This window comes from Mauremys reevesii, linkage group 1 (genome assembly GCF_016161935.1).
Source record: "Mauremys reevesii isolate NIE-2019 linkage group 1, ASM1616193v1, whole genome shotgun sequence".
NCBI lineage: Eukaryota > Metazoa > Chordata > Testudines > Geoemydidae > Mauremys > Mauremys reevesii.
This window is the reverse complement of record NC_052623.1, coordinates 238,306,657-238,509,918: the sequence shown is the minus strand read 5'-3', so window position 1 is coordinate 238,509,918 and position 203,262 is coordinate 238,306,657. Positions and strand designations below refer to the sequence as shown.

The following is a 203,262-nucleotide window of genomic DNA, read 5'->3' as shown; positions in this document are numbered from 1 at the left end:
CAAGCAGGGGAGACTCCGAGGTGAAGAGGCTGCTGGCCCTGGCGCGACCCAAGCACTGGAGACTGACAGGTACCTGCCCCTGCCCCATCCCGACACTGCCTGCCCCCCCGCCCAGTGAGTGTTACTTGCCCCACCAGCCTCTGTGCCCTGCCCCCTACCGTCAGCTACCTCAGGCTCACTGTGACACCAGCACCCCTTGGTAAAGGGCCCCCTTATCTTCACAAACAGCTGTTACCGCAGGCCTGACAAACTCACTGCACTCCACACATGTTTTACAGGGCACTTACCCACAAAGAGGAACATGGAAGGAATCTACACGAGGTTGGTAACTTGTCAAGAGTGAGACTCTTTGTAAGATGTGTGCATGTGTAATATTGAAGGAATAATGTATTTACCTTAAAAGTCTGCTTTATAGACTTGGAGTAGAAATTAGTCACCAGGGATAATGGCCCTTTGGGGCAAGGGGGATTTGTCACCCTGCCTAACCTGGCTGGTGATGCAATGCAAGGCTCAGTTGTTTAGCTTTGCACAATAGTAAGACTTTGAATGGGACCCCATCAGAGGCAATGGCAAACAATTGAAATGCCTTAAAGGTAAAAAAGAAACATTACAACAGCCGTTACCTGTTCTGACAGGCTGTTTATAATGCTAAGTTTACTAGTTTTTGGAGGTTGGCCGGAGGGGGCGGAGGGGAGTTTCACCTATTTTTCCTGGGCCTAGTGCCAAACTTATTTGTGGGCCCCCCTGAGGAATGATTGTAAAAGAGTCCGGGGGCAAAAGCACAGTGGGGCAGGAGCTAAGGTTGGTTCCTGGAGCAAGGGAAGGGCCAGGCATAAACTGCAAGCACAGCAGGGCTGGGGAGGGGGTAAACAGGATCTCCCCCCACCCCTGCCCACATAGAGCAGGTACATACCTGGTTCTAGCTCAAGGGTGGGCAAACTTTTTGGCCTGAGGGCTGCATCTGGGTATGGAAAGTGTATGGGCAGGGGTGAAAGTAACTTACAGGACTTACCAGTACTGCCGGAGTGCTGAGGGGGGCGTGGCCTCAAGCAGAAGAGGCGTGGCCTCTCAAGATTTAAAGACCCTGGGGCACCGGCTGTGGCTGGTAGTGCCAGGGCCTTCAGATCAACCAGGGGCTCCCAGCTGCAGAGGTGGCTGGGAGCCCCCCCCGAGGCTCAGGGGCAAATTAAAGGGCCTGGGGCTCTGGCTGCCACAGGGAACTCCAAGCTTTGCCAGGCTGGGGCCGGGATTTAAAGGCTCTGGGCTGTCTGCTGCGTCGGGGAGCTCTGAGCCCTTTAAATCCTGGCCCCAGCCCAGCCGCTGGAGCCACAGGCAGGATTTAAAGGGCTCTGGGCACCCCGCAGCCACGGGGAGCTCTGAGACCTTTAAATCCCAGCCCCAGCCTGGCTGCCTGAGCCACGGGCGGGATTTAAAGGGCTCTGGGCTGCCCACAGCAGCGGGGAGCTCTGAGCCCTTTAAATCCTGGCCCCAGCCTGGCCACCAGAGCTGCGGGCTGGATTTAAAGGGCTCTGGGTACCTTGATTGTTCTTGAGTCTAACTTATTTTTTCACAGACCACTTGAAAATTGCGGAGGGTCTCAACGGACCACTTAATGATCTTTTCAAATATTGTTTGTACCGTTAGCTAACTATTGTAAAGCACTTTATAAAAAAAAAGGTAAAAAAACATTGGGGTGTGGGGTCTGGCCAGGAGCTAGGGTGAGGGAGGGGGCTCAGGGTTGGGGCAGGAGGTTGGGGTGTGGAGCGCTTACCTGGGTCAGCTCCTGTTTGGTGCAAGAGGTGCAGGTGGGAATGAGGTGGGGTGCAAGAGCTCCTGTCTGGTGCTCAGGGTGGGGTGGGATGTGGGGAGGGGGTGCAGGAGTCAGGGCAAGGGGCTCGGGAGGTGTGAGGGGGTGCAAGAGTCAAGGCAGGGGGCTGGAGGTGTGTGAGGGGGGTGCAGGGATCAGGGCTGGGTGTGTGTGAGGAGGGTTCCGGAGTCAGGGTCCTCCTTGTTACAAAACAACAGTATTTGGTGCAATCTCATCCATTCCAATGGTGCCTTCCCTCTCCTCCCCCTGCCTCCTGCAGGTGGCAATCAGCTGGCTTGCAGCATTCAGGAGGGAAGGGGGGAGGAGCGAGAACTCTGTGTGCAGCCTCCCCGTCCCTCCCCTACCTCCTGAATGCTGCAAACCAGCTGATTGCCACCTGCAGGAGGCAGCGGAGGGAGGGGGGAGCCTGCACGCCCAGACCTCGCTCATCCCCCCTCCCTCCTGAATGCTGCAAGCCAGCTGATTGCTGCGGGCAGGAGGATGGGGAGGAGAGTGGAGGAGTGAGGACGCTGAGTGCGGAGTAAAGGGGGAGGAGGTGGGGGGAAGCAAAGGCAGGTTAAGGGTGGGAGTCTGAGGGAAGGGGTGGCATGGGCAGGCTGAGGGCTGAGCCCCCACCCCTGCTGCTTGCAGAGTAGGGGAAGCTGCCGCTGCGCAACGTGCTTCTCCTAGCCTACAGCACCTTCAGCCTCCGTGCCTGCGGGCTGTGCCTGTGTGGGGTTAAGGTGGGGGGCACCTCCCAACTATGGTACTGTATGGCAAAAAAAAATTCCCTGGAACCTAACTCCCCCATTTACCCCATTTCTTATGGGGAAATTGGATTCACTTAACATCATTTCACTTAAAGTCGCATTTTTCAGGAACATAACTATGTTAAGTGAGGAGTTACTGTACAGGGAAGATCTGATGGTGGGAGGAAACCCTTATGGGTTGCAACGTGGCCACTTTTAGGGCATTGGACCCCAACCTCTTCCAGATCAAGGATCTGTGACCCTTGACCAACATGGAACCTCTGCTGCATACCAAGAGCGAAAACCCCTTGGTGATGGAGAGTAATGCTTCTGATCTCAGGTCTGAGGCACATATGACCTAATCTCTGATTCCAAAGATGAGTCCAAGTCACTAACCAGGGGGGCATGGTACCCCTCAGTGCCAAGGAACGCTACCAAGACTCTGAAGATGATGGCAGCAAGGGAAGCATACTGGGCTTGCCTCTGAATTGCACCAGACAAGGAGATGCAGGAGGGTCTGAAACTGCCCACAGTACTAGAAACTGATTTCTACCTGCAAGCAGGTCTAATGCAGACTGAGGGTTTGCAGTACCAGGTGAGATGTCCCATGTAGTGCTGGAGAGGCCAGAACTAAGAGGCATAGGAGGTCTTGCATTGCAGCGTATGCCTCAGACATCACTGGTACCAAGAGTTCCCTTGATGTTGCTGTTGTTGCATCAAAGCGGTCAGTAGGGCAGAATGCATCGGTACAACTGCAGTGGTCAGTCTCAATGGCCCAGGCACCAGTGCCAGAGTCGACAACCCTGCATGAGATGCCATTGGCACTGAACTGCCTCTTTTCTAAGCATATGCTATGCTGCTTCCCAGTCTGTTTACTGGTTGATGGTATTGGGTCCTTGATCTCTTGGAAGATGAGTCCTTTGAAGCACCCTGCCAACGTTGTTTCCTCAGTACTGGAGAAGTAGAGCAGCACCAAGAGGGGCACTTCTGACTAAAATAGAAGTGCTCAGGGCCTGCCCCGAACAGGGAGGCTTTGGAGGTGGACACAGGACTGCTTCCATCAGAAGGTGATGGAGCTTCATCTCCCTATCTTTTAGTTTGGGGATTAAAGTCCCTACAGATCTGACACCTCTCCCAGAAATGACCCTCACCGAGGCACTTTTGACACAGAGAATGAGTGTCACTCACCAGCATGAATTTTCTGCATCCTATGCAAAACTGAAAGCTCAAAGACAGAAGCATTCCCAAGTATCAGGTATTGGCGCCTAGAACAAGCGGGAACCAATACTCCACTAACTGCTGAAAACTAAGAAATTAAACTTACACTAAGCTAACTCTGAACAAATACAAAACATGGGCAGTAAGAAGAAAGTGATTGGGATCAGGGGAGACTCCTCCCTTTATACCATTGTGTAGCAGCACGGAGCAGCAGAAGGTACATGCACAGCCCCAATGGATACTGCTAAGGGAAAAATCTCCAACTCTGGTGCACTGGGTGCACATGCACCTGAGGTTGAACAGACATGTGCAATGACTGGAAGAAGAATCAACATTTGCCATTAGGAAAACCAAAGTATTTAGTTTTGGTTTAGTTCCATCGTAATCTATATGTTTTGGGTTTTTTATACTGACCCACAATGTTTGGTTTCAAGTCAGTTCAACATTAAACTGTACAATGGGGATAACTATACTGACTGCCTTTTAAAGCATTTTGAGATCTATGGATGAAAAGTGCTATTGAAGAGCTAGGTGTTGTTTTCCTAGGGTGTTGTATTGCCTCAGGGGAGTTGTTGTTTGGTAGCTCATGCCCCCACTCCTTCCTATGAGCTAGGCTTCCTGGCCAGACTACGTTTTCCATGATGAAATGTGGTCTCCTTCTGACCAACTTAGATGCTGCATTATGGGAGATGTAGCCCAGTCAGGGAGCCTGGTCCATAGAAGAGAGTGGGGGCATCAAGTACCCAAACTACAACTCCCATCAGCCAATGCAGCACCATAAGGAGATGTAGTTTAATGTTGAACTGATCAGTTTTGGGTCAATTCAACACACTGAAGTATGTTAAAATATCAAAATGTTTCATTTCAGTAGAAAATGCCAAAATGAGACAGTTCATTTCTGAATCAAATTTTTTTTTAGAACTTTTCATTCCCTGAAAAATTTTGATATTTCTACTTTTTGTCCCAGTTTAGGTCAGAAACAAATGTCAAAATATCAGAATTTCCCATCTAACAGAAATTCTGATCTTTGTTCAGATGTATGTAGGATAAACTCTGTGTACTGGCAGCATTTGTGCTCAGAGAGAGGAGGCAGCTGTGGAGTATCCTCCTTGTTACAAAAGTATTTGGTGTGATCTCATCCATTCCAATGGCAAAATTTGCTCTTTAGAAGCAATTTTATGAGCCTCAGGGATAACTCATCTATCTTAGGTATTTCTGTAGCCCCAATCACCATAGTATCTGAGCTCCTCACAATCTTTAATGCATTTATTAATTTATTTATACTCAACATCCCTGTGAGGTAAGGCAGTTCTATTATCTCCATTTCACAGATAAGGAACTGAAGTACTGAGGGCCAAATACAAATCTAATGAGTAGTCTTTCCATATTTTTCATTAAAACTCCCATGCAATGGGATTTAGATCAGGCCCAGAGAGACTAAGGATGCCTCAAAATATGGCCCTACATGACTTCCCCAAGGTCATACATGAAGTCTGTGGCAGAACAGTTAATTGTACCTGGGTCTCCAGAGTCTGAGGCTAGGGCCCTAACTGCTGGACCATCCTTCCTCATCTCTAGCAGGAGTGAGATATTGATTCTGAGCCCGGAGATTATTTTTGAGAAGTTGATATAAAAGGTCATCTTAGCCATAGATCATCTACAGGGCCAGCTCTAACTTTTTTGCCTCCCCAACCAAAAAAAAAAAAAAAAAAGCGCCACCCCACTGTAACACCCCCCCTGCGAGCACCGTGCTGCCCAAGCCCCCCCGAGCGCCGCACCGCCCAAGCTCCCGCCCCCCTCCCGAGCGCCGTGCCACCCAAGCCCCCGCCCCCCTGGTGAAACAAACAAAAAAAACCCTCCAGCACTGCCCGGCCGAACCAAAAAAACCAAACAAAAAAAAAACCCTGAGCCCCGCCCCACCCCCAGGTGCCGCCCCAAGCACGTGCTTGGTCGGCTGGTGCCTGGAGCTGGCCCTGATCACCTACCCAGGCACGTTTTTAAGTTTCAGCTACTTTTTATATTTGGATAAATCAGCTTTTTTAAAATTACATTTCATAGTTGACATTGACAGTTGTTACTGAAGATGCCTAAGATTTGTTTGATTAAATTTAGTATACAGGTAATGTAGTTACATTCATAAACATAACACATGCAGAGTGACATTCTTTTCTAACTATAATGTGCAATACTTCTAGGGTGACCAGACAGCAAGTGTGAAAAATTGGGATTGGGGAGGGGAGGTAATAGGTGCCTATATAAGACAAAGCCCCAAATATCAGGACTGTCCCTATAAAATCAGGACATCTGATTACCCAAAATACTTCCGATTAACACATGCACACGTCTTGATATGTTATAACAAGTGTTGCCCTTTTGGAGGTATGTCAGTTAGAGAGATCTAGCTTAGTGTGCACTGTTGGCCCTAAATAGGCAAGTGCGAAGGAGACCATTTTAGTTGGAGCAGAGAAGGGCAGGTGGGTCCACCTTGATGAGGATACACTTACCCAAAACTGCTTGCATTGGGGAAATGAAGGGCACAAAGGCCACTGTTCAATCTTGTAAACCCCCCTGCAGCTGTTATTCCAGCTAACTACAGCATGCTAGTGGGTTAGGAGGTGCCTGCCACCACTCCCAACCCAAAGTCCAATTATTTGGGCATTGTGCAGGGAATGAGAGAATTTAATCATTAATATGATAATTTATAACATATAACTGCAAAATGTGCATTATTCAAATGACTTGGTTACCAGTGTAGTAAAGCTATGAATACACATTATGTATATGCCTTAGTAGCCATGGGCAAAGAGCAGCCTTATGTTTAGTATCATATAAGATTGAATAAAATAATCCATTTAGCCAGGCATCAATATCTTTCTTGCAGCCTTCATAGCAATAGTTACTGACCCAGCCAGCTGTCGTTGGAGTCTGCTTTTGAAGTTCTTTTGTTGAAGAATTGCCACTTTTAAGTCTGTTACTGAGTGTCCAGAGAGATTGAAATGTTCTCCGACTGGTTTTTGAATGTTACAATTCTTGATGTCTGATTTGTGTCCATTTATTCTTTTGCATAGAGGCAGTCCGGTTTGGCCAATGTACATGGCAGAGGGGAATTGCTGGCACATGATGGCATATATCACATTGGTAGATGTGCAGGTGAACAAGCCCCTGATGGTGTACCTGATGTTGTTAGGTCCTATGATGGTGTCCCAGAAACTGCAGAACTGGAATTAATTTGCACACTGGATGCCATCAAATTAGGCCTGAATAAAGACTGGGAGTGGATGGGTCACTACAAAAAGTAATTTTCCCTCGGCCGATACTCACAACTTCTTGTCAACTTTTGGAAATAGGCGACATCCACCTTGATTGCATTGGCCTCATTATCACTACAAAAAGTAAGATGTGACTTGGACTCATCTTTGGAATCAGTGGAAGATTCACGGATTATCTACCAAACCCTTGACGTAGAAAATACACACTTTCCCCATGATGGGATTTCTCTATAACTGTTCCACTTTTGCTCTCTTTGCTGAGCTGCCCACAAGATTGCCAATCAATACCTATTGCAGTGGGGACATCTGTTCTCTAGGAGCAGATGGGAGGACACCGGATTAAATTCAAACAGGGCAAAAATACAATATTATGTGACAGCATCCAGCCTGTCCAGTATGGGAAGCTATAAATCCACCTGGCACTTTATGTGAAAGCTCAGAGAAAGCAGTATTTGCCACCACCACCTTTGTATTAAATACCCAGAAGGCTTCACTTGCTACAGTGCCACTGTTGCCTCTAACTCAGTGGTTCTCAAACTGTGGGTTGGGACTGAAAAGGGGGTCACGACCACATTTTAATGCGGTCGCCAAGACCAGCGTTAGACATGCGGGGTCCCAAGGCCAAAGACAAAGCTGAGCCCCACTGCCCGGGGCTGCCCTCCTCCCACCTGCCCCCAGTTCATACAGTAATTTTTGTTGTCAGAAGGGGGTCACGGTGCAATGAAATTTGAGAACCGCTGCTCTAACTCATGGTAGGTAGTGGGCTTGACTTTCTGCTGCCAATTAATGCTTGTTGCGAGGCAACTCAGCACTAAATTTGTCCATTCATCTTTGAGAAAACAGTAAGCAGACAAAAGCAACAGCAAAAACAGATCAAACACGAATGCCAGAATAACTAACAACTCACGGCCCCACCAAGGGGAAGACAACAAGCCTGTTTCCTCAGTAGACTTGATTGTTTGAGCCCTATGGATCTTTGGATCTCTCCAACGACAAATCAAGCCCAAAGGAGCCTTGACTCCTAGCAAGAAGCATACACAACACTAGCAGGTGAACTGACAGAAGTCAGCACATTAAGGACCTGTTCCACTATAGCAACTGAGTCATAGAAGCTTACTTAGGTTCCAGAACCAGAGGAGGGGCTACTCCCGAGTCCAAAGAGGAGATAAGTTTAAAAGAGAAAGTACCATTTCTAACAACTCTTGAATAATGCATTAGCCATTTCATTGCCATCCCTGAGCTCAGAGGCAGAATCTGTGACTCTTAATCATATCTAGTGATCAATCTATTTTAGACATGTTCAGCAAGTCCCCTGATGTTTTGACACAAACATACATTGACTGCTGTTAGGTCTGCCAAAGAAGAAAAGTTTGAAAGAGAAGGCGCCCCTGGCCAAGAGCTGTATTTCAGAAGTGAGTCAGGAAGATTAAAGAAAAGGATTGTATGGCCTGAAAACTAACTTCACCACCTAATAAATAAACAAATAAATAAATAAAGGAGGCAGCAGCAGCCAGCAGAGAAGAGGGAACCCGACTACCAGGAGTCCAACTTGCAGCAGGTTCAGAGCTGTTGATAGTAGAAGGTTTTTTCCTCCTCTCAGCCCCTCTTCCCTCTCCTTCCCTTTGTCCATAATATTTTATTGTATTATGTAGCTAATACAAATGCTGATTTTTGAAGAAACCTAAAATTCATGTAATAAGAGTTTCAGTGTAAAAACAGATACACTGATGACTCAGGGAGATTTCCCATTAGTGTTAGAGAAGACCTAATAACTGTAGTCGTAAAACTAGTTTTACTTTGCTTTGCCAATGTCATGAAAAAAAAGAACTTAGGATGAAAAGATATCAATATGGTACTAGTCCAGCTTCTGGCTTTAGCAACAAAAGTAGTTTTACTATGTTAACCCTACTAATATTGCACAAGCACCTTAGCTAAGAGAGCATATCAGTGTAAATGTTTACTAAAGGTACATCTACACTTCACATTTCTTTCGGTAGCATTTAGAACACATACATGCATAGCCCCCCACCCCCAACATAGGTATCAATAGAAGTGTAGACCGTGAGGCATGGCATAGGCAAGTAAAGACATGTCTGAAAGGTGTGAGTATGTACCCAAGTACATATCCTATATGACTCTAGTTACCAAAGCTGTGCCTCCCCATCTACACTGCTGCAAAGAGTGTGATGAACTTGAAACCATGGGGAAACCTTTGAATGGGGTTTTGAGGGACTGCTTCTGCCAGAGCCCATGTTAAATGATCATTGTAAATACCTGTTAAAATTTATAACTAATCTCCTAATGCACATCAAGTCTCATCTAGTTTTAAAATTTTAAATGTGGTTTTAAAAGTTAAACATAGTAACAACCAAACATTTTTCTAGTGTTCAGATTACCCATAGTTGCAATATATAAATTTAAAAACACTGAAGATAGAGCACAGAGTCTCAGGACAAAATAGTTTCCTGACATAGTTCAGGATTTTGAAAGGAGCAGGTGTTGAGGTTTTTTTTTTTTTTTTAAATCTACAAAAGAACTGGGAGTTCTACCTTCATCTCCGTTTTAGGGATTGTTAATTTAACGCTGTAGAAGTAAACCATACTGCATACACCTCATGAGAAGTGGTCAGATCAAACTTCTCAATATTGGTCTATCAATACATCTCAGTCTTCACTCTCAATATGTTGCTATACTCTTAAACAGAGATGCACAGTTGACGGTTTTTTGTACCAGGTTGACAAAGGTCTACTAAAAAACAAAAATGAGACCAAATTCATTGCCATTTGAGTTAATGTGGGATTGAATTTCCCACTCAGCAGCACCGCATGGCTGGAGTGTAACAAAGGAGTCCAAAGTATTTGAAAATAGGACTTGCTTGCTAAATCTCTATTGCCAATACCAACATAATTTTCTGACAAGCAATTATCACCCTGGAAAGTTTTTATAGAAAGGGAATTTGTCATTTTTCTTCAAGCAATTCATTTTTCTGACATCTTTAAGCAGATACCATGAAAGCTCTTTAGTGAAAGGCAGAAAGATCTTGTGTAATGTATTGTCTGAATCTTGAGGAGTTCAACTAACTTTATTACACACACACACACACCCACCCACCCACCCTGACGGAAAACAGCATTAGACATCACCTGTGCTGTAGACAGATGTGACATTATGCTCCATATTCTTTATGGAAATATGCTTATGATATGGATGACATAACTGAGGTGTACTTTATGCAAGATGACTCATGTACAGTATCATTGGAAAGGTTATGATTTACTGAATGTGTTTATCCAGTTTGTATGCATGTATCATTTTTGTATCTGAAGCTGATAATATTGACCATGTTTCTGTATTTCAAATGTGCTACGCTGGATGAGGCCAAACAATGGTAGTGGCGTATTGAAGAAACACACACAAGGATTACCCCAGGAACTGTGTGCTACAGAAACCTCTCTGAGATAGCTCTACACAATGGGAGCGGTTTGACACAGGTCAGATAGCTCTATACAATGGGAGCTGTTTGACCCAGGTCACAGCAAAAAAGCTTTCCAGCAAGTTAAGATATAAGGGGAAGATATAAAAGAAGGACAATGACAACACCACACCTGAGGAACAAAGACAACTGTGAGAAGTGATGGTCCCAAGCTAAAAACTTTAGTCTGTGTATGAAAACCTGGGAAAGCCAAGACAATGTATGCCTTAAAATCTGCCAGCCTGTTTATCACACAGGGTGAGAATTTGCTAATTTGTATCTTACCTATCTAGTGTGTCAAGCTTAGTTTGCATGTTTTGTTTATATACTAAGGTAATCTGCTTTGTTCGTTTGCTATCCCTTTAGCCACTTGAAATCTACCTTTCGTAGTTAAACTTTTATTATTAAACTCAGTTAATGTAATATCTAATGGGAGGGAGAAGTCGTGCACACCTCTCTTAACATTGAGGAAGAAGGCAGATTTTTATGAGCTTGCGCTGTGCAGATTTTTCTGTACAGTGCAAGTACAGTTTTGGGTTTTTTTGTTTTGGGTTTCTCTCCCAAAAGGGGTGTGCATGTGAGTGCTGGGGCTGTAGACAGTTGTAGATAGACTGAAGCAATAATTCACCCTCCCCCCTTCTTCTACAAATATGTTTCATTACAAGCTTTTGCCAATACAGTCTAAATTTGGTGCCATGCTTCCTTCTTTACCAAGGAGACAGGTGTCTGTTCACATCATACACTAGTTTATGGATTTCATAGACTCAATGCAATTTTGGTTATTCATCTCAAGTTGCAGTGAAATACATAGAATATTTGCTTCACAGCTAAATTTTCATTTTCCACTAGGAAGTAAGAGGTTCATTGTGTATATTTAAGAGATTAACAGATTTTATTAATTTTCTAAAATATTTTAGAATACAGAGACCAAGAACCCAAATTCTTGACAGTTTTTGTTAAGTCTTTATATTGTGAATGAGCAAATATGCTGGTACATTTTTATGACAGACACATACATACATCCACTTCCTAAGCCTGTACACATTTCAACTCATTAGAAATGTTGACTAAATATATCTCTGTGATCTCAAAAAGCAAATAGCATAGCTAAAGAACACCTACATTGTTTTAATTACATGAAAATAGATTTCTTAATTTGATTACAGTGTAGCTTCCTAACGTTGCATTTTGACTCACCTGATAAGATTTAGATTATTTTTAAAGACAAAAACCTGCTAGAACATGTATAACCCAGCTGTTAAATGTCACAAATGTATACTGTTTGACACTGTTACATATGACTGAGTTGTAGCTGCAAACAAGATGTAGGAGACTTTACAGTGTTCTGCTACAATAATCCACAAAGGGACTACTAAAGCTAGTTTATATTTAGATCCACAATTTACCAACCAATACAGATTTAGAGTATACTGTTGTATTTACTATATTTCTGAGAATCTGAATCACAGAATACTTGCTCTATGATACAGCACAACTAATAACAATGCAGATTTAAATAGGCCTATAATTTAAGTTTTCAAGCAGAGTCTAAATCTAATCAACAGTCAGAAGGCTCGCAAAGTTAACAGTAGACATGCTCTTTAAATTTTTTTGAATATCAAATTATATATACATATACACAACATAAAGAGCCTCTTAATAAAAAGCAATTTAGTCTATTTTACAGTCTCCTTTGCTTGAAAATTAGTCTTCATACATGTTTAACCTTCCAAATCACTGATAAAATCATTAATAATTTACAGAGGGTAAATTGCTCAGCAAGAGTATGATTGAAATAGTTTTAAATATTCTATGTTATTTTTGCTTTTAGAATGCGATTTACGATCTATTTGGGAAACTCGCATTTAAACGTCAAAATGCATAAATAGCATTCACAATAGAAACCCAACCATAATATATGCAGCTATATCTGCTACAAAATAATCTTCTGTAACAGACATTTATTAAATACAATACTTGTTTTACAACTTTAATCCATGATGACAGCATGGAAAGATTAACATTACAACATGGAAAGTTCTCATTCACTTGACTGGTGAATCAATCTGTCATAATTTAAGTATTAATTGAAAAATCCAAGCATAAAAAAAAAGGTGCTTGCCTACACAGGATTTAAATAAAAAAATACTGCATCTTTCAGACATTGCTAAGAACAAACAGAAAATCAATGACAATAGTCTTAAAAATTCAAGTTGAAAATTACTGAAGGCCACTTAAAATAATTGATTAATTGAAAAGCAGGATAAACCAAACACCCAGTGTGGATTAGGGTACCAGAATAGAAAATGCAAAAAACATGGCAATACAGAACAGACTGGAAAGAAGCTAAAGAGGAATTTCCTTGTTGTACTATATTTTTCAACCTGACCCTTTTGTCTTCCATTGTGTACAAATTACAATTTTGTTTTCAAATTGCCAAATCTAGCTTTTGTCTCTAAATCACCACAAAGTCAATATCAATCCATCATTCCTTTGCGTTAAAAGAACTATATACATTCTATACATCATTCAGTTCCCCTCATTGTGAGCAACATGTTCGGTACTGGCTTTCAAAGTTATTATAGTACTTCAAGAATCACTTAATCCTTTGTCACTGGATTGCTTCTACATAGTTTGCTGGGTATAAGCCAACTTGTCCATTATCCAGACGTCCTTTGCACCAACCTTGCTCATCTTCATCCTCCGTTTTAGTTAGCTCATCCCCTGCAAAATAAATGTCATATCTGACAAACACCACCACTTTGGTAATAAGAGAAAATAACGTAGCATCAACTATTCTAGATACCTACCCTTCTTCCTTACCCACCCCTATCATAAGTGCTTCCCAACTCTGCTCTTTACCATCACTTTGATTTTAGCAAAAAATATCCCATTTTATAAACATTCACATATGATATGAAGAGATCCAGTAAGCACTTTAAGATACTTGGATGATAGGAGTTTTATAGAAGTGAAGTATTATAATGCCGACATTTCAAAAAGTTAACACTTTGCTTTACCAAAAATGAAAATACGATTTTAAGAATTACATAAATTAGTATTAACTCCTTACCTTTCTGGAGAGTATGGATGGAAAAAGCTAATTTTGGGAAGCATAACTACCTCTACCAAGTCAAAAAAATGACACTATTTTTTACACTAATGAGATTTACAGTCATTTAATGTACACAATTTTCCCCTATACATAAAAAATTGCTACAAAGGCATGTAGCAAAAAGCTACAAGATTTAGCAGAGATTTAGCAAAATGTGCCAAGACATGTTCTTTCTTTAAAATATACTGGTAGATTACTGGTATACCTACTAGATATATTGTGAAGAAAACAAATATCTTCCACCCTACATTATTTTTTGTTACCTTCCCCTTTAAACAAATATAATGGACGTTGGGGTTTAATTTTTGATGTTGTGGTCCCATCTTTACAGTTGGAAGTTGATACATGGCTGTGACATCGCCTCAAGAAACTTCTATTTCAAATGCTCAGTATAACATAAGTCTCACTCATTCTAATACTGTTGCACAAAACCTGTAATTCCTTATGGTAGCCATTCTATACCCCACCCCTCAGCTCCATCGGACTGAGCCAGCAGTGCAGCCAGGGCCGGTCCCAGGGTGGTGATCTCTCCCGCTCCTCGGGAGTGGTGCGATCTGCCAGGATGGAGGGGAAGTGGGTCCTGCCTGGGACAGGCTCCTTCAGGACCCACTTGCCTGGAAGGGCCCAGCCAAGCCCCCTGCTCTGCACCCCCACTGGCCAAGACTGGCTCAGCCTCTGCACCAGTCCCATGCGGCTTGGCCCTGAAGAGGCAGGTGGGGCCCCGCAGGTGACTGACAGCAGAGACCACTCACAGCTGGAGCCACACTGGGAAACATGGCAGACCCCTGGGACATGTCTCCCAAGAGCCTGTCTGTGCCCACCAGCCCTGCAGCCAGCAGCACTGCCCAGACCACATGGCAGAGCCTGGCTGCTGGGCAGTGAGCCCTCTACAGGCAAGCGGGACCTGCTGCCTGGGAGCCTCTCATACAGCAAGGCCTGGGCACTTGACTGCCCTGGGAGAGGGGCCAGACCTGGATGGATTAGATGGGTCCGTAATGGGCCCCTTCCGAATGTAAACCCAGGACTGATGTAAATGATATACTAAACTATAACATGGATTGTGTATAATATGGACTTAAACATCTTTCCTATATGGATATTTAAAATGTCTACAAACAGGTTGTCTAGGTCTCTTTTAATGTAGGTAAGTACTAGCCACATTTTAAGTATTATTTTCTACTGAGAACAGCAGGGCTAAATAGTTTAACCAAAGTCACACAGCTAGGAATAGAACCCAGAATGCCTGACTCCAAGGTAACCACTACATCCCAGTACATAAACATTGCTTCATTTTGCTGTAGACAGGCTCTACTGTGCTAATCCCTTGGAATATAGCACCTATCACTTGTCTGACATATTACTTGCTGTATTCCAAACAGATTAGAACATCTCCATGTTGGCTGGGTAAGCAGGAGGGGAGCAGAAGTTGCCACAATCCACTGTGGATGAATAGCAATTTTTGGCTCCCATTGATTCCAGGGAGGAATAAATAAGAGCTTGGTGTGTCTTGCTACTGCTGTTCCTCTATCAGGACAGGGTTTAAAGCAAACCAGAACACTACTCACCTTTTTGGTAGCCCCAATTTGTTTAAAAATATTGAGATACGATTATTGTGATCAGAGAGAGCATTTTTCTACAGATAAATGGAAAAATGGGACAAAATGAAACATTGGTTTACCAAAGGTAAATTGTGCCAGACTAACCTGATATCTACCTTTGAAAATATATCTAGCTTTTTAGACAAGGGAAATGCAGTAGATGTAATCTGGACGTCAGTAAAACTTTTGATATGGAACGGGACGGACAGCTCAGTGGTTTGAGCATTGACCTGCTAAACCAAAGGTTGTGAGTTCAATCCTTAAGGGGGCCACTTAGGCATCTGGGGCAAAAATCAGTACTTGGTCCTGCTAGTGAAGGCAGGGGGCTGGACTCAATGACCTTCCAGTTCTAGAAGATAGGATATCTCCATTAATTTAACATGGTAAATTATTAATTAAACTGGAGAAGAATGGGATTAATACAAGCACTGTAAAGTGGATAAAACAATGGTTAAAGAGGACATGACAATAAGTTGCGCGGAAAGCAGAACTGTTGGGCTGGCGGGAAGTTACTAGTGGAGTGCCTCCAGGAGTGACCTTGGGACTGATGTCATTTAGTATTTTCATTAAGGACTTTGGCACAAAAAGTAGGTGTGCTTAAGAAATCTGCTGATGACACAAACGTTGGATGCACTGTCTATATAGATGTGCAAGGTCATGCACTTAGGATTAATAACAAAAATTCTTGCTGTAAGCTGGGGTCTCATTTGGAAATGCCAGAAGAGAAGACCTAGTTGAATTAGCTGATCATAGGATGACTATGAGCCACCAATGTCATGTGGCTGTGAAAAAGACAACTGCGATCTTAAGAGTGTCTCAGGTGAGATTGCCAGTAGAGAATGGAGAAGTATTAATGCCATTGTACAAGACACCAGTACAACCTCATCTGGTTACCCATGTTCAGGAAAGATGAATTCAAATTGGAACAGGTGCAGAGAAGACCTACAAGGATGGATCAGGGGAATGGAGAACCTATGCTGTGAGATGAGACTAAAAGAGATTGTTTTATTTAGCCTAGCAAAAAAAAGATTAAAAAGGAATACAACTGCTCTCTATAAATAAATCAGGGAGCTAAATGCCAGAAAGGGAGATGGAGTATTTCAGGTAAAGGGTAATGTCAGTGCAAGAACAAAGAACTCTATAACCCAGGTGGTCTTTTCCAGTCCAACGTTTCTATTTTGAATATATGTCTTAACACAGCCTTAATTGAAACTGGGGACAAACAGTTTGAAACAGCAGCTCTGACAACTTCCTGACTCCCTGAGGGGAGGGGGTTAACTAATGGCCGCTGGTTAGCGTCAATATTAACTATTTTATGGCTGCACATTTTAGCAGGAACAACCCAGCTATGTACTCATTGTTTTCACTGTAGTTGAACATAATAAGATTTGCTTAACTTGAAATTAGAAAAAACAGAAGCTTCCCAAATTTTTAACTTCATCTTATTCCTCCCGTTTGTAACCTAATGCACTAAGTGAGCCATCAAAGAATGAATAAAGGGCCACACGCAGGCACTGAGGGAAGAAGCAGACACTGAGGGAATGGGAACAAAGATGGCCAAATCTCATTTTTGCAAGCTGTGATTCTGCATCTTTTTCAGAAGCTGCACACAAGTCAACAGCTATCATCTCAGGAATTCTGACTGAGCTGATTGTAAAAACACAGGCCTGGATGCAGCACCAGCTGTTAGTTTTTACAGCCTGAACTAGCAGCTCTGACACAGTTTCAACTTGCCACCACGGAAGGCTACTGCTTTTAGGTTCTTCCTGCAGTGTTTCAAGCTCTCCACTCCTGTGCTGAACAAACAAGAAATCACCTTGCCAGGCTAGCACAGCTGCAGGAAATACCAGAAAAGAACTCCAGCCAGAGTCAGCAGCACCTCCAGCTTGCACCCATCTGCTTAAAGTGCTGCACTGTTAACCAAAGCCAGTGAGCAATTTGTATGTGTGTTTGTTGAAGTGAAAGTGGACTAGAGCATGTCTCCCACACTGCAGTTCCCTGCAAGTTCAGCTACATTCTCCAACCTTCCTTTTGTTGCTGGGATGGGCTCATGGCTCAGGAGAGGACAGCAGTACCCCAGCAAGCAGGGGAGATATCTGGAGAGAGTACACCCAAGGGATGACCTCAGAGGATAGAGCAGTGGTTCTCAAACTTCATTGCACTGTGACCCCCTTCCGACAACAAAAATTACTACACGACCCGATGGAGGGCTGAAGCCGAAGCCTGAGGGCTTCAGCCTTGGGAGGCTGAACCCGAAGTCCAAGCCCCACTGCCCAGGGCAGAAGCCACTGGGCTTTGGCTTCAGCCCTGCACAGTGGGCCTTGGGCTTCAGCAAGTCTAGCACTGGCCCTGGCAACCCCATTAAAAGGGGGTTGGATAGAGGGTGACAGAGGAGGAGGATGGGGGGAAATTGTCTTTCCCAGCTAGGGGGAAGAGGAAAAAAAAAAAACTTTCCTAGCCTGTGTGCATATTTAATGTTAAATTTTTAACCTAAAAATGTGCACAGTGGGGAAGCAGGAAGGAAAAAGGGTACTTCCGGTTAAAGCTGTTAAAAAAGAAAGAGCAAACTCTCCCCCTCCCCCCTCAAAATGTCATGATTCACACTCATCTTGTGATTTTATTATTTTTTTTTTTGGCAAAGTCTTGTGATTTTTGATTTTCCAGGGTTGGCGATACTAGGGAGACGACAAAGTAGTAGCAGCAGCAGCTACCACCCCAATGAAGAAGAGATAATTAGTTTCACAATATCCCCCTTCACTTCAAGAAAGCTTCCTTCCTGGCAGCTAGTGCTCCCTGCACCTGCAAGGTCTGAGAGGCACTGCTAACACTTCTAGGATGAAGAGATGTTTGTAGACAGGAGGATGGATCATTTGTAGATAAACCCTCTACTGTAATGTGAGACTTGGTTTAGAGTTGAAATGTTGGTTGGTAAAAATCCCAGTTCTCACGGTACCCAGAAGAGGTGAGAAAGCCATATTCTTCTGGTATTTCCTCATGTTTCCCCTTCTGACAAACATTTAAAGTGAATAAAGTAAACTTACCAGCCTTAAAGCTGAGTTCATCATGCTCTTGGCCCTCATAGTCATACAGTGCTCGTACTCTCACCTCCACGGCAGGGGAGGCATCTTCATCAAATGGGTTTGTATCTCCATTTGCATCAGTGGACGAAAACGGATTGCTAGACTCTTCATCAGACCATTCTGTAGGGTAGCTTTGGTTTTTCTCAGAGCTGCTAACACTAAAAGCAATTTAAAATTGTAGTTTATTTTAAAACATTGAGATTACATACACCAACACCATAATACTAGTCTTATCTAGTTAAGTATAAACTTAATGGTTTATACATCAGAGCTAATGTTTCAAAACTTTATATTTCTAGGGTAGTGTTTCTTAACATGTTTAGGTTGGTGACACTTTAAATAAAGTCAATTTTTTTTGTGCAACTCCTTATATTTTCTATAAAAAGTAAAAAAGTGATAAGTCTATATTATTTGTTTGTTGAGAAAGACAGAGAACACTTGATTTTGAAAGATGAGGGAGTGCGGAGGTAGTGGGGAGGCAAGATTTTCTTTGCTTCAGATTTAAAATTTTCAGTGCCTCTCAAGCACCTAATTGCTTTTTGTGACCTTCCATGGGTCACAATGCACCAGTTGAGAAACACTGTTCTAGAACAATACTTTTAGAACAAGTAGTTTTTTATAGTTAAAAAAAGGCAACTGTTGAGTGTGCACATGACATTCAGATAATATGACACACCAGGACTGCTACAATGAAACAGATAATTGAGAAAGTATTAAGTGGAGAGAAAGTCTTAAAAGTGGACTTGTCCAGTGAGTGTACACACAGCAGAAAAGCTCCAGCAGTAGTTTCACAGCAGATTGTCAGAGTTCACATATTTTAAGACAGTTAAATGAGAACAAAAAGCAACTGGTAAGTTGTGTTACCAATTGCCAATAACCTCAGTATAGTTTCAAACCAGAGGAGATTAAGGCAACATATACAATCTCTGTTAGAAAAAGAAAAGTTAGGTTTACAAAGTTGCTTATATGACTTCTCGTAAGAACTGCCATGCATTCTACAATATGGTGCCTTTGTAGAAACCCAAAATTGGAAACCTTGGATAGAGAAAGAGCAAGTGTGAAAACAATTTAAAAAACGTTCTTTCACCAACTTTTTGATTTTATTGTCCTCCTTTTCACTGACAGTACTCCCCGTATCATCTTCGTCTTCAAAGGGATTGTAACTTGATTGTAATGACTGCACTGTATTACTCGGGACACTAAGATGGCTATTTGGGAGAGAAAAAGCATTAAGGTGACCCTATCTGCTCATGGATTCACATGTATATTTAATTAGTGTCACACTAAAAAATGAGCTACCTAGCAGTTACCCTGCTCCAGTCAAGCACATTGCTTGGGTCCCTTAGAACAGTACAGGGGCCCTCAAAAGCACTACACATAAATATTATACCCTTAAGTATAATACTTTTTTCTCTCTAAGCTGTGAAGGATTTGCAAAAGGACTTAAAAGTCTCCAGACGTATCAGAAAATTCAGTAGATCCCTCAGTGTAATTTGACTATTATAGTAATGAGCTGTCAAAGCGGACAATATATCTATTTAATATAGTCATTTGGAACTGACAGAACACATTTTTTTACTTAAATTCACAAAAAGCCACCTAAGAGAAAATTCAATTTCAGTTGAAGTTTGGTTTCTTCCAATTCCGGGCTGAAGGACAGATAAAAATATGCTGAACACCACAAAAATAAGATAAAACCGAAGTATTCAATGAGCTTGCAGGCACACAACCCTTTCAAAAAGCTGAAATTTAAGGACTTTTCTGTTTGTTCCCTATCCACGGAAATATTGCAAACCACTAAGTCTTGTTCTGAGACAAGAGAACCATATTCCCTTTACCTAGGTGAGTAGTGAAATTTCTGACCTGTATCCACCTAATGTACTTCAAGATACCATTCTTTCATATTATTCTTTCAGCCTTTGTCTCTCACGGACATAAAAAAAGTTCTACCTGCTATGCTTGGTATGCTGCGAAGCCTGATCTCCTGTCTGGTTGACACCAGTTAGAGTCACTCCATCTGAAGCCTTCTTCTTCTCTCTTCTACTGAGAGTACGATTGAAATCTGCAGACCACTCCTGCAAAATGAATGCAAAAGAAGCTAGTGACAGTTTAAGCTAATTAGCAGCATAATATCTAATGTTGAAATTCAGTTATACTAAGGCAGTTAATCAGTTGTGTATGCAATGAGAACAAAAAAGACTTTAAATGTTTCAACTTTATTTTTAGATTTGTTCTCTTCTTCCTCTTGCCATCCACTCAGAGGGATCTATGCATCCCTGCTGGAGTCCTGAGGACACCCATACTTCTCCCAGCCTCTTAAACCATGCCCAGCACTATGAAAGCCACTCAGTATTTAACAGCTTTAACCTGAGGTTGTCACTTGAACTAAGACCAGGTGAGAGGCAGTTGGTGCAACTGATAATCATAGTTATAGTTTCTGTTCACTTAGTTGTTTTTGGCATATTTTGTTCAGCATACAAATATTGATCCTATATAAAACTGTTAGTATTGGGGGCTCTCCAACCACTTAGCAGAAATCTCAGATTGTGAATAGGAAGTCACTGGAAAAAAAGGATTTAAAATATTTTTAGCTGTCTTAATGTGATGTGATATTACAGCTGGAAACAGGGAGGAGCCAGCAAACTCTTTCCAAAGCACTAGTGGTTCACAGTAGAAAACTGCTAACATAAGAACACCCATACTGGGTCAGACCAAAAGGTCCATCTAGCTCAGTATCTTGTCTTCTGACAGTGGCCAATGCCAGGTGTCCCAGAGGGAGTAAACAGAGCAGTATCAGAGGGGTAGCCGTGTTAGTCTGGTAAGCATTAAGTGATCTATCCTGTGACCCATTCCCAGCTTCTAGTGAACAGAAGCTAGGGACAGCATCCCTGCCCATCCTGGCTAATAGCCATTGATGGACCTATCCTCCACAAACTTATCTAGTTCATTTTTTAACCTTGTTATATACTCCTGAGGGAATTCTGTGCCAAAAAATTAAATATTCTGCAACAAAAAAAATATTCTGCCTACAATATTTTAAAATTCTGCATATTTTATTTGTCAAAACAACACAATATAATCACACCATTTTCAATTATTTGCTGACAGGTATTTTGAAATAAATTACCAAAATAATTGAAAATGGTGTGATTATATTGTGTTATTTTAACAATTAAAATATGCAGAACTTTAAATTTTTTGGTGCAGAATTCCCTCAAGAGTACCAGGTGCAATCTGGGTGCAAGCAGCTCAATGGGGATATGGATGCAGTGGGGAACCTGGATGCACAGGGGCTTAGTGCAGGGTTTTGGGTGCAGGAGGAATGGGACTCTGCAGGGAAGTCCAGATGAAGGTGGTTAGGATTCAGGGGAGGGTGCAGCTGGTTGGGGCTCAGTGTGGTAGGTGTCTGGGGGGTGGCTCCTGATGCCGGGGGTGAAGCTTGGCACGGTGGGGTTTGGGGGGGGCTTGTGATATGGAGGGGGGCATGTCCAGGTGCGTGAGTGTGGGGAGGGGTCACTGTACAATGAGCTGCTTCCCTGTCCGCCCAACCGCCGTGCATCCAGACCATCCCGCACACAACCCCCCCGCTGAGCCTCCCCTCCCCCAAGCCCCGTGGTGCAGAGCTTCTTGCAACCAGGGGAAGTTTCTGGGGCTTGATCTGACCCAGCCCCGCCTGCTCAGTGCAAGCAAGGGGGAATGGGACTCATCTCCGTCCTCCCCCTAACCCCACCCCGCAGCTGGGACTAACGTCCCTGGGTGGCCAGGGCATCCCCAGACCTCCTCCCCTCAGTGATTTACCTTTACCCCCAGCTACCTAAAGAGACGGGTCTGCACTGGTGCAGCTACTCTTTGCTTCCCCACAGAAACCATTTTCTGCAAGGAAGCAAATGAAATCTGCTGGGAGGGGGCATTTTTCTGCTGCGCCACAGTTGTGCAGAATTTCCCAGGAGGATGTTATAGTCTGGTGTACATATTTTTCTTTTCCAATACCCTATATTTTTGACATATGTTTAGCCTACAGTTTTATAGTAGACCTAATCCTTGTTTAATTTTTTCCCCTCACCTTGTCTGTTTCTAGTTCTAAAAAACAGTTATAAAGCCCAGAGGTGGCAGGAGGGAAGGGAGTAGTCCCCCACTGGGGAAATACTGTGGAGGTTTCTGCCTCTGCATAAACTCACCTGGAAGGGTTGATGCGAGCAGGACACAAGGGGTGGAGCAACAGCTATGGGGCCCAAGATCAGGACCTAGAGAGGCCCAAACAGCTGTGGTAGGGACTTGGATCGAGCCAGGGAGCAGGAAGCAGGATCCAGAAGGTTGAACAGCAGCCTGGAGGCCCAGAATTGGGCTGGAGAGCAGAGAATGAAACCCAGAGGGGCTGGAATGGGCCAGGAAGCAGGTAGGAACCCGCACAGGATCCTCCTTCCCTGCATGGAGCTGCCTCCACAATCTTCAGTACCTCCCCTTCCTCTCTCCCCATTCACAGGGAGCTTCTACTCCCAACCCCCACAATGAAGAAGGGAGGGAAATTCACTGTGCCTTATCAAAACATGGTAGTGCATCAACTGAGAGGCATAAAGAAAAACCTTTAACTTTGATACATAAACAAAATAAGGCTTAGGAAGGTGGTAGCAGAATACCTTTTTAAATTCTCTCTTAAAAGTGAGAGCATCAAAATTCTCTTATGGTCAAGCTTATGGGTCTGCAAGGAAACAGACATTGAAGGACCCACTGCTTATGTGAATAAATACAGCTGTTCTGCACAAATAGCATAAAGATTAAAGCTTTGCGCCCTGGATATCAGCAAGGAAATTAAGAGTAAAGTGAACCACTGGCAATATCAGAAGAAATATGCTGATTTAATTTTTGTGCCAACTGAAGCCTTGCATTCAATCTCCCTGCCTCTAAAAATGCCAAACTTTCCCATAATGACTGTATCCATCTGCCACTAGTCTAAAATTAAGGACGAAACCACAGAAACAGACTCTACAGGTAGTACACTGAGTGCTCTTTCACTGCTACAGAACAGCCAGGCACTGGTAGTATACATAGCTTTCAAGGTTTCAGTTTAAAAGATAAGCAGCATGTCAAGAATGATCTGTGGAAAAGTCAACTTGTTAAACAAGTAAACTATTTTAAAAGTGATCTATTGCATGAAAAGTGGTGATTTTGCATTTCAGTGTAAGTCCTTAAGGTACAACTCCCTAATTTAATATATTTGAGCTACTGCTGCTAAAACCCATTATTTTATATCTAGAAAAAAATCAATAAGACTAAAGTTTGATCATGGAACTCCATGATTTTTGTGTGTTTAAGTATTTATGTCTCGATATTTTGGAGCATTTAAAGGCATATGAGTAGGTAGACAGACAGGCACGAGTCAAGAGTTGAATACAATAGACAGCTGCAAAGTCAATCCTGAATTGCATGTTAATTCAAAGCAGGAACTGAGTGACAACACTGCAGCAATCCAAAGGACAAAATGGACAGACTAGGAAAAATCTTGAATTCGCAAGGCATTCTATGGTTTCTTCTACATCCCCCACACCTTAGGGTAAAATAACACCGTTACCCACCTTTTCGTAACTGTTGTTCTTCAAGATACGTTGCTCATGTCCATTCCATTATAGGTGTGTGCACACCCATGTGCTCGGTCAGAGATTTTTACCTTAGCGGTATCCGTAAGGCCAACTGTGGCACCCTCTGGAGGGCTGCGCTATATTAGGCACCGCTGGCCTTACGCCCTCTCAGTTCCTTCTTGCCGACAACTCCGGCAGAGGGGCAGGAGGACGGGTAATGGAATGGACATAAGTAACACATCTCGAAGAACAACAGTTACAAAAAGGTGAGTAGCCATTGTTTCTTCTTCGAGTGCTTGCTCATGTCCATTCCATTGTAGGTGACTCACAAGCAGAATCCTCTGAGGTGGGCTCGAAGTTCACAGTCTTGCAGATTGGAGCACTGCTCTGCCAAAGCCAACATCATCTGGAGCTTGCTGGGTCAGCGCATAATTCGATGAGAACGTGTGGACGGATGACCAGGTTGCGGCCTGACAAATTTCTTGGATCGGCTCCTGATCGAGGAAGGCTGCTGATGATACCTGCACCCTAGTCAAGTGAGCCATCACGATTGCCAGCGGGGGCACCTTTGCCAGCTCATAACAGTAGTGGATGCAGGCCATGATCCAAGACAAGATTCTCTGGACAGACACTGGGCGACCCTTCATCCTGTCTGCAACAGAAACAAACAACTGTGTGGCCCTATGGAACGGCTTGGTTCTATCTATGTAGAAGGCCAGCACCCATCTGACGCCCAGGGTATGGAGCCTGTATTCCTCATCCGTCACATGATGCTTTGGACAAAGGACTGGTAAGTATAGGTCTTGACCAATATGGGCAGAAAAGCTGAGTGCGGATGCAACCGGACCTTGTCCTTACAGAAGGCCATATAAAGCAGCTCTGACATGAGCACCCTGATCTCGGACACTCTATAGGTCGAAGTTATAGCGACCAAGGTGACAACCTTCCAGGAGAGAAGCAGGAGGGAGCAGGAAGCCAAAGGTTCAAAGAGGGGGACCCATGAGCCTTGACGGCACAAGATTCAGGTCCCAAGGGGGAACCGGGTCCAGGCACTCCAGAATTTTCAGCAACCATGCCGTCATGGGATGGGCAAAGACTGACCTGCCTTGAAATGGAGGGTGGAACGCCAAAATGGCCGCCAGGTGTACCCTGACCAAAGATAGTGACAGGCCCTGCATCTTAAGGTGCAGCACATAGACCAGGATCTCCTGCAGCAGGGCCTCTTCAGTGTCAATCAGATCCCCAACACGTGAACCTCTTCCACTTCACCATGTAGGTAGCCATGGTGGAGGGTTTCCTGCTGCCCAGCAGGCCCTGTTGGACACCAGTGGAGCACTCCCGTTTGGCTACTGCGTGGCTAAGTATGGATGATCTGTCAAGTGCAGCATTGCCAGGTTCGGATGCAGCAGATTGTCATGGTTCTGGAATAGCAGATCCGGCTGAAGAGGCAGCTGCAGCTGGGTGGCTGCCAGAAGACTCAGCAGCATGCCAAACCAATGTTGACAAGGCCACACTGGGGCTATGAGGGTACCAATTGCTTTGTCTTAATTCACCTTTAGCAGGGCTTAAAACCCGGAGATGGAGCACGCCCTGCCTGGGGCACAGTCCCTGTCGTCCCATCCCCCGGGACACTATCTAACTAAATCCTTAAGAGCTACTTAACAACTAACTAACAAATGATTGAACTATTTACAGCTATCTACACAAGGCTGAGATATGAGGAAAAAGACTCTGACATCTTGCGAAGCAAGGGACAGAGGCGCTCCAACTGACTGCCACGGGCAGTAAGAAGGAACTGAAGGGCATAGGGCGGGAGGAGCCTGATATACCACAGCATGAGTGCAATACTCCAGAAGGCACCACAGCTAGCCCTACAAATACCGCTAAGGCAAAAGTCTCCGATGACCGTGCACCTGGGCCCACGCACACCTACAATGGAATCAACATGAGCAAGAATTCAAAGAAGCAGCTAGAGTTGGGTTTGTTGTACAAAAAGGAAAAGAACAGAACTCAAATAGGCATTCAAATGAAGTGAAGTTTTAAAAATGAATCTGAAAGCTCTACATGCTGGTATTACCATTGGATTACACCAAAGGTAGTCAATAGGTGGACCCAAGGACAAATCCAGACCACCCAGATGCTTTTCAATGGAGACTGCAGCTGAGCCGGGGCTGGAGTATGGTTGCCAGGTGTCCAGTTTTCGACCAAAGAGTCTGGTCGAAAAGGGGACCTGGCCGTGTCTGGTCAGTACTCCTGACTGGACACAAACTCTGGTTACTGGAGTAATAGCAATCAGCCTCCTCACCAAGAGGGCAGGAAGAGCAGCAGCTGCTGCTTGGAGGAGCTGCTCAGCTGCTGATAGACATAACTGGCTCCTGCACCTGTAGCTCCAGCCTCCAGTGGACTGAGGTAGATTAGGTGCCAGCACCACCACCACCCATGGGGATCTTGTTCACCACCTCCTCCGCTATCCCTCTCAGTCTGTGCCCAGATTGCACGCCCCCCCAGACTCCTTGCTCCAGGAACCGGCCCCCCACCCTGATTGACCGACCCCACCCCACCCTGCCTCCAGCCCCTCACTCTAGGGACCAATACCCCCACCCCTGCCCGATCGCAGCCAGCCCCTCATTCTGGGGACTGACTCCCTCCCCCCATGCCTCCTGCTCCCAAGTGGTCTCCAGAGTCTTCCACCCTCGTGTCCCCCCCCCACCCACCATCCTTCAAGGCCAGTCCCCAGAGCCCTCTCCAACCCCAACTGGCCTCTTTCCTTCCCCAGTCTGCCTCCAGTCATCCACTTCTGCCACATCCGAGCCTCCCATCATCTCTCTAGGGCTGGTATCTGGAGTCTCCTTGGTCCTTCCCACTACCCAATGCCTCCTTCCTGCCCCTCTGCTAACCCAGCCCACAAAGGGGCATTGCGTCACTAGCTGGATCATACTCCAATAGCTTCAGCTCTTGGCTCTGAGCTCAAAAGTACTCCCACACCCTCACACCCTGCTTTGTTGCCCAGATCCTAGCCCATACCCATTCCTCTTCCCCCCTGCCCTCATCTCTTCTACTTGGCTCAATTGGGGGCACAGAGGGACGTTGGGGAGGGGGGGAAGAACAGCAACACCAGGCAGTGCAGGCCAGCCCCATGCGTCCCATTTTCAGTTTAGAGAAATATGGTCTTTGAGTGGGGTGGGGAGCCAACGAGTGATCGGGGAGTGGGGGGGGGCAATTGGGGGGGGTATAGGGAGGGGAGCTGGCTGGGGGTCTGAACCTTGACCAAAAAATTTGAACCTTGACAAATATAAATTGACTACCCCTGGCTTACACAATTAGTAAGTTCTATCAGTCTTAACAAGCAGACATCAATTTGTTTTCAATAGAGGACAAGTTCTTTGAACAACTTTGTATAAATATAAATTAGAAGTTTAAAGTACCATAACTTAACAAAGACCATTGCTTTAATCATATTTACTGTGTAAGACATTTCTAAATATGACCATAAAATTTTTTTTTTTTTTACTTACTTCATCCTTGTTGCATGTAAAGAAAAAATTATATTATTTTATTAGAAAAATAATAACTTACGTTATATTTGTATCTGCATCTTATATATCAAAAGCCCTGGCACAGCCCATGCATAAAAAGCAACTGTAGTCATGTCATTCAAAACCTCACACCAAGAAACCCAACAGCATAATATTTTTATCTTAAATTTGATCTTTCCCACCCTCACTCCATTAGTATCCTGATATCAGCATTTCAACCATGTGGTGGTGGTGGTGGTAGGGAAACAACACCCAAAGATATTTAAAAAAAACAAAAACATCACAACACATTAATACTGCTAAAATGCATTTGCCCAGGCAGTGATCTCAAGCATGGTGTCTCCAATGTTCCCTTACTGAGGAAAGTGATGTTTTAATGCCATCAACTTGGTGCCTCAAAATTAGCTGAAACTTTTTAATAGCTCCTTTGCATTAAGTATACTTTTAGCACCAATTTTATTGGGCGGGGGGGGGGGGCGGTAAGAAATGTTAACAGCCACTACAAAAAAAGTTTATATGGCCAACATCCAGTCCAGATTCCTGCCTTGTGATACGGTACTTGAACTAGTTGCCAGTATATAAAACAGATAACTAGAAAGATGGAGGAGCAGCAAAGAGTCCTGTGGCACCTTATAGACTAACAGACGTTTTGGAGCATGAGCTTTCGTGGGTGAATACCCACTTCGTCGGATGCATGTATTCACCTACGAAAGCTCATGCTCCAAAACATCTGTTAGTCTATAAGGTGCCACAGGACTCTGCTGCTTTTACAGATCCAGACTAACAAGGCTGGATGGAGTAAATTACATAGAATGTCTTCAGGATGCTATTAATGGCATCTAGTATCAATTACAGTTTATAGTGAAACTTACTACTGCTTTCTGTGAAGGTGTTGGAAACAAGTTAAGTAAAAATAAATCTTTACTTTTACATGGATTTTTAAACACTAAAGTATGTAAAAGTCTTCAATAGGATGGATAGAGAAGTGGGTTAGTTACTAATAACTTAGTTTTCTTACAGCAAAGCCCTTGCTTTCTGTACTTCATTTAGCTGCTTGTTGATACTGACAGGATCTGAGTTAAAGTCCAAGCCATAGCACAGAGTATGCAGGATGTTTTTATCTGGAAGCAAGCGACAGTTCTGCCAGCTAAAGCATGGTTCACAACATAAACTCACCCACAAACGTGACATATGAATGACTAACTATCAGAGCTTTTTATAAGTGTGAGATTCAGTGACCAAAAACTATTAAAAAAATTAAGACAAAAATAGGAAGGCAAGGAATATTCAGCTTTTTAAAACCTGGCAAAAATTACTGTTCCATTAAGGAAAAGAAGGAAAGAAAGTCAAATATAAAAAAAAACACAACAGGTTTTTAAAGGGGTAAATTCTTACCTCAAATTGAGGCCAATTCATTGACATCCCTGGACCATGATTAGCTCTAAACCACCGCAGATCTTCAATAGCATCTGCTGTTTTGATATTCTGCTCCAATTCACGATAGATATTTTTGTAACTACAAGACAAATTTGTTTTCTCATTTAATCTATATGATTACTATGGTAAATCCACTAATTAGAATAGAAAAATGTATATTTTTACCATGAGCCAACGCACCATATTGCACATTCTGTGGTGTAGGACAAACATCTGTATGAAATTCTTGTGCAAAACTTAGCAATAATGGCAAAATAAAAAGAAAAGCTATACAGCACAGCTATTGAGTTTTTGATAACTCTAAAGGTTGTGTTTGTTTTATTTAAATCATTTTATGTACCACCCTCTGTGTTACCATTAATCAGTGCTAGCAACTGTAAGTGATAAATGCTTAACAGTTTTTGTATGAACTCATTTATAATATTGTCTAAAAATCCACTTATGCAAATTTTCAGCAAGCCTGCCTAGACTAGACTGGAGATGGTTTTTATTATAGTTTTAGTGCAGAACTAATGAATTCTAATGTAAATTATATTCATAAACATATTTACTAGAAAAAGCTAAACTAGAAAAGCCTGAAATGCCAGAAATCTTAAAGTATAGTCAATAGGAGTATGAATTTTTAATACAAAGAATTAACCCACTAATTTGCCATTATGTTTCCTTACACCAGGGGTCGGCAACCTTTCAGAAGTGGTGTGCCGAGTCTTCATTTATTCACTCTAATTTAAGGTTTCACATGCCAGTAATGCATTTTAACCTTTTTTAGAAGGTCTCTTTCTATAAGTCTATAATATATAATTAAACTATTGTTGTACGTAAAGTAAACAAGGTTTTAAAAATGTTTAAGAAGCTTAATCTAAAATTAAATTAAAATGCAGAGCCCCCCAGACCGGTGGCCAGGACCCGGGTAGTGAGCGTGCCACTGAAAATCAGCTCACGTGCCGCCTTCAGCACACGTGCCATAGGTTGCCTACCCCTGCCTTACTCTATATATTTCCTGGCAATTTTGTCAGCAATTACATAATAATTTGCACAAGAAAAGATAAAAAGTATAAAAATAGCCTTCAGAATAAAGATATGGACAAGATCCCAAGTGATGGTGGACTCTCTTTAAAACAGTTACCTCACATTTTAATCCATTTCAAATGGAAAATTGTTTCAATATCTCCAGTACTACTTCAGTCTTGTTCTTTTGACAATTAGTGTCAGACATGTTTATGCGGTCATATCTGTGTAGTCTGAGATTAATGAATTCTAGTTTAGCCTGTCAAGAACCAAGTGTTATTTCAAGCCACTAAAAGCATATTTACCGTATACATTCGTTCATAAGCCGAATTTTTTTTTAGTAAAAAAGGGAAGCATCAGAGAAGGGGGTCAGCTTATGAACAGGTATAGAGAGGGAGAGGTGGGACACAGCCTCTCCCCCCCACCCCCCAACAGAGGGGGCAAGGAGGCACAGCACAGCCAGCAGAGCCAGAAGAGAAGAGGCGGGGCCAGAGTCTCCCCGCTTCTGGCCACGCTGCTCTCCCCCAAGCCTCTGAAGCGGCTGCAGCTCCAGGGCTGGCAAGCTGTGGCCATGCCGTCCGCCCCGCCGGCCAGAGCAGGCTGTGGCCATGCCATCCATCCCGCCTGCTGGAGCAGGCTGGAGCCGCACTGCCCAGCCTGCCAGAGCAGCTCCGGCCAGACCAGAGACATCCTTACCTGGTCCACCCGAGCTAAGGTGGGAAAGGATATCAAGGGGAGAGTGTGGGGGTCCCAGGCTAGGGGTGGAGTCATGTGGGGGGTGGTCACAGGGGTTACTCCCCTGACCCCCAGCTTCTCTCCCTCCAAAAAAATTTCCCCACCAGTTGCTGTCCCGGCCCCTCAGAGTAAGCCGTTGGCAGGTTGGGAGACTTTGTTTACTTAGGTTTACCTCCGTGCCTGCGGATGCTTGAGGTAAACAAACTGTCTTGGCCCGCCAGCGGCTTATCCTGATGGCCTGGGAGCCAAAGTTTGCCAGCCCCTGAATTATAGGGTTGATTTATGAACAGGTCATAAAAATTTTCCATTTTTACTTATCCATCTTAGGGGAGTCGTCTTATAAACGAATCAGCTTATGATTAAGTATATACAATAACTTTCTATTCTGCCATTTTTATATTCTAGACTAAAATTAAATTCTAAATTAAATTCTGAAGAGGATTTCTTTCTAATAATTGGCAAGTGTTCACTTCTGAAAACCTTAATTAAGAGTGGAACAAAAAAATCTCAGTCACTAAATTTTAAAGAAGTCTACTGGATTAGCATCTTCTTCCCAACATCTGATCCTGAACAAAACTAATTAAATAATGGAAATGGCTTAACATTTAATTATTAGAATCTTAAGATTTAATGCCATATAAAAGAGACATACTTTAGAAAGAATCTATTGTAAACTCTAGTTTACTGGATGCACAATATTTAATGGCCACATTAAAGCAATTTTAGCAAGAAATGTTTTCAGTCTTAAATTTACCTCACATCATTAGATAAGTCAAGGTGTTTTTGAACTTCCAGTAACACTTCTCGGAAGAAACGCAGACGTTTTTCCTCAAACTGCTGACATTGTTCAAATACCTGTTCCATATTTTCCATATACTGAGGTGTAACATAATCCAGGTCTTTCAGTGATTTTTCATACTTTTCTTTTGTCTGAAAAAGATGCAGTGCAAGTTGTTCTTGCTGTTACTAATGGCCTATTACAAGAGGTTCACAGAATGGTGAACTGGTCAATACTGTAACAGACGATATTGAGACTATAATAGGAACATCTGCTTTATTTATCTTAGTAAAGTTAATTTGTTCTAGGTTATATGTTATGCAACAGCTCAGTCTGCCATAAGAGGGGGCTATTTTCATTTGCAAGGTAATGAAATCTTGTAAAAGTGTTGAAAGCAATGAGCTAATGAGAATATGAATAACCTAGGCTATCTAGAGTCCATTTTCTTTAAGCATTTTAAGTGCATATGTAGAAGTTCCAGCATCCAGAGACATTTGTAAAGCTGTCACATTCAGATGACTTGGGGATGAGATCAGGAAAGCCAAGAAAGAGCAGTTACCTTACAGTAACTATGATACAAAATGTGCTGTCCATGTGGATTCCACTTCTGCTACACACATGCCCCATGCACACAAAATCAGATTATTTTGGCTAGCAGCGTCTGTTGGGGCTGTGGCTGTACTCTGGATGCTCTTGCACACCACCACCCAAGGGCAAAGGGCAGGCCCAACCATCTCTCAATTCGTTCACTAATTCAGAATCCAGATGGTATAGGACTCCATAGCAGGAACGGAGGGTGAGTCATGGAATCCATGCAAGGATGGATCTAATTTAGTTATATCATAATATGATTTAATACAGACATCCATTTAGGCAATCTTTGGGTGGATGTTTCCTGACCTTTAACCCTATCTACTAATGGTATAAAACAGCCCAGGGAAGCTCCTGAAGTTCTGTCCAGGTAATATAAAAGAGCCCATGCCACATCAAGGTCGTGCAGCTCAGCTTTCCCTTAGTTTGTGGGGCTTGGGGAAGAAAACTGGCAGAATCTATTTAAGTAAATATAAAGAAAATTCTGGTTAAAAATCCTTAGTTTAAGGTCTAAATTACTTTGTCTTTGTGAAATATCGCGTGAGGTCGACCAGCCATATGGAATTTCTCCTATCCTCCAAGCTAATGTTACAGCAACTAAAAAGACACTCTATGAATAGATGGTATAAAGAGCAGGTTGCTAGGGCTCAAAGACGGTCCCATTAAACCACCTAATACCATGTTGAGGTCCCAGGAAGGAGGGGATTCCTCAACTGAGAAATACATGAATGAGGCTCTTGAGGAATTAACTATATGGTGAGAAAATAGCATGCAACCCCTGAAACAGGAAGTGATGTGCTGCTATTGCTACCAAATGTACCCTTACAGACCCAATGGATAGTCCTGAATGCTTTACGGGTAGAAGATAGTCCTGAATAGCAGAAATTAGAGCTTCCAAAGGAGATTTTTCCATTTAGCTTAATCTAGTAGAGTGGGTTTTTGCTATGCACCGAGGTGTTCTGGATTTCAGCTGAACAACTTCTTTTAATGGTAGTTAACAGCCAGCATCTACACTATCAGAGGTAAAGATACTTTGTCTGGGTTACAACACCTGACCTTTGTTTTGAGAGATCATGTCAGGCAGAACAGGTACTGTGATCAGGGACTGTGCTAACAAGTCCATTAGGTCTAAAGAACATTGTTTGGCAGCCACCTGTTTTGTCCACTGCTTGCAGGAAGAGCAGCCCGTTGCAGCTAGCTGGTGGGTGGGTGGAACCAGGGTGGACCAGCCGCTCCCCCCCCCCCCATCAGCTCCCCACTCCCCTAAGTTCCCTGTGCAGCAGCTGTCCCTCCCTCCACTGCCATGTGCTGCTCTTGCCCTCTGCTTTGGAGCTGCTCAGAGACTCCTGCTTGCTGTATGGGGGGGAGGGAGGGAAGAGGGGGCTAATGTCAGGGTGTCTCCCCCTCCTCCCGCACCCCGCTTACCCAACTTCCATAGAGCAGGGGGGACACACACGACAGACGGAGGGAGTTTCTAGGCAGTAGCTGTGGTCTCAGGTCTCAGCAAGCTGATTTAATTCACATAGCAGTGTACTTAAGCCTGGGGTCAGCTACTTAAAGGGGAAATGTGCATTTTTTCCCCCCTCACACAAAGGGTGTGTGTCCCTGCTGCCCTCCCTCCTTTCCTGCTGCCTTGTAGAGTGTTGTAAGAGTTAACCCTTGAGGGCTCAGTCAATTGCTAGTTCATCTAGCAGTAAGGCATTCCTTGGGAAATATCCCACTCTCTGACTCCTCCACCAAGCTTCACAATCAGCATCACTGTGTACCAGTATTAAAGTGTGTGTGTGGGGGGGGGGGGGTCTTTTGTCTGGTGAAAAAAATTTCCCTGGAATCTAACCCCCTCATTTACATTAATTCTTATGGGGAAATTGGATTAGCTTAACATCGTTTCGCTTAAAGTTGCTGTCATAAACAGTTAGTTAAGGGTTAAGGTCTCTTTTACCTGTAAAGGGTTAACAAGCAGTACCTGATGACCACCTGACCAGAGGACCAATCAGGGACAAGATATTTTCAAATCTCTGTGGAGGGAAGTTTTTTTTTCTGTTCTTTTGTTTTAGAGAGCCTCTCTTGGGAGTTAAGGGAGTCCAGACATCTTAATCAAGTCCTCCCAGGTTTCTGCAGTATTGTTCTTCTATTCAGTCTAGTGAGTATTAGAAAGGCGAACTAGTATTTTTTTTACTTTTATTTCTGCATTGGCAATTGTGTGTTTTGCTGAAGTAATCTCTATTTCTATTGCTGTACTTTGCTTTTACTGAGAAAGAAAGGGGGAGGGGGAGTTCTCTCCAGGTTTATAATTTAGACTCTGTGTATTGTTCCATCCTGGTATGACAGAGATAGTGTACTTTCTTTTTGTTCTTTTAATAAATTCTTTTCTTTTCTTTGGACTTGGTTAATTCCTTCTCCTGTGGAGATTCAAGGGAAGGGGAGGGGGGGAAGAGTGAGTTCCTCCTGAGGTTGATTCACGGAGTTGAATCGGTGTATATCTCTCCAGAGTGGCTAGGAGAGGGGGGGGGGGGGAAGTGGGCTGCTTCCCTGTGTGTAGAGATTCAGGGAGATTGAATCTGTGTTCCCCAGGGAAAGTTTGGGGAAACAGGCAGTGTGTCAGACACTTAGAAAACTGACTGGTGGCAGCGTATCAGATCTAAACTAGGATTTTAGTTTAGGGGAGTCCATGCAGGTCCCCATCTTGTGAACCCAAAAGCTCCAAGTGGGGGAGAAACCTATGACAGTTGCATTTTTCAGGAACATAACTACAACGTTAAGTGAGGGGTTCCTGTATGTTGAACAGCACTGGTTCAAGTACAGATTTCTGCAGGACAACTATTTACCTCTCTCTACTCTGAAAACTAACCACTTATTCCTATCCTTTGTTTCTTGTCTTTTAACCAATTACTGATCCATGAGAGGACCTTCCCTCTTATCCTATAACTGCTTACTTTGCTTAATAGCCTGTGGTTTTTTGAAAGTTCAGGTATACTATATCCACTGGATCACCTTTGTACAAATATTTGTTGACCCCCTCAAAGAATTCTAATAGATTAGTGAGGCATGATTTCCCTTTACAAAAAGCATGTTCACTCTTTCCCAACAAATTGTGTTCATCTATGTATCTGATAATTCTATTCTTTAGTATAGTTTCAACCAATTTAGTTGGTACTGAAGTTAGGCTTACTGGCCTGTAATTGCCAGGGTTGCCTCTGGAGCCCTTTTAAAAAAATTGGTGTCATATTAACTATCCTCCAATCAGAAGCTGATTTAAATGATAGGTTACATGTCATAGTAGTTGTGCAATTTCATATTTGAGTTCCTTCAAAACTCCTGGGTGAATACCATCTGGACCTGGAGACTTACTATTGTTTAACTGATCATTTTATTCCAAAACCTCCTCTACTGACACCTCAATCTGGGACAGTTCTCCTGATGTCTTATCTAAAAAGACTGACTCAGGTGTGGAAATTTCCCTCACATCCTCAGCAATAAAGACCAATGCAAAGAATTCATGCAGCTTCTCCGCAATGGCTTCATCTTTCTTGAATGCTCCTTTAGCATCCTGATTATCCAGTGGCCCCACTGATTGTTTAACAGGCCTCCTGCTTCTGATGTATTTCATTTTTTTGCTGCCAGTTTTTGAGTCTTTTGCTAGTTGCTCTTCAAATTTGGCCAGCCCAAAACTTTTACACTCCATTTGTCAGAATTTATGCTCTTTTCTATTTTCCTCAGTAGGATCTAACTTCCAGTTTTTAAAGGATGCCTTTTTGCCTCTTACCACTGCTTTTACTTTGTTGTTTAGCTATGGTAGCACTTTTTTGATCGTCCTATTTTTTTAATTTGGGGTATACATTTAATTTGAGCCTCTATTGTAGTGTTTTTTAAAAGTTTTCATGCCGCTTGCAGGCATTTCATTCTTATGATTGTTTCTTTTAATTTGCATTTAACTAGCTTCCTCATTTTTGCATAGTTCCCCTTTCTGAAGTTAAATATCACTGTGGTTGGCTTCTTTGGTATCCCTCTCTGCCCCCAGGGATGTTTAAATTCAATTCTATTATGGTCGCTATTACACAGTGGTTCAGCTATATGCATCTCTTGGCCAAGATCCTGTGCTCCGCTTAGGACTAAAAACTGCCTCTCCCCTTGTGGGTTCCAGGACTACCTGCTCCAAGAAGCAATCATTTATGGTGTCTACACATTTTATCTCTGACTGGTACATGCCTCCTCAGGAGGGGATGCAATGTGGAGATAGCTGAAATCCCTCAATATTATTGAGGTTTTTTTTTTTATTATTATAGCCCCGCTAATCTCCCTGACCATTTCACAGTCACCATCACCATCTTGGTCAGGTGGTTAGTAGTATATTCCTGCTGCCATATTCTTCTTATTCAAGCATGGAATTTCTATCTACAAAGATTCTATGGTACAGTTTGATTAATTTACGATTTTTACTATATTTGATTCTATGCTTTCTTTCACATATAGTGCCACACCCCCCTCCAGCATGATCTACTTTGTCATTCTTATATATTTTGTGCCCTGGTATTACCATGTCCCATTGATTATCATTCCATCAAGCTTCTGTGATACCTATTATCTCAATATACTCATTTAATACCAGGTACTCGAGTTCACCCTTACTAGTATTTAGACATCTAGCATTTGTATAAAAGCACTTATACCATTTTTCACTGTTTAGCTGTCTGCCATTATGCAATATAATTGAATGTGACTCTTTTGCATTTGACTGTTTCTCTTCAGTTCCTGTACTTTATCAACTTCCAGTCTCTCCTCTTTACTAGGATTATAGAGAATCCCCATTAATAGATCCTCCCTTAAGGGATGTCTGTCCAAACCATGTGCTCCTCCACACCCATCACCTTTCCCCAAGCCCCTAGCTGAAAACCTCATCTACAACATTTTTAATTTTACATGTCACCAATCTGGTTCTCTTTTGGTTTAGGTGGAGCCCATTGTTCCTGTAGAGGCTCCTCCTTTCCCAAAAGGTTCCCCAGTTCCTAATATACCTAAACCCATCCTCAATACACCATCATCTCATCCATGCATTAAGACCCTCCAATTTTGCCTGTCTGTCTGACCCAGTGCATAGAACTGGAAGAATGTCAGAGAATGCTACCATGGAGGTCCTGGACTTTAGTCTCTGACCTCAGCCTAAATTTAGCCTCCAGAACCACTCTGCTACCTTTCCCTATGTCACTGGTGCCTATATGGATGATAACCACTGGCTCCTCCCCAGGACTCCTCATAAGCCTGTCTAGATATCTCAAGAGATCCACAATCTTTGCATCCAGCTGGCAATTCACTATGTTGTTCTCCTGGTCATCACAAACCCAGCTATCTATATTTCTAATGATCGAATCCCATTACTATTATCTGTCTCTTCTTAACTGGTGATACTTCCCTACTGTGCTCAAAAAGGAAGACTCAACCAAATACTCTTACCTTAAAAGGTGAGCTAACCTGTCTAGTGTCATATGGTGATTTCAAATCTGCCCACAATCTGAACAAGAGAGCTCATTGGTACAGAGGCAAAAAAGGTAGACAATGAAAGCAAGGTTAATTCTGGCTGTGCAGTCAGCACACAATCACTTGGTACAGACAGCACAGGAAGTCTGTGCTAGAAGCATCTGCACTGCAGCTGGCAGTCCTGGGCACTGACTGAATCAAAATCAATATATAGAGGTTGGTACCAGGTCAACTGTGGATTGCTCTTTCAAGAGGTACTGTGGGTACTCTGACTGGTTCAGTGCTGAATATCAGAGGGACCTGATTTGAGCCAGAACTGCCTTTTGGCTGCAAGACTTGGAGATTTTTGCCTCATTTTACTAGGCCCCTGGGTGGGTGACCTAGGCCTGTGTTTGTTAAGAAGACACTGCTCCCACATCCCCTTATGATGATTGAGTAGAGGAGGTCTTAGCTGCTCTATCAGGCTTAGTAGTTGAAGTGTTCGATGTTTTAAATAGAGAGAGCCTGGGAGCTCCAAGTAGAGCCCCAGCTCACAGGAGCACTAGATGATGAAGCCTGATCAGGCTTTGTGGGTCCTTCTCTCTCAGATTCAGGAGAAGCTCTCAGAATGCTCCATGAGAAAAAGTCTGAGGTGGGCCTCTCTTGCTTTGTGTCCTTTTAGTAAATAAGCAACAGACTGAGCATGCATCAGGGATGTCTCTTACACAAAGTCACTCTAATCACAAAAAATTGTGATTACCAAAAACTATATTTAAAAGTTATGTGAGAAACTGACAAGAGCCAGCTAAATCAAATCAAGTTAGATCTATCCTTTAAATGTATGGTTCTTTGATCTATCTTTGACTAGGTCTTTGCATCGTACAACTTACAGACATAAAGGAGGAATTCACGTAGCTTTGTGAACATTATTGGTCCTGTCAATTCAATGGGAACATATAGGACACTTAAAAGGTGAGGCTCTGAATACGTACAGAAGCATTATAGATAGATGTAGTAAGTGTTCTAATAAATCGCTACAAGAATGTAATGCTGAGCCCTGGGGGGGGTCAAGGAAAGGAAGAGCTGCTTTTTTCCCTTCTTACACCCCAGAGAATGGCACCCCATATGGGGAATCACTCAAAAGAGGCAGAGAAGAAAGATCAGAGAGGATCTGAGTGGGTAGAGGATGTTCAAATGGGGCAACTGGTAGGGGAAATTTCACAGATACATTTACTCTTTAACATAGCATCAATTTGACTCAACTGCCTTTAATGCACTATTTAACTGTGCTAAAGAGGTACATTCTGCAGTCAAATAAGACCATTTGCATGTTGCAGTTAAGCTTTTTTTACCCCCAGCTCATGGCCCCCTAAACTGAAAGGATAATTCAGTCCTCACCCCACTCCTAGAACTCCCATTCTCCCCCCGCACTCTGCGATACTGAAAGCAACACTACTGTGTAAGGCTCATTTATTACCATTGTTATTGTTACAAACCTGCCATTGCCACGTGCTGTGGAGAGAGGGTTCCTAACACTGTGGCTCTGGCACAAGGACCATCATTTAAAATGCTCCCTGCTCCATATAATGAGTTTGTCACTCCAGTATTGCACTTGCTTGTACTGCAGCTTGCCGTACATATATTCCATACACAGAGATTTGCAAAGTAACATGCACAGAATGTTAAATGTGAACAGTACACTAGTATGCAGAGTTTACCTTTAGCACATCTTGTTTGCTTTTTTCCACTTTGTCTTGTAATTTCTTAAGTTGTTCCGGATTCAGTGCTGGATCTGCTTTGCTGTTCATTTCTCGAGATATAGCCAGTTTCTCTTCTTTGCATGCTGCATGGTATGCTTTCTTAGCAGCTTCCACCTACAAATGAAGTTTTGAATCTTTCTGTCTAGTACAATTTACAAATAATCAGCAGCAGCTATGTATGAATGAGTAACTTCACCGTAATGAAAAAAAAAATAGAATTTTGTTTGGAAGAACCTTACATTCAGACCCATTGCTTTGCTCAAGCAATTTTAGCTACAATATAATGTAGGAGAACGAGAGGGAGGAAACTAAATATTAAAAGATCTGACATTCTCCTTCCATACAAAATAAGTTACTGTCACTCAGTTTAGCTTAATAAACTTATTGAGGAAAGAAACATTCAGTGATGCCTCAAATAAAGCTCTGAACAAAATGTTTGTTTGTGTGTGTCTCTCTCTCTCCTGAGTCCCCTCCCATACATTCGTTTAAATAACAGACACAATGTTAAATCAACCAACCAATCTCTCCATTTCTCTCAGGATGTTTTTCCTTGAGCTCATTTTTCCTGTAGCATGTGCCTCAGCTAAGTCCTAAATCCTATATCTGTACAAACAGATGCTGTAAAAAGGGCAGAAAAGTAGGTTAACTCCACCTTCTCCAGAACTATGCTCAGGCTACTGAGGTTGGAGAGAGGGCAGTGGTTACTGAGAAAATATCAAGAGAAGGTTTGTCTTCAGAAGAGGCTCTAAAGCAGACACCTAGTTGAGAAAGGATCCAGTACACTGTGGTTTTTCATACTTTAGTGATTTCTATGAGGCATCAAAATATTGATGCGCAACATGCAACCTACTGCTGTACCTCTTTTAGCTTTTTCGCCCAGGGTTTCTGTGCCTTTCTGTATCCATCTTCTGCTTCTTTCGTTTCCTTAAATCCTCCTATCATTTGCTTATGAAAGGCCTCCTTCTGCCAGTTCTTGATCTTTTCAAAGTCCTCGTTCATCAGTGCACTTTTTATGTCTAGATGTAATTCACTCACTTTTTCAGCTTCTGACATAACTGCATGCCAAGCCTTTTCTACTGTTCCATACTGTGGACCTAAACACAACAGGACAAGTCATTTCCAATAAATCACAACACACAGGACTTTCATCCCTAAAAAGCCATCTGAAGCTATTTGTTGATATTGAGTTCTTATATTGTATTTAGTTGTATGTGATCCATAATCCTATCTTTGTATCTTACATCTTAAATCAGAGATTAGTGTATTTTCATGCTTATTAAAAATTATGTAATTACAGATTAATAGATTAAATCCAGAAAGAACCATTTTGATCATTTAGTCTGACCTTCTGCATAACACATGCCTTAAAATTTAAACCAATAATTCTGACATGAAACTCAATGTGAGGTTGAATTATAGCATATCTTTTAGAAAGACATCTAAGTTTGATTTAAAAATTTGTAGTGACTACAATCCACCACATCCCTTGGTGAATTATTCCAGTAGTTAATTACCTTCTCTAACAAGTATCAGAGGGGTAGCCGTGTTTGCTGCTTTTATAGATCCAGACTAAGAGTCCTGTGGCACCTTATAGACTAACAGACGTATTGGAGCATGCATCCAACGAAGTGGGTATTCACCCACAAAAGCTCATGCTCCAATACGTCTGTTAGCCTATAAGGTGCCACAGGACTCTTTCTAACAAATTACAACTTGTTTTCAGTTTCAAGATTCAACTTCTAACCACTGGATCTTGTTATGCCTTTGACGGTTAGAAAGACATCTATTATCAGATATTCTCTTCTCAGGTAGGTTCTTTTAGACCACCATCAATTCCCCTCTTAACCATCTCTTCAATAAGCTAAATAGATTGAGTTCCTTAAGTCTCACCATACAGTATGTTTTTCAGTGCTTCCATCATTCACTGAACCCTCACTAATTTTTCAAAAGTTTTGTGGATCTATAAACACCAGGAAAGAACACAGTATTCACTTGTTTTGACATGAAACAAGTTAGTCACAGGTGCAGGAGTGGATGCCTTAATTTAGTTTTGATAACTGTGCTCATCTTTTACAGCATTTGGTGTTTTTGTAAAGACCCCATTAAGAGGTTAAGAAATTCTGTGCACCCTTTCACCTTGTAATCACTAACGTTGAAATGTTCCTTTTGAAACTATTTTCTTCATCTCATGACATTTTGGTTACCTTTTTCCACAAGTTGTTTCCATCTTTTTGCCCATTCTGTAAGCTGCTGAGCATAGGTCTTCTCTATTCTTGCACGTTCATGAATACAGTTCATGAGATCGCTGCAAAGTCTGTGACCATCATCAATTCGCTTTACTGTACGTTTATAATTTCCAACCTAGGAATACAAAAAATATTGAGGAATTGCTACCTGAAAGCTGTGGGCCACAAGAGAGGCAAATCTCCAGTCTATCAGCAAATAATAGGAGAACAGTATGAAAATGGGAATCAAACAGATTATAAAAAAACAGTAAGAATCCATTGTTTTTAGCATAATTTTCAACAGAAAGGGCTAAGTTAACTTAAAAAGAAAGTATGAGAAAGTGTATATTTTGTTTAAATAGGAGAGCTAATATGCGATTTTAATTTCAAGTACCATGTTTTGTGTAGAAGACTACAGCAAGCCAATAACAGCTCAAGGGTCACACTGCAGGCTTTCCTGCTAAAAATAGCGTGGTCCACTTTGAAAGTTACACTAAGCTAAGATAAAAACAGAGCCATTAATATACATTAAGGTCAGCACTTCTGCACTAATAGCATCTAGGACTGTAATAAAATTATAGCCCTTTCGTAATGTAATTATGGCTGCAGTTTAAGCAAGTCACCAGGAGAAATTTTTCTTAAGAACAATTGCTTTACAGTATTTGATGTTTGCATAATAAAATATTCTAGTTTTTGCCTCCTGATTTTCTATTTTAACCTCAACACAGAAACACAAGATTTTACTTTAACACCTGTCACTAAGGGGTTCAATAGCCACGTCCTAATTTGCTGTTCAATGTGTTAAAACAAACTGCACCTTTCTGTATTATGGAAACTACAGCTAACAATGAATGAATACAGGAGCACTGTGAAATTTACATTTAGTATGACATTTAAAGGAACTCTCCAGGGTAAAGGAGTACAAAATGCAACATGGAAGAGCTCAACCACTTCATGTCTGGCAGAGACTCAGAGGACAGGCAGCAGATTTTCAACAGTGAAACACAGATTAAAATATGGAATAAGTAAGTAGCTAGCCATTTGGGAAGAAACTGAGAGCCAACACCAGGCAACTCTCAATTTAGTCCTGAGTGGAGCACAGGAGCTGGTCCAAGAGGTAACTATAACAGGACCGCTTGGAAATAGTGACCATAATATAACAACATTTAATATCCCTGTGATGGGGAGAACATCTCAATAGCCCAACACTGTGGCATTTAATGTCAAAAAGGGGAACTATGAAAAATGAGGGGGTTAAACAAACAGAAATTAAAAGGTACAGTGACTAAAGTGAAATCCCTGCAAGCTGCATGGATGCTTATTAAAGACACCATAATAGAGGCCAAACTTCAATGTATACCCCAAATTAAGAAACACAGTAAAAGAACTAAAAAAGAGCCACAGTGGCTTAACAACCATGTAAAAGAAGCAGTGAGAGATAAAAAGACTTCCTTTAAAAAGTGGAAGTCAAATCCTAGTGAGGTAAATAGAAAGGAGCATAAACACTGCCAAATTAAGTGTAAAAATGTAATAAGAAAAGCCAAAGAGGACTCTGAAGGACAGCTAGCCAAAAACTCAAAAGGTAATAAAATGTTTAAGTACATCAGAAGTAGGAAGCCTGCTAAACAACCAGTGGGGCCCCTGGACGATCAAGATACACAAGGAGCACTTAAAGATGATAAAGTCATTGCAGAGAAACTAAATGGAGTCTTTGCTTCAGTCTTCACGGCTGAAGATGTTAGGGAGAGTCCCAAACATGAGCCGGCATTTGTAGGTGACAAATTGAGGAATTGTCACAGATTGAGGTGTCACTAGAGGAGGTTTTGGAATTAATTGATAAACTTAACATTAACAAGTCACCGGGACCAGATGGCATTCACCCAAGAGTTGTGAAAGAACTCAAATGTGAAGTTGCGGAACTATTAACTATGGTTTCTAACCTGTCCTTTAAATCGGCTTCTGTACCCAATGACTGGAAGATAGCCAATATAGCTAATGTAACGCCAATATTTTAAAAGGGCTCTAGAGGTGATCCCGGCAATTACAGACTGATAAGTCTAACGTCAGTACTGGGCAAATTAGTTGAAACAATAGTAACAAATAAAATTGTCAGACACACAGAAGAACATAAATTGTTGGGCAAAAGTCAACATGGTTTCTGTAAAGGGAAATCGTGTCTTACTAATCTAGTAGAGTTCTTTGAAGGAGTCAACAAACATGTGGACAAGGGGGATCCAGTGGACATAGTATACTTAGATTTCCAGAAAGCCTTTGACAAGGTCCCTCACCAAAGGCTCTTACGTAAATTAAGTTGTCATGGGATAAGAGAGAAAGTCCTTTCATGGATTGAGAACTGGTTAAAAGACAGGGAACAAAGGGTAGGAATAAATGGCAAATTCTCAGAATGAAGAGGGGTAACTAGTGGTGTTCCCCAAGGGTCAGTCCTAGGACCAATCCTATTCAACTTATTCATAAATGATCTGGAGAAAAGGGTAATCAGTGAGGTGGCAAAGTTTGCAGAGGATACTAAACTGCTCAAGATAGTTAAGACCAAAGCAGACTGTGAAGAACTTCAAAAAGATCTCACAAAACTAAGTGATTGGGCAACAAAATGGCAAATGAAATGTAATGTGGATAAATGTAAAGTAATGCACATTGGAAAAAATAACCCCAACTATACATACAATATGATGGGGGCTAATTTAGCTACAACAAATCAGGAAAAAGATCTTGGAGTTATCGTTGATAGTTCTCTGAAGACATCCACGCAATGTGCAGAGGCAGTAAAAAAGCAAACAGGATGTTAGGAATCATTAAAAAGGGGATAGAGAATAAGACGGAGAATATATTATTGCCCTTATATAAATCAATGGTATGCCCACATCTTGAATACTGCATACAGATGTGGTCTCCTCATCTCAAAAAAGATACTGGCATTAGAAAAGGTTCAGAGAAGGGCAACTAAAATGATTAGGGGTTTGGAACGGGTCCCATATGAAGAGAGATTAAAGAGGCTAGGACTTTTCAGCTTGGAAAAGAGAAGGCTAAGGGGGGATATGATAGAGGTATATAAAATCATAAGTGATGTGGAGAAAGTAGACAAGGAAAAATTATTTACTTATTCCCATAATACAAGAACTAGGGGCCACCAAATGAAATTAATGGGCATCAGGTTTAAAACAAATAAAAGGAAGTTCTTCTTCACACAGTGCACAGTCAACTTGTGGAAATCCTTGCCTGAGGAGGTTGTGAAGGTTAGGACTATAACAGCATTTAAAAGAAAACTAGATAAATTAATGGAGGTTAAGTCCATTAAGGGCTATTAGCCAGGATGGGTAAGGAATGGTGTCCCTAGCCTCTGTTTGTAAGAGGGTAGAGATGGCTGGCAGGAGAGAGATCACTTGATCATTACCTGTTAGATTCAGTCTCTCTGGGGCACCTGGCATTGGCCACTGTCAGTAGACAGGATACTGGGCTAGATGGACCTTTGGTCTGACCCAGTACGGCCGTTCTTATGCAATGTGCAGCCAGTAGAGAAAAAAATATCCATAGGCACTGTGAAGGTGAAGAGGAGGTTACTCACCTTGTGCAGTAACTGACGTTCTTCAAGATGAGTGTCCCTGTGGGTGCTCCACTTTAGGTGTCCGTGCGTCCCTGCGCCTTTGATCGGAGATTTCTGCAGCAGCACTCGTACCGGCCACGCATGCTCAGAGCCTGCCCCCCCACCCTGCTCTGAGTATACCTCTAGTGAGCATGCGCGACCGGTTCCCTCAGTTCCTTCTCTACAATGGAGGCTACCCCAACTCCGAAGTAGAGGGGAGGAGAGTGAGTAGTGGAGCACCCACAGGGACACTCATCTCGAAGAACATCAGTTACTGCACAAGATGAGTAACCGCCTCTTCTTCTTTGAGAGATGTCCCTGTGGGTGCTCCACTTTAGATGACTTCGAAGCAGTGTATCTCAAGGAGGTAGGGACTTCGGATCTGGCAGGAATGCTGTAGTTAATACGGCCCTGCCTAATCGAGTGTCAGAGAGAGGGCCCTGAGTAAAGGCATAGTGTTTGACAAATGTGTGCTCGGAGGACCAAGTGGCTGCTTTACAGATGTCAGTCAATGGCACTTTACGTAAGAAGGCTACAGAGGTAGATACATATCTAGTGGACTGTGTTCTGATCAATGCTGGCGGTGTAACATTTTTTATCGGATAGCAGAGTCGTATGCAATCGGAGATCCAGTTTGACAGTCTCTGGGGAGAGATAGGCATGCCTTTGGAGCGCTCCGCGAAGGAGACAAAGAGCCTAGGAGAGTTTCTGAAGGGTTTGGTTCTATCCAAATAGAAGGATAAGGCCCCACGCACATCAAGTGTGTGCATTGTGGCTTCGAAGGAGTTTGCATGTGGTTTCAGAAAGAAAGCTGGTAGATGTATTGGTTCATTGATGTGAAATGAAGTGTGAACTTTTGGAAGGAATTGCGGGTGTAGGCGTAGAGTAACTTTGTCCTTGAAGAAGAGCGTATATGGTGGATCTGCCATAAGGGCTGCTATCTCTCCTGCCCGTCTGGCAGAGGTAATCGCCACCAAAAAGGTCGTTTTCATCGAGAGGTGCAAGAGGGAGCAGGTGGCTAAGGGCTCAAAAGGATTGATGAGTTAAAACAGGACAATACTAGGTGAAAAGATCCCATGGAGGGGTAGGTGGCTTAATGTCTGGATATAAGGTTTGGAGTCCCTTCAGGAAACGCTTGGTGATGGGATGAGCAAAGACCGAAGTATTGTCAACTGTACCATGAAAGGTTGTGATGGCAGCTAAATGGACTCTGATGGAGCTGAAAGAAAGGTCGGATTGCTTAATGCTCAATAGGTAGTCGAGTATGCAGGGAAGAGGTGCCGAGGTAGGAGACAGTTGTTTAGTTGAACACCATTCTGTGAATCTTTTCCACTTCCAGAGATAGGTGGTACGGGTGGATTGTGTTCTGCTGTGTAGAAGCACCCTCTGAACTTGGTCGGAACAGTCTAGTTCTCGTTGGGAGAACCATGCAGGTACCAGGCTTTGAGATGAAGCATGGATAGATTCGGGTGAAGAAGCCGGCCGTGTTGCTGTGATAAAAGGTTTGGGATGAGAGGCAGTGAGATCGGTGGTCGAATTGACATTCTGGTGAGGAAAGGGAACCATGGTTGTCTCGGCCACGAAGGTGCGATCAAGATCACCCTGGCAAGGTCCGTTCGTATCTTTAGGAGGACCCTGTTGAGCAATGGTATTGGGGGAAATGCATAAAGCAAGTCCCGGTGCCACGGGATCATGAATGCGTCTCCGAGGGAGTGTTTGCCAAGTCCCGCCCTGGAGCAAAAATTGAGGCATTTCGTGTTTTTCGCGGTTGCAAAGAGATCTATGGTTGGGTGACCCCAAGTGCGAAATATGTTGTAAATGATTCCCTCGTCTATCTCCCATTTGTGGTCCGAAGGGAAACATCTGCTTAACTCGTCGGCAGTGGTGTTCATCACCCCGGGAGATAAGCAGCTGATATGCGGGTGTGGTTTGCAAGGCACCAATTCCAGAGTTTTATGGCCTCTGAGCAAAGAGAGTGGGAGCGAGCCCCTCCTTGTCTGTTTATGTAGAACATGCAGGCAATGTTGTCTGTCGTTATGCGTACATGCTGATTCTTGATCAGTGGTAGGAAGTGACGGCAGGCATTCCGTATAGCTCGAAGTTCTAGAACATTTATGTGCAGGGAGGTCTCAGAAGGAGACCATAGCCCGTGGACTGTTTGGTGAGAGATGTGGGCCCCCCAGCCAGTGAGAGATGCATCGGTCGCCATTATCAGAGTTGGGGAAGTCTGGAGGAAGGGGACTCCAGAACAGAGGTTGTAGGGGACTGTCCACCATAGGAGAGAGTCTTTGACTCGGTAGGGTATGGCCAGGTGTTTGCTTAGTGAGTGCACGTTTGGTTTGTAAACCGTGGCCAGCCAAGCTTGGAAGCACCTCATGTAGAGATGTGCATTCTGGACCACGAAGGTGCACGAGGCCATGTGCCCTAGTAGTTGGAGGCAGTCTTGGGTGTTGACCCAGGGGCTGTTGCGAAGTCTCGTAGCCAGTAGTTTTATGGTATTGAATCGGTCGGGTGGGAGAGATGCCAGCCCGGTTGTGGAGTCGAGGCTCGCTCCTATAAACTCCAGGTGCTGGGTAGGACTTAATGTGGATTTGCTTATGTTTATTTGCAGGCCCAGGGATTGGAAGCAATCGATGGTGAGTTGTGTGAAGCGTCGAACGTGGAGGCCTTCAGGAGGCAATCGTCAAGGTAAGGGAATATTATGACCCCTTTTTTCCTGAGGTAGGCAGTGACTACCGCTAGGAGCTTGGAGAAAACTCGGGGGGGCAGTGGAAGGGCCGAAGGGTAGAACTCTGTATTGGAAATGCGTTGAGCCGAGCATAAAACGAAGGAAACGTCTGTGGGCCGGGTGGATAGTGACGTGAAAATAGGCATCTTGTAGGTCGAGGGCTGAAAACCAATCACCCTGCTCCAGGGCTGGAATTATGGTGGTGAGAGTAACCATCTTGAACTTTTGCTTTTTGATAAATTTGTTGAGGCCCCTGAGGTTGAGGATTGGTCGCCATCCTCCAGTTTTCTTTTCTGTTAAGAAATAATGGGAGTAGAACCCTTTTCCCTTATGGCATTCTGGCACGAGTTCGATAGCCCCCAGGTGAAGGAGATTTACTTCTTGCTGGAGGTGTAGCTCGTGAGAAGGGTCCCTAAAGAGGGACGGGGAGGGTGGGTGGGTGGGAGGGAAGGAGAGGAAGGGGATAGAATACCCAGTTGTGATGACCTCTAGAACCCACTTGTCGGTGGTAATATTCTGCCATTGGTGCAAATATGGCTGTAGGCGGTGCCCAAAGATAGTTGTAAGCGGTGCATAAGCTGAAGTTGGGACAATGTTTACGAGACCCTCGACCAAAGGTTCAAATCTGTTTATTAGTTGGAGGAAGCTGGGGCATCCTGGAAGAATTGGGGCGACGCCTCTGGTATCTGGATCTCTGGCGTTGCTGTTGCTGATCCTGAGATCTTGGGAACTGCTGAGTATATGGGGGGGTAGCGTGGACGGTGGTAAGGTTGATATCTGTACTGTTGCCTTCTGGTTGTAGGGGTTTGGATGCCTAAGGATCGAAGAGTTGCCCTTGAGTCCTTCATTGAGTGAAGCACCTCATTCGTGGTGGAAGCAAAGAGTTTATCAACCTCAAAAGAGAGATCCTCTATGTTGCTCTGAACCTCGCGGGGAAAGAGGGAAAAGGAGAGCCATGAATCTCGCCGCATGACCACCGCCACAGCGGTGGACCTTGCTGCAGTATTGGCTGCATCCAGAGCTGCTTGAAGAGCCGTGCGTGATATGATTTGGCCCTCGGAAACTAAAGCTGTAAACTGTTGTTTCTTCTGGTCTGGAATGTGTTCAATAAAGTCCATGAACTTGTTATAGTTTCTATGGTCGAAAAATCGTCTGAGGAAGTTAGGGGGGGGAAGTAAAGCTTCTTCAGGCATTACTTCAGTTGGTATTTCAGTTGGTACTGGGTCAGGAGCAGGAGTTAATTGATCCTGAGAATGGGAGGCTGCCGCCAAGTGAGTCATATCATCTGGACGTTCGCGTCTCATCGAATTGGAATAGCGGGTGTGCTGCCGAAGGAAAGATGCCCATGGGGCCCAATACTGCCATGGTGGTGGGAAAGGCATAGGTGGAGCCATCCAGGGGTTAACGCATCAGGAGGCAGGGTCACGAGGATAGTCTGAGACAATTTTCCTGTGCCCGTGGTTGACAGGAATCCGAGGATGGAATTCTGATTGCATTGAAACATCACCCTGTAGTTCAGACTCCTCTTCACTGGAGGAAGGCTGTTTGGATCCTGAATCATTGGTAAGGGAGAAGCAATCTTTAAGGAAGGGTGATTGCATCGTAGGTGACACTAAGAGGTCACTTGGCTGGGTAAACGGCAGCACTGAGGCAGCTGAAGGTGAAGGCTGATAGAATTGCTGTGAGGGAACTCAGGCTTGCACCTGAGTTCCCTAAGTCTTGGCTCCGTGCCAAGTAGCGCTGTTAATGCCGGTGCTGGAGCCGATGCTGCGCTATTAATAGCAGGCTGCGGTGCCTCAGGGGGGTCCTGGAATGTCAGCACTGCGTTCGCTGCGGTGCCGATAGGTGCCATAATCGAGGCAGGCAACTGAAAGCCTGTCGCCTCGGCACCGGAGCTTCGCGCTGCCGCCGAAAGCACAGGCAGGTTTAACGCAATGCCTGAGGAGCCCGGCTCATTGAAAGTGCTCAGGCGCGGGAGCACCAGTAAGGAGACTGTGGATCTGACCGGAGAAGGTTTGTGTCTAAGGGCTTCTTTTGTACTTGACAGAAGGTGCCCTCGTTTTGCTACTTTCTTCTGCTTTTTAGCAGTGGGAGAGCTGTGTCAGTGAGCGGAGGCAGAGTCCGCGCCAGGGTCTGAGGCGGACCCTAAGGATTTTTGAAGCAAAATAAGTTTAAGTTTTAGCTCCCTGTCCTTTCTCGCTCTGGAGCTTAGTTTAGTGCAGTGAGCACATTTTTGGGGAATATGGGTGTCCCCCAAGCATTTTATGCACTGTGAATGTCCATCGGAGAGAGGGATAGCGTCCTTACAGGAGGAGCAGCGCTTAAAGCCTGTGGAGCCAGGCATGTCTGAAGCGGTTGAGAGAATTTTTTTTTTTTAAACAGTAGAAAAAAGGGTAAGTAATACTAACTAACAACTAACAAGAAACTGTCTAACTATAAGTTATTTTAGGATGAGGAAAGAAATTCTTTAAGGAGTCTGCCTAGCTCCATCTCAAGCCGGGGACGGTAGAGAAGGAACTGAGGGAACCGGCCACGCATGCTCACTAGAGGTATATTCATAGCGGGGGGGCAGGCTCTGAGCATGTGTGGCCGGTACGAGTACTGCTGCAGAAATCTCTGATCAAAGGTGCAGGGACGCACCGACACCTAAAGTGGAGCACCCACAGGGACATCTCTTGAAGAACTACTAAAGCTTTTGTAAACATTAAAAACAATTGAGAGAATTTGTCCAGTCTATAAATATGAGAATTAGTTACTCAATTTGTTTGTCAAAGCCACTCGAATGCAAAGGAACACAAAATTCAGTTGTCAGGTGGAGGATGAACTTATATTCAAATATTTCATATTAAAATGTATTTGACATCTTCACATCTGGACACAGTCTGATAGTGATCTGAAGTCCTAAATACATGAAGCTGTTCGCTAAATCTTTTAGATTTACTTTTTACAAAATTTTAGAACATAATTTTGTAAATGACTGAAAATTGAACAAGACAGCAAAGTAACCTATCTGTAAATCCAGTCGATTCAGAATAGTTCTACAATCAAGTACACAGGTACTCCTGGTAGAATTTTGCGCCACTGCACGTGCGCAGAATTCACGTCCCCCACATACGTCTTTGCTTTACCGCAGAAAAATGACTCTGACAGAAAGCAAAAGGAATCTGCAAGAGCAGTCACTCACCACTCCCTAGCTACGCAAGATTATTCTTTCACGCACCAGAAGCGGCCAGCGGAGAGGTTAATCACCGCAGGGCTAGAGACACCCCAGCCAGTGGATCCTACTCTGAGCCGGGATCAGTTGATATTCTTGGCTAGAGGCAGAAGAGGATGGGACTTCCTCTTCCCCTGCAAGGAGTGGCTGGGGCTGTGTCAGATCCACCCCCAGAAACCTCCCCCAGTTGCAGGAAGCTACCCTGCTTCCTGCCCCCATCAATCCTCAGCTGTGGGGGGAGGAGCTGCTCCCCCATCTGCTCAACCCCCATACATCTGGATCTCCCATACCTAGACACCCCCACCAAACCTCACCCCAAAAACCCAGAACCCTCCTAGCCCTCCATACCCAAACCCCACCCCACTGAACCTCAACCCCTGCATCTGGACACTGCTGCACCCAGACCCCCTGCCTCCGGACCTCCACCCCTGTACCCAGACCACCCCCCTACTGAGCTCCCTGCACTCAAATCCCCACCCTGATGAACCCCATCCCCTGGAACCACCCTGAGCCCCCACATCCAGACCCCCATGCCACTGACCCCCAATTAGCTGCACCCAGACCCCCACCCCACCAAGCCCCACTCTCCCAGCACCTCCCACTGAGAACCCCACACCCAGACCCCTCCACTGAGCCCCAACCACTTTCCACCTGGAAGCCCCTGCAGAGTCCCATTGACCCTGCACCTGGAAACTTCCCCAATTGCCCCCACACCTGGAACCCCCTCTGTGCATCCAGATCTGCCCCCCCCACAATTAGAGCCCCCACTGAGCTGCCTGCCCCACACACAATCCTCTCACCCCCCACCTGAATCCCCCACACTGAGCCCTTCCACACTTGGATCCCTGCCTGCTCCACCTGGCACAGGGAGGCAGGACCCCAGGGTGTTTGTGGGGCAGACTCAGGCCTTGTGCTGCATCAGGGTCGGATGTAGCCTCGGCACTGAGTCAGTGTCCTCGGGGTGGGAGGTGAGGAGGCTGCAAGGTGATCTCCCACCTTCGTGCAGCCAATGCTATGCTGGAGCCTCTGCATTTAATGTATTGACCAATAAAACTGGCAGAATTTTAAAATATTGTTTACAGAATTTAATTTTTTGGCGCAGAATACCCTCAGGAATAATGGGTGCACATTTTTAGAATACTCCTCCCACTTTTAGAAGAGGGGATTAAACAAAAGCAATTGTTTTCTACATTAAGATAAAATGCCACTTTTCATTTTCAGCTCATCAATGCTATGCTGATATTTGATATAGAAATATGCTATGCCAAAAGTCCAGCTCTGAAGGCAGCACAGAAGTTAGGGTGGCAATCCCATGCCCCCCAACAACAAGTTTGCAAACCTCCCCCCCCATGCCCTTTTGAGTCAGGACCCCCCCAGTCACAACACCATGAAATTTCAGATTTAAACATCTGAAAATGTGAAATTTGTCAATTTTCAAATCCTATGGCTGTGAAATGGATCATAATGGACTGTGAATTTGGTAGGCCCTAACTATACTATATGCTGTAACTTTTACTCTAACACTAGCTATTAACTATGTACAATAAAACTAGGCTGTGACACAGGGCCAGAAAGGGTTAAGCAATTTACAGGTTAATTGACCCAGATTCAACCTTTAGAGACATATTAGCAGATAATGTTTGGGTTTTGGGGTTTTTACATACATATTGTTAGAATGTAATCAAACAGTTCCTATCTCTCACTGTATTTTGTTAATTCAGAGATCAAAAGGAGATATTAACATTTAAATCAACTGTGAATGTAGTGATATCACTGTCTCGATTTCTTTTTGAAGTATATAGCCAATTCCCTGCAAATAGTGGAAGATAGGCAATTGCCTTATGTTAATCCATACAGCTAATTACCGGTGATGTTTAGGAAACAGGTTACTTCAAAGACACTATTGTTCACCTGAAGACTGCATGCTATCAAGAGGATGCCAAGAAACTGCATAAAGGGCTCTTGGGACCTGATCCTTTTGATCTCAGATTTGCTTATGTTTCATTAGGGCAAGTCTGAGCCATAAGATTGAGGTCTTCAATTTCATTTTGGATCATCCTGTTATGGAAAATTGGACAACCTATGGACTAATTCTGGAAGAACTCTTTGTAACTCTAGAGCTCACCATCTCTACTATGAAACTGACCTAAGAACTACATTCATGTCTGTATGTATAATCTTTTAACCAATACTCCCTCTCCTTTTTAAAATAAATTTTAGTTTAGTTAATAAGAATTGGCTGTAAGCGTGTATTTGGGTAAGATCTGGAATATTCACTAACTTGGTGGGTAACGTATCCAATCCTTTGGGATTGGTAGAACTTTTTATATGATTTACAAGATTTTCAATAATCCTCATCATATTTGACATGGCTGTCTGGGAGGATGCCTCAGGCTGGGTTGCTTTAAGGGAACTGTGTTATTGGCTTCTTGGTAACCAAGAAGACATTGTAGAAGCTGTTTTGTTGCTGGCTTGGTAAATCTAAGTATCAGAATAGCCACCAGTTTTGGGGATTGTCTGCCCCATTCTTTGCAGTTTGCCCTAACTGAGCATGGCACCCCTGGGACCCTGGTAACATAGGCTAAGAAGATAAATTCTGAGGTTATGAAACAACAACCAACCAGAGTTCCAACTCCAGCCATTGGGCGATGAGAAGGAACTGAGAGGAGTGGGGTGGCGCCATCTCATGCAGCCAGGGGAAGTGCTACAGGCTCAAGCACTGTCCTTCTGAGTACCACTAGGCAGAAGTCTCCATTTCCAGTGCATGGGGTGCACACACCCCTACACCTACTTGGAATACATGTCTGTATCTACTTGAAGAAATCTGGAGGTAATAAGCTTTTTAGATAGGGGACACTATTACTGCTATGACTCTTGATGGAAGGAGTACATTGCATAACTGTGAAAATAAGTGTCTTATTCTCCAGTCAACAGTCACAAGAGGGACAAGGTGACACAGACTGACTTGGGATACAGAATCTCACACTTCTGAGTCACTGACCATTCATGTAAGTTAAATGAGTTTCACAGGGCTTGTCTATATGAACATTTAGTTTGTGGCAAAGCCAACATGTGAAACTACCTGGCACTAGCCTGCCGTGAACCAACTGTCATGTGGACCCTGCTAACACACACTAACAGTTTCTTAACGCGCTTTGACCTACTCTAGTTTCAAAGAGGACTAGATCAAAGCACATTAACAAATTGTTACTTCACATCAGCAGGGTCCACAAGATGGTTGGTCTGTGGCATGCTAGCATGGGGTAAATTCATATCTTGCTTGCTGTGAACTACATGTTCATGCAGACAGGACCCAATTCTAGTTCTTAAAAGACATCCCACTACCAAAAAGAGTCATCTTAATATATGGAAGCCTTGCTAGCAGTCTCAGAAAGGCAGAGGCTTGAAATTGCTCACTAATGCTTACAGGGACTCTTCAGTCTCCATACAGCTTTATAAAACAACTACATAGGTAAGACAACAACATGTCTGCAAAGCACAAGGTATTTATAGATTTCCCAAGATTGAAAACTCTCAATTTTAATGGGTAGGTCAGATCAGTGCACCTGGTAATAGAAATAAGTTTTTTTCGATTGAGGCAAAAACACATTTGTCTGTTCCCCTGCATAGTCAGGGTCACAGATTTTCATAGTAGTGTTGCCCTTTTGCCAGGCAATAGCAGAAATTTGGGGCCCTGTGTGTCAGCTTCCCATTTGGAGCAAAATCTGTGATAAACTAAAGTCAGGAATTATCTTAGTGTCATTTATTTCCAAAATATACATCAATGCAATTTCCCTAAACAGCAGTAGGAACAAACTACACATAGGAATCTGGGATTCCTGCAAAGGAGGCTAAGAAAACACTGCTTTCTCTCAAGCAGCAACTATTTCGAACCTCTGCCTCTCTCCAGGAACCTAGCAGTCAGATACAGACTACTTCCTTCCAGGAGCCAAAGATGCTCACATGTTCTGACTACTTAACACACAACTTTGTTCCAGCCCTCACACCAGAAACTAGGGTGACCAGATGAGAGGAAGAAAATATCGGGACACATGGGGGTGGGGATGAGGTCACCGGCGGAGTAAAAAAAAGCCAAGTGTTGTGAAATATCGGGACAAATTGCATCCCAACCAAAGACTGGGACGTGGGACAAACACCTAAATATTGGGACATCTGGTCACCCTACCAGAAACCCAGGTAATCCCATTAGCACTACACTCGCCCTCTGGACCACATGATCTCTCCAGATGCCTCCTGGAATCAGCACTCACCCTTTTAGGGCAAAATAGCTGCAAAATAAAGGAGTCAGCTACTCCTACTATTAGACACAAAGGACACTGCTTTACCTTAATTTTGCCAGTGATCACCTTTGCATCCATGACCTCCAATAGCAACATAACAGTAGTAAAAAATGACAAAAATTTTGGAGCCAGAAAACAATTTGAAAGATATAAAAGAAAGTGTTCAAGTTTACAAAGGCAATATCACATGCACCAACTTCCTGCCAAAGGAGGCATCATAAGAGTCTAAGATTATTTATTAAGCCTACCAGAACATTAGTCCTAGGTTATGGGCACCCTTTAACCATCAGTTAAAGACTAAATATAAAAATTACAAAATGCAAAACAAGTAGTATATCCCCACACACACACACACAAAAACAGTGAGCCTAAGTATATTTATTAAAAAAACCAAGTTCCCAAGAGGTCTCCACACACAACTCCCTCAGTCTTTCCTAAATGCCTGCTCAAGGAAAAAATGTGCTTCGTAGCATGCTCTGAAAGTAAATACATTCAGGCTATTTTGGACCACAAGGGAATAATTTCAAGAGTAATGTCCTACCAGACGATGCCTCTCTGCTATGCCAAGGGAGTTCCGGCTCAAGAGCCTACACTTATCTCAATTATGGTAGGAGGGAATAAGAATAGGTAGCTACTCAACTTCCCAGACCTCCTGACCAAACTACATCTAGAAGCTAATAAGGAGCCAGTGTAGATCACAGACCACATAATCCCCTTAAATAGGTGCCATATTCCATGCTAGCCTCAGCCTCCAAATGGATGTAAAATCTAGCCCATGCAGAACACAATGCACTGTAGTGATGACAAAGGCATGAACCACCGCAGGAAGACCTGCATCCCAAAGAGGTTGCAACCTCCTGACCAAATGCAGATAAAAAGAGCAGTATTGGTCACTGCAACTATTTGCTCATTTAATGCAGCCACAAACATAACTAGACCACGAGGCTACCAAGATCAGTTACAATAGCTAGTTCAGAAAATATTAAATTAGGAGCAGCCTTTAGTTTTACAATTCAACTACACAGAAACCGTTTTGGTCCAGAAATATTAATCTACTCCAGGAGAAGTAAGTATCCAAATGGCTGAAATTAAGTTTTACTTAATCTCTAATAGTTTCTGTATATCATTTCAACAGTGAATAGGGAAAGGTATCAGAAGGGTCCTGAAGGCCAAATTTAGGCTGTTAGGTATGTAATTAAAGCCCAGGACCTCCAAGGTAGCATTTTTTGAAATGCTTCCAGTTTCTCACACAAGGCTAGTGAGACAGGCAGAACTGCACGGTCTCAATGAGTGGATGAGATGATGGTGAAAGGAAGAAGGGGTTTGGTTCATTAGGAACTGGGGAACCTTTTGGGAAAGGAGGAGCCTATACAGGAAGGATGGGCTTCACCTAAAGCAAAATGGAACCACACTGCCGGCATGTAAAATGAAAAAATTTGTAGAGGATTTTTAAACGAAGGGATGGAGGAAAGCTGACAGGTGCAGAGGAGCACAGGGTTTGAACAGAGACACCCCTTAAGGGAGGATCTATTAACAGGGATTTTCTCTGTCAGGGATAGGCAATCTATGGCAAGCTGATTTTCAGTAGCACTCACACTGCCTGGGTCCTGGCCACCTGTCTGGGGGGCTCTGCATTTTAATTTAATTTTAAATGGAGCTTCTTAAAACATTTAAAAAACCTTAGTTACTTTACATACAACAATAGTTTAGTTCTATATTATAGACTTATAGAAAAAGACCTTCTAAAAATGTTAAAATGTATTACTGGCATGGGAAACCTTAAATTAGAGTGAATAAATGAAGACTCAGCACACCACTTCTGAAAGGCTGCCGACCCCTGCTCTATATCCTAGTAAAGAGGAGAGGATAGAAGTTGATAAAGTAAAGGTAGGAACTGAAGAGAAATAGTCAAATGAAAAAGAGCCCCATTTAAATATAACACATGCAAGGCAAGCAACTGATTATTGACAAAATGTACACGTCCTTATACACAAATGCTATAAGTCTAAATACTAAGATGGGTGAACTAGAGAGCGTCTGGCATTAAATGAGGATATTGATATAACAGGCAACAAGGAAACTGGATGGAATAAGGAAAAAAAAAATCAATGGGACCCAGTAATACCACGGTAGAAAATATACAGTAGAATCTCAGAGTTACAAAGCCTAACCACACCCCTCATTTGGAATCAGAAGTATGCTATCAGGCAGCAGCAGAAACAAACAAAACAAATACAGTACATTACTGTGTTAAACAAACGACTAAAAAAATAAAGGGAAAGCAGCATTTTTCTTCTATATAGTAAAGTTTCAAAGCTGTAGAAAGTCAATGTACAGTTGTAAACTTTTGAAAAAACTATAACATTTTGTTCAGAGTAATGAACATCCCCGAGGTGTTTGTAACTCTGAGGTTGTACTATATAGGAACGAAAGTAGACTGCACTAGTAGGGGAGTGGCACTGTATGTGAAAAAGCATAGAGTCAAAAAGTAAAAGTCTTAAATGAATCAACCTGTACCATAGAATCTCTACAGACAGAAATTCTATGCTTGAACAATAAGAATATAGCAGTAAGGACTATACTACCGACCACTTGACCAGGATGGTGACAGTGATTGTACAATGCTCAGGGTGATTAGAGCGGCTACAAAGGCAGAAAACACAATAATAATGGGTCATTTCAACTATCCTCATACTGATGGGTAATAGGTCACCTCGGAGAGTATACAGAGATAAAATTTCTAGACATCGTCAATGGAGCAGCTTGTCCTGGAACCCACAAGCGGAGACCCAGGTTTTGATTTAGTCTTAAGTGGGGCACAGGATCTGGTGCAAGAGGTAACTATAGCTGAATCACTCAGTAATAGTGACCATAACGCAATTAAATTAAACATCTTTGTAGGGAAAAATGCCAAAGAAACCCACCACAATAGCATTTAACTTCAAAAAGGGGAACTATACAAAAATGAGGAAGTCAATTAAATGGAAATTAAAAGGAACAGTCACAAGGGTGAAATGCCTGCAAACTGCATAGAGATTACACCTTTACCTCGATATAACGCTGTCCTTGGGAGCCAAAAAAATCTTACTGTGTTATAGGTGAAACCGCGTTATATCAAACTTACTTTGATCCACCAGAGTGCGCAGCCCCGCCCATCTCAGAGCACTGCTTTACCGTGTTATATCCGAATTTGTGTTATATCGATGTAGAGGTGTATTTAAAAACACCATAATAGAGGCTCAAACTACACAGATACCCCAAATTAAAAAACAGTAGGAAAACCAAAAAATGCCATCATGGCTAAACAGCAGAATAAAAAGCTGTTTGATGCGAGAAGGCATCCTTTAAAAATTGGAAGTCAAATCCTATTAAGAAAAACTGAAAGGATCATAAACTCTGGCAAGTCAAGGGTAAAAGTATAATTAGGCAGGCCAAGAAAGAATTTGAAGAGCAACTAGCTACAAAAAACTAACAGTAAATTAATCAGGAACCCAGACTAGTAAGAAATTTGTCAAAAAACTTGCCAGTCAGTGGGACCACTGGCACTGCTAAAGGATTATTCAAGGGAGACAAGGCCTTTTTGGAGACACTAAATGAATCCTTTGCATCAGTCTTCACTGCAGAGGATATGGGGGAGATCCCTACACCTAAACCATTCTTTTCAGGTGACAAATCCCAGGAACTTTTCCAAACTGAGGTGCCAATAGAGAAGGTTTTGGAACAAACTGGTAAATTAAACAGTAGCAAGTCACCAGGACCAGATGGAGAGTTTGCAAATAACTCAAATATGATATTGCAGAACTATTAAGAGTGATATGTAACCTATCACTTAAATAGACTCTGTTCCAGATGAGTGATGGATCACTACTGTAACAATGATTTTTTTAAAAGGATCCAGAGACAATTCTGGCAATTAGAGGCTGGTAAGCCTAACTTCAGTACCAGGCAAACTGGTTGAAAGTATAGTAAAAACCAAAATTATCAGACACAGATGAACACGATTTATTGGGGAAAAGTCAATCTGGCTTTTGCAAAGGAAAACTCTGCCTCACCAATCAATTAAAATTTTTTGATGGTGTCAAACATGTAGACAAGGGTGATCCAGTAGATATAGCATACTTGGACTTTCTGAAAACCTTTGCTAATGTCCATCACCAAAGGCTCCTAAGCAAAGTAAGCAGACGTGGGATAGGAGGGAAGCTCTTCTCATGGGTCAGTACCTGATTAAAAAACCGGAAACAAAAAGGTAGGAATAAGTGGTCAGTTTTCAGAATGGAGAGAGGTAAATCATGGGGGTCCTCTGTACTGGGACCTGTGCTGTTCAAAATATTCACAAATGATCTGGAAAAGGGGGTAAACAGTGAGGTGGCAACATTTACAGACAATACAAAATTACTCAAGATAGGCAAGTCTAAAGCAGACTATAAATATCTCACAAAACTGGGTGACTGGGCAACAAAATGGTAGATGAAATTTCATGTTGATAAATGCAAAGTAATGAACATTGGAAAACATAATCCAAACTATACATACAAAATGATGGGATCTAAATTAGCTGGTATCACTCATGAAAAATCTTGGAGTCATTCCAGATAATTCTCTGAAAACATCCGCTCAATGTGCAATAGCATTCAAAAAAAGCCAACATTGGGAATCCTTGGGAAAGGATGGATAGTAAGACAGTAAATATCATAATGCCGCTATATAAATCCATGGTACACCCACACCTTGAATACTGTGTGCAGTTCTGGTCGCCCCATCTCAAAAAAAGATATATTAGAATTATAAAAGCTACAGAGAAAGGCAACAAAAATGATTATGGGTATGGAACAGCTTCCATATGAGGAGAGATTAAAATTACTGGGACTTTACATCTTAAAAAAGAGACAACTAAAGGGGATAGGATAGAGGTCTATAAAATCATGAATGGTAGGAAGAAAGTAAACAGGGAAGTGTTAAAAAGCCTCTCTACAGAAACTAGGGGTCAACCAATGAAATTAATAGGTAGCAGGCACACAGTCAACCAGTGGAATTCATTGACATGTGAAGTTGTGGAGCCCGAAAGTATAACGGAGTTCAAAAAAAGTATTAGGTAAGTTCAGAGAGGATAGGTCTATCAATGGCTGTTAGACAAGTTGGTCAGGTATGCAATCCCAAGCTTCAGGTATCCCTAAACCTCCAACTGCCAGAATCTGGAATTGGACAACAGGGGATGGATCACTCAAAATTGCTCTGTTAATTCCCTCTGAAACATCTAGCCCTGGCCACTGTCACAAGACAGTCTACTGGGTTACACGGACCATTGGTCTTACCCATATGACTGTTCCTATGTTATTTTCAGTTCCTCTAGAGGAAAAACATCTAAGAGGACTTGCACAATTCAATACATCAGATAGAATATGAATCAAAACTATTCACAGCAGACACCTTGCTAAATACTCATTCGCTCCTGAAATCTCAGTGAAGAATTCTTGTGTTACTATTTTATAAAGCTTTTCCACAGAAACATATTTCCTCCAAATGCTGAAAAGCAAAAGCTTTGAATCCAGATGGCACATAGTGCCACCATTTTGGTATTAATTGCTGTATGGCTTAATTTTTCAGTGACAAATTCTAGCGAGACTATAGCTAATCACTAAAACATAGTTTAAAATAAAAAGCAGGTGCTTCAAATAGCAAGTAGATTGTGCATAAATGAATATTCATAAAATAGATTAGGTTCTCTTAAAACTATAGCAAGATGCAAGGCAAGGAGGTATTGGGGAAGAATCTAGGCAGAAGATCTACAGAGCAATAGAGAGCATAGCTTTAGGGATATTGATTTCCTTATTCTAACAAAATTCCTCTCTCAGTGTTAAGAGAAAGTGACTGATTCTTTACCATTGTTATGTGACACTATGCACTTTTTTCAAATATTACTCCTGGGGGAATTCTGCGCCAAAAAAATAAAAATTCTGCATATATTTGTCAAAACAACACAATATAATCACACCAGCTTCATTTATTTTGGTAATTTATTTCAAAATACCTGTAAGCAAATATGCCTGTAATAATACATACCAAAAAAATATTCTGGTATTTTTTTTTGACAAATAGATTCCTTACTAAACATATTAATACAGAACGTTGAGGGATTAATTTAAACTACAATACAGAAACGTTCTTCCCGCACCTGTCAGAAGCAGTGCAAAAGGCTTGGGGAAGTCAGGGGCAATGGAGAAGCTGAGGAAGAGGGAAGGAGCCTGGAGTGAACCTGGAGGATTGTTGGATGTGGGTGGGAGAAGTATGGAACAGGGTTTGTTTTTTTTTTTGGGAGGGCGGGGGGGAGGGATTGTTAGGGAATTGGGGATCTTCCCCAAGCCTCTCCTATTCAGTCAGGCACATCTGCCCCTGTCCCTACACCACCCATGTCTCTCTGCTGCCTCCTCCCCTCCCATCCCCCCCCGTGCCCTGCAGCCCCCACTCCCATTCAGCCCCTGGTTCAATGATGTTACCCCACTAGCTTCTGAGCCCACGCCCTAGTCTGTCCCCCCTACTAGCCATTCTGAACTCCAGACTTTGATACCTGTCCCCCCACAGCAGCCCCGTGTGCCCCACTCTCTGTCCTAACCTGGCTCTGCAGGCAGGGTGCTGTGATGAACTTCAAATTACTCCTCGGGGAATTCTACAGCACTGCAAACACACAGAATTCTTCCCCCACCCCTGCAGAAAATACACTGCACCCAAGTACTGCAGTTCTGCCTTTTGCCCACCGGAGGCCGCTGTGGCACCAGAATAGCCAGCAGCAGGCTGCATTCATGCAGGTGACTGTTCTGGCGTCATCTACATTATGTAGGATGGTTGTATCCAAGTAAAGGAACACTTTCTTTCTGGTCTGTGGATGACTCTACTGGACAAGGCCTAACAGAACTGTTTATGAAAGTTCTGAATGAGTCTAAAATAAAGCTTTAGGACTGCCACAGGCAAGCTATGAAAATGGCATGAACATAATGGGAAGAATCAGTGGTGTCCAGGCAAGGACCCTTGCACTGAACCCGAGAGCTTTCTTCATGCCTTGGGGCCACCATTCCCTCAACATGGTTGTGTCAGATGCAGCAGCATCTTTTTTAAATTCAGTTTCTCTCTTCAGAGTACTTCAAAAGGATATACACCCTGTTTTGAGCACCAACTATCAGGTAGAAGATCCTTACCAGCAATGTTATAAATCTGACTCTAAAAGCTGCTAAATGACACTTGCTGGAGAGCCGTATTGACAGCATAAGGCCAGTGAGGTACCAAGTGACTAAGGTTTATGATGCCCTGATGGAACTGGTGCAATCAAATAAAGTTGAGGCAGGAATCTGACACCAGGCTCAATGCCTGACAAACCAGATCCCCGACTTCAAATTTCTAGTCTCAGTTGTGGTTTGGCATGATATCCTGTTCTAAGTAAACATGGTAAGCAAGGAAATACAAACTCATGTGATGGACATTATGGCCTCTACTACTTTGATGAGAAGCTGCCTTGATTTCATAACATAAGAATGGCCATACTGGCTCAGACCAAAGGTCCATCAACCCTAGAACCCTGTCCTCTGACAGTGGCCAATGGCAGGTGCCCCAAAGGAAATGAACAGACAGGCTATCATCAAATGATCCATGCCCTGTCACCCAATCCCAGCTTCTGGCAAACAGAGGCTAGGGCCACCATTCCTGCCCATCCTGGTTAATAGCCATTGATGGACTTATCTTCCATGAATCTATCTAGCTCTCTTTTGAACCCTATTATAGTATTGGCCTTCACAATACCCTCTGGCAAGGAGTTACAGAGGCTGACAGTGCGCTGCGTGAAAAAATACTTTCTTGTGTTTGTTTTAAACCTGCTGCTTATTAATTTCATTTAAGAACATAAGAACGGCCGTACCGGGTCAGACCAAAGGTCCATCTAGCCCAGTATCTGTCTACCGACAGTAGCCAATGCCAGGTGTCCCAGAGGGAGTGAACCTAACAGGCAATGATCAAGTGATCTCGCTCCTGCCATCCATCTCCATCCTCTGACGAACAGAGGCTAGGGACACCATTCTTACCCATCCTAGCTAATAGCCATTTATGGACTTAGCCACCATGAATTTATCCAGGAATTTATCCTTTTAAACATTGTTATAGTCCTAGCCTTCACAACCTCCTCAGGTAAGGAGTTCCACAAGTTGACTGTGCGCTGATGGCCCCTTGTTCTTATATTATGAGAAGGAGTAAATAACACTTCCTTATTTACTTTCTCTATACCATTCATGATTTTATAGACCTCTATCATATCCCTCAGTCGCCTCTTTTCCAAGCTGTAAAGTCCCAGTCTTATTAATCTCTCCTCATATGGAAGCCGTTCTATACCCCTAATAATTTTTGTTGCCCTTTTCTGAACCTTTTCCAAATCCAATATATCCTTTTTGAGATGGGGAAACCATCTGCACACAGTATTCAAGGTATGGGCGTACCATGGATTTATATAGAGGCAATATATTTTCTGTCTTCATTATGGTCTACAGAGACAATGGATTTGAAGATGCCATCACTGCTGCCAAAGAAATGGTTGAGCCTGTCTTCAAGGAAACTCATCCATTGGAAAAAAGACCGTTTGGTTACGAGGGCAAAGATGAGATGATGGGAAGCTCGGAAGAATAATTCAAGAGGGAGTTTTTTTGCTCACTCGTTGACTCTGCTCGAGTGTCCACTGAAGAAAGGTTTGGACAAATGAAGCACACAAAAAGATTGGGTATTTGTTTTTTTTTAAATAAGATCCTAATAAGCTGCTGGCGGACAGGAAAATACTCTTGAACAATTGTACAGACTTTCACTGGACATCGACACAGGGGAATGTTCAGACGTCACTGTTGACCTCCATGTTGAATTGGACATCCATCACAATTTGTCACACGGGAAACATCCTTCACTCTAAGCTCTCCAATTCATTAATGATGCACAGATGAAGGATACATTTCCTAATGTGCAGATAGCTTTACGGATTCTGCTGGTCACAGTTGCGAGTGGTGAGCACAGCGTTTCGAAACTCAGACTCATTAAAACGTACCTTCGATCGAGAATGGCCGGCGAAAGCCTGACATTGCTTGCTATTTTATTGCTTGAAAATGCCATTGGCCAGTCTTTGGATCTCTCTGATGCTGTGCTTCAGATCATGATGGCAAAGGCAAGAAAAGCAACCTTTTAAACTAAAGAACTGGGGTTAACATTCTAAGGCTGTCACCTACTGAACAACTGTTATATATGGCATGAATAAATACAGATTTACAAATCCTAGCGTGCAAATGTATTGCCTTATATGACAGGGATAAATCATGCATGCAAATCATGCAAAGTCATGAAATGAGATACAAATGCAATAAAAATAAAGTATTCAGAAACTTAAATGGAGGGGGGAGGAAGGGGTGCCAAAGATGTTATCTGCTTGAGATGCCATTTGGTCTAGGATGGCCCTGCATGTATATGAAGTCTTGGATGTATCTACTAGAGCATTGCAGCTATACATTCCATGTTTTCTGTGATTAGCCAACTGCCTTTGGAATTATGAAACCAACTATAAACGTTGCTATTTTTATATAAAAACCAAATGCCACCTCTAGAGTCTGATCAAGTATACAGTCTGCATGGCAGTTTTTTTGTTTTGTTTTTTTAAAGAAGCCAAGTCTAAGGGCTTGGCTACACTGGAGAATTGCAGCGCTGGTGGTGGGTTTACAGCGCTGCAACTTAGTCACCGTCCACACTTGCAAGGCACATACAGCACTGCATCTCCCTGGCTGCAGCGCTGGCTGTACTCCTGCTCTGCCTCGGGTATAAGGATTGCAGCGCTGGTGATGCAGTGCTGCTCCGCAAGTGTGGCCACCAAAAGCGCTGTAATTGGCCTCAGAGGTATTCGGAGGTATCCCAGAATGCCTGTTCAGCCACTCTGCTGTTTTGTTGTGAACTCCGGGCTCCCGGAGCTGCTTATCTAAAAAACAAACACAGCTACTGTTTGCCCCAGCAGAGGCAGGCAGGGGGATTCTTTTGGAATGTTCACAGCTAGTGTTTGCTTGAGGAGAGAAGCACCACGGCAGGGGGGAGAGAGGGGAGTCTGTTTTGGAGCAGCTGCTTATCTGGTTTGAAGGCTATTTGCATTTAGTGAATAAGAGAGGGGTGGAAGAAGGGGTCCAAACTTTTAAAATGATTGAAGGTTGGTGCTCTGTATCTTCCAGTCCTTAGAACTTGCAAGGCAGGGAGCTCACACAGTGTCAGTTCCAAAAATCCACTCTTTCTGTCTCCCCCACGCTCCCTGTCACACTCCACCCCACCCCCCTCTTTTGAAAAGCACGTTGCAGCCACTTGAACGCTGGGATAGCTGCCCATAATGCACCACTCCCAACAGTGCTGCAAATGTGGCCACACTGCAGCGCTGGTAGCTGTCAGTGTGGCTACACTCCAGCGCTTTCTCTACACAGCTGTACGAAGACAGCTGTAACTCCCAGCGCTGCACACCTGCAAGTGTAGCCAAGCCCTAAGAAATACCACTTTTACATTTCAATAAATGTAAAGCCTCTCTGAAACAATGTGAAAATCTTTAAAACAGCATTAAAAAATCCTACTCTGTTCACTCTTTAAAGATTCAGTATTTGTAACCAAAATAAACACTTTTCTGGTGAACTGTGCATTGTCTTAAATGCCCAACAATGCAAACAGAAAAACATGCAGTGCTTTCGTATGTAATATGACCATCTAAACCAGTGGTTCTCAACCCACGACCCACTTGCAGCCCAATCAGCACACAGCTGCGGCCCTTGTGACATCCTCAGGGCCAGATAGGTAGTATATATATTGTGTGGATGCAGCCAACATAATACACAGAGCTGCATATACGGACCACAATGGTAAATAGGTTGAGAACCACTGATCTAAACAGTTGTAAACTCAAAGATAAACATGGTGCAAAGATGCTCATTTATTTTTTGGGTGAGTGTTGGTCTTTCATAGCATATGTTGACAGCTATCATTTTAATATTTAATTTAAAATCAATGGAATATTAGGGACTATTTGATATATTAAGTTGTATAGAAGGTGCATTTTTGCTGCTGAACAAGAAGTTAAGGCATTAATGAGCCTCTTTCCAATTCTTCACTTAATGAAATTATAAACTTCTTAATTATTACAGTTGGGGTTCATTCTTAAGGTGAACCAAATAACCCACAACTCTGATTCATTTACTACACGGATTAGAAAACATGAAGGTGGACTACATCCTTCAGCAAATCTAAACCAGTTCTATTATGGTTCATCCTAGCTACAATTTTGGGGCTCTGTTATTGACTTCAATGGGAGAAATGATATGCTAAAGGTTAAGCATGTTTAGTGCTTCAATGGATTACAGCTAGAATGCCTAGCATCTTGCAAGACTAAATCCTTTTATTCTCTAACTCTCCCTCAGGCTCTGCATTTAAATCCAAGCACACATTACAGACAAACTGAGCAGTGTTTTGGAATGCTGATGCTAATTTTCCCATTTGGGCAAGGTTTTGGTGTGTAGCCTGATTTTGGTCCGCATTTATAGTATCCACTGTCAAGAAGATTCCCCATTCTTGGACAAGGAGCTTAATTTATTTATTGCATCAGGCTGAAAAAGAAAGTCAGAAGTAATAGTTACCTAAATATTCAATCTGCAATTTCTCCTCTTATTTTGAAAAATAAAGCCTTGCTCAAAACCATACAATGTAGGATTCTAATTCCTATGAATACCCATTAGCAATAGCTGAGGGAAGTGGAAGAAATTCATTGTACACTGCAAAAGTGTAACTTTTTCTGTGTGCAATATAATGAAAAATGTTAGTGCAATCTGTATATTTTAAATGCTGCAAGTCAATTGTACATTTTGTTTAAATTGCTGAGCTAGAATATGGTAAATATGAAAGTGCATTTTTCTAAACTATTAGCAATTCTGCTCATTACAAGTGTTAAAGTAATATTTGCGTATGTTGCTTAAAAGGGAACAATTTAAGAGTAGTTCTACCATACAAACAAGACCGGTAGATGCCTTACAGTAACTGTCCAGATTACTGCAAGCAACAAATATTTCCTGATCCTTTTCAGCACAAGAACTCTTGCTAGTTCTTGCTAAATTGTGACCTTTAGGAGAGATTTTTAGAAGGACATGATAGGTTCATTTTTTTTTTTTTAAAGATTTAAAAATTTACAATTTGATATGAGAAGCAAAAATAATCAACACACACTTAACCCAGCCTATAACATGGTCTCCAAACATGATTAAACTGTTTTCTTTGTACAAGGCCTTAGTATAAATGCCAGAGAACAGCTATAAACAATGATGTGTTTAAGACTGGAGTTTGCATTAAAAGTCTGTTTTAGTTCCAAGTATTCTTTTTAATCCATGTGTAGTAGCAGACAAGAAATGCTGGTAAAGAAGTGAACCTATACTTTTTCAAAAGAAGAAAAAAGTATAATAATTTATTTCACAGATTTTCAAAATACTGAATATAGGAAAAATTATCTTACCTTACTCAAAAGCTTCCTTTCTTCTAAACAGGAAAGTCCACAGATCCAATCCACCAAGCACAAGAATTGCAGTTCTGAGGGAGGTTTACTCTGGCGCAGTCTCCTCCAATTTACTTCTTTGCACTATACATATGTGTATGCTCTCCAATAGCTGGGGTGGAATTTGAAGTTGATCTGCAGAAGGAAGTGCGTGTATGAATTTTTTGTTCTATTTTATAACCTTTGAATTAAACTTTAAAAGACTTAGGTCTATGAAGTAACTTTGGAAGGAAGTTCTTCAAAGTTTAATTCAGCGGTTAACTAAAACAAGAATTCATGCAAACGCTTTTTACTATAGAACAACTAAAATCCATGCCAACTATCGGAGAATATACACATATATAGTGTACCCTCAAAGAAAATAGAGAGTGAGACAAATTAAATCTCCCTCAATGATAATTTGTGTTGGATGGATTGGATCTGTGGATTGGATCCTGCTAGACGAAAGGAAATTCTTAGTAAATTAAGACATTTTTCTATTCCTTACTTGGAAGGTCTGTTGTTCCATTACAATGGGGTATCTAATAGCAGTGCATCAACAGGGAAGGAAAACAAATAAGGAATGAGATAGATGTATCACACTCAGTTTTAAATATAAAATTAGGGGTGAACACAGTATGCAGATACCTGTCTTCAACGGCAGAAACTAAGGGGACCCATGCAATTAATTTGTAAAAACTTAGTGAAGCTATGAACAACATTACCAGATGGTCACCCTGTATCCTTCTGTATGCTGGATATGATCCTTCCGGATAGGAGGCTACTCTGGCTCTGAATAAATGAGCATGAATATTGGGGGGGGGGGGGGAAGACGGGGGAGAGGAGAGACTTCTACCGTTGACAGCTTCGGAAATGTCATAACATAGTCATCTAATGACTGAAGCCATACGGTATGCTTTTATTTATTTATTTATTATGATGGGGGTTACAGACCACAGCTAGAGATTTCCTGAACTGAATTGCTGCATTCAGTGTTAATTTTTAGCACTCTCCTAACACATCAGTTGTGCATGGAGTTCTTTTTAAGGTGTTCTGCACGTCGGCAGAAAAGAAAACAATTTCTTATAATCAGGTTAGTTTGGGAAATAAAGGTTTAGAACAACTTTGCCTCATGAGAAGTGCAGAAATGCAGTGTTAATTTGTAATGAAAGAGGTACCAAGGCTCAAGTAATTAGGGTGCTAGGGCTCAAGCAATTTTTTTTTTTACTTTCATAATTGACGCAGAAAGCCCAGATATCCTGGGACTATGAACTGCCAAGCCTCAGATGCCGGGGCTCAGCCCTCGCACAAATTAAGCACTGCCATAATGTCTTTCCCCAATCAGACCTTAGCTTCCAAAAATGCTCCTTGCTGAAGTGACTACACCTAGTATGTTAGCCTTTAAAGATAGAAAATCTATGACACTTCTGACAAGGAATTAAAATGCTTAGTCAGAGCATTTGATACAACATCTAGTTCCCGGAAGGAAATTCCCATTGGTGTGGATTTGAGATGTGTGGCTCTCTAAGAAATCTCTCATCTGGATGAGAGGACATTCCTGTCTTTAGTGAGGTGGAAATGGTTACAATTTGTATTTTAGAGTCCAAGGCTTTAGGACAATTTTAAGAATTGCTTTGCTCTTGCATTAACTGAATCCATCCATGCTAATCACTGAATATTGTCATTCACACAGATGTGGCCCTTGAAGATGCCCTGTTTGTAGATATTATTTCAAAGCTAAAAGTATTACACACATCTAAATACATTGCTTTAATTGATACCTCTCATCATGTAAGTCAATGTAGTTTTTTCTGGGCTTGGATGCAGAATTTTGTCCTTGGGAGCAAATACTTCTTGTAAAGGAGGCATAACCAAATGGCAGTTGTTACCTAAATTGGACACGAGAACCAGGACCTCCTGAACAACGTGAGACCACCTGACTCACTTTTGTGTGAGCGTGCATGTGCACACTTTCATACTGGAGAACAGCGTGGGCAGTAAAAGACAGAAAGACACTCATCGTTGGCCATAGGAGAATGTAGCTACAATCATGCAGTCTATTAATCTTGCATTCTAGAATAAGACTTGAGTTTCTTTCCTGGGTTCTGGATACAAATAGATCCATTGACAGGATGGCTACTGAAGGCCAGACTTTACTTGAAGATCTTTGGCTGTATACTCCACTCTCCCAGATTTATCGTTTGCTTTCTTAAGCAGTTGCTATGATGCTTATTCTCTCTTTACGTATAGTGCTTATGAAAACAGAAGATTCTTCCTCTTGGCCAGGAACAGAGAGGAGGTTGAGAATCTGGTATCTTCTCTCTCATTGATAAAAGCCAATGTTGAAGTGTTGGAAGAAGTTCCCCCTTATTTGTAGGGTACAGAGAGATAAGCAACCTGAGATAATAGTATAAAAAAAGATCTGAAGGGAGAGCCAAACTTATTGATGTGCTATAGATGATGCCTAATTGACTTCTTGAACATTATACATGCTCCCTAAGCTCCCGCTCCAGGCAGAGGCAGGGGAACCCTTTTCATGTAGCAGCCATTGTGTCTCAGAATCCTAAGCAATCAAGGCAAGGTTTCATAAGGGTGGAGTGACATCTTGTTAAAGGGGCAGGGAAAATAGAAATAAGGGACGGGCCAAGAAGACCCTTACCACCTACTTTTTCCTTTATGTCTGGACTGCTCTCCCTCTCATTTCTCCAGGGTTGGCTTTATGGAGGAGAGTTAGAAAAGGCAGGATATAGTCCACACACAGCACGAGTTGGGTTCAGTTAGCTCAGCAGGTGTGGCATGGCTGACCCAAGGCAAGCAGGATTTGGTTGGGTAGGCATTTTGTGCCCTTTTCTGCCAGCCTCCCAATTCCTCCTGTTGTGTTCTTGCCTGAGAGATCTACCCAGACATGCTACTCTGAAAGTTGTTGAAGTCAGCTACCTAAGCATCAGAAGGTTGTTTCCAGGAACCTTGCTGCAGAGCCCCCAAGGTTGAATAATAGATCAGAAATGCTTAGATCCAATAAGCTGAATTGCAAGAATAAATAAGGATTCCTTTTTGGGGTTTTTTTTCTTGTTGCTCTGAGCAGGTCTGGTAAAGCCTTCCAATTGCTGGAGGCAGTATGTGCTACCTGGTCAGGTCTTCAGGGCAGTGGCCAGTCCCAGCCTGCTTTGATTGACAAGTCTGGTTTCTGCCTCAAAGGAGCTGCATATAAGAGTAAGATCCATTGTACTCAATTGGCAAACTTTCATTGCAAAGCAGACATTCCTTGAGAAGAAAATACTAGACTAGAACTTCCTAAAATAGACAAAAAGCCCATTCAAGATTTTATGTTGTGGTATCCAGAATCTCTGCAAGAGTGAGTGGGCCATTTCAATCACAGAAGTCTTCCAAGAAACTATACAGCAGCTAGTTTGATTGTTGTCCAATAGAAACCTTAACTGGTCAAACTAAGCATTTCCTCAATATCTTATCCAAGATTAATGAGAAACTAGCATCAAAATGCAACAACTCTTGCTTGTATATATGCTTAAAAGGATTAGATTTTTTAATCAGTGTTAGTAAACATCACTCTACACACAAACTGATGAAAAAAATATATCCATCAAAAATAATAGAAATTTACAGATAGACAAAGAAAAATGTCTTTGAGAGCTCCTTAAGAGTTTGAGTTAAGGATATTTACTTTGTATATTTTTGACATGTGATGTTACTAATTTGTGTTTTAAACAGTTAAAGCTTTAAATTTTTAATCTCAATGTCTACTGTCATTAAATTATTGCCTGCCCCTCACCCATAATTTCCTGCAACTGTGAACATTTAAATAAATCAAAATGGGGAAAAATGCTTAAACTCCATAATTTCTGCCATAGTGAAAATTTAAATCAATACAAATAAGAAAAGCTTAAAAATAAACATTGATATTATCCATTAAGATTATAAAAAGACAAAAATCAAAATTTGCCAAGCCTGCTTTGTAAATCAAGCATCTAAATCACCAGCTGCCTGATGGGAGACCTGCTCCCACCAGGCCACCACAAACCAATTAATCTGATAGTGCAAGACCCCAGTTCTTATGGAAATATTTTAACATCTTCTGTCACCCATTTGTCTTTGCTTTGCCATAGATCAGACCCACAAGTTCCAGTCACGATAGTAGTACTTGCACTGTAGAACACTGAGCTTACTTCTACATTATTCCAAAAATCTCATTCCAACAGATTGTTTCTTAATCTTTAATTTTAAAATTTTATAAAACATTAAGATTTCTATTTTATGAAGATCAATATATTCAGTAAATCTTTTTAATACAAAGATTTTTTACTGGCTGAAGACCTAGTTAAGGTAGCTTTTAAGAATACTCCTTAGCTTTTGTCAATCTCTAGCTACAGAATGAAGTATTTTACACAGACTTCCTAACGGCAGAAAAAGTATAAACATTTAAACTGAATCCCATATCCTATTAAAATGGATGGCATTTGTGATCTTGTGTGTCAGCACTTTCAGTTTATAAACTTAACTTGACAGAACTGGGCCAAAAATTAAAGGTCACTGCTATCCCGAAGGCTACTTCTAAAGTTCAAAATAACCACACATTTTATTTAGACTACCATCTTTAGTTGCTTGTAACTCTGTATGTGCACAGAAATCATAGTCATCTATGGAAGAGATGAGAATCAGAAGCAAACATGGTATCTTATAATAGAGTGTTCAGGTTACCTCCCAGAAGCTATCACTAGAAACCTCTACTCCAACAGAATCATCATATGATCCAGACATTTCTATGTTTGGAGAGCTTGCAAGTGTTCAGTGTTCTATTATCAGCACCAGATCTTCAAAAAATCTGTAAGAAGGACAAAAGAAAACATTACTAAACATTAAACTTACCCATAATTTGCTATGATTTTGAGTGTCCATTTCTTTCAGAGACTTTTAGCCTAAAAGTTAAATGTTACGATAAAATTTTCAATACCCCCTCCAAATCAATATACACTCAATTACTGCTTACTTATATCCTTACTTCCAGCAACAGCAAACCGTAAGTATTACATGTTTGACACATCTACGTACATTACTAAGACCAGGTCTACACTAAAAAGTTAGGTCAACCCAGCTACGTCACTCATGGATATGAAAAATCCACACTGCTTAGTAACATAGGGCTGGTCTACACTACCGCGGTAAATCGATCTAACTTATGCAACTTCAGTTATGTAAATAACGTAACTGAAATCAACATAGTTAGATCCACTTACCGCAGTGGCTACACTGTGCCATGTTCTCCTGTTGCTCTCCTGTTGACTTCCCTTACGCTTCTCAGGGAGGTGGAGTACACAAAACTTGGCATGTCTTCACCGGACCCGCTAAATCAACACTTGCTTCACTTGACTGCAGCAGTGCTGATCTACCAGTAAGTGTAGACATGCCCTTAGTCAAGCAGACCCAAGTCTCAATGTAGACAGCCCTAGGCTGACAGAAGAATTCTTCCGTCAAGCTAGCTACTGTCTCTCAGGGAGGTAGATTAACTACAACAGAAGAACTCCTCCAGCTCCTGTAGTTAGTGTCTACACTGAACCTCTACAGTACAGCTACAGCTGTGCCACTGTAGTGGTTTAAGTGTACACAAAGTCTTCTAACTAACACTCATCATCCCTCGACATCAGCCCTAATATACATAATGTGCCATTTTAGTCTTTCCATTGCTGTATGGCGGGCGCTATAGTTGTTATAGTATATTGTTATATTGTTATAGTATATAAGAATTTCAGTGTTTAGTCCCAGAGTTTTATTTGAACATTGCTTGCCTGGATTCATAGACTCTAGGACTGGAAGGGACCTAGAGAGGTCATCAAATCCAGTCCCCTGCCCTCATGACAAGACCAATTACTGTCTAGACCACCCTGGATAGACATTTATCTAACCTACTTTTAAATATCTCCAGAGATGGAGATTCCACAACCTCCCTAGGCAATTTATTCCAGTGTTTAACCACCCTGACAGTTAGGAACTTTTTCTTAATGTCCAACCTAAATCTCCCTCGTTGCAGTTTAAGCCCATTGCTTCTTGCTCTATCCTTAGAGGCTAAGGTGAACAAGTTTTCTCCCTCCTCCTGATGTCACCCTTTTAGATACCTGAAAACTGCTATCATGTTCCCTCTCTGTCTTCTCTTTTCCAAACTAAACAAATCCAGTTCTTTCAGCCTTAATACAACATTAATCTAGCTAGCAAGGATCTCTTGACTAACCAAACCTAGGGAGGACACAGCACAGTAAACTAAGCATAATCTCAGACTCCATAATCTGTGTTGCATTAATTAACAATAGCAATAAAAATTGCACTCTAAAATCATATCTAAATTAAATTTTGTAGACAAATTACAGCTCAATAATTTCAGTTTCTGAATCTTAATGTTATGTTCTCATTTACAAAAAGGGTGGAGAGAAGGGATTGTTTTCTCATACAGCTAGATGACCCATTACAGCCTCAAGGAAGTCAAACTGGCAAGTGGGTCAAGAAATGACCCACTTGTGACCTAGTTAGCCTAGTTTCCAGACTAGGTTTCCCAAGATTAAATGTTGGCTCATTAACCCTTTCTACCCTAGCACCTAGGTGCTTCTCCAGCTAAATCCATAAACAGATACAGTATCCATAAGTAATTCCCAACTAGCACAGAACAGCAAATGGAATTTAGCCTGACAGTATTCCTGCCACTAAGCAATTAATGCTTTTTCACATTCAAGGAAATTTCAGGTTTAAATCCTGATACTAAAGGACTGAGTGGTTTTATAGGAATACTCTAGAATTTTAAAACAAATATTTCATATTTATAAAGGAAGTGATGGTTGGAGATGTGTGAGAAGGTAGCCTAGGCTCAACATGGCAAACACATTGTTAAAAGAGCAGCAGTTGTCATCAGACAGCAATGCTGTTAGCCATGTATTCCTATAGTGCTCATATCTAAGAGTGACAAATAAGAACAAGACAATGAACAATTGCATAATGACTACTGTTGAGAGACCTTTTTTCATTAAGCATAGCTGACTGAGTTCACTAGAGACCAGAAAATTGTTGAACCCCGTCAGAACATAAATGTATACAGAATATAAATTTCAATAATTTGTTAAGCATGTATCAACCAGTAATGTAATTTCTTTTTATAAGATTACAGTGCCAAACCTGTTAACGGTTAAGCAATTTTATACATGTCAAAGATCAAGCTTTTTCGGGTGGCTTGAAGTACAGATTTCTTCATTACTCTACCTGCTATCTTCTCCCTCCCCAACTTTCAAATATTTTATTAATTTCAAAAGTCAGATACCTTTAAGCTGAAAGACACAGAATATAAAAGAACAGCTTATTGCTGGGAAACTATTTATAATAAATTTCATCTGCAGTATTCAAAGCCACTAAACATGTTGGGATAGAAGAAGAGAACATGCTTGAGCCATTACTGAAATTTTCAACTAGAAGATTCTAGACCCAAGAGTAGAAGGTTAAAAAAGTATGTTACCCAAAAGACATCAAAACTGAAAAGAGCCTCCTCTCTACCCTCAAGACAAAAAAGATACACTGACATGAGAAGAAAAATGTGATCCGACAGATTTAAGTGATAAGGAAGTTTTATTTGGTTTCCTAAATAAAATAATCTGGATAGTTGAGTTAAACACACCTGCAGTAGATATAAATCCAAAGTTTCAAAGCACCAGGCACTTCAAGAAGGGCCAATATCCCACTTGTAGTTGGTTTAATAGTTTTTCAAAAATCTTTACCTTCCTGTGTGTAAAGGAGTTGCCCTTTATTAATGCACCCATAATTACTTTTTCTGGAAACCGCCACCAAACAAAAGATATAATAAAATGTATAGCATTCAGTAGCACCCATGTGTTAGGTAGTGCCTACAAGACATACATGATGACAGCCTCTGCTGCAAAGAGCTCACAATCTAAGCAGCTGCAACATAAGAGTGGGATAAAATGTACAGTCTTTAACTAACACACACATCATTTCCTAATGCCTCTAGGCCAAAATTCGTATGTACACCATGTCAAAAACCAGTCTTGAGAGAAGCAATTGTTAATTTCCCTAGCAGCTGAAAATCCTGGACACTGTTGCTTTTATCTGCCTTTGTGACACATTTTACCGTATTACAGTGTGTGCTCTTTTGCTACTTAGCACAACATAATGTTTTACAAAATACTAATCTCTAAATCTAAAAAAGGTAAGCCATATCTCTTTAGTGGTTTTGCTGATCCTTCACACTCCAGATTAAGGCTGAAGGGAGGAGAATGCATGATGCATGTTTCCTGGGCAGAAACATGTTTGTAAAGTTGTAAAGTTCTGTGCAAGGACTTTGTAGGATACCAGACAACTGACTTTAACAGCACTGTTTCTTTATAAAACATTTAGTCACTTGAATGAATACCCCAATTAAAAGTAATTGTTGTATGATCAACCACTGCCTCTGGAGCTAGAAGTGCTGCACTTTGAACTCAAGGGGTTTTTTCCATCTTAGGGTTGCCAATTTTGATTGGAGGTATTCCTGGAGGTTTCATCACATGACAATCTCGAATTAAAGATTAACCTGTAATTCCTGGAGACTCCAGGACAATCCTGGAGGGTTGGCAACCATATTCCACAGTCAGATGAATCATAGAATCTCAGGCTTGGAAGGGACCTCAGGAGGTCATCCAGTCCAACCCACTGCTCAAAGCAGGACCAAACCCAACTAAATCATCCCAGCCAGGGCTTTGTCAAGCCTGACCTTAAAAACCTCTAAGGAAGGAGATTCCACTACCTCCCTAGGTAACCCATTCCAGTTCTTCACCACCCTACTAGTGAAAAAGTTTTTCCTCATGTCCAACCTAAACCTCCCCCTCTACAACTTGAGACCATTACTCCTTGTTCTGTCATCTTCTACCACTGAGAACAGTCTAGATCCATCCTCTTTGGAACCCCCTTTCAGGTAGTTGAAAGCAGTTATCAAATCCCCCCTCATTCTTCTCTTCTGCAGGCTAAACAATCTCAAGTTCCCTCAGCCTCTCCTCATAAGTCATGTGCTCCAGCCCCCTAATCATTTTTGTTGCCCTCCGCTGGACTCTCTCCAATTTATCCACATCCTTCTTGTAGTGTGGGGCCCAAGACTGGACTCAGTACTCCAAACGAGGCCTCACCAGTGCTGAATAGAGGGGAATGATCACGTCCCTCGATCTGCTGGAAATGCCCCTACTTATACAACCCAAAATGCCATTAGCCTTCTTGGCAACAAGGGCACACTGTTGACTCATATTCAGCTTTTCGTCCACCGTAACCCCTAGGTCCTTTTCTGCAGAACTCCTGCCCAGCCATTCGGTCCCTAGTCTGTAGCAGTGCATGGGATTCTTCCGTCCTAAGTGCAGGACTCTGCACTTGTCCTCGTTGAACTTCATCATATTTCTTTTGGCCCAATCCTCTAATTTGTCTAGGTCCCTCTGTATCCTATCCCTACCCTCCAGCGTATCAACCACTCCTCCCAGTTTAGTGTCATCTGCAAACTTGCTAAGGGTGCAGTCCACACCATCCTCCAGATCGTTAATGAAGATATTGAACAAAACCGGCCCCTGCACCGACCCTTGGGGCACTCCACTTGATACCGGCTGCCAACTAGACATGGAACCATTGATCACTACCCGTTGAGCCCAACCATCTAGCCAGTTTTCTATCCACCTTACAGTCCATTCATCCAGCCCATACTTCTTTAACTTGCTGGCAAGAATACTGTGGGAGACTGTATCAAAAGCTTTGCTAAAGTCCAGAAATAGCACATCCACTGCTTTCCCCTCATCCACAGAGCCGGTTATCTCATCATAGAAGGCAATTAGGTTAGTCAGGCATGACTTGCCCTTGGTGAATCCATGCTGACTGTTCCTGATCACTTTCCCCTCCTTTAAGTGGTTCAGAATGGATTCCTTGAGGACCTGTTCCATGATTTTTCCAGGGACTGAGGTGAGACTGACTGGCCTGTAGTTCCCTGGATCTTCCTTCTTCCCTTTTTTAAAGATGGGCACTACATTAGCTTGTTTCCAGTCGTCCGGGACCTCCCTCGATCGCCATGATTTTTCAAAGATAATGGCCAATGGCTCTGCAATCTCATCGGCCAACTCCTTTAGCACCCTCGGATGCAGTGCATCCGGCCCCATGGACTTGTGCTCGTCCAGCTTTTCTAAATAGTCCCGAACTACTTCTTTCTCCACAGAGAGCTGGTCACCTCCTCCCCATACCGTGCTGCAGAGTGCAGCTGTCTGGGAGCTGACCTTGTCTGTGGAGACAGAGGCAAAAAAAGCATTGAGTACACTAGCTTTCTCCACATCCTCTGTCACTAGGTTCCCTCCCTCATTCAGCAAGGGGCCCACACTTTCCTTGACTTTCTTCTTGTTGCTAACATACCTGAAGAAACCCTTCTTGTTACTCCTAACATCTCCGGCTAGCTACAACTCCAAGTGTGATTTGGCCTTCCTAATTTCACTCCTGCATGCCTGAGCAATACTTTTATACTCCTCCCTGGTTATTTGTCCAGTCTTCCACTTCTTGTAAGCTTTTTTTTTGTGTTTAAGACGAGCAAGGATTTCACTGTTAAGCCAAGCTGGTCGCCTGCCATATTTACTTTTCTTGATACACATCGGGATGGTTTGTTCCTGCAACCTCAATAAGGATTCTTTAAAATACAGAATGAAAAAGGTGATGGCCATGTAGTGCTTAGAAGGAGAGTTAAAGTGGGGATTCAGCAAAGATGCAAATAATCCCAAGCAAAAACAAAAAGGTATATCAACTAATTCAACTGATTCACAGAACAATATCTAACCCACTGGTGTCTATAGGTACCATAAAACAAGATAGCTTTCCTTTGCTTAATTATTTTAAAGGGAAAATAAATGAAAACAAATGCCCTCCCAACTATAAGGACTATATGTTTGATTTAAGCAAGTCACGTGCCCCTCAATATAATATCCAATAGCATTAATCTTTTTTCTACTTTGTTAGCCTTTTTAATACATGATTTTAAGATAAAATATGCAAACATACATGCCTAAAATGGATCCTCAACCCTTTCAAACACTCCTTATCTTACATTTTATCTGTTATTTTTCAAAAGGATAAAGTACTATTTATATTTGATGGACAACAGATGCAACCCCTTCTTCCCCCAAGTAACCTTAATAAGCTAAATTAATCAGGGTTGATCATAACCACATAAATAAAAAACCACCACCACCACACACCTTTTTCCTAGTTAGAGTCTAACTATAACACCATGAGGGCAATATCATACTTATCGGGGATTGTTTACTATTATTGCCACCTAAAATATTATTTGTTAACTGTTATTAGTTTTTCCACATTAAAAAAAAACTTTTGCACAGTGTTCTCTGCATATGTAAGCGCACTGGGAGAAAAAAGTGCTGAGTTTTTCAAACAATGCTAACCAAATTAAATAGTAAATATTTACTGTACCACTTGGATGGACAATGCAGCTAACAGTTCCCTAAATCAAATGTAACAGAAGTGGGGACAAATCTCTAGTATACAGAGTCAAACAAAAAAATGTCCTGGCATGAAGCTGTGTTAATTATGTAGAAAATATTTATCTAGAGAGGTTTTGGAGAAAAGTTTGGATATGTTTCAGAGCAATGTATTTTGTCAGTCCAAACCGTAATGGACTGCGACAACAGTATGGTAATCTGGGATTGCATGAAAGACAAAGAAAAACAGTTTCAAGTCTTGTGTCATCTTTACTATACTGCAGTTACAATGGAGTTTTGTTATGGACTGACAATTACTTGTTCATAAGATAAACACAGAATACGTCAATGTCACTAAAATATAGATTGTATTGCTAGTTTTTTTAAAATAGTAAGACACCATGCAAAAGTATTTAACTAAAATTCCCTTAAAGAAAAAAAAAAGGGTAGTAATAGAAGGAATCATTCTGCCAAGAGGTGAACAACAAGTGCCTTCAGGTAAAAGTCCACTTATTTTCCACAAGTGTTCACTTAACTGCAAGCTAAAAATACCTATTTCAAATTCAATATTTCCTTGAAGTTCTGTCACTGATGTTGCAGTACAACTACTGAAAGTACTGCACCCCTAACATGTATCTAGACCCATCATTTACATGCACACTGGTAACACCCTGTGCAAACGTATTCCAGTACATAACTATCTTTAAGCAAGATTTTTCTAATATCTAACCTCAATCTCCCTTGCTGCAGATTAAGCCCATTACTTTCTGTCCTGTCTTCAGAAAATTGGGAGAAGAACTTGTCACCCTCCTCTTTGTAACAGCATTCAGATATGTTAAAGACTGTTATGAGCTCCCCAGTCAGTCCTCTTTTCTCAAAGCTAAATGTGCCTCTTTTTTTCTTTTTCTTTTTTTAAACCTTCCCTCATAGGTCAGGTTTTCTAAACCTTCTATCATTTTTGTTGCTCTCCTTTGGATTCTCTCCAATTTGTCCACATCTCTCTTGACATGTGGCATACTTGACACAATACTCCAGCTGAAGCCTCACCAGTGCTGAGAGTGGGACAATTACCTTCCTTGTCTTACATAGGACACTCCTTTTAATACAGCCCAGAATGATAGTATCCTCCTATACAACTGCATCAAATTATTGGCTCACATTCCATTTGTGAACCACTACAACTCCCACATCCTTTTCTACACACTTTTCTAGCCAATTATTCTTCATTTTGCATTTGTGCATTTAATTTTTGCAATTATCTTTATTGCATTTCATCTTGTTGAGTGAGTACACACCAGTTCTCCAATTTGTCAAGATCCTTTCAAATTCTAATCCTATCCTCTTATCAACTGCAACTCCTCCCAGCTTGGTGTCATTTAAAAATTTTACTCCATTTCATTACCTAAGTCATTAAATAACCTATTTAGTGTTTTTAAAATAAAACCTTCATATAATGAGCATTAGAGTTTGCTGTGGATTTGAGGAAACCAAACAAAGGCTTTTTTAAATAATTCTATTTTACTGATCACTAATGTTAAAACTGGAAAAAAAAGGTTCTGTAGTAACGGTGTAATGTCAATTCACCTTCAATTTAAAAAGTTCAGAGTATGTTACTTTAGGACCATTTAAGCTGACAACCTAGTTGGAAAACTGGAAGAGACCAAGGCTACAAAGGAACAATATTTTCTGAATAGATACAGAGAACAGGTGTGTGTTTGTTTTTTAAATAAAACTGCCTAAAACAGAAAATTCTTTTTCCATAAAAGCAAGAAAATAACTATGATTCAGGAAATTCTGATTAATTGTAAGATTTATACATGCCAGATACTATGCTATGAGAAAGTATGAACAAGCATATTAAGGGAAATATTATGAAGTCATGGCAACAACTAGCACAGAAACTCTGGTTGTACAGCACTATTTAAAAATAAACTGAATAATGACATACCAGCATTAAGCAACAATGAGTCATACTGTCCTGTTGAAATACATTTATTAGAACAGCCAGTCCTTTAAACACATTTGTCTTTAGGGCTTGGTTCTTCCCTCCACCCCCTAGGAATTTTAAAAAAGTTTGCACAAGAGAAAAATCTGAACTTTGTCTTTCATACTTTTAGCTTATTAACCAAAAAAGGGAGGGAAATGTAAATATTTTATGCCCAATTTTTATTCTGTCATTCCAGATTACCAAAAGGGAAAAGATTGAAAAAATCTATGCAAAATCAACAACTTTTCATCAACTGTACCAGAAGGCAGAGTCTAAGAGATTGTCCAGCAAAAAAGGACACGGATTTCCCATTTTCAAAGTTAAAAATCGAAGTCCCCAGCTCATGGAAAGGTGCTAGCCTCGGAATCCTTTTCTGGCACGTCATCTGTTGGATCTGTCTCTGGCTAGTAGGAATGAAAATTCTCAAATCCTCCGTATCTTTCAGGATACGCTCCCTTCCTAAGACTTGTGCCTGATGGAGACGCTCTTTCATCCCACAGAATCTTTTTTGTCACAGGGAGCAGTCACAGTGTCGCCATCGTTTGCTTCTACATAAAGTCCAGCCTGGTCATCTCTTTGCATTCAGCAACCTACCACCTAGTCATTGGTTGCCTTTATGTCAGACTAACCTTGGCTGTGCTTACATTATTTTCTTTGGGATGCTATCGTCTGTCTTCTGCAGTGTCCCCACCACTGTAATTTTCTCAATTGTAGCCAAACCCATACCCTGATTTCTGTTTCTTACTTAATTGGTCTTAAAAATAATTCCACCGGCCATCTTTCAAAACACACAAACGTACAAACCTTATCTCCACTGCTTCCAACCTTTTCCCCCCTCTCATTTACTGCAGCTGCTTCCTGACCACAGAATAAGACTGTTAAGTAAACTGGTTTGATAAAATTATTGTTTTGGACCAAAGTGAAAATTTATCAGTTGATAATTTTGTCAACTTCTTACAGCACTCATAGCTAAGGTACATCTCCTTTCAACCTAATCCTTGGTGGAATCAGCACTGATCAAGCTTTCTAGATACACACAAGATTCCACTTGTTCCATAACTTCACTGCTGCTACATTTCAATACTATCTATTGTCCCTTTCCCAAGATGCAACCACTTTGTTATCTTGGCATTTACTATAAGTACAATTTGACTACACCAATTTTCCAAGGTAGCAAAGAGTATCATTAATTCACGTCTGCCAGTTGTATGATGTCATCTACATAAACAAAGACGCTTAACTCTAAATCTTATGTCATGCCCTCCAATTCATCTATTATTCTTAATGTCCAGTTTAAGAATGTGATGAAAAGTGACAATGACTCCATGTGTCTCCTTAGTTTACACTAAACTTTGACTTAAACAAGTTGTTTAATTTTTCTATTAGTTCTAATGGCACTGATGGGAAATAAGGAAATTTTGTTCTGACTTACTGAAAATTTCCTCTGAACTACAAGATCCACAGATGCATTAACTAATGGGCTCTCAGCCTGCGTTTTACTACACAAGCAGAATCAGACCAGTCAGTCAGTCACTGACAGCAAAAAGAGCAGCCAGCGACAATGAAGAGTCCACCAGCTGAGAGAGCTTCCAAAGGCTAATATCCACTGCAGACTGAAACTTTCTAATGAGCTTATAATGCAATAAACTGAATTCTTACTGTGACACTATGAAATATGGGAGACACTTTATGATATTGTTAATGCCAATATTATAATATTGCAAGGAATCTGACCAGATATGCCATGTAAGGTATCTACAAAAATGTTATAATTTGCTAAATAGGATAATCTTGTTTATATGTTTGTATCACCTTTGTATTGAGAGTTATAGATATGTATGGCATATCTGTATTTCTAATCTTTGGGCTGGGTTTCTGGGTGATATCCCCAGACAGAATGGCATCAACACTAAGCTGCCTTGATGGCCCATCAAGGGATATCAGGTGCACAATAAACCCATTGAAAGGAACTATGAAGGAACACTTCTGGGTCAGCAAGGCATGTGGTATGCTTATGAACAGAACTCTAAGGTTCTTCCATGCCCATGTGCTGTGAAGCTTGTGACTGGGACACAGGAAATACAAGCCAAATGGTAAAAGGAATATAAAGGGCAGCTGCATCATCTCCATTGCGTCTTCACTCCTGCTTCTTACCTCTGGAGAAACTTTTCTACAAACGAAGCTCTGAACAAAGGACTGAATGAACCCATCCAAGCTGTGGCTGTGTTCAAGAGGCACTTTCAAGCCAGCAAACTCACCAATACTGCTAAGAACGTGATATATGGACTCTGAAGTCTTTGTATGTACGTGACTGCTTTACTGTTAACAACTCTTTTCTTGTTCTTTTTTCTTTATAATAAAACTTTAGTTTTAGACACTAAAGGATTGGCTGGCAGAGTGGTATTTTAGGTAAGATCAAACCTAATATTGACCAGGCAATGTGGCTGGCTCCTTGGTGGGTCAGAAGAACATTTTGTATAGTGAGTAGAGTTTTAAAACAGTTTCTCACTATATTGGACTAGGTCCTGATTCAGAGCCAGAGAACTGAAATGCAATAAGGGGGCTATGTGATTCATTTTTTTTTTCTTCCTTTTTGGGCACGCTTCTTGATAACCAGCGTGAGGATCAGAAGCACAGTTTGTGACTGGTTGGGGAGTTTAACTTCAGTGTTACCCACCAGTCTTGGGAATATCTGCTCTCCTTTTTGCAGCCTGCCCTGACCTTAGTATTTCCAGTGAGGACTATCCCAAGCACCCCACGTCACACTTACTACACATCATAACTTTATGAACCAATTTGAAGGAACCAAAGAACTACTTAACCTACTGGCTAAAGAAATACTCCAAAAGCAAGGAAGGATTAGACTGTGGCTACCAGGGGCGGCTGTAGGAATTGTGCCGCCCCAAGCAGGGCGGCACGCCGCGGGGGGTGCTCTGGCGGTCACCGGTCCCGCGGCTCTGGTGGACCTCCCACAGGCACGACTGCGGATGCTCTACCGAAGCCGCGGGACCAGCGGACCCTCTGCAGGCATGCCTGCGGGAGGTCCACCGGAGCCGCCTACCGCCCTCCCGCAGCACGCCGCCCCAAGCACACGCTTGGCGCGCTGGGGTCTGGAGCCGGCCCTGGTGCTACTGTAACCTAGAAAGGAAAATTTTGGTAAATCAGAATAAGTTTTCCTATTCTGTTTATAGGGGCCACAGATCCACTAACCATTAGATTTTCTAAAGCAATTTGCCTTTAGGGAGGGTTCAATTCAAACAGAACTATATAAAGGGCTTTTAAATTCCTTTACTACTGGGAGACCACAGGGTGGAGTACCCTCTTACCACAGGCAGCATCTGCCGATGTCTGAATGCCCAGCTTGTAAGGGCTTGTCTACACTGGCACTTTACAGCGCTGAAACTTTCTCGCTAGGGGTGTGGAAAAAACCCCTGAGCGCAACAAGCTTCAGCGCTGTAAAGCACCAGTGCAGACATTGTACCAGCACTGGGAGCCACATCCCCAGAACTGGTAGCTATGCCCCTAGTGGAGATTGGTTTTTTTAAGAGCACTGCGAGAGCTTTCTCCCAGCACTCTGCCGCGACTACACAAGTCACGTTAAAGTGCTGCCATGGCTGTGCCAGTGTAGACTAGCCTTAAGGTTTTAGGTAGATATGTGTGGATGACCAGGTGGCAGCCCACCTAGGGTGACCAGATGTCCCAATTTTATAGGGACAGTCCTGATATGTGGGGCTTTTTTTTGTTTGTTTTGTTTTGTTGTTAATATGGGCTCCTATTACCCCCCACCCCTCCCGATTTTTCAACACTTGCTATCTGGTCACCCTAGGCCCACCAGACTCCATCATATGGTGTGTAGGAGGCTGCTATTGCTCTCAGCAAGTGGTCTTTGATGCTGATTGATAGAGAAAGACTGTGGGTATGTCTCACTGCAAGTAAAGGTGTGGCTGCAGCATGGGTAGGTATATCTGTGCTAGCCTTAATTTCACTAACATGAGTAACAATAGTCGTGTAGACATGTCATGGTCTTGGCTAGAGGTGACCCCTTCCTGCCTGAGGGCAGGTACCAAAACAGCTAATACCTTCATAACCCTGGGGCCTAGGGCAAGGCCAAAGGAGAACAAACTATTGGAAGCGCTGGGATCCAAAGGTAGCAGAGAAACAGACCAACTGACGGATGTGGAAAAGTCATGTAATAATAATCCAAGGAAACAGAAATGCAATTTTATGAACAGTGATATGCAACCTAGTTGAGAGACTGTATAACTTATATTGGGGTAGTGGAATGTTTATACACCTACATATGCAGTATCACATTGACCTCAGGAAGAGAAACAAAATTTGATTCAGACTGGTGAATACTGAAGCAATTCTTAGCCACCTTGTTTAATCTCTCAGTTTTCCCTGATGACCCCCGTTCTTCCTTGATCACATCAGTCAAGGCCATCCTGAGACAAATGTGAGGTTCAGTTTGGGATCCTGAGGAACAGTACTTTTGAACAGTGTTGCTGCTCTTCTGATCCAGTTCCTCCTTTGTCTTTCTAAGAGCAGGTCTACACTTAAAATGCCACAGTGCAATGGCACCACTGTAGCACTTCAATGAAGACAATAGTACACCGAGGGGAGAGCTTCTCCTGTTGGCATAGTTAATCCACTTGCACAAGAGAAGCCCTCCTGCTGACCCAGGGGTTAACTCAGTATAATTGTGTTACTCAGGGGCGTGGATTTGTTAAGCCCCTGAGCAATGTAATTATACCAATGTAATTATATGGGTAGACCTGGCCTTAGAAGTTTCCTCAGGAGATAGACCTAAACTGGTAACTGCCTTCTTAGACATGGATTTGAATAACAAAGTGTTTTTCCTGCTTCCCCTCCTGTGGGTTCTGTTCTGAATCTGAAAGTTGTCCCCATTCCTGAAAGATACCAAGTGACTCTTGTGCCTGTAAGATGTGGATTTGTGCTTCCTTCTTAGACCTGCCCCTCCCTGGAAAAAAAATCAAGCATCAGAACACTCAGACATAGATGAAAGAGTTTAGGGTCTGTTCCTGGATTTCCTGAGTAGTACAGCCTTTTTTTACATATCCAATACATAATCAACAAAGGAGGCTGTTTCAGAGAAATTGGATGACTAAAAATGGCTCACTCAGCCATGCCCTCCCTTACAAAAGTTTGGAAAAAACATGGCCTCTCCAAATATATGAAGGTTCTACTGGTGAAACTTTTCCATAGCAATATATGGATGTGAATCATGAGAAATGAATGCTGCTAACAAGAAGAAAACTGAAACCTCTGAGATTGGTGCTATGAAGACTTTTGCATCTCCCTTTGATGGAAAACAACAAATGCTTTTGCTATAAACATTACTGGAGAGAAGCAGACCCCGCTGTCAGAAATCAACATGGGCAAACTTATGTATTTTGATTGCATCAAGCATAGAGATGTAAATAACCTCAAGCAAGTTTCCATGGAAAAAGAGGTGGAATGACCAGCAAAGCGATGGTTAGATGGTGTGCAGCAGCTCACTGGAGGTCAGCTACTGAGTGCTCGAAGCTAGTGACGGGTCAAGGAGGCTTCTAGAAATTCTACTACAATGTCACCAGTATTCAGATATGAATAAATTGATTTGTTATTTTTGTCCTGTGAGAACCTGGGAAAGCAAGCAAGCCAGATGACTGTGGGGACTGGACACTGAACCTCCCTCTTCTTTTCCCTTTCTAGTTTGCCCCAGGGATTCTTGCCATCTGGTGTGACAGGAAGAATCTCTTCCTGGAATCCCCTAACTGAAGAGGAAGCAATCCAATTCCCTAGACCTGACCCTTCCCACAATGGGGGACACTGCTAGAAAAAAATTGCTATGCCAGATACAGGACCGTGATACTAAATTTGAAAAATGAACACTCTTCTGAACCCTATAATTAACTGAGGCTGGTGATGACAAAGCCTCTCAGAGGGATCAGGCTCGGGCCCTGAAAGGGGAGAGCATACCCTGGGACTGAGTGCTGGAAGGGAAGCCCCAGCGAAAGGGGGCTGTGGACAGACTGAGGCACCCTCTGTCTGAGCTGATAGGCTGTTGAGAAAATTCCTTAGAGAAGGGGGAATATCTGTGCTCCATGCTCCTTGACTACTTCTCCTATGTCCCTTTCAGCCCTCTCCCACCTCAAGCACTTCTAAGGAGTAGGGAGCATGGACATAAGAATCTGGACCACAGTTGTAGCCACATACACATGCACCACCATGAAAGGGTAGCTTGTCCCATTCTTTCGAGAGGTCATGTTCCAATTTTTCCCCTGGGTGTCAGCTCTGAAATCTGCTCCAGGATCCAGTGTTCTTGCTGCTCTGGGTCTGTGTTTGCTGATCCTAGTTCAAGAGAGGGACTCCACGAAGGTCTTTGCCCCAGCTGCCTCTACTGTGATGTGAAGAGTTCCTGATCACAGAATATGCAGATCCCATGCTTCACCATCATGGGTGAGACATGCAGGGTCACATGTCCCCCCACTGCCTGATTGTTCTGTCACATGGTGTGGTCAGCCCAGCCCCATCCCTGCGGAGCAGCTGCGCCAGGCAGGAAGATGCAGAGGCAGGACCAGAACAGTTGGGAGCTAAGGCAGCTGCACTGAGGTGCTGCTTCTTTTGGGGGGGGGGGGGGCGGGGAGAGGGGACAACAACTGCCAGAAAGAGGGGTGGGGGACACAAGACTCAAGCTGTTCTGGGGTTGTCCCCACCCTTCCCCTTCCTCCCACTGTTAGCAGGCACAGGCCATCTAACCCATCTAGGCATTCCAAATGGGCTGGAGCAAACAGCATACATCTGTGCTTTTCCCCTTTTTCTTCCCTTTCTCTTCCATGCTGCATATTTGAGTGTGCAGGGGCTGAGAACAATCACCAGTGGAGTCTCGGCCATAGACAAGAACCAGACCCTTAAATTCTCAATGTAGGAAAGGACCAGAAACTATAGAAGGCTAATTTATACAAAATGTTTTTGCTCTGCAACAAGAAGTGTGGTAAACAGTCCTGCAGCTATGGAGGCAGAATGAAAACTGGTAGGCTCTTCAGCATATCTCGCAATCAGTGACTAAAAGGTCTAGCTCTGCCTACGCAGCTTCATGCAGACAGAGTTAATGGATCTGTGGACTCTGTATACAAAAGCTAAGGATCCATTACTCTATACCAGTGGTGGGCAACCTGCAGCCCAACAGGGTAATCCACTGGCGGGCCACCAGACCATTTGTTTACAATTGCATGGCCGCCTGTAGCTCCCAGTGGCCACAGTTTGCCGTTCCCGGCCAAAGGGAGCTACGGAAAGCTGTGCGGAATCTGTGACCAGGCCCACGTTGTTTCCCGCAGCTCCCATTGGCCAGGAATAGCGAACCGCAGCCACTGGGAGCTGCCGGCAGCCATGCAAATGTAAACGAACGGTCTGGCAGCCCGCTAGCGGATTACCTTGATGGGCCGCATTCAGCTGCCAGCTGCCCACCACCGCTCTATACTTATTCCAAACTTCTCAATGCTGTAAAAGAGTGTTTACTGCTCTACGCCTTAACTACCTTTGCTATTCATAGTTTTCCCAATTAGCAGTAGTACTGATCAGATTCATGTCCATTTTGTGTCAATGTTGTCCATAAGGTTCCCAATATCAGCAGCCAAAATGACATGTGTCATAACTGGAGCTGATAGCAACACCAACAGGTAAGTTGCCTAAAACTTCCCATTATAAAGACTCTGTTTTAGTTGTTTATAAACGCCAAACTTCAACCATTCAGGCTGAAATGTCTCCTGGTGGTGTTTGCCTGATGCAAAATTTATTTATTTAAACATTTCAGCTGTTTCTCAGAATGAGATTAAGGAAAAATAAGTTTTGCCTATGTTAAAAAAATTTCTTACAACTGTTTCACTGAAACTCTAATCCCTCTGATTTGGAGCAGGGACTAGAAACTTGGCAGAGAATCTTGTCTTCTCAGTGAAAATCCATCCAAATTTGGCTAAATTACAGACCTTGGGGAAGTGGAGTGGGTGGGGGGAAATGCAGTATGCACAGTTAGTAGAGGCTTGTTAGAGCGTATTAGCTAAATTGTCCGAAGATTCTGTGTGTAATGGGCATGCTCCAGCCCAGGAGCTTCTCCTGGCAGTGAGGGGCCTCTGTGGCAACAGGAGCAGGAATTAAGTGCAGGGATCCCATCTCTCCTGTGCTTTCAATTCTCCCCTGCTGGTATCCACAAGGAGGTAACAACCTGATTGGAATTCAGAGGGATAAGTCAAGGGAGGACGGAGGAATAGGGCAGGGAGATGGCACATAGGCATAAACTGTTGGGAGTAAATATTAGGGGACAGAGAGAGCATTTGGGGTGGACAGGGCAAGAAAGATCTAGCCCGCAACTGCACATTCTGTTCCAGAATCCAGAAACAGAACCAAGATTCCAAGTCTGAACATTCCTTTGCTGTCTAGCAAACAGCTATGAAACCCACTGACAAATTGTGTCTCATTCCCCCTCTTGTTACTAGTCCACAAAGGGTAACAGCCTACTACTGATATCAGTTACCTCTGTAGTTGAAGTGGTAGAGGTCTGTGCAATAGATCTAAAGGATCCAATACTGCTGATGACTCATGTGTGGAGTTAACGTGATTGAAATGGTATCTTCAGAGTTGGTTTTGTTTTGTTTTTTATTTACATCCAAAAAACAATATTACAAGAGCATTAAGGTTGCAAAAGTCAAACACTCAAAAGTTAGCAAGTGCCAGAATGAAGGTTAACTGTGCAAATGTAATTCAGACCCCTTGTGCTTATGCATTATGACACAGTCTAATTATATGATCAATGGGTTTTTTTCTCTGCCTCATTCAGCGTCCTGGATGCACAGCGCTCAGGAAATGAACTGGGTTGCATAGTGAATGAAGCTGTTGTCTGTAGGACCCCTGCCTCCTTTTTTGCAGAAGTTGGAATGTGTGTAGTGAATGGAGCAGAGGATTACAGGAAGAGAAAGGATCCTCTTATGCTTTAAGCACTTGAATGATACTCTGGAGAACTGAATCCTGCCATATAGTTCTTAAGTGATGCTGGGAAGTTACTGATGCCAAAATTTTCATAGGTGGCCACTAACTGTTTGTTGCTTATTTTATGGGTGCCCAACTTTAGACACATGGGTCAGGTTTGCAAATGCTTAATGCTTCTGCAACTGAAGTCAATGAGAGTAGTACAGCGAATGTACAAAGTAGCATAAAAATGCTAAGTACTGGGGAGAAGGTTCAATTCCATTTTTAACTTTGCCAGCTGTGTGCCAGGTTATACATTTGGACTCCATATTATTCTCAATACATACCAGGACAGCCACCAATGTCAATTGGAGATTTGTACAAAAATCAAGGGTAGGCTATGGCCTTTATATAGTAACTGAACTATTCGTTATTTGTTCAGTACCATATTGTCAGTGTCAGTGAGAAAAAATATTTCCTTTTAAGTCACCATTCTGCTCTCTTCCTTTCCCATCCTCCTCGTTTCTGTTCTCTGTCTCTGCACATCTCTTTTCTTTCCTCTGCACTTCCTTCACTGCAGCAATTCTGACTCATGAGCATCACCTCCAACCACTTCCTATTCATCTACAAATATGATCAGCGGAAGTTGTTGAAACAAATCTGCCTCATCACTGATGAAAACAAGTCAACTGAGAAGTAGTTTAATTGTACTAAACTTGGACCATATCCTCTACTTCTATATCACAATTCCATGAAAACATAAGCCTCAGTATTTTGCAGCAGACGTCAAATTTGTTTATATTTTAGCTGACAGATTATGACAAGACATTAATTGTAAATTAAATCCCAAAGAGATACCTACATAGTTTTCTGTGCAGTTAGAGCAGGTGAGGGCAAACTATGGCCCGTGTGCCGCATCTGGCTCGTCAGAACTTTTAATCCAGCCCTCGAGCTCCCGACGGGGAGCAGGGACGGGGGCTTCCAGTGTTCCCTCTAATTTTTCCCACCCATGTGCAGAATGAATTTTGTTATGTGCACCAATATGGAGGTGATGTGTGACACCATGAGGGGTGTGAGGGCTCCAGCTGGCGGTGCACGCTCTGGGGTGGGGCCGGGCATGAGGGGTTCAGGGCTGGGGCAGAGGGTTGGGTGCAGAGGGTGAGGGCTCTGGCTAGGAGTACAGGCTCTGGGGTGGGGCCGGGGATGAGGAGTTTGGGGTGCAGGAGGGTGCTCCAGCGCTACAGCGGAGAGAGAGGACTCCCCCAAGTGCTCTCTTCCCACAGCAGCACCTGGGCTTGGGGGGGAGGCACGTGTCCCTGACACAGGAGCTCTGGGACTGGGGCTGAAGGATAGCCACCCCTCCCTCAGCGTGTGCCGTGCTGCAGGGTGAGTTGGGATCGGGGGAGGGGCACTCCTCCTCCCAGCAGGTCCCCGGGAGGGTTCCCTAAGCGCCTGCGCAGAGCTAAATAGGCTGCTGTGCAACTGTGCACCTTACAGGGAAACTTAGCTTGCCCCACTTCAGCACGGGAACAGGGTTAGGGGCTGTTCCGTGAGCACGTGCTGCTGCTCTGCACAACTCCTGGAAACAGCAGCATGTCCCCCACTCCAGCTCCTATGCGTACGGGCAGCCAGGGGGCTCTGCATGCTGCCCCTGCCCCAAGCGCCCTCCTCCCGCCCTCCGCAGCTCCCATTGGCTAGGAACTGCAGCCAATGGAAACTGCGGGGACGGTGCCTGCAGACGGGGCAGTGTGGAGAGCTGCCTGGCCGTGCCTGCGCGTAGGAGCCAGAGGGGGGACATGCCGCTGCTTCCAGTAAGCACCATCCAGAGCCTGCACCCTGAGCTCCCCCACCCTGCTTCCCAACCCCAGCCCTAATCTCCCATCTGAACCCCTCAGTCCCAGCTCGGAGCACCCTCCTGCACCCCAAATCCCTCATCTCCAACCCCACCCCAGAACCTGTACCCCCAGCCGGAGTCCTCATCCCCCCCTGCACCCCAAACCGCAATTTCATGAGCATTCACTGCCCACCATACAATTTCTATACCCAGATGTGACCTTCAGGCCAAAAAGTTTGCCCATCCCTGAATTAGAGCTATTTAGAGCAAACACATCAAGGATTATAGCACTGTAAAGTAGCAAATGAGCTCAATTTTCTCACTTTACAGTGCAAGGGATATTTCTGTCACATGTAAAGAAAAACTCAAGTATGCATATTTATGTACAGTTACAATGCTGCTTGCTACAACATCTGACCTAGGTGCAACAATTGTAGATCTATTAGGAGATAGGTTGATATTTTATGGAAAATTAATTTCCATGGCTGACTGATGGCAACACGCTGTACATAACAAATGGATGCAGTGCTGTCTGCAAAGGTCAGACTCATTAGCTGAACCACAACTGAACCTGGATTGCTAGTGCACGGGCTCTCAGGACAAATTACCTGGTGGCCTCTTGCTGGTGGCCACTCACATTTTCCTAGAATACTTAATTAGCTTTAGGAAAAACAAATATGCACATATACACATCCAAATCATTGTCATTTATTTACAGCTAGCTAGTATGTTAGTTGTAAAAAGTGACATTAAACATACAAAGCATCACTTTTCACAGCAGACTACTCAGCCCTGGCAAGCCTGGGAACAAATTAAGCCCTGGTTGGGGGGGATCAGGGAAGGCAGGGGGGGCCTGATGGGGGCCTGAGGTGATGGGGATGGATGGGTGGCTGAGGGAGGCAACTGTGGGCCAGAGCCTGAAGCCCAAGCAACGGGGCCCAGGGACAGAGCCCAAAGCCACGCAGCTGGAGTCTGGGACCTGTCGCCGCACATCCAGAGCCTGGGGCTAGAGCCCGAAGCCCCACAGCCAGAGCCTAGCACTCCAGGGCTGAAGCCCAAAGCCTGAGCCCCACCACGCCAGGAAGGTGGGGAACTCACTGGCTGTCTGCTCCTACAGCGCTGTGCCCCAGGTGTATCCAGGGGGGTGGAGGGGAACCCTGCTGGCAACCCCAGCAAACAGCTCCAAGGGAGCAAAGAGTCTTGTGGCACCTTATAGATTAACAGACTTTTTGGAGCATGAGCTTTCATGGGTGAATACCCACTTCGTCGGATGCATGTAGTAGAAATTTCCAGGGACAGATATATATAAGCAAGCAAGAAACAGGCTAGAGATAACGAGGTTAGTTCCATCAGGGAGGATGAGGCCCTCTTCTAGCAGCTAAGGTGTGAAAACCAAGAGAGGAGAAACTGGTTTTGTAGTTGGCAAGCCATTCACAGTCTTTGTTTAATCCTGAGCTGATTTTTTTTTAAACTGTAAATATTTTATTCCCCAAAATTTTGTTCACTTTGAAAAGTTTCCTTCATACACTACAATAAAAAAAGGAGGAAGGGAATGGGGGTGAGGGAAAGGAAGGGCAAAATAAACTTTCCCAAATGTCAAACACATTATAAATAAGTACAACTCCAGAGCATAATTTACAAATATAAAATCCCATAGAAATGTATGTACAGAGTAGTACATTACATACAAATATGTATAAAAATATTCACTGTGTTTATTCTCTTGCTAAAAGCTGTAAGCTTAAGTAAAATGATTCTTTTACAAAATTAAGGCTCTGATTCTTCAATATACAAAGCATAGGCAGCCTGGCAAACCCGCATGGAGCCACATTAGGATAACGCTGTGCTAGTGTGTCTTTCAGGCCAATAAGATATTTGAGAATAGTTAACACCGCCTTCCCACCATTCCTTTAAGCCCAGGGGTCGGCAACCTTTCAGAAGTGGCGTGCTGAATTTTCATTTATTCACTCTAATTTAAGGTTCCGCGTGCCAGTAATACATTTTAACGTTTTTAGAAGGTCTCTTTCTATAAGTCTATAATATATAACTAAACTATTGTTGTATGTAAAGTAAATAAGGTTTTTAAAATGTTTAAGAAGCTTCATTTAAAATTAAATTAAAATGCAGAGCCCCCTGGACTGGTGGTCAGGACCTGAGCAGTGTGAGTGCCACTGAAAAATCAGCTTGTGTGCTGCCTTTGGCACCCGTGCCACAGGTTGCCTACCCCTGCTTTAAGCCAGTGTTTCTCAGTGTAGTCCATGTACCTGGCCCAGTCCCTGAGATCTCCTTGACACAGTTTAGGAAGGCAGCAAGCTGGTCCCTGGTATCAAAAAGGTTTAGAAACACTGCTTTACAAAATCTCTGTAGTTAACAAGCAGAATCCGATTCTTCATATGAGGAGACAGCGGTCAGGTAAATATTGGAAGTAAAATTAAATTAAAAGGTTGAAACCTAAGTTACTTTTACCATATTACAAAAGGCTGTATTTGTTATCTTTAAAAGCAGATACATTAACTCCCTGAAGTATGTTTGCTATCTAAAAGTCCAGTACTACAGCCTGGTTCCCTGATTAATAATGCTTCTTGTCAAATCAGCAGTTCTTAGCGAAAGCATTACTGAGAGGCCCTCAAGGATTCCACTGCAGAACAATCCATGATGCAAAGTCACTTAACACTCAATATTGAATCAAGACTATCCAACTACTAAATGAGAAGCGTTCTTGTTTATGGGTACAAAATGTCACTATAGATTGTCTGCAAAATTCCAAAATCTAAACTTAATTACTTTTTAGTTCTACGTATCTCAACACACACACAGGCATCAACCAAGTACTGGGAGAGAGAGAAGTTTTCCATCTTTGATTTCTCTATCAAATAGTTTCTAGAAATGCAAACTCAAATTCCTAGTAATTATGAAGTCTGGTGGAGTGTCTCACCACTAGAGTCCACTTACTGGTCATGCTTCTTTGAAGAATACTGAATGTTGATGTCTACATAGTACATAATGCAGTGGCCAGGAAAAAAGGACAGGTAAACCATATGTAAAGAGTAGTTTACTTTCAGGAAAATGTATGTATAGCGTTGGACCAAACAAGTGTTCCCATTTTATTTGATTAGTGTATAAAAGTAACATTCCTAGGAAGCTGTTTAAAAATAATTTTCTTAATACATTTGCCATTGATGACCCAAATATTTTTTTCAGGTTTCATCAAGCACAATTTCTAGCATACTTCAACTTAATATAGAACATTTCATGGCTAACTTGATTTAAGGAGGTCCGAGACTTACTAATTTTGTCAATACAAAGAAACTTTTCCCAAGTCTTTGGTTCAAAAGTATTTTGAAGTGATTCTATGGTTTTGAATCCTTTCAAAGGCACAGAAACTGTGCTACAGGCTGTTTGCCAACTAATGAACAAGAATAACTTAGCAAAGGCAAGCTACAGTATGGTAAGTGTGACGCAGCAGCCTCTAGAAGCTCTCTGAAGCCTGAACGTTAACAAAAAGCAGTGCTACCCCTAAGAGTCCATTACCTGAAGTTTCATATTCCAGCATTCACACAGTCAAGTCTACATCCTATATGTAACTGCTTCCTTCTAGTTTCAGTTTCTAGGAAAAAAAAGCTTAATATTTTAGAAAAAAGGAACAGAAGGGTAAAAAAAAATGTAGAGTAAAAGTTGAAGTCTTTACTAAGCTGCTATCACAGTAGACTGCACACAATCCAGAGAGTGGGGACCAAGAGCAACACTGAGTAGGTCTACACTGTAATGTAAACCCAGGGTTAGTAGAATTTGAGTTTGCAGACGCTGGGTTTGTTAACCTAGGGCTTGAGTGTCTACACTCATTTGTAACCCCAGGTTAGGAATTGTTGAACCCTGGGTCCCAACTTGATGCTCCAGGCTCTACACTGCATTCTGCAGGACTGAGTCCAACCACCCATATCCCAGAATTCCTAGAGCCCTCCCAAAAAGGGGCCACTCTACTCCTTTGTTTGCGGTGCAGGTTGGGAAAACCTGACTGTCCACCAAACCTGACTATCCAGAGGACAAAGAAAGTCAGCCCCTGGGTTTGTGGGATACTTTTGGAGGACTTCCAGAGCACAAGTCCAGTGTGGCCACATATACACTGCAAAGCAATAATTCCTGAACTTGGGTCAGGCGTACCTCAGGCTCAGACCTTCCATACCTGTAGGATTCTTGGGAACCTGAGTCCAAGCCCTCAGTTAGCATGATTTGTGCATTGACAGAAATGGCATTACGCTTGATCCAGAGTTTGACTTCTGAGCTTACACTGCAGTGTAGACTTACCCACTGCCACCATCAAGCTAGCCCATGCTCCACATTTCTCTAGATACAGGGTTTATGGAAAGACACCTTCTTGAGCCAGATTAGTAAGAGCAGTTACTATGTGGTGGGTTCAACTCCTGCAGTGGACAATATTTGCTTTTGAATTAAGACGTTCGTTATGGTCCACAGAATACAGAAAGGAGTATCAAACCTCCTGACAAATACAACAGGAGTACGGTTGCCAACCCTCCTGGTTTCGCCATGAGTCTCCCGGAATCAGGCCCTATCTCCCGGAGGCTACTGCAGCCAAACCGAGAGATTTTGGGTGCTAACAGTCCGGCAGCGTAGTGGGGCTCAGGCAGGCTTCCTGCCTGCCTTTGCCACTCCCGGAAGTGGCCAGCACCATCCCTACAGCCCCTGGGGGGTGGGGGGAAACAGGGGGTTTCTGCGCGCTGCCCCTGCCCTGAGCACCGACTCTGCAGCTCCCATTGGCCAGGCACTGCAGCCAATGGGAGCTGCGGGGAAAGTGCCTGCGGGCAGCGGCAGTGCGCAGAGCTCCCTGCTTTCTCTCCACCCCCCGAGCCGCTACCAGAGGGATGTGCCGGTCACTTTTGGGAACCACCCCTAGTAAGCGCTGCCCCCCTCACCCTCTCCCGCAACCCAACCCTCTGCCCCAGCCCAGAACCTGCACCCAAACTCCATCCCAGAGCCCACACCCTCTGCGGCACCCCAACCACCTGCCTCAGGCTCAGCCCGGAACCAGCTCCCACATTTTGAATGCCTCAGCCCCACCTCATAGCCCAGAGCCTGCACCCACCCCCGCCCCCCCGCATCTCAACCCCCTGCTTCAGCCCAGTAGAAGTCAGCGAAGATGGGGAAGAGCGAGTGAGTGGGGACGGTGCCTCGCAGAAGGGGCGTGAAAGGGGTAGAGCAAGGGTGTTTGAGTTTGTGCAATTAGACAGTTGGAAACCCTAAACACGAGTAACAGGATGAAGTCGGGGGGGATTAGGAGACAACCAGCTCTCCCACCCTGACAGCAATTCTCCTCTGCTGCTGTAATAGGAACCATGAAAATATACAGCCAATTTGTTGGGTAATTAGGTCCAAAATATTAAATATAAACAAAACAGAAACGTACATTTTTAAACTAAGGCTTTTTACAAGACTCCCTGTAATATAATTTTTAATTTTCAAAATGACCATTTTGATTTCAAACACTAATATTGCAACTAATGCAAGAGAGCTAGAAAGAAAAAGTAAACAAACATTTTTGACCAACCTGAGTGAAATGTAAATAAGTGAAACAAACATCCTAAATAATTTAGTAATTTGAAATTGTAGTCATTTCTCCGTTTCAGTAATCTGAAACACAGGCAACAAGAAAGTTTAAAGCTATTTCCAACTGCTTGTTTACTTTAGAAATAACAGGTATATCAACTGTCCTTCCTTGTTTTTGCTGAAGAACTACTGGGAAGGTCTCAGGGACAATTTGAGTTTTAGTACCTTAATTGAAGGTACTTAGTTGAATCTTTAGTGAAGGCTTCTTTTATTTAAACTGTTAGTTATTGAAGCTAAACACATGTTTAAAGAAAGTTCAGTCTGATGAAAAACCCCTTCCCATTTCAATTGCCCAACTTTCACTCCCTTGGCTCTTGTGATGTCACCCATTTCACTGCTTCTTCTATCAAAGTCTTCCAACCTGACTGACCTTAATTTCTAACATCAAAAACCAAGCAGAGCTCTTGTGATTGAAATCTTTCAGGCTACATTTATGCCATAAAGCAGCAAAAAGGGGCACAAGACTATTTCTTCCCCACCCCACCCAATCAGGTTACCTTTGAAAAGCATGCAATGGCCAGCAATTCTTTCAAGCAACTTGTTATTGAAAGAAATGAAATCTATTTGGTGTTCCAAATATTAACATTAAACTTCTCTGTAGCAGAGTCATTTTAACAGTGCAAACAGAAACTATTATTGAAAATCTTGCTAAGTATAAATAATTATACTATATCTTAAATCTATTCATTTACAGAAGTATAGAAACCTGGAAGTGTATCACTGTAATCTTTGTCCCATATCGCCTGTTATAAAATTAAAGCATGACACTGAGAAATAGCCGAACTATTGATTTAACTGGGGTAATTGAAAGGATAGTAAGCTACACAGATGTCCACATATGAAACCTTCTTACAGCAAAAATCTTAATTCAAGATAAGTCTGTACTTACACCAACATTTATGCAGGCTAAATATTAAAAACTGTTTGCTCAGTGCTTTACTCCATCTTGCCATGTAGGAAACTCAGATTTGAAAGTAGTAGTATGACTTCCACAACAACCAGTAGTATTTGGAAGCATGACAAAGTTATGTTGTTAGCCCCTGGAAGGTTGAGTTTTTGGTTTGTTTTTGTTGGGCAGGGAGCGGGGGTAAATAGTAAAGATGGTAGAATAAGAATTGGACATGAATTTTGTGTATTCCCTAGCAGAAAGGCATGAAACAGCATTTACAGCAATCTTGGCAAAGTAACTGCTTCCCTAGCTGCAAGAATTACATGAATACACCAAGATTCTATGATTATCGAGGGAAACTGGAAAATCGTAATAAAGGTATTGCCCCAGAGATGAAAACTCTTTCAAGATAAGCTGTCAAGCAAGGTATTCAGGAATCTGACAGAGCATATATCACAAAATATAAGCACCTATCTGTAAAGTACTTACAAAAAAACCCAGAAACAATGCTAAGCAAAAGCATAAATCCATAATCTCTACCACAAGTAATATGATCGCCATACTGATCAAGTGAAAGAATGTTTCCATGGATTTTAGCTAATACCTTCTCTTAATAAGGTAGGGTATCATTTTACCAAACTCATTCACTATTTTTTTTTCCCAAGCTGCTAGCTAAATACCAGTTCAGCCAAAATAGTTTCCAACTATTTGTACTAAGCAGCCGAACCTAGTAGGGCTCTGAAAAAAATTAAAGCTGTTTAACAATTCATTAAACATGCAGTTTGCATAAGGTCTACCTTAATAAAATATACACCTTAAGTAACTCACATTTTTCTTCCAGATGCCAAGTTCAGTTGCATAACTTCACAGACCAGCTTCAGTACCTGACTTTTCCCTACACAGCTCTGTATGACCTCCAGTTCCACAAGCAGAATTCTCTGAGAGCTCATTTCATCATTTCCTGTTGGCTGCTGAAATCCTTGTAGCTCAAACTAAGGTCATTCCTTCACATTGCAGTGCTCTCACAGATCTCAGGTTTTTTCCACAACCATTCCTGATATTTACATACTGCAGTAATACACTGGGACTGCCTTTCCTACACACTATAATAAATCTGAATGTTCAAAACATAAATCTTTCATTCAAAGTATGAATTCAATGAAGACATTTTTAAAATATATGATTAGTCTAGTGAAGAGTTAAAGGAGAAAGTTAATTTTTTTTTAAAACTATACCAGTGAAATTGAAATGGTTGTGGTACCAATTTCACAAATACACATGCACACCCCTAGTTAAGAGTTAGCTATGATGTTTCTATTTTTACAGACTTAAAAAGTTGGATTACTGTGTTTCAGGAAGAGTAGAGTGGGTTATAATCACTAATATAATACTGACACAGAATAGAAGCAAGTCCAAGCCTGTAGGATAAAGCTAACCAATTTCAAGAAAACTAGACTGTTTCACTTTAAAGTGCAACTAGAGCTTTCACTTCCCCCCCCCTTTTTTTTTTTAATTAAAGTAGTAGTCATTCATTGATTTTTCGTTTAGATCAATTTTACCCCATGAACCATCTCTGGCAGAGATTTCTTTCCTGTCACTATTAGTGAGGACTAACTGGCATGAAATGCTACCACCAACAGAAGGCTCTGCTTGAAATAACCTAGAAAAACCTAAAGATGAGGAAAGATGAGTAGGTGGGGAAATAAGAAGAAATCTGGCCCTGACAGCAACAGAGCAAACTGAAGGAAGTAAGGAGAGAAAGGTGGACACAGACCTTCCTATGTATGTAGTGTCTCACTGGGATTTTTTTCTGAAGGTTAGGATAGGGAATAAAGGTTGTGTCCTTTTCCTGTATTTTCTAAGTCCCAGGTTACACTAGGAAAGGCTTCTAGTATAGTTATACTTGCAAAACCTTTTCCTAGTGTAGGCACAGCTTATATCAGTATATGGTTTTTATACTGGTTTGCTGAGTGAGATAAGCTATATTGGCAAAAGCACTTTTTTGCTGGTATAACTGCATCCATATTAGGACTTGTGCTAATATAGAAATCACATTCCTAACCAACCTTACTATACTGGCAAAAGATTTAAGTGTAGACTGGCCTAAACACATCTAAACAGGTGTTGAGACTGAGCCCAAGAGAAGAAATTGCAGCTGTCATGGATAGCTAGACCTTCTGTCTCTCAGAAGGATAACAGTCAAAGATAATGACTGCATGAAACATCAAGGTACACCCATCTCTTCAGACACCACACCTCATCTCCCAAAAGACATTAAAGTGCAGTCTAGTAGCTATGCTTGTGCTGTCAAGGTAATAATGACTGTTTATCATTTAGTCCTATTTAGTTGCTTTTTGCAACTGTAAAGTATTCATTTCCAACCCCAATGGTTCAAAAAGATCAGACCTGAAAACAATCACTTCTACCTCTATCCAGCAGAACTCCTTTTTGGCACTGGTGCAGAATTTATTGACTCCAGACCTCAGAGGAATGTAGTTTTCTGTACTATCCATATGAAAGACACACCTGGCCTTTCTAATTCTTGTTTCATTTAACAAAACAACGATCTGTTCCTTTTAAATGAATCAACAATGGAGCTTTTTATCCAGACTGTTTCCAAATCAAGATTTGAAAGGCTGAAGCAGGTACTATAGCATTACAAGAAAACAGAAAATTATTCAGATCTGAGACTAAAAATATTAACGACACTCTAGTGCTTAAAATAGATACGAAAATTATATTTGTAATTAACTTTTTTAAAGCTAAACACACCAAATTGTTCCTTAGACAGTTTACCTTTTGAATCTTATTCACTGCAGATAAAGATAAAGACAAAGACAAGACAGAGCTTGAAACGAGACTGTTGAGTTTTGGATCATGCTTGAACTCTGTTTAAATGTTGTTCCAACATAAACCATGGTTCAGATAGGCTCTCTCATTCACTTTTAATTCTAGCCCAGCAGTTCTCAAAACTGGGTCACAACTATTTTAATGGGGTTGCCAGGGCCAGCATTAGACTTGCTGGGGCCAGGTGGGCTGAAGCCAAAGCCCAAAAGGCTTCAGCCTGGGGTGGCAGGGTTCAGGCTCCACTCCGCCCTGCGTCATGTAGTAATTTTTGTTGTCAGAAGGGGGTCACGGTGCAAGGAAGTTTGAGAACCACTGTTCTAGCCAATTTCACTTTCAGATTCTCATACATCACCATACTATTGCAACATGAGGTTGCCAACACTGTAAGGGGATATTGATTGCTACATGAATTTACAGAGAATTATAAGCATTTATATTTGTGCTGATTTAAACTGAAGACTTCACTGACATTTTTAACTTTTCCTATAGTTAGGTCTTTTTAAATAAAAAAATTACTGCATACTAAATCGTAGGTCTAAAGTACCTGAAAATATTCCTTTAAATACTAATGTCATTAACAAATTCAAAATCTTACAAGTAGTTTAGCTAGCAAGTTGAAAGTTTGTTCAGACTTTCTTAAGCCAGTCGCCTTAGAGCTAAAGTAGTAAACTAAAATTTCCACCGTGTACAAAAAGAAACGTTTAGAAAACATGGAGTGAGTGGTGGACAGGGCCTCAGAGAAGGGCCGGGGTAGGGGTGTTTGGTTTTGTGTGATTAGAAAGTTGGCAACCCTATCTACAACTTTAATTAAATTAATGTACTAATAGGCATTGTTGTAATCTCTACAGTCACCCACCCTTAGAGGAAAAAGTTAAATTTACAATTTGAGAAGAAATCAGATGCAGAATTACCAATCCAAGATACAGTGATCTATTTTTTTTGAGAATTCACTTTATTTTGTCACAAACCTCTTGTTCTTTTTTGCTTTAATGACTCTGTTGTCAAGCAGCAACAAGCTGTGCACTATTAACATCAATAATTTGTGTTCCGATGCAACAGGCAACCCAAAGCGGCACTTACAGTTTGTTTTAAATTCAATGTAAAGTATAATTAGTGAACCGCTGGGGAAAAAAAAAAAGTAAAAATTGGAATGATTTCTGCAACAAAGCCATTTTAGAATTAAAGATATCAAACTTGAACCTCAAAAGATGCAATTCAAATCCAACTTCTAGAACTAAACAACTAAACCAGATCTACATATTGTTTCCTCCAGCCTTTAACAGAGCAAAGAGAAGAAAAACAATTCTCCCTGGGACTACAGGTTTATATTATACAGTTAGTCCAACAATATAATAGGAATTGTCAGGCAACCTTAACAGGCAGTGCTACCAGCCCCTCCTACAATTATTCAGGTTTTTCTCCTACATTTGTAAATAATGTTTGTTAAATTTGAGCTAACATATACATTTAGCTACATTACACACTATGCTCTGATGGTGAAGCACTCAACTAGCCTTCATGCAGAATCAGCCTTAAGTCTACACCACTTCCTTGCCCTCATTTTTTACATGCATGAGCCTCAAATTCCTAGGGTAGGAGAGGGAAAAGGCTTTGAAGCTATCCAAGGAAATCAACTTACAATATGAAACTACTGAGGAAAAGCTCTATGTAGCACAGAAGAGTGAATAGCTTGGCATCTTGGTTACAATACTAGACTTATGGTTATGGTATTCTCTGGTTACTGGAGTGGGTCACCTGACTGGGCACAGAGGGGGCTAGCATTGCAAAACCATAGTTATACCACTACTGTATGCTGCAGTGCACCAGTCAAGCAATTGTTCTCTACTTTCTGTGGGATAAAAAAAAATCTGCTTTTTAAAAGAGAGTTAAGGGAAAAGCATCTGAGAGTTTAAAGCTGCAATTTTTGCAGCAAAAATGCATTTGAGTGTCACCAACAATAATGTTTCTATTTGCCCAAGTCAAGAACCTTTGGGGGAAAAAAAAGTCATATTAAAGCATGCAGGAAACTGTTAATCAAGTGCACAGCTAATGAAGAATTGAATGGACTTATGGTTAATATAGTTATGTGGTTTTAGACTTTGCCCACCCCTCCACCAAGCAGATGATGTGGCTGCAGTGGCAGCTCCTCAGGCAGCAGCAGGTGCTTCAATGGTGGTGGAGGAAGCAAGATGAGGACAAGGAAGAAGAGGACACCTAGCAACAGCTACTACAGAAGCAGTTTCTGGACTCAGGAAACCAGTATGGATTGATAGAAAAGGATAGTTCTGCAGACCTGGGATGACCAGCAGAGACAAGAATTACAGGATGGCAAAGAAAACCATTTTGGAGATACATGCTGAACTAATCCCAGAGTACATGACAACTTAGCAAAATGTAGTGCCCCATACCCATGGAGAAGCTGGCTGTAACTGCAATCAGGAACTTTTACCAGTTCTTTAGCCAACCAAGTCGCCATGGGTAGACTGACTGACTGTTGGGGCCACTGTCAAGCATGTGTGTAATGCCACGGATAAGGTACATTTGCTCTGGGTTATAAAGTTTGGTAACGCTCAGGAGACTGATGGCTTTGCATGTATGGAATTCTCAAACTGTACTGGGACAACTGAGGCGACCGATGTGCCTACTATTTGCCCCGCCACCCTCGTATCAGGGCTCAGAACTCATTAACAAAATTTCTTCATGGTGCTCCATGGATTTGTCGACCGCCACTGCAGGCTTACAAACAAAGGCTGAGTGGCCTGGAAGGGTCCACGATATTAGGATCTTTCGGAACTCAGCTCTATTTAAATTAGTAGGGAAAGAACCATTTGCCTCATGTGAACATTGCTCCGGTTAACCTGGGAGGATCCAGGATTATCCTCTGCTTCCCTAGTTAATACAACCATTCACAGGCCACTTGATTAGAAGGAAGAAACTGTTTAACCGCCGCCTCAGTAGCTGCGAAATGACAATGGAGGGTGCATCTGTATGTTTGAAAGGGAGATGGTGCTTGATGTGGAATAGGTTGGAAGCAGCATAAAAAACCCCAAAGATCATAGCAGCATGTTGTATTGTTCACAGTATTTGCAAGAGTAAGGAGAAAGCCTTAGCGATAGGTGGAGGCTGAGGCAGGGGCATCTCTAGGTATTTTGCCGCCCCAAGCACGGCAGGCAGGCTGCCTTCGGCGGCACGCCTGCAGGAGGTCCCTGGTCCCATGGATTCGGCGGTGCGCCTGCGGGAGGTCTGCCGAAGCTGCGGGACCAGCGGACCCTCCGCAGGCATGACACCAAAGGCAACCTGCCTGCCGCCCTCGCGGCGACCGGCAGAGCGCCCCCTGCGGCTTGCCGCCCCAAGCACGCGCTTGGCGTATTGGTGCCTGGAGCCGCTCCTGGGCTGAGGTGAAGAGATTTGCAGCCAGCATGATGTCCAATACAAAATGCAGACAGCCAGGGCAATATTAACTAGGATGCCTATTACTCTTATTTTTAGTCTCAGGCCTAACGTTGTGCAGCTGTACACCCAGCTTTTAACCCATGGAGGGGTAGCAGAGTGTTTTTCTTCAGTTCAGTGTTATAGGGATTGGCAGTACAACATTGTGGCAGTCGCTATGTACCTCGTGTCTTTGCCTATGTTTGTAAAATCTTGTGAATTAGCACAAACTTTTCTCTGTGATATGAACTGTGGACTCCATATGAATAAAGTGTTCAAGTCTTTTATTAGTAAACAATCTATCATGCAACAAACAAATGAACCTTCAACTGTCATTTTTCAGTTTTGTTTCAATTATTAAACATATTACAAACAATTATCTAATTACAAAGAACCTTTTCATTAACCCAGTCATGAAACAAAAACAGCAAAGTGCAACAGAACAGTGCAGGCCACAACTCAAGGGATGTGTGCGGGCAGAGGGACCTTAAAGTCAGAGGTAAGTACAGCAACTCCTCCCTTAACATCATCCTGGTTAATGCTGTTTTGTTGTTATGTCGCTGTTCTATTAGAGAACATGCTCGTTTAAAGTTGCATAATGTTTGGTTATAATGCCTCCAACCCCCACCCCCAGCGCCTCCTGCCTGCCAGCAGGCCTCGCAGATCAGCACCTCCCCGCTCCCTCTCCACACCTCCCACCCACCGCAATCAGCCGTTTCACAGCATTCAGGAGGCTGGGGGCGAGAGGGACAGAGAGGACATGGCACACTTGGGGGAGGGGATGGAGCAGGGGCAGGAAGATGCAGGGTAGGGCCTTGGGAGAAGGGGTGGAGTGGAGGCAGGCCTGGGGTTGAGCACCCCCCAGCACTTTGGAAAGTCAGCACCTGTGCACGTGCCATCCAGAGGATGGAGTGGTGCGCTCTAGTGGGATAGCGTGGGTTCATCATCACGTTCAGTTTCTACAGGGAAGTGTTTGCAGCTGCTGCCATACCTCTGTTGTGTCTCCTCCCTCCATCGGTACTGCCCTGTAGAGTGTGAGGCTACATTAACAACACGTTAACCCTTGAGGGCTCAGCTGAGTGCTAGTTCATCATTTAGCAGCAAGGCAATCCCTGGGAAATATCCCACCTGATATCAACACGGTTGCTTTAGGAGAAGCTCAGGTTGCTCATGAGCAGGTCCCCAGACAATCCTCTGATTAGTGACTGCAGGGAGATTTGGGGAAAGGGGAGCTGCTGCTAACATGTGAGAGCAAGAAACAAAAGGGGCTCACATAGGACATTGTTCCAGTGGCCCTGTGCACGTCTGTTTTAAATGTAATGGTGGAGGGCTATGTATCGCTCTTCATGCAGATTGGGGCGGAAAGTACTATAGCAACAAACATACTAGACTATAGTAAACAGCCATTGTTGTTTATGTTGTGTCTGTACAAGTACAGTATTCCCTGAACATTTCTAGTGTGTTGTAATTGTACAGTATCACCTAGCATTGAGTCAAAAACACCCAGCAAGTGATAGTGGAGTGCCTAGCAGTAGCAGTATTACTAGCAGTAAGAAAATTAGGAAAACCACAAGTTTGCATACTAAATTATATGTTTTAGTGCGTTTTGATGCAGGGGAGCGTACAGTTGACATTGGCATCACTCTAGGTCTTACTATGACCACTGTGAGAACAAATCGGAGTAATGCCGACAAGATCAGGGCTAATGCTCAGTGTGTAACACTGCTTAATGCTACTAAAATAACTCTGTCAAGAAGTAGTTTGATGGAAAACATTGAGCATCTTCTCTCAGCGTGGATAGAGGACCAAAACCAGCGGAACATACCTCTAAGTTTGCTAGTGATACAAGCTAAGAAAAAAAAGTTTGTATGACAATTTGAAGAGAGACCAAGGTGAAGGATCACAGATAGAGAAGTTCATGGCAAATCATGGATGGTTTGATCAGTTCAAGAGACGGTTCCACCTGCATAACACCAAAGATGTCCGGTGAGACGGCTAGTGTCAATACTGGAGCAGCTAAAAAATTCCCCAACTATCTCAAGAAAATAAATTGAGGAAGGTGGCTATTCACCTAAGCAAGTCTTCAATGTCGATGAAACGGGCCTCTACTGGAAGAGGATGCCTGAACGGACTTATATTCCCCAAGAGGAGAAGACAGCACCCAGTTAAAAGCAGCTAAAGACCACCTAACCTTGCTTCTAGGTGGTAATGCTGTCGGAGACATGAAGATGAAACTGCTGACAGTGTACTATCTGAACCACCAGGAGATCAAGGGATTTTCAAAGGAACACCTTCCGGTCATTTGGATATCCAATAAGAAGGCAAGGATAACTGCAGTTATTTTTTCAGAATGGCTGACTCTCTATGCCGTCCCTGCATAGAAGGAATACTGTGCCAAGGAAAATCTTGATTTGAAGATTTTATTACTTATTGATAATGCACCAGCTCATCCAGTCAACCTGGACAACCTGTGTGAAAATGTCAAAGTTGTCTTTCTGCCAGTTAACACAACTCACCCAACCCAGAGACCAAGGAGCCATCACTGCATTTAAGACATATTTCTTACACTGTACTTTTGACCAGCTCATCAGAGGCACTGATCGGGAAGGCAAACCTACGATTTGGCAATTTTGGCATGACAACAACATCCTCAAGTGCATCGATAACATCGGTGAGTCCTGGGCTGAAGTTACTCAGGCATGCATGAATGGTGTGTGGGGGAAGTTGTGGCCTGAATATGTCAATGACTTAAAAGGACTTAAAGATGTTGTCCCCACTATAAAGAAAGAGATCCTTGGCTTGGCCAAGAAAGCAGGTTTTGATGAGGTGGAAGAAGCTGACATTACACAACTTCTGCAATCACACAGAAAATGTGCAGTCACTAGCCAATGAAGATCTGACGCAACTAGAGGTGATGAGAGCAACAGAAGAAGAGTTCCAAGAAGTAAAAGAAGAGCTAACCCATTGAAATTTGACTGCCAAATGCCTTTCTGAAGCTTTCCAAATGATTGAAGCTGGCTTGCAAATCCTTAGTGATGACGATCCTAACAGGGAACGCAGCTCCAATGTGATTACAGGACTTGGTTATGTAATTTGCTATAAAGAAATTTACCAAGAGGAGAAAAAAAAAAGAAAGAGAGAGAGAGAGAGAGAGAGAGAAAGCAAAACAATCTCTAGATGTGTTTTTCCAAGTTGGTAAAGTTCACCAAGAACAGCAAGAGGAGCAGCCAGATGATCCACACTCTTCTACTCTCTGACTCCACTACCTCAACAAAGCTTCACAATCATCATTGCTGAGTACAGTATTAAATTGTGTTTAAAATTTACTGTATATGTATATGATGTCTTTTGTCTGGCAAAAATAAATTTCCCTAAGGCCTAAACCCCCCTATTTACATTAATTCTTATGGCGAAATTGGATTCACTTAACATCGTTTCGCTTAGTCACTTTTTTCCAAGAACATAACTATAACATTAAGCGAGGAGTTACTGTATATGTCTTGGCTCTGCCTCTTCTGGTTCGTGGGACTTCTGGCATGGAATGCTGAGGCCCAAAAAGTTACATGGGGCAATAAGGCGGCTCAAAAGAGTTGGGTCCCAGGTACTACTGTTCCCTGAACTGGGATCTGGGAGGGGAATGGCCTCTGGGAGCAGTGTTACAGTAGGAAGGCGTTACTGTTGTTCCCAGCAGCTTGTATTGTCCAGGGGCTGAATAACATGGCTGGGGGTTGGTGTGCAATGCTACATTGGCTACTGCCTTAAATAGTGCACTGCAACAGGGCATACTGGTTTTGTATTGCCTCCAGGAGTTCTCTCTGAATCTCGTTTTCCATACTATCTTTGGCTATGGCAATGCCCTTTCCTAACTACCACCATGCTGTCCTTCACCACAGCAACGATCTCCCTGGAAAGCTCCTTACTTCATTCCCCTCAATCATCGGATACTACCTCCACCCTCTACACATTGGGGGGGAGAGGGGGGGTTAGGGCTATGTAATCATGTCCATGAACATTTCATTGCAAATTTTCCATTTTCTCCCCCTCAGGTTTCACAACTGCTCAGCCATTAATAAGGGTGTGTACTTGCAGGTTTGGCCAGTGCAGGTGCAGAGGTATTAAAAAAATGACAAGTTAATTGTTCATATTCTAGGGAGAGTATAATAATATTTTTTTACATGCATTTCTGGCTTTACCTCGCTGAGATTCTTCCCAGTCTTGTGCTGTTAGCTTGACAAGTTCTTTTCATTAACTTCAGTTTTTAAATATTTGGGTTTTAGTGAGAGAACTGAGTTACTACGCTAAAAGTTAAAATGAATTCAGTTTAATTTTTTAAGCAGTATAATACACTTTTATGGCTATCACATCTTATTCAGTTACTCTGCATTAGTGACAGGGCCACTGTTCTTTCAGAAATCAAAATTTACTTTTGAAACAAATATCCCAAGGCGCATATTTTCTGTGCACTTCAAAATGTTAAATGTAGTACTTTTTATGGTGTTGTTGAAACAGTACATGACCTCTTGTAAAATAGGTGGTGGGAGCTTGTATCACATTTGATGGACAATTATACGGGTATTTTAGGTATAAGTCTAGGCTCCAGTTAAGTCCTAAAGGTTAGTTTTCTGGCTTGTCTACATGGAATTGAATTGTTAATTCGGTTTGAGAACACTTGCAATTTCAGCAGCATTTAAGATTTCATTTAAAATATTAGGTTTCTAGCCTTCAAAAATACCTTTTGAGTGTAAGCTGATGAAGTGCCATATGTCTACAGCAGGGGTGGGCAAACTACGGCCCATGGGCAAATCCGGCCCGCGAGACGTTTTAAGCTGGCCCACAATCTCCAGCTGGGGCATCGGGTCGGGGGCTGCACCACGTGGCTCCTGAAAGCCACGGCATGGACCCACTCCGCGGGTTGCGGGCCGCTCCCCGCCTAGGAGCCAGAGAAGGGACATGCCACTGCTTCCAGGAGCCACTTAGAGCCTGCACCCTGAGCCTCTCCCCATGCCCCAACCCCCTGCCCCAGCCCTGATCCCCCTCCCGCTCTCCAAACCCCTCGATCCCAGCACAGAGCACTCTCTTGCACCCCAAACCTCTCATTCCCAGCCCCACCCCAGAGCCTGCACCCCCAGCCGGAACCTGCACCCCTACTCGCACCCCGATCTTTGAACCCCTCAGTCCCAGCCCAGAGTACCCTCCTACACGCCAAACTGCTCATCCACAGCCCCACCTCTGAGCCTGCACCCCCAACCAGAGCCCACAATCCCTCCCACACCCCAACCCCAATTTTGTGAGCATTCATGGCCCACCATACAATTTTTAGTCCCCGATGTGGCCCTCAGGCCAAAAAGTTCGCCCACCCCTGGTCTACAGGTTAAGGATGGTCACTTCAGTTCCTTTGCTGCTGCTCACAGCTTTCTCAAGCCCTACCAGAAAGTATTAAGATTGTCAGTTTCACAGATCCACACAGGGTTCTGAATACCAGTTGTAAACCAAAGCACATGTCCCAATCACTGTGCTATATTAGCACCAACACTGGTCCTATGAATAAGCTGCGTCACCCTACCACCCACCACAAATAGCCAGGAGACTAAGGTAGGAAGAGAAAGCTCTTTCAGCAGATAGGAAAGAATGGGTGCATCAGACACCCATTTGCCAGAGCAGAGTCCAAGGACAGCAAAATTCTAACACCCCTTTCCTACCCAGCACAATCGTGCAGGATGGGCTAACTCACCAAGGTATTGACCCTGTATTTAACTACTGAACCCTGCAAACTCATTTTTCATATAGGCTGCTGGATAGTAGATTTTGATATTGGACAATATTCAGAGAAGTGCAGCAATCCCAAGAAACCCTGTAGATCCAGAAAGCCCAAATTTTTATCCTGCATTCAGTGAAGGAATTACATATATCCAAAAATTCTACCATAAATGTTGGACCCTGTGTAAGATTAAGAGAGATTCCATAAAAAAGTTTAGGGCTTAATACCCATTTTCAAAAGAGACAGACTTATAAGTCACTTAGGCCTGGTCTACACTAGGCGTTTAAACCGGTTTTAGGAGCGTAAAACCGATTTAACGCCACACCCGTCCACACTGAGAGGCCCTTTATATCGGTATAAAGGGCTCTTTAAACCGGTTTCTGTACTCCTCCCTAACGAGAGGAGTAGCGCTAATATCGGTATTACCATATCGGATTAGGGTTAGTGTGGCCACAGATCGACGGTATTGGCCTCCGGGCGGTATCCCACAGTGCACCACTGACCGCTCTGGACAGCAATCTGAACTCGGATGCAGTGGCCAGGTAGACAGGAAAAGCCCCGCGAACTTTTGAATATTTCCTGTTTGCCCAGCGTGGAGCTCTGATCAGCACGTGTGGCGATGCAGTTAAAAAATCAAAATAAAGAAAGAGCTCCCGCATGGACCATGCGGATGTGATCGCTGTAAGGGCAGGCAAATCTGTTCTATCAGTGCTCCGTTACAGAAGACGAAATTCAAAATCATTTTTAAAAAAATCTCCAGACAGACGCCATAGCAGGGACTCAGCGCACTGCTGCGTGACAAGCGTAACGGAAAGCCAAAGAATCAAATGGACGCTCATGGACTGGAGGACTCAAGCTATCCCACAGTTCCTGCAGTCTCCGAAAAGTATTTGCATTCTTGGCTGAGCTCCAAATGCTTCTAGGGTCAAACACAGTGTCCGCGGTGGGTCAGGGCATAGCTCGACAATTTACGCACCCCCCCACCCACCCCCAGAAGTGAAAGGGAAAAAAATCCTCTCTTGACTCTTTTACATGTCACCCTATCTTTACTGAATGCTGCAGATAGATGCGATGCTGCAGCACTCAACACCAACATCCTTGCTCCCCCCGCCATGGGTGGCTGATGCTGCAATACGACTGGTACCCATCTTCATCATCAGCCTATTGGCACATGGGGCAGTGCAAAAGGACTGGTAACCATGCCGACTAGCATCCGTCAGGTTGATCAAGGGCGCCTGGCCCTAATTTTTCCTGGCAGATGGTGCAGTATGGCTCATAACCATCGTCATCATAGCAACAGGGGGCTGAGCTCCATCAGCGCCCAGCCTTCATGTGTAAAGAAAAGATTCAATTGCCCCTGGACTAGCAGAGGGATGCTGGGCTCCTCTCCTCCACACTCTTTACTGTCCTGTCTGGACTATCATAGCAGCTGGAGGCTGCCTTCCACTCATTTCTCACTAACAAGTCACTGTGTCTTATTCCTGCATTTTTTTTACTTCATCACACAAGTGGGGGGACAATGCTACAGTAGCCCAGGAAGGCTGGGGGAAGAATGGAATCAACAGGTGGGGTTGTTGCAGGAGCACCCCCTGTGAATAGCATACAGCTCATAATTTCTGCTGGATCTGACACAGAGCAGCTGTGCTCTCTGGTTCTATGATACAGTAGTTCTCTAGTACACTTGCCCAAATTCTAGACAGGACTGATTCTATTTTTAGATACCAAAAAGGAGGGATTGACTCAGGGAGTCATTCCCAATTTTGGCTTTTGCGCCCCTGGCTAAGAGCAGCCAGGGGCACTTATGACAGCAACAGATGGAGCAGTGCAAAAGGACTGGTAACCATGATCATCTTTTTACCAATTTATGGATTGGTAGATGGTGCAGTATGGCTGATAACCATCTCTGCTGTCATGCAAAAGCAAAAGCATGCTGCTGTGTAGCGCTGCTGAATCGCCTCTGTCAGCGGCATCTAGTACACATACGGTGACAGTCACAAAAGGCAAAACAGGCTCCATGATTGCCATGCTATGGCATCTGCCAGGGCAATCCAGGGAAAAAAGCCACGAAATGCTTGTCTGCCATTGCTTTCCCAGAGGAAGGAGTGACTGACGACATTTACCCAGAACCACCCGCGACAATGATTTTTGCCCCATCAGGCACTGGGATCTCAACCCGGAAATTCCAAGGGGCGGGGGAGGCTGCGGGAACTATGGGATAGCTACGGAATAGCTACCCACAGTGCAACGCTCCAGAAGTCGATGCTAGCCTCGGACCGTGGACGCACACCACCGATTTAATGTGTTTAGTGTGGCTGCGCGCACTCGATTTTATACAATCTGTTTTACAAAACCGGTTTATGCAAATTCGGAATAGTCCCGTAGTGTAGACGTACCCTTAAAGACTTTTGAAAATTGTATCCTTCTTCAAATTCCCACTTCTACAGTTGTTATAAGTAACATCCAAGATTACTGTAACAGACAGAGGAAAATATATTTCTGTGTTTTTCTAGTGTCAGTTCCCTATTTGTGCAAATATTTTACAAAAAACAGGGAACAGAAACCTTTCAGAACAGGAAAATGAACGTAAAGAAAATAAATCAGATGGGGTAATTGTAGGACTTGAAACAGTTTATTTTTTTCAACTGACATGACTTTACATTTATAATCCCTTTTCAGTATTTCACACCTTCTTTAAGTACAACACTGATCTGTAAAATCTTTTCTATTGAGTGACATATAGAATATATGCCTTGCATTCTTTCCCCCTCTAGTACAGATATGATAGCCTGACAGACTTTAAGATAATCTCAAATCTGAACACGTGAACTGAAGAAATTCTTAAAATATTTTATGTCAATTCTATAGAATAACCTACTGTTTGCAGAGTCCAACGATCCCAGTTCTGTTAGACAATTGCTCCGAATTTAGTTCTTTCTAGAATACAGGTGCGTATGTTAGAGGATATTGGGGAATGGGACAAAGCAAGTTACACACTATGCTCACTGAAAGACAACTTTTTCTTTATTTAATCTAAAGGTAATTAGACTGACTTACACATTTTCCCATTTTGTATACGAAAACTTTGGAGCGGGGGATATTAAGCAACCAGCTTTTGGCTACAAAAGAGTCCTACATTTGGTTAAGCAGAGCTGGTAGAGGCTGCCAATGTTGAATCAACTGGTAATCTAAGGGGAAATGGTGACTTTAAAAAGGAGATGGAAGGATAGACGAAGGTTTCTAACCATTAGAGGAGTGAAATTCTGGAACAGCCTTCCAAGGGGAGTAGTGGGTGCAAAAGACATATCTGGCTTTAAGACTAAGCTTGATAAATTTATGGAGGGGATGGTGTGATGGGATAGCCTAATTTTGGCAATTAATTTGGCAACTGATCTTTGATTATCAGCAGGCAAGTATGCCCAGTTGTCTGTGATGGGATGTTAGATGGGGTGGGATCTGAGTTACTACAGAGAATTCTTTCCTGGGTGCTGGCTGGTGAGTCTTGCCCACATGCTCAGGGTTTAATTGATCGCCATATTTGGGGTCGGGCAGGAATTTTCCTCCAAGGCAGATTGGCAGAGGCCCTAGAGGTTTTTCGCCTTCCTCTGCAGCGTGGGGCACGGGTCACTTGCTGGAGGATTCTCTGCAGCTTGAGGTCTTCAAACCACAATTTGAGGACTTCAATAACTCAGACATAGGTTAGGAGTTTGTTACAGGAGTGGGTGGGTGAGATTCTGTGGCCTGCGTTGTGCAGGAGGTCCGAATAGATGATCATAATGGTCCCTTATGACCTTAAATTCTATGAGACTGATAGACTACTTTGCTCTCCTGGAAACCACCTACCTCAGCAGATCTCCCCCTTGCAATTTCAGAACCAAACCACCACCCCATAGTTGAGAGAGAGTTTGGAGTACAGAGGATCTCAGCATTACCTTGAATACCTTCTCTTTAAATCAAAAGCCCTCTCCTGGTCTTCTACACCCTCCAAAACTCTGCAGGCAGTGTGGGCTATGATCTGTATGTAATAAAAGCCAAATATTGTGGATGCTTCCTGGCCTTGGAGTTCTTGACAGAATTAGCTGTGTTGTATACCTGGGAGGGCAGGACTTCGACTCATGGGACTGAGAACCTATAGAATGTCAATGCCTTGAGGTGCTGCAGTCACTGGTATGCAGCTGCTTCTTCAGAGAAATCTTCATAGGCCTATGAGGCCTGCTGGATTTTCTCCTTTTGGTTTACCCCTTTCTCCTCCTCTGACAATGGTAATTATACTCCATCTGCTGCCTACAAGCAGCTGAACTCTGGTAACCGGTAAGCACCCCAAATGCAAAGCATGATCATCAAAGAGTCTCAATATACTGTATCTGCTGGCAAGGAAGAGCAATAACCAAACATATGGACTGACATAGAAGATGGATAAAAACCTAAGAATTCTAAATCAGCAAGCTGTTAAATACTGAAGGTTGTCAATTCAGAAGTGCTCAGTCTTCATAGGATGGCAGGAAGGAGCAAAAATTAAGATGGTATAGAAAGGAATTATTAGGAGGATGCAACTTCATGCCAATTAATCTTATATTCAAGATAAAGAAATATTAAATTCATATTGAAACAACTTCACAATTTTTGGAAACTAAAGAGTGGTGAAATAAACCTGCATAGTAAGATGCAGAATTCAAAAATTAGCAGTATTTTAGTGACTGGTGCTCTCCCCTCCCATTAAGCTGACAAACAGCAGCTGCCAGCCAAACCCTAACTTGAGTCATTTCCCACAGCATGGTAGTATGAAGTTGAGACCATATGTACCTTGGACATTAGAAAAAACTTTGATGGCAAGGGCATACAAACAGTTTCTTTATTGTGCTAGCTATTACAGTTCTTAAAAGAAAAACTAAAAGCATTTGGAGAAAACTACGTGGAGTCCCTGCCAGACAGATTGGTCCTATCCAACCTTACTCCTGACTCTACCCTGTGATTTTCATTGAAGCATGGCAATCTTACAGACCATTGCTGACAGTGAGATGTGCTCTTGGTGCTCTACAGCTAGATAAAGCTGTTTTAAAAAAATTTTTTAAAAAAACAGGAAAATTTGGTGAAATATTAGGTTTCATGCTCTTTTAAACCTCCTGAAGCTGCTGGGAATAGAGTGGGGGAAAGAGGGGCTAAAATTTGCACTGAAGCAAGTGAAACCCATGTGCTTTACACTGCAGCATTTAACCTTGTTTGGACCAAAGAATGGGAGAGAAGCAGTTGGAAACAGTATCAATTTTAATTAAAGTACCATCTGCAGAGTACACGCCAGGGCAACTCACCTAGAAGGGCCCAGAAATATCAAGAAATAGGGCGCGACAGTTACTAATCATGCTCACGAACTGTTTCTGGAGCTATATAGGAAAATTTTGGTGTGGGCAATCCACCTGACAGGTCAAACACCCAGTCATTCTCCAAGAGTTGAGCCAGAGTGCAAGGGGGGGGACATTATAAATATAGGAGTTAAAGACAGCCCTGTGGACTCAATGGCTGATCCACAAAAGACTAAGAGATGTAACTGCTGAGATGCAACAGATCACAATCCCTGTACCAGTTTGGATACAGGCGAGTGTGTTAGTCCAAATTTACTTAGTAGCGAAGGTTCCCTATAAGATAAATATTTGGTCCATCAGTGTGGTTTATGGACCTAGAGTGAGAGCTGAGAGAGGTGCATGTGTTTCCCCTAGAGGCTACAGAGTCTATGGAACTTACATTTAGCTATCAACTAACTGCTTCAAACTGGGATTCTGTCTTAGTTAAAGAGAGAGAATGGAGCAGCATTTAATGAGACAACAGTTTGGTAACTTCTTGCTGACTTAGCTGGGCCTATGAGGAGAAGATAGTGCCCTGTAGAGTGAAGAGCCTTAGAGAGAGCCAGGAAATGGGTAGTTTATATGATGATCCCAATACCTATACCACTTTGGATAGATGTTCCAGATATCTGTTTCCTCGGCAATTGAGGACCCAGTCAGCTATTAATGGAGATCCTCAGATTGCTTGTTGATAGGTTTCTGAAGAGTTTGAAAGGACTGAGATGCTCTCATTCTTAAGCTCTAAAGAGTTCAGATGAAATACATTACACATTATGGTCACCAGAAAAAGATGAGAAGTCATCCAAGAGAAGATCAGAAGGGAAAGTGTTTTAAACTATAGGAAATGTTATGTTGCAATCTTTTATTTGAATATATATATTTACTAATAGTTTTTATTTAAACATTATTCATAGTGTTCCAAAGTACTATTTACAATGTTTTCTGTGTACATTAAGCTGTTTGTTTTACTAAATCTATGTCTACACTATCACTTACGGTATAACTTATGTTGCTCAGGTGTTTGGATAAGCCCCCATCAGTGACAGAAGCTACACCAACCTAAGCACCAGTGTGGACAGAGCTATGTCAGCAGGATAGCCTTTCCTGCCAACACAGCTGCTGCCGCTCATTGGGGATGGATTAAGTAAGTTGATGGAAGAGCTCCCTCATCGGTTGAGAGCAGCTACACTAGAGATCTTACACTGGCACAGCTGCATCAGTGCAGGAAGAAGAGGACTGTAACAGTTCTACATAATATTGCCTTGGCATCCCCCTATCCTCTTTCAAATTCATAAACTCATATGTAAATTTTAAATAAGCAAGTGGGAGAGAGTAGCGGTGCTTCATAGTCTAGTGGATTAAACCCAGGACCAGGAGCTAGAATATTCCACCTCTGGCACTCACAAATAGTAAAATGTTGTGTAACTGCTGATTTTGGTTAAGCTTCACAACATCCCTGAGATTTAAAAAAAAAAAAAAAACTACTCCTATTTTCACAGCTAGTGAAACAGAATCAGAGAGGTTACACATCAGCATGGACACAGCAAATTAATATCAGAAATAGGGACTATAACTCCATTCTAACTCCCAATCCATGCTTAATCCTGCAATTCAGCAACTAAAAACTATTTACACCATGTCTGAATTTAATTTTGTTTGAAGATGGAGAAGCACTAGCATATAAAATTGCAATCACCTTGAGAGGCCCCTTTTAACTTAAAAAAAAAAGGGGGGGGGCCAAAAAGATCAGAAATAAACAAATGATTTTTCTCAGAACGCCTAGACTGATAGCAAAGGCTATCAGTAGAGCAGTGGTTCCCAAACTTTAATAGCCTGTGAACCCCTTTCACTAACACATCAAGTCTCATGAACCCCCTCTTAAAAGTGAATATTTCCAGGGATTTTCTCCTTTACCTGAGTATAAATTATAAAAGCAGTGATCTTGGAAATATAACATTTGTTTTTATGACATGCTTATTACACACTATTTATCATTATTTATATGTTCATATTACATTATGAAAAACGGCAACACTCTTCCAAGATCTCACTTGGAAGCTTGTATCACTTTGAGTAAGCCTGTTATAAGACAAGGCTCCTGTGTTCCATCAAGGAGTATCAGATGTGAAACAGCATGAAGGTATTTAAGAAGCCAACTCAGAGTTCCTCCTACACAAGCATTCAGGTCTTGAGCAGTCCAGGCAAACAGTGCATGTTACAACAAAGCTTAAACATGTTCTTCATAATCATTTTAAAAACAACACTAGCTCCCTATTTAATTTTAAAAAATAGCAAAAAATATTCACCTTCCTTTCTGTTTCTTATAAGGAGTCTTGAAGTTTAAATCTCCTCAGTGTGATAGATACGCTTGCTTTGATCTGCTTAGCTCTTGGAAGTCCAGGGGCTCTGGGCTGCTGGCCCCATGCTGCCCCGTCCCTAGGGACAGCTCTATCCACCATTAGGGAATTTTTTCCCATAAACCCACTGTAGCATTTCACGAACCCCAGTTTGGGAACCACTGCAGTAGAGGAAGGATACTGTTTATATCTGACCCTGGACCCACCAACCATTCATTTTTCTAAAGAAAGGCCCTAAGGAGCACCACTACTGCAACTGTCCCCCACTAAAAGAAGAACACAAACTTGGGAAGGACATCACAGCTGCCAGGAAAGGAACCCAAGAATGGTCCCAAAGTTTTGGATTGACTTACTGCTTGTCAGTTACAAGAGCAGAGACCACCCAAATCAACAACTAGTGTACTGAGAGTATAAAGAGATATGCATATGTTCAGGAACTCTAAGTCATTTTTGAATCAATGAGATTGAACTTAGATTGCACATGCTTGATTTCCCAAATTTCTACCACCGGTCTCTTTTTGCTACAGTAAATAGAGTGATATGTTGTCTTACAAATTCAAAAATGCTTGATTGCAAGAGTTTCTGCTACAACTAGCATGACAAATGCTCCATAAATTGACTATCTTTTCTACCTTATAAAAGGCACTCTTCTAAAACGTAGCCCATCAAAACAAGACATTTAAAAAATATCCTGGAAAAACTGAATTTCTGCAAGGGGTGAATAAGTTAACAGCTACATTATGCTAATGAACTGAAAATACAGTTAAATGGTTCAAGACCTTTGGTGAAATCCAAGTCCTTCAAAGCTAATAAACCAAGAAACTTAATATCTCATCCATTATATATTAAGAAATGTGAAATGAATGTTGTGCATCCACAGTCACTCATCCACTGTAAGAGTAACTTTAAATATATGACAAGCATCAAGAGCTTCTTAAGGGTTTCAGTGCTACCTCAAGACACAGTGAAAGCTTTCACTTTTTTCTTCTGGAAAAGACACATGAAATCCAGTAAGATCACCACTGTAGTACTAGTAAACTCTCATCCTCTCCTCAGTGAAGTATGAGAGCCATATTAAGTTCAGTGTAATCTTCCTTATATAATGAATGGTATGGTATTTCTAGCAACACTTCATGTTGCAAACAAGGATGCCAGAAACTAGTCTCTGAAAAAGGTGTATTCAGACACTTACAATCTCCAGTTTCTGTATATAGCATTTTTATTTTCTTCCTAGTATAGGTGAAAGAACAACTACACCTCTACCCCGATATAATGCATTCCTCAGGAGACAAAAAAATCTCACCGTGTTATAGGTGAAACCACGTTATATCAAACTTGCTTTGCCCCCCCTATCCCTGACCACACCCTCCAGAGACCCCCCCCCATCCCTAACCACCCCCAGGATCCCACCCCCTACCCAACCCGCCTGTCCCCTGACTGCTCCGACCCCTATCCACCCCTTCCCGCCCCCTGACAGACACTCACCGGCAGCAGCAGGAAGTGGCACAGCCCGGCCCCGGTCCGCTCCATCCTGCCAGCTCCCAGCCACGGTGCTCCACTTTCCACAGTCAGTGAGTGCGGGGAGGTTGGGGAAAGGATGCCCCCCCGCACTCACCTGCGGTGGGAAGCGGAGCGACGTGGCCCTGGCCCCAGCCATGTCGCTGGGGGGCGGCTGGGGAAAGGTCCCGCACTCAACTGCAGCGGGAAGTGGAGCGCCATGGCTGGGAGCTGGCCAAGTGGAGCTGGCTGGGGCTGGGCTGCTCCGCTTCCCACCACCGCTGAGTGCGGGGAGGTTGGGGAAAGGACGCCCTCCGCACTCACCAGCGACGGGAAGCAGAGCGACGCAGCCCCAGCCGACTCCACTCTGCCACTTCCCAGCCACGGCACTCTGCTTCCCGCCGCAGGTGAGTGCAGGGAGGTTGGGGAAAGGACACCCCCTGTACCCACCTGTGGCGGGAAGCGGAGCGCTACGGCTGGGAGCTGGCAGAGTGGAGCAGGCTGGGACCAGGCTGCTCTGCTTCCACCACTGCTGGTGAGTGCAGGGGAGATCCTTTCCCTCAAGCCCCCTCCCCTGAGCGACACAGCTGGGGCCGGGGTGAGAGAAGCAGAGCGGGCTGCTCCTGGCCCCCTGCTAATCCCCCGGGCAACTCTGGGACTGCGGGGCCCCCAAAAGTGCCCTCTCACAGCTCCTGCCCCCAAACCCTGGGGGGGGAGCCCCTGACCACCCCTGAGACCCTCTGCCCCTTATCAAACCCCTCAGCCCCGGCCTGGCCAGATACTCTTAACACACTGCTCAGAGTAGCGTGTCAGAGCTTTACCGTGTTGTATGCGAACCCAGGTTCGGTCAGGTCACATTATATCAGGGTAGAAGTGTATATGATTCCTCATAAAGTGTACCTACTTTATCCTTCCTTTACTTTTCCTTTATCCTTACTTTATGCAACCCATACTGATTTCCTTTACCATTAAGAATCCCATGAGAATAGGTCTCTGACTAGCAGGGATGGAGGGCAGTTTATGGAATCTATGTGGACAAAAGAGCTCTAAGAATCACAGTTACTATAGAGCCAGTAACTGTTCTGTCTTTGACTGTCCACACAGATTCCACTCTTGTTGAGTAATAAGAATTGCCCAGGCAGGCAAGAGAAGTCCTGCTTAAAGACTGCAGGACCATCCAGCATCTGATCTGGACACTCGAACCAGGGAACACTGAGATCCATGTGGTTGTCCTACATCTCTCTGTTATGGATATAGCTGGATGCAGCCCTGTCCATGGCTTGGCCTCTGCCAGGCAGGAGCAGCTCCCTAGTGAAATGAGCCTGAATTTGTCCAGGGGCAAGTCTTAATACAGTCCGAGACCCACTTGGACAGCAAGAGAATATGGGAGTGTAGGCATGCCCCTGAATGGCTTGGTCCTTTCTAAACAAAAAGAATATCTAGCATGTGGGGTTTGCATTTTTATCTGGGTGAAAAGAATTTAGTGAAGAAAACCAGGGTGTGAATAGATACTGACATATGAAAGTGACTACCTTGGATAGAAAGTGTGGGTGAGGTCTAAAGGATGAGTGTTCTTATGAACGAACATGTAAGGGTGCCTTGTTATAAGGGTCTGGATCACCCCCTCTTCTCTAGCTGATGTGATGTCTATTTGAAAAGCTGTTTTCATGAAGACAGTAAAGAACCAGGTAGTAGCCACAGGCTTGCATAACGAAATCCATCAGTCCAGTCAAAACCAGGTTAAATCTCACTAACACAAGTTTTTCCACTGGTCAGGGAACAGAACAGCTTCTCTCTCCATCTGTCATCCATCCAGGATTCAGGCAGCCCAATGCAAAGATGTCAGGTCTGAGTGAAGGAACTAGCTGCCATTATGATAGACTAAATCAAGCCGGTCAAGCTAAATGATCAGTCTCGTTAATCAACATTCAGTAGACTGGAAAACAGAAACTGGCCCATGTGAGTCTGGTACATACCAGGGTGACCTGATAATGTACCCGTCATCTTTCATCAGCTTCCTCAGTCCCCCAGGTATTGTAAAGACAACATACATCAGATCAGGAGCCTACAAAATGGTATAGTGGTGAGGACTTGGCTCCCCTTTACCTGTTGAAGTAATGAATCTCTGTGGTGCTGTCTATAAACACTTATATTGTCAAACCCTGCACACCAGCAAAACTGCTCTGAATTCCAGTATATTTACATGTAATGAGGTCTCCTGAGTGGGCCAGTTCCCTTGAATTCAGAAGCGATTGAGGTGCACTCTGATAAATATGGAAATTTTTATGTAATATCCTGGACAACTCTTATTGAATTAAGTTTAAGTATCTTAGCAGTTCATTATATTAAAAATGTAAATGTGTATATATTATTATGGGATTGTACTTAATGGCTCTAGAGTGGAGACATGACTATGGTAAACCCTAAGAAGATTATGAACTTCAAAGGACTAGTGGAAACAATGTGCCGGAGAAGAATGAACTTTTAAAGTAAAGTGGGTTTTCCAGGAAATCACTGGAGGGAGATATACTCAAATGTATCCCCTCAGTTATGCAAAACTCAGCCTTTGGAAGCTTCACTTTGAGAAATGGACCTATGTCTAGCTGGTAGATCTGCAAAGACCATAAGCAGGTAAAGACCCAGGCTGTATAAAAGGAGAAACTAAGCTATGCATGAGGTTCTGTTTCCGAGCAGAACGAGTTATGAACTTGTAACCACAGAACTCCTGTGTAGGGTTTGAAGGACTCCCCACACCGGAGCTGGGGTGATCTCTGATAAGCTTATTAGCATGTGCATAGGATCTCTTATTATTGTAATATGTTTTCTCTGAAATGCTTTCACTTTAAGAACGAATGTGCTTGCTTAGGAAAAAGCTGTGTCAGACCTTATAACTGGGCAATTATGCTGTTTATAACCTCTGAGGAGACAGTAAAGCAGGCCTGCTTGGGCAGTCTGACTTGCTGGGAAATGTACAGTGTAGGCAGGGAACTGTGCAGGAAGGAGAGAGATGCAAGTCTCTGCCCAAGAAAGGTGACAGCTGAGGAGCCAGGAACCAGAGGGGCGTGTCTTGCTGGACCACGGAGGGGGAATACAGCTGTAGTTACCCTAAACTGTGACAATCCAAAGCCTTCGGTGGAGGCATCTGTAACTAGAATCTCTACTGGTAGCAGTACTGGAAAAGACATTCCACTGCACACCTGTGTTGAATTCATCCTCAATTTGATGAGGACACTGACACTTTCCAGGGATACCCAAGGTTGTTAGGCACCTCCCTACCATCTGCCCTTCACATGAGGAAGCCTTGTCTGTGCCTGCCATGGATCAATTTCCCTACACCACCAACCTCCAGCAACACAAACACCAACATCCATGCCTCTTCTGGCCCTGATCTCTCTTTACAAGTTAACAATAGGCATGCTCCACTGAGCCCTTCAAGCATCCCCTGGAGTGCCCATCCCCAATGCACTGGACACTCAGAATTCCCAGATCTTCTACTCTGAAAGGAATAGTACGCACCAGTTTACCAGTTACACTTCAGGATCACCACTGCTCAACACAGAGCACTTCGATATATTTATAGTAAGCAGTAGAAGTTTAACAAAGAACAGATTTGAGAAGTAGAATATAAACAAATGGTTACATAAAAAAAAATAGAATCATAACATTTTTCTAGAGCCTAAACTTAAAGAAACTCCACCAGAGAGGTCCTTTGGGGCCATCTGCCTGTCCCAAGTCAGGGTAAAGGAGGAGGGTTGGGCGTGCCGTAAAAATCAGCTTGCTACAACGCCAACAATAGAGTTAACAGAGACTTTTAGCCTGGAAAAGAAGGGTCTTCAACTCGAGACGCATGACGCTGGGTGTGTGAAAGCGCGAGGAAGCCACTAAGCCGATCACCCTTCTTTCACCCAGGGAGGAGGATTACACACATGATGGAGAGACCACCGATGGTAAAGTCAGAAAAAAACGCAGCGTTGCAAGAAATACCTGGCTGGCGGCACCGACCTTCAGTTAGAAAAAAAAAGGCTATACCTGGAACCAGCTAGAGCGAATGGCCCAGGATAGAAGACTCTGGAGATCTGTGGTTGGCGGCCCATACCCCGGTTGGGGTGACGGGCATGAATGATGAATGAATGAAACTTAAAGAAATTTCCATCTCATAAAAGATTAGCTCCCCCAAAGTTTCTCTCCCAGCATCAAAGAGCCAGACTGGCTGTGACCCTCCATCCATAAGACAAGCCAACTGGCAGCTTGTGCCCTTAGAGAAGGATAACAGGGTGTACTTCTTCACCCCAATGATCTACTGTCTTCACTTTTAAACACGGTAACCCTCTGCTACTTGCTTCTTCCTGTCTAGAATCCCATCTCAGTATTTTGCAATCATTTTATTACCATTTTGCTCAGACTGTAAGTAGGTGTTCATTGTGAAGAGTACAATATTAAATCTACATATACACAGACAGGTAGATAAGCATCTTCTGCCTGAAAGAAACCCACTTTTCACCTTCTGGCAATCAGCCCCAACTCTCAGACCTTAAAAACATCATTTTCAGTATATGTGTATAACTCCTTACATATTATCCCTGCGTACACTTTGCAAATATTATGATGACCAGTGTGACACACTTTCAATAGATGTTACAAGACTCCTTTGGAGAACTATTACGTAGATACTAGATCCTGTCACCCTACACACCCCTCTGCCGATGGATACCATAAGGTCCCGGTCAGAGACAGGACTTTGAGGGATAGTAACCAACTGATCTGTGCTTGTTGGGCAGATACACTTATCTTAATTACCCTTGCAAAGTTCAAAGATGCAGTCTGGCATACTGCGTGACATAAGTGCATACTGCCATATGTCCTTCTGAATCTGAGAAGACTTCACTGGAGCGCAGGGGTGAACATTATGAGGTTCACCACAGTCTGAAACCTCTGTGGAAGTAAATATACTCTTGCCACCTTGTGCCAATGAACTCTATGCTCTGAGTCAACATCCTAAATCTCATCAAAATAGAAGGTTCATTCAAGTGCAGCTCTTCTCTGGCCTGGCTTCTCCCCCACTATCCAGCTCACGTCAGAAACCCTCATGTTCCCCAACCCCATGTTCACCCCGTATGTACAGCCCTTTCCCTCCCACCGCAGGACTTCCAGAGTCAGCTCCCCCAGCACACCAATAAGCAATGCTATGGAGAAGCCTTGAACTGATGCTCCAATGTATAAAAGTTGAGGACACTAAGAGGTTAGGCTTGTCTTCCTCAGAGGTAAAGGCTCAACAGTTAGGTTCCTGTTCCGCCCTGTGAGGCTGACAGTACCAAAGGGATAATGCTCTAGCTAGTAGATGTGATAGAGGAGGATCCTCTTTTCCACAAGGTAGTCTCTTCTGGTGTCAAGAAGTCTCTGAGGAGAACTGGTCCAGATAGAAGAGGGGATTATGGATATGGTTGTGACATTCTCCAAGGTACAATCTGGACTGTTGAACAGCTGTGTCCCCTCAATTCTCCAATCAGGGGTGCCTTTTACACTGCATTGCTGTGAGAACAACCACTCCTTGCCAGTTCTCACACAGCCTCTAGCATGCATTCCCAGTTGAATTACATGAATGCTCTGGCCAGCCATTCATGAATTATATAGAGGGCAATGCCAACAAGCGGGGAGGGATAGCTCAGTGTTTTGAGCATTGGCCTGCTAAACCCAGGGTTGTGAGTTCAACCCTTGAAGGGGCCACTTAGGGATCTGGGGCAAAATCAGTACTTGGTCCTGCTAGTGAAGGCAGGGGGCTGGACTCGGTGACCTTTCAGGGTCCCTTCCAGCTCTATGAGATAGGTATATCTCCATATATTATTAATTATATTATAACAAACTCCCAGTCCCAGATCTTCCCCCAGAAATGTGCATCTTGTACTGCCCAGCTCTCTGCTGGACAAGGCAAGCTCATATAAAATCGGTCACTTCATCAGTGGAAAATGATATGCACATACCTTGTTGTCACAAGTGGTGGTTCTTAAAAACTTCAATCCAAACACAATGGTTTAGATAAAACAATAAAACAAATTTATTAACTACAGAAAGATAAAATGATTACAAGTAATGAGGCATAAAAGTCAGAATTGTTCACAAAGAAAATAAGATAAAACACAAACTAACACCTAATTTAGCAAGCTAAATGGATTCAAAGCAAAGTTTTTTCTCACTACTTGCTCTTTGCAGTCTTTACTAGTTGAAAGCCTCCAGGCCAGGACCCCTCCCCCAGTTCAGTATCTCTTTAGGAATTGTTGCTGCCCTGAGTAGAGAGGAGTTGAGTAGAAAGGTACAGTATGGAGGAGAGAGGTAATGTGTGTTGTGTGTGTGTTCTCTATTCTTACACCATTCTCCCCTCTTTGAGGATTATCTCCAGCTGGGGTTCAGGCAACAGCCAGTCTGTTTACACAGTGAGGGTGGTGGGGGAAAAAAGAGGCACATGAACACCACCTCCCATGTAGTTCTTGCTTACACCCTTCTTCCTGCAAAAGAACGGCCATTTAACTAGGTGATAATCCACCTGACTTTGTTGACACTTGGCTTGGGAGTTGGTTTGTCTTTTGTTTCTGATAAACTAGTTTCTGCCTGCTCTTCTGAACTTGGAGCATGCTACAGCAATGTTATACAGAAGAATCCTATAACTTTACATACCGTGTTTATACTTACAGTAATGTTCAGTAGTAGATCATGCATTTTCAAATTATACTTCACAAGGCATACTTTGTATAAAACTTATAATAGTCTTGTAAAAACTATGAATATAGGGATACAGTCTGTCACAATGGTAAAGCAAAAATATCCTCCAGTGAGGTAAAGGTTTCAGTCCTTCCTAGAGTTCAAGGAGTCTTGGAGGTCAGGACTAGTGTATCTGGTGTGTCCAATGATCTAGCACTCATAGGTTCCCAACCAGAAAATGCTGGAACCATAGACCAGGAGTCCAACATGGAGCTCCCAGCTGGAACTGGAGGGTGCCTATCTGATCTTTCTTCCTTCGTGCCTTTCCTTCCCGGACAAAAGATTTGTATGGACCTAGACCTTTAGGGCCCACATGCAAAGACTCAGACAACTTGGACCAAGATGGGGTGGAATCCTTTCTCTTAGAGGCAGTTCTGAACGGCAATCTTTCCTTATACTTATGTTCAATGAAACCCTCTCAGAAGAGTATGGACTGAGGCTTGGTGGTTTTCATCTGTGCTCCAGAGCTCGTGCTCGGAGAGAAACAGTGCTCAGTATTTGAGGTTGCTTCACGAAGACAGTCTCCTCAGCCTGAGGTCTCATAGCCTTATCTCCCTGGGGTGTTTCTATAAATGGAGCTCTTATCCCTCATGGGTTCAGCGAGGGAAGGAACAGCATACGATGAAACTGGCAGCAACGTGAGCCTCCCCAAGACAGTATTGGTGTTCATCGCTCAGAGAGCAGGATATACCATTCTTAAACCCCAGGAATCTGGGTATAGCCCTTCTTTGTGGAGAGAAACTTCCCAAGGCAGGAAGGAACTAGACAACTCTATATAAAAAACACTAAGTCTAATCTTACTAAAAACTACAGGCGAGTCTCATCTTATGCTGGGGTTACATTCCGCTGTCAGCGGGTAAAGCGAAAATCATGTATAGTCAAAATTACATTGAGTGTAATGGCGGGCAGAATTGCCCACACTACAGGTACAGTATTTACATTGTCATTTCTCTTTTTTTTTTGTTGTTTTTTTTTTTGCCGACTACCCAAAGTTGAATTCGCACATGTTAAATGCGTGTAGGAAGAGACTTGCCTGTATGTATATTTACAGTTTCTGTAATAGGAGGAGGATTGTAAAGGATTCTGGTGATTTCAACTCTAGCCATGCGGTGGTGAAGAAACTGGAAAGGCACTGGCCCACACCGTCATTTATGCCCTCAGTTCAGAGGACAAGAATGGCAACTGGATAGGCGCAGATCAACAGACACTACTTGCTACAAATCTCCGGTCTCAGGCTCATCCATATCCATGTGTGCAATACGCATAGAAACCAGTGCTCAAAGAACTGTCCTTCGCATTGGTAGGCTTAAATATAGTCTCCAACTGTTAATGATTAAAAAGAGTAAAATAGAAGAATTTTTAATCTGGCTTTAACTGAAATCTCAGTGCAATTTTACTTGCACAACTGCTAGGGTGCCCTCATAGACTGTTTCGTGTTTACTTTAATACATAGCATTTGTAAGATACACAAGCCAAGAATACTTCGCAGTAATCACATACATGCACACAGTTCTTTACAACTAAAGATTTGTAGCAAGAAACTGTTTGAGGATTTTTTCCTTTATACTTAGAATTTCATTCAGCTGGGGCAGGGGAGAGAGGGGGGAATCACTTGTCAGTTTATTTCTGGTTCTCATGCATTAGCACAATACTGCAGGGTTCCATGAGTACAATAGGTTTTGCATGCCTTCAGTTTTGTGAGTTTTGGATTTGAACTATTTTCAGCATCCCTTTAGTTCATAATACAGAATTTTAACAACTTTTAACCCGTTATATGGTGCTATGCATTTAAATTCAGTGAAGACCCAATAAATGCAATAATAATTAAAAAAATTAAAGCAAATTTCCTTATACATCATCCCTTTAAGAATGCAATTCCCATAACATGAGTTACTTAATTATAGCTGAATTCCATTGTTCTTATGTGTCACTGCTATATTTATGCAATCTTTACCACTGTGATATATCCTCAGCAGCATTTGGCATAAGAGCTTTTATTTATTAAGATTTAATAAATAAATATTAGGGTACCAATCCTATCTGTTCTGTGCACATCCAAAATTCCTGCTGAATGACTCGCCCTGGGAGCGAGTTACCAGTGACCCAGCCCTGGGCTCCCCCACCACCTGCACCCTCCTTCTGCCGCAGCCGTGGGTCACTGGTAACTCGCTCCCAGGGGGGGTCATTCAGCAGAAATTTTGGATGTGCACAGAACAGATAGGATTGGCTCCCATATGGATACAGAACTGCAGTAAAGTGGAACAATTTTCAGCTTGTGTGACTCGAAGATATCTGGATGCATATTATAAGACTGTCCTCCATAAATGAGGAAAAGTTGAGGTGCCTTTATTATTCTTTTGTTCCACTCTTTCTAAGGGGAATTTGCCAATGTGATATCACTGTCTTCCTTTTAAACAAACAAACAAACAAAAAAGGCAATGTCTGTTGAAAATAGCAATTCCAGTCCTAATAACCACTGGGAAGCATTTCTTGCTCAATTTTATCCTATTTTTTCTACAGCAAGTTACAGTGGATCAGTATATTTGATTTGGGAGAAATGAAGTAACAGCTGCCCAAACTGAGCTTGAGCACTCCTGAATTGTGAGGTGTTCAAATCTGTAAGGTGCTGGGGGGTGGGGGGGGAGGCTTGTGGCTCCTCGGGGGAGCACGGCATCATGTATGCAGCAGCATGTCAGACCAGCGTGTCTGGCTCTGCGCAACGCCAGAGTGGCACTGTAAGGAGGCTGGGGATTGGAGAACGGGTAAGGGATTCGGGGGCAGTCAAGGGACAGGGAGCAGGAGGGCAGTCAGGGGCAGGGAGAAGGGAGGGGTTAGATGGGTCAGGGGACAGGCAGCGGTTGGATAGGCATGGGAGTCCCAGAGGTTTGTCAGGGGACAGGTACGGGGTGGGGTGCTAGGGGGGAAGTTGGGAGGGGTCTCAGGAGGGGGCAGTTGGGGACAAGGAGAAGGGAGTCTTAGATAGGGGGTGGGGTCCCAAGAGGCAGTTAGGGACAGGGGTCCCAAGAGGGGGCAATCAGGGGACAAGGACCAGTGGCGCTTAGATAGGGTGTGGGGTCCTGGTGGGCAGTTAGGGGCAGGGGTCCCAGGAGGGGGTGATCAGGGGACAGGGAGCGGGGGGGTTTGGAGTTTCTGTGGGGGGCAGTCAGAGGGAGTCGATGGTGGCAGGGTGGGGCTACCCTCCCTCCCTATGGAGTGTCCTATTTTTTGAATGTTAAAATATGGTACCCCTACCCTTCACAGTGCAGCTCTCCATTCACAGCAAGCTGCAGCATGAGGTCTCAGCTACCTCACTCCCTCCCCCTTCCTTTCCTGTTGGTAGTAGCCATGGGAATGCTGGGAAATGTAGTTCTTTCCCTGCTCCAGGGCTGGCTCTATAGGCAGAGAGCTAACCAAGGAACTACATCTCCCAGGGCCCCCTGTTGGTTCTCAGCTTCCATGCTGGATCCCTGCCGCCCCTGCAAATGGGCTGCCCCAAGCACGTGCTTGCTTTGCTGGTGCCTAGAGCCACCCCTGCTAATAGCACTATACAAGATGACATATTAGGTAACAGACATACCCTTAGGTGGATGTTTCAGATATTTGAAATTATAAAAACAGCAAGAAAAAAAAAAAAGAGGAAGAAAGGGAACAAATCAGGAAAACTCATTCCAAGTTTCCACTATATTAACCCATGCAATCGTATCCTGCAAATAATAAGCATTGGACTACACTTCAGCTGGTCATCACACAGCTCCAGAAAAAGTCTTCCACATTACATTATGAGTGCTCATTTTATTTTTGTGTAGAAACTGGACAGCTTCATTTAACCTTAATTAGTTTAGCAGAACACTACCATTCCATTCTTGGTGTAATTTTGCATTCAGTTAATTAGTTGGGCTTTGGGGATGGGGGAGGGGGACAAGTAGTACTGCCAGCATAATTCTTTGGAATCATATTTACAACAGAAAGGATTAGTGTTTCTCATTAACAAAAGATCATCTCTCTCAATCTTCACTGACGGTCCACTCTTTTGGACACTTTTTCCCTAAAAGTGAGCTATGATAGGTATGAAGCACAAAGCATACGAACCTTGCCCTGGATAAAACTCAGAATGCAATTCTTTTGGGATCTAGTAACATATCTGGAGAACAGTACTTTATATTGAATATTAACATAGCCCATCAGACTGAAAATTGTTTGTGAGTTTTCAAAGTTAATTTAAAACTCGGATCTAAGGGTTTTTTTGTTGGTTTTTGTAAGAAAATGAATTTCTAGGTGACAAGATGACATGCTTTCTACTCTGCAAGTGATGTTCATTCTTCTAACCCTATTGGTAGAGAACATTATCTGCAGCCTCTAACATATTGTTACGCTGGATGGTGTTAGCAGCAGGTTTCGTCTACAGATCATCACAGACCTGGTTAAAGCTGATGGGTGTGCTAATCAGCCATCTTTCAGGTGAAGCAGAAGGAGCAATTAAGCCCCTTTTTACACAGTTGTAACTGGTGACATAAACCAGCATCCAAAGCAATGGGCCACATGGCAAGGCCTGATAAGAAGCTATGCCATGTGAGCCAAGAGGTTCCTCGATTGCAAATACAGGGAATAAGGGACTGTTTGCTTCTCTCTCACACACACAACTTGCAAAACAGCCAAGAAAGCCAGCTGAAAGTGAGAGAAGCCGTTGTGAGCATAGCCCTGAGAGGGAGCAGAGAGACAGAGTTCCTCAGGGCAAAGAACTCGCTGGAGAGGCAAGCTTGGAAATGGTGAGCAAGGAAACTGCCTGCTGTTTGTTTTTACTGTGAAGGGTCTTCAGCTGCAGACATACTCCATATCTCACATTCTAGAAGGTTAAACTTCCTTTGAAGGGCAGTTAACTGCTTGATTTTTTTCGTTTGTCAATGTATCTGTGTGTTTAAATGCCACAAACCTGACCATGTTCTCAAAATATTTTAATAGACAAGGATTAAACAAGTATCAGAGGGGTAGCCGTGTTAGTCTGGATCTGTAAAAGCAGCAAAGAGTCCTGTGGCACCTTATAGACCAGGGGTCTCAAACTCAAATGACCCCGAGGGCCGCATGAGGACTAGTGCATTGGCCCGAGGGCCGCATCACTGACACGCCCCCTTGCTGCCCCTGGCCCCACCCCTGCCCTGTCTCTTCTCCACCTCCTCCCCTAAGCGCGCGGCTCCCCGCTCCTCCCCCCTCCCTCCTGGAAAGTGCTAAGCGCCACCAACAGCTGTTTGGTGGCTTGGCGGTGGGGCACTTAGGCGGCGGGTCCCGGAACAGAAGGGGCCCCCCACCGCCGAAGACCGGGCTGCGCTTTGGCGGCGGCGGGTCCCTCTTTTCCCCACCCGGCCGGTCCCGCTTCCCTCCCCACCCCGGCCCGGCCCGGCGGGTCTCGCTTCCCTCCCCACCCCGGCCCGCCTCCCCACCTCCCGGCCCAGCCGTCGCTTCCCCACCCCGGCCCGGCCCCGGCGGGTCTCGCCTTTCCCCACAGCCCGGCCCCGCGGGTCCCGCTTCCACCCAGGCCCGGCGGCTCGCTCCCCCTTACCCGAGCGCGTCTCGGCGAGGCCTGAGCTGTCCGCTCAGAGCCGCGTGGTGAGGCGGGGCTGGGAGCTCCACGCCGGCGCAGCGCTCAGCCCAGAGCTCCCAGCCCCGCCTCCCACGCGGCTCGGCTCGGGCGGGGCTCAGGCGCCGGATGGAGACTGGCGCCAGGAGGAGGCGAGGCGGGAGCCTCGCTTTTTCTTGGAGGCCCCTGGAGCCCGGGCAATTGCCCCTTTGCCCCCCTGGGCGGCCCTGGGGAGCTCCGCGGGCCGCAGGGAAGAGCTCCGCGGGCCGCATGTTTGAGACCCGTTATAGACTAACAGACGTACTGGAGCATGAGCTTTCATGGGTGAATGCCCACTTCGTCGGCCACTACATGCATCCGATGAAGTGGGCATTCACCCATGAAAGCTCATGCTCCAATACGTCTACTACTCTATAAGGTGCCACAGGACTCTTTGCTGTTTTTAAGGATTAAACAGAGGGTCTTGTGTAAAGTAAATGGGATCCGTCCTCAGTCCCTACAGTTAAAACAACTGGTTTCTACTACTGTGGAACAAGAGTGCCATTTCAGCATGGAATGAGATAAGTATCTTGAAAGATAACTCCACCTGGTAAAATTCACCCTGAAGATTACCCCACTGTCAACTTGGTGCAGCTGCCATTTCAGGGTTAAATGCAATTTTCTATAGTTTAGATTAGAATTAGATAGTGTAAACACAACTAAAAATAAACCCCTTGAAGCTTTTGTTTAGAACCACTTGGGTCCTCTTTCCAACCCCTAAGACTTCGAAGACAACATTTAAAGATGATTCGAGGACTGAGAATGGCAACATGATATTTAGGTAGTTTATTTTCTGTATTCATTTTAAACAATATTCACATGGATCCATAAAGACAGGCAAAGGTGCCTTAGCCTATCTATGCCTATTTGATGGATTTCTTACATCTCCTGACAAGAACAGTGTTATTGTGTTCAGCAGTGACCTAGATATTTGTCACGTTGCCAAGAAGACTCCCATTAGGAGAGAACACTGGAGGCATAATACAGGCATCTCTTTGGCTTTCATCAAATTGATTTGTCCTTTGGCTCCTTTTATCACAAACTGACATTTGTACCCCAAATTTCCCCTTTAGCATTAATATGCCAGGGATGTCTGCTCTCCCCTTTATGTTAGCTATAAATTCACTGCCTACAAAAGAGTGAGTTTAAAGGAGTAATAAATTGTTGCTGTATTTATTCCTGACATAGTTACTAACCACATACACCAATGCAAAAATCACGTACTTCACTATGTGCCTAATAACTACACTAACTATGATAGGAAAAGCATTCTGTACAAACAGTTAAAAGTTATTTTCAGATCCCAAAGGTCATGCTGAATATATTCTGCTACGGCCCTCCAGAAAGCAGCATGCTGTGATATGAGTTACCAATTAATGCTGTCATTCCTTTGGGAACTTAGCAAATACTTATCTGCAGTTGGCATGAGTTAGATAGCAGTGCTGCTATCATGCTGCTACTCAGCAAACCCAAGTTTAACATCGTGCATCAAAGAAACAAGTCAATCAAATTCATAAGTCAGATGTTTGTGCTATTGCCATCACAAAGACATGATATAGACACAATGAATATCAAGTTACTGCAAATAAATCACTTTCTAGTGAAGATTACAATAACATGACATTAATTCAATTTCAGGATTGTAGGAATCTTATACTTTGCAATTAGAGTCCAAAATGATTTCCAGGTATATTGATAGCGATTGTTGTCAGAAGATTTTAAACATTTGTTTTCCCAAAGGAGTTTACAATATTACTGATTACCTAGGAACCTTGCACATATTCTTGTGGAATCTGTTTCTCCTTTGTTATGCATCTGTAAGTATATCACATAAAGGAGTGTTGAAAAGAGAAATTAGTTTCAACACTGATCTGTTACATGTAAAATAGGATTGGAACTGTTCCATCTGCTCTCTTCCTCTCCATTCCTGAAGTAGTGAATAATAAACTAGGTTACCATACTTTCTTTCCCCCTTTACTATTGGGCAGAGAACAAAGAGACTTTAGATGCTTTTCTCAATTGCCAGCATGATCACAAATGTGGTATCTGAGCCAGGACATTTTTTAAATATTTGCATGATTTAAACTGTTGAACCAAATATCATCACAAAGCCTTAGAGGTATTTTATTTTTTCCTTAGATCTAGCTCAGCTATTTACTGTTGAATGCTTATCCATACCTATTTCTATACCTGTTTATCAATAAGGGTTGGGTGCCGTCTCAAATATTGACACATCCTGTCCACTCAATATTATGCTATGCCTATGTGCAATAGCTGACAACAGCTCATCAAACAGACAGAATTGCTCAAATTATTTTAAGTGCACACTAAGGGAGGTTCTGCATTTCAGCACCACAGAAATTCTGTCCTACTGTCTTGATTCTACCCCAACCTTCCCTTGTCAAACACGTCTCCCTGCAGGATATCAGATAAAAGAACAATGAGATTCAAGATAAGGTGACCTTTGCATTATTAACAGTAGATCCTAAACTAATTGTTTTTCACTGAATACCCATAGTAGGTTGTCTGCCTTCTCAAGTTCAACTTCAATCAAAATAATTTCTCAATCCTAATAAGTTAGTCATCCAGACAACATACACATTTCAGCACAGTATTAAAATCACAGTTCTACCTAAACAGATTCAGCGTTTAGCTGTATGTCAGTATACAAGTACATCAGTATTGCTATCTCCTGCTGTATTCCCCTTCACGTGCCAAAAATAAATGCCTCATGATTTCAAGTTAAGCCCAAACTAATAATTTGTTTGAATGGAAAAACTAGATAATATTAAACAAAACCTAATAAATAACTAGTACCTGTGAAAACTCTTTAGCTAAGTACAGCTTTTTAGCATATTAATTTCTGTATGACAACAAGGAAAATTTGCTCAATTCCCTCAGTACACCTATAAATCAAATTAAAGGAGCACCCTTCAAAGTAAATGCACCAAAGTTTCCCTTTACCCAACACATTTGGGAGTTTAATGCAGCCAGATAAATAGCTCTTGAAAATATGAGCACAGAAAATATTGAGTCTTGGAAACTATAACCTACTGTGTATTTGAAACTGCACCAATACATAATACACTAGTATGAGCTGTATATTTAATGAGAGTGGAAGACAAGTTTAAAAATTACATTAATGACAGATAGCGTGAGAGGATAAAATAATAGTTATTGAATAGGACCACTTATTTCATGCAACCTCAGAGGGCATTCTAGGTATCAAATCATTGAAATGTTATTTAGTTTAAAAAACAACCCTGTACTTAAAGTTAGGAATTGAGAAAGTTATTACACAAAAGATTCATCTGAAATAATTGGCCAGAGTCTGAAGTACATAAAGAAAGTTCTAGCATTTCAACAGCAGAAAATTACTCTATAGCTGTTTTACTTAGCCCCTACAGGCTCTCCTGACCATAGGACAATTTTTGGGTGACAGAGGCACCATGTAGCTCTCTGTCACCCCCTCTCAATGGCCAACACAGAAGACACGACATTTAGGGCAGCTTGTGCCATTTTCAACAACCCAGAATCAGAAGAGAACACAAGTAACTTAAGGACATCTTTGCACACGACCCTCCTGAGCTCAGTCAGTCACTATCTGAAACTACTTTTTCCAGGTATGAGTCCAGTAACTAAGAGACTGAAAACTTTTTTTTTTTAAATCAACATACTCACAGATAACTAAAAGAAATTGTTGCATTATTAGCCAGATTTCTTAAGAGAGCTTCTACATTAACAAAAGACAGCACAATGAATATCAAGTTATTGCATACTTTCATTCTGTGGACCACTTTGTAATTAAGCCTCTCCCTTAGCGACTGCCTACCTTCCCAAATCTGACCCTTGGTTCTCAAATATTTCATTTTATGAAAAGAGACCAGTGGTCCATAAACCCAAGCCTGAGAATCACTGGTATAAACAACAAGCAGACGCCCTAAGTTGGAAAAGTATTAAATTCAGACATTTTTCTGAAAAGTTGTTTCTAGATATTCACAGATCAAATATTTTGCCAACACGACCACTGCATAAATTCCTACGTTGTATGACATAGCATAAACTGAAAGTCATTATATAAATGTACTTACAGAGTCAAAGTAAACAAAAGAATAAAATAAAAAATAAAATGAGATGTACAATACTGGAGAGTACTATTGCCACTTACTTGGACAACTCATGAATTATGCAGGCCTTCCCAGATACCCAAACACATGTGACTATAAAAACCTTTACAACATCTACGTCCACATGGACATACATCACCAAACACCACCCATACAGTTAAAACAATCATATTTGTTAATTCAGCATTAGCTATCACTGATATAGATCCTTAGGCCATATGCATTTTTGGTGGGAGGGAGCCTTGAGCAGAGAAAAAAAGATGCTACCAAAACTTCATTTCAAGACAGGTTTTTATTTAGTTGGGATTGGTCCTGCTTTGAGCAGGGGGTTGGCCTAGATGAACTCCTGAGGTCCCTTCCAACCCTGATATTCTATGACTCTATGAAGTGTCTGTCAACTATTAATAGGCTGCTTCACCACAAACTATGTGTGTGTATGCTGTCTTATTTCTGAAGTATTGCTGCTTGACCTGTGGTATGAAGCAGCATTCCTCAAGCAATCTTTACTTTTAAGTTAAGTAAACACACTCTTGTTTAAGCTAGTTTAGTCATAACTAGAAGAACATAGAATACATTTTTGTCTCAGAAGAGAATACATTTAAGTCTGATAAGTAATTCCAGACAGAGATAAAGTGTGGTATGGAGGATAAACCAATCAAACGTAATACTTAAAAACATAATTAAGAAGACCTGCTCTATATGCTTAATGTACAATGTGCATGCTGCCTTATAATTTCAGTCTAAAGATGAGAAATCAAACTAAGTCATGTTTGTTTCACCCTAAAGACAGCAAAAAAAACAAGGCTTTTTCATAGCTTCTCTTAATTATATTAGACTAGTTTAATAAAGAAACAGACAACCTAAGTCATCACAGTATTTACTCTCATTTCTTAAATATCAATACCTTCATCAACAGCTCAATATCAGCAAAACATTAGTACACCCATTATAACCTTTTTGAACTACTGGCCTTGTATTTTAGTTGGCATAACCTTTCACAATAGCTGGCCAAGCCCTGATTTACGTTCAAACAAGCACAAAGGAAAGTTTCCAGTGGAGAACAAGAGAAAACAGTCCTATTAGCTACCTTTCAACTAGTCTGTGGATGGGAGTCAGGTGTACATAGTATCAGGAGGTAGCCATGTTAGTCTGTATCCACAAAAACAACAAGGAGTCTGGTGGCATCTGAAGAAGTGAGGTTTTTTACCCATGAAAACTTATGCCCAAATAAATCTGTTAGTCTTCCAGGTGTAGATAGGCACACATTAAGAACGTTTCACACAGCACTCTGACTTGTTTACCGAGCTATGGGGAAAAAGACTTATCAAACTTATTGGAATAATTATAGGCTAAATGAATTTACATCCTGGGTTTAAAATACTTTAATCAGAAGAGTGGGACACCAAGAAAGCTGAGTGTTTTACACTGTGTAAAGGAGTAGCTGGGGCCACTTTCACATGTTTCTGGTCTCCGTTGCTCTTAAAGAGAGAGAGAGCAGAGGGAAGCATGTATAGACTGGGCATATCAGCTTCTGACTACCTTCAACCAGTGTTAAACCAACTGGCTGGGAAAGACATACAGCCAGACAGATACTGTAGATACCGGTCAGTCTCAGTGGGCTCAACCCATATTAAAGAGACTCTGGCTGCTCACTTCCAACAAAGTCAAAAGATGTTTCACTGTGTAGGATGATGTGATCTGATTCTTCCTGGCAAAAAGGAAAAGGCACATAGAGGAAGGGGGTGGTGACAGAAGGCAGCACGGTCTAGTTGTGTCATTACCGGTATTCAGAAGACACCACCCACTCTCAAATTCTCTCCTCGGAGAATGACACTTGCCTGTTTTATTTGTGGGGTGTCTGGGTAGTGCAGGGATCACGACCAGATACTGCATTAGATTTTGTTCGGATTGGGGGAATGAGCACTTTAGTTTTAGGGCTGTTCTTCCCACTCCCTACCAAATGGCTCACTAAATTTCACCAAGCAGCTCTCACCTTCCCTGGTACAGAAGCAGAACCTTCCCGGTGTGACCCTCCTGGCCCCCCGTAGCCCTGCCCTCCCCAAACTTCCCCAAGGGAAGCTTCACCTTCCCCAGCTCGGCTACCCCAGATTGGCCAGCCCCTTCCTCCCCTGCCCCCTCCCTCCCAAACTCCCAGCCCCTCCCCGCTCCTTAGCCCCCCAGCACCTCGCCACCCGCACTCAGGCACCAGCTGCTGCCCCGCATCGAGCTCAGGGGCTGGGTGCCCCCCTCCCCCCCCGGGCTGCCGGCTCTGGCTGGCCCCATTCCGGGGGGCTGCCTCGCAGGGACACACCCTTTATTTCCGGGGCACTGGAGGGCACCCCCGGAGGCTCAGGAACCCGGCCCGCCCCCCGAGCTCCCCACACGAGCCCGGCCGCCGGGGGACACCGGGTCACGGGCGGAGGCGGCAGCGCTGGGGCCGGCGATTCCCTCTGCAGCCCCATCACCACCCCCGCGGGGGGGGGGGGGCGCTCACCGGCCCGCCCGGGCCCCGCCCCTCCAGGATGGCCCAGCCGGAGGTGGTGGCGGGGCTGCGCATCGCCCCCTCCCTCCCGGCAGCGGGGTCCGAGTCCCGCCCGGCGGCGCGTCCCTCACCTTCGGCTGCTCCCCGGCTCCTCTGCGGCGGGTCGGGCTCGGGCGGGAAGGTCCCTGCTTCGCTCGGCTCCAACCGAACCAACGGCCGCCCACCCCACTTGCGCCAGTCCGCGAGCTCCCATTGGCTGCCGCACAGCGGTCTTCTGATTGGACAAGGAAAGCTACGTGTAAACCCGCTTCCCGGTACAGCCGGAGAGAGTGCCATTGGCTCCCTCTGCTGTCGATCAAAATCACTTCCTCGGCGAAGAAATCTGGGGAAGTGGCGGGACAGAGGCAGCGAGAAGTGAAAGTCGGAGCGGTGGGTGAGTGGTTAGGGCGCCAGACGGTGAATGTTTGTAGGGCGTGGGTTCTAACCTGGCGAGGCGCTTGTTGGGAACGTAAAAAAGAGCTTGTCTTGGTGCGAGCCTGAAGATACGTTACTTGATGGCAAAGCTCTCAGAAAAATAAACGCTTGAAAATGCCACCGTGTTGCTTGTATTAACTAAGTTTCTTACAAAACAAAATCACTAGATGGCCCAACACACTGATCATTTAGATGTTACTAATAGTGTTATTAATTCTGTACCATCTCAGGGTTAGAATTCACAGGAAGAGAAGCTGCTTCTTTCATCGTGATCATCTAATCAAAATAGTATACATTTCTATAGTACTCTTCATGCTAAAAAATCCTAACGCTTTGCCTACCACACAAATGCAGCCAGCTCTCTCAGATGAACATGGCTGCTCTCTAATGGCACAAAAGTAATACTGCGCAATATTTTATCATCAGAAGCAAAGAAAAATGTCATGTCCAATATAAACTACCATGGGAATGTAGGAAAGCAAAAATTAATTTTCCTGAACTGGAATTTGATCAGGAGTTAAAAAGTGTCAGGGAATTTTTAATGACCCAAAAAGGACAAGACCTCAGTTTTGCTTTTCATCCTAAGGATGCCTCCTTCAGTAACACAGTGCCCCCCTCCTGTCTGACAACCAAAGCCCATAATTAAGACCCTACCAAATTCAGGGTCCATTTTGGTCAATTTCAAATAGGATTTAAAAAATAGTAAATTTCATGATTTCAGCTATTTAAATCTGAAATTTCATGGTGTTATAATTGTAGGGTCTCTGACCCAAAAAGGAGTTAGGGGGGTCGCAAGGTTATTGTAGGAGGGGTTGCAGTACTGCTACCCTTACTTCTGCGCTGCTGGTGGTGGCAGCACTGCCTTCAGAACCAGGCAGCTAAGAGTGGCTCCTGCTGGCTGGGAGCCCAGCTCTGAAGACAGAGCCGCCGCCAGCAGCAGCACACAAGGATGGCATGGTATAGTATTGCCACCCTTACTTCGGCATTGCTGCCTGCAAAGCTAGGCCCTCAACTAGCAACTTCCACACTCTGGTTGCCCAGCTCTGAAGGCAGCACAGAAATAAAGGTGGCAATACCGCAACCCCCCTAAAATAACCTTGTGACCTCCCTGCAATTCCCTTTTGGGTCAGGATCCCCAGTTTGAGAAATGCTGGCTCCCCCTGATGAAATCTGTATAATATAGGGAAAAAGTGCACACAAAGCCAGATTTCATGTGGGGAGACCAGATTTCATGGTCCGTGACTCGTTTTCCATGGCCAAGAATTTGGTAGGGCCCTACCCATAATGCACAGAGAAACAAAATACATGGGCCTCAGTGTTCCTGTCAGTTAACTACATGTGAGATTGAGGTTGCCCTTGAACAAGTCACCTTTAAAATAATATGCTTTGGTTATTCCTCTATCACTAGAGGTGCACTATACTTGAATAGTATTTACCATCAATAAAACTCTTCTTCTACGGCTGTTCCTGCCCTTGCAAACCTATTTATTTTAAACAGGGGAAGAGCATTTCCTCTTAAGTCCAGCTCAAAGGCTACAATAATCACATCATCTTAATTTCTCCCCTCCATTCTGTGTTTTCTCGTGTCTCTCATGTGCCATGTTTTTAACTCTTTTTTTTCCCCTTAAGTTTTAAAAATTCTCCTCTCACCTCCTGCACTTACTGCCAGCCTGCCTACAATGTTCTCACGCTGCACAGTTTGGTTTGGCTGCAGCAGGAGTACAGTATCAGCTCCTAGGGCTATGAGACTGCTCTATAGTTCCTCATTCTATTATGGCACTTTTTGTCACAAGAGTGAGTATTATAGTCTTCTGTCAATGCATGTGCATAACTCATTAACATCAATTGGAGTTACATATGTTCTCTGAGGGTGAAATTTATCCTAGTGCAGTGGCACACACACAAGGCACTCTGCAACTTTTAAGCAACGCTTCAGTGAGGAGCGTGTTGTGAGGCCTCTGCACTTGGATGAATTTTACCCTCAGAAGATATATCCCCAGAAATATGATTCAGATTTATTATAGCCATAGGAATTAATTTGATATTGGATAGGAAAAAGTCAGTGCTTCCTAGTTTAAAAAGAAGTTGATGCTTGCAACTTATTTGGTTACATTCCGTTTTGTTTTATTCCCCTGTGGAGACTGTCCCACTGCAGTATGAAATGAAGCTTTGCATCAATCAGTTAACTTCACAGAGGATTACAAACTATTTCACATTATCATAAATCCAGGGCCGGTACAAGGATATTTTGCGCCCCAGGCAAAACTTCCACCTTGCGACCCCCCGCCCCACCCACACACACACACACACATCGGTTCATTGAGGGGCAAATCCCAACAAACCTTTATAGGCTGCTCCCCAGACTAGGTTCCCACCTCTCCGCCCCCTGAACTCCCCTGGAGGGTGCACAGCCCCCCATGAGCCCTCCCCACCCCACCCATGTGGCCCCCGCCCCGAGTCCACTCACTGGCTTTGCTGGGCTTGGGCCACTGCAGCAGCTCGGCAGGGATGAGCTGCCTTCCGGGGGCACTGGAGAGCCAGAGCGTCCCACTTGCGGCAGCAGCAAGCCCCAGCCATGGAGGATCCAATGCAGTGCAGGGGGGCAGCAACCCTGCAAAGGAGGCGGCGCCGCTAGTGGGGAGCAGCCGCACCTCCCACCCCTCCTGCCCAGGTTGTGACCCAGCGCCCCCCCCGGGGGCTCCTGCAGGCTGCACCAGCCCCCATACGCCCCCTGTCCCCTCGCCTAAGGTTACCATATTTCAACAATCAGAAAAGAGGATGGGGAGAGAACCCCCACCTCGCCCCCATCCACTCCCTCCCACTTCCCACCCCCTGACTGCCCTCCTCAGAACGCCCAACCCCCCTGCTCCTTGTCCCCTGACTGCCCCCTCCTGGGAACCCTGCCCCTAACTGCCCCCGAGAACCCCACCCACTACCTAAGCCTCCCTGTTCCTTGTCCCCTAACTGCCCTCTCCTGAGACACCCCCACCCTAACTGCCCCTCTAGGATCCTACCTGTCCCCTGACTGCCCCAACCCTTATCCACACCCCCACCCCCAGACAGACCGCCAGGTCTCCCACGCCCCATCCAACCACTCCCCGCCACCTGACAGGACCCCCAGAACTCCTGACCCATCTAACCCCTCCTGTTCCCTGTCCCCTGACTGCTCTGATCCCTCTCCACACCCCCTGACAGTCCCCCCCAGAACTCCCGACCCATCCAACCCTCCCCCCTGCTCCCTGACTGCCCCCACTCCGGACTCCCCTTACCATGCCTATGCTGGTCAGACACTGGCTCCACGTGGAGGCAAAATACGCTGCTGCACGCATAGCCCCTCCTCTGCAGAGTGCTGAGGCAGTGAAATGGGGAGCTCCGGGAGGAACAGTGGCGGCTCACGTGCCTGGGAACTGCAGAGCCCGAGAGCAGCGAGGGTGGAGCCGGGGGGTGCATGGGGGCCGCCGACCACATGCATCTGCTGCACAAGCTCCTGGGGTGAGGGGAGGCAGCGTGCAGGCCACAGCCTGGGAAGGAGGGGGGGGCGCTCCCCACTAGCAGTGCTGCCACCTTTGCAGGGCTGGCTCCTCCATGGCTGGGGCTTGCCACCCCCACAAGTGGGACGCTCTGGCTCTCCAGTGCCTCCGGAAGGCGGCTCCTCCCTGCTGAGCCAGAGCACTGCTTTTTGGTACCCCAACCACTTGGCGCCCTAGGCGACAGCCTAGTTTGCCTAGTTGTTGCACCAGCCCTGCATAAATCCTATTATGTTTATGGATGTGAATCAGATTTTCATTTTCCTGAACACTACCTGAGTTAAAACTCACCTTTACCAAAGCACTTAGGCCCAGATCCTCAAAGTTATTTAGGCACCTCAATCCCATTGATTTCAATGCCAGTTAGGTGCCTACATACCCTTTGAGGATCTGGGCCTTACACTTTCCTCATCCTCAATCTCCCTTAGGCACTTGTTTATTTCTTTAGCTGGATTGCATCGTCCAAAAATGCTCAAACTTGTTAGCAGATTTAGGAAATAGCATGAACCAGAAACTAACTGTAGTTCACTGGGCCACTCTTGAAGTCCATACTCAGGCACAGTGAAGTCAAGGGGAGTTTGACTGAGCAGAATCTGAAATATGATTCTCCACTGCCTTGCACCTTCTGAGTCATTTGCACCCGTGCAAAATAAGTAGCAAGTGTATGTAAAACACTATCACCTGTGTAAGTCAGGGGATCACTCTAATTTTACACCAATGTTACAATAGTGTAAATGGCTACACAAGATGCAAGGCTGTATACAATTAGGTCCCAGGTTCATTTGGAAAAAAAATTCAGAGCTGACTTTTTAGCTGAAGAAGACAATTCCTTACTCATCCAAAAATCTGTTACTGTGTATGGACTTGTACATGCCTCATTTCTCCATACACCTGTTTTTATATTGATGGATACACTAAATTGGCCCTCCTGTGTCTTGGTGCAAAAGCAGTATGCCAGTCCCAGTCCTGCAAGCCCTCTGCATATGGAACTCAAATTACTTAAATGTTGCCTAGAGGCCTTCCAAGAGTAGGCTCCATGCCCCCAATATTGTATTAATCTGAGAATCATATAACACACGGCCAAGCTTGTGATGTCCTGAAGCTGCCTTAAAAGGATCAATAAGGATCTCTAGCTGAAGTGTACATAAATGGAATGGAAGGATGAACTGAACTGAATATTTTTAAACAACAGTTTTATACTAAAATCTGAATGAAGATTTTTAACACAGCACATTAAGTCTGGTGTGAGAGTACACTGTCAGATAATCACATTTGCACATTTTTCAACATTTCATGTCAACTTCCCATATTTATAATAAAAGCACTACAAAATTACAATGACAAAATAAATAAAAACAAAAGAAAATATAATTTAAAAGGAAAACAGAAAGACAGACTAAAGCTACATTGAAAGAAAAAATTAAGACAATTTACATAATACATCTTAATTTAATTTAATATTTGAATGGTTGGTTGCCTTAGTGCACCATATTAAGGATTAGTATTTATGCTTTACTTGTAGCTAACACCCTCTTCTGGTCATAGAATGCCTCCCACTGTTTTTTAAAGTTTGACTATAAAGTGACAGGAAGTCTCTCTGACACCCGAGGAGGCAAGAATATAATAAATATTTTTAATTACACTTTCCCCCATTTTCTTGGGGGTGGTTTGGAAGCAAGCAGAATACAGCATGGTTAAAATCATTCAGTGTATATCTTTGATCAGCTTTATTGACTTCCACATGAGTTATACTAGATTTACATCTGAGCAAAATTTGTTTTTACATATATGTGTGTGTCTGTGTGTGTGTATATATATATATATATATATATATATACACACACACACACACACACATACCCAGAAGCCCTGATTCTGCAAACACCTATGAACATGCTGTACTTGACTTCAGCAGGACTATTCACAGTAGTAAAGTTAAGCACATGATTAAGAGTTTTAAGAATGAGGACCATACAAATTATACACTCACAATCTCATAACCAAATGCTCAAACAATGCACATAAACATTTTCTCAAGTAATTTTTTCTCATTCATAAAATGTGAATTTTAGATTAAGAATCTGTTTATGTATATTCAAGCCCAGAGATCTCTGCTTTTATTGAATGAAGTGAGAAACATACCTACACATATTTCTATATCTACTGACAGATTGAGTGTGTCCTAGACCCTTCTGGCGTGATGAGATAAGCTAAAAAGTTATGCCACCAAAAGGCAATTCATGATTTATTGAGAGATGCTGATGCATCCATTAACAGTTTAAATAATTTTGAATGGAACAATTAAAAAAAAATCTCATTTTTCAAATTAAATTATTTTCTGGTATGTTCTAGGCACAAGAAACTAATGGCCAAAATAATAATATTAGCTCACATGCAAATTAGCAGTGGACCTTGATTATTCAAGTCTTTTTGAGTGGATTTAGTGTATGCTAAATGGTTGCAATTTTGGCCTGGCAAAGGTTATTTGGTAATCTTTTTTTAAATAGGAAGGCCAAATGTTAATAGCTCACATAGGCCTCCTGGTGGACAATTATGTTTTTGGTTTTGGTATTAGGAACAGAACAGAAAGTTGCCCCGAACATCTCTTATTTCCTCTCAACTTTGAATGAGTAGCGGATAGAAAAAGCTATTAGCAATATTGTCTAACTATTTTTAAATATACTTTTGTGTCCTTTGATACCTTCCCTAGTTCAATATGCTCTATTATGTGCTGATAGCTTTCTTTCTCAGTTGTTGCATGTTGTATAGCTATGTTTCTGTTATTCTTATACTTACATCACTTCAATTAACGTTACCATATTTTCTTCAGAATGTTTATGTCCCAGTAAGAGTCAATCATAACTACAAAACAGATAATATCTGTAATCTTTTAAAAATGTTAACATTTCAAACCAGTACCATTTTCTTTAGGAACAATATAGTTGCCTTAGCGTTTATATATACCCACACAGCCAACTCTGAATTTGGAGACAGTTTAGCTTCACTGAACTCAGTTAATTTGACCATTTAAATGGTCAACTTATTTGGAAGGGGCTATTTGTATATCTATAACTTTCTGTGGCTGAAATGGTTTTTTATCCTACCTTGTTTTTTCACATGTGAAATATTTTGGATCAGTCATTATATACTGTGCCTACTTTTCTAGTGGGTAATTTGCTGTAATGGTACTAGATGGTGATTTATACATTTATTTTTATATTGATAGAAAATACTAAAACAGAAGAATCTCAGGAATTGGTGAATCTTGTGCAAGTTACAGAGTTATGTAGGTTACACCAGTGGCTCTCATCCTTTCCAGACTGTTGTACCCCTTTCAGGAGTCTGATTTGTCTTGCATGCCCCCAAGTTTCACCTCACTTAAAATTTAAAAAACTATTTGTTTACAAAATCAGACATAACAATACAAAAGCATCGCTGCACACTATTACTGAAAAAAATTGCTTATTTTCTCATTTTTTCTGTATAATTATAAAATAAATCAATTGGAATATAAATATTGTACTTACATTTCCCTGTATAGTATACAGAGCAGTATAAACAAATAATTGTTTGAAATTTTAGTTTGTACTTACTTCATTAGTGCTTTTCTGTAGTCTGTTGTAAAACTAGCAAATACCTAGATGAGTTGATGTACCCCCTGGAAGTACATGTATGCCTGGTTGGGAGCCACTGGTTACACCATCATAATACTTGGGAGAGTCTCAGCTGTGGGGTTGATTTGAGAATGGAATTTGCTGGACTTTTTCTGAGTTTGCTGCTACTTCTGTTTTCTTTGTAATTTAATACATACACACATACCAGAAATGCCCAGAGAATTAAATGGGCACCTTTTTACTGTTAGAAATCAATATGAATAATCTTTCAAATAAATTCATCTAATTTGTTTGGATAAAAAAACTGCCAAAATCAGTTTTCCTCAACTATATACTTTTATTCTGGCAAGAAAGTAAAGCAATAATGAGGCTATTTTTCAGAAACAGCCTCCGGTTCTTCAGGGCAATTAACTATGGACATCTTAAGAACATAACATAACAACGGCCATACTGGGTCAGAACAAAGATCCATCTAGCCCAGTATCCTGTCTTCCAACAGTGGCTAATGCCAGGTGTCCCAGAGGGAAAGAACAGAACAGGTAATCATCAAGTGATCCATCCCGTTGCCCATTCCCAGCTTCTGGCAAACAGAGGCTAGGGACATCTTACATGAATTTATTGAGTTCTTTTTTGAACCCTGTTATAGTCTTGGCCTTCACAACACCCACTGGCAAGGAGTTCCACAGGTTGACTGTGCGTTGTGTGAAGAAATACTTCCTTTTGTTTGTTTTAAACCTGCTGCCTATTAATTTCATTTGGTAGCCCCTAGTTCTTGTGTTATGAGTAGTAAATAAAACTTCCTTATTTACTTTTTCCACACCAGTCATGATTTTATAGACCTCTGTCATAGCCCCTCTTAGTTGTCTCTTTTCCAAGATGAAAAGTCCTAGTCTTTTTAATCTCTCCTCATATGGCAGCCGCTCCATACTCCTAATAATTTTTGTTGCCCTTTTCTGAACCTTTTCCAATTCCAATATATCTTTTTTGAGATGGGGCAACCACATCTGCACGCAGTATTCAAGATGTAGGTGTTCAATGGATTTATATAGAGGCAATATGATATTTTCTGTATTATCTATCCCTTTCTTAATGATTCCCAAGATTCTGTTTGCTTTTTTGATTGCCGCTGCACATTGAGTGGATGTTTTCAGAGAACTATCCTCAGTGACTCCAAGATCTCTTTCTTGAATGGTAACAGCTAATTTAGACCCCATTATTGTATAAGTAAAGTTGGGATTATGATTTCCAATGTGCATTACTTTGCATTTATCAACATTTAATTTCATCTGCCATTTTGTTGCCCAGTCACCCAGTTTCAAGAGATCCTTTTGTAGCTCTTTGCAGTATGCCTGGGACTTAACTATCTTGAGTAGTTATTATATCAGTAGTATAACAGTTAATATTTAAATATCAAACCACCAGATGGCATGAAATTGTTCCCACAAATGTGGAGGCGTGAATGAGGCTATTTTAAAAATCAGGCTCACAATGTAAATTATCTTCTGGTTATACATCCACTTGTGTAAACTGGATGTTGATTGTTTAAGAAACAGAACTGTTTATAATTACAGAGCATTATTCTCTACATAGATGAGCCTGATCTAGTGTGTTCCAGTTTTATAGCTTAGCACTGTATGTCTTCTGTGTAAATATGTGCATTGTTTTTTTAAATCTATAGCAGGAAGCCAGGCAGGAAGGACTAGGGGACATTCTAGGCAGAAGTTCTTCTGTGAAGCAGATGGAAAAAGTAGATTTAGGGACAATACTGTTTCCCTTATTCTAATAAAGCTCCTAAAGCAGAAGCAGAAAGCTATTCTTTGTGAAAGTTTTATCTCTATACTAAAGAATTAATAGAAAGAAACATTAGCATTTTGTGTCTAGTAAGCAAATCTGACCTATGTATCCAATTCTGGCAAAAAAATATCCCCTGTATAGATGTGGTTATAACAATTATCCTGCCTGTGTTGTGCTTGTCTGTTTAATTATTCATACATTGCCGTCGGTCCAATAATCACTTGAGCATGTGAAGAGTAGTATTTTAGGGAAAGGGAGTTTACCTATTTTAGTTCTGCCTGTCAAGTTGTTATACTAGCTGAAGTCAGAATTTTTGCACACTGTCCTTTCCAATGTATTTTGCTCCCCTGGGGCAGCTGCCAAGTCTCTCCAAACTTCTTTGCACAGCAGACCACATTTTAGGATTGCTTGGCCGAGTGCAGAGGTTAGCTGCACAGGACTAAGGGGCCCCCTTATTGCCACATAATCATCTCTTACTCTCAAATGAGAGCATGGTAAGCCTTAGGCTTTCTCCAGTCCATCTAGAAAAAACTTTCTGGATGACCTGAGAGTGGCTGTTGTCAGTTTTGTCTTAATTTTAGATTTAGTTAATGAGCAGTACAGGTTAGTGTTCATCAGGAATAAACTATTTAAAATAAACTTATGTATATGCCCCCTTTGTTTCCTTCTTCCACTCTGGTTTTGGCCCAGATCTGCATTAGGTATTTAAGCAATGGGAGTTAGACACTTAAATACCCTTGAGTATCTGTACCTGAGGCCGTGTTGTCCTCATGCATGAAATACTGTCACTCCGTGTACTGGTTTCAAAGCGGTAGCCGTGTTAGTCTGTATCAGCAAAAAGAACAAGTCATCTTTGTGGCACCTGAGAGACTAACAAATTTATTTGGGCATAAGCTTTCCTGGGCTAACACCCACTTCATCAGGTGCATGGAGTGGAAAATACAGTAGGAAGCTCTATATACACAGAGAACATGAAAAAAATGGGTGTTGCCATACCAACTCTAACGAGACTAATCAGTTAAGTAGGGCAGGCTGGGGCCGGGTCGCTCACTGCTGCTGCCAGAGACGGAGACTAAGCCCGAGCCCAGGGGGGGCTGCGAGCAAGAAAAAGAAATAAACACCTCGGCTGGTGAGTACAGGGCACGGGCCCCACCCCTGCTGCTGGTGCCAGGCCCCCGCTAGCCCCCTGGGCCACCGTGCCCCCCCCCAAAGAGTGGAGCCCCCCAAAGCTATGGAGGGGACGGCTCTGCCCCTGAGCGATGTAAGTTACACCAACTTAAGCACCAGTGTGGACAGCGCTATGTTGGCGGCAGAGCTTCTCCTACTAACATACCTACTGCCGCTCACTGCGGGAGAGTTCACTCCCTTTCGCTTAGATCGGTTACATTTAGAGTTTACAGCAGTGCAGCTGCATTGCTGCAGTTCCACTGCTTTAAAATCTCTAGTGTAGCTGTAGCCTATATCTTTACTTTGTTTAAGTTCCTTCTAAAGAAGTACTATTTTTCATTAGGACCACACGTTAAAAAAAAAAAAAGCAGACACACAGTTTAACAATTGAGGTTCCCGCTTGTGATTTGCTCTCTGAATCTTGTCTTACTTATCTGTAAGTTCTTCAAGGCAGGGAATGTCTTCCTGTTTGTTTTCTCTACAGTGCTGAGCACAAAGATCACATATTTTCTACAATTTTTTTTATTCTTGTTTTGTAAACCCCTGTATGTGTAAATTTTTATATATTAGAACTAAGAATAATAATTTTTACCTCTGCCAAAGCTTGAAAAAGGACTTGAAGAGAAAGGGAAGCAGCCCAATACAACCACCCTGTGACCCATTGTTTTAACAACAAAGAGGGATCAGGAAGACAGAGTCATTCTGGTGGCAGTCTAAACTATTTTATTTTTCCTCTAAAAAGAGAAGGACCAAACCTTATATCCACAAACTCACTCTGAATTTGGGAAAAGGAGTGAATTTAGCCCCACTGGACTCAGTTTATTTGACTATTTATATGGTCATCTTATTTGGAAGTGACCTGTTACACACACGTTTATGGGTCCGCAGGAGACTGTCACAAAGACATAAAATTAACAGCATACACAATACTATAAAATGCTTTGCTATGCACAAGAGGCTTGAGTCATGGCCAGGACTTTGAACTTGCTGACATTTGGGTGTTTAAAATTAAAGTCACAATCTCCTATCACTATAAATTACGTACAAAAACCTGTGATCACATTACATTCATAAACATTTTGAGAAGGTTATGGCTTGTAAAATACCATTTTGCAAAGATATTTTACCACTGTGTTCAAAAACAAATTAAGAATATACTTTCCCAACAGAAAGTGATCACAGATGAGAACCAGCCTCAGTCGCAAAATGACAGACAGCTGTGCTACTAAAATGTCCTGAATATAAACAACATACAGATGTTCTATACCTTTGCCATGCTCTGTGTGAGAGAATATTATGCATGACCCAAACATATAAATATAAACTTAGTATACACCATACTCAAAATCCTGGCTCTTTTGACTTAAATGGCAAAACTCCTCTGACTTCAACAGGGCCACAAATTCACCCAAAGTCAGCAGAGGAAAACAACATGATTGAGAGAGATTTTTTTTTTTAAATTTAAAGAAGGTCTAGCTCTGTAACAGGTGGACCCCTGAATGCCCTCCACCTCTCCCCTTTTAAAAACAAAACAATTGCATAAAAACACCCAATGTGAATAGCAGGAATGAACTGCTGCTGCTTTGTCATCACTGTATCAGGTATAAAACACGATTTAAAAAAAAACAGACAAGAGATAAACCAAACAGAAATGCTGTCTTTGTCACAGGGATGTGAATTTCAAAGGCAGGAACCCAAGAAACGACAGCAAGTGCCTCCTAGTTGCGCTTAATTGTCACAGGATGATGGAGGTTTTGGAAACAACTATGTCCCCAGCCTGGTTAATGCTGAATGTGAATTAATGGAAGTTAAACCTATAGCAGAGCTGTACATTGGGTTAAAGTTAGTATGTTACAGATGGATTTAAAAATATTGAGGGAGATGGTTATCTCTGAAAGGCAAAGTGTCCTAGAACTAAGGAACAGGCAAAGCCAAGGCAACAAGGCACATTCCCTACACATAAAAGTGCTAAGGAAGGAACTGTGCAACACCAGTGATGCCAACAGTAACAGCATCAGTTAGGGGCCACTCACATATACAGAATATTATCATCTATCACTTCTATTGCAGTCATGCCTAGCTGCCTTAACCAAGTCAGGGTCCCATTGTGTTAGGCATTGTACCAATAGGCAGCAAAAATCTGTTCCTTCCTCAAAGACTTACTCTTTAGAATGTCAATGGGATGCCAGAACTGAGCAGCGGCATCATGAGCGTGTTCTGCTGCAAGTCTTTCTGCTAACAGTAGCACTTGCTCCTGCTATCTGTTGTGCAGTGGCCTGTCCTCTAAATCAGTGGTTTTCAACCTGTGGTCTGTGGACCCCAGTAGGTCTAAGATTTCCAAAGAGGTCCCCATCTCCAGTTAAAAACTTTTATGAGTCTCCAAATGAAAAAGAGGTTGAAAACTGTTCTAAATTGTCCAGTAATGAAAATCCAATTTAGCCTGTTACATAAAAGTATTTCTCTGTCAGCACAAGTTAGAAAAATAAGACTGGATTAGTCAAAAATGAAGCTATCTATTGATACCACCCAAGGACTGCATAAGGATCATAACTGGCAAACAAATGGAGAATGGAATCAGAAATTAATGTGTCACGACATTAGGCCTAATTGGATGACGAAGTAACAAGGGTATGGGCTAATTCCACCCATCACGCCCTTTTGGATGGACTTTGAGAATTAAAATGGCAGTGGACTCCTGGGAAAAGGCAGGCAGGCCTCTGTCCCACTCCAGAGACTGTGTCCTTCATTGGGGACCCTCAGTCAACAGGACACCCAGACCTGAACACAAGTGGTGACACCCTGTTATCACTAATGGACCAGGAAGGACCCCAGTCTGATGCATGCAAGATCCTGCTGTCTTCCCTTCCCTCATATTCCTTTCCATCCCCCTCTATCTTACCACCTTGGTTTTTCACCTGATCCTGAGACCAACTGCACTGCACAGCACCAGTATGATGGGATGAGACAGCTCATCCAGCTCTGCCCAGCCTGAGAAGGACCAGTAAAGGAGAGGTGCTTGACTAGACCACCCAGATGGGATCCCAGCCCAGGGAAGTGAGCCAGAGTTTAGAGAAACAGCTGTAGTGGCTGATCTGACAGCCCAAAGTATCCATCTGTGACTGAGATCAACAAAAGCCATACTATATTTCCCCTCCTGTTTTGCTATCCTATCTTCTTTGACTGTCTTGTCAAAAACAGGAAAAGTATGACCACTCAGAGCAGTCCACTTGAAATTCAACAAGACTAACCACTTCTTCCCCACTAAAAAGGATTGCTTGACAGAATAAGAAACTAATAATTATTCTCTGTCTGAAAAAGGGCCTTTAATAGGTTTTAAGTGTTTTGCGTAACCACTCAATTTCAATATGCTTTGTTTTAATTTTTATTCTTTTTTCTCTTGTGTATCCAATAAGTTTCCAAACATGTGTATTAATTTTTGAATGTGCTTGCCATGAAATGGTCAGTTTTCCTGTATTCCAAACCCCAAATCATGTTAACTGTTTAATGGTGTACAGTGCTAAGATCATACTATCACCTTTGACTTTAGACCCATTTATTCCACTGAAATTAATACAACATATCCCAGGCCTGTTCCTGCTCGTTCACATTAGCTCCCATCTTAGAAGCAGGCTTAGTAATGTCACAATGACTCTAGTGAAATAAAACTTAATTATACATAAAGGCAAAGAGTTTGATATTGACTGCAAAACAGTCTGACTTCTCCATACACCATCTTCACCCCACTAAGTCCCTTCAACGAAGTACTCACAGAAAAAGGGTAATGAGGTAGTACACGATACATAACAGCATTAGAGAGACTACTGTAATGGAACTATGAGAATGAATGTAGCCAAATGCTACCAGATAGATACACTGTGCATGGATGGGATGTAGAAAGGGGAGAAAGAGCCAAGAATCACAGTTTGAATGTTCTGAAATGAGAAAAAAATGGAGCTATAAGAGATTAAGAAATCAGCCATAGTGTTTAATATGGAGATATACCTAGACTCACAACCTGGGGTTTAGCAGGCCAATGCTCAAACCACTGAGCTACCCCTACCCTGTAAAATACTCCTGTTTGCAGTGTAATATTTCCAAAGGCCTACACTATTGCACATTTCCTAGCAACAGGGGCTTAGAAGGTGGAGGAGGAAACATCTACCCTTAAACAAGTCATCACTAATATGGCATTTAACATCTGACCACAAATCTATTCCAGACATAGGTTTCACCCTGCCAAGGCTCAAATGTACAAACAAGACCCAGAATGAGGGACACAACAATACATGAGGGAGCTGGATATGTGGATTTAACTTCTTTATCATATTAAAAGTACTCCTTAATCTCAGTTCAAGACACAAAGTCTGATGACTTATTACAGTGCTCCTAATGAAGGGGGTGAATTCCCATAATTTTAAGGACCAGGGATTTGGTAGAAAGACATGCCAAATTTTGCATTTGACTTTCTATATTTAAACAGAACATACAAGATTAACAATGATTAGAATTGCATATAAAATGTCCCTCATTCATTCTATATGGCTATTGATCATTTAGGGAGATCCAGGTGCTCAGCAGAGATTTATTATGATAGCACAAGTACTTTTGGAGATTTCTTTCTCCCCCAAAATTTGAGCTGTATGTTAAAGCAGCTATGAGAATCTTCTTGATGAGTGCTAGAATTGTGACATCAGAGGTAACAGCCAATCATACAATTGACTAGTTTATATATATAAAATGTTCTACTAGTTAAAAGACTGCAATCATTGCCTTTTTAACGTCTCTGGCTTTGTGCTATTTGTAGCTATTGTACTTTCTGACATCAGAGTCATAGGAGATGGCTTATTAGATGCAATGGAATTTTGTTAAAGAACATAAAATATGTAAAATACAAACATATCTATATACATACATATATAAATAAAGAGCTGTATAGATGCAAGCAAAGATTTACAGGCATCACTGAGCAGTGGGGTTGACATTAATTACAGTATGTTCAAGAGAAAAAGCAGGAAGAAGTTTATTCAGGTATGTCCAAAATCACCTTAGAAGTAAAAATAAATGTCACATGTGATAACACAGAAACTTGCTATACGAGAGATTCTCCCCTTCCATGTAATTTTAATTCCTGAGGAGTTGCAGCTTCAACACATCTGACAATCTCAGTATTTGGGGATGTATTTATTTTTAAATCTCAACATTAGCTAAAAATCATTAACTGTGCATTGACAACCACAGCTCAGCAAGGGTTGTATTGTAAATGTTGCCAGAAGAGACTGCACTTGTATCAAGGAATTTAATTGTCATCATGCCAATGTAAACTATACAACAATGATAATGCCCAACACTTCTGACCTTTCTGGATTCTATTTTCAAGATTAATCCTGGAACACAGAGGAATGAGATCCTGAGGTCCAAAATTTTTTCTAGGTTTCCTACAGAACCTGTAATCAACCCTGACTACAAATTTTTGACACACTTAATTCATTACAAAGGAGTTAAAACTGTATAATAAATTACAAGTGTAGAGATAGATTACTTACAATGTACAGTCTGGAAAACAAAATATTGAACACCAAACCAGTGGTTCGTTTAAAAATAAATATTTAGAGTCAACACCAGATTTCTTAAGAAGGTTCTTTAAGAGAGTTATAAGCCAAAACAGCCATTTGTTGAAAAAATATCCATGTTTCTCAAGTCTGAGTAGTTATGCTTTTAAAAGTGTAACGCTATGAATATGTTAATTCTTTATATTACAGTAAATTTGCTATAGCCACATGCAGCATAATACTCTTGCAGTAAACTAGTGAGTTTACCATTAGAATAGCTGATTAGGTGCCTTACTTTACACAGACCTGTCTCATATTGGTACAAATATTTCTTTGACGTATTTTGTCCCGTTTCAGAGTTATTAACTCCCATACACAATAGAGAAGGAAGCCATACAAAGGAGAGAGCCCCAAGTGCTCAGTTCAAAATTTCCTGCCAAGAGCATCGCACTGAATTTCAGTAAGATATTACTGATTGGATATTAATTTGATTTTGTCACTACTTCCATGTGGTGAGCACGGGCTTTCCTGAATCTCTTGCTCGATTTCCTTTTAGTCCAATGGATTGCCCAGAACGGCTTCTCAAATCACGATCAGCTCCATCACTTTGTGCCATCTCTTCATCATACCTAAAATATAATAATTTTTTCAGTGTCTCAGTCTCCTAATCACTGGACAGCAGAGATCATAAGAATGACCTTTCCTTAGTTCTTTATTGTTTAATATTTAGCATTCACATTTTTAAAGTATGGATCCTATTCTATAAACACTCACACTACATGAATAGTTCATTTTAAGATGCAACACCTCACATAAATTATTCATGTGGGTAAGCATTCACAGGATTGAACCCTATGACATTATAATAAAATGAGCCCTATAATACTTCAGTAACGATTTATGAAAAACAGGCACATCATCATTAGAGTTTCTATTATAGCAGACACAAATAATTGTAGAGCTTGTGAAACTATCTGAGGCATGTACTTCTGCATTTCTTTTCTCATCACTTCGTCTAATAGACTTGTGTGTAAATAGAAACATTAGCTTGCTGCTTATGCAGTAATGTCACAATTCAGCGTATCAAACACAGAAACAACTGGAACATCAGAAAAGTCAGATTGTGACACGAGTTAACAGAATTAAGCAAGAAGGGTGGGCTGATTAGATAATCAAGATATAAGATTCTATCTGAACACAATCTATCAGCATCAGAAGTACCCATAAATTTAATATATTTTGATAATATGTATTTTGTAAAGCTTGCCACAGTGACAAGTATCTCTTTAAATGTACAAACTCAATATGGCATGAAATAATCCCACTATCCATTGATTTAACAGTTGCTGGAGGCATCCAAAGGCGGAATTTGACTCTAAATATATAAATGCCAATAGTCAAAATAGAAAGACACAGCTATAATATTTTTCAGTCAAACAGGATTCCATCTGTACCTATTAACTAATACTAAATGCAGATCATCAGTGTTCATAGCTATCACATAGCTAACATTAATTATAAAGGTATGATACAATCTTGCAAACACTTATGTATGTGACTAAATTTACTCACATGCATAAGTGTTTGCAGAATCGGGGCCTTAGATAAAACAGATGGCATGAATTAGTGGGTCAGCTAACATACTATACTACAGTTCTATTAATTCCTGACCAGGCTCTCAAACATTTAGCTTTTGAAACTGGTTCCAAATGGAATAGGGAATTTGATTACAAATTCAGCATCCCCCTAAATAAATAAGCCCATCTCGGACATTCAAATAGGGATACTCTTTTTCTAGCTTCCCCTTCATCGCACATTCATTATACCAGATTAAAAATAATCTTGCAATTCACTGTTTTAACATCCCATCAATGAATCACAACAGTTGGGTGACCATTCCCATGAATTAAGAGAGTTTTTTAAATTTTCTTGGTACACATAATGCATTTAACTGTTACCCACACCTTATACTCAGTCTAAAATACATATTATATATGTGTTGGACATATCTTTAAGAGTGAAATTCATTTCCCCAACATATACCCTCAATAAATCAACATTTTTGATGGTGAAGTGCAGGGGCTCACCAGGAAGGAGACATCAACCCACAACTAAGGCCCCAGGCAGGAGTGCAAACACTTGGAAGCTGCTATTCCAGCCCTAAACATGGCAATTAAGTGATACAGAGCACTTTAGGTTTTTCCTCCACACCTGGATGAATGTCATCACATCTACATGGTTCTAAATTAATCTTCTCTCTCTCAAGAACATGTTCATATTTACATAGGACATTACTAAAACTTACAAAATCTCATAATTTCCAAGAGCTTCTTTTGGTGGAGATTTATTCCATTTACAATCTGGAATTTCACCATTAGGCACAGCAATGTTAAGTGTGTCATTAATAAGATTATATTTCAGGATACGATCGTTGGCTGTACTGGAGGTAAGAGAAGGGGAAGCATTGACCTATTAAAAACAAAGACATTTTATTTTCAGCAACTTCCTTTTGACTAAAATATGGTCCCCTATAAACTAATCATCAGCATTTCTTTTCTTTGAACAAAACCATTGCAAGGAAACAGTGCATTTCCTACAGATTTTATTTTTGAAGTATCATTCATTCTCCTTAAGGTCTGACTGTAGATTTTTGTTGGGAGCAAGTTCATCTGTGCTAATCAAGCAGCCTCTGGGGATTTATACCTTTAGTTCACACCAAATAAAGAAGAGGCAAGTTTCTCACTTGCTTTGCCCCTTCCTAGCAGTTGTTACATATGGACCGGTGGGGCTCTTTATTTTGGAGTTATTGCTTTTTACCTGTATCCCTCCTCTGAACTCCCCATTTCCACACATTTCTCTGGCTGGCAAAGTAGGTAAGAAGTCTGACAGTTTTTTAAATGTATGCTTAACCATTATGTATAAAGATAAGATGTAGGGAAAAATAATAGGGTACTGATACATTAGACATGGGGTTTGGACAGGAGTTAACATACCATGGAAGTTTGTATAATTCATACAATAAATATATACAACCCTGCATTATTTCAAGCTTATTCTTCTAATATGTGTATCCCTTATTTTCTAGCTTTCCTACAATTTCAAGCTGTGTTATATATAGTATCTAAGCTTTAGCAGGTTTAGATTTACACTGCACTGAGCCAGTGCCAATCCTCCATCTACTGGTGCACTAATAAGGTTGCTGGCATTCAGACAGCTCTTGGAGTCGGAGCAGATCATGAATGCACCTGGATTTGGTTTTTGCTGACCAGACCAGAACACAGGTTTCTCCTGAATTCTGATATCCTGCAACTCCCACAGCCCATTTTGTTGCCTGTTTTACTTTCCAACAGCCTTCCCCAAACACCTTCATCTGGAAAAGGGAAAACTCTAAGCTCAGGTTTGAAAAAGCAGATGTATATTGTGAACGGAAATGGTGAGGAGGGTTGTTTATAAAATGTACATAACTTTACCTCAATAAGCCATGGTTTAAGCTTGTCATCAATGATAATGTCATATCCATAGCACTCAAAGCAGTGTTTATCATTGTTCATTACAGGCTGAAACAAGTTAAAAAGAAATGTATATTAAAGAAGAAAGATTTACTAAGTAACTTGAAAGATTATACATTACTATAGTTCTCTACTATTATTTTTCTAGGTATCATGTACAAATATAATACCAATTGTCTATGGCAGCTTTCTTAGTACAAGTTTTCTGCTCTGACTTCCCAATACAACATTTTATTAATATATTTAGGATTCATTTTTTATAAAATGTCATCTTCTCAAGCTGTGTCTGAGTATTCTCATACTAATCAGTGTATTAACAGAACATATTTGACTACAGCGCTTTCATTCAGTTTCACCTGTGTATCTTACAGCATCTGGTGAGTATGAAAACAAGAGTGTTAAAGGCTTTCATGCCATAAGTGAAATTAGAAATAATCTTACATTTTCATGTATAAAAATACAAATTTACCTAATCATTAACACTTTCACTTTCAAATTAAATGTGACTTATCCAAAGACACTTGTTTATTATAGTGTTGTAATGATGCAGCAAAGATGGAATTCAACCCCAAATACTGACTAGATCCTTATATTTAAAATACTTTAATCTCTATATCATTATATTTAGCTCAAGTCCACGATGGTCATGAAAACTAAAACAGGCTAGGGACTCAATAATGCTGGGATGGAAATTCTCAAGCGATTCACTCGTTTTCCAGCATCAGCTAAGGTCTTAAAGTAGGAATGCCAGGGCACCTCTTCTCCTGTGCAACACTCACCAGATCATTTAAAGCAGGGGTTCTCAACCATGGGTACGCATACCCCTGGGGGTACATCAACTCATCTAGATATTTGCCTAGTTTTACAACAGGCTACATAAAAAGTATTAGCAAAGTCAGTACAAGCTAAAATTTCATACAGACAATGACTTGTTTATAATGTAAGTACAATATTTATGTTCCAATTGATTTATTTGATAATTATATGGTAAAAATGAGAAAGTATGCAATTTTTCAGTAATAGTGTGCAGCAACGCTTTTGTATTTTTATGTCTGATTTTGTAAGCAAGTCGTTTTTAAGTGAGATGAAATTTGAGGTATACAAGACAAATCAGATTCCTGAAAAGGGGTACAATAGTCTGGAAAAGTTGAGAACCACTGATTCAAAGAACCCTTTGTAGTAGGTCAGTATAGATGGTTTCCAGAAATTAATATTGAAAGGTTTTCAGTCTTGCAGGGCGTAGGGGAAGGAAGGAAAAGCATTTCTCCTGTTAAGTTTAGGAAATAGCAAGGAGCACTGAAGCTATCAGAACACTTCCTCCTCTGTCTATTATCTGTTTTCCTTCTGCTCTTCACATTGTTCCTCTTCTCTTTTACAATTCTGTTAATATTGGGGTGAGCTGCCTTTTCTTCTAGCATCTAATTTGGCACTTTGGGAAACTGCCTTCTGTAAATGCCTGCAGCTACCCATACACTATAAAGCTCTGTCAAGCTATTCAGGAGGAAAGGGGATACATGATGGTGCCATAGTTTTTTGGCATGAGTTTGGGATAACTATATTACTCACATATCAGAGAGCTACAAATAAGTTACACAAATTCTCTAAACAAAATGGAAGAAAGAACCTTAACACCCTGGCATTTTGTTTGACAAATTGTCTTCCCAGGCTATTTCCTCCTACGACAAATTTGTTACTACTGAAACATGTCAGGGCTGGGCAGAGGTTAGGGTAATTCAAAAGTGACTTTAAATGAGAGTAAGAGTTTGTGATGGTTTCAGCACATTAATTTACTCATTTAATATACACACAAACAGCTTGACCCCACAATCAGGTTTCTCCAAGCACTCTCAGCTCTACAGGGACACTGAGAGGTGACAGAGTTTTTAAAAAGAACAGAAAGGTAAGACAGTAGCATGAGAGCATCAGCATTCAAAACAACAATCCAGCAGCAGGAAATGAATTGCTTTAGTTTTTTTCTTTACTGTAAACTTGTTTTCATGACTATTGAAAGTCTGCAGCCACGAGAGTAACTCTGCCAGCATTCCATTAGCACTACTCACTGCAACGGCCTTCAGCGACTGCACAATTATCCAATGAATTTCATCGAACAGTTTGTTAGTGACCTCCTTTCCACGAGTACTCTCTAGATACAAGCGCAAGTTACTCACTGTCCATTTGCCTCCGTGGATATGATTGTAGTCATCCTACAGAGTTAAGGAGTTAATTCAGTCTCATGGAGTTTGCAATTATTCAGCAGTTGTATTCGCAGCCATACAAACTTACACTTGTTTCTAAGCACAAGTTTATTTTTTAAAACTATTTTTACTGAATGACATTTTGCAGGATATGTAAGGCCCCAATTTTTACTTTGCACAGCCATCTATGTAACATAGAACACATTTTAAATCACCTACATCTAATTACATAGCAAATCACAAAAACAAGTGTTAAAACTTGTCTTATGGTAATTACAATTACATAAGAACAATAATCAAACAGAAGCTGCATTTTGACAGTCTAACGATGCAGGAGAGGACACAGGAAATAGAGTTTAGGATTGGAATGATTGGGAGATCAGATTTTCAAGAGTGAAAGGAAAGGGTTAGGTTTGGGGAGAGCGTTGTTTCATTGGAGAGGAGGACTAGAAGAGTGGTTAATTTAACAATGGTTAAACCACTGTTAAGTTAACCTTTTAAAAAATGTAGCACTGACAGCACGTTTGAAAGTCTCTGAAACACATGAAATATGACCAACCATTTCTATTGTGAGTAGTCAGTCTTTTCCCCCAGCAGGAAAAAAAGTTGATCTAATAGTCAGCACTCACTGGGAGACACCACCACCAGTCTCAGTCATGAACATACAGAAACAATGACAGCAATGTTCTTCAACATTGTATTTAAAATTATTTTTAATTCATAATTTTGATAAAATATATCTGGCTACCACTAGATTAGACTGTACTGCAACTGTAAATGGAAAAGAAGGCTACTCTGTATTTATCCCACATATTTATCCTTTTAGGAAGCGAACCTGTGAAGTCTTGAAATATATTATGCTTGAAAGGCAAAGAAGACAAACTGAGGCTACTCCAGAACTGGCAAGCAAGACACACACTAATGAAGCTCCTGAGTAACTGTGACAGTCTGTATCTCTGTGTTCACCCGTTTTACAAAACTATAATGAATTTTGTACAAAGCATGCCTTGTGAGGCATCATTTGAAAACTCATAATTTGCTGATCATTATTATCCTGGTAAAATGTCTGGTAACATTGTATGTAAAGTTATACGGTTCTCCTGTATAACATTACTGAGACACATTCCAAGTTTAGAGAAGCAGGCACAAAACAGTTCCTCAAAAGACAAAAGGCAAACTGACGCCTCAGCCAGGTGTCAACAAAATCAAATGGATTATCACCTGTTTAAGTGACCATTCTTTGGCAGGAAAAAGGGTGCAAGCAAGAAATCTACATTTTGGCAAAGAAACAGCTGGAGGTTCCCATTCCCACAGACCATCTGTCTCCTGAACCTCAGCTGGAGAGGACTTTCAAAGAAAAAGAGGACTATAAGAAAAGGGAACAGAGGCTCCAAAATACTCCTCTTTCTTCTCAGACATCAACGCCACCTGAAGGACAAGGAAATTAACACTGAACTGGGGGAAGTGGTTCTGGCTGAAATAAGACTAGTGAAGCATGTGACGAGAGAAACTAGTGAAGCATGTGACAAGATAATTCATTTAGCTTGTTAAGTTAGCAAAGAGTCCTGTGGCACCTTATAGACTAACAGACGTTTTGGAGCATGAGCTTTCGTGGGTGAGTACCCACTTCGTTGGAAGCTCATGCTCCAAAACGTCTGTTAGTCTATAAGGTGCGACAAGACTCTTTGCTGCTTTTACAGATCCAGACTAACACGGCTACCCCTCTGATACTTGTTAAGTTAGATATTCATTGTGTTTTACCTTTTTATTTTCTTGTAACCAATTCTAACTATTATGCCTGATTACTTGTAATCACTTAAAATCTATCTTTCTGTAGTTAATAAATTTATTTGATTGTTTTATCTAAACCAGCACATGTTTGGATTGAAGTGTTTGGGGAAACTTCATTTTGGGATAGTAAGATTTGTGCCTATCATTTCTATTAATGACATGATGGATTTTAAATGAGTTTGTATTGTCCTGCGGTGGGCAGTACAATACACACATTTCTGGGGGAAAGTTTGGAACTGGGAGTTTGCTGGTGTTGTCTTGAAGTGTAATTGAGGAGTGGCTGGCTATAGCATTCACACAATATAGTTGGGAGTGATTTACATGCTGAGGGCAGTGTGAGAGCAGACCAGGAGTGGTTGCTCTCATAGCGAAGCCATGTAAAAGGCACTCCAGGTTGGAGAATTGAGGGAACACAGCTGTCTATCGGTCCAGACTGTACCCTGAGGAATGTCACAGTACCTCTCAGTGTATATTTTTTAGCTTTATAAAGGCTCTTCTCAGAGTTTCCAAGAATGTTATTTATTTTGTGAGGCTGCTAAATTATAAACCATGATGTGCCCTGGAAACAAAAATAAAACTTTAGTGGAAGACTGTGTTTACCCATCAGAGAACAAAACATAAGAAGCCTCCGTATTTATTTATAGGCTTTTCTACAGTGCTGATCTTTGTAGTGTCTGAGAACCTGTATAGAATGAAGCATCTGAAACATGTGATTCTCACTACTTGCCCCATGAGAAACTTCTTAAGATTCCAAATTCCTGCTAGGGGATGTACATCAAAGCTTCAACCCTGTTCAATCTACACTTTGATTCCAGAATACCTGTCCTGAAAGTCTGAGCAGATGTGACTGGATAGAGTGATGCATATCATGTGCTGGTTAACAAAGAACATGATAGCGAATTGGACCACACTGTATCACTTATATCTGCCATGAGGCCTACAAGAAATCTCCAACTAATTCTGGCTAGGTAGAAACAGAAGAGATTGCTGTTATTTTGTTTACATTTTACACACACACACACACACACACACATTCAGTGATTTAGACCCAAATATCCAAGTGTTTGTTTATTATTACTGAAAGAGAATTTGCCTTCCCTTTTGTTCCTATTTTTTTGTTTCACTTGCTTGCTTGATCTTATCTGAAATTAGATTATAAACTTTTTGAGGGATGGATTATGTCTTCCCATGTGTTTGCACCACACATACTACAAAGAGACCACAATTGTGACTGGGGGCACTGAGAACTACTGGAATACTAATAAATATTTTAAGTTAAAAGTTAATTTCCCTGGACTTGAACTAAGATTTCAGAGGAAACCCATGACCTTAATCTCATGATAATTTGGGCACTCATAACAGTTTATACAAAAAGCAAGAATCTTATTCTAGCATTTACCTATCTGATTGATTAAGATCGCTTCCAGAGCTACAGAGCCTTCATATAGCAGAACAACAGATATTGACTTGTGTGTGGGCCCTTCTTCCAAGTAGACTTGACTACTCTTATTCATTCCTCTCTCATTTCTAGGCTGGACTACTCTAATGTGCATTACTGGGAGCAGACCTAACCTTGAAAGTAATACAATCGAGCTGATAGGGAACATGGCTTTCATGCTAACTGGGACATGTACCTAAAACCTACATTCCAATCTCAACCCCATCAGCCTGTTCACTGCCAAGTGCAATGCAGGGTGTCAATTATGTATAAAGTTCTAAATAGCTTGGGCCACAGCTACTCCAAGACCAATTCTCCTTGTGTCCTATCTTATCAGTCAGCTAGCTGGAATGCTTTTGAGAGCTAAGTTCTCAGATGACAAGGAATATTCAGTATTGGGGGGAAAAAGAGCATTCATTGGTGAGCAACCTTGTCTTTCAAATTTACTCCTACTTATAGCCACTAAAGTCAGAACTTAATGTTTAAGATTTGTGTTATTATTACAGTACTTCCTGGAGGCCCTGGTTAGAATCCGAGCCCTGTTGTACTATGCACTGTACAAATACAGTAGAAGATAGACCTTGCCCTAAAGAGTTTAGGATTTTAAATACAGTAACTCCTCACTTAAAGTTGTCACGGTTAACAAGGTTTTAACCGTATTGCTGATCAGTTAGGGAACATGCTTGTTTAAAGTTGCGCAATGCTCCCTTCTAACGTCGTTTGGCAGCCGCCTGCTTTGTCCATTGTTTGCAGGAAGAGCAGCCCGTTGCAGCTAGCTGGTGGGGGCTTGTAGCCAGGGTGGACCGGCAGCCCCCGTATCAGCTCCCCGCTCCCCTAAGTTCCCTGTGCTGCAGCCGCCCAGCAGGCTACCAATTGCTAGCAGTTCAGCTGTCCCTCCCCCCACTGCCATGTGCTGCTCCTGCCCTCTGCCTTGGAGCTGCTCCCAGAGACTCCTGCTTGCTTGAGGAGGAAGGGGGGGCTAATGTCAGGGTGTCACCCTCCCCCCTGCTCCTGCACCCTGCTTACCCCTTCTCCGAATAGAGCAGGGAGGGAACATGGACGAAGAGAAACAGAGCTTGGGGCAGCAGCAGCTGTCTCAACTTCCTGATCCACTTAAAAAGACAATGCACTTAAGAGTGGGTCTGCTTACTTAAAGGGGCAGTGTGCATTTTTCTCTCTCTCCCCCACACACAAGGTGTGTGTTTCTCTCTGTCTGCTATGCTGTCTCCCCTCCCTCGTGTTCGTGCTGCTGTGTGTGAGAGGCTACATTAGCAACAATGTGTTAACCCTTAAGGGCTCAGCCGAGTGCTAGTTCATCATTTAGCAGCAAGGCATTCCCTGGGAAATATCACTCCCTCTTCCACCCTCTAACTTCACCACTTCAACCAAGCTTCACAATCATCATAGCTTGTGAACAGTATTAAATTGTTTGTTTAAAACATATACTGTGTGTACATCTATATAATATATAGTTTTTTGTCTGGTGAAAAAAATTTCCCTGGAACCTAACCCCCCCCATTTACATTAATTCTTATGGGGAAATTGGATTTGCTTAACATCGTTTCACTAAAAGTCGTATTTTTCAGGAACATAACTACAACGTTAAGCGAGAAGTTACTGTACTATATTTAATCTATTTTAAGACACTATCAAAATTGTAAAATACAAAACAATCAGGTACAATTTGATTAAGTATTTATTATTGATAGTTGGGGTGATGATCTGACGTACAAAGCAGTACATTTATCTATAGCCACATTTATGGCCACTTTAAAATGCTAGTGCTTAGGTACAGCTTTATAGACTTATGAATACATATGCTTTTAACTGTTGAAGTTTGAAACTGAAAATATCCACATTATAGTGCTGCGCTGTGTTCCATCTATTATCTCATGTGCTTTTGAAGTAATATGAATCAATTATGTTTTGCAAAAAAAATGCACAACAAATATTTAGCTCAGATGACTTAATGAGGAGGGTGAAGAACAGAACAAAATACACAAGTGCTTATATTCCATTTTTATGTCATTTAAAATAATCCAGTTTGCTGTTAAATTAGTATTTTTGAAACTCAAACACTTACCCCATGTTTCTGAATGGCAACATTTGTAAGATGTACAAACATGTTATCTAATTCGCTTGTACTTGGTGTATATTTTACTGTGCAAAACCGGCAAAATCCAAGTTTATACCTTAAACAAAAAAGACATTTAATATGTTAAATGCAACTAGAGTTGAGGAAAATAATTTTAAAATATTAGATGCTTGGTAAATTTCTCTGTACAATGTGTGCAGAATCTTTTGGCTGAATATATCTTAACATTGAAAAAAAAAGAGCTAGAAATTAGTTTGATCTTACATGTAACACCGCAGCGGACGATACGTAGACACTAAAACGTACAAGCGCAGGTCAAATTTCTTCCCACCAATCAGTAATGGATTGTTGATATAGAGAGAAATTACATAGGCTTCTTTAGAAGATTGAGAAACAAACCTAGAAAAAGTACATAGTATGTTTCAGAATGTGCTGATTAAATGTTGAAATGTTTTCCTCCCTTAGAAGCAGTCTCTCAAAAAGTAACGAAGTTCTAACTTTACTAAAATCCTGTATCACACTTCCATTAAGTTTTAATATTATGCCGGTTAATGTGTGCAGGGCACTTGGTTTCACTGTGTACAAAAACATAGCTAAAACAAATGAGTGGGATTAGCTGTCCATTTAAGTTTTTTACATTTCACTGTTATAAGAAGAGCATTTAGGCTCCAACTCAGCAAGCTATTTTATTTAACAAAGCCCTTAAATACAGACTTGAGTGCGTCACTAACTGGGGCTTTTGCAATTATGTTTATCAGTTGTCAATGTTGATGATTTAAACCATCAAGCCATGTTAATAACAGTTTGCCTCTTAAATTATCAATAATTTTCAGTAAGATCTGACTGTTAAAAGTCCTCTCGGAAATGCAGTCACCAACATTTTTAAACCCAAGGGGAAAAAAGACAACTAAGAAAAAATGCAAAAAAGAAGTTCTTCAGGTTGCTTTTGTATTGGAGGCTACTTGTCTCACAGTTACTTTTTTAATCAGAATGGGATAACAAAAAAGGTCAAGTGATACAGATTTTTCTCTTGCTAGAGCAGCCACATTCCTCTGTGTTGGGTGGGATTGGAGACAAAAACGAGGATCATGGTCCCTATCCCCAAGTTTCTTCCTCTTCTGACTCACTGTGAGGATGCTCTATTCCTTCCTCCCACCTTAATGCAAGTCTTAGATTTTATGGCATGAGGCCCAGCTGTCAGCTCTGCTCTTTAACTGCCTAATAGGCCACAGCTAATAGCTCCTCTCTCCAGGCCCCTTATTGAAGGCAGCCCATGCAGGCTGTTTTTTTCTACCCAGAACAGTGAAGAGATTTCATGGTTCAACTGAGGATGGGGTTGTACAATATCACACACTCTTCCTCAGGCTGAAAATGAAGTCACTTACTAGAAGTGAAAGACTTTCCTCTAACTCACAATTCTTTAATGCTGTGTAGCAAAATCATTATTCCAGTCTGCCCATGCAATTTTATTCCTCATAGAGCTGGGCATACAAACCCTGCACCTTCACAGAAAGCATATTTAGATAGTGTAGCTCACTGAATTAGTGCTTGTGCCACATGGCACCAAATGCAATAATTGGCACTAAGAGCTGTTTGAAGCAGGAAGTCATTAAATGAGAAAATGCAACTATAATGAAGTAACGCTAAGTGGTTTGGTGCACGGAAAGAGTTCTCCATTAGTGAACTGATATTAAGCATGCCAGACTGTGACAGAATATTACAAAATACACAAAAATTGGGAGGGAAGGAAGTTAAACTTACGAAGATGTTTTACTGTCTCGAGACCACTTTTTAATTTGAGAGAGTTTATTGATAAGAAATATCCCCTTCCCCTGGGCTTTCCCGCAAGGTTTCATAATCCAGGTGCTGGAAGGATTTTTTCTGAATTCTTCAACAAACAGGTTGTAATCAGCAGGGAGCATAAAGGTGACAGGCACAAAATCTACATCAAACAAAAAGCAAGATTTAGAACTTTATATCTAGCAAGGATATCAATGTATACAGGTAAAAATATCTTCGCTGGCTTTCCATTCTTCAGTACAGATTGACTACCGTGTCCTTGTCTGATCTACTCCCTTTTGATATGAGAGAACATAAGACCACAACATAAAAACAGCAATACTGTGGAAGACCAATGGTCCATCTAACCCAGAGTCCTGTCTTCTGACTGTGGTCAGTGCCAGAACAGGGCAATTACTGAGTGATCCATCCTGTATGATCCATTTCCAGCTTCTGGCAGTCAAAGATTTAGGGTCACCCAGAGCATGGGGTTGCATCCCTGACCATCTTGGCCAAAAGCTATTGATGGACCTAACCTCCATGAACTTACCTAATTTTTATTTTAACCCAGTTATAATTTTGGCTTTCACAACGTCCTCTGGCAACACATTCCACAGATTGACTGTGTGTTATATGAAGTACATCCTTATGTTTGTTTTACATCTGTTAATTTCATTGGGTGACCCTAGTGTGTGTGTTATGTGAAGGAGTAAATACTTCCTTATGCACGTTCTCCACATCATTCATGCTTTTATAGACCTCTATCATATTCCCATTTAGTCATTTCTTCTAAGATGAACAGTCCCCGTCTTTTTAATCTCTCCTCATATGGAAGCTATTTTATACCCAAGTCATTTTTTTTGCCCTTCTCTGTACTTTTTCCAATTCTAATATATCTTTTTTGAGATTGTGCAACCAGAACTGCATGCAGTATTCAAGGTATGGGTACACTATGGATTTATATAGTGGCATTATAATATTTTCTATCACTTTCTCAATGGTTCCTAACATTGTTAGCTTTTTTCACTGCCAATGTATACTGATGTTTTCAGAGAACTATCCATGATGACTCCAAGATCTCTTTCTTAAGTGGTTAACAGCCAATTTAGACCCCAACATTTTGTATGTATAGTTGGGAGTATGTTTTCCTATATGCATTACTTTGCACTTATCAACGCTGAATTTAATCTGCCATTTTGTTGCCCAGTCAGCTTTGGACTTATGGTAACTATCTTCAGTAGGTTTGTATCATCTGCAGATGTTACCACCTCATTGTTTACTCTCTTTTCTTGATAATTTATGAATAGCACTGGTTCCAGTACAGATCCTTGCAGGACCCCACTATTTACATCTCTCCACTGTGAGAAACGACCATTTATTCCTACCTTTTGTTTCCTATCTTTTAACCAGTTACCAATCCAGGAGAGGACTTTCCCTCTTATCCTAGGACTACTCACTTTAGTTAAGAGCCTCTAGTAGGGGACCTTGTCAAAGGCTTTCTTAATGTCCAAGTACACTATATAAACCGGATTACCCTTGTCCACATGTTTGTTGACACTGTCAAAGAATTCTAATAGATTGGTATGGCATGATTTCCCTTTACAAAAGCCACATTGTCTCTTTCCGAACATATTATGTTCATCTATGTGTCTGATGATTCTGTTCTTAACTATAGTTTCAACAAATTTGCCTGATACTGAAGTTACGCTTACCAGCCTGTAATTGCCAGCACTGCCTTTTGGAGCCTTTTTAAAAAATTGGTGCTACATTATCTATCCTTCAGTCATCTGGTACAGAGGCTGAGTTAAGCACTAGGTTACATACCACAGTTAGTACTACAATTTCATATTTTGAATTACTTCAGAACTCTTAGGTGAAAACCATCTGATCCTGGTGACTACTGCTATTTAATTTATTAATTTGTTTCAAAACCTCCTCTACTGACACCTCAATCTGGGATAACTTGGAAAAAAATGGAAAATGGAACTTGGGGGGTTCTAAAGTGAAAAACCGTGTAAAAGTTTTAAATATTTTGTCCCACAAATAAGAGAAAGCTGTTTTAGTTTTGAAATAGTTGGTAAAAAGTTCTAGAATCTCACAGCTAAGTCTCTGCATGTAACCCCAAACCTTCCCAACAGCCTCTTCCATCCTTCTTCTTTTGCTTCTGTGGCAACACACCTCTTTCGTCACATCAGGGCTGAGTGTTTTTCTCTCTCTGCATTGAGAGGGTCTGGGGTAAATCAGTCCCACTCCGGAGGTTTAATACTTCACACTGGTTTATTGACAATATTTACTGGTTAGGCCTTAGTGTTGGCCCGATGGCTTCTTTAAACAAAACCAAAAAAATTACATTTCCTAACTCCCACTGGAATACTGCTTCTTCTTATGCCGGCTACTAATTGCCAGCCACCCTCTCTAACCCACTCTAGGCCCAGGTATGCTGGGAACCAAGGCCTCCTCTCCAAACAGAAATAAATACTAGATTTTCCCCTTATGGGAAAAAACAGCTCTTTATCTAGAAGAAGCCTTTTCCCCTGGCTGCACGAAACCCTTCTGCAGCTTGAGTCTCATCCCTCTTCTCTTTTCACCGTTAATGGGAGAGGTCTTTAAAGGCCGCAGGCTGCCCTTAATTAGATTCAGATGTCCATAATTAACTTGAGCTAACCTCTTCCACTTCATAGGGAAAAAGGCATTAACTATTCTACAACTGATATACCTGCCTTCAGCCACACTTCCACAACTGTGAGGTCTAGTTCTGATTAAAAATTGAGAAAATTCTTAACCTTAATAAAAGGGAAATAATGGCTTTTTGTGATAGTGATTCAGAGTAACTTTTTAAAAGGGCCACCCAAAGTATGTCAATTTAAAATAATGTTAACTTTGTTATCAGCACCAATGTAGAAGCTTAAAACTTCCTCCAAAATTAGTCTTCCTTCATATATGTGACTAGTGGTATACAAGAGGGGCATATGGTTCAGTACTCTGAGTTTAGAACAGGGAACAAGGAACGCCCAAGTGTTAATCCCAATTATTAACTGCCTCTGAAGCCCTGAGCAAGTTACAGGCCCTTTGCCTCATCGTCTCTATTTGTAGAAGATTTATCCATTATCTTTCAAGGAAATGTTTGAGAAGAGCTTTAAAAATGTAACACACTATATAAAATACTAAGAATTATTTGTGTTCTTTTTGCTAGTGTGGTGAGTGAACCTGAAAATTTTTTTTACTCGCTTGTTCACACGCAAGAACAATATCATGACTAAGGCTATGTTTGTGTCATTGAAGCCCTGCTACATCACTAGAACCACTACTATAAATGTACCATTGACAAGATACTAGCAAAGATGCCAAGGACTGAATGTGGACATTGAATTATGGCACCCTTAAAAATACTCTTTAAAGAGCAGCACCGAGGCACTTTGACAGGTAATTTGGTGATGCTTGCAATTTCATTGCCCATGCCAAACCTATTCCCCAGATTTAAAAAAAAAAACCCACACAATTTTAGTCTCCAACACTTTCTGACATCTCTGAGCACTAAATTTTCTGAAAGCATCATACTAAAGCTGTGATGTGTAAATTTATCTAGCTTAGGCAAGAATCCCAAACGGATTCCAACATCCAGTACTGCTTTTGTTTGAAGTGCATTAATCTGCAGTTTTATCCTACTATTATCACAAAATGATCATGTACAATCTATGTGTGATCAATAACAAGAACGATGCTGGCAGTCAGAAATATATACCTAAATAAATATATTTTCCATTCTCATCTTTCTCTGCAAGAGGACTCCCTTCTTTTTCTAGTTCTTTCCTATATCTCTTGATATTTTTCACCATCAAGTCCTTCCTCGTCAGCTCATAGTGGTTCGGGAAATGGTTGACGATTTGGTCATCAGAAAGCCGGTAACCAGTTTCCACACTGAAAACATTGCGGATGGTTTGTACGCTCATCCTAGAAGGTGAAACAAACGTCAGATAATTTCCTCCCAAGCAACATCATTCAAAAGGAGGACAATCAAGTTGTTGTCTCCTTTATTTTCTAATTCCACTTTGCTTAGCATACTGAATTTAGAAGATTAAAAGAAAAAAGACTAAGCATAATGTTAAGGAATGCTACTTTTAAGGGAATCTGTAACCTCTCTCTGGGTTTAACATTTCTTTGAAACTTCTACACATCTTGAACCAATGTTAGTGAATCCAGATGAAATCCTGCCAGACAAGACTGCAGGCCTACAGGCACTATTTACTCCTGCACCAGTTCTGAAACCAGAGCAGGGACAGAAGGGAGTCAACTTGTGCCCATCCTATCCTGGCACTATCAGTGGCCAATCAGTCAACAACAGAACTTGGGAACACCCAATACATGCCCACACACCATAGCAGCACCTCTCTGGAGCTCCTATCTTGTTCTTCAAAATCTCAACTTTCCTTTGCTATAAAAAGAGAAGAAATCTAACTTATGTTTTGAAGAAAACTTCACAAATACGGATATGATTCAGAGACATCTGCAAGTCTGCAAAGAGCCTGGAACAATAGCTCTGGGAGGTGTGAACTGCACTATTCATCTCTGTAAGGTGCAGGTCCTACTTTGACATCCACATTGCTAACTATTTAATTCCTCATCTAAGAAAGGAGAGGGAGATCTGCACCATTTACTGTGACTGACTATGACAATCAAGGTCCAGACACTCCAAGGGGACAAGAGGCCTGAACTCCAAATAGGCAAATGAATCATCTGGTTCTATACAATATTGACTAAAGTCTTTTACAAAAGCTTGTAACGTTCTAAACATGGTCATTATGACATCTATATACAGATGAATGTTATGAATTCAAGTATACAGAAAACTGTGCTCATGATTTGTAGTGCCGTCAGCAGGGAGGGGCTGCCTCCCCAACCAGAAGACACTAGCTCCAAGCACCTAATATTGTACAATCCAGGAAAAGACAAATGATGGGCCTTTAGAGTTAGGCTATGTCTACATTGGTAACTGGACGAAAAAACATTTGTCTTTCAGAGGTGTTAAAAACACACACACACACACACACACACCCCGAAAGACAAAAGTTTTGCCGACAAGTGGCGGTGTGAACAGCTCTTTATCGGCAGGAACGCTCTCCTGACGACAATGCTAATGCTGCTCGTTGGGAGTGGAAGTTTTTTGTCAGCAGGAGAGTCGACAAGCAGTGGCTACACTGCGTGCCTTTTAGCGGCATGGCTGTGGCGGCACAGTTGTGTCGCTAAAAACTGTAGTGTAGACATAGCCTTAGTGAGAAAACACAGACATCCCAGCTAGAATTTTCCCACCCTGAATAACCAGAAGTCACCGAGACAAGAGAAAAAAACAAAAGAAGAGAAAAAGCCCTTTCAAATAGGATGCTTGAAACTGAGGTCTCCATTCAGAAACTAAGGGACAGTCAACTGGCGGGTGCTGTCCATGAAACCGTGGATCCTCTCTATGACATGGGGTATGCTGGGAAACTGTTCAGAGGCAACAGGCAACTTGTGTTAGAAAGTGAAGTTTATCTAATTTGAAAATGTAAAGCCTAAGGTTATATCTTTGCGTTTATTTTCTGTGTAACATTAATGTGTATGCTTCCCCTTTGAATCTATGATTTTTCTATTAAAGAAACTTTTTGTTTAGTTTTACCCCAAGCAGGTCTCTGATGTGCAAACTGTGTGGAGTGTGTGCGCCAAAGCAAGCTGGTATATGGGGGGCTGGTTTCATGCCTTTGGGGATGATGAACCAAAGGGGAAAAGTCTGACTGTCTGGTGATTAAGAACTCCGGGTGGATGAATTTGGGGAGACTTGGGATCAGAACAGCTGTTGCGGTCACCCTGCAAGGAGCAATTAGGCTGGTGGAAGCCAAGGTGAGACCTTTATGCTTGCGGCTTGGCTACCAGTGTCAGGGCTCTGAGCCACAGCAGCATAGCATTAACCCACAATCAGGGGCGAGGGATTCTTCCTAAAAGTGTGTGTGTGGAGATGGGGGGGGGGGGGAAACACGAGGCATGGCCTGGGGAAAGGGCCTCAGGGGCTGACAAGCTGCAGCTAGGCCACGGTAAGACCCACCCGAGCAGCTGTGGGGAGCCGTAGACCCTCTATCTGCCCTGATGGGGAGCCTGGGGGGGAGGGGAAGGACATGGGCTGGGGGCCGCTCTCCGGGGCCCACCGCCCCGCAGGCAGGCAGGAAGGTCCTCAGCTCCCTACAGCTGCCTGGGTTCCACAGGCCACTCTTACCCAAGCTGGGCTCCAGCTTCCGGCTTGGCCGGGGAGGGGCAAGCCTCAGGAGTTGATGAGTGGCAGGGGGCTGGGCCCGTGGCAAAAAGTGGACCTCTGCAGTCATAGGGCAAAAAAGGGGGTTAGTGGGGTACAGATTGTAATAAGAATCTGTAACCCACTAACCCCCCTTTTGGGCCCATGAAAGCAGAGGTGTTAACAGACCAGTCTAACTTGAACGGTACCTTAGTATATGTGCTAACTACTTATGCTAAACAATCTGTTCCATCTTGCATTTAGCTGTGATGCTCAGAGTACCTTTTCCAGACCTGAAAAAGATCACTGTGTGGCTCAAAAGTTTGTCTCTCTCTCCAACAGAAGTTGGTCCAGTAAAACTAAGCAATATTACCCATCTTATCTCTCTAATATCATGGGACTGACATAGCTAAAACTACACTGCATATATTTCAGGTGGCAGCTTTTGAAAACTAAACAAAAAATCAACCCATGAAACAATCAAAGAAAAAACCACACCTACCTCCTATGCCTCAATCCTGCCACTGGATTAATACAGACAGGCCCCTGCACCCCTAGGGAGCCCTACTGACTTCAATGGGGCTTGCACAGGTAGAAGGGTCTCCTCATGCAGATGTAACTGCAGGATTAAGGCCCTGCAGTGCTAGAGAAAACACTGGCAATTTAATGGAGGTATGCTTCCCTCTCAGTGTTAAAAAACATTGGTGATATTCTACATTTGTATGGAGCCTTTAATTTTTAATATTAACAATAAATCATTAACACTGGTTTTAGTTATGGAAAAGTTCATTTTAAAATGTACCGCAAATTGAAAAATATGAGAATTCTTATATGTACTTACCAGTAAAAATTCCAGTCTTCATTTTCTGCCACCTGAATCCATCCTCTCTTTTCAAAGTTATTTATTAGCACGGACTTTTCTATGTCAGTTACCCATTTCACTTTTCCTGCCATTATCCTAAAAAAAAAAAAAAATCAACTTGTAGTGTTGCATAGTTTCAAGACTGCCTCTCTTTCATTTTGTACTTAATACAGGCCAGATAAATCCAAATGGAGAAATGAAAGTGTATCCACAGGGTAACTTACCTTTAACCTTTTTAGAGGAGGAAGTAAATTCATTCAGTATTTGAGAAAGACAATGGCTCCATTAGCACTAGAGACTGAAGTCCTATATTTATTCCCAGAACAGATATAGCATGGGTAGCAGTAGTTGCAAGCCTCTTTCATGCTGCCCTGACAGCATCCCTCAAATCCCACCTAAGGAACCACATTTAGGAATGAGAACATAATTCAAGTCTCTATGGCCTCTCCAAAACTGCTAACAAGAGTACAGATTAGCATCAACTGTGCTAGTGACTATCTGTCCACTGAACTGAGACCACCAATTTGCCTTTATCTTGGATAATGTTTACAAAATAAAATTTTGTGTACTGGAAATTTTATCACTTATAGTCAACACTTAAATGAAAATCTCTCTCTTACTCAGTAACTATGGAAACAACAATGTGAGACTATGTAAAGGATTTATGTTGTGAATCCTCTATCAAATATTCACAGTATACTGTAGGACACAACATTTTTTATTTAATTTCAAAATCTCCTTGTTGTTTTTCATACGATTGTTTCTTTATTTCATATAAAACTGCTAGTTAGCAACTTGCTTCTGGTTGGTTGCACTGACCAGCAACTCTCAAGAGCGTTAACAATATTAATCTCCCGAGTCAAGATCTTCACAACACTTACTGTAGAAGAGCCTTTTAAAGCCACACCCTGATGAAATAGTCACTTCCTGTCATCTAGAACTCACTTCCTATATCTCATTTCTCACATAGCAGCATAACACCCTTCCAATACACAATTAAAAAAAAATCTAACAGACATTATAATGAAATCACTGAGGATCTCAGTGGGTGCAGGCATCTGGCAGAGTGGATCTAATTGGAAGAGCATGGTTTAACTACAACTATTATGCAACTAAATTAATTAGTGGAGCCAAAGATGACCTGTCTTTGTCTTCAACAGGGTTAAGTTATGATATGCAAAACCCCAATGTTGCTATTCAATCCACAAGTTACTTTTAAAATTGAACTCCAGAGGAGTTGCCTAGTTAGCTCCTCCATAGCTATTTGAAAAAATTGAAAATTGCTGGCTCGTAATAGGTTAAAAAACCCACCCATCAAGTTCCTCAGATCAAATGCCACTATTCTGACTGAGACAGACAAGAGTTCTCTTCTGGCTCTGCCTGGGAAAACAGGCAAAGGACAAACTGCTGTCATCTGAGAGCCAGAAAAAAATGTAAAAAACATCTCACACAATACTCTGCATCTATTCTGAGACGTAAAATACGATATCAAAAGGAAAATAACTTAATAAATGAATTAAAGTGTATGATTTTCAAGTGAATCTGAAATTTAAACTTCAAACTCACATTTACTAGTGGACTCTCAATTATGCTTTTATTTTTTTTCTGAAGATTAAAAAATAATTCTGAATTGATATAAGGCAGACTTGTGTGAGAGAAAGAGTGATCTTGTGGTCAAGGCACAGGGAATAAAACTAAAAAGATCTGTCATCAATTCCCAGCTTTGCTACAGACTTCTTATGGGACCTTGGATAAATTACTTAATTTCTCTGTGGCTCAAGTTCAACCCTCACAAGAAGTATTATCCCCATTTTATATTTCTCATACGTTTGTCTGTCTTGTCTATTTATATTGTAAATTCTTCAGGGCAGGTGCCTCCTACTCCTATCTTAGGCCCTGATCCTGCAAAGATTTATGAACAGGCTTTAAAGGGCTCATTTAGCTGAAGGGAAGTGTGTCTTTCACTGGCAGTAAATGACTCACTAATATACGTGATCTCATGGTATTATTAAAAGCGCAAGCTTTCAGGGCTTCTCACCTGTTTCTTCACTTCAAAACTTCAAAACAATTAAAAACTAGAGGCATAATAAACTAATTTCTGAAAACCAAAATTAAATACAAAGGATGTTGGCTGCCACAGCATCTTTTCCCGCAGGGCCATCTTTTTACTAAGCCCTGGTCTATACTACAAGTTTAGGTCAAATTTAGCAGCGTTAGATTGATTTAACCCTGCACCCGTCCACACAATGAAGCCATTTTTGTCGACTTAAAGGGCTCTTAAAATCGATTTCAGTACTCCTCTCTGACGTGCGCTGAAATCGACATCGCAGGGTCGAATTTAGGGTAGTGTGGATGCAATTCGACGGTATTGGGCTCCGGGAGCTATCCCAGAGGACTCCATTGTGACCGCTCTGGACAGCACTTTCAACTCAGATGCACTAGCCAGGTACACAGCAAAAACCCTGGGAACTTTTGAATTTCATTTCCTGTTTGGCCAGCGTGGTGAGCTCATCAGCACAGGTGACCATGCAAGTCCCAGAATCGCAAAAGAGCTCCAGCATGGACCGAACGGGAGATACTGGATCTGACCACTGTTTGGGGAGACGAATCTGTGCTATCAGAACTCCGTTCCAAAAGACTAAATGACAAAATATTTGAAAAAAATCTCCAAGGGCATGATGGACAGAGACTACAACAGGGACCCGCAGCAGTGCCGCAAGAAAATTAAGGAGTTCAGGCAAGCCTACCAAAAAACCAAAGGGGTAAACGGCCGCTCCGGGTCAGAACCCCAGACATGCTGTTTCTATGATGAGCTGCATGCAATTGTAGGGGGGGCCCCTACCACTACCCCACCCCTGTCCATGGACACCTGCAATGGGGGGAGTCTCAAGCAACAGGGATGAGGATTTTGGGGACGAGGAAGATGAGGAGGTGGAGGAGGATGAAGATAGCGCACAGCATGCAAGCGGAGAAACCATTCTCCCCAATAGCCAGGAACTGTTTATCATCCTGGAGCCAATACTCTCCCAACCCTCTCAAGGCAGGCTCATGGACCATGAAGCCAGAGAAGGCAGCTCTGGTGAGTGTACCTTTGTAAATATAATGCATGGTTTAAAAGCAAGCATGTTTAATGATTAATTTGCCCTGGAGACTTTGGATACATTCGCAGCCAGTACAGCCCCTCCTTTTAAATGGCCAACCCAATGGGTGCTTGGTATGGGAAAGGTGGGCGCTGCTGTTTGAAACCATTCCCACATTTTGAAGGTTGAAGAAGCTGAAAGACTGGCATACCGTGGCTGCCTGCAAGCCGAATTCTGTTGCCCAGCCCTACATGTGTGATCTCTCACACCAAACCGGCAGGCCCTGAATATAAGAGGCAAAATGCGACCTTGTACCGAAAGCACGTGCTATGTAATGTTAACAGCTTGGTTCACCATGAAAGAGTCTACCCACTGTTCTCTAAAATGTGTCTTTTTATATACTACTCTCCCTTTTTTTCCTCCCGCAGCTGCAAGTGTTTCAACACTACCCCTATCATATCCGTCCCAGAGGCTAGCAGAGATAAGAAGGTGAAAAAAACCGCACTTGTGATTAAATGTTCTCTGAGCTCATGCAATCCTCCCACACCGAAAGCTCAGCAGAATGCATGGAGGCAATGTCAGAGTCCAGGAAAGCAGAAAATTAACACGAGGACAGGAGGGACAAATGAGATGAGAGGTGGCGGGAGCAAGATGAGAGATGGCGGCAGCACGATGAGCAGAGGCAGGATGCAATGCTGAGGCTACTGGGGGATCAAACTGATATGCTCCGGCATCTGATGGAGCTGCAGGAAAGGCAGCAGGAGCAAAGACCGCTGCTGCTGCCCCTGTGTAACTGCCTGCCCTCCTCCACAAGTTCCATATCCTCCTCACCCAGACTCCCAAGAACGCGCGGGGGGAGGGGGACGCCTCCAGGCACCCAACCACTCCACCCCAGAGGACTGCCCAAGCAACAGAAGGCTGGCATTCAATAAGTTTTGAAGTGCAGCATGGCTTTGTCCTTCCCTCCTCCCCTCATCCACCACCCCACCTGGTGCTTCCCTCCTCCCCCACCCCTCCCGGGCTACCTTGGCAGTTATCCCCCTATTTGTGTGATGAATTAATAAAGAATGCATGATTTTGAAACAATAATGACTTTATTGCCTCTGCAAGAGGTGATCCAAGGAGGGAGGGCGGTTGGCTTACAGGGAAGTAGAGTGAACCAGGGGAGCAGGTTTTCATCAAGGAGAAACATGGGATGGTTGGGAAAGATACATGACACTCACATCTTCAGGAACTCTGGTCTGTTTGAACAGCTGCAGGAAGGGATTTACTTCCCAGACCAGAAAATAACTGTTGGGGACGTTGAAATGCCTATAGTTATCCTTGGGGACTGGAACTGTCACACCATAACCTGGCCAGTCATGAAACTGGTTTTCAAAGCTTCTCTGATGTGCAGTGCGCCCTGCTGTGCTCTTCCAATTGCCCTGGTGTCTCCCTGTGCGTAATCAGTGGCCAGGCGATTTGCGTCAACCTCCCACCCTGCCATAAACGTCTCCCCCTTATTCTCACAGATATTGTGGAGCACGCAGCAAGCGGCAATAACAATTGGAATACTGGTTTCGCTGAGGTCTAACCGAGTCAGTAAACAGCGCCAGCAAGCTTTTAAATGTCCAAATGCACATTCTACCACCATTCTGCACTTGCTCAGCCTACAGTTAAACAGTTCCTGACTACTGTCCAGGCTGCCTGTGTATGGCTTCATGAGCCATGACATTAAGGGGTAGGCTGGGTCCCCAAGGATAACTATAGGCATTTCAATGTCCCCAACAGTTATTTTCTGGTCTGGGAAGTAAGTCCCTTCCTGCAGCTGTTCAAACAGACCAGAGTTCCTGAAGATGCGAGTGTCATGTATCTTTCCCAACCATCCCACATTGATGTCGGTGAAACGTCCCTTGTGATCCACCAGTGCTTGCAGCACCATTGAAAAGTACCCCTTGAGGTTTATGTTCTGGCTGCCAAGGTGGTCCAGTCCCAAGATAGGGATATGCGTTCCATCTATCGCCCTACCACAGTTAGGGAATCTCATTGCAGCAAAGCCATCCACTACGACCTGCACATTTCCCAGAGTCACTACCCTTGATAGCAGCAGCTCAGTGACTGCATTGGCTACTTGGATCACAGCAGCTCCCACAGTAGATTTACCCACTCCAAACTGATTCCTGACTGACCAGTAGCTGTCTGGCGTTGCAAGCTTCCAGAGGGCTATTGCCACTCAGTTCTCAACTGTGAGGGCTGCTCTCATCTTGGTATTCTTGCACTTCAGGGCAGGGGAAAGCAAGTCACAAAGTTCTATGAAAGTGCCCTTATGCATGCAAAAGCTTTGCAGCCACTGGGAATCATCCCAGACCTGCAACACTACATGATACCACCAGTCTGTGCTTGTTTCCCGGGCCCAGAATCGGCATTCCACGGCATGAACCTGCCCCATTACCACCATGATGCTCAAATTGCCAGGGCCCGTACTTTGAGAGAAGTCTGTGTCCATGTCCTCATCACTATCGTGACCGCGCTGTCGTCACCTGCTCACACCTGCAGGATAATGCACGAGGTGTTTACAATGCTCACAACAGCAGCGGCGAGCTGAGCGGGCTCCATGCTTGCCATGGGATGGCGTCTGCAGGAGAGCAGAGTTGCAGTGGAAGCGGTGGATGACGACAGATGCCACGAGAATAGATATTTATACGAAACGATGAGTGGACCTGCGAGGTGGAGTCATGGCACCAGGAGAGCAGAGTTGCAGCGGAAGCGGTGGAGGATGACGGTTAGCACCGCGCACATTTCCCGAGGAAGAACAAAAGTTCCTGTGAGCCCATGACAGACAACATGGAGAAATTCGCTATCAAAACTCAAGCAGGAGAGCAGAGTTGCAGCGGAAGCGGTGGATGACAATGGGATGCCACAAGAATAGATATTTATGAAGAATAACGAGAGGACCTGAAAGGTCAATTCATGGCACCAGAAGAGCAGAGTTGCAGTGGAAGGGGTGGTTGGATGACAACTCTTAGCAGTCCTACTGCACCATCTGCTGAAAACAGTATGGCGTCTGCACAGAAAAAAGGCGTGAAACGATTGCCTGCCTTTGCTTTCACGGAGGGAGGGGCGACGGACGACATGTACCCAAAAACACCCGCGACAATGTTTTTGCCCCATCAGGCATTGGGAGTTCAACCCAGAATTCCAATGGACAGCGGAGACTGCAGGAACTGTGGGATAGCTACCCACAGTGCAACGCTCCGAAAGTCGACACTAGGCACGGTACTGTGGACGCACTCCACTGACTTAATGCGCTTAGTGGGGACACACACAATCAACTGTATAAAATCGCTTCCTAAAAATCAACTTCTATAAATTTGACCTAATTTCATAGTGTAGACATACCCTAAGATATTAAAACACATCCTACATTTTCTTAAACAACTCTTCGGAGATACTGGCCTAGCAAAACAGCTCTACACTGCCATACAGGAGAGAGGTTCAGTTACTCGTTCTGGTATCTTGTTCCCAAGAAGGTTATGCACTCAGACATGTAAGGAGGGTGGTCTAGAGATTTTTAAAACTGACTCCTCCAGTCTATTAAACCACAGCAGACTAGTTAGTCCTCTCCCCTGTTTAACACCCTGGGGATATAACCACCTTCCAGAGTAAACGGTGAATTTCAAAGCTACAGGAGAACTGAACTGTGTTTGTACCCTCCTTTATTGCTTCTTTGTGGTGATTAAAGACTGCCACAAAGTTTCTTTTTCTGCCCCTCCCTTCTTTTTTTAATTAAAACACACACACACACACACGCTCTATCTAGGTACTTAAATAGGCCCTCCATACTGGACCATCTGAGTTCTTCACAAATGTAGATGAATTTATCCTCACAACACAATTATGAGGATAGAAAATATCCCCACCAGGGCAACAGAGAGATTAGGTAACTTTTTGAAGGTGACAGAGGAAGTGTGTGGCAAAGTTAAGCACAGAATTTAACCCCCAATGTCTAAACCACAAGACCATCCTTCCTTTCATTTTAGGAATATTAAATCTTGATGTCCCTATTTTTAAAGGGCTCAAGATCTAATGGGAGGTCAATATTACAAGAGACTCAAATTTAGCACTCAGGATATTTGGATGCTTTGATTTTCCCATGAGGATGCATAATTAGACTTTTAAAGCTTTGTATTTTTTATAATGTAGTTACAAATAACTGCAAGCAAAAATATTTTTCTTAGGCTACAGTAACTCTGAAAAAGATTACAGGAAAGTAACACAACATATATTCAACAGTATAGGTAATACTTTAAGGCTACAATCAAGGGTAGTATAAATTTAATCCAATATCTGATGCTCAGTCTAAAGGGATTTATATCCTACATGCCTCTCTCCCTCCTCCCCCTCTCCCCCACAGCGTGATTAGATCAGTGATCACCAACCAGTAGATCGTGATTGACTGGTCGATCCTGGAGCCTCTGACAATCGATCACAATCTCCAGCCACTAAAAGTCCAGCAGAGTAGCATGGCTAAGGCTCTTTGCCTGCCCATGCCCTGCTCCTGAAAGTGGCCAACACGTCCCTGTCCCTACGGCCCAGGGGGTGGGGGCAGGGGGTCTCCACAGCTCCCATTGGCTGGGAATGGGGAACTGTGGAAAATGGGAGCTGGTGCCTGCAGGGAGGGGCAGCACGCGGAGCCTCATGCCCTCCCCCAGGGTCTGCAGGGACGTGATAGCTGCTTCTGGAAATCACGCAGGGCCGGGGCAGGGAGCCTGCCTTAGCCCCGCTGAGCCACCGACCAGGAGCCACCCGAGGTAAGCACAGCCTGCTGGGAGCCCACACCCCTCCCGCACCCCAACCCCCTGCCCTGAGTCTCCACCTGGAGCCAGCACCCCAAACCCCTTCCTCAGCCCTGAGCCCCCTCCCAGAGCCAGCACCCCTCACCCCCTCCTGTACCCCAACCCCAAGATCAGCCTGGAGCCTCCTCCCACATTCCTAACCCCTCAGCCTCAGCCCAGAGCCCGCACCCCCTCCCACATCCCTACCCCAGCCCGGTGAAAGTGAGTGAGGGTGCAGGAGAGTGAGCAACAGAGGGATAAGTGAATGGAGAAGGGTCTCGGGGGAAGAGGCGGGGCCTCAGGGAAGGAGTGGGGTAGATCCTGGGTTGCATTTACATTCAAAAAGAGATCTTGTGCGTAAGAGGGCTGAAGACCACTGGATTAGATGATCTAACAGGTTCTCTCCATCTCTGATGTTTAAGACTACAATTTTGCGTTCATACTCAAGCAATACCCTTTAAAGTTAATATAAAAATCTCATTAAGTCAGTGGAAGTTTTGCCTGTGTAAGAGAACTGCAGGATCAGATTATCTGATACCAGGTATATTTTAAAAGTTCTTAAATATCAAATAAATGGCAGCTAAACAGTAAAAGTTGTACAATGAACTGGTACATAATAAAATACAAATATACATAAATTAATTGGAACTATAGAGATCAGTAATCCAGAATTACTAGAAACACATCAGATATAAAGTGATAAATTTAAACTAGATAAATACAAACTCCATTGGCCCACTCTCACAAGTGCTTACTACTACTGAACATAGTGTTTGCTACTGAGAGTAGTCCCATTGGGATAAGTCATGGACTAGGAACTCATGGTAGTACCAACTCACTTGGTAGTAAACATTTACAGGGTCAGAGCCCCAAGGCATACCAGTGTCAAGGCTATGCAGAATTAAATTTGGTATACTTAAAACTGTATTAAAATACATAGCATTACACACATACAATTTTAAAAAATCAGCCCCAAGATACTAAAGTGAGTGGGCCCTTCAGCAGTGTCTACAGATAGATAACATATATTTCAATGTACATTTCTATAAAGTAGGTCATTAAAGATAAATCACAGGTACAGGGTATAGAATGGCTTGAGACACATCAACACACAATCACCATGACATGGGTGAAGGCAGGGGGCTGGACTCAATGATCTTTCAAGGTCCCTTCCAGCTCTAGGAGATTGGTATATCTCCCATTATTATTATTATTATTATTATCATGATAGCAGCAATGTAGCTGTGCTGGGGCAGAATCTCCTCTTCTGGCACCCAGGGATGGAGGGATTAGTATGGGGTGGGCTGGGGAAGGCTGAGCTGGGGGAAGTGGGTCCCCTCCATGTGGGGAGGGGGGACTGGTGTGTTGGGGGAGGTGGGTCCCCCGATGTGGGCAGGAGGGGCTGCTATGTTGGGAGGTGGGTCCCCACCATAGGTGGGGGAGGGCTGGTGTGTTGGGGGAGGTGGGTCCCCACCATATGGGCGGGGGCTGGTGTGTTGGGGAGGTGGGTCCCCACCATATGGGCGGGGGCTGGTGTGTTGGGAGGTGGGTCCCCACCATATGTGGGGAGGGCTGGTGTGTTGGGAGGTGGGTCCCCGATGTGGGCGGGAGGGGGCTGCTCTGTTGGGGAAGGTGGGTCCCCACATGTGGGGGCAAACTGGTGTGTTGGGAGGTGGGTCCCCCCATGTGGGCGGGGGGGGCTGGTGTGTTGGGGGAGGTGGGTCCCCCCATGGGGGCGGGGGGGGCTGGTGTGTTGGGGGAGGTGGGTCCCCCCCATGTGGGCAGGGGGGGGCTGGTGTGTTGGGAGGTGGGTCCCCCATGGGGGCGGGGGCTGGTGTGTTGGGGAGGTGGGTCCCCCCCATGTGGGCGGGGGGGGCTGGTGGGTTGGGGGAGGTGGGTCCCCCCATGGGGGCGGGGGGGGCTGGTGTATCGCTGCGTGAAGGGTTTTCGGGCACCGCCCCTCTCCGCTGCTGCCTGGGGCGGGGGGTGTTGAACGGGAACCGCCGCCCGCCCCTGCCCGCCGCGATGGGGGTCCCTCCCCTGCAGGCCCCGCGGAGTCTCCGGCTCTCACCTGCCCGCGAGAGGGGGCCGTTCCCGCCGGGACTTCGGCTGGGCTCCCCCGGCTCCGCCTCACACCCCGCCAGCCACCCCCATGGCCGCCTCCGCCCCGCTACCGCCCGCCCGCCGGCTCCATGCGCCGCCCCGCTGCCGAGAGGCGCCGGCCGGGAGCGTCCCGCGTGGGGCGGGGAGCGGGAGCAGCCGCAGCAGGGCCGCCGCCCCTACGGCTTCCGGGGCCACTCCCTGGTAACGGGGGACGCGGCCACCCCGCCGGGGATACTTCCGGGGGAGGGGCGGCGGCTACGAGAGACCCCGTAACACAGACCCAGCCACCCCCAATCACTGAGACCCCAGCGACCCCCTAAGCCCTGCCCCACCGCCACCCCCAACCAGAGACCCCCCCAAACGGCCACCCCCAAATTACTGAGACTCCCCAGACACCCTCTGAACCCTGCCCCACAGCCACCCCCAACCGGAGACCCCATACCTGCACACCCACTGCCAAATTACTGAGACCCCCAGACACTCCCTTGAACCTCCCCACAGCCACCCCCAACCGGAGACCCTTATGCCCAACCCCTACCCCCAAATTACTGAGATCCCAGAGACTGCTGCCCCCCACAACCATCCCTGAACCACTGAGACCCTCACACCTGAACAGCCACCCCCGAACCACTGAGATGACTCCTTCCCCCCAACAGCTACCCTCGAGACCCCTGGACCTGCATAGCCACCCCTGAACCATAGAGACCCCAAAGACCTCTGCACTCTACGGCCACCCACTGAACCACAGAGACCTCTGACATCCCAGCACTGCACAGCCACCCTTCTGTACCACTGACATCCTCTGCACTGTGGAGCCCCCAGACCTGTACATCCCTCATAGCCACCCTCCCACCCTATGTATTTATTTATTTATTATGGAAGCACACACTTACAAGCCACAGTCAGGGACAAGTACCCCATTGTGCTAAGCTCCATAAAAACACAGAACAAAAAGACAACCCTTGCCCCAAAGAGCTTACAATATAAGCATAAGTCATGACAACAGGTGGAGACAGACAGACAAATGGAGGAGCACAAGAAGATACTATCTCCCAGCATGATAGGCAGCAATTTCAGCACACCAGCTGCCTAACCTTGTCACATTTTTACAGGCATCAGAGCAAAGAAGAGTTTTAAGGAGGGATTTGAAAGAGGAAAATGGGAGAACTCTTTCCAAGCATGAGGGGCAGCATGTGAAAAAGAATGAAAGTGTTTGCTTGTAAAATTAAAAAGCCAGTCACTGTATTACAGAGACCCCTTACAGACACCTTGGCACTGTAGAGACCTCCTCCAGGGCCCCAGACACCCTCTGCAGTATAGAAATCACCATTCATTCACACACACACACACACACACACACACCCCTGCCCCCCCCCCCGCCCCCGATTTATACAGCCCTTCCTCCCCCCATGGTAAAAAGCAGTATATAATAATGTAATTAAAGACTATATCACAATTACCATTAAGATATTGTCATGGTTATTTTTAGTAAAAGTCAGAGGCAGGTCATGGGCAATAAACAAAAATTCAGGGAAGCCTGTGATGTAGTCTATAGGGCTAGTCTGCTTGCTTGCCTATATATCTTTTCTTATGAATGTAACCACTTGTTATAGGTTTATTATTTGTTGCTATAATTAGAGTATTTTGGCTGTTTGTATTCGAGTATTTTAGCTGTAACCTACAGGCCACATCCTATACGTTGAGCTAGGGCAAGTTAGCATACAGATATTCGAGATATGTGATGATGAGCTGGATCATGCAGTATATATGTTTGGAATCTTTAACAGAGATAAGTGGGCATATTAAAGCAAGTTAGTAGGTAAGGTTACCCAAGTTCGTGGCCTTTTTCAGACTTAACAGATACACTACAAAGAACATGGAAACAACCAGTTAAGAAAGAAATAACAGAGGTGAGGATGAGCTAATGGTCACTAATAGTTATGAATATGTCATTAATACGTACAACCATGCCATCCTAAAGAGTAAGTGTACCCTAACATTTTTGTGGGTGAGGAAGTTACGTTTGGACACGGAAGGAGGGCACCTAGGGCTCAGGCCCTATAAAAGGGGCAAAGTACCATGTTGGGTAGGTTCAGCTCATTCATTGTTAGTTTGTTTCAAGCAACTGAATAAAAAGAAAGGCAAGTTGGAAGGGGCAAATAAAAAATATTAAGGGAGTACTTTTTAAATCAAGTTTAAGTCCCAAAAGTTTTGTGCAAATTGTTTTCTATTTTCTTCTAAAGATATTGATTTATCTGCTTTCTGTTTTCCTTTAATACTAAAATTATTACTGGAGTGTTCTTCACCTCTCACTCAAGACTTCAGGAACTTGGAACATCAAACTCTTGACATGTCAGAGGCAAGACTGATCTTTTGTCTCTTATCACCAGGTAATCAAGGAAGGGTGTGAGTATATTAATTGAAAAACATTTATAGTATATAATACCACATATATTGCTAGAACAATATTATTGTGGTTGTAATTGATTAATTATTTGAATACAATTCCATTACTATTCCATTTATCTCAATAAAAGGCTTTAAGGCTGCATTTTGTTCTCAGTGTGAGTTTCCCTGTCATACATCCCAAGGGTCCCTGTAAATTCTGTGTAGCCTGATTCTGGGACAAGAATCTTATTATCTTCTGATCAGAGTAATTGGCGAGCCTATAACCCATATTATCTAAAGATTATTAACCTTAAAAAATCAGGCAATAGTGACCTGTCCCTGACTTTTACTAAAAATAACTGTGACAAAATGGGGCTGATGGGGGATGAGAGCTGGAACCCTGCTGTGGTAGAGGAGGGGGTGGTCCAGCATCTGCTGCAGCTGCACCATCTGGTGCCCACAGCGGCTTGGAGCTTCAGGGTACCCTGCCACCTGTCGCAGCTCAGTGTTCGAGGGCTGGCAGTTGAGAGTCCTGGGGTTCCCCCGCTGCCTGCAGCGGCTGAGAGCTCCAGAGTCCCTCTGCCACCCACAGTGGCTGGGAGCTCCAGGGTCCCCCCACAGTGACTGGGAGCTCCAGGGTCCTCCTGCCGCCTGCAGTGGCTTGGAGCTCTGGGTCCCCCAGCCACCCGGGGTGGTTGAGAAGTGCAGGGGCCCCTGCCGCATGTGGCGGCTCGGAGCTACAGGCCCCCCGCTGTGGCTGGGAGCTGTGGGGACCTCTGACACCTGAAGGAGCTTGGAGCTCCAGGGTTCCCACCAGCTGACAGCTCCAGCCCCATTTCCGCAGGGATGAAGTGGAAAATGTTATGGAGGTCTCTGTCTGTGACATAATCTTAGCCTTAATCAAAGTGTATACACACATGGGGCCAAATTAAGGTTGCACAGGCAATCTTAATTCTGGCATTTCCTAACTTTTGAGTATTTAACTTTGCAACTTTAATGGCAACTTTAATGTAGTATTTTTAATGTAATTTCCTAGGGTTTAAAAAAAAAGAAAAAAATGAAATTCCATCATGTGGAACTATATGGACACTCACATGGGTCATCAACAGGGCTAGAACCTTCAGATCCACTGCATAGACCTCTGCCTCTTGAGCTAACAGAGTAACAGATAGCAGGTTATCATTTTTGGTGTGGGCTAGCATTAGAGAAAGATGGGACATTTTGCCAGCGTATTTCACAGATATTTGCTGACAACAGAGGAATGGTGAGACTCAGGAATCCTGCGTTCTACTCCAGATACTGAGGGCAGTGTCTAGTGGTTTCAAACATTTGTGCCCCAGCCTCTCCACCTTGTCCTTGTCGCAGTCAGTGACCACATATAGACACCCTCCCAGTCCCCTCAGATTCACATCCTCACCCCACTCCCTGGCTTCCCCAGACCCAGCTCCTAGTCCTCTGTGCATTTAAGTCTGGCTGTTCATCCCCTCCTCCTCATCGCTTAAGCACCAGAAAGGAGTGGAGCACTGAAAGCATAGGAAAGACAGTCCTATTCTCAGTTCCTGTGCCTGGAACCATACCTGTCCCTTGGGGCTAGGAGGATCAATGGCAGAAAAAGTCCCACTGAGCCCCTGCAGACCTGGGTTAGAACATTTTCAGTACAGACAGAATCTTCAGAGATTTTACTTGCCAAACTCAAAGAAGCGTCTACTAAACATGTGCAAACTAAGATTTTCAGGGGCTCATGATTTGGACAAATGTGGGTGTATTTTCATAGGAACAGCAAAAATTACATCCCTGACACCAAGGCAACCCAGCCAAATTTCAAGTCCTGGCTCCAAGACATGAAGACTCTAGATCTTCTAAAAATAAAACAGCTTAAGAAAGTTTTGAACATGAGCAAAATTATGCATGTTTCCCTTAATGTTGTTCTTAGAAATGGCTGAAGCATTTTTATTGAAATATTAAACAAATAAATAAATTCAGCTTGAGGCAGACACCCTGCATGGAAAATTTCAGCCCACGTGGTCAAAGTTCAGCAAATGTAATGCAATGGAAAACATGGTTTTATACTGGAAAGAATCAGACAAACTTTATTATAGGTGTCACTACATGTGCCTCCTATAATATATACATTAGATACTGCTTTGTATTATCTAATATAGAATATTTTGCTACTTACATCCATCTTAGAAACATTTACTAATTTACGTAAGTCAGCACAGAATTTTGCCCCTATTGCCATTTCTTGTGAAAACTCTTCAGTCTATTTCCTTCTTACATACCCCTTTGTTTTTCTGCAAATTACTCTGGAAATAAGAAAAAGCTTAGTTGCTAGAAAGTGAGAGGTTAAGGGGCCAAGTCTGCTCCAGATGAATGTGATGGCAAAACTCTTATTGATTTTGGTGGAAGCAGGATTGGTCCCATGGTTAGCAATTGGCACACTCAAGCATAATATAAAGGATAACACACACACACTTGCTGACATGAATAGTCAGCTGTGCTATGGGGACCTTGAAAGAAAGATGCCAGTAGATGGGTGAGTCATGCAGCTAATAGATTAGTGGCATCAGTGCCAGCATATGGCAAGCAATAGCTATTTTAAGATTAGACACAATATAGTGGAACTCCTTGCAGAATGTCAGAGGAAAGTAAGGAATCTGACCTCCAGTGATAAGGTTAATAGAAAATTAAGTACATATTTCATAACAGGCTGTAAAGGCCTGAAGAATTATAGTGGAAATAAAGGGGGAAATTAATGATTAATAGTAATGGATTTAGACAGCTGATCACATTTAAAAATAGAATAACCTGACCATAGCTGAAATAAGGTTAACTTTTGCAGTATGCTGGAATGAAACAACTAGATAGATAACAGTTCTTAAATCCATAAATCAATCTGAATATAATACTTATGCTTTGTTTTCAGGTGATAAGGTCAGTTCCAGGGCCATAACTATGAAGCAATAATGGATTACAATTATATGAATTCTTGGAAGAAACTAATAATACTCCACAATTTTTTAGAATCTATGGGACTAAAGCCTACAAAGCCCTATATTTTCTTGCTTGTGTCATATGCAGTGGAAATGACAGGATACAACAGTAATGGGCAGTGAATATCAAAGGCCAGGGAAGGCTAAGCCTTCCCTGACCCAGGCCGTGGCCCCACCCATGTCCTGCCCCAAGGCTCTGCCCTCCCTCCCCCTCTACTCTGAAGCCGGCGGGGGCTCACTCAGCTCCAACCGCAGCCTGGAGCTCAGGCCCGTTGGTGGCCCAGGGCAGCACTGGGGCTGGCCCGGCACTGGGGCCAGCAGCTTGGCCCAGCCAGCGCTAGGGGGCTGGCGGCTCAGCCCATCGCTACGGGGGCCAGCCGGCATGGCTGGGCTGTGGCTCCTCTGACCACTTGCTGGGGAGGGAGTGCTCGGGGCTCCAGTGGGTGGGGATGGGGCCTCAGGTGGAAGAGGAAAGGCCAGCGGACTAGCATCCCTGAAGAAGGGGGGGTGTCACCCACAGCCTAGGGCAACAGTAGCTCTAGCAAGGAGTGACAACAGTCAAGGCGAGGTCCTCCTCTAACCATGAAAAAATATCTACTGTGACAACTGACACAAGTGAGAAAAAATAAATGGACCTGGTGTGTCAGTATCAAGTACTTGGGCAGTGGCATCCATCAAGCTTATGGGGACATAAGAGAATTCAGTCAGGACAAAAGAGTTTTTATTTTCGTACCAAAAATAAACCTTGAGACCAATCCTATAGTCCTTCATCCACAACATTAGACCCTTTTACGACAATCCAAATCTGTCATTTTGCAGTTTTCCTGAAAATTTAAAATTAATTTGTCAATATACATCAGTGATTCTCAACCCGCAGACCATGGGCTGCATGTGGCCCAATTAGCACACAGCTGTGGCCCAGCTCAGCTGTGTGCTAAGGCCAGCCCATGTGGCGGGGTCTGGGTTCCAGCTACCTGGTGCAGTGGGGTCCAGGCTGCCCCGCTGCCCAGCACGGCAGGGTTGGGGTCCAGTTGAGGATGCCAGCCCAGCCCACAGAGTCCAGGGTTTGTAGCTGCTGCCTGACCCCACAAGCTCCAGTGCTGTCACCTGGCCCTACAAGCTCTGGGGCTGCCTCCCAGCCCCACACAGTGTGGGGTTCAGGGCAGCCGCACAGTGGGGATCCAGGATCCAGAATCGAGGTCTGGGCTGCCACTGCCCTGCCACCTGGCCCCTGCAGCCCAGGTAACACATTGTGAGCTGCATATGCAGCCTGCAATGATAAATAAGTTGAGAACCACTGATATACATCATAGCTGCAATTTACCAATGCATTTATTCAACTTTTTATATTATGTACTTTAATTTTTTAAATTATAGTTCAGAATATTGTCTAATTAAGGCCAAACATAGCTTTACCGGGATGCTTATAATTATAAAAAAATTCTATAGCGGCATCGATGCAATTCTGCAATCACTTATACATGTGTGTAGCTTTAAGCACAAGTAGTCTTATTGACTTGAATGGGACTACTTATATATTTAAAGTTAATCATGTGTAAAAGTCTTTGCTGGAATGAGGCCTTATGCAGTGCAAAACACAATCAAAATAAGGTTTAAATTCTCAGAAGATTAAGAGGAGTCTGCCTATAGAAAAAGCTCAGATAAGTTTTTAACAAATTATAGTTTTAAGATTAAATCCCCTTTTAAAATACGTATAAAGTACTTTGCACTTTCATAACACCTTTTATCTGAGGATTGTACTTTGTAAACATTATATATCTCAGTCTCATAACACACCTAAATAAGATTGAAGGTAAGTATTATACTCATTGTACAGCTGAGTTTCAGAGAAGTTAAGGCCTGATCCAAAGCCCCTTAAATTCTTGAAGGCAATGGGAAGACTTCTGTCCTGCAAAAGATCCTTGGGGTCACTCACTAGGAGTGGGAAAGGAAACATCTAGTTTATATTTCTTATTTTCTTTTACATTTAAAAAATGGCTTGTGTAATCTATGGACAGCCTCGCTTCATTTAGAATTCTGTATCTATGCCACTGTTTCGTTTTTTCATGTTGTTTACCTTCTTGTGCCATAGAGATGATATCATACAATAAATAAAGGGCAAAGTCCTTTTGCAAGCACGAATTGATCCAGTCTCCCTATTTGACAGGACAATAAGGCATAGAGCAGGAGTTTTGTTTTGCTTTTTTAATGTTTTTTCTCAAGTGAAACTGTTCACTCCCACTAACCTCTGAGAAAGATGTGGGGAGGTATTCAGGGGTTGATAGCTGGAGTATAGCAAGTAGACTCCATCTTTCTTACACCCTCCTTCAAGTAGGAGAAACATTTTAACTTTTTTACCATATACACAATAGAAAGGATTAGTCGTGGCCTTGTGTTTGGGACCCTGCATGCCTGAGTTCATCTTCTCCTTCCTGCTTAACCTGGAGGGGCAAGAAACTTACCAACAAACTTTTCCTCTCCAGTGGACCATATGAAAGAGGATTGTCTCTTCCAGGCCCTCATTTCTGGCAATGCAACTGCCATAAGGAAGGAAACTAATACCCCTCGCGGGTGGGCCTGTTACACATGAAGAAAATCACTACTCCAACCCCCTTTCCACCAGTAGGGCCACAATGAGAAATGAAACCCACCAATCCATTTGCACTCTGGCAATGTGGGAGAAGGCTTATTTGGAGCCCTAAAGCCAGTCCTGTCATGACTAGCTAACACAATGTTGAATATGACCTGTCCTTGTTTAGACTAACTGCAAACTTGCGGTCAGCATGAGTATTAAACTTGCTAGAGTCAAATTCTAATATAAAATGTTATAGCAAAAATAAGGCCTTTGCATCTGAGTATTTATATACAAACACATAATTTATGAATAATGGTAATCTTTATTACCTCAACAAATTCCAAGACTTTTTTTCCACCATGCGGATCATCACCAAAGAAAATGTTAAAATAGGTATTCTCATGTTACTTTCATATTCCCTTCTCATGTATTCCTTGATTTCTTATTCTAACACAGCCTCAATCTAGCACTAAGCCTTATTGATTTATTTCTGCTCTATTTCCAAAATCTTCTCTTTCCCACTAACACCATAAAAACTTTTCAGACTTTGACCTTGACAATATGACTTTCTTATCCTCTCTGAGACCCATCCTTCCATACTCTCTAAGCTGTTCAAAATAAAGTTGTGAAAGTAATCAACATCTCCCGATGTTATGGCCGCATTTATCCCTCCTAAAGGTCAGTCAGAAACACACTAAAATGTACCTCAATTGCTTTCTTTTGACACCAGAGAAATTCTTCAGACTCCATTTTGTGCCCCTAGCTTTTATTTTGAATAAGCAAAAGTCACTCCACCATTAGAAGCTGCAGGTCAGATGATAAGGTCAGCAAATCATAGCTCTGAGGTAAACAACGGCAATGAGCATGTGCAGACTGTTTGCAATATTGGCATGTATCCAAGAATGAGGCAATGTTGGCATGTATTCAAACTGATAAGTAGGGCCCTACCAAATACATGGTCCATTTTGGTCAATTTCACTGTCATAGGATTTTTAAAAACATCAGTTTCATGATTTCAGATATTTAAATCTGAAATTTCAGGTGTTGTAATTATAGGGGTCCTGACCCCAAATGGAGTTGTGAGGAGTGGGTAGCAAGGTTATTGTAGGGAGGTGGGGAGTTGCGGTACTGTTACCCTTACTTCTGGGCTGCTGTTGATGGCAGCGCTGCTGCCTTCAGAGCTGGGCAGCTGGAGAGCAGCATCTGGCCAGGAGCCCAGCTCTGAAGGCAAAGTCACTGCAAGCAGCAGCACAGAAATAAGGGTAGCATAGTAGGTGATAGGGATAGCTCAGTGGTTTGCACATTGGCCTACTAAACCCAGGATTAGGAGTTCAATTTTTGCATTGCCTCCCTTGCTGCTGTTTATAGAGCTGGGCCCTCAATCAACAGCCATCACTATTTTGCCACCCAGCACAGAAGTGAAAGTGGCAACACTATGATCCCCCCCCCACGACTCCCTTTTGAGTCAGGACCCCCAATTTGAGAAACACTGGTCTCCTCCATGAAATTTGAATAGTATAATATAGGGTAAAAGCACAGACAAGACCAGATTTAACAGGGGGAGACCAGATTTCACAGTCCCTGATGTGTTTTTCATTGCCGTGAATTTGGTGGGGCCCTACTGATAAGAATGTTTGGCGGGGAGCATGTGCAGAAAAGCTCTGGTAAGATAATGAGCATGTGCAGTAAGGATCTGACAGCTGAGAGGACAGTATAAGAGGCAGATGGTAAGGATGGTTGAGTGAGGAGTGGACAAAGAATTCAGAGAGCAGCTAAGTAGTTGACAAGAGACCTGAAGAAAGCTGATTGAGAAAGGTAGCTATAACAACAGCAGCAGCACCAGAAAGCCAGAAGGACAGAGTAAACCTGCCAGAGTAATTATAGTTTAGTATGAATATGTATATGTGTGTGATGTATGAGTGTGTTAACTATAATTTATATATGTAAAACAAAGTACAATTTAAGAACTGCTGTCAGTGATCTGTGGCAGACTGGCCATCTGTAACAGGGTGTGACAACTTAGAATCACTTGGACTGTATGCAATTGCAGTTTGTATGCTCTTTAACGTGCAATAAGGGATTTGTGTTTTATTTATGATTTTAGATGTATGTTATAGGGATTGTTAGTTACATTAATAAAAAGATACTTTGTTTTGGAAAGAATACTGCCTGTGTCAATTACTTGTCAAAAAGCTGTATCTGTGTCCCCCAACTTTTGCATCTGAAGAAGTGAGTTTTTTTACCCACAAAAGCTTATGCACAAATAAATCTGTTAGTCTTTAAGGTGCCACCGGACTCCTTGAAGTTTTTTCTTAGCTACCCCAGAGATCCAGACCTTACATTAAGGGGGTGATAGGGAGGTTATTATAGTGGCACCCTAAAGCTTGTTTTTGGGGTAACAAAACAGGTTAAAAAGTCTTTGGCCTAAAACCCATCTCTCACTATATGTAATCTTCCTGGAGCAATACTATGGAGGACTGCGGAATCCTGTGAAATGCTGAGCTCCCTCAACTACTTCTGAGTGTAGGATTGACAGCTGCACGTATCAAATCCTTGGGCCACAATCCAGCAAAGCACTCAAGCACATGCTTAGCTTCTGCAGCACTACTTGCTTGTTTACAGTCAACTGGACTACTCGCATGCTTAAAATTAAGCACGTGTTTAAGTGTTTTGCTGGCTCAGGGCCTTAATGACTAGCCCGTTGGCGAAACCAGGCTGCAGTGCCCTATTTTTGTTGACATTTATTTAAACTAGGAAATCCTATTAGAAAAGCTCCACCCCCCTATCCCTGCTCCCCTCGTCCCTCCACCCCCACTCTGCTCAGGTATCGCTCCTGTTCGTCATCCCGGCCTCTCGGTTCCTCATCCCTCCCCACACGCTGCTCAGCTCCTCGCGGCTCCGCACCGCTTCCCACCCCTCCTCCGTGTCGCTATGGGAACATTTGGGGCAGGCTCCGCCGCGCTGGGTGCAAAGGGCAGCAGCTCGCTCCTGCCAGGGCTGGGGGGAGGGTTCGCACCACTTGGCACGCACCCCCCCCAGCTCCGGCTCGGCAGCCCGAGCACGGGCAGACGCACACGAGGCACATGCCGGGGCAGGGCAGGCGGCTCTGCTCTTCCAGCCAGGGGCGGGCCGGGGAGAGGTGGTTGGAGCGCCGGGAGGGAGCAGGGCGGGGCCCGGCGCAGGCTGGGCGGGAGCCGCGGCGAGAGGGCTCCCGGCGCAGCGCGGACAATAGGGGCCGTTCTGCAAGTGACGCTGCGGTGAGTGCAAGTGCCCCTCTCGCTGCCCGCGGGCCAGGGCCAGCCCCAGCCCCTGCCCGGGACGAGCCCGGGAAAGGGGGGCTCGCGGGGCACTAAGGCTTCTCTCTCTCTCTGTGTCTGCAGGGCAGCGGTCGCTTCCACGCCGGCCAGAGACAGCAGAGCCCCGCCGAGGTAGGGGCAGCGGCGCACTTGTTGCGTTGGATGCTGAGGATTTCGCCTCCCAGGCGGGTGCACGGAGGTGGCTGGGGAGTGCACGGTCCCGGGAGAGGGGCTTGCCTGGGCGCTGCTACACACGGCGCGATAGGGTGCCAGACCTGGGCTGAGGGGGGTCATCCCCTGTTTATTGCCCGGGCTAAGCGTCTGCGTCCCGGAGCTGAGACAGGGAAGGGAAGTGGGCGCTGTTACTGCGTGTTGAGAGACGTGCTCGCTTGCGGCTGCATCAGTCCTCTTCCCAGTACTTGCTCAGAGGTCTTGCAGCTTCTCTTCCCCTGCGTCGTGTTTGCTTGGTTCGAGGTGTATCGTGCTCGCTGTAGCATTTCAGGAGGCGATTTTTTCGGATCAGTGAGAAAGGGACTATGTAATTTTTTTTATACGGTCATAAGCTTTCGTTTTGGTCAAACCTGATTAGGGCTTGTTAAAAAACAACCGCACTCATTATTTTAGAGACACGAGAAACCACAAGAAAACATTGAAGGCAACAACAGTAGAAGTATATCACCTGTCGGAACAACTAAAAAGCTTTTAGAGCTTTGATTTTTAAAGGAGGAAATAGATATGTTGACCCATATATATAGTGTTTCTCTGCCTTTAAGGATCATGTACATTTCAAAAACATTTCCTCTTGCACTAAGTGAGAATCCAGTCCTGCATTTATTTAAATCAAGCAGTATTTTGCAATTGACTATAATGGGTATAGAATCAGGTCTTCAGCATATGGTAAACAAATCTCCACAGGGTAAAAAAAGTAGAGTGAATAACTCTCATTAGTAGTAACTTGAGTGGATCTACTAATTTTCAAAATGAAAAAAAAGGTATGGAACCCTTTTAGGCAATAAATGTTTGTTTTTAAGACTGATTGTGTATGGGGTGGAGGCCTAGATCTGCTGTATGGAAGGTGGCTGGGGGCTGATGATTTTCTTGGATTGTTTACACTTACAGCAGGGTTTTAAAAGGAAAGTGTACTGTGTATTTTGTGGGGAAAAATGTTTCTTTCATAGGGATAGTATTTTTTGTACTTAGCTACTGTTGTACTCTAGATATATTCTAAATAAATTAGTTGAGAATTTGTTCTTTCCCTCTCAGCAAACCAGGAAATAAAATTAAAAGGGCCTTTGAAGACTAAAGTTTATAACTAAATTTGTAGGTGATAGAGATTGTCCCTGGAAATTAAAAAACATTATTCAATAGCTTTTTCCCTGCCTTCCTCCCCAATTTGTAGAAATATTTACGTTTCCTGCGTGCTGAAGGTAGCAATAAGCAAGATTCTTGAGCTAGTGCTAGAATTAATAAATCCATACAATTTTATAAACTCTCAGGCCCTGTTATGAATACGACTAAAACAATCTTTTGATTTAATCCAGATGGTGACTTATTTAAAGTCAATGTAAAGAGTTCAGATAAAGTTTAGACCATATCAGAAAGTGTCATTACACAAATGTGGTGAAGACTGATAGCAGTCCTATTATAAACCAGATACCCAGGGGTTTAAATTGAGATGTGACTATTAGCCTCAAGCTGAACTGTAATATTTTAGGTCTTATCAGAAACCCTCTTTCCTTTTAGAAAAACAAGACAAAAATGTTCCTCAGCTTAATTCCCTTCCCACGCTGCCATACATACAAAAGTGCTGTGGGTAAACTTGCATTAAAAGTTTGTGTGTTCCAAAAATTTTTTTTTTGAACTCTATATAACAAAAATTAAAAATTTCTCAGCCTGTTAGTTGAAGGTGCTTTGTCCTTGTTTATATTAAAAAGCCAACTTAGATATAAACATGATCTGACAAAAAGCAAAAATGTAAGAAGGTAGTCCACTGCAACTTGGTCAATTTGTTTCTCCAGAACTGTCAATTATTTTTAGTACAGATAATGTCAATGACATAAGAGTATCAAAAGGTGACAGAAACAGAATAATTATGGTTTCAGTCCTGCAAACCCTGCTCACATTACATATTAGTTTACTCCACTGGACAATGGAACTGCTTGCAGAATAGGGTACTGCATAAAGGGGTTGATCCTGCTCCCAGTGAAGTCAGTGGTAAAACTTTATTTGTTTCAGTGATACAGGATCAGACCTAAGGTGAATAAGGGTGGCAGAAATGGATCTACAGCTAATCAGATTAAAATCCAACCCTTCCATGAATAAAGGCTGAAACATCAGGCTCTGTATATTTACCCAAGGAATGTGAACAAATAATATGTAGTTTACCCTCATTATTTCCTGTTTTTAAAAAACAATTACAAAAAAAAATTTATAAAATGGGAGTAACACATTAGTTGTGACAAACCCACAAAAGCGAATGAGTCAAGGACACACTGTTGTGCTCTTATTTTTCTTTCAAAAATGTTGTGACTAAAGGAGAGGACAGTAATCTTTAAAAGTTTTAAATGATTCAGTTCCCAAAGTATTTTATAAGACAATTTGCCTTTCATATGCCATTTCTAACATGTCCAGTCCACCTGAATAAAATGCTGTGTTTTTTGCTGCTTCAGTTACAGTTTACAACAATTGTGGAAGTGTTGCTTACAAGTCTATGGTAACATGACTTGATGTGGTTATGTGATCACATGCCTAACAAAGTAAACACTGAAGTCTTTAAATCTATCTATTTGTGAAGATGTACAAAGCAAAATACACACTGGAAAAAAAAATGTTTCTACTTCATTTGCAATCTCCAGTACTTCAATTGGGGGGGGGGGGAGAATGTTACAATTATTCAAAGTTACAAGAGGATTAAGGCCCTGATTCAAAAAGCATCTTTATTCGAGGAAAGAAGCTTAAACATGTGCTGATATTTTGCTCACTTGAGCCTTGTTTGGATAAGTTAAATTACAGAAGTTTACTATGTATAAAGATGGACTTGGCAACCAACACAGTTAATATGAGGAATTCTAACACCAGATAAGATGAACAGCAATGAATATTGTGTTGTTTTAAAACAAGTGGATACTGTAATGGAAGTCCTGAATTCTTCTCTTCCTGTTTGGAAGCTCAGGCTGCTGTTACTTAAGCGATCTCTGCTTCTTTGGTTTAAGAACCACTTCTCTTGAGATGCTACAAATGATACTGATTTGAATACTATTAAAGAGATGCTTTAAAATGCTTTGACTTGAAAAAATGTATAAGAAAGAGTTCCCTGGCAGTTAACTACAACAACAACAAAACAAAAAAAAACCCTATCTGTTCCTTTTAATGTGATTGTGATAAACTCAAAGAACTCAGTTTGTTTAGCTTAACAGAGAGAGGGTTAAGGGGTGATTTGATTAATCTACATGGGGAACAAATATTTAATAATGGGCTCTTCAGTCTAGCAGAGAAAGGCATGATATGATCCAATGGATGGAAGTTGAAGCTAGGCAAATTCAGACTGGAAATACGGTGTACATTTTTGACAGTGAGAGATATAAACCATTGCAACAACTTACCAAAGGTTGTGGGAGATTCTTCATCATTGACAGTTTTGAAATCATGATTTTTTTTTTCCTAAATGATCTGCTCTAGGAATTATTTTGAGGCAGTTCTATGGCTTATGTTATACAGGAGGGCGGAGTAGATGGTCACAATGATCCTTTCTGGCCTTGGAATTTATGCCTATGTTTTAACAACAAACTTTAATGTGAAAGATACCACCACCACAATATAGCATAAGAGGGATTTCCAAGAACTAATATAAATAGGAATGTTTTCATACAATTTAATAATAGTTTATTCAAATGTTTAACATCAATACAATAGCATTGTGTAGTGCATAAGACCCAAAAAGTGAAACTAAGACAATGAAAATAGTTCTGAACTAATGTGTAAAAAGTAAACATAAGATGGTGAACAAATTAAATGAGAATCTCAGTTTTAAAATCTATTTGTAAACAACTTTCTCATCATCTAAATCTAACAGCAGGAAGGGAGAATCCCATTGGGTCCTATAGAATAAGGAGGTCAAGGGGCTTGACCCTACAAGTTGCTGAACACTCCAGCTGCAATTCAACAAAACAGCTAACCACTTTAAGTGGGATTATTCCTATTTTTATAGTTAATGGGGCTACTCATTTGCTTAAAGTTAAGCAAATGTTTAGATGCTTTGCTGGATCAAGGTCAGCATGTTCAACATTTTCAATTTTAAGAGTGAGCCTGATACCAGTGAAGGTCTGAATTCTTCAGCCCGGTCAATAAAAGTGGACTCTGATGCTAGTGTCCAGCAAATGGACTCATTGTGGGCACTTAACATATGACTGCAAGGTCAGGTCCTCAAGTAATCCAGGATAATATCTCAAATTGATTTAAAAAAAAAACAACAAAAAACCCCCCCCACAGATGGTAGATTTTTATAAGAAGCCCAACTCTATTATATAATAACTATAGTAAAAATGCAACATTACATTCATAAATATCCATCTACGAGGCACATTTATTTTTTGCCAGTGTCGTTTTTGTACTGTTATTAGCACAAAATTAAAAACAAAAACTACATACGTTTTAGAAGGAATTTATACCTAATAGAAGAAAAAATATTTTCCGCTGCTTTGTGGTCTACCCACATATTACCAAAATATGGATGTTTTCATGCCTATATTCCTCAGCCTGCTTTAAGACAATTTTTGGGGGTAGTAGTTTTTAATGTAATCTTAATTAATCTAAAGATTCTTTGCCTTTTTGGGGGGGAGGAAAATATGAAAAGATCAGTGATATTTCTGTAATACATGGAATTGTCACAAAATGAAGGAAATTCAGTATCTCTTTGGGAGATAATACCTTTTTCATTTACCTATTCATTGATAATGTGTGGGTTTCCTTTATAGCTCACTTCAATAAACTCAGTTCACCTAAGAAACCATAAGAATTTATTTTTTTCCTAAAAAGAGGACTAACAAATCCATCTTTGTTCCTAAATAATTTTACAACCAACAAATAAAAAAATGGCAGTCTTGTCAGTGCAGGAATAGCCTATCAACAGGCATTCAGAGGGAAAATTATTATTTGTGAGACATTTGGCAAAGTACTCTAGCTATTTAGAGGGTGGCCATAACTGTAATATCTAAGTGTAAAATCAGATAAATGAAATCCTGGCACGATTAAAGCCAGTGGGAGCTTTGCCATTGACAGCAGTAGGGCTAGGGTTTCATCCTAAGGCCTTTTGTTAATCATTAGTGTTAAGATGCTTTCAGCAGATACTGTCAATGTATTTAAGACCTGTAGTTTAAAAAACATCAGCCATTTAAAGTCTGCTGCATGGGATTTTTCTTCCAGTTTGCAGGTTATCAGTGTTACTTTAGGAGTGGGTTTTTCAATGTAATCAACCATTTGATTCATAAATTCTGAGGTAAAGGTATTTATATCAAACTTAGTTGTACAAAATGTTTCAGGGGTGATTTTTATATCACTAATTTAATGTAATGGAAATGAAATGAATAAAGTAAATACAATGCATATATTATAGTCCTAGGAAACTGTGCCTTAAAGAACAGTGAGGCTGTGTTAAGAACTGTTTGCATTTAAACTGTGGCCAAGATCATTGAAGTTAAGGTGACAGAGAAAATGACGGGAAGCAAAGGATGAGCAGATTGCTGCGTCTGACCTGTTAGGGAATTGAGAATTAATTCTGAAGCCTAACCAGAAAAAACTTACACTGGTCATTTACGCCTGAGTTTTAATCACTAATAGAGCTTCCTAAAATGTAATAATTTGGGATTTTAAGAGTACTGTCCTATAGAGAGAAATACTAATGTACTACTTTATCTCTTATGCTAATTAGCACTTAATCCTTTGCCATTCGACAAAAGAGTTGTCCTTGTAAAATGAATAGGATTTGTGTTTGCAAAGGTGAGCATGACGTCATGTTTTGGAATAGTAGGATATATAGTAGAGACATGTATGCAAACAACCATGCCTTTATTTGTTTTCCATTTAAATTTCAGTTTGCATAGGCAGCTGGTAGAATCTGAAACAGTTTGAGATATGCCTTGATACCTGAATGTAAAGGAGTAAGAGGTCCCATCCTGCAGTCCTTATTTACATGGGTAGGCTCCTGGAAAAGAATTTAACTACTCAAGTGAGTAAAAACTGCAGGATTGTGCCCCCAAGAGTGGAACTAGATCAGTGAGTCCTAGTTTACTATTTTCAGGGCATGTATGTTTCCTCCCCATATAACTGTCTCTAAAATTAATGCACACTCATTATAGCATATCTTTAGTTTCACTTCATATTAAAGACATTCTTTAAACTGTTTGGATTGAAAGATAAGGATGACTGCCTTCTTAAAGGATACTGCCAACCAAATAATGTAGTCAAATTGAAGAAGAGTTAAAATTAATTTCAGGTCCTATGTTTGTCCCCAACTCCTCCTGCCACCACCACATTTTCCTGTTTTAAAAAAATGTTTTTCTGTCCCCTTTTGCTGAGTGGAAATACCACAAATAGAGATAACTGACTAAACACACAGTGCTGTCAAATCTATAAAGGAAAGATTTCCCCTCCTATTTTTTTCTAACAATCTTAGATGTTACCTATAACAATAGTAGATACAATATTTTAATCGAAGTTGTGCCCCAGTAAAATTTAGAAGACTGTTCAGATACTCTGCCAAAAGGTGCTATATCATCCAACCATAATTATGTTCATTTGGAGCCATTATACCTATCCTGTAGTTAGGTATTAAGATTTTTTTTTTAAATTTGGATTTAAGCCCTGATTCAGCAAAGCACATGTTTAACTTTAAACACATGATTAGTTCCATTGAAGTCCATGGTCCCATTAAAGTTAAGCATATGCTTTGCTGAATCAGGACCATGCACAGGAGAATGACCTTTTTGGCATGTATGCTAGTTTGACCAGGTTATTGACCATATGGGGCTTCTACATCACTCTCTCACAGCAGAGTTAAAAAGGTTAGATAGTGTTTAAAGTGCTATATTAGTGTTAAGGTATTCACAACCTACCTACATTCTACAAGTCAAATTTAGTCTACCTCTTCCACATATATATCTGGAAAAAAGTCGGGACAAG

General features: G+C 42.6%; 2 protein-coding genes and 1 long non-coding RNA gene across 11 annotated transcripts; 1 reads left to right on the top strand and 2 right to left on the bottom strand.

Annotated features, from left to right (window-relative positions):
* Positions 1 to 11,458: 11,458 nt before the first annotated feature.
* PACSIN2 (protein kinase C and casein kinase substrate in neurons 2) lies at positions 11,459 to 139,042 on the bottom strand. Of its 6 annotated transcripts, none has more exons than XM_039542183.1 (12): positions 138,919 to 139,042; positions 72,519 to 72,642; positions 41,388 to 41,544; positions 40,042 to 40,277; positions 39,142 to 39,297; positions 31,355 to 31,530; positions 28,816 to 28,936; positions 27,400 to 27,405; positions 20,259 to 20,383; positions 19,400 to 19,516; positions 18,270 to 18,466; positions 11,459 to 13,239 (listed from the first exon to the last, which is right to left on the bottom strand). In XM_039542183.1, exons 2-12 carry the CDS (start codon positions 72,576 to 72,578, stop codon positions 13,127 to 13,129), a joined length of 1,464 nt encoding a protein of 487 aa, XP_039398117.1. In that variant the 5' UTR covers positions 72,579 to 72,642; positions 138,919 to 139,042; the 3' UTR covers positions 11,459 to 13,126. The 6 variants fall into 6 exon arrangements, with proteins under 6 accessions (XP_039398117.1, XP_039398123.1, XP_039398146.1 ...); XM_039542189.1 differs by lacking the exon at positions 138,919 to 139,042 and adding an exon at positions 99,419 to 99,436; XM_039542212.1 differs by lacking the exon at positions 138,919 to 139,042 and adding an exon at positions 67,785 to 67,958 and having other exon boundaries at positions 72,519 to 72,645.
* Positions 87,955 to 90,916, top strand: LOC120406997. The gene is made up of 3 exons (XR_005599724.1): positions 87,955 to 88,317; positions 88,901 to 88,963; positions 90,826 to 90,916. It is a non-coding gene; the product is annotated as an uncharacterized LOC120406997 (long non-coding RNA).
* A 15,316-nt stretch (positions 139,043 to 154,358) lies between the features above and the next one.
* Positions 154,359 to 193,515, bottom strand: TTLL1 (tubulin tyrosine ligase like 1). 4 transcript variants are annotated; one of them, XM_039542237.1, is made up of 11 exons: positions 184,803 to 184,927; positions 175,062 to 175,232; positions 174,817 to 174,933; positions 171,462 to 171,670; positions 167,702 to 167,882; positions 166,205 to 166,339; positions 165,929 to 166,037; positions 160,482 to 160,625; positions 158,383 to 158,469; positions 157,218 to 157,381; positions 154,359 to 155,541 (listed from the first exon to the last, which is right to left on the bottom strand). In XM_039542237.1, the coding sequence occupies exons 3-11, from the start codon at positions 174,927 to 174,929 to the stop codon at positions 155,412 to 155,414; spliced, it is 1,272 nt and encodes a 423-aa protein (XP_039398171.1). In that variant the 5' UTR covers positions 174,930 to 174,933; positions 175,062 to 175,232; positions 184,803 to 184,927; the 3' UTR covers positions 154,359 to 155,411. The 4 variants fall into 4 exon arrangements, with proteins under 4 accessions (XP_039398171.1, XP_039398175.1, XP_039398186.1 ...); XM_039542241.1 differs by lacking the exons at positions 175,062 to 175,232; positions 184,803 to 184,927 and adding an exon at positions 193,496 to 193,515; XM_039542252.1 differs by lacking the exon at positions 175,062 to 175,232 and having other exon boundaries at positions 160,590 to 160,625; positions 184,803 to 184,948.
* Between the last annotated feature and the right edge of the window lie 9,747 nt (positions 193,516 to 203,262).

What these genes read in the sequence shown, in the direction of transcription:
- TTLL1 (XM_039542241.1), bottom strand. Translation starts at nt 174,929, where the DNA reads ATGGCAGGAAAAGTGAAATGGGTAACTGACATAGAAAAGTCCGTGCTA. An exon ending in CGAGACAGTAAAACATCTTC is followed by an intron (nt 166,340 to 167,701) that starts GTAAGTTTAACT and finishes TACTTTTTCTAG; the next exon opens with GTTTGTTTCTCAATCTTCTA. An exon ending in TTGCCATTCAGAAACATGGG is followed by an intron (nt 160,626 to 165,928) that starts GTAAGTGTTTGA and finishes TTAACTCTGTAG; the next exon opens with GATGACTACAATCATATCCA.
- PACSIN2 (XM_039542183.1), bottom strand. Translation starts at nt 72,578, where the DNA reads ATGTCTGGATCATATGATGATTCTGTTGGAGTAGAGGTTTCTAGTGAT. An exon ending in GAAACAACTTGTGGAAAAAG is followed by an intron (nt 40,278 to 41,387) that starts GTAACCAAAATG and finishes TGTTGTGTTTAG; the next exon opens with GTCCACAGTATGGAACAGTA. An exon ending in GCAAACAAGATGTGCTAAAG is followed by an intron (nt 31,531 to 39,141) that starts GTAAACTCTGCA and finishes CATCTTTTTCAG; the next exon opens with ACAAAAGAAAAGTATGAAAA.